The 231,105-nt window shown below is 51.7% G+C and overlaps 4 protein-coding genes and 2 long non-coding RNA genes across 7 annotated transcripts; 3 read left to right on the top strand and 3 right to left on the bottom strand.

The window, feature by feature from the left end:
• Positions 1–83,628: 83,628 nt before the first annotated feature.
• On the top strand, positions 83,629–130,765 carry KIZ (kizuna centrosomal protein). Of its 2 annotated transcripts, XM_065682575.1 has the most exons (14): positions 83,629–83,781; positions 89,498–89,560; positions 91,017–91,173; positions 94,480–94,572; positions 98,810–99,134; positions 101,605–101,848; positions 105,901–106,023; positions 106,949–107,104; positions 108,362–108,497; positions 110,764–110,926; positions 111,847–111,912; positions 120,811–120,907; positions 128,734–128,777; positions 130,525–130,765. In XM_065682575.1, the coding sequence occupies exons 1-14, from the start codon at positions 83,678–83,680 to the stop codon at positions 130,626–130,628; spliced, it is 1,875 nt and encodes a 624-aa protein (XP_065538647.1). In that variant the 5' UTR covers positions 83,629–83,677; the 3' UTR covers positions 130,629–130,765. The 2 variants fall into 2 exon arrangements, with proteins under 2 accessions (XP_065538647.1, XP_065538648.1); XM_065682576.1 differs by lacking the exon at positions 120,811–120,907 and having other exon boundaries at positions 130,525–130,612.
• Positions 128,133–135,267, bottom strand: LOC136015929 (uncharacterized). Its single transcript, XR_010613415.1, has 2 exons — positions 134,042–135,267; positions 128,133–128,565 (listed from the first exon to the last, which is right to left on the bottom strand). It is a non-coding gene; the product is annotated as an uncharacterized LOC136015929 (long non-coding RNA).
• Positions 134,605–185,589, top strand: XRN2 (5'-3' exoribonuclease 2). Its single transcript, XM_065682572.1, has 30 exons — positions 134,605–134,747; positions 141,493–141,620; positions 141,702–141,813; positions 142,101–142,212; positions 143,362–143,420; positions 143,500–143,589; positions 144,596–144,668; positions 144,774–144,824; positions 145,149–145,306; positions 145,609–145,683; positions 145,782–145,915; positions 145,994–146,051; positions 146,140–146,247; positions 147,307–147,351; positions 148,483–148,614; positions 149,876–149,994; positions 153,085–153,220; positions 156,813–156,920; positions 157,000–157,089; positions 157,571–157,643; positions 161,056–161,139; positions 162,039–162,136; positions 162,228–162,307; positions 164,808–164,864; positions 166,954–167,022; positions 167,121–167,255; positions 168,888–169,015; positions 175,223–175,283; positions 180,512–180,653; positions 185,043–185,589. The coding sequence occupies exons 1-30, from the start codon at positions 134,673–134,675 to the stop codon at positions 185,103–185,105; spliced, it is 2,853 nt and encodes a 950-aa protein (XP_065538644.1). The 5' UTR covers positions 134,605–134,672; the 3' UTR covers positions 185,106–185,589.
• Positions 185,590–188,188: 2,599 nt separating this feature from the next.
• On the bottom strand, positions 188,189–189,310 carry NKX2-4 (NK2 homeobox 4). The gene is made up of 3 exons (XM_065682577.1): positions 188,938–189,310; positions 188,354–188,817; positions 188,189–188,320 (listed from the first exon to the last, which is right to left on the bottom strand). The coding sequence occupies exons 1-3, from the start codon at positions 189,308–189,310 to the stop codon at positions 188,189–188,191; spliced, it is 969 nt and encodes a 322-aa protein (XP_065538649.1).
• A 5,128-nt stretch (positions 189,311–194,438) lies between these two features.
• LOC136015924 (uncharacterized) lies at positions 194,439–205,852 on the top strand. The gene is made up of 4 exons (XR_010613413.1): positions 194,439–194,544; positions 202,702–202,835; positions 204,691–204,734; positions 205,554–205,852. It is a non-coding gene; the product is annotated as an uncharacterized LOC136015924 (long non-coding RNA).
• A 16,454-nt stretch (positions 205,853–222,306) lies between these two features.
• Positions 222,307–223,453, bottom strand: NKX2-2 (NK2 homeobox 2). The gene is made up of 2 exons (XM_065682571.1): positions 223,195–223,453; positions 222,307–222,947 (listed from the first exon to the last, which is right to left on the bottom strand). Exons 1-2 carry the CDS (start codon positions 223,451–223,453, stop codon positions 222,388–222,390), a joined length of 819 nt encoding a protein of 272 aa, XP_065538643.1. The 3' UTR covers positions 222,307–222,387.
• Positions 223,454–231,105: the final 7,652 nt, after the last annotated feature.

Raw genomic sequence — 231,105 nt, 5'->3', positions numbered from 1 at the left:
GCCCACTGTGCTTCACACAGGGAGGTTTGCCCTTCGCACCAGTGTCATCCCGTGCTCACTCGCAGGGCTGGAGCTGGAGAAGCACAGTGCAGCTGGTGTGGCCTCCCCATGCCCAGAGCTGGTGACCACACTTCGAGGTGGGCAGCAGCAGCGCTCGGTGTGGGCACTGCTGGCACCAGGCTGGGGTGTGAATCAGGATGGCATTCATCTCACAGCGCATCTGGCTTTGCAAGGAAGAGGGATGGTAATCCATGGTGTATCTTGATCAGCCATAACCTCATTAGAAACCTCTATTTATTCATGCACACACTGTTAGGAGTGGTGGACAGGCGCAGGTACCACAGGTGAGCATTGATGGGTGGCTGCATCTTTGCTCATGACAGCAAACAGCCAGGTCGCATGGATCTGCACAAATCTGCACCTTTGTACACTCCAAGGGGCATTTTAATTCAGATCAGTGGCTACCATAGCCTTCCTCCATGGTCCTGGGTGGTGTCCCGCAGTGGTGTGCTGCTTTTGGTGCGTTCCAGATCACAGATCAGGGAATGGGGAGCCTGCGCTGGTCAGGAAAATGGGAATGTAACTGTGCTGGGGGAACATCCTGTTCTTTTTGTCCCGCTGCTGATTCAGGTACAAAGCAAACAGAGCCAAACCCATCCATGCTGTAGCCCACCAGCCACAGCAGCGGCTGCATGCATACGGGAGCGGGTACCCAGTGCACCTGTGACCATTGCTTCCTCTTCCAGGCTCTGCCAGAAGGCACATGCCCACAGTGTTTGGTGCCAGGACCCGTTGCAGGAGGGCTTTTTCTCCTGGGAGAACACTATGAAACCACCAGAGGACAATTAATGGGGGGTCTGAAACACTCCTGAAACCTGATCAGAAGCTGGAGACGGCAGAACAGGGATAAAATTCCTGTTAATTGTACACGTTTTCCTATGGACTAACCATGAAACAGAACCCCCACAGTGGATGACAGTGGTGGCACCTCTGGAGATAGAATCATAGAACAGTTTGGGTTGGAAAGGACCTCAAGATCATCCAGTTCCAACCCCCCCTGCCATGGGCAGGGACACCTCACACTAAACCATCCCACCCAAGGCTTCATCCAACCTGGCCTTGAACACCGCCAGGGATGGAGCACTCACAACCTCCCTGGGCAACCCATTCCAGTGCCTCAGCACCCTCACAGGAAAGAATTTCCTCCTTAGATCCAATCTAAACTTCCCCTGTTTCAGTTTGGACCCATTACCCCTTGTCCTGTCACTGCAGTCCCTGATGAAGAGTCCCTCCCCAGCATCCCTATAGGCCCCCTTCAGGTACTGGAAGCTGCTCTGAGGTCTCCGCGCAGCTTCTCTTCTCCAGGCTGAGCAGCCCCAACTTCCTCAGCCTGTCTTCATACGGGAGGTGCTCCAGTCCCTGATCATCCTCGTCCAGTGCCACCCCTGCTCAGGTAGGGTCACCCAGGGCAGGCCATCAGGACCATGCCTGGTTGGCTTTGGAGTGTGTCCAAGGATGGAGACCGCACGGCCCCTCCATGCAGCCCGGGCCAGTATCTGACCACCAAAGGAGCGGTTTGTGTGCCTGACTGCAATTCCCAGTTTCAGTGCCACATTTTCCTCTTACCCAGGGCTTGAAGACAAGGTTGTGATGGAAAACAGGGTAAGGGAGGTACCCAGGCTCTTGGGTGAGAGCCTCTCCCCAGATCCAACACAGCCAGGGGAGCAAACAGTGGGTAACTCTTGTGCTCCCTTTGCCACCAGCAGCGTCTTCTGCTCCGTGTAGCCCTGGCCATGCCCGCAGGGTCTGAGGGATGTGCTGAGCCCAGCCAGGAGCTCTGGCCAGTGGCACATCGCCTGTGCCGAGGCTTTTGGGGGGTCCTCACTTCAGCCTGGGAGCGCATCCCTGGGCAGGGGTTCACACCTCACCACGTGCTGCATAGAGAGCGACAGGGATGAAGTGCCACGCAAGTACCCGGAGCACAGGAGGGGAGTGGAAGGTTCCACCTTGTCCTGGCGCTCCCTATTGAGTTTTCCCACCTCACCCGGGTGCATGGATTGCATTTCTGGTGTCACACACAGAACGGAGCCACCCAGGGCACCCTGAGCTTGTCCTTCTCCAACACATGAAAATGGACCTGAAGTTCTGAGGGATCGAACACTCATTTGCCCGTTTAAAAGAGAATGAAAGAACAAGAGGGAAGCTCGTGGAGTTCAGGGGCTCCACAGAAAACCCATGGAAAAGCACGTGTACGTTTAGAACGATGTTGACATTTCTGCAATAAGAGATAGGGTGTTTTATCTAAGCTACACCAAAGCCCTCCAAGATAATGTGCTGTGTAATAGCTGCAGTTCTACACACTATTTCATTTTCAATTTTCTAGACAAAAAGCATGATTCTTATCCACAATTTCAGTTCAGGGCTGGACAAATTACCACCATACCCTTCCCAGCTACACCTACTGCAGGGAAAACTGCATTATAGGAAGAAAAGCACCTTTTCTGCCTTCTCTTCTGCCAGCTTTACCAGTGTTCTGTGCATGGAGAGGAGGCAGAAGGTGTAAAACCCAAGGTGAAAGGAAGGGTGGGGGCACCACAGGCACTAATGAGGCTGAATTGTCTTAAGGAGCATCAGGTGTGCCCACAGCCAAGCTCCATATAAGCTGGGGCCAGAGTGCACTCCCTGGTGTGGGTTGTGGTTAGTGCTGTTGCTTGTCTCTGTTGGTCTCATCCTGGCTGGCTCCTGGACTGCAGGTACCTCCTCATTCAGTCCCTTGTGGGCTGTCCCTGCTGCTTGCTCCTCTGGGCCTGGATGAGCCCCTTGGTTGCGCTCTGCCCTGTCTGGGAGGGGAGAGTGTCTTCCTCCTCCTCCTCCTCTCTGCACATCCAGTGTGTGTTTGCAACCACCTCACTCAGTGGTGCCATGAGCTCTGGTGGGGAGGGGGTACCCTGCTGGCACCTCAGGCTTCATGTGAGCCGCTTGTTCCTCTTGGTGTGTGCTGGCAGGCAGGAGGAGTGACCCCAGGCTGCAGAAACCCCTGTAACTCGCTCACAGAGCCCATGCGTGCAGGTTCTGGTGCTTTGGAGGGTCCTAAGGTGCTGCAGGGAAGTCTGGGCTGGCTGGAGAAGGGTCTCCAGAGCTCCTCAGGAGCCTGTTGGAGGGGTTGTTTTGGGGCTGTTTAAAAGCAGGGTCTGGATGTGTATTGGTACCCCTTGTGTGGGTTGTTTCCATCTGCAGTGGTGCTGTGAGTGCTTGTGTGTGGCTTGTTCTGTGGGCCTGGGCTACATTGCACAAGTGTTTCCCTTCCCTTCTGGCACCTGAAGGGGTATAAATCCCTTTGACACCTACTTAGCATTGGTGGTGATGCCCTTGACATGCACCACCCAGGGCTCTGCAAGGGGTGTAAGGTGTAAAACACATTGTCTGTTTTAAGGATGCTCGCCCTGTTCTTGTGGGTATCCAAGTGAATCAGCATGTTCTGGTGCAGAGTGCCCTTGGAGGGGCAGCAGGGCAGCCTGACCCTCCCCAGGGTCCCTTGGCCTGATGCTTCTGTTTCCAGTGCTTATTGACCTGTTCTGCAGAAGCTTAGCAGTGTGGGAAGGCTGTGTCTGAGTTCTGTGTGCTGGGCCACATCTGCAGGTGTGCTTCAAGCTGGTGATTACAGAGCCCCAGCCTGGTTTGGGTGGGAAGGGACCTTAAAGCTCCTCCAGCTCCAACCCCTGCCATGGGCAGGGACCCCTTCCACTGGAGCAGCTTGCTCCAAGCCCCTGTGTCCAACCTGGCCTTGAGCACTGCCAGGGATGGGGCAGCCACAGCTTCTCTGGGCACCCTGTGCCAGCGCCTCAGCACCCTCACAGGGAAGAGCTTCTGCCTTATCTCCAACCTGAACTTCTTTACTGTAAGAGTGACAGAGCACTGGAACAGGTTGCCCAGGGGGGTTGTGGAGTCTCCTACACTGGAGATATTCAAGGCCCGCCTGGACAAGTTCCTGTGTGATGTACTGTAGGTTACCCTGCTCTTGCAGGGGGGTTGGACTAGATGATCTTTTGAGGTCCCTTCCAACCCTTGGGATTCTGTGATTCTGTGATGCTGTGATTCCCCTGTTTCAGTCTGAACCCATCACCCCTTGTTCTGTCACTACAGTCCCTGATGAAGAGTCCCTCCCCAGCATCCCTGTAGCCCCCTTCAGACACTGGAAGCTGCTCTGAGGTCTCCACGCAGCTTCTCTTCTCCAGGCTGAGCAGCCCCAATGTTCTCAGCCTGGCTCCATACAGGAGGTGCTGCAGCCCCTGCAGCCCTGGGTCAGAAGTGGCTTGATTCTCACTTAAGGTACCATGGCAGGGCTCACGGAGTGAGGTGATCCCTGCCATCTGAAAGGTGCTATCTGGGCACAGCTGGGAGGACTGGTGTGATGGGGTGGTGAGCCTGCTCCCTCTGCAGGGGGCTGAGACCTCCTCAGTGTTGATTTATCTTCTGTGTAGAGGCAGAAAAACCCCTTCCTCCTCAGAGGGCTCCACTGATGGCAGTGAACAGGCTCTGCAATGATGCTGGGTTTGTGTATGTACTTACAAGTGAGTGTTCCTCAACCACGTACAAGAGCAGTCACCGGGACGGAGGGTCGTGGACCTGGTGATGTGCTGAGGGGAGGAGGAGGTGTCAGCGCACCTTGTAATTAGCAGGGAAAGGGGGGTTTCAGGACACCCAGAAAGCCACAAAATAGAAATCGAGCTCTGTGAGGAAATGAAATGCAAGAAACGGGAGTAGTTTCCTTGGCGAGCTGAGAATAATGCTGTTAGCACCCGCACTGGTTGCTAAGTGAGGGGCAGAGCAAGGAAAGGGTAGCAGTAGCTGTGATTATTGCTCCTACTTCAGCAAATACATGCATGAAGGTAAGAAACGTATACTTTTAAAGCTGTGCAGCTTCCCAGGGTCACAAAGGTCTCTTTGCCCACAGAGCACGGGAGCCAAGGGTCAGTCAAGCCTTGGTGTGTGTCTTGGAGGCAGTCTGTGGTCCAGATAAAGCGCTTATTGCTGCTGCTCACTGGAGGGTTGTTCCCCCATAGATCCGCAGGGTTTAGCAGGGTGTGCTTTGGCAATAGCCGCGGGTGTCGGAGGGGATCTGAGCTAAGGAGCAGCAGAGCAGGGGCCATTGCTGCCATCAGCCTGTGCCCTCGCCCCAGGGCTGGGACCTGGCCCAGCTTCCCCTGGCCGCAGCACTGCAGGTGTAGCCACTGCCAAGGGCCCATGGGTGCGGGCTGAGGAGGAGATGGAGGAGCTGTGTTTGTGTCCTGGTTGGGAGTGATTCATGGTGCGACCTTGGGTTAATGGTCCTTGTTGGCCTTCCTGAGCTGTTTCTCCATGGCTGGGAAGGTGCTGTGTTAGTGTTCAACAGATGTGGGAAATGCTTTTGCCACAACTAATGCAAGCAAGCCCCAGATCAGGTTCTTGTGCATTGTTTCAGTGTGGAAGTCGTGTCCTGGTAAGAAGCCAGAAACACCAGCAATGCTTGCGCAGGTGGTGACTGGCGAAGTGAAGGGAGCGGCTATTCCAGGCAGGTATTCCCTGTGTGACAGGGCAGAGATCCCTCGGGCTTCCCTCGGAGCTGTAGTGCATGGTGTAAGGCCCTCATGGGTGGGTGTTAAAGGTGTAGGTGCTCGGGACCTCCAGCTGCCTCACTGGCCTGGATGCCAGCCTGGAGCAGAAATACAACTGCTTTACTTAAAGCTTCTCTCCTGTGCATGCTGTGATCTACAGGTACGGGTCTGGGCTGTCACGTGCAGCCCGTGTCGCCCCTGTGGGTTCCGCTACAACCTCTCCCTTCCTGCTTGCTCAGTCCCCTCATTCCCAGCTAACTGCAGCTTGCTCTTCCACACACGTGTTTTGGGGAAGCTGTCGCAAAAGGGATAGACTGTTCCTACGCACACCTCTGCTCCACAGGAGGGTCCTTGCTTAGATACAGCACAACTTCTGTCTGCTTGTCAAGTTTGTGATGAGCAAGAATATTCAGGCAAACGGATCCCTTTCACTGCTGGATGAGCTGTAGTTCGTCTCGCTGATTGCAGGGATCTCTTGGGATATGGGAGTGGGGTGCCAGAGATCTTTAGGGGTGAGCTTGGGGGTGTTTGAGTTGCGTCTATCATCAGCATTGGGGTTGAAATCTGAAAACAGAATCTGTCCATGAGTGCAGTTTATGTGGCTTGGTGCTTGCCTGGAGAGCCTGGGCGCTGTGAGCTGTGCCAGTGGCAAGTGTCTGTGCTTGTGCCCCACTGCTGCAGGGGGGACTCGGGAGGGCTGTGGGATGCTGCAGGGATGTGCAGGGCTTGACCTTGAGGCTCACTGGCGTGTGGCAGGAGCTGTGGTACTCGCGCTGCTCCTCAACAGAGGTGGTTTCTTATGGGGGGGCTCCATTGCAGCATCAAAAAGTAGGAAATACATGGGGGGAGTCTGGGGAAAAATGATTCTGAGGCTTGAGCTTGCTCAGGCACTGCCTTGTCCATGGTGCACAGACCTGAGGTGGAGCTTCAGCAGGGGTTTAGTTTGGCTTTGACATCAAGAGGCCTGTGCTGCCCAAGGGGGAGGATGTGGCTCTGATTTCTATGTGCAGAGTTAAGATGTCAGAACAAGCACTCTGCTAAATGCCAGCATTAGAGGGAATGTGGGAATTCTGCTAAATTACAGCAGGAATGGGATGAAATAAAGCATGAACAGAGACTAGACTTGATGTTAATGTACCTGGCTGACCACTGGTGTGATCCAGTTGGGACTCGGCTAAGGAGCCCATCCTGGACCTGTTCTTGGTGAGGACACTGCTGCAGCCCTGACTTGGGTGCCAGCAGCAGCTGGGACTTTGCTTTGTGGAGGACCGGGATGGCTTCTGGAGAGCCCTTCTCCAGAGCATCTGTTGTGGCTCCAGTATAAACCGTGTGCTTCTGGCTATGGGAACAGGAGGGGGAGCTGGCAGAACCGGATCTCTCCGTGCCCATCAGAGCAGGCGCTTGTGCAGCCACAGGAGCTGCAGAGCAGTTTGTGGTGTGGGAGGTGACAGACCCTGACCCACCCGCTGGTGCTGCTGCAGTGCCCTGTAATGGGAATTACTGCTTGGCTTTCTGTCCCGCCGCTCTTGGCAGCTCCCACCCAGAATCCTTGCTTTAGCGTTTATTGGGATGCTTAATTGCTCCATAAAAGCACCGTAATTGCCACGTAGCTCCAGAGGAATTACATGGCTGCCTGTGCCCTGCAAACCAGTGTCAGCCTCATCTGCAGGCAGCTCATTAGGCAGCAATGTACCTGTTGAGCTTGCAGCAGGGAGCAGACACAGGAGAAAAGCAGGGAAACACTTGGTGCTGGTATAAATAATCCCAGAGCTCTTCAGTTCCCTCGTTTTGCTTGCACAGTGATGAAGACGTGAGCTGGAGCCAGGAGCAGACACTGCAATGGGGGTACAGGCTGATAAAGGCACCTCTGAAGGGCGCAGCTGTCCGCTGTTACCTCCGAGCCTGTTACAGGCTGGGGTTGTGATCAGGCGAACGAGCGCAGGTAACTTCGCACGGGCTCCGGCTGCACCGCTGAGTTTCGGGGCCTCTTGTAGAAACTGGGCTGGAAGCCACAAGGTGGCAATGTGCGCAAGGGAATGAGGATGCTCTCCGTGCCCGGGGGCTGCAGCGCTCCGAGACCACAGGGTTCGGGTTGGAAGGGACCTTAAAGCTCCTCCAGCTCCAACCCCTGCCACGGGCAGGGACCCCTTCCACTGGAGCAGCTTGCTCCAAGCCCCTGTGTCCAACCTGGCCTTGAGCACTGCCAGGGATGGGGCAGCCACAGCTTCTCTGGGCACCCTGTGCCAGCGCCTCAGCACCCTCACAGGGAACAGCTTCTGCCTAAGAGCTCAGCTCAGCCTCCCCTCGGGCAGGTTCAAGCCATTCCCCTTGGCCTGTCCCTACAGGCCCTTGTCCCAAGCCCCTTTCCAGGTTTCCTGATTAAATTATTCATCGTGAGGTTCAGCTGCGTTGGCTCTTGTCCTGTCACAGGAGCTAGGATGTGGGTTCCAGCATCGGGTCCATTTTAGGAAGATTTTTACAAGTGTAAGAAATGTAAATTTGTTTTTCCAAGGCAAAACCCCGCCTGCAGGGGCGAGCGCCTCTTCTCACTGCTTTGCTTCATAGAATCATGGAATGGTTTGGGTTGGAAAGGGCCATCAAGTTCCCCAATGCTGGCAGATACCTCCAGTGAATTTGTGTGTTTGCTTTGGCTTCATGTGCTCCCCACTGAACATGTGTGAATCGTGTTTCTTGTGTTGCCAGTTCCACCAGAGCCTCGTGATGTGCTCCAGCATCACTGCCGCTCCAGCTGCATCTGGGGCATGGAAACAGCAGCTTTTGACCCACCAGCCCCTCCACCTTCCCTCGCTGCTGGGGGTGTCTCCGCTGGCAGAGGGACAGCAGCACTGCTGGGTGCAGCAGGACCTGCTGGTGCACTGTGTGCTGAAGCAGTGGGGTACTGATGGTGGAGACAAACTGGATTGTCCAGTGTAAATCAGTTTGCAGATCTGTATCCCCAGGGATGCTGGGAAGCAACATCCTGAATGGAGCTTCCCCAGAAAAACCACTGAGTTTGCTTCTTCCTGTATTGCTTTGGGGAGGGCAAAACCAGCTAAATTGAAGGGAATGCAGCTCAAGCAGTTTCCTGCGTTATCCTGGGCCAGTGCGTGCCCAGCTGTGACTTCCAGCAGGGAAGAGATGCTGTGGGGTCTTGAGGATGAGCCTGCAGGCAGCTTCCTGGTAGAAGATATCCCTGCTTTAGGGAAACGCCAGCCAGACTCCCTGTGTCAGTTCTTTCAGGCAGACCTGTCCCATCCTCTGCCTCCTTCCTCTGCGGGGACGAGGGTCCTTGCCCCCTGCTGCTTTTATGGAGTCAACTCATTTGCCCCTTGAGAGGTCTCTTACAGCCCCGTCAGGGCCAGCGGCGTGTGCCGGGGGCTGCTGCTCAGCACCGGGCCTGTCCCAGTCCCAAAGTGTCCCCGTGCAGGGGAGGCATCAGTGAAATCGGGGGTGAGCAGTTACCCACGTCCTGCTTGGAGCCCAAGCCCTGGGCGCCGCTGGGCTGTGAGCCCGTGCGGTGCAAGAGGCATCTCCCGCAGCGCAGATGCTGTGCGTTACCCGGTGCTTGCGGACCTGGGGCTGCTCATTCCCCTGGGTACCCTGACCCCTGCCCAGGAGCAGCCCTGGCTCTGCTGGGAAGGAAGGGGCTGGATTTACAGGCTGCGAACACCAGATGGCACCGAGCGTGAGCGCTGGAGCAGCCGGGAGAGCCCCAGGCTTGAGCTGCTCTGGGCACGGCTCCAGGCAATAGCATCTTCCCTCAGCGGCTGTGCGGGATCTGAGCTCCCCTTCGCATGAGACACTTAAAGCAACTGCTCAGACACCAGGACCCCTTCCCTAGGTCTGTGGTGCCTGGGGCAGAGCTCGCTTGAAGGGATCCCAACTGCTTTATGTGGTGAGTGCAGGAGGTTCCTGAGCCCTGGTGGGGCTTGGTGTGGGTCTGGGGCCTCGCTGGCACATCTTTAACATCCAGCACCTCCCACCTGCTGTGGGTGCTGTGGGTGCCGCCCCTCTCTCCATTACACAGGAATAGCGGTGGGCCCTCGCAGCTGAAGTGCCACCAGCCAACGCCAGCCAGCTCTCCAGATGCGCTGGGATCTGTGTGGGGTCGTCCTGCTCCCAAAGCCACCTCTGGAGGCTGAACCCCCAGCTCCCACCCTGCTGAAGGGGTCTCCTGAGGCCAGGGCATGTTGGGATGGGCAGCCCAGCAGCAGAACAGCGACTGCAGCCCATCCTGCTCAGCCTGCGCTGCTCCTGCTCTGATCTTCCTGCTCTGCTGGTCCTGTCATTCAGATATGTCGCTGTTCTTTTGCTCTTCCAGCACTTCCATGTGTATCTGCAAAGCTTTGCGAGTACAAGGTGTTGCCCCCAGAGAACATTGAGGTTTTCAGCCCTTCAAATCTGTCTGTGAACATAATTCTGGTAAAAGGCCTTTGCTTCCCCAGCAAAGCAGGGGTGAGGCTGCCCAGTGCACCCATGAGCTGTAGCTCCTTGCCTACAAACAACTGTTTGCTCTGCGGGTTTATAAGGGCTCAGTTCAGCACAGACACAAACAGCCAAGCTGATGCTCACTCACAGTAGTGTCCTGCAGGAGAGGAAGGCAAGCTTCACCCCCAGATGATGCTCACATGAATGCAGGGCTGGGTGGGGAAGTCAGAGCTCTTTTCTGAAGAATAGAGCCCTCAGTGTCTGTGCTGCAACACTTCCCCTTCTGTCCGTCTGTCTTTAGCTCTTTGTTATGTCAACATCTGTAGCTGTGAGTAAATAGCTCGAGGGGTGAATGCATCTTGTGCTGCTGCTGCTCAGCCCTGCTGGGGGGGCCAGAGGAGTGCATGAACTGAGCCGGCTCTGCCTGATGCCGGGCAATGGAGTGAATGCATCCGTGGGGCTCCCAAAGCCCCTTGTGCTGTGGTGAATGATGCTGCCTGATGCTCCATTGACTGGTCCTCAGGCTGCGCAGACCACAGCAGCCCCACTGTCAGTCCTGTGGATATGCTGCTTTGCTGGAGCTGAGCACCCAATGCAGTAATCGGACAGGATGCAAGTGCTTGTGTAGTTAATGTATGAAACATTCCCTTTTCCTCTTCCAGCTCCCTCTAGATATATTTCAGCTATGAGGATAAGGGTCTGGAGAACCTCCTGTATGGAGCCAGGCTGAGAACATTGGGGCTGTTCAGCCTGGAGAAGAGAAGCTGCGTGGAGACCTCAGAGCAGCTTCCTGGGTCTGAAGGGGGCTACAGGGATGCTGGGGAGGGACTCTTCATCAGGGACTGCAGTGACAGGACAAGGGGTGATGGGTTCAGACTGAAACAGGGGAAGTTCAGGTTGGAGATAAGGGAGAAGCTCTTCCCTGTGAGGGTGCTGAGGCGCTGGCACAGGGTGCCCAGAGAAGCTGTGGCTGCCCCATCCCTGGCAGTGCTCAAGGCCAGGTTGGACACAGGGGCTTGGAGCAAGCTGCTCCAGTGGAAGGGGTCCCTGCCCGGGGCAGGGGTTGGAGCTGGAGGAGCTTTAAGGTCCCTTCAGCCCAACCCACTCCGGGGCTCTGTGATTCTTATAAGTACAAACTATAAATGCTCAAATCCGAGAGGACTCGTTTCCTGCAGTAGGAATTAAAGATCCTGCTCTGCCTGCAGCCAGTGCCTCCACCTCATCCCCCCCTGCCGGTTCCTGCATTGCACAAAGCTGCTCTCCAAGGGGAGGACTCTGCTGTTGGGTGGCAATAGGCAGCTGGGGGGGGGCTGCATGTATCCAGCCCTCGCAGGCACGAGGGATGCAGAGTGGGAGATTGACAGTGGGATGCTCTGTGGCTTGGGGACCAGGTAAATGTCAGCGGCTGCAGGAGGGGCGCAGTGCGGGCAGAGCTCCTCTGATGTGTGGGGAGCAGCTAATGGTGTGATATGGGTCTGTATGGCGTTTCCCTGCCAGGCAGGCAGCTAATGAGGAGCTGATCCACTGCTCAGTGCAGCCTCGGAGCCAAAGGAAAAGCAAAGTCAGGGATACTGCCAAGTAAATGGTGCTGTGCGCTATCAGGCTGCAGGAGTGAGCTTTGGGAGATGTGCTTCATCTCCTGTCCATTTTGCTGCTGTTGTGTAACTCCTAAAGTGCCACCCTCAGTCCTGCTGTGGGACAGGCCTGCCTGCCTGGGTCAGCGGTTCCCCTGCTGTTCTCCCATCTAGCTGCGTGTTATGTGAACGCATTTAAACACGGTGTATTGGTTCTGCAGCCCCAGGGAGGAATAGGGTCAGTTCTCTCTCAGTAAGTGTACATGTTTCCCCATCCTCAGCTGAGCTGTGTCTATGCCCTCTATAGAGCTCTGTCTGTACCCTATTAAAGTAGCTGTGTAATTCTCCCCTCCCCTGACGTTTGCATTCATTGGCTTCCCCAGGCCGTGTTTTGTGTGTGCTGGACTAGCACACAGCGCGACCCTGCAGCAGCCAGCTCGCTAGGAAGGGCCCGAGCACCAGATCTCTCTATTTCACCAAGTGGTGAGAAGAACTGTGGCTCCAGTACCTGATTTTCAACTTCCCTGTTTGTCCTTACAGGGCTGGTGAGATGGGGGGGTCTTCAGGGAAGGCTTTCTGAGGAGCACTGTGCCCGTGCAGCCAGCAGGGAGTCCACTCTTAGTAGCCATCATCTCAGTAGCTTGTGGCTAGGAATCCCACCACTGGTGCTGATACTCCACATCTGAAGTGCCCGTGTGTGTTACTCAATAGAAGGCAACCCAGAGGGTGGGATGGGACCGCTGGCCCAGCCTGGGCTGCAGTGCAGGCCGGTGTCACTGTCACTGACCCTCTGTGGCACTCTCTGGGCTGTGCTTCCAAAAGCAGCTCCCAGGGTGGTGCGAGGTCACCCCGAGGTGCCTGGCTCAGCCGCTCATCCGTGGGCTTTGCAGATGAGCACCTCCGAGGCTTCACCAGCCTCTGGCTGGGATGCAGGGGCCATGGCTGGGATGCAGGGGCCATGGCTGGGATGCAGGGGCCATGGCTGGGATGCAGGAGCCATGGCTGGGGTGCAGGAGCCATGGCTGGGAGTGCTTCTCCTTGGCTCTGCTGTTGCACAATCCACCTCCATCAAGTCCTTCCTGTTTACCTTCTGCCTTTTCCCTTGTGTCCTTGGGCTTCAGTCCCCTCAGGGCACGATCTGCCCTCCAGTAGTCCCGTTGTGCCTTGTAAGAGCTGGGATGTGGCCTGACAATGCTGCCGTAGTGCTAATGCTGAGGAATGGGTGTTGGCATTAAGATGCACCCACGTAAATACATGCGTGCGCCACCGTTTGCAGAGCACAGCTATTAGTGATGGCGAATTAGTGCTTTCTCTATTTTGACGTATTTAGACTAATACATGCTACAGAAGACAGTTCCCGTGGGCTGGGGTTCCCTCCGCTTGACAAGGAGCCTTTACCTGCCTCTTTGTGTGGTGCCCACGAACCATTCTCTTGGCTGCGGCTGATATTTTCCTGCTCTGGATGCTTGACGGTAGATTCTGTTTGCATTGAGCGTACGGGGAAGACTTTTAAAAGCACGGAGGAGCGCAAGGAGCTCGATTTCCCCGGGAGGCTGGGTGCCTAATTGCCCTTTGCGCCATTAACACCGTCCCCCCGCGCGTGTTGTGGGTTTGTTCGGGGGCTCCTCTCTCCCCACAGCCGCCGCACCGGTTGATCAGTGCTCGCCACAAAGTTGGGAGCAAAGGTCCCCGCTCCCCTTGCTGCGCTGCCGGCGGCGCAGCGCGCTCTCCTCGTGGGCAAAATGAGTTGCGAAGGCAGCAGGAGGCTGCTGCGAGCACAGAGCCCGGGTCTGTTTGCGCAGCGCAGCGCCGGCTTCAATCGCGGCCAGCCCTGGTTCTGGTTCAGGGGCTGTTGCTTGGATAAAAGGTCATTCACTGCCTGCCGGGGGGCAGAACAAGGAGCGAGTGTCCGGGGGTGTGCTGCGCGCTGCGCTGCCCGGCGCCCACAAAGCGGCTGCTGTGCGGGAGCTGTAAACAGCGCCCGAGCACGGGGCTGGCGGCGGTGCTGAGCAGGGTGCGCAGTGTGTGCATGGGGCCCAGCACCCAGAGATGTGGGGTACTCGGCGCCTCCGCGGGGCCCGGCACCCCGGAGATGGGGGATGTGGGGTGCTCAGCATCTCGATGGGACCCAGTGCTGCAGAGCTACATGGGGGGCAAAGCACGGATGGAAAGGAGCTGGGGGTGCTGATTGATGGAGTTGACTGTGAGCAGCTTGTGCCCAGGCAGCCAAGGACCTGGAGTCCAAGTGTGGTGGGGAACGGCTGAGGGACCTGGGGGGTTCAGTCTGGAGAAGGGAAGGCTCAGGGGGACCTGATGGCTCCCTACAAGTGCCTGACAGGAGGATGGAGCCAGGAGGGGCTGGGCTCTGCTCCCAAGGAACAAGGGATGGGACAAGAGGAACCGGCCTCAAGCTGCCCCAGGGCAGGTTTAGATGGAGCTGAGGAACAATTCCTGCCCCAGAGGGTGCTCAGGCATTGGAACAGGCTGCCCAGGGCAGGGCTGCAGGCACCGGCCCTGCAAGGGTTCACAGCCCGTGGAGACGAGGCCTCAGTACCATGGGGCAGGGGTGGCCTTTGCAGTGCTGGGAGCGGTTGGACCGGATGAGCTTGAAGGGCTTTTCCAGCCTGATGGATTCTGTGATTCTGTGTATGCGGTGCTCAGCACCTTCACAGACCCAGCACTGCAGACAATGGGCATCTCCTGGCAGGACTGGGATGCAGCGTACACCCAGAGCTGGGGATGCGGTTGGTGAATCGGGACACAGCATCCTGCGGGACCAGGTCATTGTGGCACTTGAGTCCCAACAGGGCACGATGTGAGCACCTCATTTGTACTGTAACTTGCAAACGCGGAGCTTGCCAGCTGTGATCAAGCCGGGCCACCACCTCATCTGACTGGTGGTGGCTCCCAGCGGGGTTGATCCCTTGAAAGCCTTGGGCTGGAATGTCAGGGGAGCAACGCAGTGTTTGGGCTCTAACCAGAGCCCGCTCCACAGTTCAGCTCCTTACTGGCATCCTCATCCTCCTGTGTGCTCTATGGGGCACGACATGCCCGGGGATGGGAAGTGCTCACAGGTAGTGCTGCATCTCCTATTTGCTCCCCAGCTTCTGTCTTTCCTGCTGGATTTCAGTCCGAGTCTCACCGTGCTATTAAGCTGTCTTGTGTTGTGCTTCACTGCTGTTCAGTATTCACATGTTATTCCTAATGTATGCGAACAAGCACGTCCTGGTGACACCAACAAACTGTAATTATCACTTCCACCTCTTTCCCCAGTGTTCCTCGGGCTTCAGCTGTAACAGCAGGAACCAAAACCATGCAAAACGAAGAGAGAGATTTTTAATTTATGGGAGTTCTTAAAAGGCTCCTTTGGGTGCAGATTAAACCGCTGCAGGTTCAAGGGAAAGTTGAAGAAAATCAATTTTCCCAGCAAAAAAGAGCAAAACCTCTGCAGTTCCTCCAGTGCCCTTTGTTACTGGAATCAATGGCTCTGTTGCCGTGCATGGCTGAATAATCGCTTTTTTATGTGATGTTGGTACACACAGGCTTATCTCCCCGGGCCTTGTTGTTGAACCCACAGTAAAATAGTTGTGACCATGAGCAGCTCCTTGCCCTTCTCCTTGTTGGATTTTCCCTGTGTCTGAGCCCTGCGCTGGGCCGTGGTGTTCGTTCCCTGCCGTGGCGCTGCCCGCGAGCGTGGAAGCCTTCCAAACGAACGCTTTTCCAAGAAATCGTAGGAAATGCGGAGCGGAACAGCAGCCGCATGCGGCAGCATCTGGGGTGCTCTTTGGGAAGAGTTTCAGCTCGTCCGTTCCTGAATGGATGACGCTGGGATGCAGTGAGCCCATGCTGGCAAACAGCCGTGTTTGGGATCAAACCACAGGGGTGGGATGTGTCTGAGGAGGAGCTGTTGCTTTGCCCTGTCCTGAAGCACAGTGGGCACTTCTTTTGGTGCTGTGTTGGCTGCTGGTGCTGTGAAGAGCCCCGTTCCCTCCACAGAAGTGGTTTTCCTTCCAGGTGTTCCCCCGCCTGGCTGGGGATGGGGTGTTTGTATGCGCTGAGGCTGCAGGCCCACAGCAGGATGGGTGTGCAGGTACCTGCGTGTTAGAGGTGTGACAGGAGGATGCGGATAGGAGACTTTTATTGTCTTCGATGGCTCTGTGGTCTCAATTATGATACTGCAAATTGCCTCGCAAGGACATGATCCGGGCAGGACGCGCCTGGGAAAGGCTGGCTGAAAACAAAAGGCTCTTTCTGCTCTGTTCGGTAATGCGCGCTGATTGCTGCGTTGTGTTTTGAGCATCACCTTTCCCACTTACAAACAGTTACAGTATTAAAAAGATATTTCCAGCCGATAGTCACCTTGGCAGTGGCTGCCTGGGCTAATGGTGTGACATTTCACATCGCCCGCAGCTGATCAGCTGAACGTGGCAGCACATCCCAGAGAGCCATTAGGGACCTGCGGCCGCCGCCTCAGCCCCTGCCTGCCGTGGGCAGAGGAGAAGGGTCCCGAGGGGCTGGGGAGCCGCCAGTGCGGGGTGGGAGCTGTGTGAGGAGCACCCGAGCTCCGTGTGAGCAGGGAGGGGATCCTGCCCCTCTGCTGCGCTCTGCAGACCCCCCTGCAGCCCTGCTCCAGCTCTGGGCAGCAGCACAAGAGGGACGTGGAGCTGCTGGAGCAAGGCCAGAGGAGGCCATGGAGCTGCTGCGAGGGCTGGAGCAGCTCTGCTCTGGAGCCAGGCTGAGAGAGCTGGGCTGGGGCAGCCTGGACAAGAGAAGGCTCCTGAAGGGGAGACCTGAGAGCAGCTCCAGTGCCTGAAGGGGCTGCAGGAAACCTGGAGAGGGGCTTGGGACAAGGGCCTGTAGGGACAGGCCAAGGGGAATGGCTTGAACCTGCCCGAGGGGAGACTGAGCTGAGCTCTTAGGCAGAAGCTCTTCCCTGTGAGGGTGCTGAGGCGCTGGCACAGGGTGCCCAGAGAAGCTGCGGCTGCCCCATCCCTGGCAGTGCTCAAGGCCAGGTTGGACACAGGGGCTTGGAGCAAGCTGCTCCAGTGGAAGGGGTCCCTGCCCGTGGCAGGGGTTGGAGCTGGAGGAGCTTTAAGGTCCCTTCAACCCAAACCAGGCTGGGTTCTGTGACCTTTTCCTTAGCACTCTAAGGATGTTTCAGGGAATCTTTATCCATCTCAGCTGGGGTTTGTTGTATTTAGTGTGTAACATCCGTGTGTCCCCAGTGCCTCATCCCAGTAGCCGGAGCTGGAAGGAAACGTCGATGTCTCTCTGCTCCCATGGCCGCTGGCTCCTGATGCTGCTGGGGATGTCTCAGCCTTCTGGGGCTAATTAGACACCTGTACTTCAGCACTAACCTGCGGCTGCTGCAGGCAGCAGTTCACATCCCAAGCCCGGCCATTCCTGTGTGCCCTCAGTGCGGCCCCGCTCCTGAGCTGCTGGCAGTTAAATTGCCCCCGTATATAGCTCAGTTATGCGAGACTTCCCCCTGAGCTGTTTCGAAAGCTGTGTCCATACACGTAGCATGACTTCAAAAGCAGCAATGTGTGGGTCCTTCTCCTTGCAAGGCTCACCCAGGGGCTGGGGGCAGGCTGCAGGTTGGCCGGGAAGGGTAGAATTGGCTTTAAAGTAGTGCGCAGTTAAGGACGCGTTCTCAGACTGAAGCCAGAACACTGCACTGTGCCGGGACTAGGAAGGAATTACCTCCCTCCCAGCCAAATAGGGCAGTATCCTGTTTATCTGTGTCTGGAGAGAGAGAAGAAACAAGTGAGCCCAATCTGAGACTGGCTTGGCTGCTCCATGCCTCTGCCCCTGCTCTGTAAACCCCATCTTCCTGCTCTGAATTCGGTGGTATTGCCCTGCTGCCTGGGCTCAGGTGCGCCAGGTACAGAAACCCCCCAGTGCACACAGCCCAGAGGCACTGGGAGCTGTGGTGGGAAGGAGGAAATGTTGGGTGGGTGCTGAGGATGTGAGGAGTGGGGGTCTCCGGTGCAGTCGGTGGGAGCCCCCTCTGGGGTGTCCTGGCGCGTCCTTCTCCATCACCTGGAGGACATCTGGACTTTTGGCTATTCCTTCTTATTCACATCATGCCCATTCTTGCTCATGTGTGCCCAGGCAGGTAACTTGTTAGGAATTGGGATAAAACCCAGCACATCGGCTATGGCTTTATGCTGCCTTTGAGCTCCTGCTGTTTGCAGCCATCTTCTAATGGAAACTATTCTTCCTCTTCCCCACCCTTTGACAACCGCTTGAGTTTTGGGGGAAGAATAAGGAGAAAGCATGAGCTCAACATCTTTGTTTTCTGGGATTTTTCCTCATTGGCTTAATTGCAATAACGTTTATATCGCATAATACAGTGCAGCAGGGTTGTAATTTTCCTATCATCTAAATTGCAGGCTGAAAATTGTGTTAAGAAAGGACTGTAGGGAATGAATTGCTGCTTTCAACATGACTGCTGCTGGCTGACAGTGTGACTGCAGATGGGTACCGAGGCAGGCAGGTTTGTAGTGGTGCTGAGCTCCAGCACAGCAGGCCTGAACCCAGCACGCACTGAATAATGCGTCTTTAATTAAAAGCAACTGTCTCTTGACAAACACGCCTGTAGCTCTTGCAGCACTTTAATAAAGGGACGCATCCAATGTGCTTAATTGGCTCTGTTTATTATGGGAGGAAATACAGTTAAAAGGGATGCTGTGAGTGCTGTCTCCTCTGCTGTTCTGGTGTCCCTACAGGACCATTGGCTTTCCCCTTCCTAAGCAGCTTGGCTGTCATGGGGCAGGTACACCTTTGGCTAGAGCAGGTGGCTCCAAGGTTTGAAGCCAGACTCAGTCACGTCTCGATACAGAGCTTCCTCGACGTGCCTGTGCTCTGAGCTCACTGGAAGTGGTTTTGTGCCTTTTACCTGGTGGTTTCTGGGCAGGCCGTGGGGCTTGAGGGGTTTTGTGGGTTTCTGCTTTGTTTGGTTCTGGCTCACAGAGGGGTTTCATCGGTTGTGGATACACGGATGCTGCAGAGGCGGCTTTTATAGGACCTCAGTTCCAGAAGCAGACCGTGGCAGCACTGTCTGGATTCCCAGGCTGGTCGGTTTGGGCCTCGGGGGTTGCCTGGACCCATGTGGTGGGTGCCATTGTCCCTTCCCACTTGGGTCTCAGCGCCACACGTAGCTCCTGTGACCACTTGCTGTCCTGGCTCGGGCCCGTGCCCTCTGTTGGTAGGAAAGGGGTTATTGGGATGAGTGGGAGGACACAAAGCAGACGGGTCCCTTACTGTAGCTCCCATTTGCTTCCAGGCTTTTCTGGTTCACTCGACCGTGCCTCTTTGGACATGTTAATGCATGGAAGTGCATGGAGCATGGAGCAGGGGCTGCAGCACGTGCATGCACAGAGCCTTGCCTCCTGCAGAACACAGCGATCCATGATCAGAACTAGCCAATTAATGTAATGTGGTGGGTGGCGTCGGTAGGTTGCAGCAACTCCTATTAATTGTTATGGAAAACATCAATGTGGTTGCGCCCAGCACGAGCACCAGCAGCTTGAGACGTTGCCAGTTTGATTAGTGGGCTTTGCAAGGGTACAAGGAGCTGCTGAATGAACCTGTCGTGCACAGCCCACCACTGTGTGTGTTATCTGCGTCTTGCTCCTAAGCTTTGTTTTGCCTAGCAGAAAACATTCTGTTGCTCAAGTCTTCATTTGTCCCTACCATTCCGCACCACCATCAGGGTTCGTTTTGCCTCTGAAGCTACAAACGGGTTAGCTCAAGGAAAAGCATTCCGTGGCGCTCACTCATGCTCCGCTTGGTCTGTAAATTAGCTCTGTAAGCATTACTTACAGCAAGTATTAAGCTCCTGTTACCAGATAAAGGACCTGAATGTGCTGGGAATGAAGCCTCCTGCATGTATAATTCTGCCTGGAAAGGCTTTTGATTATTTAAACCTTCATTTTTCCCTTCCTTCCGCGACTTCGTGTTGCCAGAGCCGGGGCCTTAAAGTTTTGAAGCACCAGGTGAAGAAAGCAATTTCATGGTTCATGCCACCATTGAGGCCCTGTTGTAATCTCCAGGCAGCAAACCCCTTCCGCTGGAGTTTGGGATAATGAAGGGTTTAACTTTTCCGTCCTGTCAAATTAGTGGTGGGAGCGCGGAGAGGCCCGCTCCCCCTCCGGGCTGCGGAGATTGCCTGGCACACAAATAAGTGAGCATTACAGGTGATGCTTTCCCCGCGCGGAGGTAGAGAGGTTCCATTTATTGCCATCAAATGCATTAAGCTGGAAGTCAAAGCCCTTCGCTTTCTGCTTGCTGCCAGTCTGGACCAGAAGACAATCAAACCATAAGGGTCATTTTCTGCATGAGCTAACCTTTTCCTCTCCTCTGGTTTGAAGCCTTTGTTGACAATGAGATGCTCAGTGGGAACATTAAATTAACACTTCATATTCGTGGCTGTAAATTTACCGGCAAGCTGAGGGAAAGTCAGGGAAAACAAACACTCCATCATTTCTGCTTCATTTAGCTGCTGAATGGGGACACTCTCACCTGCAGAGAGAAGAGGTCAGGGCAGACGGGGATAATTTTAATGTGACTCAGCCTGCTGTGTAGCGGCTGCGGATTGTGTTGTCTTCTGAGCTGAAAGTAAAGGTGAGAGCGAGGTGAGAGCAAGAAAATGGGTGAGCGCCGTGCGGAGGCAGGGACCTGGCGGCCGGGCCCGTTACTACGGAAACTGCCGGGCTAAAATGCCATTAATTTTGCAAACCAGGGCACCCTTTGCTCTGCGGTAGCGCCTGCCTGGAGCCTGCCCCGTGTGAGCCCGAGACCACCCTGGCCTCCTGCAGCGCAGGCTGCAGACCACGCTGGTGTCCTCTCCATAGGAGGTAGCGGTGCTCGGTGGGGACTGCACCGGGGTCATGGAATCCCAGAACCCCAGCCTGGTTTGTGCTGAAGGGACCTTAAAGCTCCTCCAGCCCCAACCCCTGCCACGGGCAGGGACCCCTTCCACTGGAGCAGCTTGCTCCAAGCCCCTGTGTCCAACCTGGCCTTGAGCACTGCCAGGGATGGGGCAGCCGCGGCTTCTCTGGGTACCCTGTGCCAGCGCCTCAGCACCCTCACAGGGAAGAGCTTCTGCCTTATCTCCAACCTGAACTTCCCCTCTTTCAGTCTGAACCCATCACCCCTTGTCCTGTCACTGCAGTCCCTGATGAAGAGTCCCTCCCCAGCATCCTTGTAGCCCCCTTCAGATACTGGAAGCTGCCCTGAGGCCTCCATGCAGCTTCTCTTCTCTGCATTAAGCATCTCCTGTGTCTTTCCCAGAGCCTGGCCATAGGGTTTGGGTCTGAGGAGCAGATGATGGTCAATTGCTGCAGTGCTGGCTGATGTGAAGCACTGGCTGTCACCCGCTGTCAGTGTGTGCATGCATGACATTAGCACCTGAGCTCCCAGACACGTAGGGTGTCTTAAAACTGTGTTCGTGGGTTCTGCTCATTCTGCCAGCAGATGAACATGTTAAAGTGTGTGGAAGGGAAACCTGGGTCACAGGAAAAGGAGAGGGCTGGATCCACGCGTGTCTGACCCGCAGCACTGGTGTCTGGTGCTGCTGGATGCCCGTGTGGGTCAGCAGCCTGCCAGCAGGAGGCTTTGGGGTGTTCGAGCTGGTTTTGGAGCCCGGCAATGGGAAGGCAGGGCCGGCTGCGGAGCAGGGAGGTTCCCGATGAGTGCGGCTGCTTCCCAAGGGAAGCACCTGGTTTCCAGCTCCACGGAGAGCTCCTCCCATGTCCCGGCTGCTGCGGGTGCCCCAGCCCTGCCTCGCTGGGGTCCTGCTGACCCTGCGCTGGCCCTGCCGGGCTTCCACCGGGCAGTGCGGTCAGCCTGGCGCTCAGCCCGTGTAACGATGTTGTTATGGAGCCGAATGGAACCTGTGCGGCTCCTCGGGAGCCCCGGGGTGGTGGGGGAGCAGCGGGAGGGAGGTGTGAGCAGCGCAGCAGGAGGTGGAGCAGCTGACAACGGAAGGTGCTTCCAGTGGTGGCAATCCTTGGCATGCGGGGGCAAACGGGAATGCTGCTGCTCCCCAGCCTAGAGGAAATTTCAGAGCAGGAGCAAAGCCGTCAGTAACCGGGTGCCCAGCGCTCCCCGCAGCGGGCAGGTTTGTGTCCGTTGCTGACCCGGCAGTGCTGCTTTACACAGCGGTGGGGGTAACGGGAGCCCAGGGCACAGTGTGGGGTGGAACATGGAGCACAAGGTGTGAGCTACAGACCTGACTGCTCGGGCGGCTCTTCCTGTGCTGCAGCCCCCCCGCCTGCCTGCGCGCACCGCTCCGTGCGGGTCTTTGTGCACTGGGCAGAAAAGAGGCTTTGGGAAGAGGGCCCTGTGGGTCAGCCTGTGGTGAGCAGAGGTGTTATGGGAATCGCAGTAAAGGGACCTGCATGAAGTATAAATGCAACGAGTTCAAATACAGCTTGGTTTGGGCCAAGTGGCTCTGATCTGCTTGCGGAGCCCTGCAGTGGCACACAGCAGTGCCGCAGGTGCTTTATGAGCTGTCCGTGCTGGCTGGCCAGGTGAGTGTCTGCTTACCTGGGCTGCGGGATTCTGAGTGTGAGCCAGGGCCTGGAGAGGGCAGGATGCTCCGGACAGCGAGCAGGGGGGACTCGAGGTCCTGAAAGCAAACTGGGAGGAGGAGGGGGGTGAATGAACTGGAAACCTCTCGAAGGTAACGGGTGCTGCTGGGAGCGGGGTGCATGGCTTCTGCCCACCGCTGCGGCCGGGCTGCCAAACAGGCAGCCAAAGGAAGGAGCGGCAGGAGCCAGAGTAATGGGTTCAGAGAGCGCTCGCAGAGCAGGGAGCTGACATCCCCTCCGGGAGGGCAGAGCCATCAAACCACATCCCCCGCCGGCATTCCTGCTGGTGGCCAAGGCGATGAGCCAGGGTCCCGCGGGGGCTGGTGCCGGGGGAGGAGGGAAGAATGGGGGGTGCGACGTGTGCTGCGGGGCAGGCAGCGCTGCTTCCCGGGGCTCTCACTGGGGATGAGTGATGCCTCTCGTCATGTCCTGCCTGCTGAGGGTCATTGACAGCCTCATCCCCTCGTGTCCTGCCTGCTGAGGGTCATTGACAGCCTCATCCCCTCGTGTCCTGCCTGCTGAGGGTGACCAACAGCCTCATCCCCTCATGTCCTGCCTGCTGGGGACTCCCTGTGCCGGAGCCCCAGGTGCTGGTGCTTGGAAGGCAGCTGGGAGGTTGGCTGCACTCGCTCTTGTGGCTTCTGCCCATAGGGGTTAGGGAGCAGGGCAGTTGATGGCCGTATGGCACGTGCAGTTATCACTGGATTTAGGAACTGTGGCAGCACTGGGGTCTCTACTGCAAACTTCAATGGCAAAGTCACCGCTCATTGCAAGAGCAGAAACAGGTCTGTTCCCAGTCACTGCTTGAGGTTTGGGTCTGGCTTGGAGCCTCATGCTTGACTGCTCCCAGCAGCCCCTGTGTGTTACCTGTAGGAGCTTTGGGGTTCAAATGCAGCCTCGCACAGAGGGGTCGTGTTCAGCTCCCACAGACGCTGAATGAGGCGCCCTGCGCCTGTCTCGTGGGTCTTTGTCTTTGGAGAGGAAATCTGCAGAGCTCAGGCTGCAGGAGCCCCAGGCCATCAGCGCTGAGGCCATCCAGTGCTGACAGCGGGCGCGCAGGGAAAATCAGCTGAGATTTCTCATGGCCGCTCTCGGCTGCGGTAGGAGAGGCACCTTCCCTGAGCAGAGCACTCCCTTGGTGTGTGTGTGCCCCCAGGGAAAGCGGGGGTGGGTTCTGGGGAGTGCGGCGCAGGCAAGAGGGCACAGCCTAATCCCAGGTCCCTGCTGGAGCTGGCTGGGTGCTGGAGACCTCTGAGGGGCCAAGGGGAGCAGAGGAGTTTGTCTCCCGTTGCCTCCAAGGTTCGAGCCGTGAGAAGCCTGACGCTGGATGATGATGATGGGTGCTCACGTCCCAGCCCCGCAGTGCCGCTGCTGAGCTGCCGCTGGTGATGGGGGAAGCTCTTCATCGGAGGGAGGCACCGCTCAGCCCGAAGCTCGGGAGCCCGGCGCCGGTGTTCCCACAGGGATTGCACAGGGAGGCCGGGTGAGGCTCCCCAGTGCTGTGAGCGCTGGAGTGTACGGGACAGGCAGGATCTCAGCCCTGCAATCACCCCACGTCCATGGGGTGGGCTTGCAGCGGTGATCCGGCCCTGGGTGCGCAGCAGGACCTGCATCGCCTCTGAGAGTGTTACCGTTCGTTTTACTGGCCTCTTAAAAGATAAGGTTGAAAGAGTCCTGCAGTTGAGGGAGAAAATAAAGAGGCTCAGACACAGACCCGTGTGCACATGGTAATTCCTAGTCTGGGCTTATCTTGTAGGAATTATAAGATACTGAGTAGGAAATAAATCATAATGTCAGGACCAAATGCCGTTTTCCTCCCTGTGTGATTTGCAGCATCCCAGTCACAGATAGATTTCATTCCCTCTCATCGGATTCTCCCCTCTAATTGAATTATGCCCTGACTAGCAAATGGGATTCCTTCTCTGAGATACAAGGAAATTGCCGTTTGATGAAACAATGCTTTACTGCTTCCTCACCTGCACGGGCATCCTTCAGGAGAACTACCCTGCAGATACCCTTGATGACAGGATATCGTTCCTTTGGCCTCCAGCTTGATTTGTCGCAGCAGTGCAGTGCTGCAGGGGCCCTGCAGTGCTGTGAGCACGGTGCAGTGCTGCAGTGACAGTGCTGTGCTGCAGTGACAGTGCTGTGGGAACGGTGCAGTGCTGCAGGGTCAGTGCAGTGCAGTGGGAGCAGTGCAGTGCTGCAGGGGCAGTGCAGTGCTGTGGGAGCAGTGCAGTGCTGCAGGGGCAGTGCAGTGATGTGGGAGCGGTGCAGTGCTGTGGGAGCGGTGCAATGCCGCAGGGGCAGTGCAGTGTGAGCAGTGCAGTGATGCAGGGGCAGTGCAGTGCTGTGGGAGTGGTGCTATGCCACAGGGGTAGTGCAGTGATGCAGGGGTAGTGCAGTGCTGTGGGAGCAGTACAGTGCAGTGCTGCATGGGCAGCGCAGTGGAAGTGGTGCAGTGCTGCAGGAGCGGTGCAATGCTGCAGGGGCAGTGCAGTGTGAGCAGTGCAGTGCTGCAGGGGCACTGGAACCGTCCTCCACAAGTGCTGGCTGCTTTCTCAGAACTTCAGAAGAGGTTTGGTTCTGTTTCATTGAACTGCTCTTTGCTGCAGATGGGCGATGGCCAGGCGCTGCATCAGGACATGGCTTGGTGCATCGCAGTGTCTTTATTCACTGCTCAGGATGGGGTGTTTAGGAATAATCAGCACTAACACCCCCCAGGAACCCCATTTCCGGATGAGTTATGACCTTCAATAGTCTGAAGTGATAAAGATGCTTCTGTGCTGCTGCTGCCACCAGCGAAGCGGTGTTACAGTTATTGCCATTCCAGCTTTGGAGCGTTGACTCTTGTCACCGCAGCCGTAGGCCTTGAGGTGCCCTTCCCAGGGGTTTGGTGTTAACTGATTTTTGTCTTGAATTCAGACTTCGTTTAGATCCCAGCTCTCAGTTGAGGGGAAATTGAGAGCTTTGTGTTCAGACCCCAGAGAGCAAGTGAGAGAATCCAGCCTGAATCATCCCTGCCTGAGCTGCTCTGATGGGGTGGGAGAGGCTGATCCCGGAGTCCTGTCCTTGGGACCAGCCGTCTGGGGCTGCCTCTGCAGGCGGCATCGTGCTGTCAGCTCAGGGAGATGCGGAAATGGGGGAGCCGAGGGAGGACGCTGTTGGTGTTTGAAGACGGGGGGGCAAAGGTGGCAGCGGGTTCTGCTGGTGACAAAATCTGCGAGCTGGGGCGATGGCGACGGAGATGCCATTTCCAATGCGTTCACCTGGAGCAGTGACTGCTCTGAGCCGCTGTCATCAGGTTCTGCTGTTTGCAGGGGTCGCGGTAAAGGTGCCTCACTCCATGGGCACGGTGCGGGCAGGGTGCTGGTGCTCTCCCCTTGCATGGGGGGGTTCCAGAGCCCCAGAGCCCAGCACTGCCCTCAGCTGTGGGAGCCCCGGGTCCTGCACCCACATGATGAAGGGATCTGTGCGCATCCCTGTCTCCAGGGTGTGTGTGCCTCGTGCAGGGCTGCCTGTTCCCTGTGTGTGGTGGGATGGCACCCACCAACTGCTGCTGCTGTGGGTGGTGAGATGGAGTCGGTATTTAACAGAAATGGTGCATTTACAAGTGCAAAATACAGAACCCAGCCTGGTTTGTGTTGAAGGGACCTTAAAGCTCCTCCAGCTCCAACCCCTGCCATGGCAGGGACCCCTTCCACTGGAGCAGCTTGCTCCAAGCCCCTGTGTCCAGCCTGGCCTTGAGCACTGCCAGGGATGGGGCAGCCACAGCTTCCCTGGGCACCCTGTGCCAGCGCCTCAGCACCCTCACAGGGAAGAGCTTCTGCCTAAGAGCTCAGCTCAGTCTCCCCTCGGGCAGGTTCAAGCCATTCCCCTTGGCCTGTCCCTACAGGCCCTTGTCCCAAGCCCCTCTCCAGGTTCCTTGGCCCCCACAAGCTCTTCTCTGAGCTTTCTGGGCTCCGTGAGTGCGTGTCTGAGGCTGGGCTGCTCTCGGGGGTAGACAGACCCTGCGATGCCGCGTAACCAACCTCTGCACAGCCCGGCCCTGCTCAGCGCAGCCCCGTGCTCTCCCAGGGCAGGTGCGTGCGGCTCATCTCAAACACAGGATCGATGTTCACTGCAGCAGCGCAAGAACCAAAAGGAAGAAAGCACCAAAGTAATTCACCGGCTCGGTAGCTGGTGCCCTTTATTAGTTTCACATCTCTTACAGAGCTAATTACAGCGGATCTCATTAACTGCCTGGAGTGGGCTGCAGAGCAGCTTTCCCGTCGCTGGTGCTGATGCAGCCCTGGTGCCTCCACGCTGGCAGGGTCCATCAGGAAGCCTTGATTTCCCAAGGCAGCAGCCTCGGTGCTGATTCACGTGGTCCCATTGGGTGCATGCTGATGTGTGGTGGTGAGCAGTTAAAGCCCTGCTTGTCCCGTGGGGTGAATGTGTGCTCGGAGAGCAATCCCCGCTTCCTTGACAGCCAAGCACCCCCAGTCGCACCAGGGTCGCACCTGGAATGAAGGTGGGACTCTGGCCGTCGTTCGCACCCTGCTGCCTGTGGGACGTGCGGGTGTCGCTCACAGCCTCCCTGCAGCCGTGCTCCTGTGGAGGTCGAGGAGGCTGCCTGGGCCTCGTCGTGATCCCCCCAACGCTGTTCTCTGCCCCACGGGGCCGCGTGGTGCACGCGAGATAGCGCAGAGCCAAGGGCAGGTTTTGATGGCTCCAGCCCAGCAAAGCCAGCGGCTCCGTGGGGTTGCTCACAATGAAACCTGTGTTTGTCTGTCTGGAAACAGCCTTTGGAGAGAGACTGAGCTTTTCTGGGGCTGGACCATGAACAGCAGCTCCGAGCAGCCTTGGGAGCAAGGAAATGGTGTGTTTAGGCTGGGTAGGATTAGAGGAACAGCCTCTTTGCAGCCTGTGCTTTCACAGGAGCCCAGCACACTTTCATTTGTGTTCCTTTGCCTTGACTAAAGCCCTGGTGCCTTTCTGTGCTGCCGGGGAAGGGCTGATCCCGGAGGACTGTTGTTTCCCTGCTGTGCGCTGGATGTGCAATTTACAGCAGGGACCTGATTTTCATATCTTCATCTGAGAGATGAATGAGGAACACGGTTTGCCGGGATGCACGTAGCCTGCAATTAATCTCTGCAGCTAGTCTGAGATCAGTGGAGGCTCAGCACCTCAAAGTGGGACCTCTCCTTTTGATCCCAGAAGCCAGGCCCAAGCTCTGAACACATTTAGGTCCCGATTGGTGTCAGTGGTGAGTGTGGCAATGTCTCCAAGGGTCTGGATCACAAGCAGTGAGGAAATGGTTTGTAAGCGTGCTTGTTGCTGTATAAACACATCCGATGCTGTGGGCCGGAGCCCATGCACTGGGGCCAGGTTTCTGCAGCCAAGAGCGTGAGGACGGGGCTGGCACAGGAGCCCTGTTCATGGGAGGATGGGTTCGCAATGGAGGCTTTTGGTGTCAATGCAGAGCATGGCGAGCGGAGCCGGGGCTCAAGCTGCTCATCGGGCTCACTGGATGTGGCTGCTCGGTGGTGACGTTGGGGTGCCTGAAGCACTGGATGTGATGGGAGCAGGGGTCTGCTCCTCCAGGAGCCGGTGCCGCAGGAACCTCGCTCCTGCTGCTGCGGGGTCCTGTGCTGACCGCGCAGGAGCTTTGTAACGGCCGCATCGGCTGGTGGCCAATTAACAGCAGAGCTGCCTGTGCTCCGGGCGCTTCCCCACTCCCAGTGTATTCCCTTTCTCGCTCCTGGCTTTCATCTCCGCAGTCAGCCGGATACCAGCGCCGGAGCCATCTGCCCCCTCGCTCTGGGAGTTGCTGTCGCAGCTCCCATCCCTCACTGCGTCAGACCCAGCCCTCCTTGCTCTTGCCTTACTGCTCCGTGGCTTCTCTGCCTCCCTTCATCTCTCATCCTGCTTTTCTCCCTTCTTGGCTGCTGGCCTCGCTCTTCAGGATCCTCTCCCTCTGCTGCAGGCACCAGGATCCTGTTGCTCCATCCCAGGTTCTCTCCTCACCGACTTCCCAAGCAGCCTCCATGCTGTTGATGGTGGGATGGGCCTCCTGGTTTTCCCGTTGCTCCTGAGCTCTTTGGGGCTCACCTCCTGCAGCAGTGGCTGACTTGTGTGCAGGTTTGTCCCGGTGAGGCGCCTGCTCGTGCCGGGCAGCGTTGCTGTGAGAGCTCAGCCCCGGGATGGCCCCGACCGTGGGAGGCTGCGGTGGGGCACATGGGGTAGGAGAGTACAGGGTGTGGGGTGCGGAGGCACTTCATGGGTCACCTCCCGGAGGTGATAAATGGGTATCCATAAACGGATATTGATAAACGGAGCCTGTTCTCCCTTCCGGGATAAACCCTGCCCCGCTTCCCACCACCAGCACAGAGCTAGAGCTTGTTTGCTGTGTTAAGGCAGGGAAGGGAACCCGCCTGGAGGACACCGTGTGATGGAGTTACCAGCCCTGCTCTGTGCTGCGAGCCACAGTGCTCCAAAGGCACTGTACTAGCTTTGCTTCTGAGGAAGCTGGCTCATTGAGTCCTCCCTGAGGAAACCTCACCGGTGCTCTCTGCTTCTTTGTTCCAGCTCTGCCCATGGAAGGGGGAAATGAGCTTGCATTCCAAAGCTCTAGACCCAAACACCTTCCTGTGGGCTTCTGTGCATTGTCCAGAGCAGCAGAGCCCGGTCCTTGCGTGGTGGTACATAGATGAGGTACCGATGTGATACGGTACCTCACCATATCATCAGCATTCCATAATGGTGTGTTAATGGTAGAGGACAGCAGTGCTGCTGTGGGTTCCTTACCTCCCCTCCCAGACTGGACATCCTGGCTCTCACTGGTGGAAGGCTGGTGTTGATGACCTCTTCCAGACCGTCCGTGCTGTCAGAAGCCTGGTTTCAGCCCAGGCAGCCTCCCTGCCCTGCATTGCTCCCTAAGGGGTGATGCGGCATCGTGTGTTTGAGCTCCGGCAGGAGCTGGGTGGGTTTCTAACAGGGCTCCTCCGAGGTCCTGTCTGGAGGTGCTCTGGGGATGCATTTTTGGCTGATTTCTGGACGTTACCAGTGCTGTAGTGAGCGGTTACTGCATACAAGGGGGGTTAAGCAGGTCTTGTGCAGTTGTGGCCACACAGATCCTCCTGCTGCATCTGGTGGAGCTGGATCCAGGCCTCTGCTGCAGGTCGTGGGGACCAGGAGGGCCCCTAACCCTCTGCATCTCGGGCTCCCAGAGAGGCTGAGCGGGCACGGGAGCAGCCTCTCTTCAGGCCACATCTCGTTCCTACATTCAGTCGGCAAGCACCAAGTACCCAGGGTTTTGATCAAAGCTGCACGCTGAAAGGGGGGACAAAGAGTGGCAAACTTATGGGACTTGTGCTTGTCTGCAGGGTGATGGGCATGGGCTGTGCCCCACTGCTGTGGGGTGTGCCCCTGGCAGAGCCGTGCCTGCTCCCAGCCCGCTCCGCTCTGGGAGTGAGGGCAGCCGCATCCCTGCCTCGCCTCCGGCACCCGGCAGAGCCGGGCAATGGGAGCCGTGAGTGAAGGGCAGTTTCTGATGGGAGCCTCAGAGCGGGGTCCAGGCTCCTTGGGTGAACCTTGCCTCAGGTGGGGTTCGCCACACAAATAACGATGGATTTCATAGAACCCAGCTTGGTTTGGGTTGGAAGGGACCTTAGAGCTCCTCCAGCTCCAACCCCTGCCACGAGCAGGGACCCCTTCCACTGGAGCAGCTTGCTCCAAGCCCCTGTGTCCAACCTGGCCTTGAGCACTGCCAGGGATGGGGCAGCCACAGCTTCTCTGGGCACCCTGTGCCAGCGCCTCAGCACCCTCACAGGGAAGAGCTTCTGCCTTATCCCCAACCTGAACTTCCCCTCTTTCAGTCTGAACCCATCACCCCTTGTCCTGTCACTACAGTCCCTGATGAAGAGTCCCTCCCCAGCATCCCTGTAGCCCCCTTCAGACACTGGAAGGCTGCTCTGAGGTCTCCACGCAGCTTCTCTTCTCCAGGCTGAGCAGCCCCAATGTTCTCAGCCTGGCTCCATACAGGAGGTGCTGCAGCCCCTGAGCATCCTTGTGGGCTCCTCTGGCCTTGCTCCAGCAGCTCCATGTCCTTCTCATGTGGAGGACCCCAGCACTGCACCCAGTGCTGCAAGTGGGGTCTCACAGGAGCAGAGCAGAGGAGCAGGATCACCTCCCTCCGCCTGCTGCTCACGCTCCTTTTGATGCAGCCCAGTTTTGGGGGCATTGGTTTTGCTGTGCCCAGTTACTCAGCTTTAATGTGGACCCTCTTGTTTCTCAGCTGCTTGAGATGATGTGTGGTCATTGCAGGATGCCTCAGCCCCTGCATGCTCCCATCCCCTGCAGGGCACCCAGCCTGCGGTGCCAGCCAGCCTCTAAGCTGCTGGTGCCACAAAGCTGCCAGTGTAGCAGCAAAAAGTCTGCATTTTGTATAGAAATCCTATCAGTATTTGGGGTTTTAGTGGAGTGAGGAGGGTTTTAATGCAACCGAGCCTGTTGTGGTCACCCCGTATCCATGCTCCTCTGCACCTAACGGTGCTGCCGTAAAATAAAAGCAATCTACAATAAATGTTCCCTGGCACGTGTTTAATGATAAAAGCCCCTTGGAGCAATGAAATCAAGTGTTAGTGAGTCTCAGAAGTGTCCACAAAGAGGGAACTATCTCTTGAATTAATGCCAAGTCCCCTCCAACAGCTCTCAGGGTCGTTTGCAGAGGGCTGGAAAGCAGAGGGAGCAGCAGCAGCTTCAATGCTTCTTTTTCCTTGCAGGAATGTCAGTGGCATCATGGCTTGGGGCTGGGTTAAACCTGTCTGATGTTCCTGCTGCTGTTGGAGCAGAGCCAGGGGTGTAACGGGGCCGAGGTACCCGCTGCTGTTAACACCCGAGGAACCCTTCAGGAATACAAGGGCAGGAATCTGTTGTTGCTGGGGCTGAAAGGCTGTTGACACCCCCAGGACCCCAAAGTTTGACATGGGCAGTCATGGTGAAGGCAGAGCGGTGCATGGGAATTTACATTCAGGAGGGAGAAAAACGAGGGATTTGGGCGGAGGATAACAGATAGGTGCTGTGAGTCCATTCAAAATGGGCTATAAAGGATACACGGCGAGGTTCTGGTGACAGACCAACAAAGCTTTTTCTTCCCCCTCATTGTTTCTACTGTGACAGCATCCTCACAATAGCGGGTAGTTTAGCCTTGTACTCCGTGGTTCATTATCTATTATTCTATTTATTAATGCATTCTTGGGTCTTGGCGATGTGATAAACCAGCCGTGCTTTTCTTTTACGGTTTAACAGGATTCTTCCAAAGCCCCCCCCGTGTTGACACAACCTCGCAATTCAGTTATCTGTCATTCCTCTCCTACTTTACTCGCTGAAGCCAAGGCAGGGAGGGGCGTCCGCAGCGGCAGCGAGCTCCCCATTCCTGCTCTTCATAACAGGCGCTTCCATGAGTCCACCCCAGGGCGCATCCTGTGCGGAGCTGCCCCTCTGCGAGCCCGCGGGCTGGGCTGCACCCCCAGAGCGTGAGCAGCAGCTCTGCTCTGGAGCCAGGCTGGGAGAGCTGGGCTGGGGCAGCCTGGAGAAGAGAAGGCTCCTGAAGGGGAGACCTGAGAGCAGCTCCAGTGCCTGAAGGGGCTGCAGGGAACCTGGAGAGGGGCTTGGGACAAGGGCCTGTAGGGCCAGGCCAAGGGGAATGGCTTGAACCTGCCCGAGGGGAGACTGAGCTGAGCTCTTAGGCAGAAGCTCTTCCCTGGGAGGGTGCTGAGGCGCTGGCACAGGGTGCCCAGAGAAGCTGTGGCTGCCCCATCCCTGGCAGTGCTCAAGGCCAGGTTGGACACAGGGGCTTGGAGCAAGCTGCTCCAGTGGAAGGGGTCCCTGCCCGTGGCAGGGGTTGGGGCTGGAGGAGCTTTAAGGCCCCTTCAACCCAAATGAGTTGGGGTTCTGTGACATCCAGCTCTTACGGCAGATGGGGTTTGGTGGTGCTGGGACATCTCCATCCCTCCCCGAGACGGTGATGAGGGCTGGTGAATGCCTCAGGTCTGCAGGCAAAGGGCTGGGGTCTCACCCATGGAAGACCCAGACCTGTGCAGGTGCTAAGCTTGTTTTTGATAGGGACAAACAAGAGTTAGTTGTTGTTTTGGTGCTTTCCCTGTGAAAGGGAGGAGGTTGGCTCCTCCAGTGATGTGCTGACTCCCTGCACTGGGGCAGAAATCCCTGTTTTAGGTGCCAGAGCAGTATCCAGAACCTTTTGCATCAAATACCCTTTGGAGAGCAGAGCAGCAGCATCACCTGCAGGGCCGCTCTCCATCAGAGGCAGAAAATCATCTAAATATGACACCAAACCTTTATTAACAATACCATGGAGCTGGATGCGAGACCTCATTTATGATTTCATTCATAATCCCTTCAAAATGAGTTGGTACCAGTATGTGATAAGTGGATTATGTGTTAGGCCCAAGTAAAGCCAGACACAATTAGTGCTTTAATAAACCAGTTGTATGCATTACTAACAACTAAGTCATGGGGGAATTGGTGTATTTACAAACCCTAATTAGTAGTTTGTTACTGTGATACCAAATTTAAACAAATCTGTGGCATCACTGACCATCTGGGTTAGAAATCTCTGGTTTGAATTTAATTAGGAAATAGTTGTGACAGAAAATTGGTCCTTATTAGTAAGCTAACGATGAGCATCCCCTAATTGAAATGAAGAACTGTCTGTCAGGTCTGCGGAGCGCTCACATACAACAGAGACAATCAAGAAACGTTCTCTCACTTCGGAGTGTGGGAGCGGGGGGGATTGATTAAATACCCCCAAAATGCAAATGCCACAGCGAGGAATGCGCGTGATGAAAAGCTGGCAATTAGAGCGCTGTGTTCCTGGGCTTGTGGCTACAAATGGTTCTGAAGGAGGTGGCTGCGGCAGCACAAAGCCAGCCTGATTCTAGCGCACATTTGTCATTTAGAAGGACATGGAGCTGCTGGAGCAAGGCCAGAGGAGGCCACAAGAATGCTCAGGGGCTGCAGCACCTCCTGTATGGAGCCAGGCTGGGAACATTGGGGCTGCTCAGCCTGGAGAAGAGAAGCTGCGTGGAGACCTCAGAGCAGCTTCCAGTGTCTGAAGGGGGCTACAGGGATGCTGGAAAGGACTCTCCATCATGGGCTGTAGTGACAGGACAAGGGGTGATGGGTTCAGACTGAAAGAGGGGAAGTTCAGGTTGGAGATAAGGCAGAAGCTCTTCCCTGTGAGGGTGCTGAGGCGCTGGCACAGGGTGCCCAGAGAAGCTGTGGCTGCCCCATCCCTGGCAGTGCTCAAGGCCAGGTTGGACACAGGGGCTTGGAGCAAGCTGCTCCAGTGGAAGGGGTCCCTGCCCTGGCAGGGGTTGGAGCAGGAGGAGCTTTCAGGTCCAGCTCAAACCACTCTGGGGTTCTGTGATTCTATGACCTGGCTGTGGCCAAGTAGTCTGGGGGCTGGAGCCCTCCTCATTGCGCCTGCACCAAGCAGTCTGTGGGCACAGAATGGGTGACCCTAATGGCGGAATAAGGTCTGGATCATCTTCCACAAGCACGCTGGGGTTAGGAGCGAGCGCCTCAACCTCGCCATCAAAATGCAGCTAGCTCCTTTAAAACACAGGCTGTGGGTCTTAATTAATTTCCCCTTCGTCCCTTTATGGCTCTCTGCAGGACTCTGGATATGAGGATTCCTGGGAAGCATTCCGGATTAAAGACAACACACACTGGCAATAATAAACAACCCAATGGCTGCTGCTCCAGCATTACTTGATACTGAGAAACTCTTTATATATTGTAACAGACAATGAAGTTTCTGTAGAGGCTTTAAATCACTTAATGTTGAAAGGAATTCCCAGGCGGCTTTATCAGTCACTGTGTAAAATTGTTAGACATCTCCACCAGCTAATAAATTTGATTTGGGGTTTGTGTTGCTGGCATTTGCACAAATCCTCTGAGAACGACGGTTACTGTATTCCCGTACAGTATTTGAATGCAGAACGGAACGGCCGCCGTCCCCCTCCTCGGGGAGGGGAGATAAAACTTTGCAGCAGAATATGAATGCCGGTTGTTTTTCTTTTTGAGCCGGCGCGTTATTATTTGAGGAGATGTAGTGCTGGGCGAAAGCGTTTATTTGTGGTTCAAATGTTTTATTGAGTAATAAAACTGGGGGAGATGGCTGCCACGTGTGGGGTTTGTGCTGCTGGGATGGCAGGAGATGAGGGAGGAAGGGGTGCTGGACCAGCTCCTCTTCGCTGGGTGCTGTGGAGGACCTAGGGGATGCTGGGGGCAGAGAGGATGCACTGAGCCCTGCTGGGCATCACCCTGGGGAGGTCCTGGGGCTGCACTGAGCCCTGCTGGGCATCACCCTGGGGGGGTCCTGTGGTACTGCTGGGAAAGAAAAGCCACGTTGTTTTCTATTTCTTCCTCCCAGCACTCAGATTTGTCATGAATGACCCTTTTCATGCATGTTCCTGCTCCAAATGGGAGAGAAGCAGCATTTTTAATGGAGAAAAGCCCCCCTAAGCACAGGGGAGCGCAGCTGAAGGCAATGCAGTGCTTGGGCTGCAGCACCCTGCACTGAGCCCTGAGACGTGACCCAGCCTCGCTGCCTGCGCCAGCAATGCGGAGCATGGACAAACTCTCGGAATAGAAAGTGGCTTTTCCGCCTCCTGGCTCACTGGAACTGGGGCTCAACAGTCCCTGCTTCAAGCCCTGTGTTGTTTTGCTGTTTCCTTGGGCCGCCTCTCCTGCCCTGGCTTCCCCCCAGGTCAGTGTCTCTCTGTGGAATGGGGCCAGCAGCAATTCTCCTCCAGTCCGGTCTGGCTTTAGGCTTGGGGATACTTGTTAGAACCCCTAGGCAGAGCAGGCACTGTGCTTCCCTGCTGTACCCGCATCCCTTGGCGCCGGGAGGATGCTCCTGTGGCTGTCCCTGTGGCAATGGCTGTGGGACCAGTGCCGGCCGAGCAGGGACATCCCATGGCTGGGAGCAGCCCAGCACAGCAGGAAGGGCTTCCCAGGCGGGAGAACCCAGCAAATCCCAGAGTCTGATTTCCGCGTGCTCTGCTGTTCCTTTCTTCGCTGTGCACACACCTTCACTGGAGGGATCCCAGCGGCAGGGAGGCTGCGTTCACCTGGTTTAAAGCATCTGAGCTGTCCTTTCCTTGAATCTTCAAATGACAGTGCAGGGCAAGCCACGTGTGTACCTGCAGCTGTGTGCACCTGCAGCCATGAGTGCCTACAGCCGTGTGTGCCTATGGCCGGGTACCTACAGCCGTGTGCACCTGCAGCCATGTGTGCCTACAGCCGTGTGTGCCTATGGCCGGGTACCTACAGGCGTGTGTGCCTACAGCCATGTGTGCCTACAGCCGTGTGTGCCTATGGCCGGGTACCTACAGGCGTGTGTGCCTACAGCCATGTGTGCCTACAGCCGTGTGTGCCTATGGCCGGGTACCTACAGACGTGTGTGCCTACAGCCGTGTGTGCCTGTAGCTTCGCCGCTGCCCTGGCAGAGGCTGCTCCTCGCTCCAGGACGTGGTGACAGGCCCGGGGCACTGGTGTCACCTCGTCAGTCCCTGCTGACAGGTCAGAGTGATGCTGATGGCTGCGGCGGGGGGGGGCCCTGCTGCCCCCCTCGGGGAGGATGACAGCAGCCGTGCACATGGAGTTAATGCCCTGGAAAACACGGGCGCTGTGGAGCATGCAGAGCATCCCGGCGCAGCGGCGCGGGGCAGCAGGGCAGGGCAGCGGGGCTGGGTGTGCTGGAGCCGTCCCTATGGAAGCAGCGCATGGGGCTGAAATTCCCCAGAGCTGGGTCCCAGCCCCACAGGGGTGACCTCTCACTGCCCTGCCAAGTGTCCCTGTGCCATGCGCTGCGGGGAGCTGAGTTCCAGGTGTGTTTAGTGCTAACGATGGGTCCAGCCACGGCTGCTGCCCAGGGAGGGTCAGTGGTTCTGTTGTGTCCATTCAGCATCGGTTTTAGCTCATCCCAAACCAGTGTTTGCTTCACAATTGCTTCAGCTGTGCCACAGAGGAGCCCGGTCTGTGGGGAAGGCAGCAGCCGTGCTGCCTCCCGCTACAGCCCGTGGTACCTGCAGGGAGGTCCCTGCCCTCCCCGCCAGCCCTGGTGCAGAGCCCGGCTCTCCCGTGTGCTCATTCCCACTCTTTTAATGCTATTTTCACACCCTTGAGCATGCTCCTGCTTTTCTAAGAAGGCACCTCAGGGTTTGGATGCCCAATGGGAGTTACCTCAAGTGGGAGCGGGATGCTTGTCCGGCCCCTGCGTGCAGGAGTTGTGGGGTTGTTCTTTTTCCTGGGGTGCACTGCCATAAAACACTGTTTGAGGCTGTTCCTAGGTGGGCTTTGGATGTTTGTTTGAGCTGTGATAGCCTGGAGCGAGTATTTGTCTGTAGGGCATGTCATCTGTAGAGAGTCCAGAGGAGGCCATGGAGCTGCTGCGAGGGCTGGAGCAGCTCTGCTCTGGAGCCAGGCTGAGAGAGCTGGGCTGGGGCAGCCTGGAGAAGAGAAGGCTCCTGAAGGGGAGACCTGAGAGCAGCTCCAGTGCCTGAAGGGGCTGCAGGGAACCTGGAGAGGGGCTTGGGACAAGGGCCTGTAGGGACAGGCCAAGGGGAATGGCTTTGACCTGCCCGAGGGGAGACTGAGCTGAGCTCTTAGGCAGAAGCTGTTCCCTGGGAGGGTGCTGAGGCGCTGGCACAGGGTGCCCAGAGAAGCTGTGGCTGCCCCATCCCTGGCAGTGCTCAAGGCCAGGTTGGACACAGGGGCTTGGAGCAAGCTGCTCCAGTGGAAGGGGTCCCTGCCCGTGGCAGGGGCTGGAGCCGGAGGAGCTTTGAGGTCCCTTCCAACACAAACGAGGCTGGGGTTCTGTGATAAAATGGTTCGAGATGCACAGCTATCAGTGATTTGGGGTGGGCCACCGCAGCCAGCCGTCCTTTCTGGTGGGTTTTTCTTCTTCCTTTAAGAACATTCACCTAAAGGGGCAGTCTGAAGCAGTTTCCTCAGTGGGCACCTGAGGGATCTGCTTTGGCCCTGTGTGTGCCCAGCAAGGACACGAGGTAGCCGGAGGGCGCGTCCTGGCACCGCAGGGGCATCACCGTGGCAGTGGCCACCGGCGGGCGCAGGGACCCGCGGCTCTGCAGGGAGATGAATGGTGGCGCAGGCTGCCCTCCCGCCTGTCATTAGTCCTTGCTCTGGGAAGGCTTCGCAATTCCTACCTGGTAAATTATGTGCCATTCCTCAAAAAAGTGGGTTAAATAAATGGGGCTCGAGCATGCCTTGCTCTGCTCTGGGCTGTGCCGTATTGATCCGAACATATTTCCAGGCCGGCAGCAATCAATTCCTGCGCGGATGGGCAGAACAGAATCGTTTCAAGCAAACTCTTGGAGCGACTTTGTCATTAATTCGCCTCTCGGCGGCGGTGGCTGGGGCCGGGCGCGGGGCGCTCCGCGACTGCGGGCGGCATCTCCTGGGGCGGCCGGAGCGGGGGGTAATGAATGCGCCGCGCTTGCTCGTCCTCCCGGAGTCACTTATTACCGCTAATTGGGAGGGACAGTTCAAACAGGCGCAGAGGAGCCGCTGTGCTGGGAGCGTGACCTGGGTTTAAAGCAGAGCTCGGGGAGCACCGCGCGGCCCGGCCCCGGCTGCGTCCTGCGCGGCTCCAGGGACGCATCCTGCCGGTGCGGGACCCCCCTGGCGCCGGCGGGCCCCCGGAATCCGGCAGGATGAGGGCCCTCGGGAGGACCCGCGCTGTGCGGGAGGAGCCGGGGTCACCGGCTCAGGGACGGGGAGGGCACGCGAGGGTGCAGGGATGTGATCAGCGTTAACGCGCTGGGCATCACCTGGGCCCGCTCCCTTAAAGAGCCCCTTGGGACTGGGGTCTGGCTGGTGCTGGGGAGGGCTCTGTGCCTTTGCGCCTTCAGGGAATCACAGAGCCCCAGCCTGGTTTGTGTTGAAGGGGCCTTAAAGCTCCTCCAGCCCCAACCCCTGCCACGGGCAGGGACCCCTTCCACTGGAGCAGCTTGCTCCAAGCCCCTGTGTCCAACCTGGCCTTGAGCACTGCCAGGGATGGGGCAGCCACAGCTTCTCTGGGCACCCTGTGCCAGCGCCTCAGCACCCTCACAGGGAAGAGCTTCTGCCTAAGAGCTCAGCTCAGTCTCCCCTCGGGCAGGTTCAAGCCATTCCCCGTTGTCCTTCCTTGTTCTTCTAGGGCTGCAGGTCAGGGCCCACAAGGTTCCCCCTGCCCTTCTGCAGGGAGATCTCCCCGCCGAGCACAAACAGATCTCATCTTCCCGAGTTGCTTTCAAGTGTTCTCCTCCAAGCTCGTGTTCTTTCATTTATTGCTGCTTTCCCCAATTAAAACCCTTTGGATTAGTCCCCTGCAAGCTGAGTGCTTCTTGCAGCTGTTCAAATTCCATTTCTATGGCAGGATCGATCCATTCCACTCATTTTTAAGAGATTTTTATTTAATGTTACTTGGGAAAAATGGCTTAACATAAACGTTGTAGACATAAGAGCAGGAGGCGGGGAGAGGATGGAGCTGAGGAGGCTTTCGGCACTCAGGAGGAAGGACTGAGGCTGGTGGAGGCGACTTGGTCTTCTGCTCGTCCTCATGTTGGGAAATAGGGTCTGGTTTGTGTCACGTTCCCAGTTTCCATTTTGCCCTTTTCCCCTGTTTTTCTAATACAAACCTGGGGGTTGCCAAATGCAGGCGAAAAGCTTGAGTGCTCTTCCAGTGAGTAATTCCTCCCCCTTTAAACACCCCCCAAACCTCCGTGTCTCCTGTTTGTAATGCAGGAGACAGACACCGTGTGCATCTGCAGCGGGTTTTAAGCAGGCGTTGGAGGCGTATTGTGCACACGTTGTCACTGAAGAGGATAAACCCCGGGACACAGCCTTCATCTGCGGCGCGAGCACCCACCGCGAGCGCGCCGGCAGAACACGCTCCATGTGTGGCTGGAATTCTAAGCGTGAGAGCCAGAACCGCCGTCAAAGGCCGCTCTGATCCAGCAGCCAACAAGGGAAAGTTCTTCTTTCGCATGTGTGGCGCTGATAAATCGAGTTTGTTTTGCAGCCTATTCTGTTTTACATTTCCTGTGTCATAACAGAATGAATTTGTTGTTCATTGATACCTTAATATATAGGTTGTTGGGAGGGTTCTTTTTTTTCCCCAAGGAGGAAAACAATGTCCCCTTCACGCTGCATGAATGGGCCCATTTATCCTCCCTCGCCTCCGGAAGTCATTTATTTCTCCGCTCGACAGCTGCAGGGTCTGTTTGTGCAGGAGGCAAAGCCCTGGCCCTTCCTCATCCCCGTCCTTGTGCCCGGTGCCCACACTCCCAGTGATGCTGTTGGAAGGGTCCGGTATGGAACCGGTGCTCTGAGTGTCAGTGGTGACCCTTTTGGAAGGGTCCGGTATGGAGCTGGTGCTCTGTGTGTCAGTGGTGACCCTTTTGGAAGGGTCCGGTATGGAGCTGGTGCTCTGTGTGTCACTGGTGACCTTTTGGAAGGGTCCGGTATGGAGCTGGTGCTCTGTGTGTCACTGGTGACCCTTTTGGAAGGGTCCGGTATGGAACTGGTGCTCTGGGTGTCAGTGGTGACACTGCTCTGCCGGGTGAAACAGCACTGATGCCCCCGACTGTTCACTTCCTTTCCTCTTTATGTAGCATGAACCATTTCTGATCAACAGCAGTTTAATTAATAGACATTCTTTCACAGATGATGCTCCTCCTTGTAACTTAGCAGTAACTAAGGTCCATGTGGTGGGCCCCTGGGATATTTTCCCTTTATTAAAGAAGGAAGGAAATGACTCCTTGAGCAGACAGCAGTGTTGATCCGCTGTAGCCTAGGCCAAAAAAGCCTGGGACAGCAAAGCCAGGAGCTCATGCCACGGACTGTGCATTTGGTCAAAACAAATAACATCTCCTGCTTCCCAAAAAACTTCCAGACACCACAAAGCAACTTCCTAAGAGGAATGCTGTGTTTTTGCAGGCTCGTGGGATGCCATGCCCAGTGGGTGATGCTCCACAGACGTGTAAACAGGAGTGGGAGGAACTCGTGTTCCCATGTGTTGAATGCAGCAAGGCATCTTCTGGCCTCTTTAGAGATATCAAAAGCGTCCCTTAGCATCCCTCCTGTCGCTCCAGCTTGTCAAGGTAAGAAATGCTAAAATAGACTTATTAAGGCAAGGGAATGAAGAAGAAAACCCTCCACAGATGTGAGGCTGTCAGCTGCGGATCCATAGCTGGCGAAGTGCGCGGTATCTGCTGGCTGGAGATGCCCCCCCGTGGCTCTCCCATCAGAGCAGCATGCTTCAGCGCGGGTTTAGCTTCCCCTGAATCCCTGCGGAAGGGAAGCGTACGCTAAGCGTTGAGCTGCATCAAGACTTAATTCCCTCAGTGTAAAAGCCTGTAGATCACCCAGAGCCCGATCAAACACTCCTCCTTTCCCAGATTTTCCACCTGGCACCCAGGAGAAAACCCGGAAAACTGACAGATCTGGGGTTGAGTTGCCAAATTCCTAGGAAATCCATCTCCTGTTGTGTTTTCCTTCCTGTCCACCAGTCAGGGCACAGCACCACATCTCCCCCACCCCAGGTAGAGGCTGTGGAATTCTGCTGCTTTCAGGGACCAGAGCAAGGATGCTCTTCTCCATGGGCAGAGCAGCCCCATGGCATCGTGGACTGGGGCTGCATCCACCACCCTCTGTGGTCCAGGGGCTGTATCCACTACCCTCTGTGGTTTAGGGATTCATCCATCACCCTCTGTGGTCTAGCGGATGCATCCACCATCCTCTGTGGTCCAGGGAATGAACCAGCACCCTCTGTGGCTCGGGGAGGCCATGGCGGTGGCTCAGGTGCTGGGGCTCCCTGGGTGAGAAGGTCGGAGGAACTCGATGGGCTGCGGCTCTTCATGCTCTGTCCCCAGGCTGTAGGTGCAGCAGCACTCACTGGCTGCACTAATCAGAAATAATGTGTGGCTTAATCAAACTTCTCCATTAAAAGGTTTTGGAAATAATATATAAAATGAATGGTTGGAACATTGCGTCTCAAACGCTGGTGAGGGAGGGATGGAGGGAGGGAGGGATGGAGAGGGAGCCCCGTGCACCCGCAGCCCTGCGCTGTCGGCCCTGCGGTGCCGAGCACTGAGGCTGGGAATTGGGTTTGATTTTTATTTAAAATTCAAATGTCTGATGTTCTTAAATTGAACAAATGATATTTAAAAAAAATATATCAGGCTGCAACATCTGCAGATTATGATTTGCATTTTGAAATTGGCTGCTTGAATTGAACAAGGATGAATACTGTCACTCTGCTTTTATTCGCTCAGTTTATTTAATGAAATGCTAGAGGTCAACCCTTTGTCCTTAAATTAGTTACTATAAAAATCTTTTTGTACTTTTCTGCTTGTTATGATGTCTTCTGAGCAGAAGAAAAGGTTGCCATTAATTATGTCATTGTTGAATATGGATATCTATTCATAGTTAGTTAAACAGTTTCAAACAAAATTAGCATTGAGCAACTCTAAGGCCAGCTTTAGGTTGGTTATCAAGAATTTTTTGCTAAGAGAATGCTCTTCTGCGAGTGTGCATTATCTAATATATTCAGCTTTCAGTTGCTAATTTTTTTTCCAGATGAAGATGGGCTTAATTGAGGTTGTGCTTTTAAGTTTGTAGAGCTCTTCAGCATCTCATACAAAAGCATCTAGAGGCTTTTCATTTGTCTTGAGTATGTTTTAGATGTACAAATATTATTTACTTTAAACTCTAAATCAAAAGGCCCACTGTAACTATTTTAAATAAAACATTCTTCTCTGCTGAAATATATATAAATTCAAAGCGGGACTTTTTTCATTATCACTTCATTTATTTGAAAGAGCTGCTATTAGCAAATTTTAGGATAAGACTGAAATAGTGGCTCAGTAGCTGGTCTCCAACAGGCGTTGAGCAGCGTAATTTACTTGTCTCAGACAGGGGATGTGTGTTCGTGGTAAGACCGCTCCAGTTCCACGCCGAACCTTCGCTAAGTGCCGCTTGGAGTCGGGCTTGAGGGATAAAGCTGCGTTGGCTTTTAGGGAGGTCTCCGTACGCCGGTAAAGCCCCGTTTTCCACCGGCCACCACGCGGGGCTGCTGCCGCTGCCCTGCGGGGCTTGCGTTGGGATGGGACGTGCTCCTGGTCCCTGGTGCCACCCGCAGCAACCGGGGCCACGGTGTCTTTGGTGGGGTGAGGAGGGGCCGGGGGGGACCCCGCACGCACCCACATTCCCATGGGATTGGGCGCACAGGGCTCTGCCTGGCCCGTGCCCAGGGACCTGGCACCACCCCGAGCTCCTACGAGACCCCAGGAAAGTTCATTAACAGCCCTGCTAATGGGGAGCACCCCGCAGGGCACCCAGGCTGGGGGGCACCCGTGTTTTGAAGGGGCTGCATGGAGGGGCTTGGTCACAGGCAGCAGCGCGCTGGGTATTTGGGAAGAGGAGGAGAGGGAATGGAGAGAGAAAGCTACGAGCAGGCAAAAAGAAGATAATTAGGAAAAGTAATAAGGAAATGTAAAGGTGGCAGCGAGGATTAGTCCCAGCCATTGGAAATGCAAATGAACCCCATGCTCGCTCCCAGCGCCTCTTTTCCAAGCTTGTGTTTCAGAAAGGATTTCTCTCCCGTGTTTTCCCCCCTCTCCCTCCTCCCCAGCGCTGCTTCCCCGGCAGCATTAAATATTCCCGAGACGAGGCTGTAACCTTGTAACGCTTTTAGGTATAATATACATATTTTCTCCATTTTAAATGCTAGCTCGTAATGACATTGTGAAGTAGGGATCCCGAGTCAGCCTTATTATCATGGTGTCTCCTTGAGCTGAACCTCTGAGAAATGTGAAGGGGAGACCTTTTGGAATGAACAAATCCTTTAGCTGCCTATAATTATTTATTAAAATAGGCTACTGGGATAAAGGACGGGGAGGGGGAGGGAGGAGCAGCATTCCTTTCTCTGTACATCCCCCCGCGCAGCCACACGGATGTATACACACATCCAGAGATCCAGGGAAGCGATTGCAGTGCCCAAGCCCCTGGTTCAGGAATCTAAAGCACTGGGTATGCCGAAAGGTGGGATAAAACACGGACAGGTCCCAGGGTGGCCGTGAGCCGAGGGGCAGAGCTGTGCCCTGGCCGCTGCGGGTGCATCTGCACCCTTCCTGCTGCACGGGATCCATGTGGATGCGAGCCCGGGTCGGGAGGAGCACAGCTCTGTACCTGCACTCACCGCTCCCTGTGATAAGGGAAGTAAGGATGGGATCGATGTTACTCTCACTGTGTGTGTGAGTGGTGAAAGAGAATCCATCCTGCTCCAAGGGTTGGGGGGAAACCAAACTAAAACCCCACACAAACCACAAATCACCACAAACCCCAAAATCAAACCTGGCGGAATTTAATGAATCGCTTTGATTGCTGCGATTTGTCCAAGTTCATTCAATGAGGCAGAGCAGCCCGTGTTGCTTTGTGGTGCTGAGCACTGCGGAGGTAGCGAAGCCCTCTCCAATCCTGGGAAATTTTATAAACTTAGCAGGTTATTAAGAGAAAAAAAAATCTGTGGGGTCAACTTCCCACTTGTGCCTTTAGCTCTTGAGCCAGTACTTTTATGGTTTCTTCTAATATATAGGATTTATCTGCAGCTCCGTGAAGAGCTTTTAAATTTAATCCAGCGTTGAAGTAGTAATTTGTTGCTGGTGCTTTAGAACCGGCTTTTCTTGTAACATCCCGGGCTGCGGGCTCTTTGTGCCGACTCCTCTGTGACACACAATGCCCGGCGCCGGCTCCCGCGGGTCCGGACCTCGCTGTGCTCCAGCACCGGGAATGGGAGAGAGGTGGCGAGTGCGGTGGGACCGGGATGGTAAGATGGGAATTGTCTGGGGGGGCCGGGGGGGCTGCACCCGCCGTGATCCCTGTTGCATCCTCATGCGGGCAGGGTCGGAGCGTTTCCCGTGCGCGCTCGGGGCTGGCGGCGTGCGGAGCGCACCGGGGCGCCGGCAGCTTCCCGGCAGGGTCTGACGGGTTTTCCAGCCCGCTCGGATCCTCATTGCCAAAAGCCATTTAAAATTCCTCTTACATCGGTAGTGAAATATTTGTGGTTCTTTTCCTCCCGTTGAGGCAGGGAATGGGCTTATTGCATACTTATTGCCGAGAAAGGGAAAAAATACATCACAATGAAAAAGAGTCTTTTACCAGCTGTTTATTTTAACTGAAACATACGCAATTATTAAAATCAATTTTCAAGCAAAAATTTCACCATTCTGCCTTACAAATGCACCTCTTCATTATGCAAAATAGCATTTTTGATCCCATGTGATTAATTAATACTTTCCTATTAAAAATAGCATTTTTTATCCCAGATGATTGGTGAATATTTTATTCCAGATACAAAAAAGGTCTTGGGGATTATTTGGACATGGCACGAGCCTGTGAAATGACATACGCCAAATATGAAATAGCCTCCCATAAATAACCATACCAAAGGCAGGATATCAGCGCCGGGAGCAGCTCTGCCTCCTGCCTTTCTGAACTGGGCTGGAATTACCGGAGACCTTCTGGGAGCTGTGGCTCAGGCAAGAGGTGTTGGTGTGTTTACAGGAGCTAGATCTGTGCTTTCTGTTTCAGGCTGGGGCAGGATGGGTCCCTGCTATACTCTGGGTGTGTAAATGCGCTCCAGAGGCACAAGGAGCATCAGCCTCTTGCCTTTGCCACGGTGCTGGTAAAACCCTGCCCGGGGAGCTCCATGCTCTCGGATCTCGCTGGGTTCTTCTGCCTTTTTCCTGCCGAGCACCTCAGATCATTAATTACAGCCCAAATGAACCTTTGCAAAAGGAGGAACCGCACACCAGAAAGGTTTCTGAGCGGCGGTGCAGGTACAGCAGCATGTGGAGGTTTGCAGGGATGATTTAGTGAACGCGAGAACATATTTTGTGCTCCATTGTTTAGACTCAAGAAGGCATAAAATCTTTAACATCTATTTATCATGTAGCTATTTTAATGTAAACATTTGTCTATTTGGATGAAGTGTTTTCATTATTAAGCTAATTTCCACATGTTTCAGATAGACTGATGAGTTGGAAGCAGAGCACTTGCTGATGAGAAACGAAATTCGGCCTCGGCTCAGCCTGCTGTCAGATACGTCTTCATTAGTTTTTGTCATTCACTGATGGCAAATGCTCTATAAATGAGATGACGATCAGGTCCGCCTTGATAACTTGCCTTATCTCATTAGTTTTCACATCAAAGTTAATCAGCAATGTGAATTGTAATTGCTGGAAGAGACAATGCAATAGATCACTCGGCCTTTTTTTTTTTCTCTATGGCATCTTGAAACATCAGCAGGCTGGTGTGAGTAGATAGGCTCAGAAAGAAAATGATGTGGCAAGCATAATAAGCAAGCTGCTCAGAATTAATGAGCTTACCCAATAAGAAAAGAATAACCAATCAATGCGAGTTGGGCAAATATAATTTAGGAATAATTGCTTGATTGGTTGTCTATAGCAGCCTGATTTGACCACACACAAGGATTAAGAATTAAGATGTCAAGGCAAAAAAATAATTTGGCAACTGAGGGCATGTAATTTTTTGTTTCCTTCCCTTTATGACTGAAAGCGATGGCTGTTTGATATGTTATTCCCCAAGAATGAAAACATTAGACACACACACGCTGGTGGGCGGGCTGGGGTTTTGTCTCCTTTATGCTGCTTTTATAATGCCAGCTCTTTCAAACCTCGCCGGGGATATTTCAGGACGGGACATGAAAAAGGAATAGAGGAAAAATAAAAATAGGAATAAAGCCCCCCAAATGCCTCCGTTTGGGAGCACTGCACGCGCTGGTGCTGCACGCGGGGCTGGTTTGGGGTACAGCACCGTGCTGGGGTTGGGGTATCCCTCACCCAAAGCCGAGCCCCGGTTCATCACCACACACACGCTTTCAATAGGATTCCCCCCCCCCCAGCCACTGGCCAATTAGTAAAGAACCCTCATATTCTTCTATCTAAACTATGGGGAAGGTTCAGCCAGAAGGTAAATTTGCTTTGATCTACATTACACCTAATTGAGTCACCAGCAACGTCTCTATCCCAACATCAAGAAATGTGAAAATGTTAGATTATTTCACTGGGGATTAAACCTAATTTTGGCGTGTTCTGCATTAACCTATTAGGCCGCCTCATCTGCATTGCTAATGCGGCTCAGGCAGCTGTCACTGCTAAAGAAAAACATGATCATGCAATCCTTGAATGAATGATTCCAGCTCTGATTAGTGTTAGTGAAGTTAGCTGAGCCCTGGTGATAAGGCAGGAAAATTCCCAGGTTGCCAATAGCTGTGGAAATTACCAGGCCGTGGCCGCTCGGGCTCCCTCGCAGGCAGCATTATGTTTAGGGCCGTGTCTCGGCTGCGCGCATCCACATGCGGGCGACTTCGGAGGGGCCGGTGCCAGGCTGCGGATTAACATGCTAACGGCAGGCAACCTGGGCGCAGCCGGCGTGGGGTGCGGGCGGTGCGCCCTGCCCGGCGCAGCAGCAATCACGTTGAGATGCCATTTCCAGCCGGAGGTGCCGGACGGGCTCCCTAGGACCACGGCATGCACAGGGCTGTGCCTCTGCCAGCCCCGCTCTTTGTTCACCGGGCAGCGGGCACCAGCTCCAGCCCTTCCTCAGCGCTTCCCACCCGTCACACTTAAGCAGTAAAACAAAACCCCCAAAGCACCAGTGACACATCCCCTTGAGATGGGAGAAGTTTAGGGACGAGGTAGGCTCCAAGCAGTAGAGCCAGGAGCCAATTTAATCCGATTAGTGCCTGCCAACAATGGATGCTCCGGACCCATTGTGGACAGAAGCTTTCCCTTTATTTGTTTCTATTACCCCAGAGTCCGTGCTATCGGGAAGTGGAATTTTGCCCCATGGGGTCGCTCGGGCGATCGACAAAAACCAAGTGAGGAGCACGGGGTAGTGGGCAATGTTTATCCTTGGGCCCTACTTGTCTGAGGAGGGGACTTGTTGAGTGCAGAGCTTGCAGCAGTTTGTGCTCCTGCTTCTCCCCATTGGGTGGGCTCATGGCAGCTCCCCGCAGTGTGGTGATGCCTGAGGAGGCAGCAGTGCGATAGAGGCATTTAAATGGGGGAAGACTCGCGGTTGTCACCCAGCCTGCAGGGCTTGATAGAAAATGCAAAAGGGCTTTAAACTGGAGCCTGCACATCCGCATCATCTGCGCTTTCCTTGCGCCGGCAATCACAGGGGGTGACAGCGAGAAACTCATTTTCACTATTTCTGAATGCTTTCTCCCCCCTCCCAGAGCAGAGCCCCTCGTGGCATTGATACCGTTCACTTCAGCAGCATGAATGGGTGTTGGTGGTGACTTCCAGCCCTACGTCTGTGCCTGTGGCATCCCTTTCACAAGGAAACGCTGTGCCTGGGCACGGTGGGTAGGGCTGGAGGGATCACAGGAGCTGGTTTTGTATTGACTGCTCGTGAAGCATCATCAGAGTTGGGCAGTGAAGGGTTCATGCCAGCCACAGCCATATGGGGTGGATGGTGAGCTCCCGGAGTGTGGAGATGGAGATCATGGTCTGCAGCGGGTGATCCATCCCCTTGCTTCAGCAGCGAGGTACCTGCAGGCCATGGGGCTGGTGAGGGCTTCATCATCCTCATGTGGTGTGGGTCCATTGAACCCCGCTGCCTCTTCAACCCCCAGGGCTTTGAAATCCTTGACAAGCTATGTGACAGCCCCACATTGCTGCCGAGTGTTGGCTGGGATTCCTCCCAGCAAACCCCGATGAGATCTTCTGATTTCATCCTCCCCAGCCTGGCCCCACATGTACGGACGTCCCTACATATGCAATAACAGCCATCCTGCCCCATTGAAAGCAACAACAGCTGAAGAGTTAAAGGAAAACAGTGCTCTGTACCACGGTGGTTCTCTTGTGAGGCTCACACTGTCTCTGGAAGAGAGTTTTGTAGGATTTAAAACCCAAAACAAGGATTAGATTGTTGTGTTAGATACAGTTAAAGCGTTACAAACCCTCATCGTTCTGGCAGTCACCGCCCAGAAATCCCCATCAGGCGCCTTAGTTTGTAATTGTCCCTTCTGCAATCTCCGCCTGCTTTCTTGTGAAGCCTGTCCTGTCCTGGTAGGTGCTCTCGCTGGTGGTTCACAGCCCTGCAGCTCAGGGTCCCCACCAAGGGCAGGCAGTGCTGGCACTGGACACAGCCGCAGGGTGCGGGGCTGGCTGGAGCAGCGCTGACTGCAGAGGGAGCATTGCAGGATGGCACAGTGGGGTGCTCAGGACAGCCAAGGAGGCAAGGAGGAGAGGGATGGGGCAGTGGGAGCCCTTCCCGTGTGCTGGGGTGTCCTCGGGCTCCCAGCACCAGCGACCTGTGGTACACACCCTTGAGCTCTGGGGTTCTACCCCAAAGTGTCGAGTTATTTGGAACCCAAATAGATCGGGTTGTAAGGGGCCTTAAAGCTCCTCCAGTCCCAACCCCTGCCCCGGGCAGGGACCCCTTCCACTGGAGCAGCTTGCTCCAAGCCCCTGTGTCCAACCTGGCCTTGAGCACTGCCAGGGATGGGGCAGCCACAGCTTCTCTGGGCACCCTGTGCCAGCGCCTCAGCACCCTCACAGGGAAGAGCTTCTGCCTAAGAGCTCAGCTCAGTCTCCCCTCGGGCAGGTTCAAGCCATTCTATGCAGCATACAGCATACACTGATCCTCTGGGAACACCTGTGCCACCTGGCAAAGGTGCTAAATTGCCAGCTGGGGAAGTTGTTTTAACATCAGAGGCTACTTCAATAACTGCAGAGTAGAATTTCATCCTGCTGGCCCCCAGCGTTTGAAGCAATCAGTGATTATTCTGCAGGTGGAGAGAAAACGTGCCTGCAGGGGCTGGGGCCAGTTGGGTTAGCGCCCGTTCCATCATCTCTCCATCATCTCTCCACCTCTCCATCATCTCTCCATCACCCCTCATGGATGCTGCCCTGTGAGCAACAGCCCTGCATGGGGAAGAGAATCAGGGTGAATCATTCCCTACAGCTACCCCAGAAGAAAGCTCCAGAGGTCCATACTCTGACCCTAAACTGGCTTCCCCCCCGCATCTGTTCCAAGGGTTGGCTCCAGGTGTCAGTGAGCAAACCCGCGGAACGCTGCCGTCACTGCAGAGCGCGTGTCCACGTGCGGAACGTTCTGGAGCAGGTACCGCACTTCAGATTCATGTCCCGTCTCGTTCCAGCGCGCTTGCCCTGTGTGGAGGAGCACTTGGCTGGGGCCTGCGCTCGCTGCCGCTAAGATGGATGGGGCTGATCTAATGGGGCTGATCTAATGGGGCTCATCAGCCCCATAGAGAGCTCGGATCGGGAAGTTAATTTCAGGCAGGTCACAGCGGAGCAAGGCCGCGGCCTTCGGTGCCCTGCGGAGCGGAGGAGCGGCACAAACGGACCCGGCCGCGGGCGCAGCCGCTGGCCCGCCCGCCAGCTCCGTCCATGGAAGCGCCCGAGCGGGAGGCGCTGACCCCAGCTCCGGGGCTGGGACCGGGGGGTCCCGAGGGGTGAGCACGTAAAGGGGCGCTGGCAGCAGGGGGATGGCGCTGGGCTCCCTCGGGGCTTGGAGTCACTGCGGGTGCTGGGAGGTGATTGTGGTTCTCAGTGAGAAAAGAAGATGTGAAGGGAAAGGGGGCGGCTGAAAACAAAGGCTTCACCGATATCCCCCTTCTTTTTGTTTGTTTTCTTCCCATGTGCAAGCCAAACAGTAAAATAAAAACCGTGGCGTCACGGAATCGTAAACGGTCAGGGTTGGAAAGGGTCTGAAGATCAAAAATGAATTGCTTTGGTTTTTTAAACCCCAGGCAATCGTGGGGAAAGCAAACGGGCTGTTCGGGGGGAATCCCTCATGGAAAAGAAAAGCAGGGGGTTTTAGTTGCTTGCTGTCGCTTGGTTGGTCTGGGGGGGCTGTTGTCTCTCCCCCGGTATATTCAGTGAACTGTTGAGCTGCCCTCGCTCTGTCCAATCCTCCAACGTGATGCTGCAGGTTTTGGAAGCAGAGAGGCACGAATCGCTTTCGGGTAGCGCTGGTTAAAGCCTCATACCATCAGAGCTGTGCTCTGTAGGTGCTGTGAAGTGGGATGGGATATGTGGGGTGAAGGCTGCTGTGCCTGGGTGCCAGCTCCTGGGTGCCAACGTGAAGCTCCCACATCCTCCTGTGGGGAGGAGGACGTGGAAAAAGGTACTTGGGAAGCGGAGGGGCTGCTGCAGGGCTGGAGCCGGGAATCCGGAGCCAGCCGTGCACGGAGCCATCCCCCGTTTGTTAAGCATAAAACACAGCGAGCTGGATCTCCCCGGAGCAGCCCCGAGGAATTCTGCTGATTGCCCTGGAGATAGGAGCCTGTCCTGAATACTGAGCATCCTTAATTAACACACTCACCCCAGATTTGATTCACTCTCTAGCCAGTATGAGCCAATCTCGCTCTAAAGCCCATCCTTTACAAATACTTATCCTAATATATGTGGGGTTGTACCCATATATATGGGTTCGTATGTTTCACATCCGATAGCGAAGCTCTCCACTTCTTGCTCGTGCATTTTTCCCTGTTGCTTCCTGCAATCAGTTACACAAAAACAACAGAGCAATACGTGGGCAAAATAAATATCTCCAGCTGAGGATTATGTTAACAGGTTCAGCCATAAATGACAATTATTAGTCAATATATACAAATGACTTAATTCTTTTAACACATCAGGCAACACTGGAGATAAAGTATAACTTGGGAAATTGGTTGCATATTTCATCCTGAGCGGGAGCCGTGAGGAGAGGCGTCAGAGCAAGCAAACACATCTGGCTCATTACCGTCATTATCTTTTCCCAGTAAAGAATCTCAAGCAGATTTGAACGGACACCAGAGCATCCCTATAAATCAGGTTTAGCTCCCCACAGCAAGTGCCGCGGGAGCTGCCAGGCAGCAGTTAACCTGCGCTTCCCAGCCTTTCCCTCGCTGCTGGTGCCAGAAATGCCGAGTGATGCACGTGTTAGGAAGTTTCCATAGCCCCAGATACATCCTGCTTCCCAAACCTGATACTGGAACTAGGCACTGATTAATCTAGCATCCACTGGAAATACAGGAACTTAGGTCTCTAAGTAGAAAAACAGGTACTCTACTGCCTGAGGAGGAATGTTGCTTAAATGGAGGAATCTGAGTGGTAGGGAAAAATCAGGGCACGTGAGTGCCTTATGGAATATACGTATAAACCAGGTGCCTTATGGAACGTATGGTATAACACAGGTGCATTATGGAATATGTGGTGTAACACAGGGGGTGACTGACACAGGGAGCGTGCTGTTGGCCAGGGAAGCCTCCTCTTGATGCCGTTGCAGGGGGTGTTCGGGGCCCAGGCAGCCTCTGGGTTGTTTTTCTGCTGTTACCATGTACCCAGGGAGCTGCAGCTTCCAGAAGGGCTTTTCTAGGCACATGTGTGTGGTTTCGGCACAGGGAGAAGGCAGCGAAGAGCCGCCGGCTCCAGAAGCATTTCCCCATCCACAGGGATTCGCTGTGCAGCAGCTTTGGGAGCTGAGGCTGTTCCTGTCATGTCAGGGGCTGAGGGAGGAAAGGGGCTGGATGCTCTTGGCATGTAACGCAGCAAGGGTGTTCATCTGGAAAATTATTAACAAGGCTTTTTATTATCCATGTTCCAAATAAATGTCTTCCTCAGCAGAGGAGCATCCAGCCAAGCTGTCAGTTCTCCAGGTCTGCACAATGCCAAAGGAAGATGTTTATTTTGGTCGTGAGTGATAAAACAGGAATTCACTCCGTGCCATGACTTAGGACAGTGTCTCACCAAGTTAGTCTCAAACCAGACCTGGCACTGAAACTGGACAAAACCCGGGGATGTTTGATCCCGTGCCATGTTTCCAAGGCAAACAGCACTGTGCCTCTGGGACTGCCTGTCAGGAGCCAGATCTGGCTGGAGTGAAGCATCCACAGGAGCCTGGAGCTGCTGGACCAAGTGCTAGGAGCTTGGAGCTGCTGGACCAGGAGCTGCTGGGAGTGGGCAGAGGGAAAGTGCTGATGGCTGGACCCTGGAGGTGCTCATTGACCCCACCACAACACTGCTAACCCAGGGGCAACCCTGCCTGTGGGTAAGGGGCTGGGTACCCACCAGCACCCTCCCTGCAGCCCAGCGTGTCCTGTACCAGCAGCCTCCTCACAAGGCATCACTGAGCTCTGCCTGGCTGGGAAACCTCCGTGTTTCTGCCGGCAGGATTGGTGTTTGCATATAAAGAGAGCGCCGGGGTTGTTCCTTTAAGCTCTGAATTAGCCGATATTCCAGCAAAACCAAGCTCAGGGCTCAGAGGGAGGATGCTGGGGGTGGAGGCAGGACACGCTTCCCGGGGATGCTGACTCTTCACCAGCGCCCAAGTGGGATGCGTTCCTCCCCTGCTGCGGAGACGGGGCCGGGACTGCCACAGAGCAGGATTCCTCCATGGATGGGTTTCTGAAAGCTCTTACATGGCACAGGAGCTGGGCAGAGTTCTTGGGATTTGTTCCTTTAACTTCCAGGGAGTTTTGCCCACGTCCTTGTTTCTTCCCCTATTAAAGCACACCCTTGAGAGCGAATTGAGGCATTCGATACTTTGCTTAAAGTCACAAAGGCATTTAGGGCTTTGTAATCCTCTGATTTATTGTTATCTTTTATGTGTTGTGGACTTTTTCAATTCAGCCACTCCTCAAGGATGGAGTTTCTGTAATAATTTAATTTTATTAGTGGTATTTATGCAATAATTTCACACTAAATCGCTAAATTTGCATGGACAAATGTAGTGATTCCTGGTGCAGGATGGCAGAGGGTGTGGAGGGAGCAGGCAGAGCTCTTCCCACAGGGACTGTCCTCCAGCCCGTGGGCATGGAGGGGACCCTTCCTCCATCACTGCCGTGGTGCTGTCCCTGCTCTCACCAGGACCACGCTGCCTGTCCCACATGGAGAGTAACGGGTGGGGATGGGCACAGTGCAGGGCACGAGGTCCTCGTCCTGGCACATAGCTCGCGTTGCTCCTTGGGTCCAGCCGGTGCTGAGGAGCCCGGCTCCATCACAATCCCACATCCCTCCCTCTCGACTTCATCCCCACCGTGCCGAGGGGAGGGAGAGGAAGGGCCATGAAGGCAAATAACGCACATTCCTAAGAAGCAGACAGAAAGGCGAGCTGCAGGAGCTGTTGCTGAAGCTGAGGCGCTGCTCTCTCCCGCTGCTGCAGAGCAGATGCTACGGGGTTGTCCCATGGGAGTTCGGAGCTGGAGCCTCCGGATGCTGCGGGTCCCACTCACCCCCTGCATGGGAGACACCATTAACTGCCTTCCAGGAGGTGGTGCCCGGGTCGGATCCCAGGAGAGCCCCTGGTTTGGTGAGTCGGGTGCCTTCCCCTGGCCGAGCATCCCGGTGCTGGCGTGCAGCCGTGGGTCCTTAACACCAGTGGATCCCGGGAATACCGGGGGGAATAGCGCTAAACCCCATTTAAATAGGGAGCGGGGGGGAGGGAGAGGGGAACATTTATTAACATCTAATCCTGTTAAGATTTTCTACACCATATGTCTGAGCAACAGAACATGTGAAATGTGTGCTAATTACTGCTGCCTGTGTCATGTGTGTATATTTTATATGCAGTCCCTGACCTTTTTGTTAATAACTTCACATTATATTCATTGACCTGAAACAAATTGAATTCAGTGGCACTCACTCAAGAATTGAATTGCATGGTCTTCTTAATTGGGCTCTTATTTAAATGTGGAAAAGTAACAGTTTACCACCTGTAATTATTTCTTTTTTCCCCTTTTTCCTTAAGAAATTCCTGCGGGGAGCGTGTGCCACACGTGTGGGGTCACGTCCGGGGGGGAATCACCACAGGAAGCCCGGGCCTGGTGTGTGCCATGGAGTGGAAAACCCTCACCGAAAGTTTTGTGTCTCCAAAGCGAAGCCCCTGGTGAAAGGCCCCGAGTAACCCCTGCTGCTGCGGGGACCGGGCAGCGCTGAGGTGAGCTGCCCCGGCTCCCACCGCGCATCCCGGCATGCGGGAAGCCAAATTCCTGCTTTGCTGCCCTTCTTCCAAGGCCGAGTTAATTGCGGAGCCACAAGGAGGAGACTTACTCTTTACTTACTATATTTAACTTAAAAATGCAAATGTTATTAGTGTCCCGATCACCGATAAGAGTGCCTTTGTGCCATGCTTTAACCTCTATTAGGGGGGATTAGGAGAACGTATCCACATTGGCATTTTCTAAGTGTCACTGTGACAGCACTTGCTGCACAAATGCCTGGCTGTCACACTGAGGTTTATCACCAGGTTTTTTCCTGCGAATGCAGACTAATAAGCCCAGAAATTACAATTGCCTCCCTGCCGAATCTGTGATAGGCGGAAATAATGATATCAGTGCCCTGCTAATCTCCCTGCTCTGCGCCTGGCACCATCCTATTGAGTCACCTGTCATACGCCGCTTTGATGAGGCGAATTCAATCTCTCAGCTATAATGACAATGGAGCCATTTTAATGTTTGGAAATGATTATGTGAAGGTTTCTCTTTGCTCTGTCTTGGCAAGCAAACCAGGTCAGTGCTCAGGCTGGGTCTCCTGCCGCCGCTCGCGCCTGTGAAGGAGCCGGCCTGTATTAGGTGAATGTGCCAAGTTATTAGAAAGGAGGCACCGGAGGCGGCTGCGCCGGGGGAGACTTTTTATTTCCTTTTCCACAGCAAAGCATGAGCCTGAGAAGATGCTTCACGCACGTGAGCATCTCGCACAGCGACGTGGTCCCCTGCAGCGGCGTGCCGGGGGGCGTGCGCTCTGCGTGCTGCATGCACGCTGCATGCACGCTGCATGCACACAGCTGCAGGTGCCTTGCAGCACACCTGGGTGCCCCAAGCACCCATGACCCGCAGCCACAATGCTGCCCTGAGTGCTTTGGAAGCTGTTCCAAGGCTGCAGCTCCAGGATGGGTGCAAGGGCAGATGCAGGCGCATCCCCATCCCCAGCAGCGTGGTGCCACGCGCATGGCCTAGAGGACGATGAGCAGCCGGGCTTGGGCAAGGAGAGAGGGTGCTGGCTGAGGGCACTGCAGGAGCAGCCAGGCAGTCCAGGAATGGACCATCCCCTGGGTGTTGTCTTCTGCAGCAATACTAGTGCCAAGCAGCTTGCCCTTCCTCAGACTGTGATTCATTGTGAGCTGCAAAGATGTGTTTGTGAATGGAAGTCTTGGATGTGCTTGTGAATAATGTCTGTTTGCTTGACAGGCTGCGGAGAGCTTAGAGTCTGTCTAACTTAAAAGCCAAGCAGCAAACCTGTGAGAAGATGCGGTTGGTCCCTCCAGTCTATTGGGTCGATGAACAGGGCAGGCTGGCGATGTGCTGCCAGGGGCTGTCTGGGCAGCGACGGACGGTCCCATGAGGTGTGTGGGTCCTCCCTGGCTGCTGGTTTCGGTCGATACTGTGGGAGAGAAAGGGAGTTTCTGAAACCAGGAGAGGTGAGGCGCTGGCACAGGGTGCCCAGAGAAGCTGTGGCTGCCCCATCCCTGGCAGTGCTCAAGGCCAGGTTGGACACAGGGGCTTGGAGCAAGCTGCTCCAGTGGAAGGGGTCCCTGCCCGTGGCAGGGGTTGGAGCTGGAGGAGCTTTAAGCTCCCTCCAACACAAACCAGGCTGGGGTTCTGTGACTCTGAATTTCTTCCCTTCTCTGGTGTCTGTCTCCCAGCCTCTAAATGGGAGCTGAAACCTTGTATTTGTTTATTTGAACGTAAAAGGAAAATAACTACATGCTTTCAAGCTGCCGGAGGTCTCAGTGCATGGAGGAGTGCATCTCCCGACTGAATGTGATGCAATTGGTGAGGCACAGGGTCTGCTAGAACCCACTGCTGCGGTTCCTGGGGTTGGGTAGGACCTGGGGTCTCATGGGGTCTCACGGCCCTGGGGCTGCCTCCCAGATGGTCCCTCCCCAGCATCTCTCTGGCAGAGTCATGGGGGATGTGGGTAACGTGGACACGGCCAATCCCGCAGAGATGGGGGTGTCCTGGCTGGAAGTGGGGCTTCTCCCATGATATCCATCGCTGCCGCTCCACACGAAGCTCCCCCAGCTCTCAGCATCAAGGTGCGGTACCCCTGGCACAGGGCAGGGGGATGCTGCACCCACTGCTCTTGGTCACCTTCTGCTGGTTTCACATCGGGTCGTTAGGATTTGTTTATATGACATTAATTTTCTGAAATCTTGACCAAGCCTTTGAGAAGGGAGGAATAAAGAAGCAGGATTTCAGATGTCAAGCTTTTATTAACGCAAGTGTTCAAGGCCACCTCGGGGTGGATATTACAGGCTGCTTTCACTCTGCTCTTCACTTCATGAAAAGCAATTGTTTAGCTGTATAGAGAGGATGGAGCAGAATCAAATTGACCTGCGTGATACCGAAAGTAGCGCTGAGCCCATTTAACCAAGGGCCCTTTGAAAGGAATCTTTTTTATTAGAGATGAGTGCCGAAATTATTGCAAGGAAATGATTATCTGTCTAATAATTTGAAATGCACGAGTGGCTTCCACATGTGAAATTAAGGCAGCCCAAGGCAGCGGGTTTGGAGACTGGAGTAACAGATGCAGGCAGCTCAGTGACACAACTGCCCAGGGTGCTCCACCAGGATGCTTTTAGGGATGCTCCTGGCAGGAGCATGGACTCATGTGGTCACTGTGCTGGGGCTGGATGTTTGGGTGCGGTGGATACTTGGAATGAGTGGACACTTGGGTGGGATGGACACTTGGACAGAGTGGATGCTTGAGTGGGATGGACAACTGATGCTTTGGTGGGTCGGATGCTTGGACTGGATGGATGTTTAGATAGGATGGATGCTTGAATGCGGTGGAAGCTTGCATGGGATGGATGCTTGGATGGAACGGACGCTTGAATGCGAGGGATGCTTGGGTGGCGTGGATACCTGAACGGGATGGACACTTGAATGGCATGGAGACTCGGCTGTCAGTGTCTGGGGTATGGGTGTCCCCTGGTTGCATCCCTGCAAGCCCAGGGGGGCCCGTCTGGGGCTGTCTTCACCCCACAAGTCCCGGCAGCTTCGGGTGCCACCCCCAGAGCCCCCCCCCCTCCATCTCCCCTAATTAAGCCGCCAATCTAATTAGCGCGGCGGCCGCGCGGGGCCCCGTGGGGCGCAGCAGAGCCCGCGCGGGGCGCGGCGCGGGCAGCGCAATTACCGCGGCAGTGACACATCCCTGTAATTAGCCGGGCGAGGCCGCGCACAGGCAGCGGGAATTAGTCACAAATTACCCGGTGCAGACGTTACGGGCCGGGAGCGCCCCGGGGGCCGCCTGCTCGCCGCGCTCCCCGGGCAGCCGCCGCTCTCAATGCCGCATTCATCCCGCGCCGATTGTGCGCCAGCGGCGAGGAGTTCCGGCTGAACCACGCCATTCCTCCCCGTTCTTTTGTGGGCAGGACCGGGATCCCTCGCTCGCCTCTCTCCTTCTCCCCCCCCCCATTTGAAGACCCAGCAGCGAAGCCGCGTCCCTCCCCCTCCAGCCAATAATTCACTTTCAGCTTTTCAGGGTGCTTCAAGCCCTCGCTTTGTTTGCTTTAATTAGGAGCAGTAGTTAAGGAACTATTGCAAAATCCCTCCCCAGTTCTGAACTATTTTAGCTGCCGTTTCTTTACTGGGGAAGAAAAGGGGAGGGCAGCGCAGGAAATTGGACTGTAGCAGCACATAGCATTTGCATCAAAATAATACAGCCGGCAACAGAAAATCACAATCACATCACTCAGAAGGAAGGAACAGAATACAAATTAAAGGAATAATGTAAATTTTTTGCCATTAAGCTTCAATGGCCATTTGAAATGGTGCAAGGCACAAAGGTTTTGATGAGCATCATCCAGTTTGATTATTCATACTTGTGCTTCTGCTTGAATTAAAGTAGGAGTGCTAGAGCCTGTTAGAGCAAAATATTTGAATTGGTGCTGAACTCTCACCTTTACTTGCATCCATTTACTTTTCAAATGAATACCAGATAAGTTGTGCATTTTCTAATCGGCCTGTTTGCACCGAGTGCTGTCATTACATACCAATTTCTTCCCCAAGTGCTTCCTAAGGAACATTAAACCCCCGGGATCAGGGTCTGTCCGTCACGGCGGCGGTGCCGTGCGAGCCGTGCTTGGGCAGGTTCCGGGCCGTCCTTCACGGGGACGCACACCCAGGTGGCCCCCGCCGCCGCCGTTAACGCACTCGTGAGCTGCGGGGACCACCCGTTCATGGGCAGCTCTCCGGGCGCTGCTGCGTGAACGCCCGGCACGGGCAGCGCCCGCCTGGGCCTGGGGGTGCTGCAGGGACCGAGCTCATGTAAAGAGAGATTCTGGTTTCCTTCAGCTTCGGTTTGGTTTGGTTTATTTTCGTTTATTTTATCTTATTTTAATATATTCCGTTATATTATATTTATTGTATTATATTACATTATAATGCATTACAATGCATTATAATTAATTCTTGTTATTATTGTCATTATAGTGTGTTATATTTATTATATTATAAATTATATTACATTACTATTACATTACATCCTATCGTATTATTACATTCGTTATGTTATGTTAGTTCTATTAGTATTATATTCTATTACCAATTATATATTAATTATATATAATTTATATTGTTTTACCCTGCCGGAGGGGATTGAGACGACTCTTAGGCAGAAGCTCTTCCCTGTGAGGGTGCTGAGGCGCTGGCACAGGGTGCCCAGAGAAGCTGTGGCTGCCCCATCCCTGGCAGTGCTCAAGGCCAGGTTGGACACAGGGCCTTGGAGGCACACATCAGTAACCTCTGGACTGCATTGTTGGGTTGTTGTTTGGTTGTTGGAGTTTTTTCCCCTTAAAGGCGAACTCCCAAGTTACTGTAAAAATATGTTTCTTGTACAAAATGTTCAATTTTAAATTCCTATTGTGCCTTCTTAGTTCATGGTAACAAATACCATCTGGCCAGCTTTCCCTCGTTTAGGTGCAGGGAAAGGGAAGAACAGAACAACAGAACAGAACAGGAGAATCCCAGCCTGGTTTGGGTTGAAGGGACCTTAAAGCTCCAACCCCTGCCACGGGCAGGGACACCTTCCCCTCGGGCAGGTTAAAGCCATTCCCCTTGGCCTGTCCCTACAGGCCTCGTCCAAAGTCCCTCTCCACGCCTCTTTCTGCCCCTTTAGGCACTGGAAGACGTTTATAGGGCATGGTTAAAGCGCATCCCATTGGGGTCTTGTCTTGCTGCCGTCGAGCCCGGGTCTCCTCCCCAGGCTGCCTTATGCTCGGGTTCGCAAACCCCGCTGCAGGCCGTGCCGGGTGTTCTGCCCCCGCTCACTTGAGTGCTCCGTAAAATCCCTTCTCTTAAAATGAAGGGTGAAAAACCTGGGTGCAACTGCACCTCAGACCAACCCAGCCTCCAGTTCTGCAGTTTTAAAGCAACCCATCAGGAGCTAACGCAGGGCAGGTTATTTAAATGATAAAGGAGGGGGAATGAGTGCCCACCATTGTCTGTGCCGATCTTCCCAAGGTGATCTGGGCTCAAACCTGCTCTCGGGGTTAATTTTGAGCTGCTTGTCTTTCAAAACTGTTTTTCCCGTGTTGACACAGCGGGTTTGATTTCTGCCATATCCATAAGAATTCCCAGATTTCTGTGGCTTACAAGGCTATCCCCATGGATGGCTCTGAGCTGCAGGGACGGGGTCTGACCAGGCGCAGGCTGAACGCTGCCTCCTGCCCCGCGCCTGCCTGCCTGCCTGCCTGCCTGCCTGCCTGCCTGCCTGCCTGCCTGCCTGCCTGCCTGCCTGCCTGCCTGCCTGCCTGCCTGCCTGCCTGCCTGCCTGCCTGCCTGCCTGCCTGCCTGCCTGCCTGCCTGCCTGCCTGCCTGCCTGCCTGCCTGCCTGCCTGCCTGCCTGCCTGCCTGCCTGCCTGCCTGCCTGCCTGCCTGCCTGCCTGCCTGCCTGCGTCCTTTCTTCTTTCTCTCCCTCCCACCCTCAGCAATTAGGGGTGATTAACACCCAGCGCTGGGGTGCAATTAAAAACTAATGATCTAAACAGGCGCCACGGAGCAGTGCAGCTCCGCTTGCTCCTTCCACTTCCCCCCCGTCTGGTTTCTGCGTTGTCTTTCCAGCTCCCCCAGGGATGGATTCTGGGGACCACCAGCACCCAGCCTGCAGGAGCTGCTGCCCTCTGCTCCCTCAATGGGGCAATGCGTCCCCCTCATGCACATGTGCGGTCGTCCCAGAGCCCCAGCCTGGTTTGTGCTGGAAGGGACCTCAAAGCTCCCCCAGCTCCAACCCCTGCCACGGGCAGGGACCCCTTCCACTGGAGCAGCTTGCTCCAAGCCCCTGTGTCCAACCTGGCCTTGAGCACTGCCAGGGATGAGGCAGCCACAGCTTCTCTGGGCACCCTGTGCCAGCGCCTCAGCACCCTCACAGGGAAGAGCTTCTGCCTAAGAGCTCATCCCCATCTCCCCTCTGGCAGCTCAGACTGGCTTATTCTACAGGGGTAAGAATAACCCCACTGGTGCAGGGAGCTGCCCCAGGTCCCAGGACAGGCAATAGAGACGTCCGAGGCTGGCAGAGGAGGAAGAGCTGCCCATCCGGAGCAGCGTTAGAGCCCTCAGGCAAGTCTCAGCTGGGAAGGGCCATCTCCAGCCCAGGTAATTTCTGTGTCTCTTCCCTTGGTTATCTTGAGGGAAAGGGTTAGGACAGGGTTTAACAGCAAGGCTGGTGCTGCTGCCGAAGGGCAGAGAAGGGAGGGAGCTGAGTGATGCTGTCAGCAGGCGCAGCGTGGGGCTGATGTGTGGTGCGTGCTGGGAAGCTGAGCGCTGTCAAGGCGCCGCGGTGGCAGGGCTGGATGTCGGGTTTTGTTCAGGGATGTTTGCTGTAACGCGTCGTGACGGGTCTGAAATTGGTCCTACAATGAGGGAGCAGAAAATCCGCATCCCCAGGCGCCGGCGGTGACCCGCGGCCCTGCCATGGAGATAGGAATGCCAAGCTGTCATTCCTCCCGGCCGGAATGACGTTCCTTCACCTCGTGGGGCTGGCTGCCAGCCACTGGGGTCCCCATCCTTTGGGGAATTCAGACTTGGTTTAATTCTGCGGCTCCGGTTGGGTTCCCTAGGGGATGAGGCGAAGGCTGTCGCCTGCTCCATGGTCCTCCCCAGTGACTACAGTCACTCCCAACAGCATCCCAACTGGATGCCATTCTGCAAAGCCGTGTTTTGCAATTATTGGGATGCAAATCCACCCAGATGCTAAAAAGCAATTATTGCATGCTTTGTGTGCCTTGGTTTTCCATGGTTTACTTTGTGCTGCTGGAGTTGGCTTGTGTGATAAATGGACGAGGTTCAAAACTGTGACTCCTCTGAACTTTTTAACCTTATGCGAAAGGGAGGAATTCTAAGAGCAATGGATAAAATTCAATTAACTGAGATGACAGAAAATAATCTACTAAGCGAATACATCAGGCAATTGGAAGCTTTCATACCTTTCAAAAAGGAAATAACCTATTTCTTTCCTTGTTATCTAATGACACAGGAGTTTATTTCTCTGGAAGCAGTTACAAATCTACCTAATGGGGCCTAAATGCTGTTGCCAAGCAATTAGAGGTTTATTGTGTGCCTAATTCTTTCATTTCCGTCACTGGGGATTGTCATTACAAAGCACAGGGCTAGTGAGCTGCCCCTGGGCAGAGAGCCCACATCTGCACACAGGCACACGCGTGCGCACCCATGTGTGTGTGACTACGTGTGTGTGTGCACATAGAGCCATGGAATCCCAGAACCCCAGCCTCGTTTGTGTTGAAGGGACCTTAAAGCTCCTCCAGCTCCAAGCCCTGCCACGGGCAGGGACCCCTTCCACTGGAGCAGCTTGCTCCAAGCCCCTGTGTCCACCCTGGCCTTGAGCACTGCCAGGGATGGGGCAGCCACAGCTTCTCTGGGCACCCTGTGCCAGCGCCTCAGCACCCTCACAGGGAAGAGCTTCTGCCTAAGAGCTCAGCTCAGTCTCCCCTCGGGCAGGTTCAAGCCATTCCCCTTGGCCTGTCCCTACAGGCCCTTGTCCCAAGCCCCTCTCCAGGTTCCCTGCAGCCCCTTTAGGCACTGGAGCTGCTCTCAGGTCTCCCCTTCAGGAGCCTTCTCTTGTCCAGGCTGCCCCAGCCCAGCTCTCTCACCTGGCTCCATCCCCTGTGCTGGTCCCCTCTGTGTAGAAGGCGCCCGGGCACCGCGAGGCTGCAGCTTCCCAGGGGAGGCACCGGCTGGGACTTTGCCTCCAGGAATTATCTGGGGTTTTGTCACTGGCCAAACTGGGCCCTTCATGGAGGGAACTTGACTGGGCTCTGCACTGGCACCTCTGATGGGCACCGCTGGCTCTCGAGCCGCAGGGCCAGGGTGGGGTGGGCTCTGCAGTCCCCAGCACCCTGCAGAGGGGTCAGACCCCTGCCTGCAGTGGGGAGGTGCAGCGTGACCCACAGCACCCGGCCTCTGAGCGCTGGGGTGGGGTGAACCCCGCCGGGAGGCTGCGGTGGGGATGGTGATGGTGATGGCAGCAGGCCCTGCCCTGGCCCTTCACAATCAGGGTACCACCGTCCTCCCCAGGCTATGGCCAGCGGCTGAGGGGGGCTGCTCCCCACAGCCCAACATCGAGCTGCCAGCTGGGGGCACGCTGAGACTGGGGGAGACCCTGTGTGGTTCCATCACTGCTGTGGATGCTCCTGCGAGCATCCCCCTGCGAGCACCCGCCTGTGAGCATCCCCCTGCGAGCATCCTGCTGCTCATTGAGCCCAAGCATCCTCCCGCTCAGGTTCTAGGCCGCACACAGCTGGGCTGTTTCCTTCTCTTTAATTACACTGCTGCTCAGTTCCCTTGCAAGTTGCTCTGGCAGTAATTAGGGGTTGCTAATTAACAATACCAACAGGGTTCAGGTTTTGGCCTTTTAAGGGACCGCTGCTGCAGCTGCAGATTGGCTGGTTCCTGATTAAACTCTTCCAGCCCAGAGACCCAAAGGTGGAGCTGTGGCAGATGAGTTTTCCTGCTGGGCAGCAGTGCCAGCGCAGGCTGGTGAAGGAGCAAATGCCGCGAGTGCAGCGAGCAGAGGGACAGGACGTGGCCCCCGGCGGCTTTGCAGGGCTGAGCTCAGCCCTGTCCCAGTATGGAGCCCCTCACCGAGGCGTCAGGCCACCGTTCCCAGCCCCACCACGGATTCCTGGTGGGAAGGAGGTGCTGTGCACATGGCTGGGGGTCTCCAGCTCAGGTGAGCATCAGCCAGCACCAACGGTAGAATGATTTGGTTGGAAGGTGTCCGTGCCCACGGCAGGGGTTGGAGCTGGATGAGCTTTAGGATCCCTGCAACCCAGCGCAGCCTGGGATTCTGTTGTCGGTTTGCTCAGGAAGCTCGGCTCCAGCTGCTGAGGATCTGGGGAAAGGCGACAACGTCCCAAGAAACCTCATCCCCGGAGCCGTGTGTGAGCCCCTCTGGGCAGGAGGAGCAGGGAAGCACAGGGACAGCCCAGGTTTCAAGGCCTCATGAGGTCCATCCGTGGCTCAGGAGCACCACGTGTGAGCTCACTCTTAACCCTCTGCCCTGCTTCTGCACGTGCATCTCTGTCTCTCGTTGCAGGCTGCTGTGTGTACAGGGGCAGTTAAAGCCCCCGGAGCTGACCCTCAGACCTTCCCAGGGCAGGCAGGGTTTGCCCGGTTCGGGGCCCGTGCTGGTGCCAAAGATGATTGAAAATAATCCTCTGGGGCAGCCTCGGGGTCAGGCCTCCTGTGTAAATCCTCATGCAGGCGCCAGGGACGTCTCCTTCTCAATGCCAGGGCCTGGAGCAGCTCCTCTCGGAAGTCAGCGCGTCGGGGCTGTGAAGCCTCTGCATTATGAGGATGCCACCCATGCACACGGAGCCTGCTCAGGCTGCCCCCCCCGAAACTGCCGTTGGAAAGGGAATGTCAATGTCCAGCGTGTTTGTAACCCACGGAACCGGGCTGCTCACAGCACAGCTTTGCCCTGGCACAACGCTCCGGGCATCCCGCATTGCCCAGAGCATCCTCAGCTGGGTCTGACCCACGCTGGGCCCGTGTCCGGGAGCGTCAGTGACCAAAGCCCGGTGTCCCGAAGCTGTAACGCGCTTTAATGCAATAGGTGACACAAATCCAGCATTCCTGGTGCTGCGCCAGGCTGCTGATGAAAGCGCGCCGGGGGTTGCATGGAGCCGTTAATTTCCCTGTTGGAATGCTGCTGCAGTGACTTATTCTGTGTCTGATACATTCGTTATCCCGGGTTTGTAAGCTGAATATGTTACTACGCAAACTCTTTTTACAGCCTGTGCAGCTTTTGATTATGAATGAGTGCAGGGATCCACGCAGGAGTATTATTTATATAAAATATATAAGCAGGAAGCATCTCCATAAATCACAAAGTGCCGTTATCCTGCGGTCCATGGCAGCCAGAGCTTTGGCTTTAAACAGAAAGCCAGAATACATTAAGCCCTCGGGCAGTCGAAAGGGACCTTTCAAACCTGTACAATTGCTCTATTTATTCCATTCATTTAGCAGCATTTAATGTCTGGAGTCTGGTTTACACAAATAAATCTGAAGATGAAGATTTAAGTAGGAATTTATTGAGGGAAGCTCCTGTATCTGCCCGGAGAGATGTTACGGTTTATGACCTAAGGAATGGGGTGTTTAATCTTGGAGGGAGAGTGTTCAGAAAGCTCTTTTACATACGGCTCTGTGGGTGAGGAGCAGGATGCCATGGGAAGAGTGGGATGTGGGGTGCCCTGGGAGGAGCAGGATGTGGGATGCCATGGGATGCCACACGGGATGCCACAGGAGCGCAGGATGCTGCAGGAGCATCTCTGCCGGGCGGTGGCACCTCACTCCGTCATGTGCCTGTGCTGATCAATGGCTGTGCCCAGCGTTTGCTGAGCTGTTTAATTGGGCACATTTACCTTTGGAAGGCAAATCCATTGCCGGGCTCGGATCCTGGTGCTCTGCCACCTTTGCGGAGGTTACCGGTGCTTTTAACCGCAGCCGAAAGTGCGCCGTGTTAATTAGCATATTTAGGATTAAGTAGATTTCCCATGCAGTAATCATTCTCTAATTCAGTAAGAACTATCTCTGGTGACTAGTGGACATTAATGACAGTTGCAAGAGCTCAGATATTACATAATCACTAATTACATTCTGCACAATTAGCGGAGGCTCCTCACTGTGAATCGCTAATGGCTGATTTGTGTCAGCAGCCCGCTCTGCTGCAAGGGAACAGACACAGCCCACGTCGCTTTCCCAATGGAATTAGCATAGGGAAGGGGTTATTAATGAAGCCGGGAGGAGCGCTGATGGACGGGGTGAGCCTGGTGATGGATGGGGTGAACCCGGTGATGGATGGGGTGAGCCCGGTGATGGTGCGGCCCTGCCCTGGTGGACGCCTGCCCTTCATCACCAACCATGCCAGCGGTGCTGCCACTGGAGGCCGGGGATGGAACTGGCTCCTGCCGGGCCCCTGTGGGTTGTTTCAGGAGGCTCTGAGGTCAGGGGTGCAGAGCAGGCTCCTGCACCTGAACCTGTGGTCCTTGGTTCATGGTTGTGCTCTTGGGCTATGGCAAAACCAAAGAAAGACCCAAGGATGGGAAAGAATCATAGAATCATAGAATGGTTCGGGTTGGAAAGGACCTCAAGATCATCCAGTTCCAACCCCCCTGCCATGGGCAGGGACACCTCACACTAAACCATCCCACCCAAGGCTTCGTCCAACCTGGCCTTGAACACCGCCAGGGGTGGAGCACTCACAACCTCCCTGGGCAACCCATTCCAGTGCCTCACCACCCTCACAGGAAAGAATTTCCTCCTTAGATCCAATCTAAACTTCCCCTGTTGGGGTTTTCCCCCACTGCTCAGTCCCTGGGCAATAGAAATGCTGCGTTTCCCGGCACTGCTGCCTCAGCAATCGCTTACCTTGAGCCATTCTCCGGAACCATGGACAAAGAACAGCCCGGATTCTGCATTTACCCCTGTTTGCCACGGTGGAGCTGGTGACAGAGCAAAGCCCTTCCTCAGCCGCAGAGCGTGACAGAGGTGTGCGCACACGTGCGGAGGCAGACGGCTCCGCTGCTTCACAGCAGTAACGCTCTGCTCAATTGATTTTGAGTGGGTCTGGATCAGGCCCACGGCTCCTTGCAGGCAGAATGCAGCCTCCCACCTTCCTGCGCGATTAGAATGAGGAATGGGGGTATTAAGGCAGTGGAATTGCTTTGGACAAATCCCAAACCGGAGCCCAGCACCGGGCCCCTCTACCTTTAGGGATTTTAAATTAAGATTGCATGTGGTTTTAAAAGGCATTGTCAGAGCAAAAGCAATTTAACAAAAGGCAATGTATCTGAGGACGACTCTTCTGTCTGCCAAGTGCTCTTCTCCCGAGTGCATTGTAGGGACGGCAGATTACATCTCCGGAATATTTTTGTCTGTTGCTTGGTTCATTTTCATAATAATAACTCGCATCCTTCTCCAGCCTTTCATGTTGAAGGGCCGCAAACTACGGCACAAACAGACCGGCTCCGAGCTGCAGGCGCTGCGAGGGGATGGGGCCGCGGAGCGGGTGCAGGGTGCACGGGGTGACCCTGCCGGCAGCTCCCCCCCTCACACCACCAGCGGCTACCCCTGGGCACGCTGCTGCTGGAGGAACGCGGAGCCGGCGGGTCCCGTCCTGCCTGCATCCCACAAAGGGGATGTGTTACCAGCAGGCTCCATGCTTGCTGCTGGGGCAGTGCTGGGGGTGCAAACCCCCCCCGAACATACAGCATGAATACCCTTATTTTATTTCCCGTGGTGTGTATCGCCCGTTCTGGATAGGTGCAGCAAGGGCTTTGCAGTGGTGTTGAATGGAGCAATGTGCACTGAAGCTTCTCGACAGTGAAAACACAGGGCAGAGCCTCCACTTTTCAGGACGGCACCCAAAATGCTCTTTCTCTGCCAGCAAAGGCCAAGTTGCTGCTTACAGAGACCCAGGCAGATCTGGAGAGGGGCTTGGGACAAGGGCCTGTAGGGACAGGACGAGGAGAATGGCTTGAACCTGCCCGAGGGGAGACTGAGCTGAGCTCTTAGGCAGAAGCTCTTCCCTGGGAGGGTGCTGAGGCGCTGGCACAGGGTGCCCAGAGAAGCTGTGGCTGCCCCATCCCTGGCAGTGCTCAAGGCCAGGTTGGACACAGGGGCTTGGAGCAAGCTGCTCCAGTGGAAGGGGTCCCTGCCATGGCAGGGGTTGGAGCTGGAGGAGCTTTAAGGTCCCTTCCAACACAAACCAGGCTGGGGTTCTGTGATCCTATGCCTGTCATTGCTCGCGTGCCTCAAGCACTGAATCACTGATGTCCCAAGAGCAGCGCTGGAGCCCTGCAGCCCTTTGTGATGCTGCTGCCTCCACCCCAGCAAACGACCTCTCTGCTCAGGTGCCCACCGCCAGAAGGGCTTTGAAGGGGCTTGTGACACTTCCCAGCAGAGCGTTCATAGCCGAATCTGAAAGGTTGTGCTTTAAGTGCCTGGTCTAGAAGCTCCATTTTCCTCTCATCGGGGCTGGTGGCCGGGCTGATGTGCATTAGGGCCACCCCAGTGAGCAGCAGTGCAGGACAAGGCTGAGGCTTCCTGCTGAGTGTGCCTGGGAGGAGCAATCCAATGGTGCGGATGCAGTGTTGGGTTTAGTTATGGATGCGCCAGACCCAGGCTTTCGGTGTCACCAGTTTCCAACCCGGTGCCATGACCCAGCTCATGGTGCCAGGCTCTGCCTGCACCCGAGGAGCGGTGCTGGGGGGCTGGAGATCGAACCCATCCCCGTCTGCAGGGCGGCATTTCCCTAAGTGCTGCTTGGGAAGGCAGGTGCTATTCCTTACATTAGCGCCAGCACATGGAAATCTTAATGACTGGCCTTCTTGTCTCAAAGACGGTGTTTTTCCTGCTGAGAAACTGCATTAGATTGGCGGAACAGAGCTCATTTCCATTCACTCAGCAGTCTCTCTAGAAATGACATGCAGTGCTTGAAACTGTTTATTTCCAAATTCAGGCCTCCTCCGCATCAGTCATCAGCTTCAATTACCAGTTTTCCGGAGCGGAGCCATCAGGCAGTCTGACACGAAGGTCCAACCTAATTCCCACCTTCTCCAAAGTCAAGAGCATAATGTGCAGATGAAAAGGTGGAAAATAGCCTGGACTTCATTAGCATGCAGAGCCCGGCTGTTCATTTGCTTGCTGCGAATGGAAGTTCTGACACTCGGCGCCTTCTGCAATATGAGAAAAGTCCTCTTCAGAGTATATGATGTCCTTACCAGCCAGGAAAGGTCATCAAAAAGGCAGGCGCTGACCTTGCTCCCTGCTCTTCATGACTAGTTTATTGATTCCAGGAACACCTCATTACATGCCGGATCAACATATTATTGCCATGTTCAGCGGCTGAATTGTTTACAAGTGTCTTTATAAGCAGCAAAAGCCTTCCGGATGATGCATGACTACACTCATTTGGATGTGACCTGCCAATTATATGTTATCCGATATGGTGCTGTGTGTCTTGATCCCTGACCGGGCCCGCTGCCCCGCATCAGCACGGGCCCATTTACCGCTCCTCTCTAACGGCTCTCGGGGAAAGTGTCCATTAGCCTGTCAGTCTGTAAATACTGCGCTCCGCGCCCGCATTTGCTATGCATGAGCTCCATAATCAGCCGGGGGAGAGGGTGTTTTATGGAGGTGTCTGATAACGCGCCCCATTTGCAGTCAGCGCGGCGCGGTGCCGCTGCCACGGCCGTGGCTTGTTCAGGCGCTGCGAGCTCCTGATTTATCTGCAGAGCAAACCCCCCCTGCAGCCGCCCCCTTCCCTGCCTCTAAACCTCCCGGAGCTTTCCACCCAGCAAATGCATTTTCCTCTTGCGCACATTTGCCTGGGGTCCGCGTTCTCGGCGGGTTAATGCGTTGTGGCGCGGGCGGGTGGCGCGGGGGGGTCACACACGTGTAGGCACAAGGATGGCAGAGATAAATCAGGGGGCACGACTGCAGCTCCAGTCTCGTGCAGGCACTTGCGTGGCTCAGTGAAGGGCAGCACCACGACTCGGTCGGTGCTGTGAGAGCAGCAACGTGCCCGTCGGCACAGACCCGCGCTGCCCGTTGCTGCTGGTCAGTAACCACCCATAGTGGTGACGGCACATGGTGCTGGTGGTGCGATGGCAGCCGGTGGTGGCAACACGGATGGGTGTGTGATGGCACAGGGTGTGCAATAGGAGTGCGTGTGGGAGGGCTCTGGGGACCAGGAGCAGGAAGAGGTTGGACACTGGGGATGAGGCTTGTCTCTGCTCAGGGGAAATACCTTGGAGTGAACTCCAGGCTGTGCAGTAGAGCTGCTGGGTCTCTGCCCGCTCAGGGGTGAGGCTCAAACCAGCATGAACCCACACTGACCTTACACTGGTTTGGTTTTCTGGTGCTGTCGCTATAGCCCTATGATCAGGGCCTGTAGGGAGAGGCCAAGGGGAATGGCTTGAACCTGCCCGAGGGGAGACTGAGCTGAGCTCTTAGGCAGAAGCTCTTCCCTGTGAGGGTGCTGAGGCGCTGGCACAGGGTGCCCAGAGAAGCTGTGGCTGCCCCATCCCTGGCAGTGCTCAAGGCCAGGCTGGACACAGGGGCTTGGAGCAAGCTGCTCCAGTGGAAGGGGTCCCTGCCCGTGGCAGGGGTTGGGGCTGGAGGAGCTTTGAGGTCCCGTCAACACAAACCAGGCTGGGGTGCTGTGATTCTATAACCTGGTGCAGACGGAGTTGTGCGAGTGGGAGGCAGCGTGTCCCCACGGTACCTTATCCCACCGTGTGTCCCTGCAGCATCTTATCCCAGCGTGACCAGTAAGAGCACTGCTTTAAAAACAGAACACAAGCAACACCAAGAAACCCACAAAAGAACCAGCCAGCATCACCTGAAACCGCCTGGCTGCTGTTTATTTTGCATCTACATCGTACAGCTGGTTTTTCATAGGAGTATTTCCCGTTGGAATTACCTGTGGTACAAGCAGAATGTGTTTGACCAATTGAGCAAAGTTGGTTTCTGCTCGATTGTCTTAAACAGGGAAGATGCGCAGGGGCTGGCACCACACTGGTGCCTTTTGGGGGGGGTCTGGGGGAGCTGGGGGGCAGTTGTGCATCCCTGCATCCTCTGTCTCCTGGTGCTGGGCTGCATCACCCCTGATGCCGCAGGGTTGGTTTGTCCATGCCACAGCTCCGGCCCGGGTGGCAGTGCTGGGATGTCCATGGGGACTGTGGCCTGGCTGGGATAAGGCAGGAGTTCTGCACGCGCAGCGCTGCCTGCCCAAAGCTCTGCAAACATTAATTGAGTTGCCTCGCACCGCTTGGCAAGTGCTGGTGTGGAAATCCTCTCGCTGTGGTTGCATCGAGGACCAGAGGGGCTGAAGGGTGACCTGACAGCGGTGAGGATGCTGGGTGTGCAGTGTCCCTGCTCCCAGGAACCAGCGCTGTGTCTTCCTGAAGTTAAAACCCTCCGTGCCAGGCCCAAGGGTGCCTTAACCCCTGCCTGTGCCATGAGGAGCTGTGAGGAGCTGGGGGATGCCCCTTGCTGGGGTGCAGAGAGCAGCTGGGTCCAGTTCCCTCCTTCAGACATGGAGCACCAGGTCTGGGGGCTGTGAAGGGGCATTTGAGTATCTTAAAGCAGCCCAAAGCTTCCCAAGGAGCTGCCCAGAGAAGCTGTGGCTGCCCCATCCCTGGCAGTGCTCAAGGCCAGGTTGGACACAGGGGCTTGGAGCAAGGTGCTCCAGTGGAAGGGGTCCCTGCCCGTGGCAGGGGTTGGAGCTGGAGGAGCTTTAAGCTCCCTTCAACACAAACCGGGCTGGGTTCTGATTCTATGACAATAAAATCTGAGGTTCTTCATTAGAGCTGGGGCAAAACAGTCTCTGCTCAGAGCAGCCTCGTGCTCTGGAGACCTCAGTGCCCTGATCTGCAGCTGAGTCTGGAAAGGAGGAAAAAGCACCCATTGAGGAGCAAACCCCCGGCTCCGAGCAGTCCTGGGGCTGCAGTTTGGCTGTTCAAAGGGCCGGTCCGCCCTGGCCAGCTCTGGGTTTGCTCTGGTGCTGCTGAATGCACGGGTGTGGAGGGGCGACACCCTGCCCATTGCGGGCTCTCAGCAGCAGGAATTGAGTCTGTCTCCACTCAATCCCGATGCACCACGGTGCAGGGATCTCTCTCCCTAGGCGAGGTACCAGGAGTTCACCATCCCGCCTGTCCCATGCAGCCGGTGAGCATCACTTTGAGTCTCGAGCTTGGTTGATGCTGTTGATGCCTGCAGTGGTTTATGGAGCCCCAGCCACCCCTCCGGGTTTGGCACCTGAAAGGACGAGGTCATTACTTGTCTGGCAAATGGAAGGACGCGCAGCTCTGAGGAGAGGTTTGGAATCTGTGTTGCTGTGTGAAAATCCTGGAGCACAAGCTGCAAACCAACACGGTGGCGGGTTCTGCAGCCCGGCGGTTGCATCTGCACCAACACACGGGCAGCAAATAGGAGCTGGAAGCATCGTGCAGCAGGAAAACAGGACGGAGATGCCATCATGGAAGGATGGTGGATGCTTGGCACAACTGGAGTGCTGCGTGGATGGAGAATGAGTGCAGGGTGGAAATGAGAAGGGCCAAAGCCCAACTAGAACTTACTGTGACTACTGCCATCAAAGACAGTAAAACCGGGTTCTATAAACATTGGGAACAAAAGAAGGGCTAAGGAGAATCTCCATCCGTTATTGTGTGTGTGGGAAAGATGAGGAAAAGGCTGAAGTGCTTCTCACTGCTCCCTTCTTTGCATCCATCTTTAACAGTAAGACCAGTTGTTCTCTGGGTACCCAGCCCCTGAGCTGAAAGACAGGGACAGGAGGAGAATGAAGCCCCATAGTCCAAGGGAAATGGTCAGTGACCTGCTACACCACCGGGACAACACCAGTCTATGGGGCCAGATGGGATGCTGAGGGAGCTGGTGGAAGTGCTCCTCGAGCCACTTCCCATCACCTACCAGTAGTCCCGGCTACCTTAGTAAAGCCTTTGACACCATTTCTCATGGCATTCTCCTGGAGAAACTGGCTGCTCGTGGCTGGAGCGGGTACACTGCTCGCTGGGTAAGACCACGCTGGGTGGCTGAGCCCAGAGAATGGTGGTGAATGGAGTTAAATCCAGTTGGCACCACTCACAAGTGGTGGCCCCAGGCTCGGTACCAGGGCCAGTGTTAATGTCTTTATCAATGATCTGCTGGAGGAGATCAAGTGCACGCTCAGGGGGTGCCCGGGCAGCACCAGGGCCGGGGGCAGTGCGGGTGTGCTGGAGGCAGGGGGCTCTGCAGAGGGCTCTGCACAGGCTGCATGGCTGGGACGAGGCCGATGGGATGGGGCTCAACAAGGCTCAGTGCCGGGGCCTGCACCTGGGCCACAGGAACCCCAGGAACGCTCCAGGCTTGGGGAAGAGCGGCTGGAAAACGCTCATGGGAAAGGAGCTGGGGTGTGCAGGGCCTGGAGCACAAATGGGATGGGGAAGGGCTGAGGGACCTGGGGGGTTCAGGTGGAGAAGAGAAGGCTCAGGGGGACCTGATGGCTCCCTACAAGTGCCTGACAGGAGGATGGAGCCAGGAGGGGCTGGGCTCTGCTCCCAAGGAACAAGGGATGGGACAAGAGGAACCGGCCTCAAGCTGCCCCAGAGCAGGTTTAGATGGAGCTGAGGAACAATTCCTGCCCCAGAGGGTGCTCAGGCATTGGAACAGGCTGCCCAGGGCAGGGCTGCAGGCACCGTCCATGGGGTGGTTGTAAAGACATGGTAGGAGGGCAGGACCCCCTGGGCAGATTGCCCTACACTGGTCCCAATTAGCCCCTCCATTCACCTTCATTAGCCATGCAGCTCCACAGCTGCATCCATGTCTTTACAAGGTTACCATCCCCATCACGCCATGGAGAGCGTTTGGGTATCACCCTGCAGTCCTTGTTCTTGGTGTGCAGTCAATGTGCGTTTAAAGATAAATCAGGATGTCAGCACAATCACAGCGGCTCGATTCATCACCATGGGGTGCCCCAGGAGATACAGCGTGTATCTTGTACCTGTTGGCGGTTGGCCAACATGGAGCCACAGCTCTACCTCCATGCCAGGATGGATGAAGGAGCCGCCTCAGTTTCGCAGGACTGGATGGATTCCTCGGGCTGGAATATGGATTTCAGGGGGCTTTCTTCAGCCATTCCCTATTGGAGATCAGGGCAGGGAATCCCCAGGCTCCCAAAAAGCCGTCCCCCTTTCCAACTGCTCTGTAGGGTGGGAAGCAGCCCTGCAGCTGGGAATGGGAAGATGCTGGGACCCTCCCAGCATGGGAGCTGTTGGGCCCTTGTTTGTGTGGGCACGCAGGGGAGGCCCCCGCACCTCACTGCAGGACGGGCAGGGGTTTCCATTGTTTACTGCTGGTTGCTCCCCTTACAGATTGCTCCTGAGGGGGGTTTGTTGTTCGTAGCCCATTCTATGGACGAGACAAGGAGGGAAGAGCTCTGCCGGGGCAGCCCCGTCCCTGGAAGGAGCCCCGAGCCGGGCCGTGCCAAGGGCTGGGGGCTGAGCCGTGGTTGGCTTGGCAGATAATGCACAAACTATTTGTATGAGCTGTTTATCAAATTATGAACTGCACAGATGTTGTTTGGTTGAAGAGCAGCTGAACCTCCTCTCTGCCAGCCGCCGAGACAAAGGTCTGCGGCAATAATTGGAGATGTGCATGGAATATCAAATTAATTTACTGCTCTTCATTCTCATGCAAATCCTGACCTCTGATAGAGCCTATCAATTACCCTGCGCCGGGGAAGAAAGGAGAACAGTTTCTTTCTTTTCTCCCCCCCCCCCCCCTTCTTTTTTTCCTGTTGTTCTTCAGGCTGGGGCTTGTTTCTTCCCCCTCTCCCCCCTTTTGAAAAAGAAATGGGAAAAGGAAATATTTGGGGGAGGAAAAGGCCGTTTGTGGGGGAGCAAAGGACGGGGCTGGTTCAGGGAAGGTCCCGCTCACAGCACTGTCCCCCGGGAGCGCGGACACAGGTTTTAACATAGTGGGGGCACGGGGAGGGGAACGGGAAAGAGCCGAATAGCTCCACACGCGGCTGCTGCTGCCTTGCTTTTCCTTTTCTTCTTCTCCTTCTTCTTTTCCTTGTTTTCTTTTTTGCTTGTCTTTTCCTTCTTCCCTTCTCCTTATTTTATTTTTCTCTTTATTTTTCTTTATTCTCTTTCTTAATTTTTATTTTTTATAGTTTTCTTTTTTCTCTTTTTGTCTATTTTCTCTCTTTTTTATCTTTTTATTTCTTTTCTCTTTTTCTCTCCTTTGCTCCTTTTTTCCTTTCTTTTTTTTCTCTTTCCCTTTTTTCCTTTTCCTTTACTTTTTCCTTTTCCTTATTTTTTCTTTTCCTTTTTTCTTCTTTGTATTTTTTCTTCCTTTTCTTCTCCTTCCTCTTCTTCTTCCTTTTCTTCTTTCTCTTTTCCTTCTTATTCACCAGGAGGGATGGAGGGGCCCAAGGCCGCCCGCGCTGCATTGGGTGAGAGCAGGAGACCACAGAGGCCACCCTGAGCCAGGGTGGGTGTTGGTGGGGCTGGGACCAGGGGACCCCTCACCCTGCCGGGGTCCAGGGGGTCCTGGGGAGGGTTTTGGACCTGCCCCGTTCTGTCCGTAAGTAACGGCGCAGAATAAAGGCAATTTGTTTGGTCCATTGTGGGGGTTTGGTGTTAAGTCCGTGGTGTGGTCCCAGGTGAAATGAAGGATTTAATTAATCCTCGTTAAAAAGAGCTGTTTTCCCGTATGGAACCAAGGCCCCAGCTCGGGCCCTTCCTGTAAGCGGGGTGGTGCTTGCTCTGGTCGGTCACTGTTTAAAACAGGCTCCGGCCCTTATTCTTTCATCAGATTTTCTAATAAGGAGAAACAAATGGGAGGAATAATGCGACCGGGCCGTCCCTCGACCCCTGCGAGCCCCCGGCAGCCAACTGATGCTGCGGCCCTCCCCGGACCCCCCCAAACGGTATCAATTAATCACGCGGCGGCAAACAAGGGGATTTGTTCCGCTACAAATCGCCCCTCGGCGCGGCGCTGAATGCGCTCCATTAGCATGAGAAAAGAGGAGCAAAGCTCCGCGCCCAGCAGCTAAAGAGCAGCTCCGCGGGCCGGCGCTGGGAACCCGCTCGGTTGGTGTCTGGGGGGGGGGAAAGGGGGAAAGGGAATTTGTTTGCCCTCAATCCCGGGGACACGGACACAAACCCCAGCACCATCACCGCCCCCCCGCCGCAGCGCGCTCGGGTGGTACCGTTTACCCCGCAAATCTAATTAGGGACCAGCGGGGACGTTGGTGCGGGTGATGGAGCCTGCGGGGAGACTGGGAAAACCGAGGAAAATAGGGGAAAAGGGGAAATAATAAGAGGGGGAAGAAGGGATAAAAAGGAGGTGAAAGGCGGGGGGGGGGGTGTGAGAGAGGGGAGGAAGCCACGGGCAAACCCCGCTCAGGTCGGGGTTAGCGGCTGAGGCGCCTGCGAGAGGAGCCGGTGCTTGTCCGGCGGCATCGGCTTGCTCCCGAAATACCGTTCTGCGGAGGAGGAGGAGGGAAAATGGGGGGGGTGGGGGGGTGGAAGGAGCCAGAGCCCAAAGAGCGGCTCTGCAATTTATTCCGATGGGTGGCTTTTGAGAAGCTGGCAATTTGAGGCGGCTGGGTGTTATTTAGTGCAATATGAAATCAAATGATCCTATTTCTGAAATAACAGTGTCTGGGAGGAGAAGGGAAGGCGCCGGGAAGCGAATTGGCTCCCGATGGGATTGTCGTTTACACCTCAGATCCGGCCTAAACGCCGCCGGGCTGACACCGGGGAAGGAAAGAGGGGGTACATCGGGAGCTGGGGGGGGGGTGACCCCAGCACTAATCCCCCCGCTCCGGTCTTTGCAGGCAGCCGAGAGCAGCCCGGGGCCGGTGCCTGCGTTACGGTCCCCGCTGAAGGCACCTCGCCGCGCCGTAGCCCCGGTAAGGGAAGGGGGACCAAGGGTGATGGGGGGAGGAAATCCCTGCCCAGGGCAGCCGGTTACCGAACGGACCGGTCCCCATGGCCCAGCGTGTCCGCCGTGTCCCCCTTCATCATCAGACACCGGGGTCAGCACGGGACCGAGCGTCCCTTGCTCTGTCTGCAGCGGGGCCGCGCTGCCGCCAGGATAAATCCACCGGAATGAAACCGCCCGCGGGAAACGAAGGGGGAAAACGGAAAAGACCGGAGAGCGGCGGGCGCGGGGGGGAGGCGAAGCGAGCGGCACCCACCTGAGTCCGCTCCGACGGGGCGGGAGCGGCCGCGGGGCTCCGGGAACGGCCGCGGACACCGCAGGGGCCGAACGATGCCGCCGCCCCCTCCGGCTGCTCGGAGCTGGTGGGGGGGAGGTTGTCCTTCCTCTTTTCCTTCTTTTGCCCCTTCTTTTTTCCTTCTCCCGGGTGGCGGCGGGGCTCGGTGCGACGATCCCGGATTTCACCCCGGCCATGGGATACCGGCTGTGTGATCTCTAACACAGGGCGGGGGGGAGAAGGAAAGCCAGGCGAGCGGCGTGTATTAACTGCGCAAGAATAAAGGCTTTGCTCGGTCAAAAGTTCCCTGGGTGGCTGCAATGGTCTGTGCTGCGCCGGGGAGCAAGACCCTGCTCTCGGTACCCGGCGCCTCGGGTTGCTCCGGCTGTAGCAGCGCTGCTGTGGGGTCAGCAAAGGCCGAGGGCCGCGCTCAGATGCTCAGGGTCCCCTCCAGGCTCTGACCCTCCTGGAGCTGGAGGTGTCCTGGGTGGTTCCTGCCCCCACAAACAGCCCCGTGTTCTGCACTAAGCCAGTGCAGACCTTCACTGGTCACCAGTCCCACCTGCTGGCACGGGTCTTTCTTATCCAGGAGGAATTTTCGAGCACCATCTAAATGCACCATTGGAATATTTTCTATTTTCCATCTCTTCCCAATCCTTTTATTTTTTTTTGCCAGCTTCTGCTTCAGGTTCCTGTTCCTGGTGTGGTTATTTGCTGCTGCACGCACCAAAGGAAGTGCAGAGGCAGGGCCCAGCGGTGCCGCACTCTGAGCAGCGCAGTGTAATTAATTTAATCGTCTTCTGCTTTTAAATGAATGAACAGTTGCAGGTGTGGATCCTTTCATGCATCACCAGGACAATCTCCTGCACAGGACAGAGGGGAGAAAGCTTAATAAATCACAGAAAAGCAGCGTGGTGGTTTGGGAGAGGAAATGGGAAACACCACGTCCACTTGGAGCTGGATTTCAAAGAGCCAAAGCATTCGGAGGAGCAGCAGACAGTTATTACCGCATGTGAAATGTGGCCTGGCCCTGCGCTTGCTGAAGCCCACACCAGCTTCTCCAGCACCACACGGGCTCCAGACCTCGGGCAGGAGGGAAAATAAAACAGAGGCAGTGACTAAACAGTGACCAGAAATCGGTGCAGGTTCACACATGGCTCAAGCGCAGGGAGCACATCTGTTTTCCATGTGTGCTGCCGCTTCCCTGACTCACTGGCTTTTGTTTTAAGGTCACTGATAGCCGGCAAATGTCTTTAACAGGGTTTAAATATTTGGGGTTTTGGTAGCGAGGGCTTCCCAAGAGGCTCAGTGTCAGCCTAAAGAGCGGCACCACTGGCTCAGAGCAGTGTCAGCTCCGAACCGCCCCAGAGCTTCCCTTTGTTTCAGCCCTTGTGTCGTGGAGCACTTGTTGAACCTGACGATGAGTGCATCAGAGTGGCTGACAATTAGGAAATAAACAAGTATCATTTGAGGCAGTTTGGAGCAGGATCCCGTAATGCACAGATTACCTTCTGATGTCGTTATCGTATCGAATATTATTCATCTTCTGATATTGCTCCGCGCAGCAGCATCCCCTGCTCGGGAAACATCGCTTTATCTCACTATGCAAAAGGCTTCATTAATCAAAGCAGACAATGGGCTGGGTGATCCCTGTCTTTGAGCCAGGCTTTGGATCCCACAGGCTTTTTTACCTTGTCTAAATGCCTTGTCCCTGTCAGCACAGAGAGCGACTTCAAACCAGGCCGCTGCAAAGCGCGGTGCTAAGAGGAGAACGTTATGTAGGTCACTTGGAGGAATTTCCCAGTTATTTTATATTTCCCCTTTAATTTTCCATGACTCGTAGAAGGGAAAGGTTTTTGGTATTTCACCTGAAATTAATCCGCACAGTTGTTAAAATGCTGGTGAAACAGCCTGATCCATTGATCTCTGTCCTTTACAGCAGCAGCAGTGTTCGGATCACAGGAGGTGGGAAATAGATGGTGGATGAGGAGCTGGGAATAACACTGGTTATTCCTGGTTATGAAGCTGCTGCTGTCCAGGAAGAGGATCCTGGCAGAAACATGGCAGGACCTTGACTTGGTTGAAGGATCAGCACGTTTGTGGCCAGGAATATGCTGGGATGTGAAATCCCAGCTCTGCTTCCACGAGCTCAGCACAGTGTCATGAGCACACAGCCATGCACCTCGAGTCTGGCAGGGGCAGATCTGAGCGCCGTGATGGACGTTCTCCATCCCATGGTTTTCACTGAAGCGCTGGTGGTACAGGGCACTCCAGGCTGTAAGGTTTGGGATGCTCTCAGAGAGGAGTCGAGCCTTTTGACTTTTGGTCCGCTGGGAGTGGTCCAGTTCTAATCCAGCCTCTTGTTTCTCATCTCAGAAAACCTACATTCAGGTCTCATTTCTCCAGGGACACAGAAACACAACACCATCAACCTCCTCTTTCCTCTTCAGACAACCACAGATGCTTGGATGGAGACTGGTTAATTCCTTGTGTCTACACTGTGGAAACAGGAGTGACTCTGGATTACTGGGAAAGAGACCCGAATCTGCCAGACATCCCCTCCAGACCCTTGGCCATGGAAAAGCCAGGTCACAGCTGGTCCCTTCTGGTCTTGGAGCCTCCTGTGCCGTGCAGGAGGCTCAAAAAGCACTCGTATGGCGTGTGCTTGCGTCTAAATTCTTTGGGATTAATTCAGACTTCACTGACAATGACATTACCAGGGACTGTTCAATTATGTCAACAGGCTCTGGAGAAGGCCCTTGTGTTCTTAATAAACATTATATAGTTTTAAATGCTGTAGTCTTGCTCTTAGGGTTCTTATTTAATCAGCCATTACCATTGGCTCCGGTGTTCGCACTTCACCTGTCCTGCCGACAGCAGAGCCCTCCTCCATCAGCCAGTGCGCTGTCTATCTGTGCCTCGGAACGTGTAATAGCAGGTTTCAGGGAACGGTAACGTTTAATAAAAGCCTTCTATTCCCTTTAAATGTATTAAGATTTAAACATTAAATTCAACATGTTAGTTACTGTTTCCATGCACCGACACTGACAGTCGGAAATGGAGCCTCACAACTGCTCTGCTGAGATACGTTGGCTGCTGTTATTTGCTCTTTGATTACTGATGTATTATTAGTGCTCTTCATTCGGGACTTGAGTCGTACAGGAAGACTCGTATGGGCACTATGGAAATTCTTTGGTACGTCTTTTGCACAGACACCAGGAATCTAACTGGGGAACACACGATGTGTTTGGTCCTGTCCTGACGCTTGGGCAAGCTGAGTGCATGGTCACTGCCCGAAGTCACAAGTGCGGAGAGGGAAAACCTCTTTTGGTGCATCCCAGGCAAATCCTTTTCCCAAGAAACCACCACTCACCAGCCCCTCCTGTGTTTGGCAGCAAACTGGTGGCAGGGAAACGTTCAGGCTTGCTCCGTGTCTCAGCCATGTGCCTGCTGCAGGCACTGGGGCTCGCAGCCACTCGCCCCTCTGGGTTTCCATCAGGGATTTCTCTTTGATGCCTTTGAAGTCGTGGTTTGGTTTATCCTAGCCCAGACCTCCTCGAGCAGCGTTTGTGTTTCTCAGTTAAGTGAAACCCAGTTAGGGGGAAATCAGAGGGCCCCTGATCTGTAACAGCTCATCATTGAAACATCGTCATCACCCAGCAGCAGTGTGAGGGGGGGAGGCTTTGTCCCAAGCCACCCTGCGAGAGGACATCGACAATTTCTGCCTCATATAAAGAGCTTCCCGTCTTGCCAAGCCCAAGGAGCACCCTCCCCATCCTATAGGATTGGATCCAGTGCTACGGCAGTCAGTCTGCAGCAGGTACATGCTGCAGGAGGATCCATCACTCAGGAAAACCCCTGGACCCCATGGCAGGGAGCTCTGATAGATGCCAAGGGCTGGTTACAGCAGAGAGGGGGAGGCCAAAGCTGATACACACGGATCAGCTGCAGCAGCTGGGAAGTAAAAGCACAGACCAGGCAAGAGACAAGCAGGGCAGGCAAACTGCAGCAGGGATCCTGGGGCAGAGCCCAGCAGAAATACATCCCAGTAGCTGAAACACAGCAGCGCAGGTGAGTGCCCTGCACCAGAGCGAGGCCAGCTCTGCGCCTTCATGCACGATGTGATGTCTCCAGAGGGAAGCAGGCAGCTGTAAAGCTGCTGAGATGAGTGCACATCAACCCCTGCGTTTGAATCGGGGGATGCTTTAGTTTGGCAGCGACTGAGGGAAACCCCCTCATTTGGAAGTGTCTTTGTAAGGCAGAAGGAGGCGGATTTCTTGGGCAGTTTTACAGCTCCTATCAGATTACATTAAAGTGAAATTAAAACATTCTAAAAGAGGCATCAAGTGCTGACGGGAGAGCACAAAGCCAGCACTGCTCCTTCTCCTCCTCAGCTCCCAGGGCTGGGGAGCTGTTGCCAGGATGCCAGTCATGAGGTTACTGGTGAGACCCCGACTCCTCACAGCCATTGCACCATGGTCCATAGGGCAAATCCAACAACTGCCAGGGGCAGGACAGCCCGGGAGGCATAAACAGGGCGGTTCTGGGGCTGGAGGCTGAGCCCTTTGAGCTGAAACCTGGAAATGGGAGTTTGGGAATCAGGTTTTCCAGTGCATTAATGCAGTTTGTCATTTCAGACGGGAAAGTTTTGTATTAACTCAGCAAGCAGCTGAGGTTGAACCTTGCGGACCCAAACCTGGCGTGTCAGCAGTGCCGGCTGCGGGGAGCCACGCTCTTTGCCTGCTTTGAGAAGCGACGGATTTGTAGTACAGGGAAGTGCTTCCTTGGTCAGAGCCGCGCAGCTTTCGGCAGCTCTGTGCTCTGGCAGTCAGCAATGCGTTTGAACTACGTGTCAGCCCGGCGGAGCAGCTCTCATGGCTCACCTGGACACGCACTGAGCATCCTGAAATAACAGGTTTGCATCTCACCTCAGTGTCAAAGGAGTGAGTGGTTATTTTGACGCAGATATTCCCAATGAGAGCTGGTACGAGTGACCGTGTGGGGGAAATAAAAGAAATGCAACTATGAAGCAACCAGGAAAAACTTATTTCCATTGATGCATCCCCATGGCCGAGCAGGAGCATCACTCTGCTACAAAGGCTCCAGAGAAGCCTTAGTCCTACAAGTAACTCTTGAGTAGGCCTGGGGGATCTGCAGCTGAGATGCCAAAGCTGTGGTGATGCTGGGTTGCAGAGTCAGGATCTGGGGAAAAAATGCCCAACTTTAGGAATTTCAGCAAGCTCAGACCCAGGTTTCACCTGCTGGTTCTTGTGAAGATGTGACCTCGTGATGCAACGGAGGTCTCTGCAGCACGGCCTCGCTTTCAGTGAACACAAGGCTGAGAACACACAGTGTGTCTTTAATTAGGAGAGAGTTTATATGAACTTGACAACAGAAGGCTCCTGGATCAGCAAAGCCTTTCCCTGGAGTAGGGAAGCTCTCCTGTGAGCTGGAGCCTCCCAAACCTCATAGAGCCATTTATTCATCGCGGATACATGCAGGGTAAGCTGGGCAGCAGCTACGGCTAATCAAGTGACAGAAGCCAGTTTGGGGTCTGTGAAGCACAGCTATGTCAGCTTAGAGCTGGGCTGGGGCAGCCAGGACAAGAGAAGGCTCCTGAAGGGGAGACCTGAGAGCAGCTCCAGTGCCTGAAGGGGCTGCAGGGAACCTGGAGAGGGGCTTGGGACAAGGGCCTGTAGGGACAGGCCAAGGGGAATGGCTTGAACCTGCCCGAGGGGAGACTGAGCTGAGCTCTTAGGCAGAAGCTCTTCCCTGGGAGGGTGCTGAGGCGCTGGCACAGGGTGCCCAGAGAAGCTGTGGCTGCCCCATCCCTGGCAGTGCTCAAGGCCAGGTTGGACACAGGGGCTTGGAGCAAGCTGCTCCAGTGGAAGGGGTCCCTGCCCGTGGCAGGGGTTGGGGCTGGAGGAGCTTTAAGGTCCCTTCCAACCCAAACCAGGCTGGGGTTGTGTGATGTGAATTTGGTTTATCTCAGTTTGAGGGTGTTGAAAACCACCGGAACAGGGATGGATTCAGACATGAGGAACCCGGCCCATGGCAGCCTGGAAGCTCCGGAGCCTCCTCTGCTCCCTCCCAACCGCAGCTGACACTGTTGTCACACAGCAGTTCTAATGAAGAGTAATTATTATCCTGTACTAATTGTGCAGTGATTGCTGCTCCAATCATGCTTACGCATTTCCCAGCTATGTACAGTTTTGCCTGTTGATGCGGTGTCTCTGCTCAAATCCAGCCACCGGTGGAAGGGGCTCTTTTGGGGCGCTGGAATTTACTCACCGATTTGGCAACTTCCTCTCAAAGGGATCCAAGTTTTTTACCTGGAAACGCAACAAAAGCGCTTTTATTTCCTCTTTACCAGCAGAATGAACGTGGGGCTGAGCCCGCGGCGCGGCTCCTTCGGGTGGGCCCTGGTGAGAGGGCACGGGCGAGCTCTGCCCGCGGGGAAGCGGGAGCTCGGGGTCTCATTGGGATGTCCGATTTCTGTGCGGTGCAAAGAGGCCGCTCGCACTCTCCGGTTCGGTTTTGCCCTGAAGGCCACCGTGCGCGGTCAGCTCGGCGAAAGCAGCTGTTACAGGGGGTCCCTGTCACCGTAACTGCCCAGCAGCTCCCCGTTAGCGTGGGCATTGATGTCCCAGCGCCGTTCCAAGGCCCAGGTTTCCCCTGGCACGGGGATCACGCACCGCCCCAGCCTGCTCCCAGCCGCAGCCCGCGGCCGTTGTAACCGCAGCGGCACCGGAATGGCCGCGTTTCCAACCGCCGGCAGCCGCAGCGCGGGCCCGGGTACAAACGCGGTACAGCCGGCAGCGCCCAGGCCTGCGCCGCAGGCCCGGGATGCGCCGCTGGGGCCCCCTCACAGCCCCGCAGCGCTCGCCCGTCACCCCCTGCCCTGCCCCTGCCGCCGCCGCGGCCCCCGCGGTGCGTCCTGAACCATTCGAACCGCCCTAAAGGTTGAAGAGACCCCAAGGCGGCCCCATCGCGCCCGGTGCCCGCGGGCCGGCTCCGCTCCGCACCGCCCCGGCCCCGCGGGCCGCGGCCGCCGGTGCCCATAGCAACGCGGGGCGGGGCTTCCGGGGCGGGCCGGGAGCGGGCCCTGAGGCAGCCGTAAACAGCGCGGCATGAGCGGCGCCGGCGCCGTTTACGGGGGGGGCTTCCGCGGCCCGGAGCCCGGCTGCCCCCGCGGCCCGGAGCCCGGCTCCTTCCTGCAGCGCCTCTTCCGCAGGTGAGGCTCCGGGCGGCCTTGCCTTGCGCCGGCCCGCACCGCCCTCCAGGCCCCGGGGCCTCCGGTGCGCCTCGGCCGCCGCTCCGGGGAAGGGCCGTGAGGGGCGGGCGGCGCCGCGGGGCCCCCAGGCCTCGCTGTGCCCTCCCGAGGGGCCGCGCTGCTGGCCGGGCCCTCCCGGCCCGCGGGGGGGGGGGGATCCCGGTACCGCTGATCCCCGGGGAGGGGGAAATGGGGTCCCCGGTGCCCGTGGCGCGTGGCCGGGCAGGGCTGCCCCTGGTGCCCCGCGGTGACGCGGGCAGGGCCCGTCTGTGCTCTGCTGGTCCAGCACGGCCCCTGCGCTGGCTGGTGCTGGCAGCAGGGGCAGCCACGGCGTCCATAGCGCCTGGCCGCGGGGGCGGAGTGCTGTGCTGGGGGAGGGTTGCATGGAGCTGAGGAGCAGTTCCTGCCCCAGAGGGTGCTCGGGCATTGGAACAGGCTGCCCAGGGCAGGGCTGCAGGCACCGGCCCTGCAAGGGGTCACAGCCCGTGGAGACGAGGCCTCAGTGCCATGGGGCAGGGGTGGCCTTGGCAGTGCTGGGAGCGGTTGGACTGGATGGGCTGAAAGGGCTTTTCCAGCCTGGCTGATCCTGCGAGGCCATGAATGTGCTGCAGAGCTCTCACTGGTGTGCTCCGGGGGCACTCCTGGCAATAGTCACAGAATCACTTGTTACTTTAACCAGCAGGCAAACATCAGTGCTGGTGTGTCAGCGCAGGCCAGGTGAATGGATGCGCACAGCTGCTTCCCTTGTAGGTGACCTTTCAATCCTGAATAGCTGTTATTTTGGGTGTTGCCGTTTATGGGTGCTTTGGGGGATGTGGCTTCAGGGAAGAAGCCAGTGGGTGCAAAGGGGCTGTGGCCTGGGGGATCTCAGTCACCAGCAGCTCCTCAGGATGCTCCTAGTGCATCCTAGTGATGCTCCTGGCCTGTTACTCACTGTAGTAATTGCAGTAGTTGAGGTCAGTCACCACTTCGCGCCTGCCCAGAGGAAGCCTCTCAAGAGGCTCAAGATCACTGCTGTCGGGGACCTGGTTGTTTAAGCAGTGCCAGTTCTCTGTCCAGCACAGAGCTTTGGTTTCTGGGTCTCAGGTGTGCAGTGTTAGCAGAAATAACAACGCTGTGGCCACAAGAAGAGAACCGTGTCTATAGATCAGTGCTTCTGCCAAGCTGCTGTGTGTATCTTCACTGGTACCCTGTTCTGGTCTGGAACACCATGGGCAAACTGGTATAACTTGCTGTTTAAAAGACAGAGTAAAGCTATTTAAAATGTGTTTTGTTATAGAATCATAGAACAGTTTGGGTTGGAAAGGACCTTAAGATCATCCAGTTCCACCCCCCTGCCATGGACAGGGACACCTCACACTAAACCATCCCACCCAAGGCTTCATCCAACCTGGCCTTGAACACTGCCAGGGATGGAGCACTCACAACCTCCCTGGGCAACCCATTCCAGTGCCTCACCACCCTCACAGGAAAGAACTTCCTCCTTATATCCAGTCTAAACTTCCCCTGTTTAAGTTTTAACCCGTTACCCCTTGTCCTGTCACTACAGTCCCTGATGAAGAGTCCCTCCCCAGCATCCCTATAGGTCCCCTTCAGACACTGGAAGCTGCTCTGAGGTCTCCATGCAGCTTCTCTTCTCCAGGGTGAACAGCCTTTATTGCCTAGGAATTGCATGGAAAGGTGTGTCCCTTGATAGGGAAGACACTTTATCTAAATTGTGGCATTAGAAAAGGGAGAGGGGAGGTTAAAATCTGCGTGTTTTAGATCATGAACTGCTTTAAGCTGTGTCTTTGTGTGCAGATATCACTCATGTCAGGAGTAGAGGTGTCTTGTGCTCCCGAGAGCTTGGTCTGCGTGAGGTTTGGTCACCTCTTTTGTAGCTTCTCTGTTGTCTGAGCTAGGGCTGAGCTGGCACTGCACAAGTGGGCTGTCCCTCTTCAGCTCCTCTGAAACCTCTGGGCCCGTAACACACTGCAGATATCAGCTCCTCTGCCCAGTTCAGTTGCACTGAAAGATTTGGGAGTTATTTGCACTCGGTGGTGCTGACAAACAGGAGTCCTTTCGATGCCAGACACCAGCTGTATGCTGCTGTGCCCTGGGTTCAGCAGTAGCAGTCAGTTTTTCTCCTTGTTAGTAGCTGGTGCAGCGCTGTGCTTTGGCTTTCGGCCTGGGAACAGAGCTGGTAACACTGATACTTACTCTGACCAAGGACTTTGTGAGTCTCATGTTCTGCCAGGGAGGAGGGGAGGCCGGGAGGAAGCAGGGAGAGGACACCTGACCCAATCTGGCTAAGGAGGTATTCCATACCACAGCACGTCATGCCCGGGATGTAGCTGGGAGTTACCCAGAAGGGCACTCTCTCTTCTCGGTCGGGCTTGTTTCAGCGGGTGGTATCGTATTCTCTTCCCTTGTTATTTCCCTTATCATTACTATTACTGGTGGTAGCAGCAGTGATTTGTGTTATACCTTAGTTACTGGGCTGTTCTTATCTCAACCTGTGGGAGTTACATTCTTTGGATTCTCCTCCCCATCCCTCTGGGAGTGGGGGCAGGGGGGAAGGAAAGAAAGAGGTTGGGGGGGGAGTAGAAACTGTGTGGCTGCCTGTGTTTAAGCCACGACATGCTGTCACCTCTGGGATGGTGCTGCAGGGGCAGTTGCCTCTCCAGAAGTGACACCTTTTATCTAAACAACTTTTTAAACTGGGGAATAGGAAATCTTTAGTAAATCACTGCAGCATTTCAGCTTCGGCGTTCTGCACTGGCCCGACTCCAAGTCTCCTGTTCCAAGACCTGAAGTACTCGGTAGCTGTTCCACCCTGGACTGCATCCTGGTCCTGTTCGCAGTCGTGCTTGAGCAAGAGGCTGAATGTGGTAGCGAAGCTGCTGTTTGGTTGTTGGTGAACTTGAAGGGAGTCCTCAGGAGCATTTCTTTTCCACCTCTTCTCGTATGTCTCTTCTTAAAATCTCTTTTCTTCTTCTTAGTTCTTAAGAACTAAGTATCTTAGTCCTGAAGTGCTGGAGAAATTAGCCACCCGATACAAGCTTCTGATAGTCAGCACAGACTGCCTTGCAGCTTGTAATTTAAGGTACAGCTGTGGGGTTTTTGCACATATTAGACTCCATTGGTGAGTTTTATTTCTTAATACTGGTCCTTTATCCAATCTAAATACAAAGTTGCTGCATGCATAGGTCTCTGTGCTGGTCAGGGATGTCTGTTGTGTGCAGAATGATAACGGATTAGGTTTGAGGTGTCAAAGATAATAAAGCAAATGGGGTGGACAGTTTACCCTGTGTTTTGTACAGTCCTGACCGTGTTGTGATTACTCAGCACTTAATCTTTGATTGCTGGTGAGAAAGGCAGGGTTTGAGTGTGTGAGTAATGGAGTAAATGAATTAGGTAGCTAAGTGCTGTACTTAACACTGTGACTAACTTTGCAATCAGCTTTGCTTTTCGGACAGGGAGGCCAGATGCTTCAGGCTAAGGGTGGTTTGCTGTAAACTGTACAAATACTGAGACGTCCTGGACGGAGGATGTAAACCGGGGAGGATTATTAGCTTCAAACATACCTGCTGAGGTCAGTTGTATGTAGAGGAAGGTGCTAAAGGGGCCCCTTCTAACCCAGGGGCCCAGTGTCTTGAGCAGGCTCTGGTGGATGCAGCTTGGTGCTCAACAGTTGATTTAATGTCAGATTGGTGGAGAAAAACAACCATGAAGATAGTGTTTCTTACTGCTGTGCGAGGATTGCATTGTGCCCAAGTGCTGCACAATTTTCTGTGCACTTATCTCAACAGGGTATCATGACAGGAGTACCGTTATTCCTGCATTATGGATGCAGGACTGAAGCACAAAGAGACGAAGGCCTGGTATCTTGGAAAATACCGAGGCATCTTCACCCTGCTGGTGTAAATGGGAGGTGAGGGATCAAATATTGCTGCAGATCGATGCCTGGTGGAATGCCAGAGATTAGAGAGAGCTTGTGCCTGAGCAGGGAGGTGAATTCTGCTCTCAAAGCCCAACCTAATGCTCTTTCTCTGTAGACTGGAGATTCGGGGCTGTTTGAAAATGAGCTACCTGGATCCTTAAGATCTTCAGAGGTGTGTTATTTGTGCTCATCTAAGAAGAAAGGTTGATGAGCAACTGGTTGTGGGGTTTTAGTGCAAATGCGTGAAGAGCTGACCTAGTGGGGCAGGAGCTTTGGGGATTCTTCATGTGAACAAGGAGGCGGTGCAGCAGAGTGACTGGAGTGATCCCTGTTCTGCTTCGAGCTTCTCTTCAGTCCCTGACACACAGAACCTTGCCAGGACCCAGGCAAGCAAATCCACAAGCTAGGTCTTGGTTGCCTCTGCTGCAGTGCTGGGGCAGAGCTGTGATGCAGAACAGCACGAACTGTGCACTCACCATCCCAGGCATCTGTAATGATGACGCTGAGAGGCTTTTATGTGGTGTTGGCTTTGTATTGCTTTGCTTTGGGAAGACCTTGCTTGCATGCTCATGTGCTGTCAAAATAGCTGTAACAGTGTAGTGAATGGGATACTGAAAGCCCAAGCTGGCAGAAAGGAAACTTTCAGGAGCTGAAGGATGGGACGTGCTACCCCTGGTATCCGAGAATGAGAAACAGGACTGGAGCCAATGGCTGTTCATGTCCATGGGCTTTTGTGTCCATCAGGATATCGGTGTTCTTCAGAGTCAGGAAAATTACTTCTAGAAGTGTAAAAACAAGATCTTGAAATCTGCTTTTACTTGGCTGTCTGTCATGTCAAAGGAAATTGAAAGGGTGCGATCCCAGATGAAGCGTGGCTTTTAAATTGCATACATGACACGAAACCCTAATCTTGTTTCAGCCAGTGGCAGGATCAGATGGCTAAAATGGATGCCTTGATCTCGGAGTAAGCAGCAGAAAGGGTCTCTTCTCCTGCTTCCCTCTGTGCCGGCCAGCCGGGAGGAGGTGGATGTGTGTGGCTCAGAGTGTGCAGGTCCTTAGGCTAATAAGGATTTGATCTTATGTTTCAATTAGCAGCTTGGGGCACTGCTTTGGTTGCCGCAGGGTTTGTAATGTGAATCTTCTGGAAGCTTCTGTCTGAGCAATTGATTGTTTTAATGTAGAAACATGAAATTAAAACCACATTAAAATAAACCCCATAAACCACTCATGGCTGGTTGCTCATCTTCAGGTGCAGTTTGTAATTACTGACTAGTCTCAGCTTTACTCCTCTTCCTCACAGTAGATGCTCTTTGGAATAGATTGTCTATGGAAGCCTATGGAGTTTGTCCTCGAGCAGCCTGATCATCCCCACAGACCTTGTGTTGCTTTGGGCAGACACAGATGGCACATGGCATTTTCTCAGCTGTAGATGCTTTTGGTGGTTACTTCTGCCTGTTCCCCTCCTGTAAGTTCTGGCAGGTTGTGCTAGTAGATGTACTTGGCTTTAATGCACAGATAAGAAATGAGTGCTTGATTTTAAGTGCAAATTGTTAGATAGAACACTCGGGTAGCACATTGGGTCCGTAAGCTGGGAGAGAGTTAGGACTTCTTGGAACCCTATTTTAACGTGTTGATGCCTTCCCATGACGTGTTCTGGGAGGTGTTGTGCCCTGTACAATGCTTTGTTTCCTGCCTTTGTCAAATTTAAGTTGCGAAACAGTTTTCTCTTACTCTATGTTGTTTGTTTTCTTCCAGTGAAGCCGAAAGAATGGAATTGCAAAGAAACCTGATAGAATACAGGAGGTCGGATACATGCCTGTAAGCCTATTCAAAACCTTCTTATAGGTTATTTTACTCAGAAAAATTTGGGTATCGTGGGATGCTTTCAGAATGTTATCTTGAAGGGTTGTCTTATAACAAACTTAAATTCATATGTTAAGTATTGGGGAGGGACTCTTTGTCAGGGACTGTAGTGACAGGACAAGGGGTAACGGGTTCAAACTTAAACAGGGGAAATTTAGATTGGATCTAAGGAGGAAATTCTTTCCTGTGAGGGTGGTGAGGCACTGGAATGGGTTGCCCAGGGAGGTTGTGAGTGCTCCATCCCTGGCAGTGTTCAAGGCCAGGTTGGATGAAGCCTTGTGTGGGATGGTTTAGTGTGAGGTGTCCCTGCCCATGGCAGAGGGGTTGGAACTGGATGATCTTGAGGTCCTTTTCAACCCTGACTATTCTATGATTCTATGATTCTAAGTTATTAATGAAATGACTTCAGCAATAACAGAACTGCCTTATTCTGTTAATGCTAAAATGTGATTATATTGGTAGTAACCAACAAGAAATTGGTTTTGTGCAACTTTCATAGAATGACTGTAGCATAGTTTATGCTGCAGAGTCCTGGGATCCTATGGTCTGAAAGCCTCAGGAAATCCTAGAGGATGTTCCAGGGTCTGGTCCTGCTCCTTGGATTTTCCGCATTATCTGTTAATGTAAATTGTATATACAGTCTGTACCAAACCCCACCACATCCTAAACAATAAACCAAAGGGGATATAAACCACAAACCAAAACACACAGCAACAAAAGAGGGCTGGGAAGTGCCTCAGCCACTGTTCCGTTCCTCTCCTCAAATGGGTTTTGTAAAGTTCTTGAGGCAGCTTTTCCATCTTGGCTCGAGGGACTGAGGGCTAGGTGCAGTACTGGCCAGGCCACTTGTGTGGCTGCCCTGTGAGCAGGTAAGGAAGTAGGTCTGGCTGGGAGTGGATGTGTGTTTTGGGTGGATGAGAGCTGGTTTAGATGGATTTTCAGCTGGGTGACTGCTGGCCTGACCTGGCCGCATGGCAGGTAGCATTGGCACAGAAAAGCTGGGAGTAAGAGGTCTCTTTGGTGGGATTTAGATCAGCTTAAAGCAGTTGCATAAACTTAGTCCTGATGTTACAGTTGGGCTTCCAGAGCCCATTCTTCTAAATGCAGTTTTCATTCTGATTTCGTGAAATAAGTGACTAAACCGTAATCCATTTAAAACAAATTTGCAAGAGTTTATGAATATACTTTACCCGTTTGAACACCAAGCCCCCTGCTCAAAGCTGGAGTTACACAGCAGACATCCTGTCAGTTGTATGAGGCCTTGGATGGTTGTGCAGAAAATTGTGGCTGTTGCTTTATGGGGGGCAGCTCCTACGTAAGAGTTAGTCCATATGCATCTGGGGAAAAGGGGCTGTAGTAGCTACCTTTGGGTTGTTTTCGTACTCAAGTACAGTTTCTTTTTCCTCTGTAGAATGAAACTAAAATACATGAAGCTGAAAAACTACTTGAAAGAAGTGCATGAACGCCAGGAAAGAGCTCGTCTGCGGAACCAGACCCTGCTGGAGGAGTTTGACCAGTTTGAGGCGCGAATGAAAGCTTCAAGCTTGGAGATGACTCAGAAGATGGAAGTAACTTTCTATAAGACCTGATGTGTTAGTGTTTACTGCTGTTACAGGGTGGCTAAATAGGTTTTGTCTGAGCATTATACACATAAAGACTGCAGATGTTAGTGATACCTCATTGTTTGTTCTGGCATGCTTAAAGGGGTGATGTTGTGGATTTGAAATGAGCCCGAACTGCTGATAGGTGCTGCAGCAGAGCCTCCTGTAGCTGCAGAGGTTGTCAGCAACGCTTCACAGAACTCTGTGCTTGCTGTGCAGTCTTCTGAGTGAGCCTCTTTGGAAGCAAGGGAGAACAGAGATCAGAAAGATGTGGAAATGTGTTTGGAGCCTTAGCGATAATAAATCAGCGTTGTCTAGGCTAGGACGAAAAGACTTGAGTTGTAATAGTTTCATAAAGCTTTGTTATTAAACTGTAAGTTTAACTGTAGTAAAGCTTTCATTACTCACAGGTATAAATACGTTTCATGGCAGTTGTTTCAGGACGTATTTCTAATGTAGCTGGTGTGAATGCCCTCAGTATCCATAGTTAGTCCTGGCCCTTCTTGTCGCTGATGCCGCTAATACATGGAGTTTTTTGGGAGGTCAGATCTGGGAGGGAAGTGTGCTTACACCTGCTGGCAAGGAGCAGCAGCACCTTCAGGAGCGTTCAGCAGAGGCTATGTCTGTCCCCTGGCCATTCCCCTGTTCTAACTTGCCAGAAGAGAGGAGGGAAGGAAACAAATCAGCTGTGGGATTTTTGGCCCCTGTGCTATGGTACTGACACAGCCCCTGCTTTGTGTGGCTGTCTAGAACTTGGCTGGGATTGGGTTTTGTCTCTCTGGAATGCTGTTTGAATTAGGATGGGAGCAGTGTTCTCAGGGTGAGCTGTTCTCCTCCCTCTCTTGTGTTCAGGGACAGGCACAGCTTGATCCGAAACGGTAAAACTTAGACTGTGATCTTCTAGAAGGATGTGTCAAAGAGGAGGAAAGAATCGGGCTGCAGTGTAAACCCAGGGGGATCAGAAGGGGAAAAAAGCGTGAAGTGATGTAGAAGTTAGAAATCAAACAGGCAAACCTTACTTTATAGTAGTTTTTGAAGCTTTTCTCTTAATATGCTCTAGAAACAGCACACCAGGAAGTGTTACTGGAGCTTAGTCTGAGTAGGGATGTAGAAGCAACAAAGTGCTTTATTTTCCGTGGTGTGTTTTTCCTGCGCTCTGGTTTGGCTTTCGCTAACTGCATCACTGTAAAGGGCAAGAAACCCTTTGTGTGCAGTTCTTATGTTAGAAAAGTTCTGTTCTTTGAGTAGCTAAATGTACAACCTGAAGTGTGAGCCTTGGTCCTCTCTAAAAATCATCAGTGCTTTTAACTAAGGGTGTTGGTGCAGCGTTTGGTCCCTTTTGAATCCTCAGAAGCTGTTTGTCACATCGCTGTAATGTGACAACAAGCCTCATAGGATTTGTACTGTGGCTAAAACAAACAAACCCACCCCAGACTTTGGGGGCTTGATGTTAGCTGTTGATTAAGGCTCCCTCTGAAATGCTGGAAGGTTTGCAGGGACATCTCCCGTGTGGGAGGTGCTGCCCTTGACTTCAGTGGGGGCTGTTGGCTCATCGCCTACCTTTGGAAGTGAGGAATCTCTCGGGTTAAAAGCAATCTCTGGGGGCAGCAGGTCATATCCACGCTGACAAACCAGTGGCCTGGTGAGCACCCCATGGCTGCACACCCACGTTAACAAATGCCTGGCACAACTAGAGCCCAGCAATGCCTCGTGATTCTCTTAAGCCTGGTGGATCTGGTGATGCTCACAGAGCCCCTTTTCCTTGGTAACTGGTAGATGAGGGATGGTTCCTGGAGGGCTGTGTGGTTTCCTCCCTTTTCTGTGTTCCCTCAAAGCCGAGCAGGACGGGAGTGCTCTGATGCAGGTTGACTCTTGTTTTTATGGATGATCTTTTTCCTGAGCAGCCCTAACGCACCCCAGTTTGAGTAGTGGTAGGTTGTAATGTACCCGGTGAGCAGTAGTTGTGCCATGGGTTGATCTGGGTGTGGGGTTTCATTCACTGCTTCCATTTTGATGCTCCTGTGCCATCCATTTTAGTTTTGCCAGGTTAGACTCCTTGTTCTGAGCTGTTCACAAAGCCCAGGTTGTGTAGCCTCTGTGTCATGGTTCTGAAGAGCCACTTGTCATGGATTGCGTGAGAATTATGGAGCCTGTAATTGTTGAATCCATTCTGGAAGTACACAGGAGGAAATTATCACTGTTTTCTCTTTTCCTCGAGGGAGAATGCCCTTTAGGAGTGCTTTCATAACTGTGCACGTTTCATTATGTGGCTGTCGCTGGCAGAACTTCTTTTGTTTCTGAAATACTCACTTTTCCCCCCCCTGTTTGTGTCTGCAGGTCGGTCAGTCGCTTGTGTGAGTACAAGTAAATTCACGTCAGCTTTCAGGGACAGTGCAGCAGTTACGTGGGAGTTTGTTCTGAGCATCTTTAGGATGGGGTTAGGTTCTGTTTCCTGAACTCGTGTTTAGAGTTTTCTGAGCAGTTTCTGCTACCTGGGCAATAACGGAGTCGCTGAACACGGCACTGGAGTGAAGAGCAGGGCCAGTGAAGTTAATTGTTTCCAAGCTGTATTTTCATGCATATTACCTGGCACAGAATAGGTCCTGAAGTGCTTTTATTCAGGGCTGATGTAACTTGTTATTGGGGTTTACAGTCACTAACAAACAGGATTAATTACGGGTGCTGCCTGTGCTTGGCTTTTAAGCAGTAGTCCCACAACGAGCACGTTACGTCTGGTCAATTAACCAGTGGAGTGGAGGTGAGGACGGTGTGTGTGGTTGGTTGTACAACACCACAGCAAGTTGCCTTTCATGCTGGGTTGTTCTCTAACATCTACCATACATTTTTCCGTCAGTGAGTTGTAAGCTGATGTATGTAGAACAAAACCAAATTCCAAAGCTCCCTTCATCCCGAGGCAGCAGAGTCGTCATCTGGATACAGCAGGAATAATCTGACGTTGCAGATGCTTGTTGGGATGAAATAAATTGGAGTCGACAAGTTATTCCTGTTTTGTAGGATTCTAAATTATGTGGATGAATAAATGTGTGTTAAAAACCTGCAGAAGATTGTGTACAGGCAACAACAGTTGTGCTGGGGAGCAGGAAAAGGAGGAGAAACTGGGCTTTCTGGCTGCTTAAACGTAGCCCAGGTGAAAATTGCTGCCAGGACACTGCATTTAGAGGCACAGTTTGCAAAGTAACATTTTGATTTGTGGTGCTTCGGGGTTTTTGGGTTTGGCCTTCAATTTTATGTAACGGATTTGTTCACATTTAGGCATCATGCAGAAGAGAAATGAAACGCGTGTTATTGCTTGGAGGGGCTGACTTGGCAGCAGAAGGTGACGAGGAATGGGACTGCATGGAGCAGGTAATGGGAAGGAGGGGGTAACGTGTTTTGTGACACTGATGTGCTGCCGCGCGAGGAGCAGGCACGGCTCTGCAGGCTTCGCTGGGCAGTTGTGCTGCAGCGTGTGTAGTGTGGAGCATTGTTTAGTGCCCGGGTGAAGCAGAAGAACCTGGGCAAAAAGTGTGGATTATTTCAACCAGAGAACTGGAATTAGAGGAGGGGGAGCTCCAAGTGCTTGTATCCATCTTCGTGTTGGGTTTTGTGCCAAACAGTGTGAAAACGGTCTTGACCGAGGAGGGCATATTCTTAATGAATGGTGGTTAAAAATGCAGCAGTCGATTCACAGGGTGTCTTTCTAATTTTGTGCGTTTTGACCTTTCCTCAGAAGCAGCAGAAGGAGATTGCCTATCTGAGGAACAGACAAAAAGACTGACAAGGAATACTTAAATGTATTCCGCTATATATCTGCGGTAATGCAGGCTTCTAATCCCTCCTCCTATCTCCATATAAATGATACAGTTCAAGACCATAGCTGTTTTCTTCACTAAAAGCAGTAAAGCTCTTTTAGATGAAATGTCTAAAAACATCTTGTAATAACTTGGAGCATGCTGGCAAGAGTAGTCACTTGTGACTATGTGTGAAACCCCCTCAGCCAGTCGATATTGGAATAAGCAAAAGCGGCAGCATCACTCCATTATTCAGCAAAGCCAACAGCATGCTTGTCCCTTAGGCTACAGCATTCATTAAGAAAAGCTTACTGGGCTGAAAGCTGGGAACAGATGATAACGGGATATGATTTTCATATTTAATGCATTCCTTGGAAGAGTATGTGTGCTGCAGATTGATAGAAGAATCAACTGCTACTTTACTAAAAGACTTTCTAGTTTGCCCTATAGCTACCGATGGAATCATTCAGCCAAGAAATTAACTTTTTCTCCTTTTACCTGCTTTATGTATCTGCTAAGCAGGCTGCCTGGCTGCCAGTAAATGTTATTATGCAGTTAAATGTTTGGTATTTAAGACTCTTATCAGAAAAGAAACAGAGGCCACACTATTTTGTTTTTATAGTAGGAGGCAGGTTTTTGGTTTCCTTTCTTCAGTGCATTAGCAGTCGTTAATCTGAGTTTATAGGAAGTTTTCCCTGTAGATTAAAAAGTTAAAAACCTTGAATTTAGAGCCTTCTTTAAACTGCAATATACAAAGCAATGAACCCGAGCAACCTTGACCTATAGAAGCAGCCTCCAGCAGCCTCTGAATCACGAGTTTAATTCAGACGTGTGTGAAAAGGTGAGTTTGTTGTTGAATGCTGGATTCTTCAATTAAAAGCTGTCAGTGAAGGAGATGTGATTTCTGACCTATGGAAAACTTTGCACAGATACTGGAACATCAAAGGCTCGCCATGGAACTTGAATGTTGAACATCTGTTGGTGGGTTGGGGGCAGTGTAAGAACTTGATGCATACCCAAATTTGTCCCTTCATGTTGAGCTACTTGCTTGAATTAATTAGTTAGTTGAATTAACAATGTGATTGTGGACTCTTTCATCCCCTGCCCCGTCCTTTCTCCTTCTTATCTCCGTCCTTAAATACAAAGGTAGCTGCAACTGAATTGTGCATCCTTCTGCCTTCTCTATGGGCTGTGTCTCAGATCTAACTCCATTTTTTTCGGACTAATTGTGCCCATTTCCCACCAGCTTCCCCCCACTTAAAATCTGCTTATGATGTCCAAAACACAAGTGTTCTCAGTGGCGTGGCAGTCAGTCATAGCGAGCACATGTTGCTGGTGGTGTATGCAGGATGCAAATCATCACAGCTTGGAACTGGTTTTAATTTGCCTGCAGTGGTTTCCTTCAGGCTGGTCAGGATGGCAGCGGCTGTGTGATGACCTGGTCAGTGGTGTGCCTTGGAGACTAAGGAGGGCAGCCACAGAAGCATCCTTCCCGAGATGGTCTGTATCCCAGTGGCCTGAAACCACCAGTGTGAATATCTGCTACTTCCATGAGCCATGGGATGTGCAGCCTTTAGGACTCCCAAATTTTATGCTCAGAATTCATCTATCCCAACAGTGTTTGTCTGGAAAACCACGATTCTCCATGGAGGGGGCTTGAGCACTGGTCTTCTGAAGCCAAGTGTGACAGCAATCCAGGGCTGCAAGGAGGAGGAGATGCCCTGTGCAGGATTGGTCCTCCTGAGCTCCAGAGCTGTGTAACGTGGGCTTTGGAAACCTTTGGGCCATGGAGTCTTCATCTTCAGGGCACTTCCTTGAGGTCTTCTGCACATTTTGGACTTGTGCACCTTGGCAGAGCCTCGCTGTTGGACGTGGGGCACCAGCACCTCCGATAGATGCCCGAGGGTGGCGGTGCAAGTCCTAATGGAAGGGACTTTTCTTCTTACCTTTGTTCTCTTCAAAACCACTTTGATAATAAATAAGATTGTATTTGTGACGGGAGGGAGAGGCAGGGAGCCTGTTCTCCACCACCAAAGAGAGGATCGTAAGAGTGCTTTGTGCAGAGACTGTGTTTAATTCCCGGCTCGAGTGACATGAAGTTCAGTCGTTTTGTGGACTATTTTGGGCAAGTCTACACACTCTTACTGTTGTTTTGGGTGGTAAAAGCAGTACCTGAACCAGCATCGTCTGCCACACTTCTGCTTTGAGAATGCAAAGGCGATAAAGAGATGATTTTCCTCTGCAATCAAAGAGGAGCTTGTTAGAGATGTGTCTGCTGTGGCTCTGCAAAGCACTTGTACCTGTCTGAATTGCATTTGTTTTGGAACACTACATCCAGGAGCTGCTAAATCCATAAAGTACTCACTAGAGTCATTTTAAAGCAGCAAATCCAACACCTGAAAAGTAATTAGGAGGAACCCGAGAGCGGTGGTGGTGGAATAAGCTGTGAACTTAATCTGAGTAGCAAACCTTTACTCCTCCTTAGAATAACTTCATGGCTTTTTGTTCTGCTGCTTGTTATGTGGAATTTGAGCTTTTTTAATGAAACTTGGTCACAGACTAGACAAGATGCCTTTGTTTCCTTTAAGCTGGGCTTGGCAGCTGACTTTGTATGGTAGGAAGAGGTCAGGCAATGAAAGAGAGGAGAGAGGTGTGGAGGTGACTGTAAATTCTCCTGCTGTGATTTGGGGCTGAACAGTAAGCCCTGCTTAGTATGAACAATGGAATTACGGTAGCTAATTTTGGCTTTGCATAAACTGGTGGTGACCTTTTAGTAGTAGTGGTGGCGGCAGCCACTCCTTCTAAATTGTTCTGATTGAGTAGGTTTACAAAGGAAAAAAGGCAAGTATTAAACCGCTGGGATCTGAAGCAGAGTGCTTTTACTGTTAGAACTGTTTTTATGCAAGTTCAACAGTTCCTGGAGGAAAGGGCCGTTCAAAATGTTTCTGCTTGGTGCCGAAGTTGCCTGGTGGAAAATGAGATTTCATCTCCGTGGTGTTAGCTGAGTAGTTGTTCTTCCTCTTTGGTGTGATTTAACAGACAGGAAGGAGCAGAAGGAAGACAATGCAGTGATTCTTGCCTCGTTTTTATCTGCTTTGTTGACATGCTGTGAGCAAAGCTGGATATTGAGACAAGCCAGCGATGGCAGATGTATGTCTCAGCCTCTCTGGGGACCCTTCCTCATCCCGTTGCCTTTAGAGAAGACCACGAGAGGAGCAGCAGGAGGTGGCTGCTCAGAGCTGCTGCTGTGGGTGGCTCCAGAGGGGCAGCTGTGCCCTGGTCACTGCAGCAGGGTCCTAATGGTCATGTCCTGGCTTTGGAACGCTGCAGTACCTAAACCACAGGCTGCCAGCGCCTGCTCAGTCATACACAGAGCACAGCTCTTCCTCCGGGGTTGTCACTTCAATGTGTTCTCATGGCTTCGGTGGGCAGCTTCTTGCTTTGGTCAGGGTCTGAAAAGCCTTTGCAGGAACCTAATCTTAAAGGTTTGCCTGCTTGCAAAACCAAGTTACCATTTAGGTTAGTTTGAGTCCTTCACGTTTTTCAGTCCCTGTAGTCAGGTTGGAGGTGCAGTGTGCTTTTGCCACCAGTTGTTTCGCCTCACAGAGCTTCAGTTGAGGTCCAGGCTGTTGTTCCCTCACTAGGGTGTGAGAAATGTGTGCCAAGTGTTCGTGTAGTAATAACATTATAGAAAGTACTTGCATTTGGTGACACGTTTGTCTCCAGAAACCAGCGTGCCCTGCTCCAGAAGGTCCATTTGCAGTGTGCTGCCTGTTTGTTTCCTTACGCTGTCTCCTGCCTGTGTTTTTCAGACGCCATGGGCAGGAACCGGCACCAGGACAACCGTGCTAAGACAACTGTATGACCCAGTGACAGGCTTTACGAGCCACCACACATCAGCCGTCTCAGCTGACGGGGGTTTGGGCACCCAGCAGAACCGCCCTCAGCCCACAGAGAGCTGCTCAGCGCCTGACCCATCTCTGTGCCTTCCATCACTTGAAGGACTTGGTCTGGAGAGCCCAGGCACTGATTTAGAGAGGGATGCATCAGTGGAGGGAGCAGCGAGACCTGGGGACGTGGCTGCCAATGAGGAAGACTCTGAGGAGCTCATCTCTTCAGCTTCTGATAGCAAACCAGGTACCCCTGAGGAGGAACACCCACAGGGAAGCATCCCAGGCAGAGCGGGATGCGTTCCTGTCTGCCTCTGCTCAGCACCCAACTAGAGCAGTGCCCGCAGCTGCCGGTTTGTCCTTCGCCTCTCCAGTGCTGGGCTTGAAGCACGGTGGCAATCTTCCTCTCTGTTTTCTTCTTCCTTTTGATTCCATTTCCTCCCAGGCTGCTCATCTGGACAGGCAGGGGCTCGCTGGAGGCTGGTCCTACTCATGTTCACTATTAAAAAGTCAAGACTTATTCACTGCTGTGGCTGTGCCCACAGTTGTCTTTAGTCTCATCCCCATGTTAAGAGGTTTAATGTGCGCCAGTTTCACTGGAAGAACATATCCCTTGTGTTCCAGGTTGATTTCCCCATCTGTGGCTGGATTCACTCCTGCTTGCTGGTGGTTCTGTGCTTTGTGCTGGGCTTTTCCAGTGAAAGGCAGTGATGCTCCCAGCTGAGATGCTCTTGCTCTGGGATGAGGTGTGCTGCCGTCAAAGACGGTGTTCCAACTGCTCATTTCTTTTTCTTCCCCCATCTTGACAAAATGTGTTCTCTCCTGTTTTACTGGCTTGGTCAGTTCCTCTGAAGTAAGCTACTGGGCTTGTCTTTGAAGTCACAGTGACAAAGGCTTCTTGCTAAGTAACAGTTTATTCCTCTTTTAAGACCTTGCAGGAATGCTCTCTGCTGCCTTGCCAGTTAAGGTAGCAATTTTCAATTTAAGCTACTTTTCCAAGCCCCGTAACAGTTGCTAAAATGGAGCTATTTATAATGGAAACTGGTGGTAACCCTAATGATGCTCTCCAGTAATGACTGTGAGTCTCTTTATAGAGGAAAGCTGGCATCCCCATCAGATGCTCTTCTGTTCTTGGGGTCTTCTGGCATCCTGTTTCTTGAGGTTTGGTTTTTCCATTCCTTTTTCTTTAAGGAATTTGTTTGCCTCCCATTTTCTTTCATCTGATGCATTTGCTACTTCTCCATTGTAATGGAAGCCTGTCCTTGCTGGACTGAAGGAGACCAGTCCAGCCCTGGGCTCTGCTGGTTCCTGCCCATGGGAAAGGCTGAGGTGGCCAGCATCGTGTCTGCGAGAGAAATACCCATTTAATTTCTGGGATGCCGTATCTGTGCCCTCAGAGAATCTGTGCAGCTGGGTCTAAAATCAAACCAGGCTTTTTGTCAAACAGCACATTCATCCCCTTGGGCTGTCTGGGGCGCTTTCCACGTCTGCCGCTGCAAAGCACACAGGCCAACATGCTCCAGGTTGGAATGTGCGGAGGGACTGGCTTGTTCCAGCTCTCCTGAGCTTGTCCTTCCCCTCTGCAGCAATGGGAGCTGATGAAGACGCTTGGCTGTGCCATCCCAGGCTCGCCAGCCTCTCCTGCTGCTCCCTGGCACCGCACACAGCACCAGCACGTGTGGGGAGGAACAAACCCTGTTCTCCTCCAGGTTAATGAAACAAAATGGCCCCTTTCTTCCCTCCGAACTGCAGAAACGCCCCTGTTCCCCCCCGTCCTCCTTCCCCAGCAGGTGCAGGAGTGACAATTCTCTTGCCCGTACTTGCCTCACAAATTCGGGAACGGGCTGAGAGCCCACGCTGGCACCAGCCACTGTTTGGCATAAACTGGAGTGATTCGGTTCCAGTGGAACTCCAGGACGGGGATGAGCAGAACTGCTGGGTGCTGTAGCATCAGCAGGTGTTTGAGTGCTGGGTAATTCAAACCCGTGGTGAATGTTGTGGAAAACTGGGAATTCCCGTAGCAATACCAATTGGTTACAGCAGTAGCTGGGCCATTAGCTTTTGGCACTCTGTAGAAAGATCAGTAGTGTGTGTCTGTTGTCTTCAAAGCGTGATTCAGTCCCATACTCTTCTCTCTTAGAGAAGGCAGCTAATGTGACCCTGCAGTCTGAAAGCCTCCAGGCATGAGTTTCTTCTGCGATGTTTAAGAATGTCCATGGCAGCAGCCTCTCCAAGTGCACTTTTTCCGCTAAGAAAAGCTTTTCCCAGCATCTCTGTTCCTGGTTTTCCAGGGACAGTTCAGTGAATTCCTCTTCCCACCGGTGATGGTGTGTGAGCAGTGCCCGCTGTGCCGGTGATGGTGTGTGAGCAGTGCCCACCGGTGATGGTGTGTGAGCAGTGCCCGCTGTGCCGGCGATGGTGTGTGAGCAGTGCCCACCGGTGATGGTGTGTGAGCAGTGCCCTGCCGGCCGGGAGCTCCAGGCCTAAAGGGCTGGAGCCTCCCCGCACTCCCCCTTGCGAGAGGAGCATGGAAGGACACGGGGCTCGGGCAGGGAAACCCGAAGTGCAGGGAGAGCAGAGGGATGCTCGCTCACACGTGTGGAGTGGAAAAGGTGAACAAGCGGTGTCGTGATGTTAGTTTATGCCCTATGCTGCGGTGCGTTCCTTGGTCCTGCTAACGTTTTGGGAATAACTTCTGATTGTTACTAATTTTACAGGACCGAAGCCAGGCCTGGGTAACTGGTGCACTCCTAAGGAGCTGAGCTGGGACATCAGCACTGTGCTGCCAGGCCCTGCCAGCACCAAGGAGATGATGCCAAGTGTGCTGCAGGGATTGGCCTCACCAGTGGCAGACTGGGAGCAGGACAGGGATGCCCACACTGCAGAAGACTCCCCACTGCATGCACCAAACCCTCACGTGGAGCAGGAGGAGCTGCCCTTGGTCAGCTCAGCACCAGGCAGGTATGTCCTTGTGTGTTTTCTGCTCTGCTGGTACTCATTTGTTAGCCTATGCCCTGGAGGCTGATGCCTGGGCAAACTTCTTACCTATTGATTTGGTGTATATAATAGTACTTAACATTTATCTGTAATGGTACTTAGTTTACTATCCAGTGTATTTTGTGTGAACCACAATTACCAGTTGGTTAAATTTCTTGAGCATTCTGTTTGGAAATAGATTGAGAACAAGAGAAGGAACGAGGGGAGTGCCATGCGGACACATGGCTTGTCCTCTGTTATCCTGTCAGAGTGGAGGGGGTTTGTTGCCAGCAACTTCACTGCCAGCGTACTGGCCGTAGTGTCAGTCACAGCTGGGCTTTTGGCTTTGCAGCACCCTTGTAGGGCAGGGAAGCACATCCTTGTCCTGCTGGGGCAATACCCACTGTGGGCTGGTCCATGGGGCTTGCTCAGGTCACAGGGAAGGGCTGGCTTTGCTCCCTCACTGTGCTCAAACAGCCCCATGCCAACTGCTGCTGTCCCTTCCTGGGTGCCCACCTTGTCCTGCTGCATTGCTACAGGAGCATCCCTCCTGCTTCTATCTCCTGTCTTAGTTCTTCTGAAAGTCTGTTTGCCACCGGTTCCTTCTGCAGTGCTCCATGTCCACATCCCTTCACCCCGGCCATCCTGCTCCTGCCTGACCACACAGTTTAATGACCTCTGACTGCTGCCGCCTTTTTGCCTGCTCTCCTTCAGCAGCACACTTCTGTTTCCTTGTCCTCTGCTTCCTCAACACCCTTCTTTCTCCTCACCAGCATTTTCCTGCCTCCAGTCACAACAGAAATGCTTAAGGAAGCTTTTTCTGCAGGAGTGTGCTGTCTTCCAGCAGGTGCTGCTCCCTTTGGGGCTCCCTGCCATGTGCCAGCACTGTTCGTGTGCAGGGCAGCCCTAGCTGGAGCAGTTAGCTAGATAGAGGGTGGTTAGGTGGTGGCTGTGCGGTGCGGAGAGACCGTGTACAGAAGCAAGCAGTGTTTTTACCCCTGGAGAATGAGGTGCACTCTGTTGCTAGTTAGGCTTTGGTTTGTTTCCTCTTTGGTTGGTTGCAGCTGAACGCATCTGTTCTTCCCGTGCTCCTGGTCAGGAGTCTTAGGTGCTGGTATCAATATTAGTTTGTATTTTAATAGGTTGAGCAGAAACTCACAGCCATCAATATACACTCGTGTAACTTTATCATGTCCCATTTGCATCAGGCTGTTGCTTGCTATGGGAACATCATCTAATTTACATCTAAATAGCTTTTACCCAGTGTCTCTGCTGTAACCACCTGTTAAGCAGAGCAGCTCGCAGGGAAGTTGCCGCTGGAGCGGTGGCAGGTTAACCTTTTGTTCCCTCCCGCAGTCCATGGGCGATGGAAGCACCGTGCAATGCTCTCGAGGCCCAGGTACATTACACAAAAGGTTTCGCTGCTCGCATTATCTCCAGAGCACGACTGAAACCAGAACGGGGAGGCTTCCTCTGCATTATGCCAAGCCGAATGCCTCTGTTTCTCAAGGCCGTGGAAGCGGGATCGCTGCCGTGAGCCGCTCCTGCGGGAAGGATACCAATTGTGGTGTGTTCTACCTGAAAATGAAACCACAGGAAAGCTTTCAGAGGTGGCAGGTAGGGAAGGTCTCATGGAGGGGAAGCAGCCTTCCCCTGGTGCTCGTCACCGGGTGGGCTTTCCAAATCCATCTTCCCAATGCCCATGAAATCCAGTGTGCATGCTGGAGGCCTGCAGAATACCTCGGGAGCTGAAAACCTTGGGGAGAAGTTTCCAAGTTGTTAGTACAAGGATTTCAATTACATGAATCACACCAACTACGGGGATGCAACTTTTCTTGGTCTGAATTCATCATGGCACAGCTTCAGGCCCTGTGGGTTTTCATCTTAAATTCCTGGGCTGGCTGAAGAAATATGCTGAAATTATGCAGACCTCTGCACATTTGTCATCTGAAACTGAAATATCTAGCCTGAACTCTCCCACTGCAGCAGGGCGGCTGCTGGGGCATTCGCATGAAGCACAGTTCCCTCGCCTGTTGTTTTGGGGCCATTCGTGCACTTCTGGTGTATGGTTTGAAATCAGTGCAGGTGATGGAGCTGAAAAGAGCTCGTGTTTAGAGGCTGCAGCTTACTCAAGAGGCAAACCAAAACCATTGTTCCTGTCAGGAAGTCACAAGTTGCATTTTTGGAGAAAATGGCTTTGGTACTTCACTGCAGAGACACCATTCTCTCTTTTTTTATCAAGTTTTGGGGTTCCCCCTCTCCCCCAGTAAGTGTTTGCAAGTTGTATTTCACCTCTGGGTGAGTTCAGCCTGGTTTCAGAGTGCCTTCTCCAGCTAGAAGAGCAGTCATTGTGATAGCATCACTGAGCTATTAGCCAAATCAAGGTGATGCTGCTGTGAAAGGTTGTTTAGCCTAAGGTGTGGCCTTGGTTGCAGTTCTCTGGAGGGTGCTGCAGTTCTGCCACCTTAGTTATTAAAAATACTGATGTTTGCCAAACCACTGCAGTGTTTCAGAGCACTGCTGGGTGCCTGCGTTGATCCGAGGCTGTCCACGTGCATTTCAGACTGGGCCTGCCTTCTCAGACCCCCCTGACAGCCTGGGCTGTGTGTTTCCTGTCCTGTTTTCAGCCCAGGAGCATGCTGTGAGCAGGGGCTTTGCCTGGCTTGGAGCAGCCCCATGGAAGCCCCAGAGTTGCTCACACTCCATGAAGCCACCCCATAGCTCCTGCCCTTGGCTGCTTGTTGCTGGTGTGAGGTGGAGGCGAAAGGCTCTGTCTCCTCTCACCATTCCTTACAGCAGCCAGCCCTTTTCTTTAAGGGCTTAAACCCGAAGAGCGGGAGGTGTTGGGGGAAGAGGGTCTCTGAGACTTAGTGCAGGGAAAGATGATGACTATTTTAAGGCCTGTGCTGAGGGGGTGGAAAAAGGCAGAGCTTATGCCTGTGCTGCTTCAGCTGCATTGAAGAGGACTTAGCACAGATGGATTGTGCATTACAAAATGTAACACATAATTCAAGCTGTCAGCTTAATCAGACTGTTTCCAGGAAGCAACCTGTAAAAGAGAAGGACCTCTTGTTTGCTGACCTCTGATCCGTAGCCTGCTGCAGATTGTCATACATTTTGTTTTGCTTTATGTTGGTGTCCCTTCCTTCCCCTTCCCTTTTTATTATTGTATCCCTCTCGAGTGGCACCCTGGAAGGACCACCCAGTGGGAGGAAAACAATGGGAAACAAGCCGGCCGCTGAAACACAGGGGTTGTGAGACTGGGGGGAAAGAAAAAGCGCTGTTTAACTGCATATGTGATCTCCCTGGCATTGTTTTGCTTATTAAATGTCTAGGAAACTCGGCTAAATGCGCCACAGCCCCCACTTCATTGTTCGCTGTTGCCCCACAGGGAAACACAACTTTGGGTACAGCTTAACAAGGCTGAAATGACCCAAGTTTTGGTGCTTGTCGCTGGAGGGCTGTACCGCAGGGTTAGCTGTATAAACATGTCAGCTTCCACATGGTGGGGAAGAAAGAAAGCAAATCTTCCTTGAGGCCAGGCCCAGCTGGGGCATTGCTGGTGGAGACCTGGCCTGGAAAGACCCCAACAAAGCGGGCAGCCGGCCTGGACCTGAATAGCCATTTACACCTCTGTGCAAGGATTAGCCTGCTCCATTGTTTCAACGTCTTAAGTCCTCATTTGCATCATTATAGAGGTGCAGCTTCATCAGAACCCCTCTGAGGTCCCAGCTATGTCCCCATACCTGTAGGTGGTCACCAGATTTGTTGCGATGGTGGTGAAGGAATTAAGCCACTCGGTGCGGGGGTGATTTCAGTGCAGTGTCTCAGGCCCTGGCTCATTTTTGGATGTGCTCATGTGCTTGCCTTTCTTTCCCCTCCTTCCTCATAGAGCTCAAGAAGCTGCGTGGTTTGTGCTGTTGCTTTGCTTTGAAAAGCTAAAATGAGGGTGTGTTTTCCAGCTGGTGTGATGGGAATGCATTTAAGTACCTGTCCAATACAGGTCACTTCAAGCCCTGTTTGCTGTCCCTCCGCAGCTCCCGTGGGATGCTGGCAGCCCTCTCCCAGGCACTGGAGCAGATAGAAGACGTGGTGAGGAGGAGCCCCCGGCGCCAGGCGCTGTACCAGGGCGAGCACATGGTGACGCTGGAGCTGCTCAGGTTAATGCTGCTTCCCCCCGGAGCAGGCGGGGCTGGGGGGCAGGCAGTGCCTCCTCACACCTCGCCCCCTCCCTGGGTTCTTGCTCGCTGCTGTACATGCAGTGAGGCCTGGGGTAGGTTTGGTGTTGGCTGCACACGCTTGTAGCAGTGTTGGGGCGGTGAGAGGCCGTTACCCAGCAGCATTGCAGGAGCCTGTTGAGGCTCGAGCCAGGCCTGCGGTGACAAATGGCCGGTGCAAAGAGCACCCAGGCTCCTGCAAACAAACACTGCTAAGAGGCCTCCCTCCCCTCCTGCCGCTTTACTGTCATCAGGGAGCTGAAATATGGCACTTAGAGGCACATAGGCAAATTACTGCAACAAATACTCTTTCCCAAACGTAGCACTTTCTGCAGCCTTGCTCCAGACCCCCCTTTGGAGAAGCAAATACTGATTGCCAAGAATGAGAGCACCCCTTAGCTACCCATGCTAGTGTGATTTACTGAGGTAGGCAGCAATAACCAGGCAAATCATTTCTGCAAGGTAAAAGAGCAACAAGTATTGCCAAACCCCACATCTTAACAACCCCAGGTTCAGAGAGCCCTCACTGCCCCTCTGCAGCACGGGCTCCTCATTCCAGCAGCTGGGAATGGCTTTATACTTTTATTTAAAGCTATAGGTCAGGCTCCATAAACTGGGATTAAGTGGTTTCACCAAGTGGACCTGTGCAGGTTCCTCTCTCCCTGCCAGAAGTAGAGGTGTGAGATTGGACCTGGTGTTCCCTGAGGGCTGGGTTTGACCTCCCTGTTGCGGAGAGCGTTGTCACGGATGTTTGTCCCTCTGGGCTGGCCCGTTAGCCACGAGGGGTGTTGCACATTCTGCCTTCAAAGCCAGGCTGCTGCCTGGGCTTTACATAGCCATTGCCTGTAATACCTGCTTCATTTTGTAGTGGGGCCACCAGGCTGGAAGACGGTGACCTTGAAGCATGTGAAGCTGTCGTCCTGCATCATCTTCGGGCTTCCTTACAGAGCACACTGGATGGCTGCCTCCTACCCGAGAACACGCTCCAGGCTCGAGGCAGAGCAGAGGATGAAGAGCAAAGCAGGTACCTCAGACACAAAACTTGCCTGCGAGGGTGATTAACGTTCTTTCCTTTCCTCCCAAGCCTGCTCTGGGGCAGGGAAAGCGGGCCCGGGCCAGACCTCGACCGCACTGGGACATGAAGATGTCTGGGTGCTGATCTTTGCGCGGCTCCAAACGAGGACATTAAACAAATGCGCCTGTTTTCCTTTCCATTCTGTGCTGGTGAACCTCACCGCTCCGGGCAGCGCTCGGGCCGGGTCCCCCGTCTCACCCCACTGGCAGCAGCCCCCTCCCCAGGCTGCTGCGGCAGGGAGGGAAACACATTAACTTCAGAGACCTCTCAGCCAGTAATTTGTGTGATCTTAGCGCGAGGCTCGGGCACGTGAGGATGGGGAATGTCATTTTGAGAAGCAGATTATTTTCCTGTGAAGCAGAAGATGCATATAGCCTTTAAAAACAATAACCTCCGTTATTCAAAGTGGGTTTTTGCTTTCCTGTGCATTTGCCACAAGGACAAGTGAAAATTGATTTATTTTTTTTTTAAGGTCTCTTTAATGCAGTAATGAAAACAATTTCCATTCTTTCTTACTTAGCTTCTGTCTAGACCTTCCTCCCTGTTCGAGGCTCAGCAATGCTCAAGTGTTAGCAGGATCGGGGCACTTGTGAGCGCTGAAGAATGGTCTATTTAGCTATACCTGGTTCTCCTGTCGAGGCTGATATGCCTGTGAGCACTAATACCTTGTTGTATCTCCTGAATGGTTTCTTGGGGACAAACACTCGTGGAGTTAATTGGAATTCACTCTTCTGTTTGCCAAACTTCATTGGAGCAACTGGAGAAACAAACATCTTTGGCAAACAGGATGGCAGTGTTTGTAGTTTGTGCATTGAAGGAAAAGGCACTTTTGCACAAAAACAATGAAATGATTATTAATATAGAAAAGACAAGAAGGTGCTGAGCAGAGCACCTCATGGAGTGAGTGAGGCCTGCCCAAGCTGGGACTGGGGGCTGCAGGAGGGGTTTAATGTCTCCTGATCCTGGATTTCAGGACGGGCCTGGGGTCAGAGATGGTGGCGATGGTCCCTGCCCATCCTCCCATGTTTATGGAAGTCACAACCGACTTCTTAACGTCTTCCACTTGGAACATTTTTGAAAGAGAAAGTGGGGATTAAGGGCAAAATGTGCAAAGGCTTTTCCTGCTGCAGGTTGACCACTGTGGTGCCTGTGTGTGTCTGGTGTACGTGGGGTGTCCCACTGACAGCACTTGGGTTTGTTCCTCAGGCCGGAGCAGTGGTGGGACATGGATGTGCTGCGGCCCTGCCTGAGCAAGCATGCCCTCTTCCTGAGGAAGCATCAGGTTCAGCTCCCAGAAGAAGTGTCGGAGATGTTCAAACGCCTGCTGGCACAGGATGGCCAGGTTGGGACTTGCATCCAGTGATACCTGAATCAGTTACACCCAGAGACTGATTGGCACTGCTAAGGCAAGCTGGGCCCTGTGCTGCTAATGCAGTCTAGAGAGGGGGCTTTGAGGGGAAGGACAAGCAGGCTGTGCTCATTAATCAGCTTTGGAGATGGTCAAGGAGAGAATGCAGGTTCTTCAGTTGTCTCAGGGCAAATATGTACAGCTCTGCACCCCACAAAGAAAACAGTGTCCAGGAAGGTGTCTGTTTTCCACCCTTCAAACCAGTTATTTAAACAAGCCCACACGTTCGCTGTGGTGTGAATCCATCATGAGGCTTCTATCATCTGTCTTTCTCTGGGGCTTAGTAGCTTTTTATCATGCATGATGTATTTTACTATTTATTTCTTTTAAAGAGAGTTATGTTTGGTAGCCTGAATACGCAGAGATCTTTACAAATAGCAGCCTGCTCATGTATTTTTAAACATTAACACAGAAGGTTATAAACCAGCTCTTTCAAACCCAGACAAAGTCAGAAATATTCTCCCTCTAATATTTAATGAGAAATTAAAGAGCAGCTGGAACTGCTTTGCTATATTCTAGTTTTAATAGCATTTGAATCAAATAACGAAGATAGACTATTTTAGTCATTTGTACACTCTCAATTATGGCAGGGTAACTTCTCTTTCTCTATGTGGATAAGTCATTTGTATTCTGTCCTTAAAACAGTCAGTCAAGTAGAAGAGATGAGCAAGGAATGTAGCACTGTGCTGGCGACAGAAACAAATACATCCATTTATAATTGCATGTCAAAACTTTTACAGAGTCAAAGCTCAGTAACATGAGCTTTATGGGTGAATTTGTGCAGCAATAATCTGTTTACTGCTACGTGTTACTGTGGACCATATGCATTTAACATTTAGATTGCCTATTAAGTGCATCCAGTCAATTAAACGTAATGCCAGGATCTGTCCTCTACTTTGGAACACCTTATTTCCAAGCAGCTTGCGTAGAATAGAATCATGAAATGGTTGGGAGGGGACCTTAAAGCTCCTCCAGCTCCAACCCCTGCCATGGGCAGGGACCCCTTCCACTGGAGCAGCTTGCTCCAAGCCCCTGTGTCCAACCTGGCCTTGAGCACTGCCAGGGATGGGGCAGCCACAGCTTCTCTGGGCACCCTGTGCCAGCGCCTCAGCACCCTCCCAGGGAAGAGCTTCTGCCTAAGAGCTCAGCTCAGTCTCCCCTCGGGCAGGTTAAGGCTCCTCCTTGTCTCTCATCACTAAATTATGTCTGCCTTCTATTCCCTTGCATCTTAGCTCCTTGTTCACACCGGAAGACTTCCCATATATAAGTTTAATAGAAAGGAAAATCTTGGCAAGCTATTTGTTTAAGACTAAAAGTTGCCATTCTTGGCTCCTGAGTAAATATGGATTTATGAGGAGGGGGCAGATGCAGGAGAATGAAAGTTTCCCATGTGTCTAGAATGCTTTGGCTTGAAGCTGTTCCGTGCCCTCGGGTCAGTACATGTAAACTCAGTTGCCAGGAAGGTGATTTCCCCTGCTCTCAGGAGCTGTGTAAAGCCACAAGCAGCACTTAACACGGGTGGAGGATATAACCTGGGAAGTGCTTCCTTTATTTTAAGCCTGCTTTTAACTCAGCCATGTTTATGGTCAGTTCTACTCCCTGTAAAGGTACTGGTTTCCAACTTGAATTTCTTATGTCAGTAATAGGCTTAGCTATGAAGGTCTGAGTAGTGCCACTGCAGAGGGCTGTGTACACTGCCAGGAGAGAACAAACTTTACCAGCCTGCGGGAATAACAGGGATTGACATGGGAACTGGGCCAGGCTGAGGCTACTTGGGCAAGCTGTGCCTTGGGCTCTCTGCCCTCAGGTTCATTGGTCCCGGTGTTGTTTTAAGCTGCAGGTGTTGCTAATGCTCTGGTTAACCTGCCTTATTGCTGTGTGCTGAAAGGGAGAGATTTCTTCTCAGGCTGTTGTGGTATATTTGATGCACCCTTCCATTTGCTTACCCTGATTGTAGGAGGCAGGAATAGAGTCTGCAGAAAGCCTAGTGATTAAAGGAACAATTCAGAGTCGGTGTTACTTCAAGCAGAATTGCAGTTCCTGAGCTAGCGCCGATTTAACTCAGAGGTAATTTACCCTCTAAAAAACCACCCTGGAAACAGATTACAGCATGAAGTACAGATTAGCCTAAATGTATGTCGGAAACCGCTGCAGACCAAGGATAATAGTGCTGTGGCTGTTTGTATTTCTAATGCTGCAGGCTCTGCCCGGGTGGGGAGAGGCCCTTCCAGGAGAGAGCGGGGACAGGTCATCTCCTCACAGTCACGAACCCTCATGCAGCACCTTGTCATCCACCCCGAACGGCGCCAGGGAGACAGAGGAGGCAGAACACGCTCCTGGGCTCACCGGCATTGGAGGACAAGGTAACAAGTGTGCAAAGGGCCGGTTGTGTGCGCAGAGCTGCTGTTCTTCCCTCGGTATTTCTGTCCAAATTGGCTCTACTGTAGTGACTGGTGAATTAATGTATACTCCTAAGGGGATTTTCCTAAATATATCATACTTTGTTACTTAAAACGAGCAGTGCCCATCGCAGCTATTTTGTCTGCAAGCCTTGTGGCTGGTAATAAAACATATCTATAGGTGTGCATGTATCTAAAAACCATCTAAGTTTACCAGTGCTGGGGTATATTCATTGCCTTTTACTATAAAGCCAGACCACAGACAAATTCTCAAAACTCAAAGGGCTCCTGCTGAGTGTGGTGCTGGCTCTGAGGTGAACACGCTTGTGAAAACCCAGTTAATTTCTTTAGATAAGGAAGCGATATATTAGCCTGCTGTAGTAACGGCTTGCTTGGGCTGCTCTCGGAGCATCCCTTACATCAAAGTCCAGAAGAGACAGGCAATTAGGCTGCAGTGCTCTTTGCACAGCAAATGTAAACAGCTTCAGGCCTCCTAAATTCACGCGACTTTTATCCGCGGAGGAGACGGAGGCTTTGATTTAAGCTCCTCTTCCAGGGCGGGTGTGATAAACGGTGCCGCTGCCGCACGAGGCCGCGGCGTTACTGCGCGTTGTTTGTTTCCTAAATCCCATCGGGTCTTAAATTATTTCAGGCATTTGGGTAGCTTGTCCTTTTCCCTGGAAGCTACAGAGAGGCAGCGCCGCCGCACATGCCAGCAAAGTTCACAGTAGGCGCCTCTTTTAAGGGCGGTAATGGATAGTTTAGATCAATAAACAAGAGATAACAAAAGTGAGAAATTAAAGGGAGTAGGGCTTAAAAGCAACCAAACCAGTCTGATCACTGCCACTTTGAAATGCCTTTCATTATGGTGTGTTCACATCCAGAAGTCCCAAGCTGGTGTGAAGATGAGAGCAAGGAAGAAAGCGCGGTCGAAAAGATTCCTATTACAGGTAAAAGCAACGGCTGCATATTAACCTCAAACCCCGTATTCAACTCTACTAGATCATCCAAACATTGGCATTTCAGTGCTTTGGGGCTGCTAACAGTGAGTAAATTCAGCTACTACATACTGAGCACAAAGATTAAATGCAAGATCATAAACTCCGCGCTTATGTTAACGTACACCAAGACGGACAATAACCAGCACCTGTTTAATTCCTTGTAATCATGTTCTACATTTAAACCACACGCATATCCTGTCATTTAGCCTTTCAGGTCCCGGTATCAGTGTTACAAAGGTCAGTCTCCGTGGGGAAGATCCAGTAATTATATGGCAAACTACAGATGTTTCTGATTTGATTCCTTTCTTTTCTGGAGTAATTGAATGTGTATCATTAGAATAAGCACAGGGAAAGCCCCGCTAGCCGGGAAGCTGGTGCTGCAAAGGCTGCCTGATAACACTGTGTTTTTAGCAATAAGGTTTTACCGAGTGTGGTTCAGATCCTCCTGCAGCAGATGTACGAGCCTTGCTCCGGATCCTGGTGTCGCCACTTTTGGGGCCGGGGTATCAGTAGCACATCAGTTTTCAGGGCAGGGCTGTTGGTGCTGAGTCTCAATTTGCTTTTGCCTGATTTTTGTACAGTGGTGGCTGCTTCCTTATAAATGTTGATGTCTGGCGGAATACAGATGGATGGATGCAGGTGTGTGCTCACCAGACAGTTTCGAGGGCAGCTGCTCATGCAGCCCTCACCGCTGCTTCTCTGCTCCTGCATGGCTTGAGAGCAGCCTGTCCTTCAGAGAGCAGCTCATTGCCCTTGGAGAGGTTTTCCTCTGCTGCCTTTTGAGCCTAATTTGCAGCTAAAATGCTTGTATTCCTGAATTATCCTGCGGCAGTAATATCCCTGTGTTAGCTCAATCAGACTTAGGCTGTAGTTTTTTCCAGACAGTAGAATGTTCCCATTTCCCCGCTTCTTAACATGGCCTGCAGTCACACATGGCCATGTACTTAAAACATGGATTGCATTGATGTTCAGTGGAATTAAAGCCACTTGAATCGCTCTTCAGGAAACAAACCCCACTTTTCATTTGAAAATGAATCTAAAATGTTGCAAATCTTGGGATTGGTTCCATTTTGTTTGTAGTTTTAAGAGGATTCAAACCTGAGGCTTGGGGTTTAAGTTCCCTAAACTGCAGAGAGTGCCAGCAAGAGCAGTGTTGGGAATGGTGGCTCCCTCCGCCTAATGCCATCACTGGTACTATAGTTTTTTTCAGAAGAACTCAGGAGTTTGGATCTCTGGAGCTGCCAGTGCTTTTGGTTTGCCTCTCCTCACACTGAATGCTACAGCTGACCAGTACTGGTTATAGCTGCGGGTTCTGTACCAGTTTGTTAGAGTTCTGTATGGCAGTTTTCACCAAAACCAGTAACTCCAGCTTCAGACGCTCTCTCTGAGCCTGCTTTATCTCCTGTGTCGGTGCAGCAGTTCCTGTAGCCGCGGTCCCACTGGCTCTGGGAATAAAGCTTTTCCCAGCTCACTTGAAAGCAAAGTTGCTCCTTTCAGCTGTGATTCATCTTCAGCCCGTGATCTTCTCCACGCTTCTCATTCTCTCCTGGCTCCTCACCCTTCCAGCCTGTCACTTGTCTCCTTCTCATCATTATTTGCTGTAGACCGTGGCCCTGGAGCTCTGAAATTGTTCAGTGCCTGAAACAGAGACAGCATCGCTGCACGTCATCTTTTGGGCTCAAAGACGTGTGTGAGGATTTGGCTTTGTGATTTCAGAACAGCCAATATTTAATGTCCATTCCATACACGATCATTTGGCTGAACAACTTTTTCTAAGTTAAGGGATAGAAATTTGGGGTGTTTTTTCAGTACTTGCTGCATTCTCTAAGGGCTGCAAGTGTTGGTTTGAAGCACTGGAAACCCTGTGGCTTTGGGGTTTTGATGGGCTTCATGTGGGAGCTGGCTCGACGTGCCTCCAAGCAGCCTTCTGTGGTGGCACTTTGTGAGCGCTGCTGTAGTTTTGGGTTGTTTTCCTTGTGTTACAGGAAAAAAGAACCAAGATGTTGATTTAACTGAGTAAATGGTTTGAGGAAGCCCATGTCCTGATAACTGACTGTAACAGGATTGTATCCTGTGCATGGCCTCACCCAGAGAGGAGCTGGCAATTCAAAGCATCCTCATTCTATACCAGGTTACATGAGGATAGAGGAGGAGATGGGGACTCGTTCTCATTTCCTTCCTGGATGCCTTGGTTTTTATCATGGGAAGGCATGTAGAAGAAATTGTTTGGCTTTTTTGCCGTTCTTGAGGTAGGTAAATAATGTGAGATTAAAAAGAGAGGATAAAATCCATTATTCTTTTCGTTGGATGACTTCTTTTGTTGGGTGACTTTTTATGAGTAGGCAACTGCTGACTTTATTGAAGGGGCACGTTTAAGTCTTTAACAAAACCAGGTTCTCTCTTCCCTTCATTTGTCTTTGGTTCAAATAGATGTTAAAGCTGTAAAGCATTTGAATAAAAAAGGTGTTGCTGCTCCACTCATCAGGCTTTGCTTCCATGACATCTTGAATATCACCTTCCCGGCATAAATAAGGAGGAAGAACCCTCTTAAGAAGTAAAAGGAAAATTAGCCCTTCTTTTTGTATCATAAGGGAACATGAAAGAGCACAAATCCAATTCTGCTTTCCCTTTAGGTCACCTTTAATGAGGCAATAATGCTGCCAAGGCTTTCCCCATGCCCGCCGTCCTTCCCGGTGAGGTCCTGCTTTGAGCTTGAAGTTAAAAGGTTCCTGAGGTTCCACTTGGAGTGTGCTAGTGAAGGCGCTCACAGGTCTACCCAACTTTTCACTTTGATACCAGCCCATTCACAACTGCTGCTAGGAGCAAAGTTCCTCTGTGTGCGATGAATCGCTGCTGTGGTCTGACAGTACCCCCTTGGGGTCTGGAGCAAGGGTTGGAAGCAGGGGGTTGTACCTGGATTGTGTACTCCAGTCTGGATTGCGTGCTCCAGGAGCTGATACTTTACACTGCTTAAGTTCCTGAAAGGCCTCAACGTCTTTTTACAGTTAGGAATTCCAGGTGAAAATCCTTCTTCAATCTTTAAACAGAAGCAGCAGCTTCTAGTTTAGTATGTAGAAGAGAAGGCTCAGGGGGGACCTGATGGCTCCCTACAAGTGCCTGCCAGGAGGATGGAGCCAGGAGGGGCTGGGCTCTGCTCCCAAGGAACAAGGGATGGGACAAGAGGAACCGGCCTCAAGCTGCCCCAGGGCAGGTTTAGATGGAGCTGAGGAACAATTCCTGCCCCAGAGGGTGCTCAGGCATTGGAACAGGCTGCCCAGGGCAGGGCTGCAGGCACCGGCCCTGCAAGGGTTCACAGCCCGTGGAGACGAGGCCTCAGTGCCATGGGGCAGGGGTGGCCTTGGCAGTGCTGGGAGCGGTTGGACTGGGTGAGCTTGAAGGGCTTTTCCAGCCTGGCTGATACTTTGATTCTAGAGCTATTTTCAGTGGATGTCTTGCTCCACTGGGATTTCCCAAGTCTGCTGGTCACCCGGGTGTCTGCTCTTGAGAGGACAGCATCCCATATTGCTATAGTATTACAATGATTGTTATTTATCCTTTTTTTCCACTGAAAGGAAGTAGGGAGACCTTGTTGGTATTTGAGCTGCTTGTGGGCACCGGTTGCTGTAGTGCTCTGCCAGGTTTTAATTTGGAGGTGCTTCCCATCCATTTGCTCTCCAAAGAGCACTTCCTTCTGTCAGGTTTGCAGCCGCCTTTATCTTCTCTCTGTTCACAAGTGTTCTGCTTTGTTGCAGGGGAGATCGGTGAGTACAGGAGCCGGTGTAGAGCCGGAGCTGTTACCTCTGGTCCCAGGGCAGAGGCACACACAGAATCACAGAATTATAGAATAGTCAGGGTTGGAAAGGACCTCAAGATCATCCAGTTCCAACCCCCCTGCCATGGGCAGGGACACCTCACACTAAACCACATCACCCAAGGCTTTGTCCAACCTGGCCTTGAACAGCACCAGGGATGGAGCATTCACAACTTCTTTGGGCAACCCATTCCAGTGCCACATGGTGGCTGTTTGTGTGCTGGCAGTGGCAGTGCAGCTGACAGCTCACTTTAATCCCACATAGTTCTTTGTAGGTGATCAGCAAGTGCAGTAATTGGTGTTACCGTGGTGGAGGAGCTTGTCCAGATTAAGTTCCTCCAGGCAGGCACTGCTGTTAATCTCCCATTTTGGTACAGGACCTATAGGCCAGGCCTGCCAGGATGCAGTAACTATTGCCAAGGTAACTGTACAGCCACACAGCTGGTGGGCTCAGCTGGTCTGATAACATTCCTTTCAAGGCACTCTTGGCTTTGAAGTCTGGTGACAGCTGAAATACCCAAGCCACTATTTTATTGGTGATAAAAGCACACGGAGAAAGCAAAGTTCCTTTTGGTGCAGGCTCTCACTTGCGTAAGGGAGGAAGATACAGGTAAGTGGCTGGGTTGACTCTGTGAAAGCTCTTTTGCCCTCCAGCTACCTCCGTTTGCGTATGGGGATTATTGATTGTGTTTTAATTGGAAATAATGGATGATGGCTCCTTATAGCTTTTGAGTGGGATACAGAGTGCTCTTGTTCCTCTCATGGTAGAGCAGCATCTACTATCTTACAGCTTGCTTACATGCTTTGTGGCTTGGGTTGAAGAGTTTGGATTTGCTCACAAGCTGTAAGGGCTGCACATGAGCACGATGGTATTGGTGTTTTCCCAGCCTGCATTTCAAAACCCAGCAGCCTTGTGGATCCCCTTTCCCATTCCCAGGCAGACAAAGGCAGGCACTGCATGTACAAAGATGATTTGGTGTCTGCAGGTGACTTCTCTATGCTGGGACTATGCAGTGATGGGCTTTAATGCTGGGTTTGATGTTGAACGTGTGTACCTTTGTGAGAGGTAGCACCAGCAGCAAGACATAAACGTTGCACTTATAAGGCCAAGAGCTTTCTTACCTCTCTGTTTGCAGACAACCACATTACTTCTTTAGCTGCTGAGGTGTTTGGCTATAAAGTGATCAGTGCTGCAGCCTAGGCCATAGGGAGAGCACATGGAGAAAACACTGTGCTGGTACAGTGTGTTCTGGTTAAAGATCACTTTGACTGCTCAGCAGAACAAAATAATAGTGCTTCATTGTGCAGTGACAGCGGGTTTTCCTGGAATTGTTGCCTAATGAAGAAACCTGCACCCGTTTTGTTCAGCACAGACTTGTGAAAGCTGCCATGAGAGCTGCTCTGGCCCCACATGTTTAATTCAGAGGTGGAAAGGGCAGAGTATCTTGAATTAATTAGTAATGAACAGTGGTATTGCAGATCCCCTGCTGGTTCTGAGGGGAAAGCGCCTAGGGAAGAAGGTGTGAGGACAAGTGTCACCTGGGGCACACCAGCTCCCCTTCTGCTGCAGCACCGCTCGAACAGTGGGATTAAGAACTTTCCATTATTAACATCCCAGTTTGGGTTTGAAGGCTGGGTTTTACCATGCTTGGTCAGTCGTGTCTGTGCAGTCTGGGCTGGCCGCTGAGACAGCTTCACCCCATGCCCCCACATTGCTTCTGGGGTGCCTCCAGAACACAGAGCTGGTGGTGTGGTGAGGCTGCTCCTTCCAAACCCCGCATAGGAAGAGAGCATCAAGTAGACAGCATCTGCCTTTACGTGGTGTAGCAAGAGCTCAGTGACTTCAGACAGGCAGGGAGAGGCGCTTTTAGCGAGGCTGTGTACAGCCAGGAGGCATCAGGAGATGGCATCAGGAGCCGCTGCTCTCGGGCAGTGCTGTCACAGCCTCTACTTCTGCTTCCCAGTGCCACTGCTCCCTGCAGAACAAGTTCAGTAGTGCTGCAATCCCTTTATCCAGGGCTTTCATCTGCTCACTGCTGATGTGCTCGAACCCCATCTCTTTCCTCTTTTTCTCCTTGTTACTTGGTGCATGTTTCTCACCAGGGTTGCGATGTTCTGCTGTGTGCTCAGGCCCCAGCCTGCAGCAGGGGCAAGTTAGAGTCTTCTGGTGAAACAAACAACAGAAACACCCATACCAGAGAACAAAACCATCTTTTTAACCGAGCTTCATTTAACCTTAAGCACGATGGTCAGTTTTATGAAAGAAATACTGCTCTACATAAGGGTTTTATGGTTTGCAGCTTTATCAGGAGCAAAGTGTCTAAGAGTTTCCTCTCTTAGCAGAGGATTTCTTCTATCTCCTCTTCATTGCAGTGCGCACTGCACCAGTCACTTGCATGTTCTGACACTGGTTTGTTGCTGCTGGTTTTGGGCTGGTTTTGTTGTCCGTGCTGCGTGTCTGTAACCAAGGTTCTTTGATGTGGGCATGTTGGAGGCACAGGGATTAAGTGGGTGAGTGGGGAAAGAGGAGGTAAGAGCCAGGCTATTGCTCAGCACACAGAGCAGTGGATGCTGCATACTGACTGCCTATGTGCTGTCATACACTTTGGGTGCCACAGCCCTGCAGGCTTTGCAGGGACGTGAGCTGGTGGGCATAGGAGCTTCCAGAAAGATCTTCCATTTCTGTAGGGTGCATAGCATGGAAGGCAGTGCAGAGATGCTCAAGGTTAACAACTGGACTGATGGGCAAGGCAGTCTGGTGTAACTAAGGCAGGAGTGGGGATTGGTAGCCCAGCAATGCATTACAGTTGACAGGTAGGGCAAAGTTGGGCTCTGAAGGGTCTTACAGGTGAAGAACAAGTAGTTTGTGTTAGTTTGATGTTGTGAAGGAAGGGGAGCCAGTGTGGGCATAGACAGCTTGGGGGCAGGGCCTTTGGAGGCTGGTGTGCATGTCAAAACCTAAGGAGAGCTGCACACAACAGCTTTGGTAGAGCTGGCAGAGGCCTGGACTTTGAAGTGCCATGTGGGCAGGTGAGGTGGGTTTGCCTGGGCCAGAGACAGGCTCCATGTCCCAGCCCGGAGGGATGGGATGAGGAAGTTACTCATGCACATGTTGTAGCACTTCCCGGAGCTTGTGCCTGCTGCAGGGGATCCCATTGGCAGCAGGCTGGGTATCGGTTCCCTGACCAGGGTGGGGTACCCAGGCCCAGACTGGAGCAAGGGGAAGGCTTTGAGAGGCCCAGGTCAGATGCAGCCTCTTAACCGATGTGCTAACACCCTCTGAGGCCACCCTCTGCTCCTTCCCAACTCTGTTATTGGGAAGGAGGAAAAGCATTCAGATTGTTAACAGGCTGTAAGGAGGTGGATGTGTCCCTTTGCCCATGGGAAGGGTGGCTGGAGCTAATGCTCTGTGCAGAGGCCATTTGCTTCACTTCTCCACTCAGGGATCAAACCATGCACACATTGGAGCCCTGGCTGAGGACAGGACACACGTAAGTGGAGTTTGAATGTTTGCAGAGCCTGTGGTGTTCTCTTAGCTGGGCTTTGTGCAAGGCTTCCTTGAGGCAGCGGGGAGCCTCCATCCCCAGGCAAGAAGCAAGCACATCATCTGAGCCACGTTGTGTCTTGTAGTGTGAACCCGTGCATGAGGAGCCCTGAAAAATACACCTATGTGAAGTGCTACTGCTGGAGTGAGAAGCACTTCCTGGGAGCTCTGACTTCATGAGGCTAAATTGGCTTTTTCACTTCCCCAAAGCAATGTACAAACAAGTGTTAATATCCAGTCCCCTGTAGTCAGTGGTCTCAGCGCGAGCCCACTTTGCTTTGTCTTGCACCCAGTACACCCTCTGTGATCCCCACAGGTCTTTGCTCCCCTGCATGTGTACATCATGGGGAAGGCCGGGGGTGGTTCCCTTTTCCCCCTTTTCTCATTGTTTCCCTCCTGTCCTTGATTCCCTTTTTCCCCACGTATTCCTGGGAAGCAGCCGGACTTTGTCCCCCAGGCAGCACATTGCTGCCAGTGCAGCACCAGTACCTGAGCTCTGCCACCTCCTGCTCCGCTCAGACGTGCAGGATTGGTGCTGCTGACACCCAGGCGCAGAGCGGTGTGATCCTCTGCAGCGGCTCCTCACCAGTGACAAGCAGTGTCCGAGATGCACAGAAATACTGAATGCTGCTGGGATGGAGCAAAGTTGGTGACAATCGGGGCTTGTTTGTAATTTCACTGCTGTACGTATATACATGCAAAGTAGCCTTTTAAAGCGGGATTTGTGCTTGAGCATCGTGTCCTTTGGAAATGAGCACAAAGATGAGCAATTGTACGACCCCAGTGAATGAATTCATTTACCTCTTCTTTTTAAATCAGTCTCTACAGAATGAGATCCAGAGCGGAGGGGAAGGAAAGAAAGGGAAGCGTGGATAAAAGATTGTGGAATAGTTGGGGCTTTGGCTGTGTAAGTCAGAAACCCCCCAAGATTTGTGTCTCCCAAACACAGCTCTAATTCAAGAGAATGGTTGAAAATACTGATCTAGTCAAGCTACCTTGCAAAATTCAATTACAGCCAAGAGCTGTAACCATCCCAAATAGTCCGTGTGTAAGGGGAAGGAGAATGAAAACAGCCTCGCCTCCTGGTTAACTGAAATGATGAGAACTCGGGGATTAAAAAGAGTAAAAAGAGCATCCTTTCAGTTTTGCAGAAAGTTGCCATTTAGCTCTGTAGAGACTCCGTGTTTGCTCTTTCTTCCAAAATGAGGTAAACCATGTAAAAATGTCACTGTTCACAAGGAATCATCATCAGGGAATTAATCGCTAGTGAAGGGGGTCTTGTTTCCTGTGGGTTTAACTGATTTCCACTTAAGAGCAAACAGCCTTGAGGCAGGTACTGTAGCTGTGTGGCACGTGCTCTTCCCTGGATTTTGTTGTCAAACCATTCCAGGAATCTACTGGGAAGCGGGAGTGTTGCTGCGGTGGCTGCAGGCTGCTCTACGGCCCAGCCAGCCTTAGCGGAACACTCAGGTTTGGTGTTTTTACCCAACAGGTTGGGATGGTGGTGGTAACGGTTCTAAAGCACGAGAGAGCCACGAAACGCAGTCGGAAACGAGTCCTTCGTCGAGCCCAAGTCCTCCCTTGTCAAGGTAAAGTTGTGAAATCCTGCAGCATTTAAATGCTTCTCACAATGAGAAACAGCGACAGCAAAGGACTGAAGCTCTGGTTACTCGATTTCTTCACTTGAGCCCGGGTTAAGGTTGTATTTGTGTGTATTTACTGACACGTCTTCAACTTGGGTGCACCTCAGCAAATATTTGTGCCAGAGCCAAGGCTTGTTTTGCAGCTGTTGTTTTCCCATTCTCAGACTCAATTGACATCTCAGTGAACCACAAACGAGCCAGTCCAGCTGCTTTCAGCAGGGCTGCTCAGGGGCCAGACAATGGGAGTTGTCAGGAGAGGGGCAGACAGAGAACAGAAAGTCTTCAGGAAATAAAGTGGTGGGTTTCTCCTCCGCGGACCCGAGACGGGAACTCGCTGTAACTGGATAACGCTTCCCATGGATTTGGGGGCTTTACATTTAATGCTGGCTTAGTTGTATTATTTTCTTGCTTTCAAATCGAGTGTGTTTAATTAATGGCCTCACATGTACCTAAAGGGCACAGTTTGTTCTTTTTCTCTCCCTTGGTTTTTGTTGGAAGCTGGTTTGCATGTGTGTGTTAAAATGCAGCCGTTCCCTTGGGTCTCTGGGCAGTTCTGTTTCATGTTCCTTGTGTTCTTCATTGGCATGTAACGGGAATCAAACAGCAGCAATCAAATTAGTGGTCAAAAAGCAGCAGAAAATGGGATAGAACACGGGCAGCTCATGAAATACTGGCTGGGCTTTAGATGCTTATCTGCTCGTGTTAGAACAGCCCGACGAGTGCTGCTGCTGCGTGGCTCCTGGTCTGAAACTGCTAATACCAGCACTGGGGAAGAGCCTTTAAAGCTTTTTGATGAAATTAGAGCTCCTGTTTGTACACCCCTTTCAGTAGCTTGTTTTTAATGCTGGTATCAATGAGGTCGGTTCAGTTTTGTAAGTGTGGTTGTGCAGTTGTGTGAAAATCACAGGGTTTCTGTCACTCCCCAAGTGCAGTAAACACAAGCTGGGACACGGTGTTGATGAATGACATTCCTGCTCTTGTGTGGGATCTGTTCTTACAGCCCTGTATCCAAATGCTGTCTTTTTTCCTTTTTTTCTTTTTCCTTTTTATTTTTTTTTCCTTTTTATTTTTTTTCCTTCATTTTGGAGTTTCCTTGAGCTTTGTTTGAAAATGATGTTCCAAATGATGCAACTGTGAATGCAGGGCTGCTCCTATAGATGAGTTTTTAAATGCTGAACATTAATCATTCACTAAATGATCAGGCCCTGAGGAGCTTTCTGCCAGGATCCCTCAATAAAATCTGTCGAATTTAAAATGAACTGTTTCTGTATTAAAAGGAGAAAGTCTCCCAGCTTTGTCCCTGCGGCTGCTGCACTGCTCACTAATGATGCACTTGGTGACTCCTGCAGCTCGGATGCTGTTCAGATGGAGTAAATGTTTTTACTGTTTCAGATTCTTACTTGCGATAGATTATAAAACATTTCTGCCCTATCATTTCACACTGTTCAGTGTGAGAAGCAGCACTCCTCGTGCGCTGATACATGATGCTGCTGCTTTAAGGAGATAAATCTCTTTACAGTTGGCTTTTCCAAATGAATGGCCAACACTGCAGCCTTCCAGAGGGGAAGTTTAGCAGCAGCCTTTCCTTTGGGAGTCTTGGCACCCACTCTGCGGGGAGGGAAGCAGTGAAGGTGGTGGGGGCGAGGAGGACCGGGCAGGGCGGCCGCCTGCTGCACCGGGAGGTTTCTGCGGCGCTCGCATTTAAGCGCTCCACTTAGTGCAGTCACTTCTGGGCTTTATTGCTGTGACAAGTGGTCTCGAAACCCACTACTTGAGAGTGGCCGTCGCCGCGCAGCACCGCCGCGGAGCTGCCAGAAACTCTTCTTTGCTCCGTTTTGTCACTGAGCTGATGAGTGACCTCGGGGGAGACCCCGCCGGACCCAGCGAGGAGAAATGGCTTCCTCTGATGTCCCCCAGACAATAATTATGATGTGCCAGTTAAGCCCAAACTACAGCTGAGGGATTTTACTTTAAAGCAGAGGCTCGGGCGCAAAAATGCATTTATAGCTCTTTGTCTGGCACCTCATTATGTGTGGGCCTGATTCATTAAGTAATTGGTTTGCAGTTGTTTACATGAGTATTAAGGCTTTCTATTCAGCAGCCTTTGAGAGATACATTGTGCAAATGTTGCATGTTATGAATGCTGAATGAGGGGCCGGGGACCGGTCCTATTGGCTAAACACTGCGCTCTGTTGAAAAGCAAGAGAAAGAGATTGGGTGCTGCTTTGCATAGCAATGACTTTCTTAATAAGCTTTACAGATTGATACACACAAGCTATAAAAGATGCAAAGAGATACTCTTAGCACATTTATACATGCTCATTTCACTATTATGGGGCTGGAGAAGGGAAGAATTGAGGGCTTTCATATTCGGTTTTTCAGTGCGTGTCTTCAGTGCATGAGACTTAATAGAATCCGATGTTTATTGTATTATAAATCACGGGGAAGTAGGCAGATCTGCAACAGTTTATTATTAAAGATTCTTTCAATGTAAATCTTTTTCTGCCATTGTATTTCCTACAGCAAAATCATTTTGTGGTTGAGTGGGGATGAAAGGCATAATGTACGAAGGAGTGAGTCTTAATAGGAAGCTGCTCTCCGAGTAAAGACCACTTGTTCCCTTTTGTTCGGAGGTGCATGCCAGAGCTTCCTCTTCTCCCGCAAATACTGTCCTGCCCCACGTTTAGCTACAAAACTACTTTTTCCTGCCTTCATTTACATTATGAAGGGAATATTTTCACGCACAAAGGTGCCGCTTTGGTTTGCAGAGTTTGTGTTTTGCACCACCAAAGAGCGTGATAAATTATGCAGTTCCTTGGGGGAAAGGGTATCAGAAGTCAGGCGGCCTGTCTGGGCGGCAGGCGCTGTGTGTGGCATCCCGCGGCCGGAGCGCTGCCTGCATCCAGAGGAGGTCACTGGTTTTCTGGGTAACACGGAGGTTTTGATGGGAGCAGTTTGTGTTGCTTTGCCTTATTTGCGCTGTCTCCTTTCGGAATAATCTGGAGATTAAAGGTGCATTATCAGCCGCGGCCCACGGAACCGCCGTCATGCGTCAGGACGCAAACACGGTGCGAAGTATGTTTCAACTTTGATTAATCTGCCCTGTGGCAGTAATCCGGGCTGGTCTCTGAAGGCTGCTTTGGAGTCGAAAGCCGCCGTCACCAAACACAGACGTAATGACATGCAAATAAAAGTTGGCAGATAATAATTCATCCTCTTAATTACCCTCGGGGGCGATGCTGAACACGGGCCGCTGCCGCTGCTCCCTGTGCCGAGGCGGCTGTGGCCATCGGGGGGCACTCCGGCTCTGCGCATCCCCCCTCCGAGCCGGCGCTAGCCCTGCCTGGCTGCTTTGGCGAGAGATTCCCAAGGTTTGGAGCCGGGAGCGGTCAGGAGCTTTACCAGGAACCCCGGGGGAGGTGGCGCGGGATGTTCCCCGGCTGCCCCCACAAACCAGCCCCATCCCGTTGTTTTAGCCTCGTTGTTTTATCCTCCCGTTGTTTTAGCCTCCCGTTGTACTTCCAGCTGCCGAATCACTTCTGTGAGAAGCGACTGTAAATTCAAGCGCGTTTTTCCTGATGGTACAGCTGTTTCCTTAAGCTTTGTTACCTAAATCTTAACATCCAGCTGTTGCAGGAACAGCAGCGTGGAAGTGGTGATGCTCCATGAATATGGTGGGGAATGGTTTACAGGAATGGTTATCCATGTAAATACACGGGCCCTGTTTTACAGAGGACACAATGTTTATCTCTGTGGTGATGCCCTGTGCTCTTCCAACAGTTTCATCCCGGTGCTGTGATTCAGCCTTTGTGTCAGAGGTTCCTCTAGGTGTGAATGGGTTGTTTTTTTCCTCAGTGTGGCGTATCTAAACAGAGAATGCTCTTAAATATAGCTCAGTACAGATCTTTGTGGCCTAAAAGTCCTCTTATTTGCAGTGTAATTACTTAACCTCAGTATTGCAACTTTAATTCTGGTGTGAGTAGTGGATTTTTTACTTTATACTGAACTTCCAGTGTGGGGAATACTTCTGTGATGCTCAACTTCTAGTAAATGGTGAGCAGGAAATGGCAGAGCTGTTGGGCTTCTGCTGGAGCTGGAGGATGGTGTGTGAGCACCTCGGTCAGTGTCGCATCGGAGGCACTGCTGCTGAGCAGACCAGAAAATGCTTTTTGGAGCTGGATCAGCAGCTCCTCACCCTCACGTGCTGCTGGGGAGAGAGTGACAGAGCATTGGAACAGGTTGCCTGGGGGGTTGTGGAGTCTCCTACGTTGGAGCTATTCAAGGCCCGCCTGGACAGGTTCCTGTGTGATGTACTGTAGGTTACCCTGCTCTTGCGGGGGGGTTGGACTAGATGATCTTTTGAGGTCCCTTCCAACCCTTGGGATTCTGTGATTCATCTCTTACCTCGCCGAGGGTTGATGAACACCACCCTGTGCAGAAGGAATGCTCAGTTTGGTTTGCATCTCAGGTATGTGAGCGCAGGATGGAGGCGTCCAACCCCAGCAGGAGCACTGGTGCCCCCGAGGCAGCTGAGCTTTGTTTGGTTGGGTTTCTGCCAAGGCCTGGCGTTTCGGTGGTGGTTTTTCCCTGGGTGCGGCGTGTGTTGGGTTGGCTTGGTTGGGTTTTCCCCGTGGTGTTTGCGTGGTTTTCTTTGTGTCTTATTTCTTGTATTTTTCTCCTTGGCATTGAGGTGGCTTTTTTTTCACTTGACACCAAAACGTGCGGTTCAACAGGTGCTTTAGCAAAAAGGTACTCAGCTAAAGGAAGCATTTCTGCTGTTGCCAGCGAGGCACCTCTATTAACTTGCCTATTGTTGGTCTGGCTTCTTCCTCTTAATATTAATTTTCTTTACAGAGGGAGAAATATTTCCTCAGAGCTTTTTCATTTCTTATTGTTGCAGCATCTTCAATACAAAAAGCCTGTTTCATCAGAGTAAAGGAGAGATTAAAAGGCCCTTTGAAGTTAAACTGGTTTGGGGTTTTTTCTTTGTTAGAGCCTGGATTCAGTTTGGAATTATTTTAGGGAAGAAGCGAATGTGTAAATGGATATGGAAGGGTCACGACGGGGGATTAGTGGAGGCAGTGCAACTGGCCTTACTTCATTTATACTCCTAAATTTCTCCGTGGAGGTCTGTGTGGTTATTGTGTGCTCAGGATCCCAGATGATAACTCCATGATTGAGTTTGCCGATTGCTGAATACAAATGCTTTGCAAGGTAGAGGTCTCCTTGCATCTTACCAGCCTTGACTAACACCTCAGATGTAGCTCAAGAATGTACGTATTCCCTGTTAGAAAGCTGTCTTGCAGCATTTTCCAGGCTTGGCTTGGCAGAGCTGGGATTTCCAATGTGGCATTTCTGATGTCCTAGTTCCATTTTCCATACCTCCCTGCGTGTTTCTCTGTGCTTGACAGCTTTGTTCCAGGCCTTTGCTGACACCATGTTCCCATCTCTCTTTATAGGCTGCTATGTCACACCAACACCCAGCTCCTGGTGCAGCACTACAGCTCTGTGCTGTTCTGGGGGTGAATCCCATTCTACATCCAGTAGATTAGCCCATGGATGGGTTTGGGTAGAATACAAACATCTGTCTTCCTTCCTCTCCTCTCAGCATTGACCCTTCTCCTCATGGGAAGCTGGGGTGGAATAGGAAGGGTTTCCAGATTTTCCTACAGCCACAGTGGTTCTTGTCCATTGCAACTTCTCCATCAGACCTCTGGCCTTTGGCCAGCCCTGGAGCACCTCACAGTGCTTTGAGCTGTCTGTGGAAGGACCAAGCTGCCCGGGACACAGGCAGTCCTCCACTGGTGGTTCCATGCCATGAGTGATGTCCTGGGCACAGCAGAGGCTCTGGGCTGGAACGACCAACCCTCTTGTGTTTAATCTGGGGTTGAACCAAAGAGAGAAGTGCAGCAAAGCAATCGCCTCTGGGGACCCCCTGGTGTGGTTGAACACGAACCCTGCCACGCTTCCCCTCGAGCCAGGGGAGATGCAGCAGTGGGAGCGGTTGCTGCTGGATCCTGTGTTACCGAACGACCCAAAGATGAAATGTTCATGTGCAGTCTGCCACAGGAGCCACCTCTCCGTTGGTAGCTCAGCAATACAAGGGGTTTCTAACCCTATAACCAGGGGGAAACTGCAGCCACCAGACTTGCAGCCTCTTGAGCACATTTTTATGGGCTTAGCCTGGGATGCACGGAGCATCTCCTGGGAAATGCTGAGGGTCAGGAAACCACCACAGTGAGCAGGAGTTCAGGGTGTTCAGTGGATTGCAGGACTCAGCCCAAAGGCTCTGACTTAAAATATGTGCCGGAAATACCATTGAGTAAACGTATTTGAGGAAGCTGAAGTGTAACACAGTGCAGGGTTTGACTGGGAATGGGACAGGCAGGTGTTTGGATGGTGTGCTAACAGAATGTCAGGTAAACGTAATAACGTTTTTTACTTGAATAACAAGTTAACAATTAGTTATGTCACTGTTACTATTCTACTAGTGCTGATACTTGTTGCTAGTTCCTAAGCCTCACTTTGGTATCTTGGTTGAAGCTTGGCTATGTTTAATATCTATTTCTGTGAATTGTTGTGTACCTGCAAAGAGGAAGTTCTGTGTGTCTGCATTCACAGCTTGTAGAAAGGAGTATGAGCCCCCTTCAATTTAAAAGGCCAAGTCCGTGTAACACAGGTAGCTGTAATGTAATGAAACTCCCCCCCGACTTTAAGCTCAGTTTTCCAGCTGCAGTCCCAAATCCTTGTGAATCCCGTGGTACAAGACAAGCAGTGAATCATCTCTGCTTTCTTTTCCATATCTCCTTCACAAATGCCTCCACAACAGTAGTTAGAATATCTGAAGTCCGCACTTGAAGCCGTTCTGTAGCATTGCCATTTCTTTAACTGAAATGCAGCAAATTGCATTAGATTTTTTTGACAGCTGATTGAGTCCTGGTTTGACTGTGGCAACGGCTTCAAACTGCAGCTTGACACTTGCTTATATTTCACTAGTTGGGGCTGTAATGTCACAAATATCGCCCATTTGATCTCCCTTTATCAAAATCAGCTGAAGCTTTATTTCTGAGCTTCTTGCAGGATTGTTAATGTAACAGTTAATTCTCCTACATCATTGCCCTGTGTGATTATTTCACAGCACCAACACAATACGCACGCCACACACAAAAGATCAAAATGATTCCAGCTTGTTTGAGGGATTCAAAAGGGCCTGTGATGCTCTAGACACAAGAGCAGGCATTTAACAGAACAGAATCGCAACTGCATATACATCAAGGTAGATCAAAGGCAGTGGGGAGAGCGCACATTTACATAGGGACGGGATGATGCTATGGGAACCCAGGCACTGGGCTGGAGGAGCAGGCTGGCAGGACGGGAATAAGGAAGTTCAGTGAGCATCAGTGGGGGGTGCTTTTATTTTTGTTTGGGGGTTTTCTTTACTTACTTTGCATTATCTGAAAGGCTGCAAAAGACCGACAGGGCTCTGAGCCTTTGTAGCCTTAACTCACTGCTGGTGTAAACCCACGCCGTGACCAGGGGATGACTCCAGTTCATGCTGCCTGAACATCTGGACCAGGGGCTCTGCTGCATGTTAATTTCTCCACCTTTTAAAAGACAGAAAGGTGAAGAAACCTTTGTTAAAATAGTTATTAAAAAGTGGTCGCTGGTACTTTTTAAACCATTTTGCAGTTGTTTGGGGTTTTATAGTAACTTATATTCTTTTACCATCATGACCTTGTGCTGATGATTTGAAATCTCTTTCTCTTTTACAGAGCTGAAACCAGGAAGGGAATGGTAGCTGCTATAAAATCCAAAGGTAAGAAACAGACGTTACACTACTGAAAATCGATAGGTCTTTCTAAGTGTATTTTATGTTGTAGAAGATCTCCCAAGAACAGCACTGTGGGACTGTATAAAACAGGGTGTAAGGAGGTGGGGCAGTGTGGAATTTCCCTGTCTCAACGCGGGAGTCAGCAAATAGCTGACAGTGACAAAGCCTGGACCAGAGAGGACGTGTTTCGTACTGCATATAGTCTGGAAGCAGTTATGACCTTTGCTGCAGGGTTTAAACAGTAGTGAACAGCAAGTAGGTAGAAGCAAAACTGGGAAGGAAAAACCTGATGTTTTATTGTCTTCCCTTTGAAACCAGGGGTTGCAGAAGGGGTGGGCAGCAGCATGACTGGCTGCAGGGCTGCAGCAGGTGGGTGCACAAAGGAGCCTGCATCTGGAAGAATTTTTGTCCACACACAGGTGGCCTTTCTATTACACTGGTGGCTGGATCCCATGTGTTTTCATTCCCGCTGCATTTCAGTTTTCTCTTTAACCACTGTAAGGACCATGGGTGGCTGAAGTCACCTCAGGTGGAGCCCTGTCAGTGAAGCTGGTGCTGGCAGCATTCAGCACTATGCAGTCCTGACTGGTACAGAACAGGGACTTAGAGCTCTGGTGCCTGAGCTGCTTTAAGGGTGCTGTATGCGATGGTGCTTTGGTGCCATTTGAAAGCCTCTCTCACCCCCAGACCTTCTCAGCTGAGAAGTTTCATGTTGTTTAGAGCCTTTCAGCACGCTGAGCCCCTTCCCTAGCGTTCAGCACAGGAGTGAGCCCAGAGCACAGCTCTGATGTTCCCAGGGGAGCGCAGACCTGCTGGCTGGGGGGCCGGGGATACAGGATGAAAGATGCAGCTGCTGCACTTGGAGATAAGGTGTTCATAGAGCTGGTGCCATCAGAAGCACTGAAGGCATTAACAGTGCCTCAGTCAAACATGAGCTGACATGTCTGTGTGAGGTGTGACAGCCTCCCTCCCTCCTGCTCTCCTGTGCCACATTTGGGGCATCATGTCTATCACATTGACCTTGCACAAACAGCAGCCCCACAAAAGCAGTCAGGAGCAGGCAGACAGCACAGTGCTGTGAGCCAATGGGGCCTTGGCTTGTGCTTCCCCACGTGCTTTTCACTTGATTTTTATCCACAGATCAAACGAATTTACATCTTGAGGAAGCTCTTGGACATGCCACATTTCAATGTGATCATGTTTCATTCCAGTGAAGTTGTTTGCTAATTCCCAGAGGTGTTTGTTGGAGCCAGGCAGTTCCCTGAACCCAGATCTTGCCTGTATTTGATTCTGTCCCAAAGTGGTGATGTCACTTGTGATGTCATTGCTGTTTTGATGCCAACTCTGTGATGTCATGGTCCGATTGTGACTTCACTGCGGGGTCAAGTAGGGCAGAAAGTGGCACATAATGGACAAAGCTGTAATTGAGGCAGCAGCTGGGCAAGTAAATTGCTTGGAGTGGAAATGTTCTCTCAAGGTACCTTGAGGGACAATGAAGTGGGGCCTCTGAATGAGCCGCTGTCTGGCCACAGCAGCTCCCTTCTGGAGACACAATGTACCCGCATCACGCTGTATCAGAAACCACCTCAATCTTGTGCACTTCAGAACACCCCTTGTCTAAGCCGTGCTGTGCAGCTGCCTCGGGAGAGCTGCAAAATGATCATGTCTGTGATACAAATGACATAAACAGGAAAAGATTTGATAACTTGGTTCTCTTTCTCCTCACCCTCAGCCTTCTGGGGCGAATCTGACGAGAGCAGCTCTGAGCTCGAGGCTGCTCTGCGCCCCCAAGCCCACAGCACAGAGGCAGATGAGTTTGATGACTTCTATGATTAAGATCCCCCTGCTCACTTTGCGGACGAAATAAGCAGAATCATCTTGTACAGATGGAGCGTGCTGCTGCCTGAAGTGCAGCTCCTCCCTGCACAGTCACAGAAAATGTAAGTACAGAATAAAGATTCCTTGGTTCTATAGCTGGACTCCTCTGTGTGTTTTCTCTTTAGTGCTGAGTGTTTCCCTGATCTCACAGCACTCGTGCCCCATGAAACTGAGCCTTTCTCTGCTCTGTTGGTTTGGGGGAAGAAATGAGGATGTCAAAGACGTCCACCTGCTGTGAGACACCAGCACAGTGCTTGTCTGAGGATGAGCACGAGCACCTCAGTGGGCTGGAGCTCTAAACAACCTCCCCTCAGGCAGGAAGCTGGGTGCCGTGGAACTTAGAGCGGTTATTTAATGACCAGGTGGGTCTTGTTTCCGTTCTGGCACTTCATCCATGGGCCTGGCCACTGGCCTTGTTGCACATGAACATGAGACCATCCTCTTCCAATGCCTGTATGAACTCTATAGTTCTGCCTGCAGAGCTAGATGTGGTTTCCAAAAGGCCAGCAAGCATTCTGGGTATGCATACATATGCTGCGCAGGGTGGGCTGGCATGTTTGATCTTTATCTTCTGCAACAGATCAAGAAGAAGAAAAGCATAAAATGTACATTTTGAATTCAGCACATTTTGGAACAGCAGCATTTACATGTGGTGAGCCCCAGTGCTTTTCTGCTTGCGCTTGCTTTGTACAATCCATGCTGGCGCTGCTGCATGGACATCACAGGAATGGGATGGCTCTGGGAGCTTCATGCATTTTTAATTTCCCTCCTTTAATTCCTTTTATCTAAAATTAAGTTCATTAAACATGAGATTTTCTTTCGAAGGGAGAAACCAGAGGACATATTTAAAAAAAAATAAATCTGTTCATAATTATGGGAAGTTCAAAAGCACAAGGCAGGACCTCAATTACAGCAGTGCTGCATCTCTGCACACAGGCACCAACCTCTGCACCCCGGCCATCAAAAGCAGTTCTTCAATGGTAACAATATTCAGTTTAATAAGAAGAGTGTGTAGCTCCAGAATGTGAAACAAAGGCTCGGGGAAGGCTGGAAAGTGAAAACCCTGAGCACAGCTGGCTGCGGGCTCGCTGGGTCTCCCGGGTCTCAGGCAGTGGTGCAGTGTCGAGTGTTCCAACAACTGGAAAATGAGCTGCCCGAGGGATGGCGCTGGGTGAGCATAGGACAGGGCTGACGTCATGTGGGACAGCTGGACTCCACTGGAGGCTTTCATGTCCTCCCCCACTGTGCTGGGGTTTCTGTGCCTGTTCAACCACAGGCTATTTTGGATTAAGGCTCCTGTGATGCTTCCCTGGCTGCTGATACGGCCTCAGCCAGAACACCAGCACAGATGCCCCTGCCTTTCCCAGCCGTCACCACCCCATGTCCTGTGGGACCACTGCCCCGTATGATGGGCACACTGGTTAAGGGATAGGAGGTGCACGGAGAGTAGGAGGAGAGAAGGCAGCCCATCAGGACCATGGGAGGTCTCCTGCCTCCCAAAGCAATAATTCCCATGTGCCAAGTGGATGGCAGAGCTCCCAACATTTCATTGTGATGGCCAGCCTCTGTCAGCACTTGGTTACCATGAGGAGGGGAACCACAGGACTATCCTGCAAATTGTCACACTTGAGAACAAATTTCATCATGAGATGGCAACAGGACCAGGGAAGGGCTAGCACCTTGTCATGCTGCTGCTCCTAGTGTAGGTTGAGAGGCTTCTCCTAGCAGGGTGCTGGAGGCTTGTTTTTCTTCATGCACTGTGGGCTCAGCATCATCCAGGAGCCCTGTACCAGAACCACAGGCTGAACCCAGCACCCGTGGGCTGGTGCCCGGGTCATGGCTCCTTGCTGTGTTCTCCAGATCATCCCTAAGCTGCAGTAATTTGTTCCTGCTGGCCCCAGCCATCTGCTGAACGCAAGCTCACCAGTGCCCCATGCCACAGACAGACTGCTCTACGTGACTTTGCAGTGAATGCCAGACCAAGGTTCATCTGGAAGGAGTCTCGGCAGCCCACGCCAGTCAGTAACACTGCATCAAATCCACAGCGCTTTGTAGGTTTAAGCTCTTCCCGAGTGATCCCGGGTTCTTGATGTCAGCCTGCTTTATATCTCCGTGCATGATACCAGGCACCCATCACCAGTCTGTGGCGCCTTCCATTCCCTCAGTCCAGCTCAGGCAGAGGCACGCAGCTCCTGACAGTTGACAGATGGCTCTGGGAGCCTCTATGAAGGCCCTATCTCTGTGCCGGTGTTCAAGCGATAGCCGAGTTCCTCCAGAGCACTATTTATTATACTCGTATTGTGCACAGCCTCATTAGATGCAAAACATTCTGCCAGTCAACTTTCCTCTGCTCCTTCACAGCTGTCAGCCTGGCAGCCCGCAGCTGATGACAGATGATGGTGATGGACAGGGGGGCTGTAATCAATAGAGCCTCCACAGATTGACATCAGCACGCCACTCACCTACGGGAAATCCTGCCAGGAAAAGCCTCCCCGCGTTCCCGCTGTGCGCAGGCACTCGGTGCCACGTCCTTTACTCGCGTGTCACATCCACGCAGTTGTGCGGCAAAGCTGCGGCTCCTGCGCCCCTACACCTGCTGACAACAAAGTTTGCTTCGGGATATTCGCAAGGCTTCGGCTCTTGTTTTGTTGTTGTTTTGGGGGTTTTAACAAAACATTGATTGACTTTGCGAGATGTTTGTCACAGTCTTCATTTTGCAGCGCTTGTTTACCCAAGTAATTATGAGATAAGATGATCACATTTCATTTGCATTTGCCAGCGCCTCTGTCTTCTGTTTTCTTGAGCATTATCAGAAGAACAACTGATTGCCCATCAATACAAACAAAATGTTAATGCTAATCTGCCTTACTCCACACGAAATTCCAGGAGGGGAAGCATTACAATAGGCAGCTTCAATCGGGGTACGTTTTGTAAGGAACAGATAAAGGCCAATCTTTAGCTGATACCGCAGATGTGGTGCCAATACAAAGTTGCTGGGGAAATTTATTCAAGTCACAGATTTTATTAAGAGGAGTGACAACAGAAAATGGCTTAACAACAGCTAAGTGAGGATAAGAATAATGAGCGCTACACTATGGGGTTAATTTGTTCGACAGCGCATTAGCCAGGTACCAAGGTCCCTCTCCCCTCCCCGAGCAGCAGCAGTGACTCCATAAGCGCTGCTCAGACTCTGTTATTTTTGTTAATGGCTCCCAGGCTGCTTCCCCGTGTCCTCGCCCCCGTCCCTGCCCTCCTCACGGAGCCGCTGCGCAGCAACAGGACACAGCGGAGCACGCAGTCTCCCTCCTTTTAATCCCCTTTAATACAGGAAGGTTTAATTCCATTTCAACGTCGCCGAACTGCCGACTTACTTAATGGTATTTGCTTATGCAACGGGCACAGCGACGGGACGGGGCTCTTCGTGCTGCTTCTTGGGACTGCCACAAGTCACTCGAGCCGCTTCTGGCAACGTCCCCTCAGCTCCTGCTGCTCTTCCACCCTCCTGCCAGCACCCGAGACCCCTCTGACCCTGCTCCGCACAGCCCCCGGGGGGAAACGGCCTCCTCCAGAGCCTCCCCTGCCCGGGCGCCGCGCCGTAACCGGCCGCAGCCCCGAGCGCGCTGCAGAGCGGCCGTGCCCGCAGCCGCTGCCGCCATCTTTGGGCCCAAATCCCCTCCGCAACGGCGAAGTCTGTGCGGGCACTGAGCTAAAGATGGAGGGAGAGTTGTCCGCTTTCACACAGAGCACACCCGAGCGCAGGGCTGAGGGGCTGCCTCGGTCACCGGCCCGCCCGGCAGCTCCGAGCCCCGCACACCCGCCCAGGCCCCGGCGCCTCAGGCAGGGCGAGCTCGACCCCACAGCTCCGCCCCCCCGCCGCGGCCACCACAACCTCAGCCCCGCCCCTAAGATGGCGGCCGCGCGCTCCCGTGGTGCTCCGCGCCGCCCTGCGCCCCCGGAAGCGCTGCCCGCCGTTCGCGAGGGCCGCGGCGGGTGCCGGCCGCCATGGGGGTGCCGGCGTTCTTCCGCTGGCTCAGCCGCAAGTACCCCTCCATCATCGTCAGCTGCGTGGAGGAGAAGGTGAGGCGGGGCTCGGCCCGGGATCGGAAGCGCCGGCGGGGCTCAGGCGCTGCCCTCAGTTCGGGGCCGAGGCGCGTCCAGCTCCAGCGCGGCTGCCCCGGGCGCTGCCGAGGCCCTTCCGAGGGGGTCCGGTTTCTTGGTGGCTTTTGTTTGCTTCTCCGTGGGTGCCTTCAGTGTCGCTGGGAGCGGCCGCGGCCGGGAAGTTAATGTTCCCTCGCGTTCGAGAGCGGTTCGGGGGCTGGGGAGCGGGGTCCGGGAGCAGGGAATGGGGCTGGGAGCAGGGAATGGGGCTGGGAGCAGGGAATGGGGCTGGGAGCAGGGAACCGGGTTTCTTCTGTTTCCCCCACTCTTCAAGCGCTCCGTTGAAGTGCGAGCTCTTCCCGGGTGTCTTTGTGTTGTTTTGGGCCAAAAATGAGGTTTTATGGAAGTGCTTGGTAAAAGTTACCGTGAACAGGGAGCCGTGGGGGCGGGTGTTGCCGTTTCTTTTGTTCTGGTGTGTGTTCATCTCGGTGTCTGCTTTTCACCGACTTCCTGGTAAATCACAAGCCAAAGCGAGCTTTAGGACCTGTTGAAAACTGACGTGAAGCTGCCTGTGTGTGAGAGCGATGCGTCTGAATGCTTCACAGTGGTGTCATTGTCAGAACTGACTGGGTTTGTCAGGTTTTTCTGTCATATCCTATCTCAGAACCCCAGCCTGGTTTGGGTTGAAGGGACCTTAAAGCTCCTCCAGCCCCAACCCCTGCCACGGGCAGGGACCCCTTCCACTGGAGCAGCTTGCTCCAAGCCCCTGTGTCCAACCCGGCCTTGAGCACTGCCAGGGATGGGGCAGCCACAGCTCCTCTGGGCACCCTGTGCCAGCGCCTCAGCACCCTCACAGGGAAGAGCTTCTGCCTGAGAGCTCAGCTCAGTCTCCCCTCGGGCAGGTTCAAACTGGAACATAGGAAGTTCCACGTTAACATCAGGAAGAACTTCTTTACTGTAAGAGTGACAGAGCACTGGAACAGGTTGCCCAGGGGGGTTGTGGAGTCTCCTACACTGGAGATATTCAAGGCCCGCCTGGACAGGTTCCTGTGTGATGTACTGTAGGTTACCCTGCTCTTGCGGGGGGGTTGGACTAGATGGTCTTTTGAGGTCCCTTCCAACCCTTGGGATTCTGTGATTCCCCTTGGCCTGTCCCTCCATTTCTGCAGCTTCCTACTTCACCCTAATACTTATATAGGTTTTAACACATCCACCAGTGCAGGATATCATGCTTGTGTCCAAGGCTTCATACAACTCTGCAGTCACACTCAGTAACCTCCAGCAGCTTCTGTTATCATTTGTCTCGTTGCTGGTATTTTCTAGTACAGGACAAATATCACCTGCCCAAACAGGGAGCTGATTTTTCCAGAGGCATCCTCCAAAACGTGGCTTTCCACAGCAGCAGGAGGTGTTTTTCAAAGCGTTAGTGCCAGCCTGGCTGCTGGACTCCACAAGTGGGCTCCCTGACCTGCAGCTCTCAGTAGGAACAACCTACTGCAGCTGATTGCTTTAAACTGAGTGGTTGCTGTTTCAGCTGATGGTTACCTGTATCCTCTCCCTTGCACCAGCACCCAGGTCTGGGGAGGGGGGAGTGTCTGAAGAGCCCTTCCTAGGAAGGAACACAGCTGAAATATGTTTGCTTGCACAGTTTTGCAGGCAGGCTCTCAGTAGTCTGGTTCCTTTGTGCACATGGCTGCAGGAATGCTTGTGCCATCCTAAGGGGCACGGCCCGAACTGGAAGGTGACAGAGAGCATGGAAGGTGACAGGGGAGTGTCTCCCTTCAGCCACAGCACAGGCTTGCATCAGGTTCAAGTAGCTGCACTGTGATAGCTTCACAGTGAAGTAAACATGGGAAGTTGTTCTCTTTAGGTCTAACTTAGCCGCAGCTTTCCGGAGAAGACAAACTATTGGCATTCGTGCTTCCCAACCACTTTTCCTGTAGGCTTTTCCAAATAGCTTGTATCACCTTTGGTCAGGGTGTAGGAGCTGTGCCCTGCTCATCTTCCTCATAGCACTTTGGGAAGTTCAGGTCCCTGAGCATGTGCTGCAGCTTCTGCCTTGTTGTGTCCTCCTGTCCCTCCTGGGAGGACGTGCCTCACCTTTGGGAAACACCGTGCTGTGAAGGAGATAGAAATGTGTGAAGACGAGGGGAAAAGAGCGAAGTGATTGAATTACATAATGGCACTGGCTTTTTCTGACCGCACCTGCCTTCGGCAAGATTTCCACATGCACGAATGGCAGACAGAGCAGGGTTAGTGTCCAGTTCTTGTTGCAGCCGAGGTAGTTTTGTGTTTCAGATTCAGGCAGTGAAACAGAATCATAGATTTGGGTTAATCAAATGTTGCCCAGTTAAAACTGAGTTACTCTTGGGTTTATTGCAGTTGTGGTTCCAGTTAGCCTCCCTTAGCACCACGTATGACATTTATTTTACCTGTAGCTGCAAGGTGTGAGTTTTTACCCCAGTGGATAGACAAGATTTGAGGATTTGCCTGGGGGAAGTGTTGCAGTAAAAGGTGATTTGGGGGTTTACAAAGTAGAGCTTGAGAGCTGTTTGTAGTCTGTGACTGCTGACATAGCATTTGCTTTCTCTCAGCTTTAAAGCACTAACACCTGGACATGTGTGCATGTATCCTGTCTGCTGTCTTCAACTCATGCTGGTTGGGATGTTTTGAAGCAGTTCTGATCAAAGGGATGCACATAGAGTTTTGTCAATCTAAAGCACATTGATTTAGAGGTTTGTGTGTATTAAGAATGGGTGGTTTACATTTTTTTGTCTTAGAAGCTTGTCCAGCTGTTTCTGGATAATACTTTAAGATCTGTCTGTTTAAAAGCAGACAGTTTTAACAGCAAATATGTTGGCAATCTGTATCCATTAAGTAGTTTTCTCTAAGAGCAGAAGACTTTTTTGTCAGCACATTTGTAAACATGTAGATTAACCTTTATGTACTGGAAGCAGCTCTCATTTAGGTAAAACAAAGGTTTGTGTAGCCTTGGATTTACTGAGTTAGTGACTGTATGTCCTTTTTTTGTCTTCAGTAATTGAACTTGTAACAGCAAATGTTCTTTATTAAAAGACATGGAAAGATAGGATAAATTCCACTGGGCCATGTTAGATTTATCTAACTGAAGTGTCAGATCCTGATGTCCTCATCCACGTTGCTTTGTTCCAACCTAGGAGCACGTTGCAATTACAGTAAGGACAGCGCATGGATAAATCATATTCATTAATATTTCTATATTCAGATCTAGGCATAACTCTGAGAGCAGGCTGGGACAGTGGTGAGAGGCTGTGGTTTGTCTTACTGGAGATGAATTTAAACGTCTCTCACAGTGTAATCAGCTCCGTGTGTGTTTTAGGATTGCTGTAAATCTCTCTAATCAGAAATTTTGTATCTCCCCGCAGCTTGTCTCTTTGAAATATTAAAAAGTTGATCCTTGTTCTCTTACCTTGCTAGATTCTTTCTTTTTCTTAAATCTGATTAATCTTCTTCTTAAGCTGAGCAGGAAGAGTAAGAGGAAGATCTTGAAGATAATATAAAATCCAGGAGAGAATATTCTTAATCAAATTCATAAGAATTAATAAAGCTGCAACTAAAGTATCATATCTGAAGATCTATTTTCAATGGTTTCAAAAGAGGCTGTAGATTAAAAGTGAACAGTTTAGTTATATCACAAGAGATATCACTCTCAGATACTTAAACCTTTTACAAGGCTGTTATATTAAAAATCTGATAGGTTTATGAGGATGTAATGGTGAAGTTGCTGACATAGTGGTATGCAGATGAAAACTGAATGGCTTTCAAAGCCGTCTCAAAGAGATAGTATTTATTTTGCTTTACCTTCAAGACTGACAATAAGGTCTGTGATGGGGCAGTTTTATTTTCCATATCACATAGTCATAAACCTTTGATATTGTCTGGGTCACAGGTCGCTGGCAAGGGGCTTGAGGAAAGATCAAGTAGAACACAAGGCAAACTTCTTGTCCCCGTATCTGATGTAAGCCAGAATGGATGCTCTTCTAAACTGTAGGTCTTGGTTGCCCACAGTAACTTTAAGAGAACTACAAGGTGCAATACAGTGTGTGCACCTGGCAGTGATTTATGTGTGTTTTGGAAAGTTCAGTGAAGGAAGAGGAAGCAAACAATGGTCAACAGGATTAGTTTGGATCATAGAGTCCCAGCCTGGTTTGTGTTGAAGGGAGCTTAAAGCTCATCCAGTTCCAGTCCCTGCCACAGCCAGGGTTCCACTAGAGCAGGTTGCTCCAAGCCCCTGAGTCCAGCCTGGCCTTGATGATGGATGCATGAATAGTGTAAGAAAGATGTGAACTGGCAGAAATTTCACCTGCTTTAAAGTAAAATAGAGGCATTTAGTACTCAGCTGTTTAAAAAGGAATTCACACAATTGCCCTGAAAGGGTTCAGTACAGCTATAACTGTGAAAAGTATAAATACCAAATATAGACTTACTTTGCCACAGGGGTTTTAATGTTTGTCTTTTAAGACTGGGATAAGCTCAGCTGCTGCTGCTGCTACTCTGAGAAGGAAAATTGTAAGGGAGTCGATGGTATGATCTGCAAGTTTCAGCTCTGCACATCAGAGATGTGGGAAACTCACTGGGTGACCAGCGGGCAGCAGGTCTGCAAACAAAAGCTCAGGGCAGTGCTTGATGTTGGTTCATCTGCTGCTGCTACGTTCCATGGGAAGAAGAGAACCAGCAGTGTCACATTTTCCCCTCCTTTCTCGTGCTGTATGTGATCACAGCCTTTATGTAATAACATGACATTCATTTTTCTGATTTCACTTTATGCCAGACTGTTAGATTACACTTCATTCCAGCTCTGTGATGTCTCATAGCCCTTTCCAGTTGTAGTTTCTCTGAAAATCATTTGGCTTTTCCTTGCTCAGCTCGTGTCTCTTCTGACACTGATGCTGCTGGTGTTTAATTCAGTGGTTTATGTGTTTGACTGGTGGTGTTGCTTTGGAAGGGAGAACCTGAATTGCTCACAGTGGCTGTGAGGGTGTTGCTGACTTCCTCTTGACAAAACCAAAACTAACAATCCCAGCCAAACCCAACAACAAATCCCAAAGGCGTGGTGAGGAAGCAGAATTGAACATGGGTGCTAGTCCGTCTCGTGGAGGAGCTGCTCTGAAGCACTCGCAGTGTTTCAAACCTGCTTTGACAGCCTGGGAAAAGGGGACGAGGTTTTTTATGCAGGTGTTACAGTGCCAACCCCAGCTCTGCTCTGGGGCTGGTTGGAAAGCCTGTTCTCTTCACTCAGTTATTTGTCATTTATGTTACAGCATCCGCAAAATAGTGTGGGATTATTTATTACTTCTAATTCAGCTGGGGTTTGTTTTCTTTGTACTTCTGGGTTCACCTTGTATAGTGTGTTGTAAGAGTTCAAGAACATTGGAGTAGTACAGTAATGTAGGTTGCTATAGGGGCTTTGGGGCAACTGGAAGTTAGCATCACGTTTACCATCTGCTCTGTGGCCTGCGCTTCATTAGGCAGCAGCCTGGGAGCAGACAAAGCACTGATGTAGAGCCCAAAGTTTACTTGGTTTTGAAGTGGAAGATATGGATTGGATTTTATTTAGCATTTCAGATACATTCACAGACAGGCAGGAGTTGAAGAGTTCAGGGGTTTGAGCATCTCAGTGCATTTGATAGTTATGAGGAAGTGTAAGACATGTATATGTGGAGATTGGCTGGTGGGATCTGAAAGGATCTCCTTCCTTTGTGTAGAGGAACCTGGGGAAAGTCCTCTTTCTAGTTAAATCTCATCATGCTTTGCTGACCAGGATGTGCTAAGGTACTTTGTGCAGCTCATCACGTAATCAGCCGTGATTCACTTTACTGCCCTGCCTCTCTCAGATCTGTGTGTGTGACTGAAATACCAGGTTATAGCGAGAGACGGCAGAGGGGCAAGTTTGTTTTGATGTGTCGGTCTAGGGAACAGAGTGTTCGAAGTAGAGAGATTTTGTTTCTGCTTGGTTATAAAGTTCTAGCGTCACAGTATCAACTTTGAGGTCTCTTTGCTAAATTCCAGGGAGTCAGTATGGTCCTGGCAGTAAAAGGAATTGCTTTCTTGAATAATCTGGGATATGGATACTTCTTGTTTCTAGTACATGCTGATAGATGGAAATAAACCAGCTCTGCCATAGCGCATCATAATATCTTCTAGTTGTGCTGGTTTATAAACATCTTTAAAAAGGAAAAAGGAGAAAAAGTGCTGTTTTAATAGTGTGATCGTACATTATAGAATCCCAGGCTGGTTTGTGTTGGAAGAGACCTTAGAGCTCATCCAGTCCCAACCCCCTGCCATGGGCAGGGACCCCTTCCACTGGAGCAGCTTGCTCCAAGCCCCTGTGTCCAACCTGGCCTTGAGCACTGCCAGGGATGGGGCAGCCACAGCTTCTCTGGGCACCCTGTGCCAGCGCCTCAGCACCCTCACAAGGAAGAGCTTCTGCCTTATCTCCAACCTGAACTTCCCCTGTTTCAGTTTAAACCCCATCACTCCTTGTCCTATTGCTACAATCCCTGATGAAGAGTCCCTTTCCAGCATCCTTGTAGCCCCCTTCATTATGTGGGTAGCTTGTTGCTATCTTTTTTTCTACTGCCCTAAAAAAATAAGCTTTTATCAGTCTGTACATTAATATATCTGGTGTTACTTGTGACACTTCAGTAATCAAGTACTGAAATACTTGTTCCAACTGCATTCACAGGCCAAGGAGTGCAATGGCGTCAAGATTCCCATTGACACAAGCAAACCCAACCCCAATGAGGTGGAGTTTGATAACCTCTATTTGGATATGAATGGTATAATTCACCCTTGTACACACCCAGAAGACAAGTAAGGCAGTTTTTTTTCCTCTTTACAAATAGGATTCATTGATATAATTTCAGATGTTAAATTGGATGCTCTGTGTTCTAGGCCAGCACCCAAAAATGAAGATGAAATGATGGTGGCAATTTTCGAGTATATCGACAGGATCTTCAACATTGTAAGACCAAGGAGACTTCTCTACATGGCTATAGATGGAGTAGTAAGTATTGATAGATTGAGTTCCCAGTAATGGCTGTTGGGGATTAGGATAGATGCCAACTGCACTTCTAAGAAACTGTGGGAAACAGTTTTCTAACCTGGAAAACTACAGGAGCAAGAGAAATCCCTGTTTCTGTTTCAGTTTATACTGATGTTGTGTTAAAGACCTGTATAATTACAGACCAGCCAGTTTCAAGAGATTTGTCCTGGCTACCAAAAACAACTAGCAGAGAGGAAGCAATTGCCCAGATGCAATAACTGACTCAAGCATTACGATACCTTTTATAGGCTCCACGTGCAAAAATGAATCAACAGCGGTCAAGAAGATTCAGAGCATCAAAGGAGGGCATGGAAGCTGCTGAAGAGAAGCAAAAAATAAGACAAGAAATTCTGGCAAAAGGTACAGCTGTGACACTCATATCTGAGGTTTTTCAGTGAGGGTCACCTTGTTTGTTCTGAACACTTCAGTGAGGGTTAGAAAGGGGATGTTCTAATCAGTGGGTATTTGTCTGCGTTACTAGGAGGGGATAGCAAGCCCACACAGAAGGATGGATCTGTGTTCTCCAAAGTTAGAAACCAAGATAAAGCTAATGTCACTTTTTTCTTCTTCTCTGCCTTCTTCTGCCTGAAGTGGATTTGTGCTGAGTACTCTTAATTCCTTTAGAAAAAATTGAACATAAGAGCAAGGACAAATGTGATAGTGGGAAACTAACCAAAATCCTTATGGAAGAAAGCATGCATTCATAGGGCTTGGTGAAAGGAAGGTTGAGGCTTAAAGGCAGGGATCAAATGGAAATGATACAGCACAGGAATAACAAACTATGAGCAAGGATAGTTACAGTTACTTGTGAGTGGAAGCTCTAAACTCGGGCAACAAAGTCAGCACGACTTTGTAAGGGTGACAGAGGTGCTTGGAAGGAGTGTGTGTAACTGAAGCATAGGCTGGAGGAATCCATGCAGGTGGCTGAAGGAGGAGTGAATGCTGTAGCCCAGGTGAGGGGACCATTGTGTAACCTCAGAGGAGATTAGAGAGGGAGGGCAAAGACCTTTTAAACATTTCTTCCTGTAGCATTTCAAGACTACGAAGACCCTTTATGAAGTTCAGAGATGGGAGAAGTTGGTGTAACCCTGTTTGGGATCCCAAGTGAATAGATAGTGGAAACATAGGGGAGAATATGTAAGAACATCATCATTTCCTAATGTTTTATCTCATTTAGCAAGCTTAGTTTCGCTGAGATTTCTTTCACAGTCTTTCTGACAGACTAGGTAATGAAGCCACTTTTCTGAAGTTAACAACGTTTGTAAATGTACTAACACCTTATTTTGAGATGGAGATAGGGTAAGAGCTATGGTAAGAGCTGTTTCAGTTTTGTTGTTTGTTTGCTTTTTTAAACAAACTAATTTTCAATGTTAATTGTTACCAGGGGAGCCGTTGGGGATTTTATCATGCAAAAATGTATTTACTGTTCCATGTGGATTTACAGTGGTCCATGTGGATTTACAATGGTCCATATTGATTTAAGTCTGTTAAATGTTTTTATTGCCCTAGGTGGCTTTCTTCCTCCAGAAGAAGTGAAGGAGAGATTTGACAGCAACTGTATCACCCCAGTAAGTAATCTTGCACTTCACCCAGCAATTGCCAGGGGCTGAATGAAAGCTTCAGTTATTTTCCTCTGTCACTTTTTAGGGAACTGAGTTTATGGACAATCTTGCTAAATGCCTCCGCTATTACATCGCTGACCGCTTGAACAGTGACCCAGGGTGGAAGAATCTGACAGTAAGTTTCACAGCTTCGCACTTCAGGAAAATGAAGGTGATCTGTTAGGCTGGGTTGGGATATGATTGGAGAGGGATTTCAGAGATACATTTCATCTAATAACACAGTCTAACAGCACCGTTTGTTTTGATTTCATTTAAGAGCAATGAGAAGATTTGACAGTAGAAGCCACAGTTTGATATAATGGAGTTTATATAATAGAAGCTCAGGAATTCTTTTTCTTTTGGGGAAAGTGTCAAGATGCATTGTGTATTCTCTTCACATTCCCTTTATAACTCTTGCTATCTCAGATGGGCTGTGTTTTCTCCTTTATTCTAATGATGGATGACAATGGATGACAATAGATGACAGGCAACAAAAATAATACATATCTGCTTTCTGGGCTTTGAAATCCTCTCCTGCTGTTCCTCAACAACTCCACTGCCACTGAGTTTTGTGTCTGACAGCCCCATGTTTGCTCTGTACAAGAGCAGAGCAGTCAGTCCTCTCAGATGCAGCTGTGTGGTGTTTTCCATCTGTTGACTGTTAAAGTGGCCTCATTAGAGGGCAGTTGACTCTGTTTAATTCCCTCCATCAGATGTGAGCGTTATAAAGGCTACTGCTCATCTGGGCACCAGTGTAAGGAAGTGTATGATGTGATCATATATCAGCCTGTGCTGGAGTTCAGAAGATCTAAGGGGAAGCTGGCATACGTCTGCTTTATCTGTTAGTTCTCTAGTGTGTATTTTGATTGCCCTGGTTATTTGTCAGGAAACTTCACATATGTTAATGTATTTGAATCAATATATCAACTCCACCCTAGAATTAGTAGAAAAAAATGAAAGCATATTCATTGGTTCCAAACTCTTAAATAATTTCATTTTGAATCATAATATCTTAGTTAAAACTACAGATTAGAGCTTCCGGCACTCATAAATCAGATTCAGCATTCAGGATATGATCTACAGAAATTGGTTTTTCTTTCTGTGGCGGCATAAATTGCTTCCCTAATGTAAATGTTTCACAGGTTATTTTGTCTGATGCCAGCGCTCCTGGAGAAGGGGAACATAAAATCATGGATTACATTAGGAGACAAAGAGGTAAAATTCAAATAAATGTGATCATTTTATTTTAAATTAAGGTTAGTCAGTAATAATTTATTTTACATGACTTTGGTTAACTAAGTGTAATTTTCTTTTGTATAGCTCAACCAAACCACGACCCAAACACTCATCACTGTTTGTGTGGGGCTGATGGTGAGTTCTCTTTTGCTAACAATATGTCCTACTGAGCTGCTTTGTTCTGTTTTGTGGTTGAGGGGGGCTGTAGTTTTTAGGCTTTCACTTGTATTTGTGTGGGTTAGTTTTTGAAAGCTCTGTGTAATAGATGGGGAAAGGTCTAGTACTGTCTGTGGCCGAAGGGCTAACTTTCCCTTAGGTGTACTGTGTGGGTGGTTTGTGGGTAAGCACATCTGTGTGTTCAAGCTTGCTTAAGGTAGAATGTGCTTTGCTTTTAAACTTCTTTTTTACAAAACTTAATAACATATAGCTTTCATTATGTTCTTCTCTTTTGGTTGGCAGCTGATCTGATCATGCTTGGCTTAGCTACACACGAACCAAACTTCACTATAATTAGAGAAGAGTTTAAACCAAATAAACCCAAGCCCTGTGCTCTTTGTAACCAGATGGGCCATGAGGTTAAGGATTGCCAAGGTTTGCCCAGAGAAAAACAAGGCAAGGTAAGGATTCTGCTATTTGTAGAAATTCCTTTTATCTACGAGCTTTACTTTTAACAAGTTGAAATTGTACTTCTGTAGCACAACCGTGCCAAACCTGATGTCCTCACTTGTGTTCTGTTGATTGGTGGTTGTTTTTTCACTGGTGAGAGAAAGCGATCAGTAACTTCACAGAGATGCGGAGTAGCACAATGCATGGTTGGCTTGAGAAACTGCATTGACTCCCCTCAAAGTCAGCCTTTAAAATTGAGCTGAGAAACGTTAAGGTGGCTTGGATGTAATGCCGCTCTTCCCTTCTCTTTTAGCATGATCAGTTTGCAGACAGTGTTCCTATGGCTGAGCAGGAATTTATCTTCATCCGGTTATGTGTTTTGCGAGAGGTATGTTGAACAGTTGCTGTATCTGCTTTCTATAAATATGTTTTTGAGCCCTATATACAATGGTTTCTAATGTCCTTTTCCTTCTGTGTGTATTGCAGTATTTGGAAAGAGAACTCACTATGGCCAGTCTGCCTTTCACTTTTGATTTTGAAAGAAGTGTTGATGACTGGGTCTTTATGTGCTTCTTTGTGGGAAATGACTTTCTTCCTCATCTGCCGTCTTTAGAGATCAGGTAGATGAGACTATGTTGCCTCTTTTCCTGCAAGTATTCCTGCTGTGATAAGAATCTCATGCTGTTGTTTGGTTTTAGGGAGGGAGCAATCGATCGCTTGGTTAACATATATAAAAATGTGGTCCACAAAACTGGGGTAAGATTTTTGCCCTTTCTTTAAAAACCTCTGGTGTTTGCTACAAAAAGAGACTTGCTTTTCAGCTGTATTCCTTTCTGCTTTGCAGGGCTACCTCACAGAAAGTGGTTTTGTGAACCTGCAGCGGGTCCAGATGATCATGTTGGCTGTTGGAGAAGTTGAAGATAGTATTTTCAAGAAGAGGAAAGACGATGATGTAAATTCCGTGTTACATTCTTGGTGTTTGGCTTAATTGTGTGTTATTGTCAGACTGTGACACTGCTTTAACAGAAAAAGCACAAAAAACCCCCCGAACTTTGTTATTTTTTTCTTCCAATCTCCAGTTAATTCCTGCACACTCAAAGAATGGTGATGGTGTGCTCGTGGGTCATTTTCCTTCCCTGCCCTGCAACGCCTTTTTTCTGATTGACATCCCAAGTAATAGCAAAATGAAAGTTCTGTCATTGCCTGCAGCTTTTTGAACAGCTGCTATGTAAATTGAGGGAGGAATTGTTTTGTGATGTGCTGCAACCTGTGGAAGTGCAGGCCAGGAGCCTGTGAGCAGGGTGAAACGCTGAATTGGAATTCCAAGCACATTCTTGCTTCATGTGCCTCCTGCCATTTGAAATGTGTCTGTAAGTTGTAGCTCTCTTAGTTTGTCTCTGCAGTTTGTGCAGTTTTTTGCAGACATATTCCAATTTATTCCTTAACTACAGGGGATAAAATACCCTGTGGATGTAAGAGCAAAATTGTATTTAATCCAGTCAAAAATACCATGCCAGTGCTGGCAAAATGGGTTAGAATTGCCCCAGCTGCACCTCTCGTGAAGTGGAAATGCCAGTTTGATACTCAAGTTTTCAGCTTCCACGGCCCAGGAGTGAGAAATCCCTTTCCCTGAGCCAGCTCTTTTCCTGTTTCTAGGACTTTAATGTCTCCTACTTTTTTTAGTTGGTGGCTGTTCCAGTGCAGGCAAGGAGCTTGTGTCCTTTGACACTGCTGTCACCTTGAAGTAAGGCTATAGCTAAACCTAATGAATGGTATAAGCCATTACCAAAATTGATGGTCATTGAATACACAGCTACTGTTTCCCCCATAGTTTGTCAGAATAGAAAATTCTATCCCACTTCTGTTGGATTTACAGACAAGCATTGACCTGTCTTATTCAAAACATTACATAAAAGCCTTATAGCCTTCTGGTCAGTTTAGGATGAAATTAAATACTTCTCCAAGAAATGTATATATTGACTGACTTTATTTCTCTTCATTCTCTCTATAGGATAACTTTAAAAGACGACAAAAAGAAAAAAGGAAAAGAATGAAGGTAAGTTATTTCCTTTCACAATGCAAAACCCAGCACAAATTAAACCATGTCTGATAGCTTTCAGCAGATGTGATGGTTGAAACTGCAGCTGTGATCATGGCACTTTCTGCCCTGTGTGTAAACTATTTTAAAGAAGGAATTGCATATTAAAGGTCTCTTAAAAGGGAAAGGAGAGAGAATGTTGGATGCACTGATTACAGCTGTATGTTGTGTCCTTCAAATCTGCACTTCTGTGATTAAGTAGTGGTGCTTCAACATGGTCACTGTACAGGGATTGCTTTTCATGCATTGACACAAGTCTTCTCAGCAATTGTATTGCTGAGGGCAGTGGAGTTTAGGTTTAAGTACATATACCAGCTTGTATTAAATGGATTTGCTTGATTAAAGGCATGTTTCTAAAGAAGCAAGGAAGGCTTACCCTAAACTGCAGTTCTCTCGTGTTCTCCCTGCAAGCAAGTCAGTGTTGCCAGATACCTCTCAGATGTGATAAAGAAGCATTAGCTATAGTGGGAACATGTTTGCCCTTTCTGACCCATGTGTAAGTGGAATTCTTTAAGATTATGGTATTGGAATGATGTTGAGTTTTCCTTTACTCTCAAAATATTCTGGTATTTTAAGAATGGGCTCTTGCATGTTCATTTTGACATAGCTTTGTTCTTGGTTAGGGCATTCAGGTCAGTGTAGGTTCCCAAACTTCCAGGGCATGTGATGGTCCCACTGTGAGTACTGTCTAGATCTGGTGTTTATTTTTTCAATTACATGTATCTGTCTATCCCTGTTAGACTAGATGAGATTATTGACTTTGCTTACAAAGAATACGTTCCTCCCAGTGCAACAGATGAAGTCTCACTTCTCAAAAGCCATCTTTCAGCCCACATAGAAAGAACACGGGCACAAAATGCAGGGTTTGATCGGTGTTTTTAAGAAGAGCTTAATAAATTACAGGAATATAAGGCTCTCACTTGTGTCATTTTATGTCTAGTTGAGATTATTACACATAACTGAAGCTGAAGTGAGTAAATAATGCTTGTTTTATGTAACATGTTAATCTGAAAACCGAGCGAGCATATCATGGTGCTGCTGTGGAGATTACACAGCTTTTCCACTATACTCTCTGTATTTATCTTTCAGAGGGATCAGCCTTCTTTTATTCCTGGTGGACAGTTTTCCCCTCAAGCCCTGGGAAATCGATCCAGTCCTCAGGCAATCAGTAACCCCAGACAAGCTGCCTTTGAGATGAGGATGCATGACAGACAGAATTCTGTAAGTACATGTTCAAAGGTATTTACACACAGAGGGGCAGTAATCACATCCTGTGCTGCTCTGGACACATTTTCCCCTAACCCATTGAGCTTTCTTGAAAAGCAGGCGCCGGAAAATTTATTTTCCAAGAAAGTGGCTTTTAATAAGCAAGTTTTGTGAGACTGCTTGAATAAAACTGTGTTCCTTATTTGAATGTTTGGTATGATATTGCTTGTTGCATAGTTCTGGGAGAGCAAGTGTGAGGTGAAGGCATCCGAGTCAAATACACTAACTCTTCTCCCCAGACTTGTTTGGCACTTCTGGAGTGAAGTTTAGGAACTTCCTCAGTAGGTTTGGGAGAGACACAAGCTGAATACCTGAGCTTGGAGGTATGTTAATACTGGTTTTGGTACTCGTATAGACAAAAAGACATAGATACCTGTATCTTGAACTTGTGGTTTGCATAGGGGCGTTTGTTAGCTGCTTTTACTTGCCCAAGTGTGGCTTTTTGCTGGGAAGAGCTGAAAATTGGATGAAGCTTTTGAAAAGGTATTAGAAAGAGAAGGGAAACTAGAAATAAGTTGAATTCTCTGTTAGACGCCTGGGTTGTTAATTTTAAATAATAAATATGACAAATTCTTTCTTTCTGGGCATAAATCTTCAAACAGTGACCAAATTCAAGGTCCTTTTTGTCATAAAAATGTGGGTCCTGTCTCTTACTTCTAAATAAATATAAAATGCTTTTTCAAAGTATGATCTCTGCTATTCTTCCCTTCAAATCTTGAAACTTTGGCACATGTGTTAAATGGGAGCTGTTTCTTCTCTGTAATATTAAAATAGATAAATCTGAAAGGAGTTTAAAAGATCAGTTATTAAACAGATCAGAATAAACTTAGAGTATTTCTGCCTTTCCTGACTCAAAAGCAAGGTTTTTACAGTAGTCTGAATATGCATTTTTCACTGTTGCTGTAAAATGAAGCTGTAATATAAGCTGTAGGTCCAGAATATATGAAAAATGGCATGTTTTAGCAATTTATTGTTTATTGCATCTTCTTTCTCACATACAGTTATTTTTGTCTGCCTCTAAATACAAATATGCATTCTGTTCTTTTGCTACTTAATACCTTAAGGGTTGTGTAGCTTTTGCCTTGAGTTTTTGGGGAGCTAAAACGGTGCATGTGATTATCACAAAGCTGTTAATTTTAACTTGACTTTAAAATGCCCAATAAATCCTTCTCCCTCTCTTACCCCCCCCATTTATCTGTAACAATTCTGACCCTAGACAACTTCATCATCTCCAAACACCAGCCTGACTCCTGACAGTAGCCCGTCCCTGGCAGGAGGAATTAAGCGGAAAGCTGAAGATAGTGACAGCGAACCTGAGCCAGAGGATAATATCAGGTGAAGCCATTTTTGTGTAGCACTTTGTTAGCAAATTGCTGAAATAGATGCAGTGTAATTAATGCCATTTAGCTCAGAGCAGCAGTGCCTTCAGATGCTTTCCTATGATCTTTTTATCCAGAGGTAATTAATGTGGAGGGTTAGAATATTCGCTGAATTCCAGGGAGATGGGTAAGCTCTAGCTGTTAAATCTAAGTATCCAGATTAGTATGCGTGCGGGTTTTCATCCTCCAAGCCACTACTCCCTTTGAGACCAAGCCCTAGATTGACTAGACATCAACTGCTCAGCTGTGATTATGTGAGCTGAATGCCACTGTTTTGCAGTCGAATTTTTGAGCTATTTAACCCATAAAATTCAGTTGCATTCACGTGTGCAGCATTATTTATCTTGACTATTAAAATATGTTTTCCTCCATCTCTGATTTGTAGCCGAGATGTTTTGTCTGTGATGAGTTCATTAAATGGCTTAGGACAGCTGATCCCTAGATGATTACAGGGTAGGAATTTTATGAGAATTAACTGACAGGGAGGTACCAGTGAGGCTGCATTTATCAAAGGTTTAAATCAAACCATCACCCGTTAAGTCAAGGGCGAAAGTGCTTATTTTTAGTTAAAGGCTCTGCCCTGCTAAGTGTAACCAGTAGGTCTGTGTTTTCTGTAGAGGCAGGGGCTGGAGGTGGACAAGGGAAAACAATAAGGGTTACTTCATTGTGAAGTACGGATCATGAGTATCCAGAGCTGTTGTTGTGACATGTTTGATACATCTAGCCCATCAGATCTTCCAGCAGCAGGTGTTCAAGCTCTCAGTCTTATTTTCTTTCCTGTATGTGGAGATCTGAATGGATTGAGTTCTGGTTTTTTTTAATCAAGCAAGCAGAATTTGTACATAAAACCAGGAGAAATTTCAGTGTTGCTTTTCATTGGAATTTTAGCTGAGCTTCTGAAAAAAGCTTGGACAGTTTTACCAACAACTAGTTGAATGAACTGTGGTGATTTACAAGTAGCAGTAGTTTTGACAGGCTTGGTGTTGTCAAGCAAAAGGGTATGGCCTACATTCATCTGTGATTATTTAAGTGCTTTTGTAGCTCAGAATACTTATTCAGATGCTTTTGAGTTGAAAATGATTTTATGCTTCTCTTAGCAAGTAAATGCAACTGCATAAATATACTAGATGGCAAAGAAGTTGTTTGTTAAAATATATTTTGTATTTAGAATTACTTTAAAACTAGATCAGATAGTTATAGTCAGCAACCAGATTGGGTTTGGGCATTTATACAAGTGCCTCACTGCCAGAGAGCTCCTGGGGCAGATGCTCATAGACTGCAGATGTTCTTGACTCTGTCCTTCAGTACTTTAACCAAGTCCCCTGTCCTTGCTCACCTGCTTTCTATGATCTGGAGAACATCTCGTGGTTTCTCCACCTCCTCATCAGTTCACATCATCTTTGATTAGCTCAGGTCAGATTTTAAGAAGTATCTCTACACTGGGCAACTAACCTGAAGCAGAAGCAAGGGAAGATCCATTTTGCAGACCGCAAAGGGTATGCATCATGTCAAAAAAGCATAGACCTATCTTTGCTCTGTTTTAAAGGCTTCATTCACTCTATTTAGTGCTGAGATTCTGACAAGTCCAAGTTTGAAGTGACCTCATAGGTTACCTACGTCCTTCATGTCCTGTGTGTTATTTCAGGTGGTCACAGCTTTTGTGGAAAGGGATCTTGCTTAACGGCTTTCAGCTGTGATAGTGCCAAGTTTTGAATAGTTGAGAATAAAATTTGATTAAAAATCATTATTAAGGGATTATCTGATTTAACCAGTATCTAAATCAGATTTGTAATTTGCTTTAGTTCACTTGAATACCAGAATTTGTGTGAACTTTGAGTTGTGTAAAATGCATACACTATGGTGAATAGTAGGTTCAATATTATTATTATTACTATTATTATCATCGTCAAAGTAAAACAAACCAAAAAAGTCCCCAAATCCACCCCAAACAGTTCTGTGAGAGAGGCCGGCTCTGAAGCATGCTATCATGAGTGAACCAAAGTGGAGCTTTATCTTTACATTTCTTAACCTGCCTTTTTAGATGGCAGTCTCTGAACTGAACTGGAAAATTAAGTCGTGCCTGTTTGGGCTAACAGCTTGCAGGCTTATGTGCATATTGATGTGTCTTGCTTGGGGAATAATTGTTCTCTCAGAAGTGTCATGTCTCCTGCTGGTTTACAGGGAACACAGCAGATACAGTGAGCAAATAAAATGTCCAAGAAAGAAAAGCTCTGAGGCTGTAGGCAGTGATTCCCCTGTCTGTAGACAGACATAAGGGGGAGCTGTGGGAAGGAAGGATCAGCAGTGTCCGAGATTGCTCCTTGAACTCCAGTATCTGTCTCTGGCAAGAAAGACTGAAAATCCGTGTGTAAAAGGGACCTTCTGCGATGCGAGTCAGCAAGGGAGGGATTCCTGAGTTGCAGGTAACTCCTCTGGTACTCACAGCTCATTCGAACAGCAGTAGAGGATAGAAATCAAGCTGCTGCTTATTATTTATTTGCTTGCTTTCTTACTTTGAGTAGCAAGGAAACTATCACTTCTCTGCTTGAGAGGAGCATTAGGAATAGAGGAATGAGCTTGATGTGAGAAGATGCTCCAGTAAGATAAAGATTTTGGCCTAGGGTAGATTAAACCAAACAAGGAAGGGTGAGAGTTTGTTCTCTTTGTAGTGGTTTAAAGAACCAAGATCAGATGGCAGGTTTGGCAGTGTGTTCCTGATGGGAAAGATGAAATTACTGAGTAGGAACAATACTGTTGTGAAAAATCCTAGCAGCACCAGGCGTAGGTTTGAAAATCATCCCTGCTCCTTAGAAGGACTTTGAAGATGTGTTTATCAGGATGGTACCTTTGGAATTTCATCTGGATTTTCTGTGATGCCAGCCATCAAATTTTGTTCTCTTGCTGTTGAGCATCAGGTTTTGTGCTTTCATTTAAACTGTCTATAAAGATGGGCATTGAAGGGGCAAGTGACTTTGGCTTCTATTTCAGTTCAGGTATGTGAATGTGCATATGCTGACAGGTACTGACATCTGCGTGTTTTGTGCAGGTTGTGGGAAACTGGTTGGAAGCAGCGCTACTATAAGAACAAATTCGATGTTGATGCATCTGATGAGAAATTTCGGCGCAAGGTTGTACAGTCCTACGTGGAGGGGCTGTGCTGGGTCCTCAGATACTACTATCAGGTACCTACAAACTGCTTCTCAGAAAGTTCACATTGTTGTTGTGTCTGCTCCCTGTTTCTTTTCAGGGAACAATCGCTGCCCATTGCTCGTGTCTGGAAAGCAGAGCTCTTTTTGAGGCTGTAAGAGAAGTGCGTGCCCGTTCCATCTGGCACTCCAGATGAGAATGCAGTTTTTGTTTCTCACGTACAGTCATGCTGCTTGTTGGTTTATGAAGGCCTGATGCACATTTTTCCTTTGCCATACATAGCCATGCATAGTGAAATTGCAGATGATTGAATGAGTGAACAAAGGACAAAGCCTGTGAAACGCCAGGAAGAATTTGAAAGGAACAGAGTTGTCAGTCTCCTCCCTGGGTTGTAATGATGTTCATGAAGTGCATTGTGATTGAAGTTATCTCTGTCAGATTTAAATCTTTCGATAATTGAGATGTCAGATTGGTGGGAGATTACACACACGTGTTGGTGTTGTGGCATCAGTGGTTAATAACCAGCTTCGTGCCCTGAAGACAGAGTAAGTTATATTGGTGTGTGACCTGAGAACAGAATGTGCTCAGACTGGGGGAGTTCATCTGCCTGGGCAGGGCTTTGTGGCTTGAACGCAGTGCCCTGTTGATAAAACCACATCTTTTCTATAGGGAGCTTGTGCCTGTCCAACTTAGAGTAAGGCAAACATCCCCTGTGCCATGCTGAAAGCCTATGCAGTCATAAAGTTAGTTTGTTTTAATGCGTACTCCTGGGGGTTTTGTGTTTGGTTTTTTATTCCCTTTCCCCCTTGGAACACAAAGGGAGTGTGTGCCCTTCCCTTCCACTGTATTTATTAGTTGAGTTTGGCTCTGACTTGCATGTTATGGTGGATGAAAATCATGGAGTTTAAGGCTTACAGGTCTGTTGCAGTTGCTCTGTGGAGAGCTCAGCTCCCCACGTCCTTGAGCAGCTCCTTTTGCAAAGGACAAATGTCACCTGGACACCTTTATAGGTGAAAATTCCCATGATCCTGCACATTCAGGGCTGCTGAAAGCAAACCATGTTCCTGCAAACCATGGCAGGATATAGTCCTACAACTCCGTATATGCTTATATAGCTCCAAAGTGTGGAAATCAATCTTCAGCTTAGCTGTAAGTGTCTGCTGGAGAAGTGTCAGTGATGGGCAAGCCCACTGCAAAGGGCAGTCTGGATTATAGATAAACTGAAGGGCTTGGAGGAGAGGAGTATATGGCAAAACCAAGGTAGCGTTTACAAGTAACCGAAGTATTTACACTCATTTGAAGATTACAAAGTTAAGTTTGTTTTATTCAGAGAAGTGTGTGATAGTATTTCGAAGGTGACCAAAACATTTATACTTACTTGAATATGTAAAGTTTGTTCTGCTCAGAGAAGTGTGCATGGGGGGGGGGTGTGTTCATTGCTTTGCGCTCAGCAGCCATGGCCTTGTGCAGGCATCATTGTGTGCTCTTAGCAGCTGTCAAACCACAACTGCATTTGCACATGCACTGCTGAGATCTGTGGCTTTAAATGCATAGGCAGACCTATACCAAACTGAAAACAATGTGAGCACGTCCCTGGGCAGCACTCACTTGCTCAGCTTCTAAAACCAATTTAGTGTTGAGATGTATGTAGGTGACTCCTGGTCCTTCTGAGTCTGTAGCTGTTGTGGCTGCCATGGCTGGTGCCTATAGGAGGGCTGGGTGATTGCAGCTGCAGAGAAAATGAATCGGTGAGGTTGCCAAGGGCTTCAGGCAGGACCACGGTGCTCTCAGGGAAATTGAGGGGCACCACTAAGACCTCAGGGAAAAGTGGCTGTACAGAAAATATCTTCTGGTTTAGAAGTGTCCCAAAGGAGCCCTTGGTAACAGCACACAGATGTTTGGGTGTTTGTTTTTGCTTGTGTGCTTCATGCTCAGATTCCTCCAGACGTCTTTCTCTGCACCTTACAAAATGACACTGCATACTTAAGCCAGTGCAGCAATGAAATACTTGCACGTGCTGCTGCTTGTGCTTGTGTAACAGAGCCGTGTGACCTGCTGTACGTGCTATTGGGATGGAGCAGCAGTCAAATCTCTTTCTGCCCACATGGAAGTCGGATTAGGAAGCTGTTGGACTTCTCTTGGGGAATGTCAGAATAGGTTCGCTTGAGCGTTTAGGGTTTTTTCTTTTCACTACAATAAGAGTTGCTTCCAATAACTCCTGCTCATTGTCCATAAGATTTGTAACAGAATCCATATGATTGCTGCTTCTGTTCCTATCAAAGCTAATGCAGAGCATGTTCCACCAGTGGGGACACCTGTTTGGAGGTGAAAAAATAGATTAAGAAAAGAAGGAAGCACCCACCTGGCTGTTGAAACACGCTGCTGGCATCTGAAGCATTGCATCTAATAATTACAGGCTGTATAATTTTATACGCAAAATCGCTGGAAGAGCCTCATTGACATTTACTTATTCAGAATTGGAAGTCAAAATAGTAGCTTTTGTTTCAAGTGGTGCTGCTAAGAAAAATAGCGGAGGAGGTGAAAACTTGACTTAGACCTTCTAGGGCCACGTTTCTTTTCCAGAGTGCGTTGTGTCCTGGTGTGTGGCGAGTTTGTTTTCTCCTTTTTGAGGCTTATTTTGCCTCTTTGAAGTGACACACTTTAGAGTTGCCAGTACTCAAGACACATGAATAAGGAGGGAAACACAAAATGTTCCTCCGAGTGTATATTAGTGCTGGTACTGAGTAAAAGAGTAAGTCAAAGCCAGAGGACTTTTCAACCTGCAGCAAAGCTTGTTCACATTTGAACACCTTGTGGAGCGTATCATGGCAGGGCTCTCTGACCCCATATTCCCAAGTTAGCAGTGGAATTTTGCATTGGAAAACAGTACTGCAGATGGTGTGCTGCCAGATAAAGACTTTCCTGTTGAGAGCTCTAATGGCTCTGCCTGGCATGATCCTGCTGCTTACACAGTTACAGAGAACCTGGAAATACCTTCTCTGTCATTTCCCTGTTCCAGACGTGGTGGCAACTCAACACAAGTTGAAATCGTGTCCAGTTGTCACAGACTCCTGAGTGTAGCCCCGGGGCTGGGTACCTGTGTGGACAGACCATGATTTCCTACTCTTCGCAAGGAACTTTTATGCTTTGTTGTACTGGACTTTGTGCATGTGCTTGTGTGATTTATCTCGAGGGGGAGGAAAAAGGCATGAGGTACATCAGTGTCCTGAAGCTGAGGTCAGGATGCTGCTGTAAGGTCTCCTGTGTCGTTCTGGTGCCAGGTCCTGTCTCTTTGGCTGTCTCCCTTAGTGACTCAGACCTAGCACATAGCAAGAGTACTCTGGCATAGAAGTCTATCTGCTGCTCTGTGTTGCTGAGGAAGTGCCCGAGGTTTCCACTCCCTGTCCCGTGAACTCAGTCACTCTAGCCTGGCTATGAACAGTTAAGTCCCATCCTGAAGTCCAGAGTACCTTTAAAGGCAAGAGCTCTTTCTTTTCTAACCCTGGGGACTCCTCTTTCTCCTGGTTGATGCTGGGCAAACATTGTCAACTTCAGTTACTGGGCTTTGTGATTGACCGATTTATTTGGTACTTCTCTGATTTGCCTGGTTATGTTTCTCTATCCTAGGGCTGTGCCTCCTGGAACTGGTATTACCCTTTCCACTATGCTCCCTTTGCTTCTGACTTTGAGGGTATTGCAGACATGCCTTCGGATTTTGAGAAAGGCTCCAAGCCGGTAGGACACCCTCCTTCCTTTCTTCGTGACTTAACAGCTCATTGCAAGTGTCCTACATCTGCTCGTTTCATTCCAACAGTTTAAGCCCCTTGAGCAACTTATGGGAGTGTTTCCAGCCGCAAGTGGGAATTTTCTGCCACCGACGTGGAGGAAGCTCATGACAGATCCGGTAAGAATCCTCGCTGTATCTCTGTCTCTCTAAGGTTATATTGTCTTGCAGTTTGTGAGCATGACTTGCTGTTGCTTCTTCAGGCAGAAAACTAATGGAGACCAGGACGGGGGGGGGGGGGTTTGGTACATTGCAGAGGTTCTTCAAAGATCCTTACAAGGAATTCTCTGAATTCAGATGTTTCAGTGAGGAAAAATTAATGAGAATTAATACCTTAACCCAGGTATCTGCAATTATTCCATCCTGTTCCATGTCTTGTTTTGATAGTCTTTGAGTAGTGGAAGTGTCCCATCACACTTTGTGTTTCAATGGCCTTTTATAAAAGATGCTTCTGTTAGTCAAAGTTCTTTGCATCCCCCTCAGCTGTGGGTTGCCTGCCCTGGTACTGGTAAACCCAGAACAGAAGTGGAGCACTTGTGGCATTCTGAATCAATCCCGTAATTGGCTTTAATGATTTTCTCATTTATTTTCTCAAATACAGGAATCAAGCATAATTGATTTCTACCCTGAAGACTTTGCCATTGATTTAAATGGGAAGAAATACGCGTGGCAAGGTGAATTTCTAACTTTTTATGTCTTGGGCTATGTTGTACTGACCTTAGTCTCAATCTATGCAAAAATAGGAAGAAGATGGAGAATTACCTTGGTGAGACAATGATGCACCAAGTCACAGAGAGAACTTGTGTTCTTGGGTGTGGGGGAGAAGCAATTTGCAGCAGGTGTATGTTGGAAGAGAAATTAGTATGAAGAAGAAATGCTGGTTCAGTAAGTGATTTAGGATTGCAGTGATTATTAGTAATTCAGCAGTCATGCCAGATTCGTCAGTGTGTCCTGAACTAGATTAATCATGTTTCTATTTTTATCAGCCTTACTGTGTAATTGTCTTTTGTCTCCTTTGCATTTAATGAGTGGATCTTGTCCTGTTCAATCAGTGGCTCATTAATACCTTGTGCAAAATGCTTTGGGGAATATAGAAATATTTGGGTGCATCCAAAGAATGAAAAAGCAGTTGCAGTGCTTTAATGCAGCTTCTGCTTTCTTTAGAGAGCATTGATTTTAAAGGTCTGACAAATATATGTGGCTGGTTACACTATTATGTATTATAGTATTATTGTACACAAATATATGTGGTTACACTGTTGAGCCAAGAGTGTAACAGCTCAGTTGTAGAAGAGATTCAGAGCGGCCCTGCAGAGAAGGACTTGGGGGTGCTGGTCGATGAGAAAATGAACATGAGCCGGCTGCAGTGTGCGCTCGCAGCCCAGAAACCAACCGTATCCTGGGCTGCATCAAAAGGAGCGTGACCAGCAGGGCGAAGGAGGTGATCCTGCCCCTCTGCTCTGCTCTTGTGAGACCTCACCTCGAGCATTGTGTGCAGTTCTGGTGTCCTCAACATAACAAGGACATGGAACTGCTGGAACAAGTCCAGAGGAGGCCACGAGGATGATCAGGGACTGGAGCACCTCCTGTATGAAGACAGGCTGAGGAAGTTGGGGCTGCTCAGCCTGGAGAAGAGAAGGCTGCGTGGAGACCTAAGAGCAGCCTTCCAGTACCTGAAGGGGGCCTATAGGGATGCTGGGGAGGGACTCTTCGTCAGGGACTGTAGTGACAGGACAAGGGGTAACGGGTTAAAACTTAAACAGGGGAAGTTTAGATTGGATCTAAGGAGGAAATTCTTTCCTGTGAGGGTTGTGAGACACTGGAATAGGTTGCCCAGGGAGGTTGTGAGTGCTCCATCCCTGGCAGTGTTCAAGGCCAGGTTGGATGAAGCCTTGGGTGGGATGGTTTAGTGTGAGGTGTCCCTGTCCATGGCAGGGGGGTTGGAACTGGATGATCTTGAGGTCCTTTCCAACCCTAACTATTCTATGATTCTATGATTCTATAAATCATTATTTGGGCATCTGAGCATAAGAAAGCACATTTTTACCCTGAGGGTGGTGAGACCCTGGAACACGTTTCCCAGAGAGGTTGTGGAGTTTCTGTCCGTGGAGATACTCCAGTTCTGGCTGGACATGGTCCTGGGCAACCTGAGCAGCTCATGGCCATGCTGGAGCAGAGGGGTTGGACTAGATGATCTCCACAGGTTCCTGCTGACATCAGTGGTTCTGTGAACCCCCATGGCAGCTCACCTGTGTTTTGAGATGGCCACAGTCAGGCACACAGTATCTGGCTTGGGACAGTGTTCTGTAATCAAAGAGAATATACCCAGGCATTACTAGACATGTGGCATAGCAGGTTTTCCCTCTGTAACTTGAAGCTCTTTCTTACCCCTGCAGTAATTCCGGCAGCTTTTCTTGGTCCTTTTGTCCAGTTATCAAACCTATAGTCTAAAGCAATAATGCTTTAAGTAGCTCCCACATGCTTTCAGCAGCCTGTGGCATTACTTTTAATTCATTGGATGCTGAATAGCATTATAAACTCTTTGTCTGGATTAACATCTGGAATTCTCATACTTAAGAGGCAGTTGTGAAACAGATATTTTCCAAGCTGGAAGTACAGACTCAGTTTAAAAGCACCTACTATACCTTGTCCTCTTAATGAAACATTTGAAGAACTTCATTTTAGAGATGTGGTCATGCTTCTGAAAGCTCAGCATCGATCCTTTTGCGGTCTCCTGGGTTATGAACACTTACTGGTTTGGTGTCATTCCACAGCAAGCGTGGTGTGAAGGTGAAAATAAATTGTTTTCTAGGAGAGGTTTATCACTGTTTCCCTTCACAAGTAGTTATGTTCCAGCTGGGGTCTGGTGCTCTCTGTGATAAAGCAGTAGTCAGTCTGTGTGAAGATTATCCTCATACTTCGCAAGCAGGGGCTGGTGAGGCGGGCGGCAGCAGGCTGAAAGCTCTGCTTCTCTCTGGGTTGCAGTGGGCTAAATATAATTCTGATTCGGTTAAATTTCTGATGTATTTAACATATTATTTATGGTTTGTTCCAAACTGGTTTTGCAAGGAGAGGGTTACTTGCCATTGGGGTGATTACACTTTGACAGTTTAAGTTGCCCCCTTTCCTTCAGCTCTAGGAGAAGAGTGTTTGTTTTAATAAAGCCATGTCAAGATCTAACTTCTGAAGCAAAAGTGTTTCAGGCAGACCAAGTTTTAGGTTGGGGATCTTAAGCCTGAGTGTTGCACCTTCGGGTGATGACAAGGGCATGAGATCTGCCTGCTTGATACAGGCACAGATATGAAGCTATCATGCATATCAGTTGAGCAGAAAGCCTTTGCTGTCATTCTGGTCAGGAAAAGCTCCAAGTGTTCATGGTAAGGGAAATAAAGGTAAGGGAAATAAAAACTAAAATAATTACTTCAGACTCCAGCCAATAATCAGGGTGACAGAAGCGAACCTTTGAGGAATTTTCATGCTAAGTTTCTTGGTGCTTTTTTTGGATTTTGTTACAGAAGAAAACATAGCCTGGAGCATGTCAGGGAAGGCAGTTCTCCAGCTTCATCCAGTGTGACTGAGTTGGCTCTGAGATGTGCTGTGTAGTGAGGGATTTGTATCCTGAGGGGAGCCTTCATGTTATCTCAGAGTAAAATGAATAGTCCCTGATGGATGATATCTGCATCACCTCACCACTGAGCTTGGAGTGATTTATTCCATTGTTGTCTCTTAATAAATGAATTGGAATAAAGCAGCGTTGAGCTCTGGGAGAGGAGTATCTGTAGCACATGGGACTGTCCTACTGAGCTCCTCTTGCTCCTAAACAAGGCATGTGTGGGTAGAGGTGGCTGCTTCCTAGTGTCTACTCAGGAAGGGAGGAGGAGGATCAAGGGGTGCTTGGATACAAACTTCCCTTTCCAACCTCCACTGAACTGTTTTTCTCTTAACAACCTCTGTACATGTAGGGGTTTCTTTCCTGTGACCGATGCAGCAGTTCTTCCTTGGGTGAAGATGCTATTGGAGCTTTCCATGCTGGTCTCTCTTATTTTTTGCTCAAGAACTGTGAGAAAACACTGCTTTGATTTTCAGGTGTTGCGTTATTGCCGTTCGTCGATGAGCGACGCCTCAGAGCTGCCCTGGAAGAGGTGTACCCTGACCTCACCCCTGAAGAAAGTAAGAACTGAGATATTCTGTTACAGCTTGTTATGGCTGCTGCGTTTCACCCTGAATGAAGTGTGAATTTGGAAGTGTTCAAGGACGGGGCTTGGAGCACCCTGCTCTAGTGGAAGGTGTCCCTCCCATGGCAGGGGGTTGGAATTGGATCAGCTTTAAGGCCCCTTCCAACCTGAACTATTCTGTGTTTCTATGAAGAAGTTATAGCAGAAGTTTGGATGGATTGAATTACAGCAGGCTGGAGCCTCCTCTTCATGGATCAATTAGAATAATCCTCGATGGGTTTGGTTTTGTGGCTTTTATTTTTCTTTTTACTCAAGTAGATCTGCATAAGATTTAGGCTGAAAATTAGATGGAAGCTTAATTGTGTGGGAAGCTTCTACCAGTATACACGGTCACAGTACTTGTTAGATGAACATGTTGCAATCAAAAGCATAAACTCTGTTTCCATGGTTAGGGTTGATGGTACCACTTGGTAGGTGTGCTGGCTGTTCTGACCAGCAGGCTGGCTCTGTCCAGTTATGGGATGGGAAGTTTTGTGTTCAGCTTCTGTAGGCAAATACTATGTGTTACTTTCTCCACTGTACAAAAATAATAGCTGGTTCCTGTAAACTGCCTGGGAGGTTTGGGGGTCTTTGGGGTGTTTGGTTTTATTGAACTCAGCATCTTTGTATCTTCGACATTATCCTAAATTCAACATTCCTGCCATTGAATGCGAGATTCCCATTGTTCTACTGTCCCTGTTGTGGATAGAGACACACTGAAGGAATGCTCAAAGCTTTCTCCTAAATTGCAGTGAAGCTTTCCCTTAGTGGAGATGTCAGTAGGTGTGCTGGTCTGCTGTGCCCCTTCCTTCCCTCTTTCTCGGAACTCTTACCCTTTCTCTTCATCCTCTCTAGACAGAAGAAACAGCCTTGGTGGTGATGTTCTCTTTGTTGGAAAACACCATCCGCTTTGTGACTTTATTGTGGAACAGTACAAGACCAAAAACAAAGAGGTAGGCTGTGCTTGTCCTGAAGGGACTGTGGAAGTGATGAGGGTTGGAGGGCTACGAAAGTGCTTCAGCTGAAGAATTATTTCTTCCGTAGCCAGTGGATATTCCCCCCGAGCTGTGCCATGGGATCCAGGGCAAGCTTACACTGAATGAGAATGCTGTTCTTCCAGACCAGTGAGTATGGCTTTTGGAACGGGCTGTTTGAAGCTAAAGGACATTGCCTTATCTCTGCACTTAATAAATATCTTTGTGCCCACAACAAGAAACTCCTGACAAGGCAACATGTTTAATTCTGAGGGGAAACACGCTCTTCCCACCAGGTTTCATAGTAGTGTGTCTCATCATCAGCATGTATAAAAACCCAAGCAAGTAAAGCTTCATTCTGTGATCCTGTTCTTTTATTTCAGAGCTAGGCTTTGAAAGCAGCATCAGAAATCTTTAAAGTGTTCTGATGTGTGTGTTTAATTGCTGATGAATCTGCTTTGTTTGTCATCTGATTTCTATGTATTCAGTAATGTTTGAACTTTAATAGGTGAACGGGGACTGTATAATAAAAGTAGCAGTGATCAGTGGTCTCGTTCAGTAGGGTCATGGTGTTTTGGCCTCTCTGCTTTGTATGAGTGTTAATTTAATGCAGTCTGATGTAATTTCCAATAGTGCATGCTGTTTAAAAACCCCAACAATTCTGCTTTTTATATGCTAATCTTAATTGTATTAGAGAAAAATCCAGATAGAGGTGTTAGATATACTTTTCTGGTTTCCATTTAGGCCATAGCACTAAATTCAGAACTGCTCCAACTACACATACAAAAAATGCTAATACTTTTTGTTTTCTAGATAATGCATTTAGTTTGGGAAGTTATCAGTGCCATCTCTGCCCTGCAGGATATGCATTCATTTATCTAACCTCGCCTAGAGGCACAGGCAGGTGTTCAGTAACTCATTTGCATTAAATGCACAAACACTCTGATTCTGTTGGACAGCTAATGGATCCTAGGTCACACTAATACTCATTTCTCTATTCCTGGCATGGCTGGCAAGGAATATGAGCAAATCAGAGCTGGGCTTGGAAGAAATAGCGATGCAGGAAGAAGACAAGGAAGTTGTGAATGCTCCATCCCTGGCAGTGTTCAAGGCCAGGTTGGACACAGGGGCTTGGAGCAAGCTGCTTTAGTGGAAGGTGTCCGTGCCCGTGGCAGGGGTTTGGAGCTGAATGAGCACTAAGATGCCTTCCAACACAAACCTGTCTGGGATTCTATGCAGCTGTATGTCAGCCTATGAAATCTCAGTTAGAAAGGACATTTTAAGTGCTGTGGAAAACCAGCTGCTAAAATTATTTCTATATCTATATATGTAAAGTTCTTATTTCAAAGCCTTTTTCTTCCTGGTGAAGCAGGTTTGTGTCTTCCTGCTGTCTGCATGTGTCTGTCTCTCTGGTCTTCTGCCCTCATAGAACCTCTTGACTTGTTACAATCAAACCCTACCAGCACAAGTCGGTTTCCAAGGTTTAGAGTAGGACTGAGGCTTGTAAACAGGCTGCTGGGCACTGGGAAGGGTGTGAACCCACCATTACACAGTGGAGAATCCACACAGATCAGCTGCAAAAGTAATGGCATTTAAGAAATAAGGATTCAGCAATTCCACTGCTTGTTCAGTTGGTATGCTGGAGGGAAGGGATGCCATCCAGAGGGACCTTGACACGCTTGTGAGGTGGGCTGATGCCAGCCTTATGAAGTTCAACCATGCCAAGTGCAAGGTCCTACACCTGGGTCACAGCAATCCCAGGCACAGCTGCAGGTTGGGCAAAGAAGAGATTGAGAGCGGCCCTGCAGAGAAGGACTTGGGGGTGCTGGTCGATGAGAAAATGAACATGAGCCGGCTGCAGTGTGCGCTCGCAGCCCAGAAACCAACCGGATCCTGGGCTGCATCAAAAGGAGCGTGACCAGCAGGGCGAAGGAGGTGATCCTGCCCCTCTGCTCTGCTCTTGTGAGACCTCACCTGGAGCATTGTGTGCAGTTCTGGTGTCCTCAACATAAAAAGGACATGGAACTGCTGGAACAAGTCCAGAGGAGGCCACGAGGATGATCAGGGACTGGAGCACCTCCCGTATGAAGACAGGCTGAGGAAGTTGGGGCTGCTCAGCCTGGAGAAGAGAAGCTGCGCGGAGACCTCATAGCAGCCTTCCAGTACCTGAAGGGGGCCTATAGGGATGCTGGGGAGGGACTCTTCATCAGGGACTGTAGTGACAGGACAAGGGGTAATGGGTTAAAACTTAACTAGGGGAAGTTTAGATTGGATCTAAGGAGGAAATTCTTTCCTGTGAGGGTTGTGAGGCACTGGAATCAGTTGCCCAGGGAGGCTGTGAGTGCTCCATCCCTGGTGGTGTTCAGGGCTGTTTGGACAGAGCCTTGGGTGACCTGATTTAGTGTGAGGTGTCCCTGCCCATGGCAGGGGGGTTGGAGCTGGATGATCTTAAGGTCCTTTCCAACCCGAACTATTCTATGATTCTATAGAAGTATTTAATTTAGCAGAAAGGCAAGTTAATTTTGAAACCCCTTTTATGTGTCACAGTCTTAGTTGGCAGAGGAACAGGATTGATAGCAACAGAGAAGGTGGAGCAAATGGTAAGGAATATGTTACGTGGTGTTTGACAGAGGTTTTTTCTCTTCCTCAGGACGGTGGAGTCTCCTGTTCCAATGCTGCGTGATCTTACCCTGAATTCTGCAGTCAGGTGAGGAAACTCTTTGGTTTAATGCAGGGATGTGCAAAGTACAGCAATCAAACTCATTTCATTCAGTGTTTTGTGGTGTTGAGTTTGCATCAGAGTCTGTCTCTGATAAAATGACAGCTTTTATGTGAACGATTTCTGGTTTTCTGTGAGGATTGAGTCCAAGGTACTGTGTGGTACCCAGCGGGCTTGGGTTTGGGTGGGTGAGCAGGGTGCACAGTGTGTGCCCTGCAGGGATGTCCAATACTGCTGTTTCCCAGTGCATCAAACGACTATGCTTCACCCCTTCAGAAATACCTCATCTCTCTTCCTGGTGCTTTTCTGCTCACTCTCTACTGGGACTTCTGGCTCTTTGGCAAGCAAAGAGCAGCACCTACAGATCTTGATGGGCTGTATCAAGCCTTTTAAATGAGAAAACACAACCATTCATGAGAGCAAGCCTCAGACAGGATTGGGTATTGATCAAAAGCCCTCTAGCTCTTGAGTTTTGCCTCTTGGATTTGTATTCATTTTTATTTGTAGCAATTCCCAGAGGATCCTTGGGAATACACACTTCATGCCTTTAAGAAGTAAAGGAGCAACACTAACTTTGACAGAGTGTGATGTTTGGGAGGGTAATAAGAAACTTCATGCTGAATAAAAAACAAGGCAGAGTTTCCAAGGGTAAATCTCTTGTGGTCACAGAAGATTTTAATTACTCTTGCACTTGACAGCAAACTTCTGTGGATTTAGTGTGCTGTGTGTCCTCCTCACTCCATTTGGCACAGTGTGACAGGGATGGAAGGCTTGAGCCTAGAACCTCTCACTTCTTGAGCCATATAAGGTACTTGAGATACTGACAATCATTTATGATCCCTCGGTGTAAGTTTTTCCTCTACTGAGGCATAACTTGATTCAACTAAAACAACTATCTACAAGCAGTAGGAAATGCTAAGTTGTGGCTTGTCAGGGTATTGTAGAAAGGATGTTCCGAAATGGGGATTTAGTTACTTTGAGTGATGAGTTAAAGGTGGGTTTTGGCTTTCCATCTGCTGCTGTCAGGACATTTGAATTAGTTTATGCTCCTGTCCATTTCTCTATTGCAAGGATTTTTCTTCCTGTCCTTAGAGATAGTATGAGCAGTCATGGTTCTGCTCTTCAGATCTTGCAAATTTGGGTGACTTTTCCAAGGGACCATTATTCTCCTTCCTTCAAGTCTCATTCATTCTCTGTGCTGAAACCCAGCTGGAAGAGGGAAGTTATTCTGCTTGGCTCTTTGCTTTTATCTTCCTTGGCATTCCAAGCATCCTTCTACATCAAATGGTAGATAGTAAGAGAGCAGGTTGGTGCTGTGTGCTTCACTTGTGTCCCTGGTGGGGCCTACCTAAGACTTTGATACTGGAGACTGGAATTGCTAGGAGTGTGGATGAATTTTCCTAGAGCAAACCCAAGCTGCTGTATAATGCGTTATACCAGCAGAAATCAAGGTTTTGGTGCCTTTTTGCTCTGTTACTTTCAGTTTGTCTAATACTAGATAGCTCAAAATGCAGGATTTGCAAGGTATCACTGAAAATAGGTGTACATCCTGTGAGAGTCACTGAAAATAGGTGTACATCCCTCCACGGGAGCTGTGTGCAACTGCAAAGCTTCCTTTCAGGAGAGAAACTCCCCATCCCAGGAAATCCCACTCGTCAGTTTTGTACACTCGACTAGGCTACATGGAAGCTGATACCCTTCCTCTGTGTCCTGTGGCAGCCTTTGAACTTCAGGTACAATCAGTGCTTTGACTAGAGGATTTGTCCTCAGTGTCCATAGAAGATAATTTCATTACCATGCATAGGATTGTTTTCTAGACATGAAACTTCCTTTTGGACTGGCTGTTGAGTCAGGGGAGGAAAAAGGCACCCTGGGGAAAATAATTGAGAGTCCAAAGTCATCCAAGTCCAATATAGTTGGTACATCCACGTGCAAGAAAGGCATTTTGCCATTTAATAAGTTTTGGGTTCTTGAATCTTACTTTTGTGTTGTGTGCGTCACTGTTAACGAAGCAGCAGTTACTTTGCCATCTTGATTCATTGTCAGGTAAACCTAATCCTCAATTATTTTCTTCCAGCATCTCTTTCAAAGATCCACAGTTTGATGAAAACTTTGTTTTCAAGGCTACAGTGTTACCGGGTGCAAAGTAAGTGTCAGCTGTCGGTTTGCACATAGTTCCGTTTCCGTCTCGTAGTCGGAGTGTTTGCTCTGGGAAGTATTTATGGATCTGTTTTTCCTATTAAGGAAACCTGCTCCAGTTCTGAAGCCAGGAGACTGGGAAAAAACCAACAATGATGGCAGGCCCTGGAGACCGCAGCTGGGCTTCAACCGAGACAGAAAACCAGTGCATCTGGACCCGTCGGCGTTCAGAACTTTAGGGTAAGAGTGGTGGCACGGCTATGGGCTGCCTTGCTGAGGTAACTGTGCCCCTTGGTTGCTTTTTAAATGAACAAAAGAGAAGCAAAGGGGGTGGGGATGGACTGTCAGAGGTTAGCTGCTGGTGTGCCATGTTGGAAACTTTGGCATGTGATAATTCAGTATTGATGAAACCTGTTTATCACAGTGATGTGGTAATGCCTTGCATTCTTCTTGGTTTGGGGTTTGAGGGTTTTTTTCCCCTAGCTTTCCTAGGGGCTCTTTCAAGCTTGTTTTCTGGATGCTGGCTTGAAGTACAGAAGGTACAATGAGAATATTGCTCACAAGTGATGATTAAGACTGTTACGAAGACAAGAATCTCTTTTATGCTTTTAAAAATGAAGAAGTTTTTAAAACTCTTGTTCCAAGCACACATTGCACCGCACAAGCTACTTCTCAAGGCATTTCCACAGTCAGTTGTTATTAGTTCTCAAAAAACCCAAGTAACTTTCTCCAGTGCTGCAGTGTGGTATGAGAGTGCTTCTGAGTGCAGGATGAGAGTGAGCTGGGGTTATGTATTACACATAAAATCGTTTCCCTTACTGGGCAGTGCAAGGAGACATGTTTATAGAGCCAGAAAAGAGAGTGTTTTAAAGGAGAATATTATACAAGCAAATGAAATTAATCTGTAACTGAATATGAGTGTCTCTTTAGGAAGAGAAAATACCATCTTCTTCTTAGGGCTTCTGAGGAGCTTGAAGAAGAAAAAGCAGTACCCTTTTCTCCATCTGTGTGTTGGAAAGTGTAATTGTTCCAGTGCTGCACTCGTGAACCATCTTCATAGAATCATGGAATGTTTTGGGTTGGAAGGGACCTTAAGGCTCCTACAGCCCCAACCCCTGCCACGGGCAGGGACCCCTTCCACTGGAGCAGCTTGCTCCAAGCCCCTGTGTCCAGCCTGGCCTTGAACACTGCCAGGGATGGGGCAGCCACAGCTTCTCTGGGCCCCCTGTGCCAGCGCCTCAGCACCCTCACAGGGAAGAGCTTCTGCCTAAGAGCTCAGCTCAGTCTCCCCTCGGGCAGGTTCAAGCCATTCCCCTTGGCCTGGCCCTACAGGCCCTTGTCCAAGCCCCTCTCTAGGTTTCTTGTCTTCTGATCTTCCATATCATAGTTACAAAAATAACTATGTTATAACTGTGTAGCTGATCACATGTGATGTCCCATTAAATTGCTATCCAGGTGGCAGACACCACAAGCATCAAAGTCTAAATGTGAATGTAGTTCTGCACAGGAAGAATAGCAGAGGCCTGGCAGACATGGACGCACAAGCGTTTGCAGGTCCCAATCTCCCAACTCTCACTTCTCAGGATATGTGGCAGCAGTTCAGTTTTGCTGAACTCTGACACAGTTTGCAGGAAATATGAGTATTTCTGCTCTCGGGCTGGCTGTAGAAACTCCAGCACAGAGCACGTGCTTCCTTTGTGGTGTGCCTGGGACCCTCATCTGTACGCGAGTCACTGCGCCGTGCTTGTGCACATCTCCACTGGCGCACTGGAGAGAGCTGGGGAGTTCGATGGGCTGGGGAGCAGCTGTGCTGGAGCATGGTATTCATGAATCATCCTGTTCTTTTTCCTCTCTGTTTCTTACCCATAATAGCCATACGATGCCAAGGGAGAGAGTGATGCCAGGAATGTATGCCAACGCAGTACCTCTTGGAGCTTACGGGAGCCCCTACGCCAGACCGCTTCTGAGTGGGCAGCAGCAGATTCCTAAGCTGTTGTCAAGTAAGTGGGTTCTGCTTCCTGGAGCTCACAGGTTGGAAAACATTGCAGCTTCATTTTGGTCTGTTGCACTATTACAAATAAAAAGTGGAGTTAGGCATCTGTCTTCATCAACCGTGTGTTGCTCTTCCTCGATGGAATTGCTGTGGTGAGATGGACTAAAATGTAATTGTGTGCCTGGAAATGGGATCTCATTTTGAATACTGGGCCCAGTATTTAAATGCAATAGGAAAAATAGCCCATTGTCTGGCAAGGGTTCCCAGTTATCTGAATGTATTCTGTATGTGGCTGAATCTCCGCATCACCACCATCAGCTTAGTAAAAGCTTGGTCTTTGTTTCTGAAGAGAATAAGAGGAGGATGCTGGCCATAGAAAATAATTCATGCACAAGGCATGGTGGCATATGAGAAGAGATTGTAGGGCTGACAGGAGCTGTGGATGGTGCTGAGATGCCAGACAGCTGGAATAGCTAATTCGTAGTTCTGTACTGGCTTCTGCCTGTGGTAGGTGTTGCAGCTCCTGGCAAAGGTGATAGGAGGCAGTCAGGAGGTCAGGGGTGCCACTGCTCCTGACTTGATGAGCAAATGGCTCACTGGAAGTGATAAGATAAATCCTGTGTGACCTAATGTGAAGTTCTTCATTCTGGGAAAGAATTGCTTGTGCAAAGGGCACTAGTTAAGAGTCCCATCTCTTTGTGATCAGGAGCTGAGTTTCTGTAGTGGTGGGCTTGAGACAGGAGGAGTCTTGGCTAAACTGCCTAAAAAGCTCTTTAAAGTTCATCTGTTCATCTGGATTCTTGCAATATTAAATTATGCAAGTGTTTGAAGTTTAAACAGCTGACACAGGTAAGGTTTGAACGCCAACGTGTTGTCGCATATAGAAGACCAGATTCTTGCATAGTGAATCAGCCATTTTATACTTGCATTTTTGCTGCATATGAAACAGTGAATAAATAATATCAATGGCCACTCTGAATTAAATATATTGTTCAGTCCCAAAGTAGATGAAGGGTAGTTGAGTAGTGGGTGCAGAAGCTTTCTTGTGCGAGGAATCAGGTTGGTTTAAGTGGAGGCACAGATTGGATATGAGACCCTGGAGCTGTTAACTTGCACTAAAGGAAAACAAGTTAAACAAGAAACGTGATCTAAAGAAAAGAGTGTGGGGAATGGGGAGGCAGAACTACCACACAGGCATCACATTTCTGTATTAATCTCCAAAAAGAGAGAGCCTGTGTGGTTTGGAGGAGAGGGGAAGCATTTATGAGCCCTTCAGTCCCTGTGCTGCTGTTCATGTCTTCTAGAGCTCGAGTCTTATTATGAAGTCTGCTTATTTCAGAGCAGTTGTCTCTGCTTTATGTGCCTAATCTTGCCTATTAGGTACTTACAAAGCTCTCATCCTCATGGCATCTGAGCACCTTGTGTTGTGTAGGAAGCACTTCACGTGCAGGTATGTCCCACTGCCATCATTCTGTCAAACTGAGGAGGCTCAAGTCTGCTGATGGAGGTGAAAGCCCAGTGCATCTGTTGGCTTCAGAAAAGGTGTCTGGTGGCTTTTTTTAGCATGTCCCTTCCTCTTTCCTCCCTTCATCTCCTACCCTTCCTCACCCTCAGACTGTCTCGGGCATCCCCCGTTGCTGTTCTGCAGTTATGCCTGGCAAACCTGAAAGCAAGGCTTCCCCTCTCCTCCTTGTGCCGTTTTCCTTAATGCTGCTTTTCCCATAGGCAGATGTTGTTCTTGTGCCTTTCTGCTCCTGCAGTAAAAAGAGGTGCCAAGTCAACCTGCTGGTCCCTCCAGCCACAGTCATCCTGCAGAGGCTTTCCACAAAGCAGGGGTTGTCTTCCTGCTATTGCTGTCCAGGGCTCTTCATCCCAGAGTCGGGAAGCTGGTTCCTGGCACTCTCTGTTTGCATGGGAGACCACAGTGCAGCATGCTGCAAATGTAATTCTTTGCCAGTTAATTCTGTTGTTTCTCCTCCTCTTCTGCCAACCAAGCTGTCCCAGGAGGCTGGTCTTAAGCTCTAATGAATTTCTGATTTAAAATGACTTCACCATGAAGTCTGTACAAGTAATTACAGCAACAGTTGACTTGGTATTTGGAGACCATCTTTCAGTGCCTCATTATTTAACACAGGCATGAGGACAGTTGATGTCCCAGTCAGTGGGATGGGTGCAGGTTAAAGAGTGTGAGGCATGTGCTTGCTCCTAGAAAGAGCTCCAGAAATGCATCCTGCTGCCTGGACAGTGGGTCAGGACCCAGCCCAAGCCACCCAGGACTACCAGTGCCAAGTGAACCACATGTGTCTTAACTCCTCTTCTACAGTATAGAGTCAGACTTGCTTAAGCCCTTAATAGAAGAATACCTCCAAGGGCTGTAGCCCAAAATTTCTCCTGAAACCAGTCTTTCAGACATTCACCGAAGTGTGCTTTTTAATGGGACTGTGTGCCCAACACCATAACACACTACGGATTGTGTGGGTTGAGAGTCAAGCAAACCTGTGGAGATGAGAGAGTGCCAGTAGCTTTCTGAACCTCACTGCAGAAGGTGACAGGAGTTGAACAGCTGTTGAACAGAACGATCTGCGTGAACAGTGCTAGCTCCAATGGAAATGTGTGGTCAGAATTGAGCACCTGGCCCAGTTTCACCCAGTGTTCTGTCTAGGAGTACCAAAAGGCTTTCCTAGATCTGACCCCACAGCTCTCTTGCCTTTTGCAGTCACCGCTTCAGTTCAAGCAGAAATGTCTCTGTCAAAGCACAGACACCTTCAACTAGAAAATCAAAGCAGGATTGGGAGGGCATATACTGAGTTTTCTTAATGGGGAAGGTTATCTCCAGTGTCAGTCACACTCATCAGCTATATCGTAGAATGGTTTGGGTTGGAAAGGACCTTAAGATCATCCAGTTCCAACCCCCCTGCCACGGGCAGGGACTTCTCACAGTAGACCGTGTCACCCAAGGCTCTGTCCACATCACCCAAGGCCAACCTGGCCTTGAACACTGCCAGGGATGAAGCATATCACTGTGAGATGTTGTGGCATGACTGAATTGGGAAGCACTTGGAACCTCCCCATTCCTCAAAACTAGAGCTGATGTGGTCAAAATTCCCACATTTTGCGGCCTTGATGCAGAGCAACTTTTTCTGTGTTACGTTTTTATACATATGGTGAAGTAAAATTAACCTCTTGAAGGGCAATGCGGTCAGGCGTAGTGCCATCTCTTCCTCAAGAGCCTGCTGTGGGTGTTCCTTACTGGTGTGCTCTGATTTGACTTGGATGTGCCAATTTTCAGCTGATGAATAATTGTCTGTGCTGATAAGTTGGGCAGTCAAGTGCAGTGTGGCAGTCCCTGTGAATGGCGGATTTAGTCCCTGCGGCGCGGGATATCTGATTTCTGACTTTCATCTCAGTTAGTAAACTTGTCAATTAGCTGCATTTGAAAAGTGATTTTGATTAGCGCAATCAGTAAACACAGAATCTCCTCTTTGATTGCCACACTGATGAGATAAATTGTTCCTTGAGGAGCTGCTGGAGAAGGCAGTTTGTTTGGCCTTATAGCTCTAGGAAGTGCCTAGGTCGTGAGGACCAAAGAAACGATTCATTGTCATTTCTGCTCCCATTTTGTACCCTTTTGAAGTGCAATTCCTGCTCCAAGCTTTTTCCCCTCAAAGACTGCTCTTTGTCAGAGACATATAGATAATAGCAATGAATTGGCTTTAAATGTTTTTATGATGCCTTTATTAAACTCTTTGTTAAACTGTTCCCTGGAGCTGCCAAAAGTGTGGTTACAGCAGGAGAGCTGAGGCCTTGCTTATTCCAGTGGAAGGAAAGGGGTTAAATAGGACACATGGTTTTAACCAGCCCTTAAGCAGGGTCTGTATGAACAGGAAATGCTATACCAGGGCAAGCCCAGCGTCATCTCACTGGGTTTCACTAGAGCACCATTTGACCCTGGAAGTGGAATGGAAAACGTGTTAATAATCTCAATTAAAATGTGGAGGTTTGACTGGGGAAGGCTGGGGGGGGACGGACTGTATTAATCTGTAATTGCCCAGATGCTTGGGGGCTTTGTCTGGCTCAGGAGGGGAAGGATGGGGGAGATGTGGCTGTTATTTACCCTGGAATATAGAGTTGTTGTCTGGCAGTTTGTGTCTCCAGCAAGCAAAAGGAGAACTGAGCCAGGCCCAGAAGAGCTGCAGGTCTGGTTGTGGTGATGGAGCCAAACCCAAGCCCCCCATCCTGAGGGTGCTGGTGAAGAATTGCATGTGGTAGGAGTAGTAATAAAGCACAGGATATGTGTGCAGGTAATAGATAAATGCAGGTACATTTATCCATGCAGCAGATGGAGGGGGTGCATCTGAAAACATCCTTAGGAGGACTCAGTTCTTCTGTATTATATGTATTGCTGCAATTCTGGTGTCTGTGAGACTTAGAAATTACTAGAAATAAAGTAATCTAAGGCTATTTTCTGACTGAAAAAAGCGACACTCTTGGGCTTAACCTAATGTTTTAATTAATTATTTTAATGATTTATTCTTTATACTTTAGTTTAAGCTTTAGTATAATCTTGTATCTGAATTGCTTTTTTCCCCCCAGAGCAGCTCAGTACAGTGTTAGGGGCCGGGGCTTTCTCCTGTTGCACTGATCTTGTATTCAAAAGCAAACACAGCATCCCTAAAGCATAGTGTCAGTACAGCCTGTTCATGCATGTAAAAGTCCTTATAATTCACAGGCTGATGAGTATAAAAGTGCCACACACCCATCTGTAGTTTGCAGTGCTTTAGACTGGTTTGGTTGTAATGTATAGGAAATAACTGATTATACCTGATTACAAGCATCAGTTGGTAACTAATATATATATATATAAGCATATATATGTATATACACACACACACAGATGCATACTAAGAGAGAGGCGTGTATCTATTGGTTGCTGTGTGTATATACATATAATGTTTAATAAACAGATAAAATCCCTGTGGACTCAATCCATTGCTGGGCTGGATTAGCTCTGCTCAAGTGCTGCTGTGAGAGGTTTCTGCACAGGTCAGGCCATTGGAGCCTGCAGACAATCCAGCCGGAGTTAGGAGAGAGGCACAGCTTTTCCCTCTGGGGCTTTTATTCCCCCTTTTCTCCCAAATCACTGCAGAGCTTTAGTGCACTGGAATATTGGCAGTTGAACAGGGTGTTACTGTCCCACCGCAGCGTGTCCATTAGACAGCTTCTGGAACCAGCTGTTGAAATTAGGTCACGCTTAAACACCATTGAAAACAATCAAAGGTGTCACTGAAACGGAGGTTTTTGATTGACAGCTGCTCTGAGTGCTGGGGCTGAGCGGGGCTATTGATGGGCTGTTTCTTTTATCCTGTTTACTGAGCAGTTTGTTTAGAGGAACAACAAGTGTTTAATTGTGTGTCCTGTTACAGCAGTGTTGTTACCGCCGTGTCTTTGTGAAGAGTCACTCTGGGCAGAAGAAACAATTGAGAAGTGGGTGGTCTTTTTCTCTGCAGTTTCTTCCAACTGCAGGGTTAGGTCTCTGGCCAAGATTTTACCCCCAAGGGTTTATTTCAGTCTGATTACATTATCCAAGAGATCAGTAACAGATTGTTATTACGACATTATCATTGTCTAGCTTAACTTTTAAGCATCTGTTACTGTCTTTAAATACATCCTAAATCTAACTGGGTATATATTTAAATGTGGATAAAGTGGAACTGCTCACTTTTACATACTCTGGTCAATCTTTTACTTTGCTTTATAGCGAAGCTTAGCCTAATCAGAGGAAACTTGCACATATGTTGAGTATTACACATTTGTTGCTCACAAGCACGGTGTGCTGTGATGTGTGTCTATGGGGCTGTATTTTCTAATAGAGTGGAGTGATGACTGTACTGATAAAAACTGTAAGTATCAAATGAAGTCTTCACTTGTTATAGTAAACAGGGGTGGGTTTTCATTTTCAACCTCCAAGAGAACGTACCTGTGGAAGGAACAAGCATTAGCCAATGCCAGTTCTAGCAGTTAAAATTCATTCCTCTATTAACATGAAGCTTATTGGCCATACTCAAAGAATAAGTTGCCTTTTATTAATAAATACAAAGCTTGCCACTTGTGCACACAAGGGCACAAGTTCTCAGCCACATGTAAGAGCAAGCAGAATGCTGTTCTTTAAGTGTACTCACTCAGGTTTATTTCAACACCTTGTTTTACCCTCTAGATCTTAGACCCCAGGAGGCTTGGCGAGGTCCTACGCCCCTGTTCCAGCAGACACCACAAAGGTAAGGCAGGAGGGATGGATGCTGTGTAAAATGCGGCCAGGAGGATGTACATGGTTCCACCAGGCTTTTTTCCCCTCTTTGTTTTGAACTTTGTTGTTTAATTTGTTGCAGTGCTGCCGTACAACAGGTTTTATTTTAGTTAATGAATGTCCATGGTTTATTTCTGTTTTGTGACTGCACTATGTGCTGTTCATCCTTTAAAAGGCTCGAGTACTTTGTATGGAAAAAAAAAGAAGGCAGAAACACTTTCCGTTAAAACTCAGACTTCAAAATTAACTTTACTGTTGGTGCTTTGGTACCGTTCTTGGTTCTTTGGCCTTTATCTTATTGAAGCTTTTGAGATACTGTGAAATTGAACACAGAGAGCTTAAAACTGCATTAGATTTTGGACAGGCTAAACAAATTTCTTTTTAGGAGGGCTGTGGAGCTTAATGAGGCATAACTAATGGTGTTCCACTTTTATCATTTCTGTGCCGCAGCCGCTGCATTAGTACAGACGAGCCATTGATTCTTGCTACAAACCTCTTGAAGTCCTAATCAGCTTCTTTGGTACAAGTTTTTCAGGCCTGACAAGCCTATTGTAGGGCAGTGTCACTGTAGGTCAGTAGTTATTAGTTGCCACTGAAAACAGTTTCTTTAACTACTTAAGACTGAACTGAATTAAATGCAGAAGGGACTCAGGGAAGGATTATGGAATCTGCAGCCCAATAAGTGCCATCGAATAGAAGGAATGTGACATGGTTTGATAATAAGGGATGTTTTACATGCGTTCCTTCATTGATAGGTTGTATGTCCTTAAGTCAGATGGACTTTATAAACTCCAGAGTACCTGTGGAAGCTATGAATAATGATATTTATTTATGTTTGCGGAGGAATGAGAGTGAATGTGAAATCTTTGAAGTTTCACAACTCTTTTTTTTTTTTTTTCCATGGGTTTATTTGCAAGTATTAACCATTGAAAATATGAGCTTTGGGAGAATTTATTGAGCTCTCCACGATCACACTTTCCATGGCAACCATTTTGATCGCTATTGAAACACGTCCGGCTCCTTTGCCCTGTGCCACATCAATGTGGAATATTGCATTGTAAATGACTTGTGCATTACAAACTTTAATGTTACGTTGTCCATGGGAATTGCTATTCCCACACCTTAATTAAATCCAGTTTGCAGAGTATTGTGATGTGAAGTACCGTTGCAGGTCTGTAACTTGCCATTACTTTAACAGGGCTATGCTGCTGTCCTGTAATGGGCTGTTTGGTTTTGCAGGGTGGAAGAGGTTCTCAATTCACATACAAAGAACTTATGGCTGCCAGAAGTTGTGTGTTTCTCACTCAAAACACACATTTTTATTACAATTGCAGTAATTGACTGTCCCTGTCATCTGAATCCTATCATAAAGTTACTGTGCTTGGCTTGTGGTAATACTTTCAGAGGTGACCACACACTGCCCAAGTCCTTTGGAGCAGTTTTGCAGACAGTGTTTGTCTGCTTGTAGTGCTGTGGTACTGACCTCGCTGTTCAGCTCCCAAACTTGAGGAGGAAACCGGTGTCCCCTGAGGTGACTTTGAACTGAAGATGTGTCATCATCACCTAGAAAACACGCCTTGGAGAAGCTTGGAGAATGCTGTGCTAGCTTTCGAGTGACAGCAGCAAAACTGCCTGTTTGTGCTTTGTTACACCCATGATAGTGTATGAAAATCACGAAGTTGCCAGTCTTGGTGCTGGGGACGGGTAATTTTGCCACATTCTTGGAACATGTTTGATTTAGGAAACAAGCCTAACTCACTCAACATCAGCCCCTAAGCATCTATTTGATTTGAGCTTCAAATCAAACATGCTTAGGGCTGATGCTGAGTTAGTTGCCATACAGAGACAAGCACAGAGACTTAAGCATAAGTTTAAACACAGACAGTCTTGGTGCAGGAGAAACAGCTGAACTTGTTGAACCAACCCCCTAAGAGGTTTTCAGCCTCCCAGTTAATTCCCTGGGAGCTGCTGGTTTCCCATATGGGTACCTTCAAGGCTGTCCCCACTTGCTCCTGCAGCTGCAGGTGCCCAGGAGCAGCGAGGAATTTCTGTTCTCCACCACCTCTGCTCCTGGGAAGAAGGTAACTGAGGGAGAGGCCAGCCCCTGCTCCAGCCTTTTAGGTGAAGTGGGTTGGCAGGAGGCTGCCGGATCCTTGATTTGTGACATCAAGCAAGGGATAAGCAGGGAGCCCTGTCTTTGCCAGGAGAGCTTTGTGGTGTTTCAGGGATGGAGCACTGCAGTTAGGGCTAAACTAGCTATTGCTTCACAGGTACAAGAAACCCAGGAGTGTAAAGCTGCTTCTTCACAATGCAGATGATTTATCTCCTGCGTAAGATTTCTTACTTTTAAACTTAGCAATGATGGGCTGAGAAAGTTGGGTCTGTTCAGCCGGGAGAAGAGGAGCTGCGTGGAGACCTCAGAACAGCTTCTAGTGTCTGAAGGGGGCTACAAGGGTGCTGGAGAGGGACCATTCATCAGGGACTGGAGTGATAGGACAAAGGGTAATAGGTTCAAACTAAACCAGGGAGGTTTAGGTTAGATATAAGAAAGTTCTTCCCTGTGAGAGTGGTGTGGCACCAATTTTATTTTACCTGCTGCACACTGAATTAGAATCCCAGAACCCCAGCCTGGTTTGGGTTGAAGGGACCTTAAAGCTCCTCCAGCTCCAACCCGTGCCACGAGCAGGGACCCCTTCCACTGGAGCAGCTTGCTCCAAGCCCCTGTGTCCAACCTGGCCTTGAGCACTGCCAGGGATGGGGCAGCCACAGCTTCTCTGGGCACCCTGTGCCAGCGCCTCAGCACCCTCCCAGGGAAGAGCTTCTGCCTAAGAGCTCAGCTCAGTCTCCCCTTGGGGCAGGTTCAAGCCACTCCCCTTGGCCTGTTCCTACAAGCCCTGATGAAGGGAATATTTGCTGGTTCTAACTGAAAATCTCTAGTTCCACTCTCTCACATGGTCTCAAAGCAAAAAATGCCCTGACGTAATAATGATATTAGTGTTTAAGTGTTTCATTTGTTAAATATCCCGATTTTTTTACTAAGCAGCACTTTAACAGAAAGTTAGACTCTGTACCAAATACATATTAATGTCAAATGAAATCTGCATCAAACTTCCTCATGCCAGGCATGTAGCAAGTGTTGGCCTGTGACCTTCAGTCGCTGAGGGTGTTTGTGTTTGTCACAAGCATGTTAGCAACGTTGTAGAGACAGAAGAGTCCTAGAGCTGGAGCCACAGAGGTGATTCCCTGTAGTTTTCCTTGAGGCTGAGCGGTGTACTTATCCTCAGGGCTGCTGTTTTCTAGGAATAATGGGAGGAAAGGAAGTGAGTGCTCAAAATACTCAATCAAAAAGAATATTATTGTTAAAACACTGGGTTCGAGTGTTTAGCCCCTGCAGGTTTAATGTGCTGTTAACTTTAAACACAGTGCTGCTCCCCCTAATGAATGATTCAGTGTGTGTTTCTGGACATGCCTCTGAAGCTAAAAATAAAATCTCACAGTTCAGTGTTGCCACTTGGCTTTTGTGCCTGTTCGGTTTTAGTACTCGTATTGCACATCACAGTTACCAGTTGCATGTTTATCAGGTAAGACTCATACTTTATAAGCAGGAATTGAGCTGTTTTGTTTCTGGAGATGGTAGGAGTTTCCTTTGCCTTCTTAAAGTTCAGGCAGGTCTTAATGTGACCCAATGGAGCAGCTGAGTATGAAACCAAAAGCAGTTTGCATCCAAAACCGGAAAGCCTTCAGGTCCAAGTGCCTGGTTTCATTCAGTTTAATCTGTACCTGCCTTGATTCCAACTTTGTCTCTGTTCCTGCTGATGAAACGTGTGTTTAAAAGTCCTTCCTCTCCCAGTGTTGCTTCCTCAGCTGCTCAGAGCTCCGTTTGTGAAGCTGTGAACCCTCCCTTGGGCAGGAAAGTCAAACCTCCTCCCTCAACCTCATGTGTGCCTGAAAGAACAGATCCCTCTGGGTAGGGATGACTCCTCCAGGGTGGAAGTCCTGCCTGTTTAATACAGTAAATGTAGGCAGAGGCACTTTGCAGACACACAGAGCACTAACTCAGTTCAGCGGAGCAGCAGGTAGAGACAAACCACAGTGCTCATGCTCTCTGCTATTCCTGCCTCCCGGCACGCTGGCCGCACACTGCTCAGCTGACTCCCTCTTAAGCAGGGGTCAGGAGAGATTAACTGGCTCCACTATCCAGTGTTTTTCCTTTTACAGAAACAGATTGTGCTGCAAAACATGAATTCTGCCAGGAGTTGTACCCTTACCTGCGCTCAGCTTTAAAGACTATATCATGCCTATATCATTTTTCCAAATATTTTATATCAAACAACGATTTGCTGTATTATACCTGTTGCTTTATAATTGTAATGTTAGAATAGGTACTTGAAGGCAATTAAAACATTTCTTGCTGTCAGTAATCTAGGGTGGCAAACTAGCTTATAATGGATGTTGAATTTGCGTTCCCATATAAACTGTACACCAAATGTCAGTCAGTCCATGCCAATTAGTGCTTATGTTGCTAGGTCACCGTGGTCAATTGAAAACGGCATCAATAGAACTTGAAAAGGTTTCTTCCCGATCAGACCTTCTGACATATTGAGCAGAATAATGGATGGGAAAAAGCAGCCAAGGCCCCTACCCTAGATTCAGAATACTCGCAGTAAGAATTCATTTGCAACCTGCAATTAACTAGAAAGAATGGACTCCCAGAAAGAGTCTGGACATTTAGAAAAGAAAGCCTCATTCTCCTGGATCGCACATGTTTACTCTCTGGATGGTGCGTTACGGTCAGCCAACGTGGGGAGCTCTGGGGTTTAATCCACGGTCAGGAGCGGTGCGGGTGAACTGGTGAATTTGCCCTTAAAAAAACAAAAAGATGAACAAAATCCTTCCAAGGAATTTGTAACATTGAATTTGCTGCCTGTGGTGGTACCTGGGGCTGTGGCTTTTAAACTGGGATGGAGGAAGCAGTACCAAGAGTAGCCTTTCAGTAGGAGAACCTTAGAAGATATTCCCCCCCTCTCTGATTTATCCCCAGCAGCCTGGCTGGCTGCAGTACCACTGCAGGCATAGCTGGGTGTGACAGTGCTTAGCTCTGAGACAAATCATTTGGTGTGTGAGACTGTAGAAACCTGGGTTTGTGGTGTGAAACTCTCCCGGAGCCGAGCTCACGCAGTGTGTTTCCCCTCTGCACAGAACTGCTGGGGCTGCTCCTCTCCTCCCCTGGAACCGCATGCTGCAATCCCAAAACCAGTTCCAGCCGAGCCAGTACCAGGGGCTGGGCGGACCCATGGGCTACCCACAGAGACCCGAAGATCGCATGGACAGGGGCAGACAGGTAGGAAAGCTTTGTCCCATTCTGTATGTGGTGTTCTCCTCCTGAGTAAGGCTCCCATTGTGTGTGGCTGTGGAGAGTGACTGGGGTGGAGGTGGCCATTCCCGAGCTGGTTTTAGCCCAGGAGCCAGTGGAAGCTCACGGGTAACTTTCCAGCTGTGTCCATCGCCTCCACATGTATCCCTGCAAGAGGCTCATGTCATCCCTGTGCACCAGTGCTTTTCATTACAAGTAGAACAAACACCCAAGCAAGTCACACACCTCTTATAGCCTGAGAAAATGTGATGGGAAGGCATGTATTTCAATCAGAGTCTTCCTCTTCTATAAGGAAATCTATCCACTACACTATTTTGGGGATTCTCCAGGTTTCTCCACAGTATGTTTAAAATGTAGATTCTTGTGACTTATTGATTTCCCTCCTCAAATGCTTATTGGTGTTCTCTTAGCTGAAAAACTACTTCAAAGCAAATGTTAGATACTAGTAGCCAGAGAAATAAGCATGTCTGTGAAAGTACATGTGAAAATAGCTTGGGTTGAATGAAAGCAAGTGAATGTGGTAGGAGAACCTCATCCAAAATTCCAGGTGACTTTGCCATCAGCTTATGAAAATGCTATAGAATGAAAATGCTCCTTGAAAGCAGCAGATGATTCTGCTTATGTGATTGTGTGTTCCCAGTAAAAGCATAATCTGCATATACTCCTGCATTAGAAATGTGGGTATTTACAGTGCTGTGTGCTAGTTTAAAATAAATCTCAGGTATCTATAGTAAATGTTAAGTTCTGCTGCTCTTTGTGTAAGTCAGAATTACCCCTTGGTGGTGGGAAGGTTACTGGCCAGTAATGGGGAAAGAGGAGGAAGAGCACTCAGCTGCTTGGTAACACTATTTCCTAATCCTTTTTATGGAAACTGAGGCACAAACTGTTTGAAATTTGCCATCTGATGGGGCCTGGTTCCCATCTTAGCTCAAGCCAAGTCACTTTTTAGTCTACACTCCCAGTTTTTCTTCTTCCCAGTCTGCCCATCTCCCTTCTACACAGAAATGTGTGTTACAAAGTGCAGCACCACACACTCAAATATGGTGCTTGATTTCTGGGGTGTTTCTCCATGCCAGTGGCAGCATATAGTCACATTCGTGTGGGTATGAATTCTGTGCTGCTGTATGTGCACTGGGTAAGATCCCAGTGTCCTTTGCTTAGGCAGCGAGGCCTGCAGGTACAGTCCCTTTAAATACTGATGTCATACAGCACATGTGGAAGTCTTGTTGTGTTTTTACCACTTCTCTGATTCTTTGCTGTTTGTCTTTTCTGTTCTGGCTGTGGGTCTCAGCACTGTCTCACAACGGCCTTGCACAGTGATGTTGTTATGGTGTGGGGGGTTTAAGCCAGCTATTACAATGGAAACAAGCACTGTCAAACCACGTCTGGGAGGGAGGGAAGAGCCTTTGGCCTTTGCTGGGGGAGGTTTTTGCAGAGCACTTCTCTCTGTGGTTGAGCTCGTCAGGCCCCAAGCCCAGCAGAAGAAGCCCACGGGCTGCTACCACCGTCCTCAGCATTGTCTGTGGGTGCAGGATTACTTGGTGCTGCTGAAAGGCTCTGTAGCAGCCAGCAGCCTGCCCAGCGCTCCCAGCTCGGAAACTCCTGTTCAGCTGAACCCTTTCAGCAGCAGTGAGGTCCCTTCTCCCCCCAGCTCCTACTCTGGAGCGTTTTTAGTGCAAAGGCTGTTAAGGCTGGAGTAGGGATTGTCTGTGGCTCCTTCAGTTGTCAGGTTGGTGTTGCAGCAAGAAACAGGGGGGAAAGAGGCTAGTATGCCACTGTGCATGCTTGTTCCAGGGATAGCAGGGAGGCATTAGCAGCATAAATCCTTCCAGAGGTGGTTTTGGTTATAAGCAAAACTAGGCAGTGTGGCTTATGATCACATTAGGCTTAATGTGGAAACACTGAATCCTTTTTGTGCTGCCCAGCGAGTCCCCAGAGGGTTTTTTTAAGGTATATTTCTAATTTGGATGAGGCATATTGATGGGATCAGTTTTCAATGACCTTTGAAAGTCCTTTTCAACCCAAACTATTCTATGATTCAAACCCCTTTCATTTTGTGCTACACTGGTTTACCCAAAACACTCGAGGAATAAAATGCATAATTGCACTAACCCATAACAGGGGCTGCTGTAATGATGGAGGAAAATCAGCAGAGGATTTTGATGCTGGTGGAGTCTGGGTGGTATTTAATTAGGGCTGGAAAATAGACACTTGAAAAAGTCTGTGTGCTGCACTGTTCTCTGCTCTACCCTTTATCCTGGTAGCGTAGGTAGATATATTTGCAAGGGGAATCAGTGCTCAAACTAGTTCATTCCCGACCTTAAATCTTTGTGTTAACAGCTACAGCTGGAATCACAAAGGAGAATAGGAATTGTCTCCCAAGGATGTTTGCAGCAAGGGCTCGGGGAGGGCACCTCTCTTAGGAAAGGGGAAAGCAGCCTCCTAACCACAGGGTCTCAGAGCATCACGGATGTCTGCAGGCTGCCAGTGATGGAAAACCTCAGCCCTTGCTGTTTTCTGGCTATTTGCAACCTGAATGATTAAATAGGAGGCTTTTGGTAATATTGCAGTCGTGTCCAAAACCTAATTCACTTGTCACAAGCACGGGACACATCTGCTGGATCATGAAATGAAGTTGAATCTGGGTAGTAACCACAGCTTTAACCATCATGTGTGTGAATATGAATGTTAAGGACAAATCTCTCGGCTCAAGTAAATTCGCTTCTTTAAATTTCCCCTTTGCATTTCTGTTGTTTTCCAACTGGTTTTTATTTCCTTTTTTTTTTTTTTTGTTGCCTTTTTTCTCTCCTTTTCCATGTTGTTTTTAAAGGAACTGTCAGATGTCATTATTTCCCCCGGGCCGGCAGCGCTGCAGCAGAATTAGAAGCTCCCTTAAAGGGTTTTGGGTGCAAACCCAATAATTGAATCTAGCATTGCTGCCTGTACGTTTCAAAGCTTTAAAGCCTTGAAAAGGGATTCAAGTGGAAGTGGTGACACGTAGCAGCATAAATAATTATCTTTGGTCCCTTTCACCTCTGAATTCTTTTTTTACAGCGTACAGAACATGGTCTGAAGAGGTTAATAAACGCGCTGCTACAAAGTGCTTACGAAATTAATGCAACTGCCATGGATATGGGTTGCTCTGTGGTGAAGGGGGGTTTGCTGGCGGCCTCCAGTTCCTCCACAAAACCTCAAGCTAAACTTGGTGTTGTGCAGGTGTTTGCCGTTTTGATTTTAGGCTGTAGCAACAACTGAAGGGCCAGATAAACGCCTTGTGCGGCTGGGTTGTGCTGCTGCGCTGGGAACTGGAAGGGGTTGGAGCTTGTTTCCTATTTAAACTGATCACAGTTAAACCTGAAAACAGAGATAAAACCTTCCTGATGGCAGAAGCAGTGTATTCCACACAGTGCTTTTGGGTGCACCACATGGGTTTCTGTCCGGAGCAGGCTGAAGCGAACCGCTCCTGTTTCCCTGCTTATCCCCAAGCCCCCGTTGGAGAGGGTGAGGATGGATTTCCCTTTAGAAGGAATGAAAGGAAGCCCCTCTTCCCTAAACACCAAAAAACTCCCGGGAGGACACAGACAAAGCCCCATCGCTGCCGTTAGTGCATCCATTGAATGACCTTCCTGCAGTGCATCAGGTTTTGCAACGATTTTAAATGTTTCGAAGGAACTTGATGAAATTTTTCACTGGATTCAGTGTACAGAATGCCTCCTCTCAATTTAAATACACAGATGTATTGGGAGTGATTTCCAAGGTAGGATTTAGGCATCTTTCACCTATTGTTTCAAATGAGTGAGTTCTGGAAAATGCTGCTTCCGTAACAAATACAGTTATTTTAATTCTGTTTTTCCTTAAAATACTTACTTGTAACAATACCTGCCCCGCTTTAGCATCACACTGCTCACCATTAGGACAGGAAGGTGGCACTTGAGGGGTATTTTTCCTCTAAAAAATATTCATGATGGGAATCATGGATCTCAGCGAGGCTGTAATTCACAACGTGACATTTGCATCCTTGCGCTCTGTAAAGCATAAAGAGCGCGTGGAGCAAAGCCACGTTTTCTGTAGGAATTGGAGAATTTCATTTCAGATCTGCCCTTCCAGGGGTGTGCATGGTGATATATGTCTGTATATGTATGTGTGTGTGTGTGTATACGTGGCTTTAACACACTGGTTTCTGTGCTCGGGGAAGTCCAAGCTTGTCTTTCCAGGGAAGCGCTGCCATTGGGAGCGTTGGGCACCTTCCCGTGCAGGGTTTATTGTGTCCCTTGTGGGGGCCGATGCTCCATGGACCTTGTTTACCACCATGTTAATCCAAAAAATAAATGCTTGCTTTTGTTTGTTTGCTTGCAGGCCTATGGCCCTGGGAGGCCCTACCCGCTGCCGCCTCCCTCGGGAAGATACGGCTGGAATTAGCTCCTGGCGACTTCCTTTTTAATCACAAAAAGTATCCAGGCTTTTTGTTCCGTTCTTTTATTATTTGGGGAAGGGGGAAAAAAAAAAAAGAGAGAATCCTGAGGAACCATCCCTGTAGTTTTTAAACTTGTTTAAACGTGCACATTTCGTACCCAACTGATGATGATTTTCCTTTGTGGAGCTGTGTTGCTTGGGAATAACGGGTTGCGGAGTACGAGGGCTCTGAACTTGCTCTGCCTGTGAGACGCTTGAGGAGGTGGGAATTCCTTATCCCCATCCCACTGTGCTACCCTCAGCTCCGGCCATCCTTGGCTGCACACACAGAGCCTGGAAACAGCCCCGGGGTTGTGCGGGGCACCTAGAGATGGGATGGGGTTAGGCACTTGGGCACCGCTGTTCCTGCTCGGATGCTTCCTTGAATGTCTCACAGAGAGAGGAGATTTTTTTGTGGGGGGGACTTTGAAGTAAAACATTTCAACTTTTACACCTGGTGCCTGCTTCTGACTTTGCTCCGTCCCAGCAGGGCGCAGGGCGCGCGGACTGGGCTGGGTTGGGCTGCGATGCAAAGGAGCTGCGCAGGTTTTAGCGCTCTTTGTAGGGGTTCCGTGTGACTGTACCAAATCAGTGCTGATTTTTATTTGCTTTATAAAGTGGCTTTTGAAACCAGGAGCAGGAGCGAGTGGTTCATTTCCAACCCCTCCACAGAGGCTGTGGATCTGTGCTCGGGACCTGCCTGAGCATCTTCATAGTCATTTCTTGGGAAATAATTCCAACAGCATTTAAAACCTTAGGTTAACCCAAAACCAAACTATGGGAGATAACTGAGCAGCATTAATGCCACTGTAACGCCTTTCCCTTGTGCCACCCTGGGACTTGTACCATAGAAATTGGTCGGCTCCATAGCTCTGGAGTGGTTTTCCAGCCCTGTCCTTTGAGGACCCAGATGTTAATCACCAGCAACGAGGAAAAAGATAGGACCAATGTAACCTTGGGAGGAAGAAAGGAGGAAACCGGGTTCATTATTTTCGTGTGCCTGAGGGTGGAGCAGAATTCTTCATTGTAATGCACAGAGTTCCATCCTGCCTGGAGCGGGGAGCATCAGCCCTCGGCCATGGCCTCCCTTGGCTGGGAGGGTGTTTGGGACTCAAAAAAGTCATTTTGCTTTGTCGAGCAAGACAAAACCAGCAGCAAATGTGGATTTTCCTGTACCTACGATGGTTGAGCACAGGGCTGGAGGGAGGAGGAAGGGGCTGGGGGCTTTTGTCTCTTCTTCCCTGTGTTTGGGGGTATGGAAATGGCTGGATCAAGGTTCTGGGGGGGGGGTTGCTGGGGGAAGGGGTTGTCCCTTACCCAGTTCTTCACCCCTTGGCTGCTGCAAGCCTCAGAGCTGGCTCCTCAGCCCTGTGCCACGTGGAGCCCACCCTAACGCTCGGAGCAATGCGCCTGGCTGGGGTCTGTGGTTCCTCTGCACAGGGATGGGATGCAGGGCCTGACTGGGGAGCATCGCCATCCCGGCTCTGGCTGCCTCTGCATGGTATCGGGGATGACCCTTGTGGCCAGGATCCCCGTGGCATCCTCAGCCTGCTCTGCCTACACATCCGTGTGTTTTCTAAGCTGGAGCTGAGCCTGGTGCCATCCCCTTTATTTTAGCAGGGGTGAAGGGGGCCTCACTCCCCCCCCCCCGGCCTCAGACCCATCCCCTTCCCAAATGCACCCCTCAGGCCGCCTGGTGTGGGAGCCAGCGGGGAGCAACGCTCCAGGCAAGCACGGCCGGGGCAGGGGATGAACCGCGGGGGTCCCCCGAGGGAGCGCCCCGGCCGGGATCCCCCCTTCCCCTCCCGGTCCCGGGGAAGGCGCCGGGAGCGGCTCCGTAGCTTCCCAAAGGCTGAAATCCCCGTTTTCCGCCCCAGAAACGTTACGGGAGCAGCGCGGCCGCTCCTGAGGAGCCCATGCGAGGCCGGGGGGCAGCGGATCCCCCCCAGGAACGGAGCCCCTTCGGCGGCTGAGAGAGGGGAGGAAAAACGCGGATTTGAGGATGTCCGGGGCGGCCAAACCGCGTCCGTGCGTGCGCCGGGAAGGAAAGAGCAGCTCTGGAGGCCGAGATTTCCTTTTATTGGGGGAAAAAAGGAGGAAAAAGGTAAAATAAAAGGGAAAAATAAACCCCCAAAAGCCGGAAACTTCCGAGCGCCGCTGCCCGCGAGCCGCATTCCCGGGGGAAGGGGCGAGGGGACGGACCCCGCCGCCCGAGCCGTCCCAGCGCTCCCGGCCGTAACGGGGTCTGCGGGGCCTCCGCAGCCCGTCGGAAGCTCACGAACGGCCGCGGCCGGAGGCGCCGTCCCCGCGGGGCGCTGAGCACGGGTCGGTACAAGAGCGGTAACTGCGCTGTGCCCCGTTAAACCCGAGCACCGGCGGGCGGCGGCTCCTCCGCCGGGCGCCCTCCGCCGCTGCCCGGCCCGGGGCTGCGTTAATTCCGTGCTCCGGCCGCCGCCCGCTCTCCGAAGGGCGGCCGCGGCTCGTCCCTTCCGCACGGCTCCGTGCCCTTCCGCTCGCACCCCTCACAAACGAGCTCAGCTGCACTTCAGAGATTTATTGTTCGCGTCCGCGGGCTCTGTCCAGGGGTGCTCGCACCGGGGGCGCCCCGCTTCGGGCTGCCGCTGCCCCGGGAGGGGTCCCCAGGCACCCGCCAGGTTCCTCCCCGGTCGTTCCCCCCCCCCCCCCCGCCCCGCCGACCGGACGCCCCGTCGGGGCGGGCCTCCCGGGCCGCGCACCCCGGGCCGGACACGGAGGCACAAACACGCGATCACACCCGCACACACCCGCGGACACGCACACAGCAAGTAACGGCGCAGCCCCACGCCCGCAGCACCGGACCCACGCGTGGGCTCCCCCCTCCCTCCCCCCCCCCCCCCCCACCCCGGGCCCGGGTCTCCAAAACCCGGAGAGTCTTAAAAAACAGCAGCGCAGCGAGGCCGGGCAAGGACCGGGACGGGCGCGGGGCTCCCGTCGGGGCTCCCCGCAGCGCCGGGAGGGCCCGGTCCCGGCGGGCGGTGGCGGGGAGGTGCGCAGGGACGGACGCACAGGGATTACCACGTCCTGCCGTAGAGCAGGTTGGGGCTGACCATGCCGCCGTTGTAGTCGACGCCGGCCGAGTCCAGGGGGGCCAGGGGGCCGTGCAGCGCCGGCGGGCTGGGAGACAGCTCCTCCAGGTCGGCCGCCTGCCCCAGCGAGCCGGGGTGCGGGTGCGCTGCGGGCGCGGCGGCGGGGGGCGCGGGCTGCCCGGGGGCCGGGGTGCCGCTGCCCGGCGGCGGGCAGGGTTTGCCGTCCTTCACCAGCACGGGCACGGCGACGCGGCGCGGGGAGTGCTGCTGGCAGAGGCCGCCGCCGCCGTCGGGGTGCAGCTGCTGCGCGGCCGCCGCCTTGTCCTTGGCCTGGCGCTTCATCTTGTAGCGATGGTTCTGGAACCAGATCTTCACCTGCGTCGGGGTGAGGTGGATCAGGCTGGCCAAGTGCTCCCGCTCCGGCGCCGACAGGTACTTCTGCTGCTTGAAGCGCCGCTCCAGCTCGTAGACCTGCGCCTGCGAGAAGAGCACCCTCCTCTTCCTCCGCGGGGCCGCGTGCAGCGGCACGATGGCCTTGGCGCCCTCGGCGATGCCGCTCAGGCCGCCCATCCCGGCCACGTTCATCCCCGCCGACGGGCCCATGAACCTGGAGACTGAGCGGGACGGGCGGCTCAGCGCCGGCGGCCGCCCCGTCGAGGGCAGCGGCTTCCCCCCCCCCCCCCGCCACTCCCGCCCGCCCGCTCGCCCCTCCGCCGCCCCACGCCCGCACTTACTGCTGGAGTACCGGGGGTCGCCGCCGGCCCCGTACCAGCCGCCGCCCGCCGCCGCGCCGCTCCGCATCCCCTCGGGGTAGGCGGGCAGCTCGCCCATGTTGCCCAGCCCGCCGTTGCAGTAGCCCCCGACGGCGCCGTGCGGGAACTGGGAGACGCCGTGAGGCATGTGGTAAGCGGCCGCCCCGGTGGGGCCCGTCACGACGTGCTGCGGCACAGCGGCGGCGGCGGGCACCGGCGGCTGGCGGTAGGGCCCGAGGGGCGCGCTCAGCCCGCCCGCCCCGTCCATGCCGCCGAACTTCTTGTAGCTCTCCTCCATCGGGCTGAGGATGTCGGTGACCGAGAAGGGCGTCGTGTGCTTGGGGCTCAGCGACATGGCGGGGCGGGACGGGACTGGACGGGACGGGCCGGGCCGGGCCGGGCGCTGCCGCCGGCACGGGCGAGGCGCGGCGGCCACCAGCCCCGGGCGCCGGTAGCTCGCCGTTTCTTTTAGCCCGGCGCCGGGTTTACGCCAGACGCGGGGGGGCGGAGCGAGCGCGCCCGGCGGGGGAGAGCTGCGGCGGCGGCCCCGTCCCCTCCCCGCCTCCCGCCGCCCGCCCCGGCCCCGGCCCCCTCCTCCCGGCCATTGTCCTGCGCCCGCCGGACGGCTCTTAAGCCCGGACGCCCCCGGGCCGCGCCGGAGCGGCTGCGAGCGGCCCCGCGGCCGAGCCCGTAAGTACCTGCGGGGGCCCCGTGGGGCACGGAGCGGGCGGGGGCGGGCGGGGGTGTCCCCCAGAACCAACCGCCTCCACCCCCGGAGCAGCGCGACGGCTGCGGCGCGGCGCCGGGCCCGACGGCGCGGACGGGTGGCCGGAGCCGGGGACAGCGCTCGAGGCTCCCCGACGCGGGGCAGGCAGCGGGATGGCCCCGGGCCCTCGGAACCCGGGCGGCCGCCGCCGTCCGCCACAGCCGCTCCCGCCGGGGTGAGGGCCCGGGCGGGGACCCGCGCAGCGCCGGGCTCCGTCTAGGGCTGATGCTTCGTTTTCCGTTGGGGTTTGGGGCTGGGGCTCGGGCTTTCCCTTTGGTCGTTGTTCGCTTGTTCGTTGGTTTTCGACAACGAATCGCTCCCTCGGGGCTGCCCGCGCTCACGGCCGGGGCTGCCCCCGAGCTCCCCCTGCCCCGGGCTGTGGCGCTGGAGCCCCCCGCGGCAGAGCCCGGCACCCGTCGGGGGGCAGTGGCCGGGGCCGCGTCCTGCCAGTCCCCGCCGCTGCCAGAGGGCTCTTTGACGGCCGTTTGCAATCCGAGAGGACGAGGTGTGGGGGTACCCGCCCGGAGGGAGGGCGTGGGCGCTGCCGGCGGCTCCTGCCCGTTCCCCCCTGCGGCGATCCGACGGGGCGGGCGGCAGCGCGCGAGGACGCGCTCCGGGCGCTCAGCGCCGTGTGTGTGCGGCAGCGGCAGCACGGAGCCGGCCCCGCACACACCGCGGGAGCCGGGGGGGTCGGGCCGGGGTGCCCCGCGCACCCGCACCCATCCGTACGAATGGGGACCAGCGGAGCTGCGCCGCACCCCGGGGGGGGACGAGCCGCATTGTGGGGAGCCAGTCATGGCCCGCACCTCCGGCCCGGACCCTTCCTGTCCTGTCTCCAAACCCACTCCGTTCCCCGGCTCCTTCGGGCAGAGCCGCCGCGCAAAGCGCCCGGAGCTCTTGGTGACTGCGGAATTAAAATGGAAGACAAAAGCTCAGAGCGGGAGCAATTCCGTTTCTCAAAGTTTATTCCCCCCTCCTTAAGCCCTAGGACCGCGGTTGGGGGTGACTCGAACAAGTTCAGAGCCCAGCGTGCACTACAGCTCCTGCCACTCCCCGGCCCGGAGCTCCCGGCCGCTTTTCCTGCAGCCCTGTATCCAGCTGCAGTTTTCCAACAGAATTCCCGAAGTGATTTTGTCCTGGTTTCTCCCTCCCGTCTTCAAAGCGTTTCAACCCCTTCCTCCGTGGCCGTCCATCATGGGGAGGGCCTCCTGCCACCTCTCTGGCTGTGCTCCGCCGCTGCGGCTGGAGGTGACCCATCAGTGAGACCCCCGAGGGGGGCACACGCAGCCCTGACTGCTCAGCCGGGGGTACAGGGGCTGCAAACAGAGCCCCCGGTGCCTGTTCCCATTGCCCGGCTGTTTCCAGTCACTGTTGGTACATCTGTGCTGCGCTGCTGAGCATCATCTGAGCCCAGCTCCAGTCCTCCTCAGAAGGCTGACAATTGCACTGAGTTTTATTTCGTTTGATTTCACTGGATTTTCCCCCTCGCTTTTCTTTTCCCCATCCCTTGAGCACGTCCCCTCCTTTCTAGGAGCCAGGAGCTGCTGAAAGCTCCATCCTCGCCGGACTTAAAGGCTCCTTTTTGTGCTCAGGGCCGGTGGCATCACTGCAGCTGATGGGGATCAGGTCGGAGCTCCCCCGGGCAGGCGGGAGGAGGGATGGGGACCCGAGTCAGCCCTGCAGGGAAGCAGCCCTGGGCTTAACCGGCAGCTTGGCAAACCAGGGACCCCGGCGGTGGATGGATGGAGCTTGGCCGGGAGAGGCAGGGCGCCGTGTCCCGCTCCCCTCCCGAGGGAAGAGGCTGCTCCCGAGGGTTCCCTGCTCGCCGCCGGGGCAGGGAGGAGATTGGGACCTCACTGGGCCCTCGGTGCTGCTCTGGTAACAAACCAGGCAGAGATACGGCGAAGGGACGAGCGGGACTGGCCCCGTGAGCCTGGCAGGGGTGACCTGGGGTTTGGGATCTGGCACCACCGAGGTGGTCCATAAGGATTCAAGCGATGGACTCCGCTTACACACAGGACATTACTGGGGACCTCGTGCAGGAGGAATGAAGTGCAGTGGGTAACCAGCGGGAGAGCAGCCCAGGATGGGTGCGCCAGTAGGAGAACGACCCCGAGCGCTAGAGCCGCGGTCAGACTGCTGCTGGAGGAGTGCGATGAGGGGTGCTGCGGGAGGTTTCACCCATGATGGGGCTGGGACGGGCTCTCAGGGTCCGTGGTGGGTCCCTGCCTGCTCCGGAGGTCCCGGGACAGCCCCTGCCCGGCTCCCAGGGGCAGAGGCCGCTGCTCCCTGCACCCCCTTGCAGAGCCGAAGGGGAAGCGCAGCCTGGGGGGAGCCGAGGGAAACGCAGCCAACGAAATTCCTCGGTGTTTGCACTGAGCCCCCCGGATCCTGCCCACATCAGCACCGCGGCGCCGTTACAAGGAGCGCAGCACCGCAGGGAAGGGTTTCCCCGTTTCCTAAGCCGGGCATTGTAACTCCCTCTAAATGGAGGCTTTCGGCAGGGTCAGTATCGACCGTCTGGTCCCGTTGGAGTGGTTTGCCCTTTGCTGTTTCCCTCTGGCAGAAGCCCCATCACTCCCCTTTGTCCCAGCCCGGCTCCAGGGACTGGCTTTTCTGGTGGGAAGATGTTTCATTTCGTTGGACCGGGCTGCTGGTAAGGAAAACCCTGTTGGTACAGCAAGTGTACCACCCAAACCACGTCCCTCATTTAGACTCTTCTAACTTAACCAGTGAAGAGCCACACAACGGACCACGTCCCTCTGTAAGCTGAGAATATCAAGCCCCAGATTCAAGCAAAGTAGCTTCAAAAGCCGGTTCCCCGGGGTGGTATCACGGGAGCGATGGGGTGGATGGTGATGGAAAAACACCTCCCGGAGTCAAACCAGGAGGTTCTCGCTCGGTGGCACTGTTTCCCGAGCTGCTCGATGCCACCCCCCGCCCCCGGGGTCACGTCCCCCCGATGCAGATGTGATTTCAGAGGGCAGGTTGTCTCCCTGATCATAATGACACGCTTTGGCCGTACGGCGCTCATTTCCACACGTAAGTTGCTCCCGCTATTGGAGCCCGTGCCTATTACAGCGCAGACACTGACCTTGGCAGGACGCAATTGACACCCAGATAGAGGCTGATTTCTGGGGTTTGTGGTGGTTTTCAATAACCGTATAGATGCTAATTTGTTTCCCTGGCAGCTTGCCTCAAAGCGATAGTTCCTGCTAAACCATCAGCGGCGGCCGCTCACGGCCCGCGCACGGTGCTGTGATCACAGCTGATGGCAGTTTGCCTCCATTCCACTCTTACCAATCATTTGCAGAGATTAAAAGGGTCTCGGAAATGGAGGCTTGAGGAATTGCTTTCGAAAGACGTTGTTAGATGGAAAAAGGAACCTGGGCTTTCCAGTGCTCTCTAAAACCATTTCCCCATAAACCCCAGTTTAGCAGATTGAAGTGTCACTAAATGAGCTGTTCGCAGTAAAAGAAAGATATTGATGCGGCGAAAGCGAGCTCTGCTCCTGCTGCAGGTGCTGGGCTCGTGCCTGTGCCTGGGTACCTTATGCTAAACTCAATGGCAGGCTTGCGGGGGGTATAGGGGTGTTATTCTTGCTGTACCTGACATCTACCCCCTTTGAGGTTCCCTTCGTCTGTCTCTCTTCACGCAGCTCCGATTTCCATCCGACAGAAACAGTCACAATATTCCCCCTTGTGACTGCAGGTTGCCCTTGTGCTACTTTTTGGGAGAAGAGCGCTACAAACATATTGGACTCGTCAGATCCTTCTCTGCTCGCCAGGTGGATTTTTTCCCTTGGGGCTTTGCACCCAAGGAGCCTTTCTCACCCATTCCCTGGCACTCGCAGTGGGCAGTGTCTGCCCTGCCCCACTTATGCTGTGTGTTGGGCTGAAATCACCTCCTGAGCCTCCAACTATCCATCCCATCCTATCCCATCCACTGGGATAGCACAGCCTGGCAGGACAAGGACACATTCATCTGGTGCCTGTGCCTCCTCATCCTCACCGACAGCTTGGGGCACTGCCTGCCCATTGCTGGCTGTGTCCACGCAGCTTCATCCCTCCTCTGCCCTTGATGCCCAGGCACATGGATGCTGCATTTGGGTGCATTAAGCCACAGCTGGGTGCTGAGTGCCTCCCACCACCTTTTAGGAGCACCCGTCCTGTCTCATTTACCATGCTTTACTCACACATTACTCATTTACCACCAACTTGGTGGGAGGCGACTGAAAATCCTAACAGCGCTTCCAAGGTTTTCTTCCCAGCCACTGTGGAAGATGCTGAGCAGCACAGGACCCCTCTAGAAACACCCTGGAGGCTGGCAGTGGGTGCAGCCACTGCCAGGGATCAGTTGCCAACCCCCTTAATGAAGGTTACATTGATTTCACCCAGCACTGAGGCTGGTGTTTGATGAAATCAATGTGCTGATATCACCAAACCCAATCGCTTGGGCCTGGGTTAGGTGATACCTGCAGTCATCTCTGGTTTTCCCTCATTGAGACAATGACAAGATGCTCTCCCTGGTGCGTTTTGCTCACAAACAGGCACTAACTCTGCTGCCAGCTCCTGCTTCTTGTGTTTCCTGCCATTGCTGGTGGCCTGCCAGGAGCAGCCACAGATGTGGGCTGTTATGGGGAGCCTTGATTGACTCCTACTGCAGAGTTTATTAAGGCCCATAGGAGGGTGAGGTGTTAAGCAAGGGCTGCTGTGGGCTCTGCCCTGTTCCTGCTGCAGGGTTTGGGTGGTGCAGCCATAGCAGCACAACCCAGTTTTCCTCCTGCCTGAGGAAGGGGACGTTTCCAGCTCTGGATAGCTCAGGTAAATCACAGACTGGTTTGGGTTGGAAAGAACCTTAAAGTTCCCCTTGCTCTGATCCCCTGCCCTGTGCAGGGACAACTTCCGCTGGAGCAGGTTTGGTGTTTTGCATCCTCAGGTTGTGCTGGGAAAAGTTCCTAGCGTTAGAAGGGTGGTGGTGTGAGCAGAGCATCTCCTGCAGGCTCTGGTGTGGGGACCATCGGTCCTCCTGCTGAACTGAAATACCCAAGAGCTGGTTTTAATGTTTCCTGTCACCGATGCAGTAGAACACGCTCCAGCGCTGTGTCACCCACTGAGGTGCCAGTGGCTCCTCACCCAGCTTTCCCTCGGGTACCAGCCTGTCCATGTTTATTTGGCATCCCAGCCTCTCCTGCGCTGCTGCGGGCTTGTGCTGCCAATGGCTTCTTTGTGCAGCGCCGCAGCTCCCGGCCGGCTCCCCCTTTGCTCTGTTGATGCAGCGTTCTCTTGGTCCATGTTGGTTTCCCTCCCTCTTTAATTAGCAGGGCTGAATAATGAGGCTGGGTTTCCTCATCACTGCGGGGTGCAGGGCTCAGTGACTTCCCTGCAAGGGAGCGCCAGGGAGCTCCGGGCTCCTGAGCTACCGCTTGGGTTATTTCGTGTCCCTGTTTGATGTCACGTTGCTCATAACTGCTTCTGGCTTTGGGAGAGGGGCCCTTTCACACAGGACCTGCCTCTTCACGTTGTACCCAGGCTGTGCTTGGAGCTGGCAAAAGGATCATCAAATGTCTTCATGCTCCTTGATGAGACACATGCCCAGCAGGCCAGGGCTCTGTTAGACTCCTGTGCCGGGATGGATTTGACTGGTGCCTCCTGTCCTGCTCTGTCATCCAGGAGGGCTCTTTCTGCTGATGTGGGGTTACCCGAACCCATAGGGCTTCTCCCTTCTGTTAAAGGCGACTCCCCAGACATGAGTATTTCACTCACTGAACACTGTTATTTTGCCTCCCTGTATCCATTGCCTCCTGTGCCCAGGTCAGAGCTGAGCTGAGCCCTGTCAGCCCTAGCATCACGGCTGGGTTGCAGAACTGGCCCCCAGCTCATACCAGTGTTTGCTGCAGCTGCTGAGTCCTCGTCTGCCCGAGGCTTTCATGGCTTGAGCTGCTTTCCCTTCAGCCCAGACTCTGGAGGGCAGGAAGGTCCCCAGGCCCCGCTCCCTGTGCACATTCAGGAGCCCGTGCTGCAAACAGTACAAGATACTCGGCGTATAGGAGGCTGGAAGAGTCAAAGGCTGCCTGCATCCAGCCTGGATAGCCAGCTGGACAGCCTCCAGATGCAGAGCTGGCTCTATACAAAACCCCAGGTGGGTGTTCGGCAACACATGGGTTTTCTTTGGAAAGAATAATTAAAGGAAAAGATGAAAGCCCTCCATATTCATTTGATGACATCTCCTGCTTTCTTTTGTTGTCATCTTTATGTCAGCGCCTGGTCAAGGTGACTCTTTGGGTGAGATTTAGATATAGTGAGGAAACTGCAAGGTAGAAAGACTTCCTGAAGGATCCTCTCCATTATCCTGGAAGTCGGAACAATATTCCTTGTACAATTAGAAGTAACCATAGTTACTCAGGGCCCTGGCTCCGGGCGGCTGAGCAGAGCAGGGAGAAAACTCCTCTTTTGGAGGAAGAGTTCCTGTGCAAGCCCTGTGGAGCAGGAGCGCGCCTGATGGGCGGTGTGGGTACAAGACCCAGCACAGGCTGGGGAGGAGGAATTGGTTCATTTCCCAGTGATGTGGATGGGAATTGGTGCAATTCCCTGTGATATGGAGGGGAATTGTGTTTCCCGGGGATGCGGAGCGAGGGAAGCTGGTCCGTGGGTCTTCATTCATCAAAGGTGTGGGTGCTGGTGTTCAATGGTACTCGGCTCTGAAGCTGGGCTTTAAGGATGTTTTTCTCCCTCCCCATTGCCTGGTGGGCTTCCCTCATCCGGTCTGATGAGTTAGGGGAGCCAAGGAGCAGCTCCTGCTCATCCCACCTCGGAGATTAGGATGGGAGGATGCAGAATAAAAGGCCAGATGTTCCCAAGAAATGAGCTGGGCACAACGGAGCCTCCAGAAAGCAGCTTTTTAAAGGCGAAATCATGTCTGAGCTTTTCCTTTTGGTTAAATTACGCTGAGGGCAGCCGGTGCGTGGAAGATGACTTTACAGCATCCGCTATTGGGAACCAGGAGGCACTGAGCCGAGCCTGGGTCCAAATGCTGTCCCAGGGACTGAGCAGAGCTGGGCTGGCATGGGAAGGGGGGGCTGGTGCTGGGGTGCAAGGTGGCTTCTGGCTGAGAGAGGGGGTCTCTGTGTCCTCATCCCCTCATTTCTCTGCCCCTTTGTGCAGAGGGGGGTTTGCCTTTAGGCCACACGGTGCCTGCTTGGGGGTGTCCAGGCTGTGTGACAGTTCATGATGTGAGCAGGGTTCTCCAGACCTCAGGAAGGACCTTAAACCCGAGGGAAAAGCCAGAGAGAGTTTCTGCAAGGGCTTTGGGCACTTCAGGATGCTGTTTTGCGGTGCTGGGCCTCTCTGATGCACCCAGAGCATCCCTGCGCTCTGCAGTTGGGTACCAGCTCATCTCGTTGGGTGCCCGTCAGTATCCTCAGGTACTGAAATAGCTTTATAAACCCCCCTGGGGTAAATCCAGCTCTGGTTGGAGCACTGGGCAGCCACATTCCCTGCTGTGCTGCCCTGCCTGGCTCAGCATCTCTGCTACAGCACCATGCTGAGCTGGAAAAGGGCACACAGAGTCCTTAAATCTGATTTATGTATCCGGTGAGTCTGTAGTTTAGTGTCTTGTGGCTCTCAATGAATATGAAAGTTTATGGGACAGCCTGGTGTGGAGGTGACCCAAACCCAAAGAGCAGAGCAATGCAGCGAACAGCCATAGCTTGGAAATAACAGCCCGGTTCAAGACCGAGTCGGGAGGAGGTGGTTGAACTGGTTTTATGGGTGATGTGAACCTGGAGGAGCCTGGTTCTGCTCTCAGATGGGCAGTGGTGGTGAAAGGCATCTCCCAGATTCCCTCTGTAGAGATCCCCATCGCTGCAGCCACCTTTGCCTGGATCCAAAGGTGTTGCACAGGGAAATGACCTTTGGGGTCAGGAAGGTTGTAGGTGAGGTGAGTGCCCTGCTGACGCCTTCCCAGCTTCTGGAATAGGCTGCCGCATCCCAAGGAGCGGCATTCACTGGCTGAGCTCCGTAATGTGTACTACCCCAATGACTGATGAAGGTGAGAGTTGATATTCCACCGCTCTCCCCTGCAGGAGGCAGCACTTTGGGGGGAAGAAACTTGGGAATGTCACGTTTTTGGAGTGCTGGAAGATGCCATTGACAGGCCAGGCATGTTAAACCAGCAGAGGCGAAGGAAGGAGGAGTTGGATACTGGAACAAAGCATCCAAGCAGATGCTGAAGAAGTGCTGGCCTCTTCCAGATTGTGTTAATAAAAGACTTCATTAGGGTAAAAGAAGAGGAAACCTCACTGAAGGGCTCCTTGCCTCTGCTGTGTGCTTTCTCCTCCTCAAGGCCATCCTCCCCTCCGTACCCGGGGTTACTGCTCCAGCTCTTTGTTTTCCTCCCTTGCTGCTGCGCTTGCTGTGCCGGCTCTGACCTGTGAGTGTCACAGGTGCTGGTTGTCACCATGGAGTTAGTGCCTGCAAAGTGATAGTGGCACTAAAGAAGAGGTTGAAAGGAGCATTGCCTTCCATAGGCAGAGCAGAGTGGGTGGCAGCGGTGGCATCACTGCCTGGGATGCTCAGGGGATGGGTGCCTGGCACAACGCCTGTGTTTACCGTTCTTGGGTGGGATGGTTTAGTGTGAGGTGTCCCTGCCCATGGCAGGGGGGTTGGAACTGGATGATCTTGAGGTCCTTTCCAACCCTAACTATTCTATTCTATTCTATTCTATTCTATTCTATTCTATTCTATTCTATTCTATTCTATTCCATTCTATTCTATTCTATTCTATTCTGTCTGTGTATTCTTTATGCAAAGACCTCCTGGAGGTGGATGGGAGGGGAGTGGAGCTGTGGGAGCGTTGAAGAAGCCATGGATACCTCTAAGATTCCTCCTCCTTATTTTTCCTTCTCTGCTCCAGAGCCCTGGCACTGTTTGGGGTGGAAAACATGCCTGAGTGCCAGGGTCACCTATGTTTAGGGTAGGAGCCATGCCTGGGCTGCTCCATCGAACCTTGTAGGCTTATGAGGGCTGGTCCAGAGCCCACAGCAGGGTGTGGGGTGTCCCATGCAGAGCTGCTGGGCTCCAGGTATAGGTGAGTACAGTCCCAGTGCCTGCAAGGGCTCTGCTCAAGGGACCGAGTGTCTTCTCAGGGCATTTCTTGGGTTTGGCTCTTGCCAGGAGCCGAACTGGATGATTTTTAGCTCTCTTTGCACATCTGGTGTAAGGGGCTGGGTTTGACTCGGGTCTGGAGCCTCCCATGTTGGTCCATGGGGAAGTGAGTAACCCTACGTGCTGACGAGCTCCTTTTCTCCCTGTGGAGTGGGATTGTACCCAGGTGAGGCTTGTGAAGGCTTCAGGACTATGTGCAAAAAATGGCCATGTCTTCATATCTACCCCATGAAGGGGATGTGAGAGGGGCTGGGAACTGCCTGATGTCCACTGTCGCAATGGTGCTCACTGAAAACACAGGAACAGAATGTGCTGGTGGATGGGGGGAAGGTAGGACCAGCCTTGATCTCTCAGGAAAGCAGCAGGGATTTGGGGCTGTGCAAACCAGCCTGAGCCCTGGGACCCACCAGGGCAGGCCCTGTGGTCCCAGCAGTGGGAATCACTGCCCAGCTCCTTGGAGGAAGACATCCAACAGCATAAAGGTGGGAGATGAGAGATTATTCCCCATCCCTCTGTGATTCCAGCTGAGCTTACCCTAAGGGATGGGGATGTGGGGCCCGTTGTGTGGTCCCTGCCATGCGAAATCCCCAGCAGCATCCCCGCACAGGCAGTGCATCCAGCACGGAGCTCCCCGTCGCTTGAATATTTATAGCACCTTTGCTATGTTCATTCTAGCATTAAACTGCTAATTAATTATGACATTTGTGCTAGTTCATTTTCCAGTGTGGATCTGCAGAACCTGGCAGGCAGTTAATGAGCTCTCTCTATGCAAAGGATACCAAGGCAAAATAATTGCTTGAGGAATCAGCCCGGCGTTCTTTCAGAAAGGTCTTACCTATGAGCTGGCTTCGAGCTGCCTGGATTTGCACTCTGAGAGACGCCTCTGTCAAAGGCCAATCCTTTGGAAGAGAGATTCGAAGGAAAAGGTTATCTGGGCGCTGGGGCTCGGTGGGTGTTATTTAGTGCTTGTAAGTCCAAGGGAAATCAATTATCCAAACAACTCCTGCTCCGCGATGGATTTCTTTATTCTTTTCTAAATACGTGCTCATCTTTGTCTCCGCACTGATGTGTGCAGCCAACAAAGCTGGGATTGCAGGAGGCGAGCCGTGCTCCCCCAGGCTTCTGGCAGCTCCTGCCTGGGAAAGGGTGAGGAGCTTCCTGATCGTGGTCCTGCTTATTTAGAATAGGAATTCTTAAAACAGGAGCCGTGGGGAATGGCGCTTACAAACAGTCCCTGCTGTCATACACCCGTCTTCTCTTCCCAAACGCATCCTGACCTCAGGAACGCACAAACCTGCTCAAGCCTCTCAAGGGGCTTGGTAACTGTGATGGTGGGGTGATGGTCACGGAGCATCCTGCCTGTAGGGTTGCCCAAGCTTTCAGATTTTGCTGCTTTGGGGGGGCATTTGCCCCCCAGAACAACCCTCGGAGGCTTTGGCAGGGCATTGGGGTATCTCCTACCTGGAGCAGGGCCCTGGGGCAGCTGCTTCTCTGTTTCTCCCATCTTTGGTGCTGTCTAAAGCAGGTTTCCCATGGCCCCATTGGTGTGCCAGGCGTTGCTTTCTTATTTCCTGGCTTCCCCTATAACAAGCGCAGGTCCGTGACCGCCGCAGGCTCCTGTGGATAAGGAGCAGGGTTTTCTTCTTGGGTGACAATGAGAACAAAATAATGAAAATGGTATTTGTGCCTCCAGGGAGAAACAAGCGTTTTCTTAAACAGATGGAAGCCTATAGCGGGTACGCCTGCCCTCAGCTCTGCCTTTGAGGAACTTGTGTTATTAGCAGCTAGTTACCTGCTGAGGTTACAGGAGGAGCATTACAGTAATGGAGTTGACACCTATATAATGGAGTTGACATTTTATTGAAAAGGAAACAGAAAAAACCTTAACAAACAGTTCCCCTCCCTCCCCTCTCTTTATTCCCTGATTTTGCTGTCATCAATTGCAATAAGGCCCCAACTTTGAACAGGCGCTGATGCTGGCAAGGTAATAAAAATTCATACAACAGTAGGTGCTTCAGGCATGTTCACGGGACTAATCAGTGCTGCAAACTTGAACTTTGCTGGGAAATCAAGGCAATAGCTCGTTCAACAGCAAATCATAACAATTTGAATCAATTCTTGGCAGCGTGCTCTTGTTACCGGTTACACACAGGCTTCCAGTTTGTGCTCGATGCTGTTAGCAGCAAGTTCAGAATAGGGATCTCTTCCTGGAGGACAAAGCTTCGTTTCTGAGCTCAGTAATAGATGGGCTTTGCTCTGCTGGGGCTGTGGTCAGACTGTGTCGCTTTGGCATTGAATTGGGCTGGGGTGTAAAGAAAACTCTGGGCGTGCCAGATTCATTAGAGAAGGTTTGGGATGAGAGGGACAAACAAGCCCATCTGGGCTTGCGGAGATGGAAGAAGATGCCAGAGCAAGATGCCAACTGGAAGAAAAAGATATGGAATGGAAACACAAAAGCATCTCCGGTCTCTGAGCCCATGAGAAGTGTCAATGAAGCATTGCTCAGACCTCCATCTCCAGGAGCGTGGTTTGTGATTCCCATACTAACTCATTACAAGACAGTAGGTGGGTACAGCTGCACCGTCACTAAATGGCTGTAAAACATGGTCCTTGCTATCTGTGGGAGATGAGCAGTTGAGGTCTTCGTGTCTGATTTGGGTGATCAGGAAATAGGAGTGATCCTCAGTTCTCCTGTCTGGTTGCATGGCCCTGACCTCCGCTTGTTCTGGGTGTAGCAGAAGCATCATTTAGGAGCCATGAAAGCTCTCCGCTCCCACAGTACTTTTCAGATGTAATATCTTTTTTATTAACCAAAGTTGCAAGTCCCCTGCTGGCTTCTGCTCTTCCCTCTGCTGCAGTTTCAGCAACACATCTCCTCTTTTTTCCTTCTGATAACTTTGGTTACCACAGCCCGTTGACATTTGTATTTCTAATGTAATAATCAAATGCTAAAACACAGAGATTACATTTGGATCAACACATTCCAGTTCTTAAACCCTGGAAGTAATTACCTTTCTCATGTACAATGAAATGGAAATATTACTGTATTCACCATTAGCAGCTCTATTGTCTGAACGTCGGCCAGTGGCACCATCCGCAGTGTCATCTGCTGCTTCTGGAGGCTGTAGTTTTCTTCCTACTGGGAAGTTCTTGGGAGCTGTGGGCGATTCCTGTTCAGGAGCCACGGCATCAAGAGGCACAGGTCTTCCTCGCAGGTGATGATTAACTCGAGTATGATGAAGTGTTCATGAAGTGCTGAGGCTCTTGAAGACCCCCTTGGCCGAACACGGAGCTGAGGTCCCATTAACACCATTCCTGATGCCTAATTTATGGGGAGCTGTCTGAGCCCCTCAAGATGCCGCAGGGTGCCTGGATGAGACCTGATCCTGCTGAGGCTGCTGCTTTTCTCACTACCTTAAAACCAGAGCGCAGAGAAGCCTTTAAACCTTTCAAGAGCTTCTTGCAAATGCACATGAAACGGAGCGTCCCCGACCACTGTGTGCCTGCCTGCCTGGTGCCGCCTCAGGCAGGTACACCCAGCCATTGCTGCAGCGTGAGCCACACGCTGCAGGGACTTAGGTGAGCCCTTCTGAGCAAGCAGAAGATGTCACCGGTCCTCTCTAGCCACTTCATGGGTATTTGGTTTGCTTTGACACTCGTAGCCATTGCTTGTGTAAACTGGAGGCCCAGGCTGAGCTTAAAGGAGGGTTTAAGTTCTGGCTGCAGGAACCTTGACCGTGTCACTCCTGTGCGCTGATGGCTTTCCTGATGCTTGGAAGTGAAAAGCTCTCAGACTTTCTGCTCTGTTTGAAACAGATGCAGACACTGGCTTTCCTGGATAAATACCCTGAACAATTTCCCGGCCAAAGAGTAACTCCTGTGAGTTCCTGGGGAGAGATGAGGAGCGTTTGCATTGCTTGGTTGCAAGGGGATTACTCCAAGATCCAGAGGTAAGACTCCAGGATGATTTGTAATACATGTGCCCAAACACAAGTATTTCTAACCTGTGCTGAGAGATTCTCTGTTGTTAAGGTCCAGCACGTTCCAGACAATACGATTCTCGCCACATCACTATGGGAATCCTGTGAGGTTTCCATCCCAACAGCAATCTACACTTGATAGGCCACAGAAGTGCAATACATGAGTTTCAAAGTGTGACGGTGATCCCTGGAGACCTATTGCCAGGATTCCAGAAGAGATTTCATCGTGTTTCCTTTCCGAGCGCTGTGAAGCTGGAGATTCGGACCCTTCACCGTCATCTTCCAGTGGTCTTGTAAGAGGTGGGGATAAAGCCGTGAGTCTTTGTTGGCAGCTGCTGGTGCACATCGTGAGATGATCAGCTCTATTCAATGGATGCTGTGTCAGTGCTGGCTGAGCAGCCAGCACGTGTCGTCCTTGGGTGCTGGTTGGTAAGTGGCTGTGGCTTGTCCTCCATGGAGGTAGACACCCTCAGTGCCAAAATGTAGGGGTGATATTGATGCAATCCAGTCTATCATTGTCCAGTGTGGTGTTTTGGGTACCAGCCTGAAAGGTGCGTGCTAACCGGGCTTTGCTGTTCGAGCAGCTCTAGATATCCTTGGCTGCAGCGGGACCACCACAGCAAAGCTGGTGACAGCAGGACCATGTGTACTGCAAGGGCTGGGAGCAGCACCCTGGCCAAAGGGGCAGGTACATTTCTGTACTGAGATCAATGCCCCCTGCCCTATTATCTTCCATTAGTCTGAGACTGAAATACCTTATCTTGGGATGGGGTCTTGGGTGAGGGTCACCCCTGTTGCAAAGGGTGCTGCAAGCTGGTGCAGACCTTTCGGAGCAGGCAGCCGGAGTCTGGGATTCTGCAAAAGCTCCCACACTGTGAGGAATGGACTATTAACTGGCCTCCTGCTTCAGACTGGGGGAAAAATGGGTTAAACCCTTATGGTTCCTAATTCAGAGCAAGGTCTTAGAGCTTCAGCTGCTGTCCAGCACATCACATGTTAGCCTGGCTTGAAATCATGGTTAAATTCCTTTGGTTTCCTGGCAAATCCAGTTCAATAGTTGGGATATCCCTGCCCATGGCAGGAGTTTGGAGTTACATGGTCTCGAGGTCCTTTCCAATCCAAGCCGCTCTACGATACAGATGCTGCTGCTCTGTGTGCAGAGGGCAGGCAAGGGGTCAGTGGCGGATGCTGGGCAGGCAGCATTCCAGGCTGCCAATTCAGTCCGTGATTTCAGGGTGAAGGGCAGCTCTGCCACTTCAGGTGAGAAAGGGCCTTGAAGGAAGGTAGGAAACTGCTGGAGCCCAAGCTAGGGAGTGCTGCCCAGCTCTCTGGGCTCTCCATTGGAGTTCCTGTGGAACAGGGATGTGATCAAGGCCCACCAAGGGTGCTTCAGAATGCATTTGATGCAGCAGAATTGTACAGGTTGATAAAGAAGTTGATAACGGTGTGTGTCTGAAGTGGAACTTAAGCCAACGGCTGCAAATACTTTGGAAAGCGCTGACCACAATTAAGCACTTAATCGGGAGAGAGCTGCAATTTTCCGAGGCTCAAAGTACAAAAATCCTGAAGTACAGATCCCAAGATAGGAAGGAAAAATGTCTCTTTGGCAATTGAGATCCATTCTGCTCAAAGGCTGCAAATGGTATCATTGAATGACTTTTGTTGCACTGAATTATCTAAAATGTAAACCATTGTGCGTAAAATGCCACTCAGTGAGCAAAACAGCTTCTCCTGCTCCGCTGTTACTCAGCGCATCGGCTTCTGATGGTATCTGCTTTCCTTGCCTTCAAATAACATTTAAAATGGACTCTTTTTCCTTCCTCAGGAAATGAAGTGCTGGTTGGAAGGACCTGTGCTAGCAGACCAAGGGTAATGGGTTATTTCCTAAGGAGCTTTCCTGTCTGCACATTGCTGCAATGCCTACCCCAAAGCTGATGTGCAAAGCCCCTGAGGAAGGTGTTGATGACCCCACAGGAGAACGTACTGGGTGCCTGCCCCACTCTTTCTTTGCACTTATGGTTTAGAGGTTGGTTCATTCTCTACTTCACCTCACAGGTAGTAGGCTTCCCCCCCTTTATTGGGCGTGCATCCATGCCATGCAATGGCCAACGCAATTGTCCATGACAGTGGTGTGGGTGAAGAAGCCAAGTCCCCATCCACATGGTGTTGTTAGGAGTAGAGGTAAAGGAGCATGATCGTTATTGCCCACCACTGGAGCCCAGCAATCCTTGAATCCATTGAGTTCTTGAATCCATAAATCCCCCCCCAAATCACACAGCAAAGGAAGGGGAGCCTGTCTGTGGCTCATGGAGATGTGCAGTGTCTCCCAGTGTGGTTTTGGAAAGGCTGGGGCTGCTCTGGCATGTGAGGAGGTTGACTTGCTTCATGGAGAGCTAACGTGCTTATCCTAGAAGCATAGAATCATAGAATAGTCAGGGTTGGAAAGGACCTCAAGATCATCCAGTTCCAACCCCCCTGCCAAGGGCAGGGACACCTCACACTAAACCATCCCACCCAAGGCTTCATCCAACCTGGCCTTGAACACTGCCAGGGATGGAGCACTCACAACCTCCCTGGGCAACCCATTCCAGTGCCTCACCACCCTAACAGGAAAGAATTTCCTCCTTATATCCAATCTAAACTTCCCCTGTTTCAGTTTTAACCCATTACCCCTTGTCCATCTTTCAGGATTGCTGGCGACTTGCTACAAGGAGTGATCCTGGCCCCTTGGGTGGCTGCAGTCACATCCCATGCTCAACCCCACATTTGAGGAGCATCTTTGATGGAAGGCAGAGCCCATGCCTGGAAGAAGATGCTATCTAAAGCACTCCAAAACTGAGGTGCCAGCAGATACCTACAGGAGGAGCCTGCCCACAAACCCGCCTTGGCAGATGTTGGAGTGAAGATAAAATGGCACTGCTCCGGACCTGATGGCAAACCCCATGGCTCTGTGGCCACAGGAGAGGATGACGTGGTGCCTTCAAGGGGTACCAAAGAGCTGTCACAGGTAGGTCAGTCACAGCTGTGTGTATGCCATGATGGTGCTGAAGGAAAGCATCCTCCAAGTGCTGGTAAGTGCTGCCACAGTCAGAAGACAACCAGTTGGTGTCCCTTCGAACAGCCTTTGGGTGTCTGTCCCCTCTCATGTCACAGCCGTGGTGGAGATCCTCTAATGATGGGTACATGGGAAAACCACCTTTGCTAAAAGCAGGGGCATGTACCCCTTGTCCCCAGGTCACACTGAGTGAAGGGACTTATCAGGATGGTTATGGAAGAGCCTCTGACTTGCCACACAAGTGCCAGTTGGCATCCTCATGTTGGTAGCAGGTCACTCTGGGGACCTGGGAGCTGGCTGCAGGGCATCGGTCAGGAGCAGCGCATGGAATTGCCAGGGAGGCACATTCCCTCTGCCCTGGTTGTTGTTCCCCTCCCAGGGCTGCTGTTGCTGTGACTGGATCCTTGCAAACCCAGCTCTGTTGTGTGCATCTTTGCTCTTATCCTTTGCAACCCCAATGTGTTAATAGCAGATCTGCAACAAGTGCCACTGGAAGTACTTTATGCTGCAACTGCTGCTGTTCCCGCTTGCTTTACACTTGATTATAAATGATCCTGTAGAGTTTTATTGTTGATACTTTTTATGTATCTGTGACTTGTCAGAACTCCTTATTACATCTCCAGATGCCAGTAAATGTGAAGCCTAAATCCATCAGTCACTTCTTGAGGCTTGTCTTCCTTTGAGAACCTGTTTCAGTGTCTCCTGAAATCAATGTGAGTCTTTCCATTGATTCCAATGGATGTCAAGTCAAGCCCTTCTTTAGACTGAGATGGCAGGCACCGTTTTTGAATTGGCTTTGAGTGCCCTACACCTATGCTGATGGGACCCTTATTCATCCTGGCGCCCCTAAGAGCTATATTAACAATGATGGTGAAGTCATCCTAAATAGATTCAGATGAAACCCTTGTATCACACCGCATCTTCTGTTTTGTTTTTGGAGGGGCCTAGAGGAAACTAGGATTGAAATAACTTCAAGTTACCTCTTTGAGAGCTGTGTAGGCAGTTTAGGAGGTGGGAGAAGACTCAAGTGGCATGTGTTACAGGCTTAAGACTGATAAGGGTGATAAACAGCTTGGCAAACTATCTAGTTGTGTGTGGTTTTAGGTGCTCCACTCTGGTGTTCGCTTCCAAAGCTTCATAAAGGAGGACAGAGCTGCACTAACACAGCCAATGGAGGAGTCGAGGGTGGCTTTTGTCCTCTGATGACTAACATGCTGCAGCCAGATGGAATGGTATAAATCTCTTCTTACACACAACCAAGCCAAAACAAATATTATGCAATGATTAAGTGGCAACCCAAACAGAAGCAGGCATCCTGCGGGCTGGAGCAGGAAACCTTGGGTTCCAAACCTCGAGATATGTTAATTTGATTTGTTTGATATAGCTGATGGCTATCTGAAGTGGCCCATGAATTACTGATGGGAACCAGGAAAGCTGATGTTTGCCTTGGAAATCCAGCTGAAGAAAGTGGAAACTGAATATTTAGGAACATCATTACTGTTTGCATGGGTCACGTGAGGGGGTCCTCACAGCCTGACACTGTCCTTGATGGTGACCATTAGCAGGAACATATATGGAATTCCCACTCTCTGCTCTGTTAATGGCTCCTTACCCAGCAAACTAATAGTAGTCCTTTAATGCAACCAAAAGGCGCTTAATGGAGTGGGTCAAGCCCCTCCACTCCTAGTTCTTGGATAGGGGAAGGAAACTGGTTTTGTTCATGTTTCTGCTCTATAGTGCCATTCTTCTCTATGGTGGGATCGACCAAGATGTTTCTTGTTAAGCAGAAGACTTTTTTTCCTGACAGCTTTTTAATACCTTCTACAGGCTTCAGAGAAAAATGTGTGGAAGATGGACACGGGGGTGTGGGTGAGCGTAACCAGTCTTTATCCTGAGGAGGTTGTTTGTCTTGATCTTGTGGTCCCAAGGGACGTGGTGGGAGATGCAGTCACACAGCCAAGAAACCAGCTCTTGAGGGTGAACCCAAGCCCTGCTCTGTGCTGCTGTTGCTCTGAAGGAGGAACAACAGAGTCCTTCAGTTCCTCTGGCTGAGCTGGGACAGGAACCTCCCAAAACCCAGGTAGGCGCTGCCTTCTGTGTTCACCTGATGTAGCCAGAGTGTGAGCAGAGGATTGTATCTGAAGGGGGGACTACAGGAAACCTGGAGGGGGGCTTGGGACAAGGGCCTGTAGGGACAGGCCAAGGGGAATGGCTTGAACCTGCCCGAGGGGAGACTGAGCTGAGCTCTTAGGCAGAAGCTCTTCCCTGTGAGGGTGCTGAGGCGCTGGCACAGGGTGCCCAGAGAAGCTGTGGCTGCCCCATCCCTGGCAGTGCTCAAGGCCAGGTTGGACACAGGGGCTTGGAGCAAGCTGCTCCAGTGGAAGGGGTTCCTGCCCGTGGCAGGGGTTGGAGCTGGAGGAGCTTTGAGGTCCCTTCCAACCCAAACCAGGCTGGGGTTCTAGGGCTAAACTTCTCACACATTACATAGCCAAGGGTTTCTAAACTTTATCTGTGGTGCTACTGAAAACCAGGTCCTTTGTGCTTCCAAAACCTCCATCATGTGAAGAACCATTTGCTTCAGCTTCTGAATTATATTAATGTTTCTCTCGCATGAAACATGCACAAATAACGGCGTGAATGCGAGTGAGAGCTGCGGCAGTGGAGCTGCACTCAGCTGATGAACTGTTCTTGGTCTGAGCCGGTCCTGGATCCTCTCATAGTACCTGCAACCAGCCTTGTGTCCCCAGTGGACGGTCATCACCACCAGCACAAAGCCAGGCATGTTCCCCTGTCTGATGGAGGATGCTTGGCAAATAATGAATCACAACTGGTGCAGGCACAGAATCACAGAATCCCAAGGGTTGGAAGGGACCTAAAAAGATCATCTAGTCCAACCCCCCTGCAAGAGCAGGGTAACCTACATCACACAGGAACTTGTCCAGGCGGGCCTTGAATATCTCCAGTGTAGGAGACTCCACAACCCCCCTGGGCAACCTGTTCCAGTGCTCTGTCACTCTTACAGTAAAGAAGTTCTTCCTGATGTTAACGTGGAACTTCCTATGCTCCAGTTTACACCCATTGCCCCTTGTCCTATCACTGGATATCACTGAAAAAAGCCTAGCTCCATCATCCTGACACCTACCCTTTACATATTTGTAAACATTGATGAGGTCACCCCTCAGCCTCCTCTTTTGCAAGCTAAAGAGACCCAGCTCCCTCAGCCTCTCCTCATAAGGGAGATGTTCCACTCCCTTAATCATCTTTGTGGCTCTGCGCTGGACTCCTTCAAGCAATTCCCTGTCCTTCTTGAACAGAGGGGCCCAGAACTGGACGCAATATTCCAGATGCGGCCTCACCAAGGCTGAGTAGAGGGGGAGGAGAACCTCTCTTGACCTACTAACCACTCCCTTTCTAATGCACCCTAAGATGCCATTTGCCTTCTTGGCCACAAGAGCACATTGCAGTGAATGTGATTGAAGGGTAAGACTGCAGACCAGACCCAGTGGAAATGCGACAAGGGGCAGATGTCAGCACTTTAGCTGAAGGATTGAAGCAAGTGTGGTGTATTCCTCTCACAGTGAAGCTGCGTTGCTCGGCCACAGAGCAAATGGCATGACTGAAGACTCCATATTCTTACTTACCAAGGAGAGGGCTGGAATGAAAGGGGTTACCTGGCAGTGACTTCTTGGTGTTGTAAGAGGTAGTAAATAAGATAAAGGTGGACACAGGATGATGGATTAATAGAATCCTAGAATAGTTTGGGCTGGAAAGTACCTCAAGATCATCCAGTTCCACCCCCCTGCCATGGGCAGCGACACCTCACACTAAACCATCCCACACAAGGCTTCATGTGACCTGGCCTTGAACACTGCCAGTGATGGAGCACTCACAACCTCCCTGGGCAACCCATTCCAGTGCCTCACCACCCTCACAGGAAAGAATTTCCTCCTTAGATCCAATCTAAACTTCCCCTGTTCAAGTTTTAACCCGTCACCTCTTGTCCTGTCACTACAGTCCCTGACGAAGAGTCCCTCCCCAGCATCCCTATAGGCCCCCTTCAGGTACTGGAAGGCTGCTCTGAGGTCTCCACGCAGCCTTCTCTTCTCCAGGCTGAACAGCCCCAACTTCCTCAGCCTGTCTTCATACGGGAGGTGCTCCAGCCCCTGATCATCCTCGTGGCCTCCTCTGGACTTGTTCCAGCAGTTCCATGTCCTTTTTATGTTGAGGACACCAGAACTGCCCACAATGCTCCAGGTGAGGTCTCACAAGAGCAGAGCAGAGGGGCAGGATCACCTCCTTCGCCCTGCTGGTCACGCTCCTTTGGATGCAGCCCAGGATCCGGTTGGTTTCTGGGCTGCGAGCGCACACTGCAGCCGGCTCATGTTCATTTTCTCATCGACCAGCACCCCCAAGTCCTTCTCCGCAGGGCTGCTCTGAATCTCTTTAATAGTCATTCTTAAAGTAAAACGTATATCACACTTTTATCTGCCCGGGCCTCTGAAGGACCACCATGACCAGAGGTGCATGGGGAGGGCAGAAAGCAGGATCTTCTCCAGGAAGCCAGTGTGACGCATACAGAAAGTTGTGCAGGAGCTTCTCCAGAGCTGTGACTCACAGTGATCTGTGAAGAAGAGAACATGCTCACTGCAGTTTGCTCTCAGCTGAAGCACACCCTATGGGCTCTAATGGAGAGATGTTGTTTACCTCTAGCTGCAGATCTGACCTCAGCAGTAACAGAGAGGTAAAAGCAAGGAGATGGAGGACAAAAACCTGTCTCTAGCACACTTTAAGGTTCTTAACCCAGACACAAAGCATGGCTACAAAGGAAAAGGCAGCCCTAGGGCTTTAGTTTAGGCCAAACAAAAATGACTTGTTATGGAAAAGCAGTCTTACCTTGTTTACTGGTTCAGCTTTACATCTGAGCTGTGAGTGGGATGGAGTTGAACAGTGACTTTTAGGTTCCTATATGAATACTTCCACAATGTTTTAGCTAAACGGAGAGTCTAGAGTCAGTTAGGGTCTCTACGACAGTTCTAAACTGATGATACATTAGGCCAAATGGCTTAGAAGATGCCACTGAGTTCATTTATTCCTTTACAGATGCTGGAGTGTCCAGAAAATAACATTTTCCAAAGTCTGAGACTTCCAAAGGCAAAAGGGTTCTTCAGTCAGGTTAATAGGTGTCTTCAGACTTTGATGGGCTCGGGATCAGGAGGTGGATCCATACATGTCAGTGCAGGTGGAGCTTGAGGTTTGTATGCTTTTTGGTGAAGCATTTTCCCAGAACTAGCATACCATTGCCATAACCCTTATGAAAACTTCTGCTCATGCTGAAGATGACAATGCCAGGGTTCTGTGATTGTCTGTACTAGCTGGCAGGCACTAACTTGCTACCAGTCTGTCCCAGAGTGAGTTTGGACAGACCAGAGTTTGCCCAGGTTTCTGTCAGATCGAGCCATGCAGCGCTGAGGCTGCAGTTGAATAATGGGGTGGTTGGTACTCACAGGCTGCAAACACAGAAGTACTTGGTTCAAGAAGAATGGAGGAGAAGAGAAGTTAACCCTGGATGGCCCAGACTGCAAAAATCACTTTCAATATTACCTTTTCTCCGTTGTTTTAGTTTTGTAATCCGTCTATTTTAATGGATCTATTTTTCCCAATCTTTATATTGGAAGTGGGGTATGTAGTTACAGTGCCCAGCCCAAGGAGTGGTGGGATGCCGGTTGGTACAGATGGGGTGATCATAAAGGTCGACCTTGTTGATCTCAAAGGTCTTTTCCAGCCTAGCTGATTCTGTGTTCCTATGATACCATCTTTGCTTCTCCTTTCCTCCTCCTCTTAATCAGCTTCATTTGTTCTCTGTTGACTCTGGGTTGAGTTTTATTTCTGAACCACTTACCTTAAGAGAGCCAAGCCACAAACAAGCTGCAGATGTTCCAGTTGCTGTTTGCTTGCCCTCTGTAATACGGAGTTTTAAGTGGCCTCACTTGAGAGGGACAAATCAAGCAGTCTCCTGAAGACCACAGCAAACAGCTGCGATCCCAAGTCACTGCTAATGATAACATTGAATTCTCTTTTGTAGTGGATTTTCATCCAGCTGTTGCCTAGCTCTGAAAGGACCATCAAAGGCAAGTCCTGCATTTATCCATTTCTTCAAAACAAGCATCCTATAAGCCATGAGTGAGGTTTTTCTTTTGACCTTTAAAGCCTTTGTCTTTGGAAATTCGTGGTAAGAATTACACGAACCTTGATGTATTTTCATGCTGGACAAACTGCTGCTATGGCAGGGGTGAATCAGTGTGATGCTTAGCACTGCCAGCACCCCTTTCTGTGCCTTTCTTAAATGCGTGTGTAAATTCATGTGTTGCATATATAGATTGAGGCTGGTGGTGGTCACAATGGATGCACGTGTGAAGGCAGCATCCATGGAGCCAACAAAGGTGACAGTGAGATATTCTCCCCTTAGCCCCTTTGGTGGGTCTAAGGGTGCTCATTCCCACCATAGGGCTCATGTGTTATTCCCTCCATCTGGGCTCTGTGGCAACCTCTGAAATCACCAGCAGTCCCCTTTCCTTCCTCACCTGTCATGGTACCTGAGCATGAAGGTGATGGGTCTGGCGCGTAGCTGCTGCCCCGCTCCACCTGGGATGACAGCAGTGGGGGAATTCCAAAAATCTCTGGGTATCTGTGATGCATGCTGAGCTCTGCTTACGTCTCAGCAAAGGCAATGTCTCGCCTTTCTTCTAAGGCAAAGTAAGGTCAGGTTAGAAGTCACTTGTGTATAAATGGGTTTTCTGCGGCCACTCCGTGCGCTGTGATTTACACCTGGTTCAGGCTGGGGGCCTACAACATACTTTCAATGAGGCTCTTATGGCTGCGGTGAGCTTTGGTGAATATACCTGGGGAAAACCCTCAAGTGTTGTTTGCTGCAGCTCTGTTTGGGGGCACACAGACCATCCCTGGCAGTGCTCAAGGCCAGGTTGGACACAGGGGTTTGGAGCAAGCTGCTCCAGTGGAAGGGGTTCCTGCCCGGGGCAGGGGATGGAACTGGAGGAGTTTTAAGGTCCCTTCAACCCAACCTGTTCTAAGCTTCCTGCCATATTTACTGAACTAAGCATGTTTCTGCTTGTGCTTAGGTTGTGGAAGGAAAGCTGCTGCGCCATGGACCGGAGTCCCTCAATCCCTGGAGGGTTATGGAGGCAGAAGCATAAAGAGGAGGAAGAGGAATAAGCAAACCCAGCGCTGTCAAAGAGCGCATCTCTCCCATTGCGTGCATCACAGGCTCTGATGTCCTGCACCATTGCTGTTGCACTCTCTTCTTTGCAGAGTTATCAGGCTCTGGGCTCTCCTGGGAGCAGCTCTGCACCCCTTTGGCTTCCTGAACATGGAGCAAGGCAGGTCCTTCTCCATGGTGTGGCTGAGGGTGAAGCCTGGGCTGAGCCTTGGATAAAGGACATGAGGGATTTAAGGCCATTTTTATCAGAAGCATATTGAAGCTGAATTTCTTGGTCTGATCTTGGATAACAAACCAGATGTGTGCTTGTCTGGGTTAGAACAACCTGTGACTTTCAGGCTTTTGAGGGACAGCTTTGAAGAGGGGGGAAAAAGTGTGTCTGAATAAGAAAATAGCTGGGAAGCTCCATGACTGGGGAAGTCCTCGTGGGGTTATCTTGGTTTTTACATTCTTGGACAGCAGCAGATGAACTCTTCCTGCAAATGCCTCCTTCCTGCAAGGTGTTATTCTACGATTCCATGTGTACAACACATCCCCCAAGTCACAGGGAGGGAGAAGCTCTCCCACGTGCTCTTTGCAACCCGCTCATCTCCATCAGCCTCAGTGAGTGACCGCAGGGCAGGGGGATGAGGGATGCAGCCCCTGCCAACACCTTGAGGCTGGCACTGAAATGATGCCCCAATGACCAGGGGAGGAGGTAGACACCCTCCTGGCACTTCGGTGACAGAAAGCACACTTTCCATGAATGGTCACCAGGTCCACTTCGTTTCTTAGGGTTGATATAACCATAGATGCTAAAAGGATCCTGTGCTTTAAGTCCCCCAAACCTCCCCCATCCTATATACTCCTCGTAGGCAGAATAAGGTTTGGTATGTTGAGATGCTTGAATTCTGTGTGTTTCTTGGAGTTATGTTGGTGTACTGCTTTTGGTGTCCTTTGCACTTACATCAGAATACACATACACCTTTTGAAAGCGATTCTTTCCTTTAGTAGTTGAAGCAGTTCAGGCTGTTCCAGCAGCCCCAAGCTGTGGTGGTGATAAATGTCCTTTTACACAGTTTATTCTGAGCAGCTTTGCTTTCTCCCTGAAACGGTGCTGAAGCCCACGAAACGCAGCACATCTCGGTGCAGGATCAAGGACTCTGCTTAAGTGACTGCAGCAATTCCAGGCAAGTTTCTCTGAGCTCTCAGTTTTACGTCGCATGGTGAATGTTTTCTGGCGATAGCACTGACGTGATTTCTAGCAGTTAAATCCCAAAGGTGTGACTGGAACTGGGACCTGTTATATGCGCCCCACTTACCTCGCACTGTGCAAACCTCATTTGTATAAAACAGTAAAATACATTCAACAATAAAATGGAGATGTGAAAACTCATGTTTTAGGTTGGTTTCGTCTGATGTATGAAACTCTTCTGAAAGAACTGTTTGGTTTGTATGTCAGTACATTTTTCCAGCACCTTTAGGAGCTGCACATTGATGTTCATGTTTTTATCCATGGCGCAGACTTCAGTTGCTGTGGTTGGCCAGAGCTGCTGCTTATGGTTACCCGGGGAGCCTGCAGGAAGGGAGGATGCTGCGCCCCAACTGTAACACCCTCTTCAGGCTTAAATCCTTTGTTTTCCAACCTAAATGCTTGTCCTTTGGACCTGGAGCATCCCAAATGCCCTGAACCTGCTGGTTCAGGTGCTCCATCCCTGGCAGTGTTCGAGGCCAGGTTGGGCAGAGCCTTGGGTGGGATGGTTTAGTGTGAGGTGTCCCTGCCCATGGCAGGGGGTTGGAACTGGATTATCTTAAGGTCCTTTCCAACCCAAACCATTCTATGATTCTATGCTTGGGGTGGGACCGGCATCTCCTGGACATTGCCATGGCCAGGGAGAGGGGGAAGAAGAGGGCAACAGCCTGAAAGGGGAGCCAAAGAGGGGTGTCCCTCTTGTCCAGCCCCTGGGCCAGCTGGTGTGGGCAGCATGAAGGAACCCAGCGCCATGAGCTGGTGCTGAAGCTGCCTCTGAAGCCTGCTGTGTTGGGAAGTGGGTGGCAGCCACCCCCTGGGTAAGGTCCAAGCACCCAGGAGTGGCAGAAGAACAAGTGCTGGAGCATCGTGTCCCCTCAGGTGAGTGACGTCTGTCAGGCCCCCCTGTCTGTGGAGCCATGGCACCACTGTGTGAGGTGGGAGCAGTGCTGAGAGCATGGGGGGCACCTCCAAGGGATGGCTGCTGCACAGTGAGGTCTTTGCCCCATGAACCCAGCCAGCTCTTGTTTCCAGGTGCTCTTATGTATGTGTATGTACATGTAAGGAAGGGAAAAGAGGCAGAACTGGTGGTTCTTTGTACAAAGTGTCCTTAACTATCATTAGTTAATTACTGTGCAAACCCCAGCGAATTTGCCATCACTGGAGGGTGAATCCTCTGAATCAAAGTCTTGCTGTTCCCTGCATTAAATGCAGAATTTAAGTGATGCTTCACCTGGTGAGAAATGAGCATGGGATGGACAAGCCCGTGAAGAAAACCAGGTGGTTGTGGGGCTGGGAATGGGTTATTTCCTGGGGAAGAACTGCAGATGTCTGGGTTGGAGGGTGCTCATCGTGCTGCACCCAGAGGGAACGGCAGCCCCTCGCTGTGGTCCAGGGTGGGCAGTGCCAAGGCTTCAGTCTCAGTTTGCTTAGGTGAGGGCTGTATCTGATTCTCTGGAAGCATTTCCTAGTGGGATCATGCTGGGGAGGTCACTGAGGAGGGGTGAGCAGGGACCGCTGCTCCCGGGAATGAGCTGGTGCTTTCCCAGACTCAGATCTCAGGAATGAGAGCTGGCATTTTCCCCAAGCTGGGTTCTTCTGGTACAAAGCTGTCCTAACTTGCTGCTATGGGCTCTAACCTGTTGCACAGATGCTTTCACATGCCAGAAGTGGGACCAGCTCCTCCTGGACTCTTGGTTTTGGCACAAAATGGGAGCATTGTGATTATTCTGAAGCTGGTTTTGGCTCATAGCACAATCTGAAGAGCATAGGGCGGGGAAAAGCTGCCCTGAGCAGCCCTGTGGTTGTTGCACGGAGCAGCGGGCTACCTGCTGGTGGTGGGGGCTTGCTGAAGGCACAGCATGGGCAGCCAGAGGCCACCAATTAATTGGCCTTTCCCAAAGCGCTTTTGAGTTGGATCCTTCAAAACCAGGGATGTCTTTAAGCATGTACCTGCAGCAGTTAGAGGTGTGACTGCCTCTGTGTGAGCCAGGCATGCCCCTGGCACATTCTGAAGCAGGGAGGCAGCTGTAGCCATCCCCATGGCTGGCTCTGATTCCACACAGGGATGAGAAGAGATGGAAACCTGGGAGGAGAGCACGCAGGTGCTCTCTGGAATGCTGCATTACCCTCATTGCTCCACTGGTGTGGTTATTCTTCTGGTGCTGGTGATGCTCATAACTATATGATACAGGTGCATACCTTGCACCAAACCTTGCTTAGGTCTTGGACATGTGTTGTTTGCCCAAAGGATGGGTCTTGAAGGGCTGTGTGACCCCTGGGAGCAGGAGGGGCTGTAATACCCCCAGCCTCGATAGTAGGAGTCCCCAGTCTTGGTGTCTTGCCCCACGTAAGGATATGGGACTGGTATCTGTGCTTAGAGCTTTGTTGTATTTCAAATCAATGGCTTGGGATTCATCAGTTTAGGCCCAAGGATGCTCCCTCCTACAGACGGGTGGCGCTCTTCCCATTAACCCATCACGGAGCCAACCAGCTTGGAAAAGCCCCTTAAGCTCACCCAGTCCAACCACTAACCCAGCACCGCCAAGGCCACCCCTGCCCCATGGCACTGAGGCCTTGTCTCCACGGGCTGTGAACCCTCGCAGGGCCGGTGCCTGCAGCCCTGCCCTGGGCAGCCTGTTCCAATACCTGAGCACCCTCTGGGGCAGGAATTGTTCCTCAGCTCCATCTAAACCTGCCCTGGGGCAGCTTGAGGCCGGTTCCTCTTGTCCCATCCCTGGCTCCCTAGGAGCAGAGCCCAGCCCCATCCTGGCCCCATCCTCCATCCCTCTTCTTCTTGTGACCGAGCCGCTGCCGTGCCTCCGACCTGGTCCAAGGGCCCCTCTCCCCGGTGTGACGCTGTGCAGGCTCCCGGCCGCGATCGGCACCAGCCGAGCCGGAGGGAGAAGAGTCCTGGGGTGGGGAGAGCGGCCCCGACGGCGCGTCCCTTATCCGGCAGCGCCTCCCTGCGGCCGCCCGCGGCCCAGCCAGACGGGGGGTGGAGACGGGGGGTCGGGGGCCAGTGCCACCGCCTCGGGTCCCGCCGGTTCCCCCCTGCCTCGGCCCCGGGGGAGCGCCGAGGGGCAGCGGGGCTGCGTCCGGTGCTGCGCGGGGCTCTGCTGCCTCCCTGCGGCCGCTGCTCGCCGGGGTGTGGGGTGTGGGGGGGTGGAACTACAGCAAATACATTTAAAATACATCTAAAATGCATCTAACATAAATCCTTCCGGCTGCGGGGAGCAACAACCCCCCCTCCCCCCCCGCCTGTTTCTGTCTGGGGAACCAGCGGCGGACCGGGGCCTGGGAGTGGAGATTGCAGGCGCGGGGATAACAGGGAGGGATGGAGGGATAACGTGGAGGGATAACGTGGAGGGATAACGTGGAGGGATGCGGAAATGGTAACGGGAGAGGATGTGGGATAACAACAGGAGGTGATGAGGGATAACAACAGGAGGTGATGAGGGATGGTAACGAGATGGGATGTGGGATCGCGACAGGAGGGGATATGGGGATAACGGAAGGGAGTGTGGTGGTGACAGTAGGTGATGCGGGGATAACGGAGGCGTTTGCGGGGGTGATAAGGGAGAGGATGTGTGGGTAACATGCAGGGATGCTAACGGGATGGGATGTGGGATAACAACAGGAGGCAATGTGGGGATAAAAGGGAGTGAGTGCGGGGGTGACTGGAGGTGATGCGGGATAACAACGGGAGGGGATGAGGGGAGAGCATCGCCCTCCTGGAGCCACAAGTGCCCTCTCCCCGCATCACCGCCCGGGCCGTAACTCGCCGCTCCAGCTGCCCCGGACAGGTCCCCCCGCACCCTGACCCCCCCGCAGCCCTTCCCCACCAGCCCCTTAATAAACACCGCCGAGAGTTGCCCTTCTGCTTGGTAAATATTGGCTTAGCTTTTCATTGACCGGCTCTCTTGAAGAGACCCGAAAAATCCACACCGGTTCCAAACTAAGCCAAACAGTCAATAGGTGACGAAGTAAGTTATTTCCAGGGCTTAAGGGGCTTCCAGCTCATTAGCAGGTGATCCGCCCGCCTGAGCAGCTCCCTCCCTGCGAGAGGGCGGCGGAAGGAGAAAAGGGGGGAAAGCTGGAGGGGGAAAAGGGAAAGGAGCCCCAGGAGCGGGACCCAGAGCTCCTCACCGCCCCCCCCAGCAAACAGGTTTCTGCACCAAGTCGCGATCCGCGGAGCGTGGCGCGATCCGGACCCGACGGGCGGCTCTGCCGAGGTGCGGCTCCCCCCGCGGCTCCCGGTGGTGGACAGGGGGGCACCGGGGGGGGAGTAGGGGGGGTAGCGGGGCAAAAGGGAGAGGCTGATGCCAACAGTGACGGCAGGAGCGGGGCGGCCGATGTCGCCAGCGCGCCCGAGCAGCGCTGCGCAACCCCTCTGCCTCTGCCTGGGACTGGAAGTGCCAAGGACAGTTGGGTTGAGAAAGCGGTGTCCCCCTCTTCATCTTTTCCTCTGTTTTTGTCCTTTTTGCTTTTCTCCGTTTTCTTTTCTTTTTTCCTTTTTGTTTTCTTAATTTTTTTTCATTTTTTTCTTGTTCGTTGCTTCTTTCCTTTTTCTTTTTTCCTTTTATGGTCTTTTTTCTTGTCTCTATTTTCTTTCATGTTTTTTCTTTTCCTTTTTTTTTTTTCTTTATTTTCCTGCCTTTTTTTTCTTTGCTCCTTTTCTCATTTTTTGCTCTCTTTCGCTCATTTTCTCATTTTCTTGGTTCCTTTTCTTTTATCCCTTTTTCTTTTTTTCCCCTTTCTCTTTTTATTTCTGTCCTTTCTTTTTCGTTTTCCGTTTCCTTTTTTTTCAGGATTTTTTAAATTATTATTTCTTCTTCTTTTTTCCCCTTTTCTTCATCCCCCTCGCCCCCGCTTTTTAAATCCTCTTTTTCCCCCCATATTTCTTTATCTTTCTTCCCCCCCCCCCCTTTTTTTTCCTTTTCCATTGCCCTCCCTTCCCCTCTCTCCCTCCCGTCCCCCCCCCGGCGGCCTGCCTTGCACAACCAGGAGCTACGACAAGAAAGAGCCGTTTCTCCGGGGCAGAAGCGGGACGTGCCAGCCCGCCGCGCGGTACGGCCGGGCCGCGGAGGGAGGCCGCCTGCATAACATTACCGGCCCCTCAATGCAGCCTTGTTCTGCTGCCCGCCGCTGCCTCCGCGCAGCCCCCGCGCAGCCCCCGCGCAGCCGAGCTCCGCTGCCCGGCCGGAGGCGCAGGAGCGGGCCCCGACGTGGCTTTTACGGGGGAGATGCGCTTGGGTCTTGTTGCGGGGGGGAGAGAGTCTAATTTCCTGTGAAATGAGAGAGAAACTTGTCAGCGGGGACCAGGAGAAGAGGAGGCCTCTGTTAGCCTTCAAAGAGAGCGGGAGAGAGGGAGAGAAAGAGAGAGGGATTCTTTTTCCTTGTGTCCCCCCCACCCCCCGGGTTTTTTTTTTTTTTTTTGCCTTCCAGAATAGATATAGCACGAATTTTTAATTCGTCTTCCTTTCACAGACAACAATGCTGGGTTTGAAAGCTGGGCACAATTTGGGTTTTGTGAGGGGTCCCCCGGCCCAGCTGGCCATATGGGATACAACATGTAGAACACGCCTAACAATGAGCACGAGTGACAGCCCTAACAAAACGCAAAGGACACTGCTCCCTGACTCCGGGATGGACTGCCTCCCCGAAATGAATGGAATGGCCCCAGAAAGAAGGGAGAAGGGGGGAGAAGAAAGGAGGGAAGGCACAGGGAGGGAAGGCACAGGGAGGGGGCTCACACCACCACCACCACCACCACCCCCCTTAGACTGTCTCTCCTCTTTCTCTCCCACTCCCGGCCCGGCCCTGACTGCCTTGGCCTCCGTCTCTTTAATATGCACGCCTCTAACATGCTCACCTCCCTGCCTCCCCCATTGTGCTGTTTTGTGAAGTCTACTGTATATTGTGCAAAGATAGACTGCCCGGAGCTGGCCCGGCAGCATGGGAGATATAAGGCCACGGAGGTTAGGGCCACACAACTGGTTTTATAGACTTAGCAGAGCCTGGGGGAAAAGAGAAAGAGGGAAAAAAAAATGGGGGAAAAATAACCAAGAAGCGGCAGGTTTCCTTCTCTCCGCTCCTGCCTCGCACGTTGGGGCTGCAAAGGGGAGAACCTGCACGTATTCGTGTTCCCCCGTTGCTCCGGGACCCGGCGGAGGTTCCCCGGGGCTGGAGGCCGGTTCCCCGCTTGTCGGGCTGGCTCTGCCTCGGTGGATCCCCGCCGGGGCACGGGCAAGTCACCGGCGGCGTCCACCGAGCGGCTGCCGGGCTTCGGTGGCTTGGGGACGGGCTCAAGCGGCGGGGAAAGGGGGAACGGGAAAAGGGGGATAAAAAGGCAAATAAAACCAGGAAAAGAGAGTAAAACCAACCCAGCCGCAGCGCCGGGCGGCGCCGGGTTTGGCAGCCGGCGGAGGTTGCGCCGGGGCGGGTTGGCTCGGAGGGGCACGGCGGGGCCGGTACCGATTGTTTCTTTGCTTTGGGTGCTGAACTGGACCGGCTCCGCTCGGCTTGATAGCGGCGGGACGGGGCGGGCGCTACCGCGGTCCGCGCACCGCACGACCCCCGTTTGTTGATGCATTTGTTTGGTGTTTAAGCATCTTCCGCAGCCTAAAACCCGCAGGGGAGGGAGAGGAGCTCGCAGCCGCCCCGGCGCTGCACAAACCCGCTCCGAGCCGGAGCCGCGACCGCCCGAAACCGGCCGCCACTTCCCAAGGGCCGGGCCCAGTCCTCGTTTCACGGCGGCCAGGCCGCCAACACCACCTCCCCCCCCCCCGAATCTGCTGCTTCTCCCCCTTTTTTGGGGGTACCCCAAGTGTTCCCCTCTCCCTGACCTGTCCCAGCCGCCGGCGCATCCCCGAGGGCTGAACGCGAAGTTTCCGAGCTCCCTTCTGCGCAAAACGGACGCGGGGGAACGCAGGGTGGGGAGGGCGATGATGGTACCAGAACTGCGGCCGGGGAAAAGCAAAGCCACAGATCCCAGATAATCCTTTAACCTCTCGCCCCGATTTTCGCCAGCGGGATGAAGCCGAACGCCCCGAAAAAAGCCGGTTTGCCCCTCCAAGAAAGAAGTTGCAGGGTGGCCCTGCTTGGCCGGGTCTCCCCGCCGGCCCCAGGCCGAAACGTGGCTAGGAGGCGGCCGAGGAGGCGAACAAATCCGATCGGCCGTTGTTATCGGTGCTGCGAGTTGTTTTCCTTAAAAGAGGAAATTAAATTTCCTTAAATAAAATTAAAATTCGTATTAAAATATCGCGCAGAAGGAGCCGCTTCCCCGCGGCGGCGAACGGCGAGGGTTTAAGCCGCGTTTCTTTTCCCTCTGCTCCCGGTTACTCGGGACTAGTTGTGCGCAACCCCTAAGCGAGCTCAACCAAAACCAACATCCCGGCCGCTCCCCACGGCACAAAACACACCCGCTCCGAGCTACCGGGGGCTCCACGGGGCCGAGCATCCCCATGGAAGGGGGGAATCGAGCCCCCCGTGTCCGGGTGCCCGCCCGGTCCTCACAAAACCACAGGAGCAGCGGGGAGCGGGGTTTATTCTTCCTTTATTTTTTGTTTAATTCTGACGATCTCCCCCCCCCCCCCCCTTTATTTGAGCTGTAGGTAGACAGGATCACTGAATGGCGCAAAAATTTCTGTAAACAATGACGCACAAAAAACACCTCCCCTCCCTTCCCCCCCTCCCTGCCTCCCCCCGAAATGAAACCGAGCCGCCCCCCAAAAAATAGAGGGGAAAAGAAACGGGAGAGGGAAAAAAGAACCAAACCAAAACCCAAAACCAAATCCAAACAACATAATAATAATAATAGCAATAATAATAATAATAATAATAGCGTTTCCCTCTCCATCCCTTCCCCCGCAGTTCTGAGTTTTATTTTTGGAGCATCAGTCTGTCTCCCTCTCTGTCTCGCTTTATTATTTCAGGGTTTTCCTCCTCTTTTCGCGTATGGGGGGTACGCGGGTGCGGGGGGATGCTCGCTCCCCTCCAGCCTTCACCAAGTCCACTGCTGCGCTTGTACCAAGTGGTGTGCTGTGGGGTACTGGGGGTTGCTGGCCGCGCTGTACTGGGCGTTGTATTGCATATGCTGTAGGGACTGGGCGCTATAGGCGGAGAAAGGGATTCCCGTCTGGAAGGTCGCGGCTGCCAAGTCCTGAGCTTTGAGCGTGTGGCAGGGTTTGCCGTCCCTGACTAAGACCGGCACGGCCACCCGCCGCGGGGAGGGCAGAGGAGTCACTTCCATACCTTTCTCGGCCCGGGCCCGCTTCATCTTGTAGCGATGGTTCTGGAACCAGATCTTCACCTGGGTCGGGGTGAGGCGGATCAGGCTGGCCAAGTGCTCCCGCTCCGGCGCCGACAGGTACCGCTGCTGCCGGAACCGCCGCTCCAGCTCGTAGGTCTGCGCCTTGGAGAAGAGCACCCTCCTCTTCCTCTTCTTCCCCGCGTCCCCGCCGCCCGCTGCTTCCTTCTCGTTGTCGGGTGACTCGTCTGCCGACGGCTCCGGTGACTTGGCGGATGGGTCCTGGCCGCCGCCGCCCGCCGCCAGCCCGTGCACTGCAACCGGGAGCGGCCCGTCAGGGGGGAGCGGACGGGGGCGAGCTCCGCGCTGCGCACCCCCCGCACCCCGCATCCCTCCCCGCATCCCGCCGCGGCGTGGGGCGGATGGAGGCACCGGCCGGGGGCTCAGCCAGCAATGGCGAGCGGCGAACACCCCCCAGCACCCCATAGACACCTCCCCGACCCCTCCTGCCCCACCGCCGGGAGCGTAGGGCTGCGCGGCCCCGTCTCCGCCGGTACTCACGGGAGTATTGGATGCCCTCGGCGCTCGCCAGCCATCGCGTGTAGGGATTATCGCTGCTATCGTAGAAGGGGTTCTTCAAAGGCAGCGTCTGCACAGCGTCCAAGGGGGTCTGCCCCAGCACCCCCGCTTTCCTGGGGGGCTCCGGCGCTTCGCTCTCCTCCTCACCCCCCTCCGCAGCGGAGCCGTCCTCATCGTTGGTGTCGGGGAGGTCCAAAATGTCCTTCACCGAGAAACCCGTCTTTGTGTTGGTCAGAGACATGTTCCGGCCAAATTTAGGCAGGGAAAGTTGGAGGAGCGGCTCCGCCGACCGGCCGTGTCACGGGAGCCACGCACACGCGGAGCGGCGACAGCCCCGCCGCGCACGGCCACGGGGAGCGGGGCCGGGGGGGGGGGGGAGGAAGGAACGCGTGGAAGGGGGGGTTAAATATAACGGGAACACAGGTTTATAGGGAGATAACCGAAGCGGTTGGTGCAAAAGAAGAAGCGGAGCCGCCGGGGTGGATCTCTGCGGTGGTGGTTTCCACGGACGGGCTTGTTGTGCCACGGGGGGAAATTCAGAGAGCGGGAGCAGCTTCGGAAATAGTTTGTAACTCCAGGGGGAAAAGGGGAGAGACACGCCAAAAATTAAAAATAAATAGAAAAAAAGAGGGAGCAAAAAGGAAAAAATACAAAAAAAAAAAAAGAAAATGGAGACAAAAAAAAAAAAAAAAAGAAAAAATGGAAGGAAAAAACAAATCACTTCTGGCTGTTGCTCAAACACCCCGAGCCCGCGCCTGCCGCTTGGAGAAGCCGAGCCATTGCTGGAGCGAGCCGTCCGTGTAAGGCTGGTCCCCACACATGAACCTGCCGAGAGGAGGGAGAAAAAAAACCTACATTAAACCCGGGCAAGGTTGGCCACGTGTGGGCGGGTCCTGGGAGTCAAGTGGATGAAGACAGTGTTTGCAGATGTGAAATTGCGGGTTTTGGGCGAGCTCCGAGCTTCCACCATTGGTGATGAGTGGTATAACGTGTCAGTTAATTACCGGCGTGGGGAGGGCCCTTCCGCGGGTGCGGGGGGGGGTGTGTGTGTGTGTGTGTGGCGAGCCGGGAGAAGGGAGGGGGTGATTTTCTCTTTTCCCTTTTTTTTTACGCCCTGTATTTACATACAAAGAGCCTCGCACCGATATTCCCCGCACTCCAAAGTGCGTTTCCCACCCATTGCCTTGCGAGGCAGCGGGGAAATAAAATATAGATAACTATGGGATAGATGCCCTCCCCTTCTCCCCGCGCAGCTTGCGCTCCCGCGCAGCCCCGGGGGCAGCGCTCATCGCATGGACCGAAGGGGGGAGGCGGCTCAGATGGCAGGAGACCAACTTATCTAAACCGCCTAGGTCAATATTTTGGTTGAGGCTTAGGGATGAACGCTGGAAATTAAACAGCGAGTAATTGATTCTAGTTTGCTCCGAAATTAACCGAACTGGCGAAATGCGATCGTCAGTCACGACCCGAGGAGATGCGGGAGGTGATTACTTGAGGGAGGGGGGCTTTATTTGAAGAGGTCTCATTGATTTTGCCTCCTTCTTCCAAGGGAATAAAACCCGGCCAGTTTGGTTGATTTAACGGGCTGGAGCCCAACGGAGCTTCTAACAGAGCTGAGGTTTTCTTCATTTATTGGGGTTTTGGGTTTTCTTTCTCTTTCGGGGCCTGGGAAAGGAGGGGGTAAAGGGGTTTCTTTCCAAAAGGGCGCTGTGGAAGGCCGGACTTTCAGGTGTCACATACACAGGCACACTCCGACAGCCGCAGAGCCCCGCAGCATCCCCGGCTGCGGATGCCGGCGCTGCTGCGCGTTGCTGCGCGGCCGCGGATGGTCCCCACTCCGCGTTCCCCCAACTTCTTCCCTCTTTATCTGTCGGACACCAACTTTTATCTTCATTGTCATCCTTCCTCCCCTTCCCCGCACCCTCTGCCGTGCGCACCCCGGCCAGGACCTTCTTTTCCTTCCTCTTCCTCATCCCTGAGCTGGAGCCCGGCCCGGGACGGGCTTATGCGTGGGGATAACGGTGATTTCCGAAGGGGGGGGGGGGGGGCGGCGGCCACAGACAATTTGGGAAGGGGTCTTATTCCTGAGAAACCAAAGTTGACCGAGTTTCTCTTCCAGGAAAAGGGAGCGGGAATGCGGCTGCTGGTGGTGGGGAAGAGGAAGAAGACGGTCCCTCAGACATCCCCCGGCTTGCCGATCAATGTATCCGCACCTTCCCCTCCTCTCGCTGCCCGCTGCCCCCATCCTTCCTCCCCCAGCCCCCAGCCTGCCTCCCATAAAGTATGTGCTGTGGCTGACAATGCCCAGGGATCTTTTTTTTCCCCCTTTTTTTTTTTAAAGCGAGCCCCTGAGCACATCCTGGGTGGTCGGACCCGCGCAAACACAAATACAACCCTATGGCTAAGCTGGAAACAATGTCCGCAATGTAGACAAATGTCCGGCTTCTGTTGGAACCCTTTGTCTCGGCGCAGTTTTTGCATTTATTTCAGTGGCGAAATAATACGTGATTGACGCCCTCTTTCAATGTGTCCTAACTGTTGGGAATAAATCTGAGGTTGTTCCTAGTTGTCATGGTATTCAACCGCACTCAATGGCTATCTCTTCATCCATTCCGGAGTCCTCCCCGATATCGAGGGAACCCCTTTGGGCAGGCGCTCCCCTTCCCGGGAAGGGGGTCTGGGGCACCCACCAGACACAGAGCCCCCATTTCCAGCCAAGCTCGGCCTTATCGATCGATTTATTCAGCCTTCGGAGCCGGGGTGGGGGGGGAGGGAGGAGGTTTAATTCCTTCCCACAGCAGCAAGCAAAGGGTAAAAATTGCCATAATGACCAGTGCCCGTCGCGACAGGGGCAGCACGGCGATATAACCTATCGATTTAAAGAATCCCGGCGGAAGCCAACCGCGAAGGGACAAGATGAACATCTCTGGTGGCGTGTGCCGCCTCGTGGGGCAGCTCCGCTCCTCGGGCAGGGGGAAGAGTCGGGCTTCGAATAATAATAGTAGGAATAGAAATAACAGGAATAATAGTAGGAATAGGAGTAGAAATAGAGAGGAATAAGAGTAATAATGATAATAATAATAATTAAAGAATAAGAGTATCTAATAAGAATTATAGGAACAAAAAATAAGAGCATAAGGATAAGGACCCACCCACCCAAACCCAAACCGACCCGCAAATGCCACCACACAGGCAGAGCATCCTGCAAAACCCACTCGACGCGGGGCCCGACAGCGGCGGAGCGGGGGCTGCCCACGAGCCAAGCGCGGCCCATTCAAGGCGTACACGGCCCCGGGGATGGGGGGTGCTGTAGCCGGGCCCTGGTGCCACCCGGTGTGGAAGGACCGAGCGGCAGAACAAAGGTCTCTTGCAGGTGCACAAAGCCCCGAGGCCACAGGGATGGGGGTTTGGGGGTGGCCAAGGAGCGGGCAAGGATGAGGCCCGAGGCCGCTCTCCCTCCGCACAGGGGCGCCGTGACGTAACAGCCGGGGTGGTGACGTAAGAACCGGTCGGGCCCTTTGACGTCAGGAGCGGTCGCGGGGCCGGGATGCAGCCCAGCGCTGCATGTCGGGGGAATCCGACGGCAGGTCGGCGGCTATCGCGATAGCGCCCTGCCTCCCTTCTTGCCTTCCCTCTCCTTGTGCCCCTGTCCCAGTGCCTCACTGGGAGCCCATCGCCGCGCTGTCCGGCCCTCCCCACGCATGGGACCAGCAAAGTAAACGGTGGGGCTGCTCCAGCGCTACGGGAAGGAGGGTGCCGGGCGGGTGCAGGGGCTGCTCCCCCCATCCCGCTCCCCCGGCTTATTTGCACAAGCCCGCAGGAGGCCGGCGGCGCGGTGCCCACAGGCGGAGTGGCTGCACTTGAGAAGTGCCTCTGCCCGCGATCGGTGTTTACCTGGTTGCTCTCACAGGTAGCTCAAACACCCTTCTCCTCCCTCCCCTCCGCTTATCCCCCCGCCTCGACCTGCGTGGGGACCGGGTCCCACAACCCATAATTTATCGCCATTAAAGCTCGTTTTGGGGGTTATTTAAGAGCGGGGAAGAGGCGCTGGGTGCGGGATGAGAGGGAAGGAGCCCTTTCAAGAGGCTCCCTGGTCACGCGTGGGCCCGCACCGCCGAGGCGGAGAGTGGACCCACGGGGTTCCCCACGCCACGGGCGGCCCAGGGGTCTGGGATTTAAGCGGAGAGGAGCCGTCGCTTCCTTCCCCACTTTTAGGCTCCTGCTCCCCTCAAAGCGCCCGGTGTCTCCCTCTGTTTTAAGCCACCGACGCCCCGACTTCATTCCCTTCTCTGTCGAGCGATGTCATACACATACATTAAATATAATACTATATAATACATATATAAATGAGTGAGAAGGTGTCTGGCGCTGTGCGGATCTCCCGCTCCGACCGCAGCCCCGCATCGCGGGCACTGCCGTCAGGTGGATCACTTTATTGTTTGATTAGACCCGAGGTGCGAGCTATTGTTTTCCCTCACTCCAGAGCCCAAATAAATAAACAAGGGCAGCACCTTGCCGCTCGGGAGGGATTAGCGAAGCCCACACGAAGCCTTTGTTAAGGGGCCAGGTTTATTTTATCTCTTAGAATGGGCTACACTTGAAATAAATAGAGGGAGAGAAGCGCAGCCCATGTCGCTGCTGATAATTGTTATTAGGGCCTTCAGCTCAGGAGCATCCCCTGTAAGCGACACCCTCTTTGTTTTAAAGTGTGGTTGGTTGGGGTGGGGGGGGAAGGAAGGAGAGCAGCTTCTTTAAAGCAGACGTCTTTTGTGAGTGATAAAGAAACCCCACAAAAACCAAAAAACCAACCAAAAAGAAAATTAAGAAAAAGAAAAAATCAGGAAAAAAAAAAAAAAACCAACAAACGCCCCCAGAACCACAAAAAAAAAAAAAAAAAAAAGAGGAAAAATAAAAAATAAAACGGTCGCTTCTGCACGTATCCTCCGGGGGCGGGGGATGGATGGATTTAAATGGCATTTTCCGGCGCTGAAGCCGCAGCTCCGCAGCGATGCTGCCGGTTCGGCGGGTCCGCGGCCGCACCAGGCAGTGGGAAAGGGATGGGACAGCCCGAGCCCGAGGCTCCGCGTTCCCTTGTACCTGGTACAGCGGCGGCCCGGACTGGGAGGGGCAAAAATGCCTATTTCCTGAAATCAAGGGGAAACCAGAGCCCTCTGGATCTTCCGTGGCTTTCAGGAACTTAATGGTAACGTGCGGGGCTCGGAGTTTCTGCGGGGTGGAATTCCCGTTTCTTTTCAAGGCTGGAAAAATGGCATTGACAAAGGCGTTAGGGGTGTTTTGGGAGGAAGGGATAAAAGAGGAAAAAGGGGGCAAAAAAAGGGGGGAACCTTTCCCCACACACGGAAAGGAAGCCGGCACCAGCCTTCCCCATGAAGCTCAGAAGAAAGCCCCCGCGCCCCCCAAAATCCTTTCTCCCGCAGACAATTAAATCTTCTCCAGGACATAGGAATCTAAATGAGCTTTCCTATAATCACGATTACTCTATCTCCTTCCCCCCGAAGCTTCAAAGGCGGAGAAATCCTTCCAATTCACCGATATTACTTATAAATTTGTAGATGGAGATCTCGCCTGCCCCCAGCCAACCTCCCGAGGTGGTGAATTGTAATAGAAATTGGGATATTTCCCCCCCCCTCCTCCTCCCTGGGGGCTGCCGGGGTTATGTCAGAGCCGGAGGGCACATGTTAGGGCTTTGATAAATGCACTTTAATGAGATCTTTGAAAATATTGCCAATAGTGGCAGAGGCAGTTTGTTAAGGCCGTGTGGGCGAGCACAAAGCCGGAACCCGCAACCCCCCCCCCCTCCCCGACCCATCTATTTGTTGGTCTTATTTAATCCCCCCGCTCCAGGACCCGGCCCAAGCTATAAACCCGGCCTGGGGCTTCCCTTTCCCTTCTAGTCTATCAGAAATTGTTTTATTTGCAGGGCAAACGCTTCTCCCCCTCCGGGCTCTATTCGCTCCCGTCTCTCTAATGATTAAACATGTCGCAATGAGATTAAGCTTTGTCAGCAATGTGTCCCCCCCGCCTCGAGGAAGGGAGCCCGGTCCGGGGCCGTGGCAATGCGGGGATTTACGGCCGGGAGCACTTTCTTATCTGAATTCACTTCTCGCACCCGCATACACAACATGGAGGGGAGCCCGGCCGTGCGCAGGTAGCTGCAGGGGGGGGGGTTCGCAAGTGGGATCCCCGTTAAGCCTCCGAGGAAAACTCCGGTGCCCTCCCTCCCTGCGCAGAGCGGCGAAGAAGGGGGAGGTCGGGCTCTTTTCGGGAGAAGAAAGGACGGGGAAAGGTTCGTGCGGTGGGGACCCGACCCCAGTGCTCGTGCCCGAGTCGGGGCAGCCCCGGAGGCAGCGATGGGAAGAGGTGACGGCAGCGGGAGCGCGGGGACCGGGGCCATTCCCGGTCCTCTGGCGTACTCTGCCGTCGCAGCCGAGAAGTGTGCCGCCGCCGGGGCGGGGGGGAAGGTGTCTCCCCCCTCCCCGGGCCAGGCGGGCGGAGCGCCCCAGCCGCGCTTCCACCGGCCCCACCACGCACCCGGCACCGGGGACCCCGCCGTCGGGGCAGAGGGACGCGCCCCCCCCGTCCATTCAGCATCAACTTCTACCTGCGCCCCCCCCCCCCCCCGGTCGCAAGCCCCTTCCCACCCGCGGCCCCGACGTCCCCGCATTGCTCCGCCGCGGCGGGGCTCACCTGGTCTGGGGGGGGGGCCCTAAACGGGCGAGGGGTGGGCGCGGCGGCGGCGGCGGCTCCTCCGCGCCTCTCGCATTGTCTCCGCCGAGCGCAGGGCGGCCGCTCCTTCCTTCCTCCGGCTTTACACCGCCCGGGCTGTTTGCTTTCCTCCCCGGCGGGTGACGCCAGGCGCAGCACCGGCCATATGCTCGGCGGCAATAAATTGGTTATAAGCGCAAACACGCCGGTTCCTGGATGGCTCTTTTAAGCCTTGCCCCGGCCCCGCCGCTGAGCCGGCCCCTCTTCCCCCGGGGGGCAGAGCCCTCCCTCCACTCCCCCCCCCGACCCCCAAGATGCGGAGAAGCCGCTTTCTGCCTGCGCTGCCCAAATCCTCCCTCCCCCCTCAGTTCCCCCCCCACCTCGGGGCAACCGCAACTTCCCCCGGCCGAGCCCGGGCTGCTCTTCAGCGAGCGCGGCCTCTATAAATCGCTGGGTAGCTAAGGCGCTATAAAACCCAAATAGCCAGATGTGGCACGTTATTTATGTGTGAAAGCTCGTTTACATTAGATATGCTGATCCAAGCTCTGATAGCAGGGGTTTGCGGGAGATTAGAGCTGGGCTGCCGGGGACGGCTCCAGCTGCAGCCCCCCCTCCCCTGCCCCTTTTCGGTTTGCTGTTTTTTTTTTTTTGACGGCAATTTTCTTTATTTATGTGTTTTTTCTTAAAGGGGAGGCGAAGAAAAGGTGATGGAGCTGGGGGGTGGGGAGGAGCGGCGCTGTCCGACTTCCCTGAAGCTGGCGATGGGAAGTGGTACTTGGAGGCAAGACGCTCCTGTGAAAGGTGCGACCCTTCGAGTGCAGACGTGGGAGGAGGTTACAGCTGGCAGAAGGGCTCCCTGGGCATCTCTGGTCGCCCGTTTCCATTCCAAAGGCTTAGAGAAGCACCAGAGCAGCCCCGCATCGAGGTGAGCCCTGTGGTCACTGCTCACCCGAAGGACCCATCACTCCACCCAAGGGCATCACTGGTGGCTGCTGGGGCTTGAGTGAAGGTCACAGGGGCCCTTCCCCATCTCTTCTCGTCTGGATTCTCGCCACCACCTGCTGTGTTTTTAAGAGCACTGGAGAGACCTTGGACTCCCCTGTGAAACTCCCCAGGGCCCGGGACAGATATCTCCAAAGCTAAATACCCTGGTCACAGGCAGCTCTA

Source organism: Lathamus discolor, chromosome 5, assembly GCF_037157495.1.
Source record: "Lathamus discolor isolate bLatDis1 chromosome 5, bLatDis1.hap1, whole genome shotgun sequence".
Taxonomy (NCBI): Eukaryota; Metazoa; Chordata; class Aves; order Psittaciformes; family Psittacidae; genus Lathamus; species Lathamus discolor.
This window is presented reverse-complemented; position numbering and strand designations above follow the sequence as displayed.

Coding starts and splice junctions, on each gene's coding strand:
- KIZ (XM_065682575.1), top strand. CDS start 83,678: ATGAGCGGCGCCGGCGCCGTTTACGGGGGGGGCTTCCGCGGCCCGGAG. Junction 91,174..94,479: donor AGATGACTCAGAAGATGGAA/GTAACTTTCTAT, acceptor GTTCACATTTAG/GCATCATGCAGAAGAGAAAT. Junction 108,498..110,763: donor TGCTGGCACAGGATGGCCAG/GTTGGGACTTGC, acceptor CTAATGCTGCAG/GCTCTGCCCGGGTGGGGAGA.
- XRN2 (XM_065682572.1), top strand. CDS start 134,673: ATGGGGGTGCCGGCGTTCTTCCGCTGGCTCAGCCGCAAGTACCCCTCC. Junction 143,421..143,499: donor ACAGCAACTGTATCACCCCA/GTAAGTAATCTT, acceptor GTCACTTTTTAG/GGAACTGAGTTTATGGACAA. Junction 147,352..148,482: donor AAAAAAGGAAAAGAATGAAG/GTAAGTTATTTC, acceptor TTTATCTTTCAG/AGGGATCAGCCTTCTTTTAT.
- NKX2-4 (XM_065682577.1), bottom strand. CDS start 189,310: ATGTCGCTGAGCCCCAAGCACACGACGCCCTTCTCGGTCACCGACATC. Junction 188,818..188,937: donor CGACCCCCGGTACTCCAGCA/GTAAGTGCGGGC, acceptor CGTCCCGCTCAG/TCTCCAGGTTCATGGGCCCG. Junction 188,321..188,353: donor CGCCCCCCGCCGCCGCGCCC/GCAGCGCACCCG, acceptor TCGCTGGGGCAG/GCGGCCGACCTGGAGGAGCT.
- NKX2-2 (XM_065682571.1), bottom strand. CDS start 223,453: ATGTCTCTGACCAACACAAAGACGGGTTTCTCGGTGAAGGACATTTTG. Junction 222,948..223,194: donor CGAGGGCATCCAATACTCCC/GTGAGTACCGGC, acceptor TCCCGGTTGCAG/TGCACGGGCTGGCGGCGGGC.